A 288358-nucleotide genomic window follows, 5' to 3' on the forward strand; every position below is an offset into this window, starting at 1 on the left:
GTCAGAACTCAGAAAATGCATTACGTCAGTGGTTCGGTCAAGCATAGCAATGCACTATGGGATTACACTGCAAAGTCAGTACATACTTTGTTCAATCACGCATGACGATTGCTCGAACGTCAGGGGATTATTTTGCTATCGAACAAAAATATTTCTGATTCAAGTTTTGCATTTGTATCTCAGAACAAGTATTATACTATGAGAAAGAACAAACGCGACAACAGACAAGTGGAAGCGGCGAGTCCATATCGAATTTAAAAAGAGATTTCTAAATTTAAAATTGAAACCCATCATTTACAAACATTATTTTTTATTTATAGAATTTTTATCCAGATTCGACCCTTGACTTTAGTATCAAAGTCAACTCTTCGAAACAATTGCAATCTTCTCAATGGTGGAGACTAGATGTATCAATGGTAATTATTTCAGACCCTTGTAATCAACTGGAAAATTTTGTCCATCGTAAGATGCACTTTCAGAGGTACCAAGATATATTAAATATTAAATGACCATTATGGTAACATCTCGGCAAACCCTTCCACACGCATTTTCAAAGCACCTAGATCTAAAAACATCATGAAACTATGGGACTGAACGAAAGTCTAGTAGTGAAATAGTTAGTTCGTTGGCTTGTGGGGAAGTCAATAGAACTCTCTCAAAGTTGCGTCCTCAAGCTTTTGAGACACAACGATAAAGCACACTAATCATCAGAATTTGTGTAACCACTTTTTCTCTTTCAACACAGTATTACGTTTACCGCGTTCCCTCCCCACCTATTGGACTAGGAATATAGTATTCAGTCCTAACGATATTGTTATCTGATAGTATATAACCATCGCTAACTGTTTTATGTTCTTGTCCAGAACAACTGAGACTATCGCTTCTAATTGTGAGAGAGTTATGACAAAATTTAGGACACACTTGAAGTCACATTTCGGTCTTCTCTTTAGAGAACACAAGCAGTAGCCCATTTTTTCTGGAAATTTTACTTGCTGAATCAATTCAGTTGAGATCGATTCTGATGACACATTTTAGAATGAGCATGGTAAGGCCGTAGCCTACGGGAGAAGGGTATTGGGATAGGTGCCCCCTGGAATTTTCAACACAGTCAGTATGTAAATTTATGTAAAGTACCAAACCCACAGCTAAGCTAGGTCCTGCCCTCTTGACAATTTTGTCAAGCTACGGCCCTACACAGAGTGGAAATTTCTAGGGACTTCGAATACTTGGAAACTTCATTTATTTAGCCACAGGCAGTCAGAGAGATCACCTCTCGCTTGTGGTTCTTGAATAGCTTAACTAGCACAATTGTGTATATATATATATATAATATATATATATATATATATATATATATATATATATATATATATATATATATATATATATATATAAGTGTTGAGGCCAAATTTCAAAGTAAAGTTTTGTAGTATAGCGCCCTCTTTTCTCTATAACTTTCAATGCTTTTTGGTTTGTGCTGACCTTTGACCCCTGGTCAGCGCGCCATGCTTTCTTTGTTTTTGTGTGAAGTGAAACAGATTTGTTTCTTCGACTTGTAAACTTGATGGTTTGATGCATCAAGTTAAAGGTTTCAAGATACAGTAATGTATGTATAAGACAGTCAAGATACTTTGGCAGAGTATAGATGTTAGTCCCTTTGATTGGCGGTGTTGGGAAATTGTTTTGTTAATCGTATCGTACTGTATCGTGACGTATTGTGTTAGATGGTCGATGCGCATTAAAGACAATATATCCCTGACGTTGAGCCTCCATGTTTTCATTGTGGTGAAAGGGGCGTACATCTTCATTAACAAAACAATTCTGTTGGAGGGATATTCTTCAAAATGGAAGAGGAGAAAAGATCTAGGACGCTAACTCCCAAGGGGCAAGAGTATGCCAAAGAGGTAAAGTACAAGGCTCTTGGAGAAGCATGGAGAAGTCTGAAGTCTGTATCAGAGGAGATAAAATCTCTGATAGCAGAAAATCCGCCGATAGAAAGTGCCAAGGACACTTACACTAAGTGGATGGACAAATATGAGCAATTTGAATGCCAATGATAAGTATTGTGCGTTGTTGCAGGAAGATGCTCGTGCTGAACACTTTGAACGTTGGTATGATGAAAAGGATGTTTGGATAACAAATGTGAAATCCAAAATAGAGAACTGGTTTTCAAGTAAGTCAGAGGAGCAACAAGCTATCAGACCAGCAGGGTCCTCAGTCACCAAGGCAGGATCTTTGGCAAATTCTAAAACATCAATGAAAAGCAAGATGTCTTCAGTGAAATTAGCAGAAAAGGCTAAAGAATTGGAGTTACAAGAAAGAGAGAAATTAATAAAAGATAAGCAAGCTCTGGAAAAGAAGTTGAAATCGTTGGAAATAGAACTACAGCACCAAGCAGAGTCACATGAGGTTCAGACAAAGTTAGCAGTGTCTAGAGCTAAAAGTCAGCTGCTAGACGAAATTGAAAGTGATATTGACAGCCAGTCTGTTGGCAGTGAAAACAGTGAGAACAATGTTACAAGTGAAAAGCATGAGCCTTCAAACCAGCGTCATCAGAATGACCGTATGGAAAATAAGACAATGTCAAAGGTTGAAGTGATGCCTAAGAAATCAAAGGTCTCTGACAAGGTGCTCAGCGATGTTTTGATTGAAATACAGAAGCCAAAACTTGAAATAACAAAGTTTGACGGTGACTGTTTAACCTACAACAAGTTCATGCGTCAATTTAAATTTAGGATAGAGGGACTATGCTCAAATGATGAGAAGATAGCTTATCTAGAGCAATTCACTACAGGTGAAGCTCATCGTATTGTGGTTGGTTTCTCATACCTTGATGCTGATATCGGCTACCCAGCTGCGATGAAAGAGCTGAATAGAAGATATGGTGATCCTGAGGTAATTGCTAATTCATATGTGAAGAAGGTGTTATCCTGGCCACCTATTCGAGCAGACGATCCAAAAGCCCTTGATGAGTTTACAGTGTTTTTGAAAGAATGTGAAGCTGCTACCCGTTGTGTTGGTAGTTTTGGTGTGCTTGACTATTCAGAGAACTTGAAGCACATTGTTCAAAAGTTGCCTATCCACATGCATGATCGGTGGAGAAGTGTTGTCCACAGTCTCCGTGAGAAGCAAAAGAGAATTGGTTTCAATGACCTTGTAAAGTTCTTCCAGTTAGAAGCAACCAAGCTTAATGATCCAATTTATGGGAGAGATAACTTGGTTTCGGACAAAAGACAGAAAAGGACCGCACACAGCGCAAGGTTGTTGCTGCAACAAATGTTGAGAATGGTGGTCTGAAGTGTTGGTGTTGTGATGGACCACATTGCCTAGCCAGCTGTTCAAAACTTGAGACGATGACCCTGAAAGACAGGAGAGACCTGGTGAGAAAATTGAAAGTGTGTTTCAAGTGTTTCAGAAAGGGACATGTTGCAACTAGATGCAAATCAAAGATAACTTGTGAAGTGTGTAATGGTAATCACCACAAAGTTTTACATGACTTCAATCAACAAAAGGAGCAGAAGAGTGACAACCACCTACCAAAAGTGCAATGACCGCTGATCAGCCAATGAGTGCTCATGCTGCAAGTGGTGCTGGTTGTACTATGCCAATTGTTCCAGTGAAGGTGATTTTAGGGTCTAAGACAGAAAGATGTAATGCATTTTTAGATCCTGGGAGCAATGTATCGTTCTGCACTGAAGGTTTAGCGCAGAAGTTGCAGGCAGCTGGTAACAGGATGACTCTTACCATGAGACAATGGGTGCTCCATGTGAAATTCCAACACGAGTGATATCTGGTATGAAGATAGAGGCCATCAATGGTGAAGGGGTTCCAGTGCAACTGCCTCCTATATTTACAAAGGCAAGTTTACCCATTGAGGAATGGCACATACCTTCACAGAGGGATATTTCAACCTGGGAACACCTCAGCAATATAGACCTCCCTAGACTGAAGATCAACAGCAATATTGATCTGCTTATTGGCAACAATGTTCCAGCAGCCTATGCACCTATAGATGTGAAGACAGGCCCACCAGGAAGTCCTTATGCTACAAAGACTCCTCTAGGATGGGTTGCATGGGGCGTTAAGAAGACTGGAAAGGAGAAGAATTGTAGTAATTTTGTCCTTGCTGACAGTAGTCTTGAGAAGTTGTATAAACAAAGTCTGAACTATGACTTCCCAGAGAGAAGAGTAGATGATAGAAGAGAGATGTCCTGGGAAGACAAGCGTTTTATGGAGGTGATGGATAGTTCTTGCAAGACAGTTAATGGTCATTACCAGGTGGATCTTCCTCTCAGAGATCAAAATGTAAGATTACCCAATAACCGACAGATGGCAGAACAACGGTTGAAAGGTCTGCAAGTGAAAATGGGTAAGAATCCCCAATTCAAAGCAGATTACATAGACTTTATGGAGAAAGTAATTGCCAGTGGATATGCAGAAGAAGTATCAGATGGAGAGAAACCAAAGGAGGGAAGAGAATGGTATATACCACATCATGGGGTGTACCACCCAAGAAAGCCGGATAAGATCAGAGTGGTGTTTGATTGCGCGGCAAAGTGCAGTGGGATATCCCTGAATGATGTTCTGCTTCCTGGTCCAAATCTGATGAATGATCTTCAGGGAGTGCTGATGAGGTTTAGAGAGTATCCAGTAGCCTTCTCGAGTGACATTGAGTGCATGTTCTATCAAGTGAAAGTGCCTGAGAGTCAACGAGACCTGCTGAGGTTTTTGTGGTGGCCAAAGGGCGATACGAGTCAGAAGCCTAAGGTGTACCGTATGGGTGTGCATCTGTTTGGAGCGGTATCTGCACCATCATGCTGTAATTATAGCCTCAGAAGAACTGGTACAGACAACAGATGTAATGCCAGTCAAGAGGCAGTCAACACTCTACATAATAATTTCTACATGGATGATGGACTTAAGTCAGTTGCAGATGTTGAAAGAGCCATTCACTTGGTAAGTGAACTGAAGACTTTGTGCAAGGAAGGCGGCTTTAACCTAACCAAGTGGTCGAGTAATAAGAGAGAGGTGTTGAAGGAAATCCCAGTGATGGATCGAGCTAAAGAGCTGATGGACCTAGACCTGGAATCATCGCAGCTTCCTATTGAGAGAACACTTGGAGTGTTATGGAATGCAGAGACGGATGAGTTCCAATTTAGGTGCCAAATAAGGAAAACAGAGGGGACAAGAAGGGCCATGCTGTCTTTATTAAGCTCGATCTATGATCCTCTTGGATTTATAGCACCCCTCCTCATTCCTGCAAAGACTGTACTTCAAGAGATGTGCAAACAAGAAGCTGGATGGGATGACGAACCAAGTGATGATATATTTAGAAAGTGGCAGGCCTGGAAAACGAGCATCCAAGACTTGGAAGAAGTAAAGATTCCTCGATGCTATGTGCCAGCAGAATTCGGAAAGGTGATACACAGGGAGTTGCATGCCTTTGCTGATGCCAGCGAAATCGGATATGGTTGTGTTATCTACATCAGACAGGTCAATGCAAATGGAGACATACATTGTTCATTTGTCTTTGCCAAGGCAAGAGTGACTCCTTTGAAGAAGGTCACTATACCACGATTGGAACTTACGGCTGCGACATTAGCAGTGAGAATGGTCGCTATAGTTCAAAGAGAGTTAGACTTTCAGATTGACAAGACTCTGTACTGGACAGACAGCACAGCAGTTCTGAGATATATCATGAATGATAAAGCAAGATACCACACCTTTGTTGCAAACCGTGTGCAGATCATCAGAGAAGCTTCAGTTCCTGAGCAGTGGCACTATGTGGATACCAAGGTGAATCCTGCGGACTTGGCATCAAGAGGTGTTAAGACGACCAGAGAGCTGAATGACAGTGATTGGCTTTGCGGACCAGACTATCTGTGGCAGAAGGAAGATGAATGGCCGGAGCAAGTGATTTCCATGCAGATGGAGGAGAATGATCCAGAAGTAAAGACTAGCTGTGTGACCATTCAGTCTGATGATACTTCAGTCATTGATTCTTTGGTGACAAGAATCTCTGGTTGGTGGAAGTTAAAGAGAGTGATGTCCTGGGTCATCTTGGCTAAGAAGAAGTTTTTGAAGTTGATTGGGAGATTAGAAGAGAAAGTTGAAGAATCTGTTCTGCGCTTGACTCCAAAGATGTTAAATGAGAGTGAAGTAGCTGTAGTGAAGGCCATTCAAAATGAGGCTTATACTGAAGAGATGGAAGCTCTGTCCAAGGGCAAGACAGTCTCTAAGAGAAGTCCGCTTTTCAAATACCATCCTTTGTTGACTGATGAGGGTCTTATCCGTGTTGGTGGTAGACTCAATAAAGCAGACCTACCCTATGAGACAAAGCATCCATTAGTATTACCAAAGCACGCAAAGGTATCAGTCATGATTGTCAAAGATGCCCATTCCACTGTTGGCCATTTGGGAAGAAATGCCATATTGGCAAAGGTGAGGGAGAGGTACTGGATTTATGGAGCGAGCCAGTTGGCGAAGAGAGTTGTTAGGAATTGTGTCACATGCCGGCGATATCAAGCAGTGCCTTGTGAACAGATGATGGCCGACTTGCCAGCAGATAGAGTTGAGGCGGAGGTATCACCATTTACGTTCTGTGGTATGGACTATTTTGGTCCTATAATGGTGCGCAGAGGAAGATCTGAGGTGAAGCGGTATGGTGTTATATTTACCTGCTTATCTTCGAGAGCTGTACACTTAGAAGTTGCACATTCATTGGAGACTGATGCGTGCATTAATGCAATTCGTAGATTTGTGGCAAGAAGAGGTCCTGTCAGGAGTATCCGTTCTGACAACGGCACAAATCTAGTAGGGTCAGAGAAGGAGCTGAGACAGATGCTTGAAAGGTTAGACCAGTCTAAGATGAATGATGTGTTGTGCGTAGAAGGAATTGAGTGGCATTTCAACCCCCCTACAGCCTCGCACTTTGGTGGAGTGTGGGAGAGGATGATCCGCACGACCAGGAAGATCTTGTTCAGTCTGTTTAGAGAACAGCCCCGTATAGTAGATGATGAGACGCTCAGTACTGTATTCTGTGAGGCTGAGAACATAATCAACAATAGACCATTGACTACAACATCATCAGATCCTAATGATTTGTTGCCGCTGACACCTAACATGCTAATACACCCACAAGCGAAAGTACTTAGTTCGCCGGGAGTGTTTGAGAAGAATGACATTTATGCAAGAAAGCGCTGGCGTCAAGCTCAATACTTGGTGGATGTATTTTGGTTCCGCTGGAGAAAGGAGTATTTGGTTACTCTACAGCAGAGATCCAAGTGGCAAAAACAAAGACGCAATGTGAAGTTGGAGATATTGTGCTCATTGTTGACAAGTCCGTGCCCCGAAATAGTTGGCTGATGGGAGTAGTTGAGATGACTTTCAAAGACAAGAAAGAGATGTGAGGTCATGCAGAGTGAAGACAAGGACATCAACTCTAGAAAGACCAGTCGCAAAATTGTGCATTCTCGTTGAGGCAGAGATGAAATAAATACCTTCGGATTGTGTGATATATTTGAACATCTGACTATTGACAGCCAAAATTTGGTCTCTTTGTATATTTGGAATTGCTACAGTCGCAATTCAGGGGCGGGAGTGTTGAGGCCAAATTTCAAAGTAAAGTTTTGTAGTATAGCGCCCTCTTTTCTCTATAACTTTCAATGCTTTTTGGTTTGTGCTGACCTTTGACCCCTGGTCAGCGCGCCATGCTTTCTTTGTTTTTTGTGTGAAGTGAAACAGATTTGTTTCTTCGACTTGTAAACTTGATGGTTTGATGCATCAAGTTAAAGGTTTCAAGATACAGTAATGTGTGTATAAGACGGTCGAGATACTTTGGCAGAGTATAGATGTTAGTCCCTTTGATTGGTGGTGGTGGGAAATTGTTTCGTTAATCGTATCGTACTGTATCGCGACGTATTGTGTTAGATGGTCGATGCGCATTAAAGACAATATATCCCTGACGTTGAGCCTCCATGTTTTCATTGTGGTGAAAGGGCGTACAATATATATATATATATATATATATATATATATATATATATATATATATATATATATATATATATATATATATATATATATATATATATATATATATATATATATATATATATATATATCCTACATAATTTTTAACTGCTCGTTTGATGGATAATGAATTCCAATAATAACAATTCATATGTCCAACTCATTCGATCATTTGAAATGGAACGATGTTGATCAACTTTTGTTCTCGAAAATGCATGGTCTGTGTGCCTACATGGAGAACATGGAGAGATTTTTGAAATAACTGACCCAGCCATTATCAGTTTGATATGCAATCCTGGAGTAACTAAGGTTCTAAATGAAACGAAGAAACACCTGGTTACCCTAGGTCACTATTGTTCCAATCGTAAGTGTGTCACTCTTTGGTTATGACCCCATGATGCTGTTCGTGCGTCTCAAAACCGACCATGTTTTGAGATATGGACGACCCTCGTAGTCACCGTGCTCGAAGGGCGCAGATGTCTACGTAATTGGTCGATGATCGTCGTTGACTACACATCACAATTACTGACAACATTTTTACCTCGTATTCATATTTCTCTACGTTTCAACCCTTTCCCTCGCTTTGCCTCTGTCTCCTTCATCACTATTCCCTATCTCTCCTCCCGGTGTGATTTGATTGTACAGGAGATACGTTGAACTAATAGTATGATATAGGCACAGATTGTGTCCTTACCTTTTTTTTAAGAAATAAAAGAAAACCACAAAAAGGAAAACCATATGAATGTTTCTGGTACACTAAAAAATACTTTATACGGTGACTTTGAAAGAAGTCTTTCGTTGAATCTTTGCCAAAATGCATAAAGAATGAAACGGTAGCCATTCAACTGAATGATAGTGCTTCAATGGGCTTGTTTCTGAATTGCCTGCGCAATATTAGTCTCAGGAGATATCGCACTTGCGAGACTTAGATATTACATCTACAGACCGTTTGTAACAAGTCAGGCTTTATGTGGCAATAGATAGCTGTGTGGTTATATTAACTTTTACACAGCTTGTAACAATGGAAAATTGCGCACGCTGTCGAGAGTCACTCCATAATTACCGGCTGAATAACACGCTAAAGCAAAATCTTCTCAAGCATTGCTCAGCTTTTGGTCGAATTAAAGTGATAGGACTATTTAAAGAATTTTCCAAATATTCAAACCTTATTTTAAAGTTCTCCCTTATTTCTGCCAGAGCAATGAAAATGCGCAGTGTTAAGCGCATACCACGTAGTTTCTGTGGAAGTGACAGAGAGTTGATTGCAATAGAACGAACTGAATTCGAAAAATGGCTGTCATCATAGCAAAAAAAAGACCCCAAAAACACAAAACAATGAAATAACAACATATAGCTCTAACAGACGAGAAAACATCAATATTTCTTGCTTTCGGATGTGAAGTGTTAATATAAAGCCATTTGATTAAAGTGGTGATAAGTTTACTATGCGAATCTTGCACATATGTATGAATCATATTTTAAGTCATTTGAGATTATGTCAAATATTTGAATAATACATGAAACGTACATGTACGAATACATTTCTATACGACCTGTTGTACGTACATGCACATTTCTTCAAACTACGAATAACTTACGAGGGGCTCGCTATTCGATGCTATCTCATGTACTGACTCGAAAAGGATTGTCGTTCCACAATCTTCATTTTGATTGATAAATCGATGTCAAGTAATCGGAAAATGAAAAATTGTCCTCTACATTTCTATCGATATCTAACTTGTGAAAGGTAAAACAAATGATGTGGAAACACCTTAAACAAATCAAGCATATCGATAAAAATATCTTTTTTGACGTTATTTTCTCCCGTTAAGTATTTAATACCCACGAAAATCTCTCGATACAGCATTCATCCAACCTTCGTACGAAATTATTGCCATTTTAAAACTGAAGTGTTAAGCTCTTTATCCTAAAAAGACAAACACCGCTGTCATTCATATATTTCTCATAATCAATCTTTCATTGTCGACATATAAATAGACAAGTTTTCCAGAATATGACCCAGAAGATGACATCTTGCTTGATGTCCAAATGCCTCTAATCCAACCAAGTGATGCATGCCATCGCGACTTAAAAAGCGTAGTTGATATTGCAGTTTATGAATACACGCCTTCATTTTTCCCGTGCATCTTTCCTCCCCATTGCTCCTCCTTCTCCCCTCTTTCTCGTCCCATACTCAAAACATTGTACATTTAAGGCGGAGGAAAAAGCAAAGAAACAATAACAATTAAGTATTATTCACCAAATAGATGGACGATCTGATGTGTCAAGGTGACTAAAGAATTATCAAAGGAACACTTCGTTACATAATCAAAATCTACTGCATTTTCTTTCGCCCTACGGATACGTAGGGTTTTATCAAGCATCAAGCACGGCAGCACGATTTATAGAGTTCGGATCTTGATGGACACAAGACAGCAAAACAGCACATATCATACACTTCTGATACGATTTATCAGACGAAATACGAATACATGACTGATTTCAGCTTCTGTTGTATTAAGCAACCCCTCCCCAAAATAAACAAGAAAACTGCGGAAAAAATGTTATAAAATACCATGGATGGTCGTTTGTAGTGATCATTGTAGAAAAGGCATTCGTAGAATTTATAGTGACACACCAAATGTATGGTCCATGTAGTATCCAATTATGCCGGTCACTCAATGGTGATATGTCCAGTGGCAGCAAAAGAGTGGAAAATCGCCAAAAATCCTACAAAACAGGAAAGATATGCAAATGAATGAGAGAGAGAGAGGAGAGAGAGAGAGAGAGAGAGAGAGAGAGAGAGAGAGAGAGAGAGAGAGAGAAGTCGTGTGAGATGCACTTCTAAGGAGCGTTCTGAGGTGTGCAAAACCGTCAAACCAGTCTACTCTCTCTCAGAAACATCCCCATCCATGCCAACAAAGTTTTAGAGGTTTCATCCCGATTTTTGGGGTCATTTTAAAAAAACTTTTATAATGGCAGTGCAGACGACTCATCAGGCAATTAAGATAAGCCCCCTAAACAGGCCTAATGGATAAGCAGAGATGATTGCTCCTTCGAAGCCGATGGCCATTGGAAGAAAATTCTTTGTTTGCCGTCCTTGGATTTTTGAAAAACTTACCAGCCAGCCAGGCAAAAACCCAGACACAGACAAAAAACACAAGACAGTGTATTAACACAAGTTCAATTTTTATTTAATTTCCTTTGGAAAGATAATACTTTTATTCATAATAGTGTTAACATTGTGTTTGTTTTCTTCATTTTCTCTGAAAACTTACCAGCACGTGGACGGCAAACAAAGATTTGTATTTAAAGCTCCAAATTACAATTACTTCATGGGCCATAAAAAGGGCTGAGCTGGGTAACACTAAGATAGATGAGAGATTAAGTAGCATGGATGAACGTTAAACGTGACTCCCAATACGTCAGCTCCGCCCACCAATTTAAAACACTATGATCTTCAATTTAATGATCTTTGCCGTTATAAATTTGACGAAGCAATGGAAAACACCTCATAAAAACGTTTTGACACCGTTACTTCACTCATATGCAAAGGAGCGAATCAACAAGCATGGCGCATATTTGAAAAGTACATCACTTTTGAAAGTTAGACGATTAAAAAAATGAGCGACAGAAGTTAACAAAAATCAACAAAAATAAACAAAGCACATATCAAAAACATTTGCCAGGGTAAATTGATTGATATCACTCATCGTGAACCTTTCTCAACAATGCAAAATGCCAATACACACGAAATTTGATCAATAATCGTATGTATTTTTCTGTGCACAATTGTCTAGGAAGATTTGCAGCTCTTATATATCATTTCAGTGGTTACCATTACTTATCTTACTTTCATTTTCCAATTAAAAGGTAAAAATGCAAAGTTTTGAAAAAAAATATTTAACTCCGTTACAGTTTGCACTATATTAACTGCCTAATGCTAAGATTCTCGTATTGTACAAGCTTAACTGCTGTATGTCAAAATCAGCTCTCACAAATAAATAGATTTTTCTTAACCCTCATATAACTATGGAAGTAAAAATAAGATGACGCACTATTTCTTTTCAATTGACGTGTTGCTGTAGCAGAATATCTTCTCTTCCGACGACAGCTTTCAAAAAATTTACAGGTGTGCAAAGCATTAAAGAAAGTCATATACAGATTTCAAGAACTGATATGAACATCTTTGTCAGCATCATGCGTGGAGAAACTTTTGATTTAGTATTGGCATACACCCAATGAAATTATAATTGATGAATGAGTTTATGGGGAGAAACTTCAAATGCTCGTTTAATGCCTTCAATTGAGTGTGTAAGCACATTATTTGCACCGTCTCTGAAACGCTTTACACGTGGCAATAACTCCGTGAGGGAAACAGCGTTTCTCACTTAACACACTGCATAAATGATTTATCATACACGTGATGAAAAGTTTCGATAGGCCCAGAAATATGTGATATGAGAATGTTCGCATTTTTATCGCGCTTGTAGTCATGTATATTTCAAACAATCACCCCTGGAGCCACTATTAAAAGGCGCTCGGTCGCTTTTCGGGGTCAGTTTAGAGGACTTTCTCCTTCAGTCTCTGTGGCGTGTAGGTACAGTTTGGTGGACGGTGCATGGTGGACATTGTGAAGAGCAGCTATCTTGCCAATTTCAGATGGGTAAGTCACCTCTGGTTTCTGAAACCTTAGATTATTTCAAAGCATAACTGTCAAGTATGTTCGGTTTTCACTTCGAACCCTTCCTCAGTAAAAATATTGTTGCTTTTTCACTGAACAATCGAAGGCCAATATTTTCTTGCTTTCTAGTTTTTGAAACGTAATTGAAGCAATTTGAGATCAGGTTTTTATGCAGTGCGTTCAGTTTTATGTGTTTTCGGTCCGCGCAAAGAGATATTACTCGACAAAACATTATTGGACGCATTTTGTGTCATTGATATATTTTGCTAATATGACATTTAACCAAAATGGTTCAGATGGATTCCCATGTAAACGTCTATGACGTGGTAACGTTTTCTGTAAAAGTAACCGTGCATTCATACAACATGGCAAGTATGTATCTCTCGGGTGAATTTGAAGTGTTTGTTGGTGAAAAGTTGTTATATTAATATAAGCATGTACGAATAAGATATCTTTATTAGGCAAAATAACATTTTATGTTGCGTAATTTCACGCCAAAATAAACTATAATGAACAGCTGTATCATGAAACACAACGTTTGATATTTCCGGGTTTTCCCGAGATTGATAGTTATGCTGTTTGCATCCTACAACTTCGAGTCAATGCGACTTGTATCATACATATTTCTGAAATTGTGATTTTTATTTTTGCTTTTAAAAGAACATTTTATCAGTTGGATGCCTTTTTATGTCATCTGGTCTGCGGTGCGAGGAGATTAGGATGGTGTTGATTCCTGAAGGACATGATGTCAACCCTACAAGAGACAACTTTGCTCTGTTAGTTTCTAAGAATCAAGTATTTCAACATTTGGTTTTGTTCATAAATCATTTATGACACGCGACTACTCAATGTCACAATACAGTAAAATCATGTATTTGTGTTTTCCCTTCAGCGAAGTGACATGAAATCTTTCTGTATTTCTGTGAATATTTTTCCTTTCCTTCATATTAAGATGAACGCCTGGCAGTTGAATTAAATTTTTTTGAGAAATTCTGCTTAGATCCTATCTAAAAGGGTACAATTTTGTCAAACTAATTGGTTTTTCCGCGTATTTTAATTATGAAATACGATATGCTGGTGTAGAAATGTTTAAGTCAATATGAGTCTCGAAACAGAATTTTTTAAACTTGTGCTTCTTCCTCTAGAGGGAAACTTTGTATCATTCTTTTACTGAATCAAGCATAAACACCAGACGTTACTGTCCGAAGTTTTGAATTAGAGAAACACATTACATAAACGTTACCGATATTTGAACATTAAAAAATGGCCATCTTACCCTATATTGACTCTTTGGGGAAGTTATATTCGATTTGCACAAAAAACAAGACGGAGAAGATTTTATTTACTGCACAGACTGCAGTTAAAATAGCCAACACATTCACCAGACCAAACAATTTGTCGCGAGAGTCCGAAAACCTGTCTCCGATGTGTCGTTTTACCTTCTGAGTGACCAACATCATAGGCATGTGTACCAAGTGGTATTACCGTCATGGCAAATTTACACTGCCCAACAAATGTGGTGCATTTTGCACCTTGTTGTCGAAAGTTGTCTACAGTGTATTGTCATTTTTTAGTATTAAATTTACTGGGTGACTGGACTCATTGGTCATTGCAACTTCAGTAACATCATTGTGTTATTTGATCGTCTATATGGCCAATCCCGTCACAATTATCAGCTTTTAGGTAACTTTCAAAAAAACTTGTTGTTCAACATGTGCTTATAAATGTGGTACATCGGTTTTGAATCAACAAAGAACACATTCAACGAGGGAAAGGTGATGAAAAATGTGTCGTGAGTACATATAAGAGGTACCCACGTTCAAACCACATTAGGTTTGTGTTGTTCCCATTCAACAGACTTTATGGAAATATTCAGTATGCGGTCTCGATACTGAAATGCTGACACTTTTGCCTAAACTTTCTTCAAGAAAACTTTCAATCATTCTCTTACCAAATCAAGAATAAGAATGAAGGGCCAATGTGCACATTTTGGGAAACAAATTACCCGATATTAACCAATAGCTTAGATTTAAAATAGCCGCAATTCCGGTGTTAATGCTGTGGGGGAAATTAAATTTTCGATATTCGCAAAACTAAGACGGTGAAAATTTTCTTACTCAAAGAGCTTCAAAATGAGCCTCCACAAGCGATATGTGAGAACGGTTTTAAGAAATGTGAGTCGTTATATCCTTTCCAAAGATATCAATCTTAAGCTTACTGTTTGCAAACGCATTTCAGTAAGGACTTGAAATTCATGTATACTTTCAGAAGAACATTTATCTACCGAATAAAGTAAAACAGCGACTTACTAACAGAAAAAGACAAAATATGACCAGGCAAACACTATTAAAACGATATAAACTAGAATTTGGTATTTCGATGTATTTCAGCAAGTAAAAACTGGAAATGAATTGCAACTCGGAAGCTGATAGCTTGAATACCATCGATCATTTCAAAACAGCCAATCAGCTACATAAAAATATTGCAACATGGAACGGTTACAGCTACTCGCCGTCCAAACACTGATCCAAAGCATTGCGGTGATCTTGTCGAAAACCCAGGTTTGTATCCTTTCAAAACCAAAAAAAAAAAACTTACACAAGAACGAAATTATCGTCGATTTTTTGTTCTTAGCGAGTTATGACCAAGAAACTTAAAACACTTTTGGCATTAATTTTGTCGCGCAGTGTTTCAACAAAGTTTTATCGCGAATGCCACCTAAGCTTCATATTTCCTGAGGAGAAGCCGTTGGAAGGAGTGTCCATAAATGAGATTTACTCGTCATCAATTTTCGATATACGCTTCCCGAGGAAGACTTCACTTATCTTAATCTCTGTTAAGGTGTTGTAGGATAGTGACACTCGCGTAGATTGAATTCACATTTGATGGCGGTACAAGCAAGCGCTAACATTTATTCTGATATTTACAATAAAACCCCTACCAACACTATGCCGGAAAGGTTTTACCAGCCTTGTGGGTTTCTGACTAGGGTCTTAAAGAATGGTTTTAAAACTGCCAGAGGTCAAACTTATGTGTTATCTGAAGCGGTTGTGTTATTTCATTTATTTAACGTGATAGTTTCTACAGAAGTTACAGTTGACGAAACGATAGCGGTTCGCCAATCGTTAAAACTTTCGTCGTTGAGCCATCCCAATGATTTTGACGCTGTGAAATTTGTTCAACTCCCCACTAGGAACTTGATTGGCTACCGCGTTGATTGGCAGCTGACAGCTGGAAACTTTCACCAATCAGTCATTGTATTCAAATCATTTCGTTCCTGACGCACAGGTTGACGTCACTATAACAGAAAGTAAGTATGGAAACGAACCGAAATACGATGGGGAGCGGCAGGTTCGGAGATTACAATACGACACTGATACAAAACCAACAGTCAGTTGCTACGAAGCAAAGAAATAATCCGATTTGAGAAAACACACGCATCTTGAATTGCTTTACCAAGAGTAGTTGTTAAACGTGATTTCTGGAATAAGTTTGTTTAAAATTACGAGAGAATTTCTCTAGTCTTTAGACTCACGAGACGTGACAGTTGCTTGAGGCTCAGGAGATGTGACTGTTTTTATCACCCTTGTCGACTGACAGTGTATGTCTTCATTGACTACACTACAAGTAGAAAAAACACATTTTGTATGCATAAATAAACGCGTTAGTAGCTATGGAAATACCATAAGTCACATTCATCAGGATATATACATTTCTCTGAGATAGAGGAGTTGACTTTCAGTCGACAGGAAAAGGAAGAACATGTACAACGTTGGAAGTCTTTACTTCCTGGTAATATCAAACGCTGTTACGCTCTTTCTACGTTCAAGTATTGAACACTCACTGATGGAAGATAACTTCACATGTGATAGTTACCACGGTTTGTACACTGCATCTGCATCTTCCAAACATTATTTTCAAGTCGTTTTAGATTTTCACGGAATAGAAATCTGCCATTTGCTGCTCCCTCGGTTTAAAAAGTCGCGCTAAATCCATTCCGACGGCAGTACACATAATAAGTGGCCGTATTGTCATACATTAATTTCATTTCAGATAAAAGTGGATGCGTATGCCAAGGCTTGCCTTCTGTACCATATAGGTGAAATACATTACATCTGGGCCGTACAAAACACTCCCAAAATTTGATGAAGAATGTTTTTCCGTTGGCTTTAGCCTCGCATTTGCAGAAGATTTGTATATTTACATCTACTCTTACTCCTACGGTAATCCGACATCGATCTCCCTTATATTTGATGTAATTCTGTAACGGTTTGTTTCCTCGAAAATAATTTCTGTAGCGGGAGGGGATGGTTGGTACAGGAAATCTCTCCGTGCGTGATTCTACATGGTTGGTTTTCAAAGCTAGTCTGCATAATGTGCTCACATCTTCATGACATAAAGCAGACTTACGTCGGACAAAGTTTCACCGACGATTGATTTCCTTTTACGCTTGCAAACACATAAATATGACAGAAAACTCGACGATTGTACTACGTAGGAATAGAGGAGTGAACAAAGCGACTTCGTGAAGGTATTCTGTTGCTTACTCAAATAATATGGGGATGGATTTGAAAACAGTTCGAGTCGTCACGACTGTTACTAGGAGCGTTTTGAAGGCAACATTTTAGCCAGTACCCACATCTCTCAAAGTCACCAACCAGCTGCACGTTTTTCCGAATCCTATACATGCTAAGGAGACTTTTGCTGGAAATCCCAAAAAGACAACATAATGACTCACGCAAAGACTGTAATGACCAACGAGATCTTCCATTGCACACTTTCTACCAAATGCGTATACATTTTCCATCATTTAGCGACATTGCCTAGCTGTCAAAAGATTCTGTTCACAAAGTGAATTTCAATAAAAACTGGAAACACAACTAGCCTCGTCTAGTTCTTGTTCTCCAATAAAGGTTTACTCGATGCGAAGTTAATCGATTTTTCTTGATCTGCAGGCAATATTCTGCCGTTTTGAAATATCTGCACTACAATTATTTAAACCTGTGCTTAAACTATTACATGTTTTAAGAATTAAGCTGATTAATGAAAGCCTCTTACTCTGTAACTCTTTCGCAATATACCTTCCTAGATACTATATCAAGTGTGTTAATTGATAAAGTTTCGATAAACTATTTCCTTTAGATTAACACACCGTGATGATAGTTTGCGAATGCAAACAGCGTTGCAATAATGACAATGTCTATTTCGTACGATTCGATGTATTTCCCGTGATTGCTACTAGGGGAATTCCCCTCCCCCCCAAGGCACGTCTCAAACACGACACCAATGATTGTGTATGGCAATGCTGAAAATCTGATCGACGTAACCCGTATTACGAGATCAGAACAGACGGCAGCTGAGCATAAATATTCGCTTGATCTCACGATCGCATTTCAAGGGTCGTCATAACAACGTCGTCATTTCCACAGTGATCACAAAGTGCAGTAGCTAAATGTTGCCGGAACGACTTGAAACTGTGTACTATACTCGCCCAGTATGCAAATGTCACTCCACATGGGATACACTAAACAGTCACAATTCTGTAGCTCGTGTATTTCCAAGTCTTTTGACACCGATTGAGTCATTTACCTATCGTAAATCAGATCGAGGCATCATGACAGGAATCAGATCTCTCCCGTGGGCAACTGTTCGAACAAAGGTAACTATCTAAAAACAAGAAAACAAACAGAATGATTGTGAGAAGTAGACTGATGTGCTCTAAGGGATTTTACGATTTGAAAACCCATAAATTTATTAATTCCCACGAGTATCTTGCAGTTCTCCAGGGGCCATCAATTCATGTGATTGATATCCAGTTTTCTTGTATAATATCTTCATTATTCCTCCTCTCTGTACCTAGTTCAGATACAGTTTAACTGACTTGACCAAGTGACTGAAAGCAGTGAAAGCGTACCCTCGTATGGACTCTCTCTGTCTCTGTCTCTCTGTGTGTCTCCCCTCTGTCTCTGTCTGTCTCTCTTTCACTCCGCCTGTCTGTCTGTCTGTCTGTCTGTCTGTCTGTCTGTCTGTCTGTCTGTCTGTCTGTCTGTCTGTCTGTCTGTTCTCTGTTTCTGTGTCCCTCTCTGTCTGTCTGTCTGTCTGTCTGTCCGTGTCCCTGTGTGTTTCTGTTTCTCTGTGCCTCTGTGTCTGTCTGTCTGTCTGTCTGTCTCTCTCTGTCTCTCTCTGTCTCTCTGTCTCTGTCTCTGTCTCTCTCTCTCTCTCTCTCTCTCTCTCTCTCTCTCTCTCTCTCTCTCTCATTCTCTTTCTCTGCCACTCTGTCCTTAGTTCTGTGAATATATATATACATATATATATACATATATACATACATATATACACATACATACATACATACATACATAAATACATACATACTATATATATATATATATATATATATATATATATATATATATATATATATATATATATATATATATATATATATATATATATATGAGATTGTTTAAGTCTCTAAAGCTGCTGTATTTCTAACGATTTGTGTTGAAAGCGTCAGCTGTACGGCGCAAACCCTTATCGCACTGTATCAAGATTTCAGGTGCCGTTCTCACGGTCAATAATCGCTGATTAATGGACGGGAAAAGAGGTATAAGCTATATTTACTTCTGTCCACCATTACTTTTATACCGAAGCAAGTGAGCGATTGCTCGTAAAACTAACTTACACGAATTTGTACATGTCATCACCATGGCTGTTTTGCACAATTTGATGTACCTTACCTCGAATATCAACTTGATGATAGCGACGTGTCTGTCGTTGACAATCAAACGCAAACCTTTACTGTCACTTTCTACATTGATGATCAATGATCTAAAGGGGAGACGATCACTGACGTCACGTTCAGAAATTTTGATTAGCTTTTCAGAGATGAAGGACTCCTTTCAGTTTTACAACTTGTGTCTATTTTCCTAAATAAGGACAGTTTAGTATATGATATATCCTTCGGCAGTTTTGATCAATTATTAACAACAAAAAAGACGGCATTGTACATAAAAATGTTACTACAGTTGCGTGCTAGAAATAAATCCGTGACGTGCCGGATGATAATACCTCCACTATGTACAAAGTGCAGTCAGCAGTGGCGATTTGCTTATCAGCAACTAGCAACAAATTTAGCGTTGGTTATCATGGTATTTAAAATCGGGTCAGAGAGTAAGAGAGAGAGAGAGAGAGAGAGAGAGAGGGAGAGAGAGAGAGAGAGAGAGAGAGAGAGAGAGAGAGAGAGAGAGAGAGAGAGAGAGAGGGAGGGGAGGGAGGAGACGGGGTCAGTTTGTCTATAACTCGAATTTCAAGTATAATGTGATCACTAGATGTTAATTGTTTAAACCAGTCTTTATGTGTTCAACTTGTATTTGTTTTGGACCAAACAGGAGATGGTACAACCACTAAAATGGTTATTGGGTACATCAATACGTATGGAAAGGCTATATCTGCTAATAAAATCGGTCTCTTCTGCAAGCAGGTATTCCAACGATACATTATCATACATCGATGGCAATGTCAATATTCGCTACAAATATCCAATATACTGTTTTTAGCCTATCGCCAGGTCTCACGAGAATTACGTACTTTAATCTACTGGTCATATAGTTGGCAGCCATGTCAAATAAGTGGAGCTTGAAACATGATTGGGTATCTGTACACTTTTAACATTTCCATTGAAAGGACGCACGCTAAGCGTTTTCAACGTTTAAATGGCGCGCAACTGTGGTGCGTCCAAGGCAATTTCTTCGTAGCCTAGTCACGTAAGATCTCGCAAAGTGTCGTGCCACACGGACAACAGTCTCTTATGCAAATTGCAGTAAATACACAAGCTGATCCAACTAAACTTCAAATGATGCCTGAATTTGACCAAGAAGATTATACATTTAACCGAATGGATTCAATTACCGGGTCAAACATTATTAAAAAAAAACGATTTTGCTCGGACTGTCTTCAATGAACAGGAATCATTTGCATAGTCACTGTTACGATTATACAATATTCTCTCTTCAGGTGAGAAGACTACCAAGGTTTGTGCAGTGATAGGTAATGCCATTGTGAAATGCCATCGACATATTGCCCCTTTCTTGAAAATTCTACTGGAGACTCCCCGTGAGAATCCGTGTCGAAACTTTGAAACATTCAAAATGTGTACCGTACTAGATTTCAAGATTAAATTCCAAAATTACTCTCCCTACAAAAGAAACTGTGAAGAAAGTGTTGACGTAGCAGATTGTCTTGCCGTAGTCGATGAAAATACCATTGGTACACCTATTTTGCTATATCAGCGACTCATTCGTATCGCCATATACTTGAAAGTCATTCGTAAAGCCAGAAAAGGACGCAAAAAATTACACCTCAATCTGTATCAGCTCTCTGCTTCTTTGAATGCTGAAATTTGTCGTTCAAATATACGAGCCGAATAAAATTAAAGGGTAGGATATATTTCCAGCCGATGTATTTCAAACATTAAGACTGTAAAATCACATTTTCTCGACATATATCTTGTATTTTCACTTTTTGTCTTTAATATATAGAATTACGTAGAAAATGATACTGTTCTTACTTTACCATTGTCCTCCACCTTAAGTAAGTCTGAATTACTGTAGCGATGGTGCATGCATGGAACATGACCCTTTACGCTTGGACCGAATCGGTTTACAAGACAAATCACGAACTTGCAGGCAATACGGAAGTGAACATTGTGAACAATTGAGCAGCATTGGATGTCGTCTTCTACATGTATGCGATACTCCAGTCTTTGATGCCATGCAGAAAAGTAATAATTGGATGAAGACAATTCTTGTTTTATGAGACACTGCGATGTGGAATTGCTAATGCCACAGGCTTAATTGTTCTAATTTATTGCTATTGGAACGTATAGAATGCCAAACATAAAGGCTTTATAATTAGTCATCCAGGAAGACCGTACCCAGAGAAGAGTTAATAGTCAGCTGCTTCTGTGCACTCATTTTAAGACCTGTTGTAAAGATTTTCCCCCTTCTTGATTTCGTGAAAATTTTGAAAAGACATTCTTTTCAATCAAGTTAACACAGGATAAGGGGCCATTTTGAATTCAATTAGCTGTGAATTTTCGGTATTTTTCTATCTTATCCTAAACTCTGCACGGTGACTTCTAAGTCTTGACTATGAAAGAGAAATTTTAAGTTTCTTCAGCAAAGTTTGAGCAAAATTTTAAACTTTTCAATTTCGAGTTGTGTACTATTTGTATAAAGGAGGCTCAAATTAAATGTCAACAGCAGTCGTGTCCTACTTTTCACATTTGCAATATATATCATTTCTTTGCTCTGTACAAACTGAAAAATGTCCCTTTAGACTTTGAACAATTATCAGTTGGAAATCGTTTACCAAAGTGTGTAACCTAGGATGCTGTTTCTTCCATTGTCCCTTTGGTGTCGCAACGACTTTACGCAGTACATAAGTGAAAGAAATCCATCCTCTGGATATTCTTGACAGTTATCGTGTCCAGTTCATTGCACCAGTCTGTGTGAAATTCTAAGAGTATCCTTTGTCAGTTACCGGATTATTTAATTTGAGGTTCGAATTTGTGCGTTTATATTTATAAAGACAAAGTAGAGATGGTATTAAGACTTCGCAGAATAAACAGAACAGAATAAAACAGAACGGAATAGAACAATATAGAATACAATAAAATGCAATGCAATTGAATCGAATCGAATAGAATAGAATAGGTTTGAAAAGAGGAGAATAGAAGAGAATAGATTTGAGTACAATAGAATAGAGTACAATAGAATGGAATGGAATAGAATGGAGTGGAATAGAATGGAATGGAATAGAAGAGAAGAGAAGAGAGCAGAATAGGATGCGGAGGAAGGTTTTGAGAATTCTTATGAAAGAACTTCAAAGCATTTTACTGTCCCTGAAGTCCTTAAATAGAGCTCTTCACTGACACGATTTATGAAACTGTCAACTCAAGAAATATACCATAAACAGACACAGTGATTTCGTTGACATTTCTAAGATCCACAGTCCTTCAACAGAGTGAGTAAGTTCAATTTAAGTTAGAGGTTGATGCACCCAACGAGTAGGACTAAGCGTAGGCCTACTGGCAATGCGCAGACAGTAAAGTTTCAAAATTTTCAAGGCGTATAAAATACACGTCTCATTCCAACTTAATGATTTGCCTTTGAAACGAGTGCAAGCAACTCGACAAATACCACCAAAATGTGACTTATCGAATGATTATATGACGAGTAATCGCATTTTGACAATCTTTATCTCCGAAAGTAAATTATACTCAATGGTCGGTGTATTCAATTATATCTTCATTATTCTATACTGACTGAAATGAAAGCAAAAATAAATCTGATTTTGCCATGAATTCATTCTTAGGCCTTAAATGATATGTGCGAGGACAAGAAAATGATTTGTTTAATCAAAAGTTGATTTCATTTTCTCTTAAAGAAGGTGATACAAAAAGCCTCATACAACGTCAGTTATTTAAATTCGATCTCTAACACTTCTGGACTTATAGAGCCTGTGTTATTTTTTCCAGTTTATAAGCGTTTACAGTGAAATAAATCCTCAAAAATTCAACCTCGTCGCTGTAACCGCTAAGTGGTGCTTCAAAAACTGAATTTTGTGCCAAATGGACAAAGATTGCTCGGTCCTATACGGCACCGAATAAAAAAAACCCCGAAACATGGCGTTTGAATTGAAAACGTCATAAGGGTTATCGAACACCTTTGGGCAATGGAAAGGATGTGGATAGTACCTCGATGCAAATATGGAATTTAGAAAAAGGAAGGGTATCTCAACAGACATACGTCAGAAAGTTTTATTTCCAAATTTCCAGATCAATATTAAAGCAACAAAGGTATATATATATATATATATATATATATATATATATATATATATATATATATATATATATATATATATATATATATATATCTTGAAAAGATGAGCAACATTGCTTTGAATAGAGCATAGTACTTCAACTTCAATTACTGTAACACAAATGTCTCTCAAAATGTCTCAAAGTACAAAATTGCATGAGCAGTGAATGGAATAAAATACTAACACTCTAAATATATTGTATGGCTGATTTACTTGCATCTGGCCATGGAGAAGACGCTCTACACTTCACAGCTTTTGTGAAGCTTTAAGTGAGAGAGAAATCATTAACTAGCCCATTGGAATGATGGGAACGCTTTAAGGCAATTCAAAGCGATTGATGCCATACGTTGCAAGAACGATTTGTAAAAAAATTGTCCAAACGCTGGATTACTAATTATTTCGACCTATTTGGTAATTGTACCAGATCGTGTATTGCTTTCACCTCCAGTCTACACAAATTTTATCGCAGACTTTTGGCTGACATCTTTGCTTATGTCATTCAACACAGTGCTTTCGTAGACATGACAGGGTGAGACTTAAGAATTTTGGGCCAATGCTAAGCTGTAGTGCAATTCAACATTATCTTAAGGGGCATGTTTGTATTTATAAATATTCAAGGCGCCGATTTCTACCATCTACTGACCTTCAGGTGTGCCCCTTAGAGTATCAGTGTCTGCTATGGATTTGATTATTCGACGTGTCCTGACGTTGCCAAACATCAATTTATCGCAAGAGGGAGACCTATTATGAAAGGGGGGGGGCGGGGCAATCTCACCTGCCCATTTCCGACTCCGAAAAACAAAGACCACGATGGCATGTCTGCATATTGAAGATGTTCACAAAAGGTTTACTCATATACAAAAGACGAGTGCAGAAGATGAAATTTATCTCTGTAAAATGTCAGATAAACAGAAGTGTCAGTAGAAACTCAAAAAGTTCTGTTTTGCTGCGAAATAAGCGAACAGCACCGAACCTTTCCCTACTCGAAAAGCAATTTCCATAAACAGCGATACATACGTTCGTGCACATGTCCGATGGGATTGAGGAAGTGTGTGTTCTTGTAGTTGTTCAGTGGGAGCAGTAAGTTGCTTGAATTTGGCAACAGGTACCATGTTCTATATAGGAAACGGGTAAAGACATACACCGATAAACGAAGTTGGCTGCGCATGTCTGTTACTGATGTCAAGAGAGGCAGGGTATTCCCACCTGACGGTTGTTGACGGGTACTGCCATCTGACTGATGGACAGGGTTGTAACAAGCAATAGGCCAAACCGGAATTCGAATCGACCACGGTACAAACAAACCATGTGCGCAAACGCGCTTAGACGTACGTGTATTTCCATACGCGTTAGTACACATGTGGGCTTGTTTGTACCGGCATCACGTGATTATTTGGGCGTACTGAGTCTGTAGAACGCATCGCGTCCTTTTTATTCCGGAGTAGAACCATTACTACGAACGGTGCTTCTACCAGTCTTGGCTGGTCCCCGCCTCAGTGACAAGCACATAGAGGCAGGTAACGGGAAACCGCCATGTATCGAATTACGAAATCTGATTGGTTGAATCATGGGGCGCTGTCATTGGCTGTTCAATTTTCAGTCCGGGTCAGCTCCAAAATTGGAGACGCTATACCATAATATTTCCCCCTTTCATTAGCCAATCAGCGGCCAGCGCGCCATCAGTAAAAATTGTATTTCCTGGCAACCTCCACATGCGTCCTTCGTTACGTACGCCACACTGTGTCGAACTCCGCGCCGTATTCTGTCATAATGTCGAACAGTTGTGTGGCCACTCTGTCAAAACACAATTTCAAAATCGCGTACCAGTTTTATTCTGGCTAAGACAACCAAACCCCATATATCGCTGTGATTCCTAGACTCTGGCTTGAAGTCCTGCGAAATATAAATAGTGTACCTACACAGATCGTTCAGAATACCCCATTTGTATCGGAGATGGCAGCGATACAAATTCTACCGTATGGGGAACAGTTGTGTTGGCCACTCTGTCAACACATTGTCAAAATCGCGTACCATTTTTAGTCTGCGTTTGACAACTACAAAACAGGTATCGTTTTAAAGCTCTGACATTGCTCTTCTTTCTTGCAAAATGTTATACGCGTACCTACACAAATAACCTTTATAACAGTATTTCTAATAGAGATGACGAACATCCACAAAATGATTCTCCGTACTTGAGCGAAATCGATTAACTGGGGGTAGAAATGAATCGTCAATATTTCGAATATTTGTTCACTAATCGGACTCCTTGTTGGACATGACCTTCTGCAGAACACGTGGATTATGTTGACTGTCGAAATCGTCGAAATTCACAAGACAGGGACTTAATAAGCGGCCCAAAACTGCCGATCACACTTGGTGGGTAATTTGTGACCCAGCGTGACCTGTACTTTATTAATGATGTAATCTGGTCGATGATTGGCTGAATGCCGGAATACATTATCATAATGAGTCTCCAATTTTGGAGCTGACCCGGACTGATTTTACTTTGAAGTAAAGCTAAAATTATCCCAGCGAACGTGGCTAGAATTTAATCAAGGATTTAATTAACATTCTTACAACTTTTGAAATGTTGGCAGGTACCAGACTAGGCTAAAAAGCACGCGATAAAAAATGATGCACTATGTGCGGGCATGCGCAATCAACAACTTCCGGGAGACCAAAAACTGTCTCATTTCAAAATGGCGGTTTGCCGGTATCTGCGTCTTACTTCGTGCTGCGTCTAGCTAGTCACGTGAGACGCAGTGATCAGCGAACTACCAGTCGCGCCAATGGGATACAAGCAAATGCTTACGGTAGTGGATGTTGAACTTTTGAAGTGATAGGTTTTTATTCGTTTTAGCGGCTGTTGCATATATATCGAATGGACAGGCGACTTAAATCTGCTCATTGCATTTCTTAATAGTAGTGGTTGGTTTCATCTATTTCTTGCAAAGAATACTCGTGTCAGTTCACGACAACGCGTTCTCAAACCTATTGACGGTAATGGGCACTTGAACCTGCATGACAGGTGCTTGCAGCTGTTGACAGTGATAGTACAATGCATTTACAATGCACGAGTGACAGTGCATGTTGACGATAACGGGTAAATTTGTCCAGTGATGGCTGATGGGCGCTTTCATTTGTTAATGGTAATTATAGCTTACCTATGACTGTTTGCATGTGTGTTCATGAGTAGGGGCATTCATTTGTTGATGGTAATAAATCCCTATATTCGTTGACGGTAACCAAGCAATAGATTCAACATCATGTTACATTCACAATACAAGAGTGGCTGCATCTGTTGACGGTTGAGGGTACTCCTTCGTTTGTTGATTGTAATTGGGATATACAGTTGTTGACCGTAACTGATTCTTACACCTGGCGTCTTTCCAATAAAGGTCAAAGGACACTTGCACCGTACCTTTCATTGACAGTTGACGCCTGTACCTATCTATCCATGGCGATGACGACTTTTACTCGTTTTGATGCCACTGTTTGTTTGAAGCAGGCGTTGGAAAGTAAACCTTTTATTCTGATGGCGGTCACTAGTGCAATCCCCTGTTGATGACACTGGGTGATTACAGATGTCGAAGACAGAGGATGTTTGCAGATGTTGACGGTACTACTTCTTAATATTGACGACAATACTAGCTTAAGGTTGTCTGCAGTAACGGTTACTTCTTTCCTATGGTAGTAAAGCTGTCCGTACCTTCTAATAGTAAAGGTGACAGTGACTGATGACGGTAAGGGGCTCAGCAGCAGGGATTCCCTCAGGTGTTAGCATGTTGAAGGAACTATTTTTTACTATTGTGGATTCTTTTACCAGTTAATGTGAAGAATACCGACATCCTTTGCTGATAATAGACATTTAATGTTGTTTAATGACAATGGTTACCTGAAGTGGTTGATTGGCATTCAATGCATGGCTACTTGCTTCTGTGGATTGTGACTGGCGCTTATCCCTTTACATATCAATGACGACGAATTTTTGTATCTGTCAACAAGGAATAGAGTTTGCATCAGTTTGTGTCGTGTTTGCTCGGAACTAGTGATGGCAATGCTAACTTTTTTCGGTGATGGTGATACGTTCTACCTGCTTGATGCAATGTTACTTGTAGCTGATGACAGCGAATGGTGCAGCCGTTGGTGGTAATGGGTACCATTTTGTTTTGTTTGTTTACTTTTTTGGTTTTGGTTTTTATTTGGTAACAAGTAAGTCAAGCTGCTGACACTGCCTACACCCAGATGTACTGATGGTAAAGGGTTCCAGCTGCTGTCAGTGGGATGGCATGCTTACAGTTGAATGTAACGGTTGTTTGCTTGCCATGGATGACAACGATTGGTACAGATGTAATGACACTTGGTGCATTTACTTGTTGGGTGAAATAAACCCTCAACAGTTAAGGTATTAGTAGTTTTGCGCCTCGAAACCTTATGCTCAAACTTTCTGTATGGAAATTTTAAACAACTTCCCCTTCAAAATAAAGAACAAAAATCAGGGGTCGCCTTGCAAAATGTTGTTATAGAGAAATAAATTACCCAATATTTACCGACACTTGAACTTTAAAACGGCCGCCAAGCCTGTGAACAATCAATTGGGAATAAATTAGTTTTCGCTTTTTGTTGACAAAATGAAAGCGATGAAATATTACTCCTTCTGGATTTCCACACCTTGTTACATAAAATTCGCAGATTATTTTAACAATAAAACATGCTGAAAGACCAATTACAAAAATAAACACAAATAAACTTGCAAGAGAGCTGCCAGCGAATTCTCATTTGATGGTATGTCAGAAGCCGTTCATGACCATGGCATTGGTAACTAATCACAAGTTCACAGGTCATCGTCTGATTGTAGGTCTAAACTGTGACTATGGGTGCCTGCAGTTGTTGACTCGTCTGTCGTTTCGTCTGTTAATGACAGTGGATCTTGTATCTAGACAGTGGAGCATGCAGTTGTTGACGGTAGTTGACGATGCTAACTTTTCTGTAAGAATGGTACAGATTACTGATTGTTTCTGGCATCAAGAGTCGTTAATAGCGATCATCGCTATTAACGACATCATCATGGATGTTGACCGTAGCCGATACCGACGCCTACCTGTTGTATTGAAGTGATGGCAAATGGTGGACATTGTTGTTCAGGACGGTTGCTTGCAGCTGACGATAATTCAAATGTTTTGTCACGGTCATCAGGCAAGGCCTTTCAAATAGCAGTTAGCATATTGATGGAGTTGATTTTGCAGTAAGCTTTCCTTGCATATGCTGTATTGTTACATTATATATATATATATATATATATATATATATATATATATATATATATATATATATATATATATATATATTTAAAGATAATAATACAAATTACTTCAAGTAGAATGTAATAATATCTTGTACTTAAGTTTCATGCACCATGCAATCTTCAGAGAGAAGTGAAAGGATTCTTAGCTCTATACTTTCATTTATATTATTACTTTGTACTTAGAGTAATTTTTGTTATTGTTTATAACTCTCTGCTTTTCGAATCGAGCACTGTAATTTCCCTCTTCGAGATATATATATATATATATATATATATATATATATATATATATATATATTTATATATTTTATTTATATTATTATATATATATATATATATATATAATATATATATATATATATATATATATATATATATATATATATAACATAATGACAGCAGATAAAAGGATAACAATAATGATTTTAGACTGATACTTTCCTCAGTGGAAATTAAATTGCAAATAAGTATACAATAAGGTGGAACTAGATCATACGTAAATGACATTATTTGATTGTATTTCATGGTACTGTGAACTCGTTCTAATAACGTGACTTTCCCCTCGTCGATGACTCTTACCTTTGTCAGGCGATTTCGCAAGAGGTTGTTGCACGCCCACTTCATATGTAAATCAAAACATTTGTTTATGGATGAGGGCGGGCATGAATTGACACCAACGAGTTAGAAAACCGTTACAAAGGGAATACTCCAAAAGTTTATAGCTCATAGTTTATACTTCCTGAGCCAATTAACAGCATCGGAAGCGTGGAGGATTATTCCGCGAATAGTGCTCTTTCTACAGAGATTCATGACGTGCGACAATTGACGCAGCTTCGACAGCCTTGAGGCGAAATGTGATTGTTAGACCCTAACACGTCTCCTTTCTTCTCCGTCACCTATGTAATAGCAAATCACGGTAGGACGTGTCACATTTCCCAGGCTATATATATATCATAAGTTTGCCCTGGACTCGGTCAGTGTAGCCATGCGTTCCATACACATCACTGCGATCTGCCTACTGCTGATGAACGCGCTGCTTTCGCCATCCTCACACATGACAGTTGCCGAAGAACAGGACGACCAACACAGTCCTGACAGACCTCCTGGCGGTAATAAGAGGGACGTTTCAGGTGGCGGACAGGCCGAAAACGACGAGAAGATATCGGACTGCGGGAACCACTCACCTCTGCGCAGCAGTTTTACGAGACTGAACTTACGTTCAAATGAGGCTAAAAGATCGAGAAGCACACGAGCAGTGAGTTGTAGCCCCTGGCCCGGGTGCGTGTACTGGAAACGGGAAGAAACGGTACCAGAGATGAACAGTGGCGCGAGTCTGACCCGTCGACAAGCTTGGAACAGCAAAATGCTCCAAAACTGCCGGTCCTATTGTAGCTGGATCCGCAAACGCAGGTCGCAGAGAGACTGTACCCCGCAGTGTGATGACGGAGACAGTGGAAGGGTAATACAGACCAGATCGCTTATCGGCCTACCGTACTGTGTCGCCGTCTGCCGTGAGATGGAACAAGGGTAATCAAGGGAAGTGTTCCAAGATGCCAAGAACTCGAGCTGTACAACGACTACCATAGACTATAACGGGTCCACAACATCGCTATTTTCTATGCCACGAAATGGTCATGGAAATGGAACTTTGCCAAAATTCCAACTTTCGCACCTTTTTTTTCATTGAGAGTTGGTCACATTAATGGTTGTACATGTTCTTATCTCTTTTATGTCTAGTAAACTTAAGACTGTCTTTGAATACAAATTGTACTCATTTCTCGTTTCATGTACCATATTCTCTGCTACATCAATACTAAATGTTCTCTCAGATCCTGTCGGTTGTTAGTGTACCATAGCATATCGAAGCATTACCTCGTATCAAACGATGTAATTAAGAACAATTGTGTCAGCTTTGGGTAATACTGTACGTTGAAGCATACATGTATCTACAAAAAACGGTTACCCACTGAGAAATCGTTATGAAGAGGGAAAACCTTTTCTGCGGGAAAAGGTTGTGAAAATTGGATATGAAATTCAGAATGTATGGAATGGAAGTTAGTCATCGAAGCATCTGAAGGGTGAAGTAGTTGATTTAGGACATACAATAGGAATGGTATGTGGGAGAGGGTTTGGTCGACACCGATTTTTAATTTGAAAGAAAAAACTCGTGCGTTCGAAGGTTGCGAAACGTGTCTGTCTTGGAATTTCTTTATTTTGACAAAACATCTTTCTGTGACATGCTTTTCACTGTTCAAATACCTGTACCTGTAATTGTGTGCCTTCGGTCGGAATTCGAGATTTTATTGCTTTAATTTAACTGTGTTTGATCAAGATTGACAAGATAATGTCCTTTTGTATGCGTGCTTGTGTTTCAATGCCATACACGTCGGCTGTAATCGTGATAAAAGGAGGGTTATAAATTATTGCAGTGAGTATACTATACAACGATAACTATATAATTGTGTGTATTTATACGTCGCTTCCTTTATCTATTGCCTCCCGCTTTTAACGATTTTCCTGATCGGCACACCGATAGCTGACGTAAAATGTGACAATTCGAGCTATTCTGGAACACTTCGATGGATAAAACAATTGATGCAGTTTCGACTAGTATCCAGCGATAGAAAACAACGAAAACGTTTTTTGTGATCTTTATTCATCGAAAAAGGGCTTCTCGAGGTGTTTTATTAAAAACGAAGTTAAAGATACCCTGGCGTGAGATAAGTAAAAGAAAGAATAGACTGACGTAGTGCTTTTTCAAATTTTAAAGATATAAAATAGGATATAAGAAAGCATCGTGCAGATCGTGAAAGTACTTCGATATGTTTTTAAAAACCTCCATAGTCTTTACACTCAATTTTTGGGCACTTATTTCATATCATGGACATAACATGATGTATGGAACTGACGTCATTGTGGGCAAAAGCGAAACGGCAAGACTAATGACGTTGCAGTCTGAAGGGCCCCGTTCAGTAACAGTAGACTGGTATATGGTATCAATATTCTGATGGTATCTGTAATTTTAATCTAGATCGATATCTGCACCATCTATAGTGCCACATCTCGTACTAGACAACAAATTTTTCATGTAATACTATGAAACCATCCTAAAATGTTGCATTCCAGTCGATTACGCACACTTGTCAGGGCATTGTACGCCTGATTTGATGTAAAATGGATGAAAATTAAATCGAAGTTTGATCACTAAATATCCACGAAACCAAGCGACTGATACAACGTTTGGCTTCTATAGAAATCAACATGCAGATCAAGACGATTAGTGTTAAGCTACAAATATTCATCGTAATTCCGTGACATGTTCAACAAAATTGTGTTCACACGCACATATTCAAAATCACCTAAGTAACAATGCAAAATGTGTAATAGTGTTCACAGTTAACCACGAATCCCCCGTCAGGGCATTTCACTACATTTTATGGTTACCAAGAAATTTTCTCAATCTATTTGCGAAAAGTAAAACTCACTCACAGATGTGGCAAATAGAATTTTAGGATATTAAGAATGAAAGAAAAATGTCTGTATAGCCCGAGTTGATTTAACAAGATTTCTATTTCGATTATACATTTATATTGTGTAAAATGATTTTACAAAGACAGAAAATTCTGTTTGAATGCGTACATCTTCAATTAGAGTCGCTAAGGCTATAAATCTGTTGCGTTTTAAACACACCCTACTTAGAGCCATCGATTTCGCTTGAATTAGGGAACGTCCACTCAAAACGCAGGTTCTATACTCTTTTTTGACAAAGCGGTCCGACGACTAGGGGGGAAAGGCGAGTAATGCATGTCAATTATTTCGTTTAAGAATGGGCAGAAAGAGTGAACGTGTTAGGATAAATCGGGCGTACAGTATTCGTGATCTTCTGCCGAAGGGTTGTGCTTTTTACAATTCCCTGCTAACGTGTAATTCATAAAAGAACCCGTCGTTAGAGAGTACCAGCACCTCAAGTGATTTTGCATGGGGATATTTGTGACGTCAGCACTGAGCAGGCATTTATTGAGTAAAACACCACGCAAATACAACTCATCCATTCCATCGAACGTCATCAGCCGGCCAAACAGATTTCAAGCACGTTTTGCATGAATCCCTAGGCAAAAAAGTATGCCTATTTTTCTTATCACAGTTTTTTGCTGATCACATTTTCACACTAACTTTTCCAATTTAGTAAATTTAGTAGTTCTTTTCATCAAAATTAGTATGTTTGTGTTTTTACAAGTTACATTGATAAGATCTTTTCGCCAAAGGAACTTTTAATGGGAATAACACATCGGCACTTCCGACAAAGTCCCTCAACTCGCTATGTGTTGACTGTTGAGGGATTTTCCTCCCACAAATAGTTCAGGCTGATGTGATGGCTGCGTGCTATTGATGCGGCGTCTCTCATCTCGGCAGGGGTACTCAAAAAGTGAACACAGACATAGATATCGTACACTGAAAGATTCACTCGTGCATACCCAGACCCATTGGAGTTTGCGGAGACTAATACACGACTGAATATATCATTGTATAGATATCGAAGACAGTCATAGATCATATAATTATAGTGAACGACACAAATATCGTAGAAAGATATCATTCATATGACGGTTGGTTATTGTAAGAGTAGGAATGGTGAACCTTTTTGGACCTGATTAGCATTCAGAAAGCCAAGAAGATTGCATGAAAATGTTAAATACGTCACTTCTGTCATTACCACTCCGCCAGGAAGTTTCACAGTCTGTCACACTTCAATACTCTCACTCTCTGTCAGAAAAAAAGTATGAAATTAAGGAGCGACGTCGATAGCCTGGCTGGATGTGTCGAGGGCGTGGCCATTTCTTACTTGTTAACTTGCAAGGGAAACGCTGTGATGAAAATTAATGAAAAATTTGAACAATATAAGTCACTGTTTTTTGAAACCATGGACAAACTAAAGTCTGTGTTTAAACCTTGAATAAATTTAAAAACAACAGGGTATTTAAAAGAAAGCGTTCGAACACACCTGCAACTCAAAATGTCTGCCAAATATGTTTAATATTTCCACGACCAAACTTGTTTGTAAGGCTTTCCTTTTAATACGACAAATACTGCATGGCATAGTTAACCATTAGGGGGAAAGTTCCAACGGTATTCGATGAAATAAAGGGAGTATACACGCAGGACAGAACCATAAAGCGATGACAATGTGACAAACTTATTTACTTAATGTGCAATATTTGCAATGCGTGCAACTGGATAAGAACACATCGCATTTGTAAGGTTTGGAAATCTTATTGCGTCATTCAGTCGAAAAAGCAAAGAATTGTCTTGTAAATGGAACAAACATAAAAGGTCGGGGGAAAAACTTAAATATAATATTGACAAACAAAATGGAATATGTGAAATAAAGTAGCAATGCATTAGATCGTGAAACGGACGATGGAGGATTTTAAACTTAATTTACAAATTGAGCATTACAGCAGCTATAACGTATGTTAACATTAATGTCGCGACCTTTAATGACAACTACCCTAGTTCGGATAACCAGTAACTTACCGTCCACATGCCCTTTGACATTTAAGACGCGAAAACCTTTCATTCAGAAAGGAATTAATATCTACCGAGTACGGTCAAAAGCAATATCAAAACTGAAATGAACAAGGTAATAACTGGAAGAGAACAGCGTCTGTCAATCAACTCAAGAGGCGAGTAAACGTCAAATTGTTGTGAATCGTCGGAAAATGTTCCGATGACGTTTCTCAAAGGCACCGCGCAATTGCGGAAGTCTCTACAGACAGAGCAATAAGTTTCAAATGTCTAATTTGGTCGCCCCAGTGGTCTACTTAAAGTCATTATTCGTCAGAGACCTTAAACAACATTACAATCTCGCTATCACTCGCGGAAGTTCTTGCAACCGACGACCTTCCAGCTTATTTAAGCGGAATATCATGGCGTCTTGCGTTTCCAGTTTCCATCCTTAATTTTAATTTCGCTTCGAAATGGCTCACACCCACAGCAAGTTAATTTCTAGACACTTGGTAGATCATGAATACCAAAGTGGGCAATGTTAAAACTCTATGGATTAACTCACATCGTGTTTATATCATCCTTGCATTTTGGCCACTTGATATATGATCATGCTATCGCCATGTTCTGAGATTTGCCAAGATATTAAACATTAAGCGTGTGAAATGGTATATTCTGAATTCTGGAGGAAATATAAACGTTTCGAGCAAGGCGTTGCATAGAGATAAAGATTGCCTCCCAGAAATCGTAATATTCCTACGACGGAGAATATTAAAAATCAATTCCTTGCCTTTCCCTATTGTATCTATGAGTTTATCATATTAAATGCATTAAATCGAATTACTCGAGGGAAATGATCAGAAATTCGATTGCATTCCGTGATTGGGAATAATTTTCGTATACCTGTCACGGTATTCATCCGCTTTGTCATATCCACATTCCAACGCTCAATAATTACGTTGTACTTGTCATCAAACCAAATCTTCAAAGTTTTCGGCCCTACAAAATATTTTCTCCGTAACAATAAACCTGTATCTCTGTTCTCATAACAATCATAAGTTGTATTCCGCTAAGATATATTTCCATCAGTATAGTGATTTTTCCAGAGGAACAACAGGTCATGCCCCACGGTTGAGGCAAAGACCGAAGATTCAACTTTGACAGTAAAATGGTATACGTCTTCAGTTCATGCTTTGTATGTTATTACAAAATGTAAGGGCTGGTCTGAAGTTCGTGTTATAGTCACGTACTATGCCTACACAAGTATTTTGGTTCTGTTTCTCTGTAAATTTATTTCATACACATTATTATTCACTATATCGTTTTTGGATTGTACATGAAGACTGGGGTTAAGAGCGTCTCAGAGCTGGCTACGTCTCATGATGAATATTTGACAATCTGGCATCCAAAACATTTTGTAGTCACTTCTAAATTTCGTATCAAAGACACGAATTTAATAAACGCCATCAGTTCCGAACGACTCGCTGTACACGATAAAATGTTAGTAGTTAATGCATGAAAATCAAGCCAGGAGCTAGTCAGGGTTTACGCTGTAAGGGTAGTTATGTCAAACCTCTCACCTGTTCAACTATACTAACGGATGGCATCGATTACGTTCCAATTTCTCCTTCCCGACAAAACAAACCTATCATCAACTTCACTTCCAGCTAGGAGATGTACGTGAAACGTGCATATCAATCAGATAATGAGTCTTTTCTCTGATTTGACTCACTACAAACATTAGTATTCCACGGGGTTTATCCGTGTCAGTGTGTCTTCAATCAAATGCTGTGTATGCCTGCCTTAGCATAAGCCCAAGTATGAAGTGAAAGTCTACACAGCTACAAAAGCCACAGACATGGCGTGTATTGAGCTGAAATATCCAGAACCTGACGGAGAGAAGTTAATCAGTGAATGAAGCAATCAATATTGTCAATCTGCGTAAGAGTTACTACGAGTTACACACAAAACATAGTAAAACATCATAGATAGATAGATAGATAGATAGATAGATAGATAACATAGATAGATAGATAGATAGGTAGACAGACAGACAGACAGACAGACAGGCAGGCAGATAGACCGATGGATACTTCTGTAATTAACTCACATACGTATCTTGATGTTTAATATAAGCTAATATAAATACACATTATACGATATATTAATTTTGTAAGATAAAATATTTAGATCACGAACAACAGATTAAGAAAGCAATCATTGTCTTCATAATTCAGCTATTGTGATATTCCTATATATTAGGGCGAATGCTAATTGGTAGCTATCAATATCGCTCGAATACGAATAGTGACATTGTGCTATCCAACGCCTTTTTGAAGTATAAATGGACCACAGCAGTTGAAGTAATCCTCTAACAGGCGCGATCATGGTTTCGACTCATAACTATCAGTGCGCCGCATTTTTTGCATCGACTACTTCCCTCCATTAAGAAGGCACTGTTATCGCGCAAGTTTAACCACGTTTCTGTACTGTAACTTTAGCTTAGTCGGACGCGCGAGGTCGCATATCTGACTCAGTGTAAATGACAGGCAGATATGATTCTCGGTAATACACTGCCCTAGCCTGACCGAATTGCGGAAGGGGGCGGGAAGAGAACATAGTCTGTAATCATGAAAGATGGAAAATTTGCATAGATTTGCCCTACTATACATTACTAGTACTAGTACACCCATTTTAGCATACGCATTTTCAGAGTATGCGTAATATCGCATTATTTTAAAAGAAGCAGCCGAAAAGATTTCACATAAAAAATGGATGATACTTTTCTCAAATACAACGAAAGGAACCTCTTCTTCACCTGACGATTTCCACTGCACTCTGTGCAGATTCAACGAGAAGGAACTAACGTATGAACATATTTTTTGCAAATCAGTCCAAAAACTTTTATAGTCCTAACTTATGCGGAATTTCAAGGCGAACTCAGTAGATGCTCCTTGTGTTATGCATTACTGTTAAGGTAAAACGCGCCTCGGGGACAGATATTCGGACTCTCAAACTTTTACAATTCTCTTCTGATATACCACTTGTGGTGTTGGGGCTTATTTTAAAGCTCTTGATGTAAGAAAACTTTTAACCGGCTTAGCTTTTCGAAAATCGAAAATTTCATTTTTTCTCCATAAAGTTAACACAGTGATATGCGGCAATTTTGAATTTTAAATATCGTTAAAACTTGTTTCAGTAGCGATGTTTCACTAAAGGAACGAGAACGAACGGTTCGTCGTATTTCCAAGCACACCATTGGTCAGCTTTCGTCGCATTTACATGTCTCGTCGCAAATTCTGCAACGGGATTGGATGGCACCTAATTAATTAGTAATCGTCAGCTCTGTACGTCGCCTGTCGTCTCATTTTAATATTCGGTCGTCTCATTGTAATAGTCGGGCCATGCTTTGTGTTGCCGACAAGACAATGAACAAAACTTGCAACAAAAGGGAATTCAATGCAGCGCCGTTAGACTGGGATAACGTGATGACCGTACTTAGGTTTATCTCCGACCACTAAATAATGGCGATTTATGGTTCAGCAAAGGGGAGTGATTGTGGTTTATCTATAAGAAATTATATGAAGCCAAAGAAAACTGTTTTATGTATAATGCGACCAATCTTGTACTGTTTTATGGCTGCTATTTACAGAAAATTTGCGATATATGGAAAATTCACGAATAGGCCTATTTCTTTGAAAATGGGCAACAAAAATGCGTTTAGAGTCGGCAATTTCTTCTGAGGTTGCAGTCACTGGGAACCTTTTATGACTAGACATGATTCAAACAAGTTCTTATTCAATATTCTGGTTTGTGTACATTTGTGAACTGCAGCTGATTGTGTGGGGGTGAACGCGGTACAGGAAATTTCGCCCCAAATCCAGGAGAAACGTTTGGATCACAGTCAGCCAACTGCACCGACTCAATTTTTAACGCCTTCGATCATCATGAAAACATGAACACTGAAATTTGAAATGAGTTTGTATGAAATCAAAAGAAATACATGAGGAGCTATTGCAAACGAACGACTTTATTTTTTAAATTCTAAGTATGTGACTGTACGGCAGATATATTCCCTATTGTGAATAGAATGGTTTCTATAGTGAGGAGATTAACACAGTTCCTCTAAACACAGTATTACACGCATGGTTTGTAGTAATTAGAACAATGATTTTAATTCACTTATTCTAACTATCAGGATTACAAAAGTATGTGTTATCTTAGACAGTAGAAAGAGTTTCCCACACATGATGGCGGGACCTTCCTTCAAGTAGGTGAATGACATGTAATTTTATCGATTGTCATTACCGTCCTGACACCCATCTGTCATGCATGAAGCCCGTTTCTGATTGGATGGCATGAATGCAGCTGCACTGTGGTGTCGATTCAAAGCAGTACCGAATATTATAATGAGACGAAGAATATCATAATGAGACGAAAGGCGACGAACAGAACTGACGATTACTAATTAATTAGGGTACCACCCAATCCCGTTACAGAATTTGCGACGAGACACGTAAATGCGACGAAAGCTGACCAATGGTATGCTTGGAAATACGACGAACCGTTCGTTCGCGTTCGTCTTTAGTGAAACATTAGTGAAACATGTGAGTTTCTACGGCAAACTTTCATGGTCTATGTGTGTGGAAACACTTTTATGGTCGGTAAAACTTTTAAGTCCTCCCGTTTTTTGCAAAGTTCAAGTATAACTATCGAAATGTTGATTAAAAAGAAATACAATTACTGGTGTTTGATTCAAAACAAAGAAATAATAAACAAGATCGCGTTTCATTAAATACAAACGAAGACTTGGGTGAACAATAGTTTATACATCTATAATCGACCTTTGGCTCCAGAAGTCTTAGTGATATAACTTGCTGTCGGAGATACCATATTGCGATAATTTAACAGCGCTATTGTTTTAGATGTCGGCGTTTGCGAGTGTGTCATAAACAATATGTAAGCGTCAGTAGTTAGCACCTAATTTCAGTATGAATATGGAAGGTTTAAAACGTTCATCAAATCGTATATGTCAGATTTGTCTTTAATCCGATTATTATAAGTAGTTTTCTTACTTTTTAGGCGATGAAAATTTATTTCCTGTAAAGTAGTTTTACATTACATTTTTCAGCTACGCCTTTAAGTTTTGTCTATGAAAAAGCAACATTTTGACGTGTAAAGGCATACTTCACCGGCCTAAATCATTGCTAGATGCAGCTACATTTCAAATAACTTTGTCAACAACAACTCTGTGGCGCCTGGGTGTATCCAGTCCTAGAGAAACCTCTCTGCAAGGCAACATCTCGTAAACGTTGCCGAAAATCAAAAAAAAAACAATCGGTAACCCGCGTGATGGAGAATCCGGGTAACTAAAAGACAAAAAATTGATTCTTTTGGTAAATAAGCGGAACCAGATTGTAAAAACGTCTAGGGATCCCTGCAAGGTCATATAGTGCTAAAGTTACTGATAGTAAAGAAGTTAAGGTAGTCACAAAAATTATTTTGAGTTTAACCAAGATTTGAGCTATGGAGATCATACAAGGAATTCTATCAATTTCCATTTTTATAAAGTTCATACTTAGTACGAAAGATGGAATTGTAACTTGTTCTCCTGTACAAGTATTCTTCGAGACAGGCAGAGGCAAGTCAATGCATTACATTGCCGTCTGGTTTAATCAGTGCCCTTTATTTTGATTACAGGTCTTTTTTCAACGTGGAATATGAGGGGTATATGGTTGATGTTTGGAGTTGTTGGCTTGTTTTTCATACTCTCTACCGAATCAGAACTTTTAGATGAACACACGAAACACCCTGTCCAGTTATGGGACCAAGAGACAACTGACGACGCGGAAGAACCGGAACTGGTCAGGCGGGCGAAATATGGTTGCGGCTCCAAGTGCAAGGGCGGGAAAGATCGACAGCGGCAGCTACGACTCTTGCACGTCGGCCAAAAGCCGTGCGGTCGATTCTGTTCAAGCTGGAAACGGGCAGACGAAGGAACACTGTCCTTGGAAACGGAGAGCAACATTGATAAGACTAGGCGGGAGTGGTACAACCAGGCCCTTCAAAACTGCAAACCCTACTGTAATTGGCTGAAGCGAACGGCCCGAAACGCGCACTGCAAATGGCCTTTTTCTTGTGACTTCGAGCGGGATACTGACCAAGACCAAGACCCAAGTGAGGGTGCTCCAAGTTCCGACCGCCGCGCACTTCTGGGGTTGCCGTACTGTCTACAGCTCTGTAAAAATATGGGATGAAATAAACCATGAAAGGACCAGACTTATGACGGATATGAGAAGTTTTTTACCAACAAATGTAAATCGGGATACACCATATGTCATAGAAACTATAACATATTGTTGTCATATGTATATATCGTGATTACGCCAGTAAAATGGTCAAGTATAAATCACTAGTATAAATTAGATTCTATTGACGTTTTAACCAAAAAGATAGTATTTTTGGAAGTTTCCTGATACCGTGATACTTCAATAGTTACTCAAACATATTGAAAACGCTGTTGCACAATACCGTACACCTGAGTTGATATCCTTCCCACGCGTGAATTTCTTTTTACACTTGTACACTGTGGTCATATAAAATTTCGTTCTGTTTTATTTAGTCATAGTCCCTCCATTTGATAGTCAGATTCAATACTTTCTTACGGCTGATAGTAACACTGTGTAAAGCACAAGCTTAGGCCTCGGAGCGACAACGAGAATGTTATGTGTAATTGTCATGTCAGTACAAATCTACAATGTCAGCTTTCTGTTCTGACATTATGTCCTACATTTGCATGTCTGACACTTTTTGACTTGCACAGAGAACCCTGTGTGACCGTGACTGTAGAAGCCGTGTCGGTATTTTACCAGTTTAAGTTACAATGTACCTGCACGGTCTTACTGGACTGTTATCAAAATAAAAACTTACTTGAAAATATTAAATCTTAGTTACCTTTGGCTACTGATATCACAGTGGCAATAAAGTTTCTTAGCACTAGAATAAAAATATCGATCGATGTTAAGACTTTATTTTAAGGAGAAAATTCATACAGAAATCATAGAAAATTAGTTTAAGTTGCTGAACATTCTGCGATACCAATGGGAGTTTAGAGAAAGAAGACTTTTTTATCTCTTTCATACAGCAACTTTTCATCAATGCCCTTGTAGATAGTAACATGTTTACGCACCTACACATCTGCCCAATTATTTCGGCAAACAGTATGAAACATTAACAAAGAGAATTCACAGTATTTACTTTTGAACGCACGCACTCGTAAGGTTGCTCGGGATGACGTTTGAGTAGTTTACGAGCGTCCTTCGTTTTCAATCCTAGAATACTACTTAGCCATCATCATTTGCAGAAATCTGTCTGAGGTCACTGGGGAAAATTACACAAGAAATTGACAGCTATTGGACAGACATTTTAACACAGGAAAATTTTTGAAGAAAATTGAGCAAAATATCTAATAATATATATAATAATTACATATAGAGATTTATACTTAATTTTGCACAACTCAAACGGCATCGTCAGAAGCTGCTAAAATAATGAAAGCTGTCTCACCAAGGCTATCATAGCAAAAGGTGTGGACCAAAAATAAGAACATTAGCCCAAAATATTTGCACATAAAGATTTCCTGATCATTTGAACAATCGAAGTTGGATCCCAAGTGACTTGTAAAACAAAATATGAAAGCAGTTTCAGATAGGAGGTGAAGCGTTGAATAGGACGATAGAGGACAGAAATGACAAACAAACAAACAAGCAATCTATTCGATAGACTCCACGTTGCAAACAGCCAAGTCAACAAACTTTAAGAGTGACTGTTAAAACATCAACATCCCCTGGACCACAAGTAACGATGCTTGATGTTCATCAAAAACTGATTGACTGAAAACTTCAGCTATAATTAATTGCATGATGGACGCACCGGGCATTTGCAAAGCATCAGTGGAATAAATAATCAGTCATAACTATCTGTAATCAAAAGTTCCTTGTCAAATGCAAAGGATCTTAATTTACAAATCAGTAAATACACAACATGTAACAAATAAACAAATCATCAAACACACAAGACATGCCACGTGGTCGATGAAAGAAAGATATGTGGACTTGCCATGTAATATGAAGAAATGACGTGAGGTATTTCGAAAAGAGTAAACACATTCTGCCACACATGACATGTAGCACCAGTGTCCAATGAGAATCAATGACATGTAGCACCAGTGTCCAATGAGAATCAATGACATGTAGCACCAGTGTCCAATGAGAATCATAATAAGGAATGGTCACATTCTGAATTCCATTATCACCAGTAACACCAGATAACAAGTCATTGGCAATGAAATAGTCCTAAATTGTAAATGGGAATTTGTCAGTGGCAGTAACTAAATTGAAGTCGATATGATGTGCAAAACATATGATCATTCAGGATAGGCGTGGTAAGTACAGGACATGATGCTGCCACAAACGCAATATTTCAATTGTCTGGCATTTATTTGGTGTGTTTTTCTTGACTTGAAAATACAGATGTTGGAATCCCAGTTGCTCCCCTTGTCTCAATATATAGAGGGAGTGAATAAGTCTAACCCTAACCCTAACTTAAGCCCAAGCCTAAGCCTAAGCCAAAGCCTAAGCCTAACTTAAGCCTAACCCTAACCCTAACCATCGGAAATACGTTTCAACAAACAAGCAAACAAAAAACAAATAAATAAACTGCTCTTTATTGACAAATATTAACAAAATAGCTTTTCGCTTTGTATTTTATTAAAAATAACAAATAAACAAACACAAACACATACACACAAACAAACACAGACACAAATACACAAGTACGAGCCCCCTGTGCTAGTACTAGCCTCTTCTTTCTTCAGAGGGATAACGGTTTCTGACACTAACTCCTCACCTCACTTTACACATCCGTCGGAGCATGAAGTGGCTTTTTATTCAGTGTGTTTTACATGTTAATCTCCAGTTAAACAAGAATTTCTGCATGTCGTAAAACTGTAACTCAGGTACAACTTACCCAGCCGACAATGGATAACCAAAGTACTCCGCATGACAGTGAAATAACTAATCTATACGAAGTCTTCACCGACATTCAATATGATATTTGGAGCAAAAACGATTTTCACCAACCTTTCAAACCAGTCAAGTTAGTCAAGAGTATTGCTCAACTTAAAGACAACTCAAAATCAGGCTCTACTTTCTTTACGGACCATCTTAGTGGCTAACCAAATCACTCCACATGACGGTGAACTCACTCATCCATGCAAAGGATCCACCTATATTGGAAAAACCTCAGAAAGGGGAAAAAGCAAAGCAACGAAACAAACGATTTTTTACACTTTGAATTAATTGACATGGGGTCACTGATGTTAACTTACCGTACAATACATCAATACGAATATGAAACGGGTTTTATCACATATCTTTCACATGTTAATTTCCAGTTAAACAAGAATTTCTGCAGATCGGAAAACTTACAACTTTCCTTGCGGACTATGGCTAACCAAGTTTCCTCCAATATTGAATGACATAGTGGTGGCTGTATCTGATTTCTCACCATCCTTTCTAATCTGAAGCTTAAGTTTTGCAAGCATTGCTCAGGTTAGAATACTCAAAATCAGGTTACACTTTCTTTACTGACTATCTTCGATGGTAAGGAAAGCACTCCGCGAGACAATGAACTAACTCATCTAAAGAAATGATCCACCCATATTGGAAAAACTTCGAACAGGGCACAAAAGCAAAGCAACAGCAGATATGAACTGTAAATGCTCACGTGTTTCATTATATATTGCAGTTATGTGTAAATTTGAACCTTTGCCACATGTTTGCAACTTCATTGAAAGTATTATGATCAACATAATAAACAATATTCACCACAGATTAACTCTATAGGTCATTAAGTATTCAAATATGTAATTAGCTGAAATAAAAATAATTAATTTCTTTGACTGCTATCATTGTATCACCACTTTATAAAGCAAGTGTAATTGCCTTTGTTCAAGTCCTTCAAACTATATATTCCAAACTTTGAAAGCTCATTAGATATGCAAACTATAAATTAGCTGACATGAAAACTTAAGTGCGAAATGACTTCCAATATTGGTATAACCTGGTATAATCATCAATGTACATAGCATGTTATGCCAACTTTGACATAAATCCAAGTATATATCCCTAATTAGGAAAGTTAATTAAATACACATATTAGGAATTGGCTGAAGCAAAAATGCTTAATGCCTTTCAATAATGTTAGCCTACATAATAGTATCTTTAATGTACATAGCAAGTTTCATCAATTTTGGTCATGGAAATTCAAATATATCCCTAATTTCAAAAATTCATTAAATATGCAAATTAGGAGCTGGATGAAGTAAAAATGCTTAATGACTTTCAATAATGTCGTATCGTAGCATCTTTAATGTACATAGCAAGTTTTGTCAACTTTGGTTTAGTCAATACAGATAAATATCCCTGATTATGAAAGTTCATTAAATATGCAAATAAGGAATTGGCTAAAGTTCAAATGCTTAGTGACTTTCAATAATGTTCTATCATAGTATCTTTAATGTACATAGCAAGTTTCATCAATTTTGGTCATGTAAGTTCAAATATATATCCTTAATTTCGAAAGGTCATTAAATATGCAAATTAGGATTTGGATGAAGTAAAAATGCTTAAAGGCAGGGGGAGCCTATAAATACCCCCTATCTCCCTGGGCATTCATAATCCAACATGAGTGGCACATGGTAGCAGCGTCAAGAACCATGGTGTAAATTGAAGCACTGTTCCAACATGTTACGTTTTGTGAATACTTGTGGAATCACCTTGTTGCCGAATTCTTTCAGTTTTTTCCATTTTAAGTTGCTTTTTGATGCCAAAACTGCTTCGATGCTGTGTTCGAAGCGTCCAAAGAACAATAGATGAAAGCATTCAAACAGCTGCCAATCACGAGGGTACGCGCAAAGGTGCAAACGATCAAACATTTGTTGTATACATCGGATCGATTACGATGTCAAAAATGAATAAACGATTCTTACTATATACTGAGCAAAATACTTGACCAACGGTTACATGTACACAACCGGCGACATGCGGACTCATTTGGATCGAGCACTAAGAACTACTTTTCTAACTACTTTCAGCCGAAATCAACTCGATTCCGATCTATGCCTACACCACAGGCGACCCAAAAAGTACTACTGAGTTTTTCAGTGTTTTCTCTATCATTTTCTCTTCTTTCTTCATGCTCTGAATGATCGGAATAAATAAAATAAATGGTTTATATAACCTAACCTAGCCTCTGTGACTCTTTATTTATTTTACACTCCATTACAAGGACGTATATCTCTCATACACACATGCTGTAATTAATTAGTCAACACAACTAATTATGCTAATCCGTGGACTTATCAGGGATTTTACGGGTTGGTCAACATCGCGAAAGATAGGAATGGTTACTAAAACGGGAAGGTAAGAAGCTCTCCTGAAATGTGTCCAGAAATTACCAAATTGCGGCCAGTCATGACCATTTGTCCAAAATCTACTGCAGCCAATGTATTTCGATGGCCGAGGGGAGCCAGCTACTCTTATTTCAAACGTTTAAATGGTCGCGAACAGAGCAAACCCTGCCAGTGCCTTGCCTGCAGTTCATGGCATGAGGACGTCCGTAAAGCAGGAAGTCGGAAGTTGAAACCTTTGACCTTTACGTTGTTTATATGTGGGCAAACTTGTAAACATATTTCCCAGGGACAAGCCTGATTTGACTAGGCAAACTTGTAAACATATTTCCCAGGGACAAGCCTGATTTTGACTAGGGTCAAAGTTCGTGTGGTTAAGCGTGGTTCTCTCAATCGGGTGTGTTGCTAAGGTTTTGTCTGCCCACCGTCCGTGGATGGAGGGACGGTGGTCTGCCTAATGTCTGCTGTGCGTTCTCGATAATTTTGCTGTATTTTTTCTCACAAACATTGGAAATTCGTTTAAGTTTAAGAAACATTTCGTTCATGTAAGGAAATCATATAGCAAGTACTTCTTGCGCTGGTGCAAACTCTACGAAATATTATGATATCAACGATGTTTTCCATGATAGTTTACAAGGTTTCTTGTCTAAAGTCGCGGAAATCATCAAGAATATCTAAAAAATACTACACGTAATTATGACTACACTTTGTATGTGTAGAGGTGTTGTTTGCCGTTCCGAACGTATGTTCTACACGTACGCGACGTATGGTTATCACTGATCAGCTGACGATGGAACGTAATACTCCATAACGATATGTTACCGGCAGACATGGAGATAATAGAGAGTGAATAGAAATGACGGTGACTGGTTCAAAAAATTCACAGTGCTGGTAAAAATTCTCACAGGCTTCTTAACGTAGTGGCCGACATCATCGGTGATGTCAGTTTGTGTTTCGATGTTGCGAGGTCACCGCTCAGGTGACTTTAGAGACGGGCTACACTGAGCCTCGTCAATCGCTTGTACGCCAGACAAAGAACGGTCTGCGAGTAGCCATGTCGGAAAAAGCTGGAAAAACGGCGATAGCTTGGTGATTTTCGAGCGGATTTCTGGTAGTGGTAGGCTCCTAATAACCATGTTGTCGATGAGTGTTGGCAATTTGGGTGGAAAATATGGACCCAAAGCTAACCTAACAGTATAACGAAGTTTTATAACCCGTGCGCCGCTTCTTTCGGGAATTTTGTGCACTAACACTGCATAAGGCATGATTGAAAATCGATGAATTCCTTAGACTAGTAGCGACCATGGAGCAAGAAACTAGCTCTATGTAGCGACCAACTCTCTTTTACTATGCGAAAAAAGTAACCGGCGACATTAACTCTTTGACGCCGTACAGTCATTCTAGTCATGAGCTTGGTTGCTACCGTACACCAGAAAATAACCGACTTTGACGTCAAAGGCCTGTTGCCGGTAGTACTTTGAGACAGAAAATAACGATATGTTACCGGTAGACATGGAGTTAATAGCGAGTGCAGAGAAATGAAGGTGACTGGTTTAAAAAATCACAGTGCTGGCCAAAATTCTACAGTGTGTGCTCCTGCTAATGTGTCACCATTGTGCCTTGAATCACGACGCGGTTTGTAAATTATACTTGGTATATACACTCCCAGAAAACGACGACGTGAAACATATATATATATATAATTTTGTTGAAAAACTCATGAAACGGCAACTCCGGCGATCTTTTTCTGCTTGGTCGGTCGATACTTTATGGGTGGCATTTGTTACATGGAGCAGGACCATGTCTGCTTAGTTATGTTAGAATTTGGCGCTTGGCAACGAAAAGCATGCGCGTTTCCAGTGTTCCTTTCGATCTAACTTCCGTTTATTTTGAATAATGAGCAGTGTTTGTTTGCGCATATCATGAATATATAAGCGTCCACTAGGTTTACGGACGTCCTCGGGACACGTTTCCTAAGATCTTCATACCTTCTCCTTTTTCATTAACATCACTATCTTTCCGATGTTGACCAACCTCTGATAAGTCCACGGATTAGCATAATTAGTTGTGTTGACTAATCAATTACAGCATGTGTGTATGAGAGATATACGTCCTTGTAATGGAGTGTAAAATGAATAAAGAGTCAAGAGGCTATAGGTTAGGCTATATATTCATTTATTTTATTTACTACGATCAGTCAGAGAATGAAGAAAGGAGAGGGGCTGACAGTGACAGAGAAAACTGAGAAAAACTCAATAATAAGCTTATCAATATGTATGGGCCGCCTATGCCTACACATGGAGCAGCCAAAGTAGTAGCTCCATGGCCAAACCAAATCACTCAACCGCTCACAGACTGCGAAAAATTGCTCTCGTGACGTCCAAAACCATTGTTTGCTGGCGATGCACGGTTAAAGGCCTATGCAGTTGCCGGCCATTGGATACGTTCATGCGACGATTATACAGTTGCCCATGAGCTGCATTATTTCCGGTCGGGTCGGGGCAATGAAACTAAATCGCGATTGATTCATCTCTGTCGGAGTTGTCCAAAAAGAGACACTTGCCAAATTTTGACCGTTCAGACTGAAACATGATGAAAGGTCTGAAGATCGCTGTGATGTCGTTATTCTCTATACGTTTTCCTGAGCTTGTTTTTTACTAAATTGCTCTAATATTATCTGACGTTTGTTTGAAATCTTTATCAACTTTTCTTTCCCAATCAGGGCACAACATTACGTTATAACGTGGGGTTCATTTAATTTGCTAATTTGATTTAATTTGACTATTCTGTTCTTCCTCGATTGTCTATAACTGACTTTTCTATCCCGATATCGATATTGCGTTCGCACTCACGTGTCTTGAAACTTACGTCATTCACTGAAACAGTTTTCGGACAAACTCAAGAAATTTGACAACTATTAACGAATAGTCGGCAAAATGTACCGAGACTAGCAACAATAATTACATGTATAGTCATTTTACCGTCTTTAACCTAAGCGGATTCGCTTGGCGGAAGCAGTATATAACGATCTCAGTCCCATTTTACCCTAGAGTGCAGTGTGAGTGTATTTAATTCAAACAACTGAGATCATAATCTTACGCTGTTCCGAGTGGCCTGGGCATTTTTTAATAATATACAATAAATTGAACCTATCAAAATTACTCTTTTTTTACATTACTTGAATATCGATATTTTTCTATATTTTTTTACTTTTGATTTGAAGTCTTTCGATTCTCCATTGGCGGCAGCACATGTATGGTTACAACCATCATATGATGATCGGAGTGTGATTGTAAAGTTGTCGGGAAGTTGATAAGAAGAAAAAGCATTTTGTACCGGTATTTAGAGGCTGCAGCTCGGGAATTTTCAAGATAAACGACCCATTATACATTTCCTACACCTTGGGAACGGGGATTACGGTAATCTTTCCTGTGATGAACATTTTGTGAACGTCTTTGCAATGTGTTCCCGCGATGAGAGTGAACTGAAGCTTTTTTCTTAAAATTCGCCAGAAATGGTCCAGTGACCGTGATAAATAGACTGTGCATGGTGCAAAAATCATTGCGAGGAAGATAGTAAGAAATTCACTACGATATTTGCTGTCGAATTTCTCAACAGGAATAACCCATTTTTATGCATTGTGTATAAGAAGACAGCGGGCTCTTATAATCTCGCAAAATTATTGATATTATGTCTCTGTGTTGAAAATTTTCGATCGAAGGCAGCAGCTTAAATCAACAGCCGGGGTATATTGGGAATCGTGTTTATCACTGGACGCAGAACTATATGTATATACCTTGCTATCAACATTACGTTCTATACCAATGTACGCCCCAAAAGTTATAGAGTCAGCTGTGGCATCGGCAGTAACACATTGGCCGTAATCTTTTCTTATTCTGCCAGTCTTTTACGGTAATTTCAAAGCTAGAATTTTTACCCTGACATATAATACAGCGACCTTGCACACTAATGATCATTCCATATTGCTTCTGTTGGGGTTTGTTGGTTTTTTATTTGCCCCGTGGCCCCGGTAAAATATTTTCCATACGATACATAGCTGAAATTTTTTCAAGGTAAATTTAGTATATTCTGAGTTTGTGTGGTAAAGTTGTCTAGAGTGAAAGGTTGAGTTGACGCTGATAGAGTAGACATCGGGCCCGGCACAGTTGACTGAGATCCGTCGGTTTGGGTCGTTCAGTCCAGAAACCTTCAAAGTTCTGTATGATCGTCGTTCGGCATTTAGGTGTTTTAATTCAATTTTTTTTGGGACAAAGTAATTTAGTAATAATGTACGTCAGATTCCTTGTGTTGTTTTTGTCACCGTCATACGCGTATACGGACGGCTTTAGATTAAAAATGGTAAAAATATTCAGTGCTCTTAAGTATAGTCGTCAATGAGACTAGGATTTGCCACCACGTAACGACTGTAATCTCGTATGAATAGTCCATACGAAAATTTTGTGCTGAATCGAAGGAGGTAAAAATTACGGTAAGAAAGTCGGTCCATTTTCCGTCAAAGTTATTGATCTGAAAAATCTTCACTGTGCACAAACTACATGAGTGGCTGTTATAGGTCTACACGTCCAACAGGCTTTCCATTGTTCCTTGTTACGAGCTATGTTGAAAGCGCGGAGTTACAGACACTGATGAAGTACCGGGTACATTGATTTTGTTCAAAACCACTGCCTGTTTGTTCCCCGTGTTTTTTGTGTCCCTAACGTCGATTGGCTCTATGTGCGTACAAACATAGCAGTCGGGATTAAGATTTCCTGGATAAATAGATACACCCATAGTTTATTTATTTATTTATTTATTTATTCATTCTGACATCCAACAGGCATAGCCCAATAACTGGATGCAAACAGAGAAAAATTAAAACATGAAAAAGACAAATTACAACATGCAGAAACTAATTAAAAAAAAGGCACTAAACAAGTAACAACAGAGACTGACAAACATCAAAAACTCTCGGTAGTAAAATGACTATCAGCAAGAGATAATAAACAGATGACACTTGTGTTTTAAAAGCACTAAGACTGGTAAACAAATCAATATCAAAACGATAGACACTATTTAAAAGTGACATTGCCCGAGACGAAAAACAATATTTAGACAGGTTAACGCGGTGATTGGAATCCGGAAAAGGTCAGAAGACCTGAGACGCCTTAGGGGCACAAAGAAAGTGAAGGAGCTATTAATATCTGGACAATCGGTAATGAAATTGACACACTTGTGAATAAAACAAAGATCTAAAACTTGACGACGAATAAAAAGAGGCGAAAGTTTAAAATAAGAACATAATGTAAAATAATTCTCAACATTGTACTCCACACCCTCCTTAAAACAAAGAAATTAATAAATTTCTTCTGAACTCGTTCAATTTTGTCAATGTACAACTTCTGGTGTGGAGACCACACTACTGAACAATACTCAAGGATACTTCTAACAAGTGCAATGTAAATACTTTTGATGGCAGTGGTATTAGTGAAGTCGCAGCAAGTCCGTTTAATAAAACCGACCAATTGATGTGCTCTTTTGATTGTGCAATTGATGTGATGTACAAAGCTTAGATTTTTGGAGAAATAAACACCAAGATCCTTGATGACATCAACACGTGTGATTGATTGCTTATAAAGCTTATAATTGGAATGAACTGGAATACGCTTGTTGGAGAATGAAATAACAAAACATTTTTTAAGATTTAGTTTAACTTTCCATGCTTTGCACCAATTACCAACAAGAGAGATATCTGATTGCAATAGTCTGCAATCCGATTCAGTTTTGATGATCCGAGAAAATTTCGAATCATCGGCATACAGAAACATGGTCGAATGATGGATAGACATGGGCAGGTCATTGATATATAAAATATATATAAAATAAATAAAAGCGGACCCAGTAGTGAGCCTTGAGGAACACCAGAGGGAACACACATCTCCGCAGACTCGTGCCCATCGATGACAACCCTTTGTCTCCTACCTCTAGGTACGAATAAAACCAAGAGAGTAGGTTTCCATGTATGCCGTAATAATTTAATTTGTGAACCAAAAGCTGATGATTAACTGAATCGAAAGCTTTTGAAAAATCGGTGTAAATGGTATCTACTTGAAGACCAGTGGAAACAGCCTCAGTAATAAACTTGTTGTATGACAGAAGATTAGTGGCTGTTGATCTGCGCGGAAGAAACCCATGCTGAGAATCGTGAATAGTACTTTTAACGTGATTGTAAATATACTTATGAACTAAACCCTCAAAAATCTTGCTAAAAAGTGGCAAGAGAGATATAGGTCTATAGTTTATTCCGCCTCTGACGCAAAGATACACACTGCTTTACATGTGCCACTCCTAGCACAGGGGACTCGTGCTTGTTGTTTATTTGTGTCTGTTTGTTTGTGTGTATGTGTTTGTGTTTGTTTATTTGTTATTTTAATAAAATAACAGCGAAAAGCTGTTTTGTTAATATTTGTCAATAAAGAGCAGTTTATTTATTTGTTTGTTTGTTTATTTATATATTTGTTTGTTTGTTTGTTGATACGTATTTCCGATGGTTAGGGTTAGGGTTAGGCTTAAGTTAGGGTTAGGGTTAGGGTTAGGGTTAGGCTTAAGTTAGGGTTAGGGTTAGGGTTATTCACTCCCGTCTCAATATATAGAGGGAGTGAATAAGTCTAACCCTAACCCTAACCGTAACTTAAGCCTAACCCTAACCCTAACCCTAACTTAAGCCTAACCCTAACCCTAACCCTAACTTAAGCCTAACCCTAACCCTAACCATCGGAAATACGTATCAACAAACAAACAAATATTAAACAAACAAATAAATAAATAAATAAACTGCTCTTTAATATTAACAAAACAGCTTTTCGCTGTTATTTATTAAAATAACAAATAAACAAACACAAACACATACACACAAACAAACAGACACAAATAAACAACAAGCACGAGTCCCCTGTGCTCCTAGGCCCTGGGATCGATTGCCATACATTAATGACTTTCAATAAGGTTAAATCATAGTATCTTCAATATGCATACCAAGTTTCGTCAATTTTGATGGAGTAAATTCAGATATACACTCGTAATTAGGAAATTTCATCAAACATGCAAATTAGTTATTATCTTTGACGTCATCCCTTAATATCTTTCAAAGCTGATATATCTTGGTGTGATCAACATTTGTAGCGAATCTCATCAAATTGTGTGCAGTCGTTGTCAATATATATCAGTTTTTTCTAAAATGATTAATTATGCAAATGAGCAAAGAGTAAGCAAGCCTCACCCACCAAAAACTAATCAGTTCTTGCCATTTGCAAACTGAATCTATGTACCAGATTTGATTCTGATCTGATAATAATAAATAAATGAAAAATTTATATAGCGCCATATATCCAAAAAAAAACTGCCCATAGGCGCTTTACAAAAACAACAAAGTCTTTACATGTATGATTTGTAAGCCTTAGTGTATAAATAAGTTTTCAGTTCTTTTTTAAAACTCTCAATTGACGGAGACTCTTTAAGTTGCTGCGGAAGACAATTCCATAGCCTTAGTGCTATACAGCAAAATGCGCGATCTCCAAAAGTTTTAGAAGTGCATCTAGAAACGACCAACAGATGTTTATTTCCAGATCGGAGATGTCGATTGGGTTGGTAGATGCTTAACAGGTCACTTATGTATGACGGAGAATTACCGTGTAAGGCGCGGAAAGTAAGCAGTAAAATTTTGTATTCAATCCGCTGACAGACTGGTAACCAGTGCAGCTTGGCTAAAGCACTGGTAATGTGGTCAAATTTCCTGGTTTTTGTAATAAGACGGGCTGCAGTGTTTTGAACAAGCTGCAGTTTACTCAAATAAGTCTGGCTGATGCCGTAAAGGGAAGGGGAAAGAGACTGTTTCCATAATCGATCCGAGGTGTCACCAGTGTGTGGACAAGATATTTAGCAGCGTCCTCTGTAAGGTACTTTCTGATATGACTAATACTTCTGATGTGAAAATAGGCTGTTTTACAGGTTTCTGTAATGTGGCGATCCATATTCATGAGACGATCAAATTGAACTCCAAGATTTCTGGCTGTTGCAGTTGGTATAATAGTACAACCATTAATTTGAATACTCGGAAATTTGAAAAGGGAAAGTTTAGGTCGTGATCCAAAAAACAGCAGTTCAGTCTTATTAGAGTTTAGCTTCAGGAAATTAGAAGTCATCCATCTGTGTATTTCAGAAATTGTGTCCTCCATGTGAGAGATGCTCTTGTGAGTGTCCCTAACTTTGAAACTTAAATACAACTGAGTATCATCAGCAAATAGATGGAACTGTATATTGTGTCGCCGGATGATATTTCCAAGTGGAGACATGTATATGATGAACAGAATTGGTCCCAACACTGAGCCTTGAGGTACACCAAATTTCAACTTCTGTGGTTCCGAAAAAGAGTTTCCTATACAAACTTTCTGATAACGATCGCTAAGATAGGATTCAAACCAGGCCAGAGCAGAACCATTGATACCCATTTGAGACATACGAGAAAGCATAGGGAAACCATTGATCTGATGAGCCGTTTTTGGCTCACGTGCGTAAACACGTGGGCTAATGTCATAGCGATGTCTGTCTGTCTGTCCGTGTGTGTGTGTGTGTCTGTCTGTCTGTTTACACGATAACTCATACACGCCTGAACGGATTCAAGTCAGATTTGGTAGACAGGTACCACATGCTACTTGCAAGAACTGATTAGATTTTGGTTAGTGTGGCTTGCATATTAATGAAGTTATGCAATATCGGTTTTTTTCTGTACAATGGTTTCCCTATGGAGACGGTAATGACAGTGTAGACATATATCAAGAAATACTGCTCAAAATTTCATGAAACTTTTCACAGATGACAATCTCAGAACATTATCATGATACTGTGAGTGTCATGTCAATTATCTTCTCATTTGCATATTTAATGAACTTTTGTTATTAGTGAGATAACTCTGAAATTCTGCACCAAACTTGATGATACTTGCAACAAATATTGATCTGATATATATCTAATTATACTTAGAGGCATTGGGCAGTGTCAAGTTAATAAATAGCTCATTTGCATATTTTATGAAGTTTTGTAATTAGTCATATAACTCCGATATAACTGCGCCAAATGTGATAAAATCTGCTGCAGATACTTATCCGACTGATATTTAACTGTTGTGTACAGCATTTAGTAGTGTGAAGTTAATTAAGGGTTCATTTGCATATTTAATGAACTTTGTAATTAGGTATATAACTCTAAAATTACGGCATCCAAGTCAGTGAAATTGGGTACAGATGTTGTTCTGATAAATATCTAATTGTACTGAGAAGCATTTGGCAGTGTCAAGTTAACAAATAGGTCATTTGCATATTTTATGAAGTTTTGTTATTAGTCATATAACTCCGAAATAACTGCACCAAGTGTGATGAAATCTGCTGCAGATACTGATCCGACAGATATCTAATTGTGGTGTAAAGCATTTAGTTGTGTGGAGTTAATTAAGGGTTCATTTGCATATTTAATGAACTTTGTAATTAGTGATATTACTCCAAAATTACAGCATTAAATTTGATGAAACTTGCTACAGATGTTGATCTGATAAATATCCAATTGTACTGAGAAGCATTGAGCAGTGTCAAGTTAATAATTAGCTCATTTGCATATTTTATGAAGTTTGATAATTAGTCATATAACTCCGAAATAACTGCATCAAATGTGATGAAAACTGCTGCATGTACTGATCCGACAGATATCTGAGTTGTAAAGCATTTAGTAGTGTGAAGTTAATTAAGGGTTCATTTGAATATTTAATAAACTTTGTAATTAGGTATATAACTCTGAAATTTCGGCACCAAATTTGGTGAAACGAGCTACAGATATTGATCTGATAAATATTTAATTGTGCTATGAAACATTGAACAGTGTCAAGTTAATTTAGGGCTCATTTGTAGTTTTAATGAACTTTGTAATTAGTGATATTACTCTAAAATTACGGCATTAAATTAAATAAAACGTGCTACAAATGTTGATGGATATCTAATTGTCCCATGAAGCATTGAGCAGTGTCAAGTTAATTAATAGCTCATTCGCATATTAAATAAAGTTTTGTAATTAGTGATTAAACTCTGAGAGTACTGTGCGAAGTTGATGAAACCTGCTACATATAGAGATATGACAGATATCTTATTGTTCTGTGAAGCGTACTACTATTAATGAACCTGTTGTAAAACACGTGAGCATATTCAGTTCATATCTGGTTGAGTTATTGAGTACACAGACAGACAGACAGACAGACATCGGTGCGACATATGCTCACGTGTGTCAACACGTGAGCAAAAAATGATTATCAGCACTTTGGATTAACATGGGGTCACTGACCTTGCATTTACACTGGAGTAAAAGTGTTTTAGGCATGCAAGATTTTTTCTGTTTTTTCTCCCAATTAATTTGGGGAAGATGCCAAATTTTTTCTAAGCAAAATGTCTTCTGAAAAGCCGCTCTGAGAGTTCTGTCTGTTAAAGCTTACCTACCTGTCGAGGCTCTTCATCCAAAAAATGACCTGTTAGGTGACTGTATGTCAGAAAAAAGGTCAATTATGTGCTTGAATCTACACAAAATCTGCAAAGTAAGTTTATTTATTTGAATATCGAGAGAACAAACGGGAAAACTCGGCCATTTTGGGACTTGTCCGCTGTGGCAGATTATTTTTCTTGGAGTTCCCCAAATACGCCCTCACACGGCCAAGTACTCGGCTCTGCTGCTTTGAGAGCAATAACATTTTCCGACGCTAACTCGTCACATCTTTATACATCCGTAGGATTATCAAAGAGGTTTTATCACGTATCCATGTGTTAATCTCAAGTTAAACAAGAATTTCTGCATATCAGTAAACTCAAACTCGGGTACAACTTTCTTTGCCGACTGTGGATAACCTTTACACCGGAGTAAAAGAGTTTTAGGCGTGCAAGGCTTTGCTGGTTTTTCTCCAGATTAATTTAGGGAAGATGCACCATTGTTTATACTTAAATGTCTTGTATGTCTGAAAAATGTCAATTATATACTTGAATATAAAATAAATCTTCTAAGTTTATTTATTTGAATTTTGAGAGAGAAAAACGGGAAAATTTGGCCATTTGGGACTTTTGTATGCTCCTGCAGATCTTGTTAGAGGGAACCCCGAAGCGCCCTCACACAGCCTAGTTCTAGGTCGGCTCTGCTTCCTTTAGAGAGACAACATTTTCTGACACTAACTCCTCACCTCACCATACATATCCATAGGAGTATGAAACGCCATTTACACCACAGGTCAAATCAGGGAAAACAAAGGCACTTTATTTTTTTGATATTTCATTCATAATTTCTAAATAGAACTCTCACTAAATAAAATTCTCTAAAACAAAACAAAAAACATCTTTGAATTTTTTAAAAACAATATAAGATTCTGATGATTGTTAATAAGCAGTTTTCTCACTCAATCAAAGAGACATGATTGTCAGAAGATACAGAGCTGGTGTCTTCACACAGAGGGAAATGTGCAAATCTATTCATTAAAATAAGTCTGTATTTGAGCAGCAGCGCAGTTTACTGTATATTCTAACACTATATGAAAGATAAATGCGGAATGATACAATTCGGATAAAAACAATGTTCTTCCAAAACAACCTTACAAGGTATGAAAATAATGAAAAAAGGACAAAAAATTCAAATCATTGTGAATAATGGTTTTAAAGAAGCATTGACATGATTGTAAAAAATGAGATTTAATATTTGTTCTTTAGATGTCACTAACTTAAGCTTTCAATACTGCATATGACGACAATATGACCATGACAATGTTTTGAACATGGCACTGATAACATGTTCTGTTAAATGGATGGTAACATATCATATTCTTGTGTATATAAAATACAAAGAGTCTGACTATAGAATAAAATATTTCATCAAATATGTTCTCTAAAATAATGAACAGGAAATATGTATCATGCAGACATCATTCAATCTTGCCAACATACTAGCACATTACATACTCAGTATAGAATTTCATTTTTATGCAAGATTTTGTTTATTCAAAAATACAGATGTAAGAGTAAAAATTTAAAAAGCTGCACAGATAGTATTATTAAAACCATACATTCAGACTTATTGAAAAATTGTATTAAATGGACAATAATTTCATTGAGCAGCATAACATGTAATTTCTCGGCCAATTATGCACTTTCACCAACCATGATTATTGTACTGGTTTGTATTAGTTTGAGCTAAAATATCTCAATTACTGCGACAATAAATAGCCAAATCTGAAATAGCAAAGATTTGATGCTTTACTTGTATAGCAATAATTTGCCTTGGGGAATGTGTTTGTTAAAATATCATATTTAAAAGAAATTATGTTTGCACATTCTGCAGTGCAGTGCCTGATTGAGTTATTTAACATTTTTTATCTGTACATGTTTAATCAAGATTACTGGTGACTCAGAAACAACAGAAAGAATTCATGTTTATGATGCAGCACTTCTCCGTCATTTAATTCTTCCACTCCAGGATTGAACTTTGCCATAGAAACTGGCAGAAATGGGCTAAACCATGGCGGTGAAAAGCAAGAAAAAATCAGTCATACAGTGTCTAACTCTCCTAACTACCTTAACTTTTACTCATAGGAACCGTTTTCCTTTATATTAAGCATTTTTCTGGCAATTTTCCTGCATGTAATATATTTTGTGATTATAACCTCATCATGAGGTTATTACTGAGATTATGCAAGAAAAAATATTGGAGTAGATTAATTTTAAAACAAAGTTTTATGAACAAAAAAGGCAAAAATATAATGAGGAATATATGTACTTATGTATATGCTACATTTGTTTTCACAGACATACAAATGAAACTGCTTATATAAATGTTGTCAAAGTACAATATTTAGTTTAGAAGTTGTTAAAAAGTTTACTACCAACAGGTTATTTCCTTATAAGGTATGTTAAGAATCACAGAGATGGTTTAAGAACTGATTATTTCAACGGCCAGTGAGTAGGTAGTACTGGAGATTACAAGGAGAAATCTTGTAAAATAAATGTGCCAACACTTCACATGGTTGTAAGAGACACTCTACCACCAACAATGCTCATTGCTGGATCTCTAATGAAAAAATTTTTATGGGTGCTGTGTGGAAACAAGTCAATGGTCCTCTTTATATGTTGTAAACAATACAATCATGACACCCTGACAGACACCAATGGTACACTGATCGAAGGCTGTGATAAAAACAGAGCTGTGCAGATAAATCCTGACACACTGTAATTCTTTTCAACCTCAAAACTTTCGAGTGTCACCTTGCACCTTACAGTAGACGCCTACTGAGAATGAAAGGAATTATCTAACAGACGCAGACTGACCCTACAACAAATTTACTGGTAGTAAATTTTTGAACATAGTATTCTTGCGACATTTATGTGAACATTTTCATTCTAAAGCTGTGAAAACATCTGTAAATATATAGAAGAATTACATATATTGTAGAAAAATCTTTCTAATATCATTCTAGAAATTTTCGTTCTTAAAATCAAGTTTAAAATTCTCGTAAATGGAGTCATACGATGACCATTTAAAAGTAGAACATGCATTGACAAACAGACTCTACTTGAAAGTCTTCTTTGTCCATTCATAGTTTAAGCAAATTACGTTCCGTATTCACAGACTATTATTTGAATCAAAAATCACTTACATGACAAATCTGCCTCCATGATTTCATAACCGAGGACAAAACGGAAAGGAGAGAGTATATTATCAGAAGGTATCACCTATCAAAAGTCATCCAATATTGCAAATACACTGAAATACGTTTTCTTGGACTCAACACTCACTCCTTGCATTCAAAATCTTTAACAGATCAGTTACATAGACAACATAAAGAAATGCTACATCATACGCAACAACATGCAATTTTATTTGAATTTGTGTGGCAGTGTGATAATGTCAGGTTATATGAGATATTGTCTCTTTCTCTTATTTTCTTCCATGGTTTCACTGCTGACGGAGGCAGCTGGATCTAATGTCGGAAATACACTTCTTGCACTAGTATGGATAATGTGATACCGATATGAATATGACAAACGTTGTTTGGAACTCTATCTGGGAAAGGTTCTGGGTGAGGCTCGTTGCTTGTACTTTGATCTGGTATGTCTTGGGCTCCCTCAATGGTGCCAGGGTGTACAAAATGCCTTTGTCATTCTCCCGTCGGATATTAAACGGAACCTGGTTTGAACAGTCACAGGTACAACCACATATCTGTCAGAGCAATTTGCATTATTTTGCCCAGTGGAGAAAAAGCAGAAATGGCATGAAGGTGAAATGAGATGGCATGGAGCAATGATGAGGGAAGAGGTTACGTGTTGGAACCATACAGCCCATGTCATGAGACTAGTATCAGAGACATGTTTAAATGATCTATGTGGTTGTTCTATGAGTTGTAATAAGCAACTACATACTACATATTCCTGTGCAAGCATGACCCAATCAGTTACCCAACTGTTACTCCTCTGAGAGAGCTTTCAAGAAAACTTTTTTAACTTAAAAGTTTTTGTTATTTCACCAGTTTCATTGTGGATAATTCAATATTTTGTCTACTTTAAGATTATTTGAATGGCAGCTTTGAAATTCATACACAGATTAAGGCTTTTTGGAATGGCATGTTTTCAAGTTGTAAGACTGAATGTTTTCATTTCTCAGAATAATGTCATATTTACAAACCATGGCCTCCTTTTTTATCATGACATAATTTTTCCATAAATGAACATCAAGAAAAAACCCTAGGCTTCTCATTGATGATTTTCTTAGACTTATCAACTGAATGATGGAAATATTCTTAATTTCAAACTTGATTACTAACGCTACACACATATATTTTTCCCACACTGAATTCAAGACAGTGTCATGCTAGGAAATTTGTGATAAATGTGTAGTTTTTATTTTCTATGTTGCAATCAAGGGTCTTGCGACATGGAATAACACTGATATCTTGCCTTACGTTTCAACAATTGTGGTGTATATTGTTAAACATGAGGAAGGTAATTATTTTTAGCTTAGACTTTGGTACATGTAAGGGACTGTTTCAGATTGTCACATAAGTTCAAAACGAAGTTTCTTCGTTTACATCAAACCCCCTTCCCCAAAACAAAAATTCAAAAGTGCGAAATGTTGATGTCTGCCTGAGATTACGATGTTGCATTTTGATACACCTGAAGAAGAATATATATCCCCATACCGCATTACATTGTCAAGTAATCGATCAAATGTCAGTACTAACCATAGCATGACACGAATGAGTTGGAAACAGTTACAGCAAAATTTGTTTGCAGTTTTGGTTTATTTTTACACGCAAAGTAAAGAAAACTTGTAATCACAGAAGAGAAGTGCAAAAGTGAAATTCACTTATTGAATGGAGGTAAAAACCCCTATCCCCATAAACCAACAAATTTCGCTTTCTGAACTTATGCAACAATCTGAGACGGTCCCTTTGGTCCCTAAAGCTGGCTACCAAAATTGAAAATGAGTTAACATTTACTCAATGTGGAGCTGGGCTTTAATGTTCTGAATATATGAGCCAGGTTGGTCTTTCTGATATGAACTGAATGCATGGAAGACAGGGAAGCCACTCAGCCACTATGGGTATGGAGCTGAATTCACACAAGGGAATATATTTGGTAATGTTTGCCGTGTACAACACCACGTTAGCAGCCTTATCCCATGGTATGAAGTGAATTCATGAGATATGAATTCTTGAAAATGTGGCAGCATTTGGTTAAATGCAATCAATGGCTAGCATAGAAAAAATCATTTGCAAACAAACTGTACACAATAAATATGGTCTATAGTACATTATCATATACCCATGCCCATATTGCTACATCCTAGTGACGTTCAACGTAAAATATCAGCCGTGATATTTCACGGTAAACGTCGAGATTTGCACGATGAACGTCATCAGTTTTAGAGTTTTCCCGAACTACATTAGCAGTTTGTTGGTAAACAACGTAAACAACAAAATGGCTGCCGCTCCCCGCCTGCGAAGCGATGTCACCGACTTAAAAACTTGAAGGGCTTCGAGGAACACGGGTATTTCTGGTTGCAAAATACGGAAATATCACGTTGAGTCTTTAAATGTTTTCCAATGGTATTTTTTTGGTCAAGTTTTAGCAAACATTCTGCCGTTCGCACGGCGCCGGCACTGTGCACGGTCTCCACCGAACAGATAGTGAGCGCGTGGCGTGACAGCGATGTCGCGCGCGCGACGACTGTTGACATGGCAACTCTAAAGGTAAACTAACAAAATGGCGTCCCCTCTCCGCGCGAGCTCCGTGCCGTACGACGATCGAAATCAGGATAGATTTAAAGCTGAGCAGTTTTTGATCGGTTACAGTTGTAATAGCATATTGCACCTTAAAATGTTCCTTCTGTATGACGATTTCTGTCTCCCGGTGTCTTTCTTCTTGGGTTTCATTGAGATATGGACAACTTGCAGCGATGTCGCGGGTGATGTTGACATCTTCGTCGTATACTTTATGAATGAAGCCTGTTCACATAAACATTCTGATATTTATGCGCAAGGCGTAATAAAGTAAAGCCTCAAAATTAAAGGTTTTTCGTTCTATTAGTAAAAATTCCCTAAAATTATGGGCATGGGTATATGATAAATCGGTTATTACCCAATATCGCCTGTTCCTTGTGTCGTATCAGCATTCGTGTCATTTGTGCTGCGTCAGACACGCGACTTCGTCTCGTGTCTGACGCAGCACAAATGACACTCATGCTGATACGACACAGGAACAGGCGATATTGGGTAATAACCTCTAAGTGTCAAATCAGCTAGTATCTATTGATATGTAAAAACAAGTCATCGTTGATGACACAGTCCCCACTTGTTAATAATGGGTACTTTGATTACATGTCCTCAGAGAGGATAGAGTCCTCTTCATTAATTAGGTCTGTGATAAAAATACTTTGATACAGATGGCGCTCAATGGCCAAGAATGAGTTCCATGGTGATGAAAACATAAAACCAATGTAGGCCACCATCCTAAAGTTCATAAAATGAGTCAACTAAGAATTAATCAACAGATGTTGCAAAACATTTTTGCATACAATTCTAACACTTAACAGATTATCACTGGTACCATATTTCATAAAGTTTGATGCAGTATTTACAACACTATGAGATCAACATCTGTATCAAGTTTCATCACATTTGACGTTGTATTAATTTGTGGCTATATCACCCTAATTAGGAAAGTTCATTACTTATGCAATTACAAATTAATTAAAATGACACTGATAAATGTCTTTTTCAATGTTAAAGCAATGTGAGCTTAACATCGGTTAACATCTGTATAAAGTTTCATGAATTTGATGCAGTACATGTTTCTTGACATATCAGCCATTTACGAAACTTCAATAATTGACATGTTACTGCTACATGACGTGAAACAAATTGACGAGCATATGTATGAAATAGGTCAATGTCAACTTTGAATGATACTGGTGGAAATATGTCTGAGTTATGGCTCTGTACATGAAAACATCGTAATAAAATGGCTGCCTAGCAACCATATTGGATCATATCACATAAAAAATTGATGTACATATGTATGACATAGGTCAATGTCCTTGTACCAACTTTGAATAAAATCAGTTGAGATATGCCTGAGTTATGCCTCTGTATATGATAAAATCGTAACAAAATGGCCGCACAGCAGCCATATTGGATCGTATCACAAAACAAATTGACGTGCATATCTATGACATTGGTCAATGTCCTTGTACCAACTTTGAATAAAATCGGTTGAGATATGCCTGAGTTATGCCTCTGTATATGAAAATTGTAATAAAATGGCCGCCTAGCGGCCATATAAGATTGTATCACAAAACAAATCGACGTGCATATCTATGAAATTGGTCAATGTTCTTGTACCAACTTTGAATAAAATCGGTTGAGATGTGCCTGAGTTATGGCTCTGTACATGAAACATGGGGCCCGGGGGCACCGACGTCCTTTGTGCCTCCTTACTGTTTATTATTTGCCATAAATGTGAAATTTGGCAAAAAGTCAAATTGTTTGGACATAAATGAAAGTTAATATGAAAGTGAATCAAGAATAAGAGATGGAACTCAATAGGATCAACATATCTAAAACAGGAAACGGTGAACTTATATGATACAGAAGGCGAGAAAATTTAGCCACAAACTACAGTAATATAATGGACAATGGCTAATCTAAACCAAATTACTTAACTGGATTGTTGGCATTGATTACACATGTATTTATTGTCCATCAAATAGAAAATAAATTTGGGCCATTGACTAAAAAACATTGCTTGTTACACTCGCCACACTTGTACTTAGTATTTAGAGTGTACACCTATCTACAATACAATGATAAAAAGTTTGGACTCTGAAGGTCAACAGTGCATCTTTAATGTATGAGACTAAATAAGCTTACCCCTCAAGTATGTATAGGCCAAAAACAATATTTAATTTTGAATTATGTAGTGCAGGGAAGGACATAGAATATGGTGAAAAGCAAACTAAATATAAAAACTGAATATACAATTATATGGAAATGTTGTTTTACAGTCATGAGTATCTAGTGTGTGCCGAGAGACATATTAAAATTGGACAGTATCATCCAGACCAGAGTTTGTCTGAGTGGTTGTTTCCTTCTGATTTTCTGACACGGTGATAGGTACAAAATATTATGTTATTCACCATAGTTAAGCAACATAGCTTGCATTTTGTTCACAGTAGAACTGAGTTTTACATGTAAGATAACTTTCTCATAAACTGTAAATTCTGGCTTGTGGCAGCTCAACCGTCGCAATACTACATTTTTGATATGATATGGAGTGACTTGCACACATATGCAATATGCAGTGACAGTCGATATATTCATAGTAAGAGTCTACTACATTCAAGCATAGTGATGTTGACAACTACATGCATGCCAGTGCACGATTTCAAAGTAGCCAGGAGGAAATTCTAATAGTCTTTTAGTGGAAATATAGGTATTAAACCACAGTGAAACAAACAACATTAGTTATCTTGACCTTGCTAAAGTGCAATCTCGGATCATGTATGATCATGCCAAATTACCATGTCGGATTATGCCGTGATTCTGAAGTGCGCGTAAATCGGTCAACATAAGCACACATAGACTCTCGCCAGTCGCTTGTACTGCTTGGTCTCGCGTAGCTTTCGGTATTTATACAAGCTCGAGCGCTCGTGCCTTCGGCACTCGACCTTGCGCCTTCGGCGCTCGATCGCGTACGTTGGATTACTACCGCAAGTGACTCCGGATCCGGTCAAAAGAAGGCACGAGGACTGTCGACAGTCTAAAGCACACACTGTCTTCAACAATGATGCTTCGGCGCTCGATCACCTACGTTGGATTACTACCGCAAGTGACTCCGGATCCGGTCAAAAGAAGGCACGAGGACTGTCGACAGTCTAAAGCACACACTGTCTTCAACAATGATGTCAAAATCAATGCACAACTGTCGAAATTACCCAAAATAAGCAACAGAAAACTTAAAGTTATCGCTGTGTCGAAAGGACAGTACATCAAAATAAAACGACGCTAGTTTGTTATGACATGGAGGTAGAAGGACAGGCGAATTCTCTCGCTCTTACCCAGCTATTACTAACGGGCCGCCGGTGGGATTGCCTCGCTAAAGCAATGGGCGTTTCGTGCCAAAAAAATACATGACAGCAACAAAAATACAATCACCGTGAACTTCATATTTACAAAACATAATCAAATAAATGCTAAAAGCTTCAAAACGTCAAAATTCGCACAAGACCGAGAAACAAGACAGCGTCGGTTTGATTTTTCAAAGTCCTTGCCAGGAGCTAACTTGTTATATGCGCATGCGCATATTAAGGAGAGACCCATTTGATTTCGGGGGGGGGGGTATGCAGGAAGTGGGTATGGGAACTTTTTTTGTCAGAGAGACAGCATTTTTAATTTCAACTGTCACACCTGCATCAATTTTTTTATACAATGGAGTAGCAGTGCAATTTTTCAAATTTAAGCCAGTGTTCACATATCACAGGATGGTTTTATATATTCATTTTACATTCCAACGAATGAAAACAAAATGGAAAGTCTAGTATAATACAACTTTAAATTATAGAACACTTTTTTGGCAAATCAGCAGTGATCAGTACTATACCTGCTTTTCTTTATAACAGTCAATTCCTTTTAAGTTCTCAGGGAGATGTTATCTTTTGTGGTCAGAGAAACAAGGCTCACACATTGTATTTCATTATATTTGTTGTTCCTCAATTTTTCTTTGACAACTTGTAATCTTTCTAACATATTTATGTTGAGAGAATAATATATTGGTTTTTACACTAGTTTATTGACTCCTGTCTTGTGTTTTCAATTTTCACAATGTACAGAAGTTAAATAGTCCCATCTAGATATTGCCTGTACCATTGAGATATTGCAACAGAAATCCAGAAATATGATTTCTTGGGTCAGAAAAGGGAAGGAAAACATCGAGTGCACTGAGGTGTAAAGTAGTGAATGCTTATATCATAAGTGCTGGGAAAAAAACACATGAGAATTGCTTGTGGTAAAAACATTTGCGCTGCCTATGGCAGCATGCTAGCAAAGAAACACATGAGAATGAATTTCCAAAATTTAGCTCATTTCAACTGCATTATGACAATTCCTTTTATATTTATTTCTGTCTGTTATGAGAATTTTTTTTCTCAAGCCATTACAGGCTTATTTTTTTCTTTTATTTCACCTGGTGACAATTTTTTTTCTCAAAATCCTCCATACCCCCCCCCACAAATCAAGTGGTTCTCCCCTGAGTGAGTCCCTGACCTATGCGGGCCAGGGATTACTTCCTCAGTAGAACTGATATGCCTGCCGGTACCATCATTCTTCAGTCGATCAAAGGCGCCTTTCGTACCAAAAAATACACGACAGCCGCAAAAGTGCATCACTGTCAACGTCATAACTATAGAATATATTGAAATGCACAGTGAAACGTTCACAAAGTAAAAAATGTGTCCACACAGAGAAACAAGATGGCGTCCGATTCGATTCTCAACTCAGATTTTGTCCTAGAGTTGTGCGCATGCGCAGACGGTAGCTTTAACGAAAGCGAGTCAAAATCAAGTAAATTAAATAAAAATGGATAAAAATATCGTTTAAAAATAATACAAGGCATGTATCACCAAATTTGAACATTTCTGACGGCATTTCAACTATACGAACACCCATGCCAAATATCACAATAATCAAATCAGTGGTTTGAGGAAAAATTGAAAATAGTGGTTTTCACAAAAAAGCTAAAAAAGTGACTTTAAAATGATCATCAAAAAAGAAAAAAGACCGTTTGAGATACATGCCAAAGTGACCACCAGACCAAATTTCAGAAAAAGTTACTGAAGCGTTTCTGAGATACCTGCGTCCACAGCATACGGCCCACTGTATGCAACAACAGAGGCCGCGTCATCACATTAGTACTTTGGGCCAAAGGCCCAAAGGACTAAAAATAGTGTCAATGACACTGTCCTCCCATTTTGCAGCGATACCAACTACTAGTACACACATGACATTGCATTCTTACAGGTTGACTAAGAAAATTCCATTGCAAGTTCAAATTAATCTTATACCCCAGCAATATGAAATGCTCCATCTCATAATGACTTTTACACATGTGACAGAAAACCACCCTAGGATCAAGACTATCATGTTTTACAGCAATCAAACAAATACTTTGGGAGAAAATGATTTTTTGACAAAAAAATGGGAAAAATTGCCCCAAAAATACATATATGAAAATTTCACCACAATTTGAACAAATCTGACAAAGGCCAACCCTAGGATCATACATACAAGTTTTCAAGGCAATGGGATGAGTGCTTTCAGAAAATATTTTTTGACAAAAAACGGGAAAATCGCCCAAAAAATACAACTTTCAAAATTCCACCACAATTTGAAGAAATGTAACTTAAGTCACTATAAAGAGCCTGCATACCAAGTTTCAACCAAATCTGACCAGTGGTTACAGAGTTTTAGCAATTTGCAGGATTTATCCTTTTTCCCCCTTCATTTGCATATTTTTGATTTTGACATGTTTATTTCAACAAATTCACATCTCCACCCCTCAATGCACCTGTCCATTAAATACTAAGATGGCAGGTGTTGCGATTTAGGAGTTTTTAATGTTAACAGACATACATCCGCACATAATAACTAACATACATACATACATACATACATACATACAGACAGACCTTAGACCCTTCAAAAAACACGGGTCTATGGACAGACAGACAGACAGACAAATAGATAGACATGCATACATGCATACATTTATTTTTATAGCTTTTAACCTCCAACAGCCAACCAACTTGTCAATATTAGCTTGATCAACTTGATACTTCTGCTTATAATAATATAAATGAGAGATAATTACATTCTAATTAAAGTAAACAAGACTTGCTTATCAACATTTACGTCATAAAAAAACCCCAGCATATCAGTCAGGTTATGAGGTTATCTTTATCAGTATTTCATCCTATTAACCAAGCACATTTTAACTTTCAAATTAACATTGCAAGTAAGTTCTGTTGAATAAGTTGAGCCTGTAGGTACTCAGAGAAAGCACACTGAAGAGACAAATGTTTGCAACTTAAGAAGTTCAAGGTCATCAAAAGCATTATAAGGAATCATGTTACACTTTCGTTGCACTGTTTACACAGATTGCATAATTGCTATAAATAGCACATGAGGAATCTTACAGTCCAGCTTTACCATAAAAACCCTATCACTTTGACCACTCTTTTAATTGATCACTCTATTTTTTTCCTCAAAAAGTAATTTTATTTTATCCTTACCAAGTCAACCATATTATATGGAAATTGGAACTTTCTCTATCTCTATTTATTTGACCAACCTATCATGACAAACTATTATGAGCAATTTCTTTTAGATAACATACAGAGCGCAATATATGACGGTTCAGAATATGTCAAAGTTGGGATTCAGGAAAGTTGCCTTTACATGTTTTAATCCTCCAAGATGGTAAGCATTTCACTATGAACTGTCAAAAATGTTGAACATTCTAATAATTCTACACTAAAATTATTTTGGCTTTGTTGATATCCTCATTAATTCAATTATTTAAAATCATATTACTTATTTTTTTCTAGGTGAATTGATAGGGTTTATACAGTACAAGAGTTACATACAATGTAAGTCAAATTCAGTTAAAACATCAATTACCGTCTAACATTGCATCATTCCTATAAATAGCACCTCAGACTGGAACAGCACAATCATAATCTGCTCATTCACACAGGCAGTACTTTACTTTGAATGAATGACCTACTACATTTCACCTATGTACCAAATTTGAAAGCATGACAAAAAGTACCACAAAATTTGCAAATTTCAGCTTGAGTTCACAGAGTTATCTTCAGGTCACTCCTAGGAACCTGCACACCCAATTAGAAAGTAATGGCATATACAGTTTCAAAGAAGATTTTTTTAACCAAAAATGGCAAAAATTGCCCAAAAATACAAATTTGCAAATTGTGCCATAATTTTGATGAATTCTATTTTGAGTTTTCACAAGGTACCTGCACGCCAAATTTTAAAGCGATCCAACCATTGGTTTAAGAGGAAAAGATTTTTTACTAAAATCGCAAAAAAAGAAAAAAAATTCATTAAAAATAGAAAGCATCAAATATTTACATCAAATCTATATGTTTAAATGAGTTGGGCCCAAGGTACCTAAAACCAAAATATGACAATGATCAGATGAGTAGTTCCTGAGTTATTGATTTTTGACCATTTTCGCTTTTTTTTCTACCTCATTAGCATATCTATGGGACTAAAAAGTTCATTTTAACAACGGCACATCTACATCATATATGACATCACTACACCAAAAATCAGCTTAATACGTGCAGCGGTTTTTGAGTTTTTGCGTTGGACGGACAGACATCCATACATACATACATACATACATACATACATACATACAGACAGACATCTCACATACAGACTTTTTTCAACCATATAACCTCCCAATTGCCATATATGTATGGCAAATGGGAGGTAAAAATCATAATAAAATGGCCGCCTGGCGGCCATATTGGATCGTATCACAAAAAAATTGACGTGCATATCTATGACATTGGTCAATGTCCTTGTACCAAGTTTGAATAAAATCGGTTGAAACATGTCTGAGTTATGGCTCTGTACATGAAAAAATCGTAATAAAATGGCCGCCTGGCGGCCATATTGGATCGTATCACAAAACAAATTGATGTGCGTATCTATGACATTGGTCAATGTCCTTGTACCAACTTTGAATAAAATTGGTTGAAACATGTCTGAGTTATGGCTCTGTACATGAAAAAAATCGTAATAAAATGGCCGCCTGGCGGCCATATTGGATCGTATCCCAAAACAAATCGACGTGCATCTGTATGACATATGAAGTAATCCTTGTACCAAGTTTGAATGAAATCGCTTCTTGCATCTCTGAGATATCTGTGTGAACGGACGGACGGACGCACACACGCACGCACGCACGCACGCACGCACGGACATGACCAAACCTATAAGTCCCCCCGGACGGTGTCCGTGGGGACTAATAAACAAAGAATGACAGGTTCTACATTAAAATTAGCAGATAGGCATTTATTTGTCTCGCTCCGTATCTTTGCATGGTGAGCAAAGCTCACAGCATAGTAACAATTTGATGTCTTCAGGGCACGAACCTGGAAAACGTTTCAACAGTGTTTTTGATAGCAGAAATAAAGCTATCTCAATCTCACAAAATATCACTTCAACTCAAAAAAATGTTATCGTTTTTCTTTATTTTCATTAACAATGCAAAGTACTTTGCGATATTTTCAATGAAACAAAAAAAAAGAAATGACTCCTGGAATGCTTACCCTGGATTCAAAAGGTACTTACCCCAGATATATTTTCAATGATACGGTAGTTTGATCTTGGATGAACACTGCCATCTTGGGTATATGTGACAAGCCTTACCAGATCATTATGGCTTGAAACACCCTTTGGTAAAGCCAGGGTTTCGTATCGTAAGATGTCTTTAAAGTTATTGGAGCACACACTGGGGGAGGAGTATGGACAATCCCTGACACAGTCCCTGAAGAGCAATCCAGGATGATGAAGTGAGATGCTTTCATTAAGTAATTTCACACATGCAAATTTATGGCTTTATGTACTACAGTAAGTTTTCACACAAAAAAATACTAAAATTCAAGTGATACTATCTGAAATCAGTTCAGAGATAGTAGAGTTATGGTTTAAAAACATGAAAGATGTGCAACAAAATGGCCGCCCGGCAGCCATATTGGATCGTATCGCAACTTGCTCTTTGTAATATCTGTGTCAAAATGATGCATAACTTGCAACTGTAAATTAATAAATCAATATGGAAAGTTTGGATGCCGTGTGTTTCAATAATCCCTAATAACTGAATCATAAACTTATATCAAAAATACTTTTTCAAACACAACAATCATTATTTGCACATCTGCTTTCAAGGATACACAGAAGACAATTCTTCACTCTGTTTTATATACAGTTGTCTCTCAGTATCGCCTTGATGCATACATGCACTAGCAGGCAGTAACATTGATGTGCATCTGAACATAACCAGGCTTGAAATTTACAAAAAAAAACATGAAAAGAGTACCCTACCCATCACTGGTTTTCCTGGTGTAACCTGGCGGGCAGGGTGTGTCGATGCACTCATAGCTGCCTAGTTTGTTGAAGCACATGCGGTTCAAACCACAGTCAATGTTCTGTTCCAGACATTCATCAACATCTGCAAAAAAAAAGTCAGATAAAATGTCACAAAGTTGCACATATACCTATCTGCCACTCGTGACAATTTTTCTCATAAACTTAGGAAAAGTTTGATGCTTGTTCAGAACCAAAAGAGCGTTCTGTTCTCACCTAAGTGTGCACTGATATCGATTAGTTAAATAGAAACATTTTTTAAGTTTTTTGCTTGATACATACAGTTGTTCATTTTGAAAAAAGACTTCAAAAGTAAGATTTTATCTGAATTGTGCTGTGATGAGGTAGTTCCAAAATTAAGATTAAGACTACATGTATATAGGAACTGAACATCGTGATCAAGATTTCTAACCCCACATCATGAAAGATTTCCAAGTTTCATTATTTTGATCAAGTTTCATTATTTTGATCAAGTTTCAGGACTGTACAAGACATAGAGCATCTTGCTAGCTCCGCATCAGAATTTTTTTCGTATTATTGGAAAAAGCACACCAACAGTCCTGATGCACAACATATCATCTAATAATTTTAGGAGACCTGGAATGAGAAAAACACATTTTTGCCCACTGGATATTTCACAGTAGTTGAACTAAAAATCTAAGTAGCGCCAGAACTGGCAAAAATGCTATTTGAAAAGGGGAAAATTTGTTTAATAACAAGTATTCAAAGATGACTATGTTACCTTGACACCTTCTTGGCTCGCTCTTGTCTACAGTGTAGCCTGGCGGGCAAGAACACTGATAGCTTCCTTCAGTGTTAATACATTCATGTTGACAAGTTGAAGGATTATCACATTCATTGATATCTGTGGATAGATACAAAGAAAGATATTAAATGAAGTCATCAAAGTCATCGTGATGATAGAGAAACATCTTAAAGCAGTGGTCCGTGGTGACTAGTTTTTATATTAGCCATTAAAGCGCTGCGTTGGTTTATAAACCGACATGGCATTCTTGCTCTAAGCGCCAAGTCAGTATATAAACGGACAGTGGTTACACTCTATGCATTATGCCTAACTTAGCTATGCATTGCCGAACTCAGCTGGAAGAAGGCTATTCCTGACCCTTTGAACCCAGTTTGGTACCATATAAGGACTAAAGTAATGACATCATGCAGCTTAACAATCGAAATTTCCAGTAATTTATGCAAACTTTCTGTAAAAGAGTTCAGCGGTTTTCATGAATATTTAATCAGGTCTGTAGTTTCGCCCATCGGCGGATACGGCCACAGTGCATTGAACGAAACACGTACGTACGTTTTGAAAGCTTTACCATGCTGTAGACACGGAAGACAACTATATTATGCCAAGCTACTGCCCCCTGGGTGATAGAAATGACAGATTTTACTTTTTTTGTTGAGAATATTTTACGGAAAAATGACGCGATTTGCTGACCAAATCGATCGCGATAGTGAACTTTGAACGTATCGGCGGCCAAGATGGCGGCACTGTGTGATGTCAAACTCTCGACATGGAGTCCGAGGTAGACGTTTTTGAAGCCCAAAACATGCAAGATTGAGAAATTTGTACGGATTTGGTTAAATTGAAGTGTATTTTGTCGATTTCAAGCGTTGGACTACCAATAAGCCCCTTTAAACTGTTGATATTTGACCTCCTCCAGCCGGCCAGGAGCGAGATGGCCATGACAGTCGACCCGGTTTGTTTGTACAAATGAAATGTAGTTGTTCCGAACTGTTGGCATTGCGAGACATTTCCTACTAGTTACGCATTTTTTTATCTGAAATAAACCGGGCATGAAACTTTTTTCTCAATACTTAGTGGTTTCTTTCCATTTCATGGCGGATTTTGTGGCGTGCTTGTCAAAATACGTGATCAAACTTGGCGAACGGATTGACTAGTATGTATAGTAGTACGAGTCTGTGACTCGATAAGCCACAGATAGTTACATACGCGTTCGTGAATTAAACTAATGTCAGTTGGGTCAAACACCAAAATTAATCAATAAAAAGGTCAGTGAAATGTGTTTTTGTCTTCAACTCTTCATTGTAATTATACTGGCAGTTCAAACTATACAGGGTCAGTTGAATACTCCCAGCGTTGTGTGCATGTGTTGCACAATAGTTACCCCTCCGTGTACAATATGGAACCTTGTTGTCTCTGTGTATGCAAATTAATTGTTTGTGTTTACAGGCAAACAATACTATAATTGATTTCTTCTAACTTTGAAGACAGATTTTAAATAACAACAACAAAGAATCGTATGATAGACAGTAAACTGATGACAAAATGGATATGTACACTGAATTTTTCACTGGAAAATCATTTCCACTAGAAGAAATAAAATATATAAACAAGCAAACAAACAAACAAACAACCAAATGAATACAATAGACAAGTAAAAGACAATGCTTAGGCAATGCAATCATGCTGTTTCTCCATACACAGTAAGCTGTGAATCTACATTTAGCGTACTGCATGTAAAATATTATTTGTATTTTTGTAGAGATGTATTTGTACACGAAGCATTTGTATTATTTTGAAAGACACTAATTGTTTGTTTGTTTTTGTTTATTATTTACATATGATGTTACATGATGCTGAAATCATGTATCTGAATTCATGTCTTTTGATAACATGAAAATTGTATGCAAGTTTGAAGGCTGTTGATGAACTTTACACATGTTTAGAAACTCTTTATCATTTTCATTGAATTTGAACCAAAAATGTGCATTTTAGCCCAATTTTACACCTTCAGTGTGTAAATTGAAACATTTCATTGTCACAGAGAGCTTCTTCATATCCTGAGCTTTGGAAATAATAATGGGTTTTCAGGGTTTCTCATCACAGAAAATGAACTGCACCAGTCTGAAAAAAGCGTAACATGTTGAGAAGTTGGGTTAAAAAGTTCTTGGCCTGGCAGTTGCATTGCATAGAAAGTGTATGGCACTTTAAGGGTTAGTTTACATTTTCTTTATCACTTTCTAGCAAATTTGTTCCGATTGTTTAGCACATTAGGTCTACGTGAAAGAATTCGGACACAACATACAAAACATTCGGTATTGACTGCTGGAGATTGTGTGCAGTCCTGGAAGTGCACTCAATCTCAAGATAACATTTTTTATATGACCAAAATATAGTTATCAATACTCCTTAGAAACCAACAATCTACGAGTACAGCAATGAGCAAGCAAACAAGCAAGGTCAATGTCTGTCGATTTCGGTGTGAATTTCAGAACTTCCCTAGGGAAACTGTCATAACCAAAGGATGCATGTATGATATTGGGGTTATTTCACAAAGTTTGGTCTAGACCGCGTCGTATTCTCGTGATATGTCCGCATTTTGACTTGTTGCTGTGCAATTCATCAAAATACAAACATATCACTAGAATACGTCATGGTATTAAACCAAACTTTGTGTAATCCCTAAGAAGCATGTCACATTCACATAGTGTTCTACAAAAGATCAGAGCTCACCTTCACATCTTCCATTGATCATCTGCATTCCTTGGTCACAACCTCTGGTACTAAATACCTGCTGTAATCCATCCTGGTCCCAGACAAGTTTAGCACACCCTTTCCTATTACCCAGACGTTTCTGGCCAGGCGGGCATATGCATTCATAGGTACCTGGTAGATTTCTGCATTCATAGGAACAAATTGATGGATTCTGGCGACACTCGTTGATATCTGAGAAAATAATAAGCAGTTTTTCCAGGCATTTTATTAATCTGCATATTTAAAATGAATATGTCTGTGCTCCCTTTGTAGCTATGAGCTAAACAGAGCAACATTGTCTTCTTAATGAAACCATTGCATAATAAAGCTTGAGGAATTTTTTAATGACAGAGATCTGCAATATTGTTTTCAAGTAAGAAACTTTGCCAGTAATATTGCAGTACTTGAAAAAATTACATAGCACTGCAAGTAATAATGCCACTCTGATATTCATGATTTCCTTCAAAATTTTACTCTTGATTTGACAAGAAATATTAGTCTCCTGTCTGTGAAGAAATTGTCCATGAACTACAAACAGTCTTTAAGAAGAGCACAGTCTAATGTGCTTTTGAAATGTGGATATCTGCATAGCAGTTGGTTTAGATTGCATTCCATCTCTCAGTCATCAACCTTCTGAACAGATATTCTCATTGATATCAGTCTAAATCATAAATGCTATGCCCAGTATTGCCATTCTCTTCTTGTTCAGAAAGTAGTAACATGAACCAGTATTTTAACATATTAAAATATGAACCACATTTTCACTCTCACCGGAATTGCTTACAGCTAGGTGGCGCGTTTATATGATGTATCTTGAAAACAGTACAGTCCAGTAAAAGAATTGACATTTTAATGTTTAACTTAAGAAACTTCAACTAAAGCTGATCTGTGTTGTGAATAAAGTTGGAAAACATGGCTAGGAAATGACACAGAACACACAGAGAGTAGAACCATCTTTAAATCATATACTGAGCTCTGAGTCTCACAGTTGCGCTGGTAGCCTGGTGGGAAAGCAAATTACTTAACTGGTAACTTAAACATTGATAGTGGGCTATTTGAACACTACAGTACACTCAGTGACCTGTTGGACTACTAGCCCTAAGGTTAGTGGACAATTTGCTCATGGATGAATATCCTCATTGAGCAAAACCAGGGAGTTGTTGCAGCAAAATGCTCACCTTGACATACTCTTCCCATTCCATCTGACCTGTAACCACGGGGACACGAACATTCATAACCTCCGGGGGTATTTTTGCACACTTGGTTGTAGCTACATCTGTGTTGTCGTGTCATACACTCATCAATATCTGCCAATGACAGGTGATAATATGAATAGGTTACAAACTGTCGGGCTGTGAGGTCCATTACTACCTGCTGTGTCTCTTACAGGGTGCTTGGCCAAGCATGCTTAAACTTTGAGTGCCTAAGTTGATTTTTGTTGCCTTTATACACTATAACGCCAACTATTTCTTTCAGATGTACACAATTTTTTCTAAATTTTTCCCAAAATTTTGGTCAAAAAGTGAAGCCCATGAAAATTATGTCCATTTAGTCCAAAATCATGGAAAATATTACAGAAAAATTAATAAAAATTAGTAAAATGTTGCCCTGATATTTTTTGGCAAAAATTACAGTGCTCAAAGGGTTAAAAAGTTTTGTTAAATTTAAGCGTCATTTGTAAATTGCAAGCTTCGCCCGTTGCATGACATATTGGTCACAATAATTAAGTTAGTAGGCACCAAATTCAGTAATTTCTTCCTTTGATTTGAAGTCAAGTTTAATATTCCAATAGATATATTAAAGAGGCACTCCCACTTAGTAACATTTTTAAAACACATTTTTTTAATTCCAACAGTCGATATTTGACACGGCGACTGCGCACGAATCACGAGATATCGATAAAAACATGTCCTCAAAAAACTTAAAGTTTGAATTCCGGTGACCCACCTGAATATAGCTTCCGAACATAGTACGTTCGGCACTGGGGCCATTGTCAACTAAGCTATGGAGTACGAGTCTATGCTGACGCTGCTGTACGCCACAGCAGTACCACTCGCGTCCATGAGCGGTCATGTCCCATGGGAGAAAGCCGAGTCCTACTGACTCGGCAAAAAAACAAAAAACAAAGTTTGCTGATTCCACCAGCATTCGCATAGGTGACTAGCACAGATATGTGCGGTTGGTACATAGTGTGCATAGTGGCCGCCGCGTTGTATGTGCGCGTACCACATGCAGCGGCCGCTATGTATCGAACCACGCGTAACTGTGTGGCAGACGACAAAATGTAGTCATCAGAGGCAATTAATATTTTACACGTAAAAACTGATATCTATGTTGTATTGTTTAAAAATTTAATACAACTGATTGAGAATAATGAAAACGACAAAAACTAAGAAGAAGTTTTAAAAAAGAATTACCAGAGGTAAAGGCATTGATAATGATGTATATAAAGTCATCACAGTAGGAGGTAAATTAATTGCGTCATTCGAACGTTTTTGGACTACTTAGAATATCGTCAATCAGCACAACAACACACTATCAGGGGATTTCGGGTCTAACCAGAAACGATCGTAAAAACTTCGGGATGTGAAAAATATGCTCGGGAAATGATATGTTTTTATCGATATCTCGTGATCCGTGCGGAGTCGCCACGTCAAATATCGACTGTTAGCATTCAAAAAATGTGTTTTAAAAATGTTACCATGTGGGAGTGCCTCTTTAATGTGGCAAGAAGTGTTTTGCAGGGGCTGTTTAATGATGAATCACATGACCAGCTTTTATAGACATGTGCCCACTCCTAAGAGCTGCAAATTGTATAATGCCCTTGATGGAGCCCTGTATTTAAGAGTTAATACAATGATATCCATAGGGGTTATTACCACCTATGCGAAACAAGAGCGACATAAGGAAAGTTCACATACTGACCTACGCATGAGCCATTTGATGCAACTTTATATCCGCGTTCACAAGTGTTTTCACATCTAAAGCTGCCAGGCATGTTTACGCATCCCATGCCTCTTGGACATGGGTTTCTGTACTCACATTCATTGACATCTGAAATCAATGCAACAGCATGTTACAGTTGTTTGATCACATATCATTGATTTCTTGTTTTTTTTATGGCTCTCTACTTTGCTGGAATCAATCGTTTTCTCAGTCACAATATTAAAGGTATAATGTCACCTGTTCCAATTTTGCCACAGTTACCATGGAAAGAGAAATCTAACCAATCACAGATTTTAAGCAGGTGGACAGCGCCCTCACATGGGCATTTTGAATACCATGGGCATGTTTAGATTACAGGTGACTGTATACCTTTAAAACTTCATTATGATTAGTATTTGTTAAAGATAAAGAATATTGTATTTTCATGAATGTCATGAATGTGGGATATTTTTGAATAAAATGGTCATGAATCAAAGGTTGCTGTACTATCTCTACTGAATGATGAATTACTCCTAATATGTCATTGAATAAGTCTACAAAGTCACTCTTTTTTTGAGCTTTTTACATGAATTTTGTTTGATATGAAAAGCAGTTTGCGTAGTTTGACTTCTTAAAACACGCTTAAATATTGGTCAACAGTGAACAACCTAAACTCACGTAAAATTAAACAGTCAGTGAAACATTTTATAGTCTCTACCAAAAAATTAAGTTCTGTGCACAACTGTTACCACTCACAGCTGAACATACATTGTTACATGAAGTTTTGACCTCATTTGAGATTTTGTAAGAAAATCTTCGTTGGCGGTGCCTTTCATATAGATAAGGACAGCAGCTTTCCTTCACATTGTGGCATTGTTTCTTTGTCATAGCAAAGCAAGTTTGAATGGGAAAAATCCATTATTGTCCAGAGTTCACAAAATAATCTATTTGCATTTAGTGAAGGGGTTGTTTCCAACACTTTTACAGTTATTTACTGTCTTCATTTTGTATACTGAGTGACTTTATATGCAATTATTCCATGTTTTCTTAATATCTCAAAAAGGCAAAACCAAGCAACTTTTGTTTCTTTAACAACAGATGAGTTGGTAACTGAATGTACCACCACCAACCTCTACATGTTCCTTGTTGATCGGAAAGTCGATAGCCATTTCGACACCGACATCTGTAACTGCCTATTGTATTCATGCAGAGATGATCACACAGTCTGGGGAGCGCTATACACTCGTTGATATCTGTGTACACAAAGAACAATGCCAGTGATAACTTGTTCAAATTGGCAGACCATCCTATTCTGTATATTTGCATGCTAGTTTGCAAGAGAAAATAAAATGCCAAAATGGTAAAAAAGCAAGAATTGAGAGTTTAACACATATACTTATAGTCTCGGTTTCTGTTTGACTTCAATAAAGATATTTCCTAGTCAAGCCAATGTTATCGATTTCAAAGCATTTTCAGGAGGAAATTTCCCAATGATATCATTTCACATTATATCCTATTGTGAATTTAACACTTTGAGCACCAAAGTCAATTTCTGTCGCCTTTATAAAATATACCTAAGTCAATTTTTTCCAAATTTTTGCCAAAATTTTGCAAAAAATTGTAGTCAATGAAATATGATGCCCATTTAGTCCAACATTATCCCCCAAAAAATGAAAAATTCTTAAAATTTTGGTAAAATGTTGCACTAAAATTTTGGCAAAAGGTTAAGGACTGCCAGCTTGTGGAATACATGCTGTCACATACCGATACATGCTGTGCCGCTCTTAGCTCTGTTGTATCCGATGGAACATTTAGCTTCACATCTGAAAGATCCCTCCGTGTTGATACACTCTTGCCAAGCTGAACATCCACCATTATTCGTTGCACACTCATCGACATCTGTGACGTAAAATATAGATTTTAAAAGCACTGCAGAATAGATGACCATAAAATAACCAGCAAAGTCAATTTCTAGTATTATGTACAAAATATTCACTGCTTGATAAAGTGTCAGATCTTTACAAAAGTTATGGTCACATAAATTTTTGTCATCACATATACACTAACTCACAACCTATTCATTGACATTTAGCCAATCTGAAAGGTATACTATCACCTGTTCCAATTTTTCCACAGTTACCATGGTAAGAGAAAATCTAACCAATCACAGATTTTAAGTGGGTGGCCACTTTTAAAAAACAGTGCCCTCACACGGGCATTTTTAATGCCAAGGAATACCCCTTTGACCATATATGGGCATATTAAGATTACAGGTGACTGTATACCTTTAACCTCTTCACCCTGAATTCCTTGCATACAGGTTTTGCAATTGCCAATGATAACAATGTGGATAACATCCAAGAAGTGGTTCTTGCAATACGTTACAGTGAGTACTACCAGTACAGTCTCAACATGTGCTTTGTCCATGGCAAGTATGACATCATCAGTTTGCGGGGATACCTCTTTTTGAATGTTATCTAGGATTAGGTCAAACCAGGGTGGCAAGAATGTTAAAGTATTTTGTCACTGTTTTGGTATTTATTACCTTGACAAGAATGACCATCCATCCCGAGCACCATACCATCCGGGCAGGAGCAAGTATAACCACCGGCTTTGTTATGACATTTGTGAGAGCAGACACTCTGACCACTGCATTCGTCTTCATCTGTTGAGTAGAAATGTGTATAGTTTCATCAAACTGTGACTTGAAAACTGACCAAACCAAACAATGCATTTCTATTAAAAGTAAGACTTTCATGACCCCAAATGTGATATGTTGAGATAATGAAGATGAATAACATGTTAGCAATACAATGTTTATCAGACAAAAATAATGAAAATTAGATGACTCTACACACTGACAGAATTATGATATCAGGACCCTCTTCCACAGACGGGCCAAAAAAAAGGTTTGTATGTTTTTTTCCTAAATTGTACTTTAGTAAGTTTATCACAATTTGAGTTTATTTTTGCCTCACTATGATAAATTAATATTGCACATTGACTGAATGATGCCAGACTTTTGTCAGCGTTAATTCCGATAGAATCAATGACGCAAATACTTCCCAAATATGCAAATGCCTTACCTGTGCAAAATCGTCCAGATGGATCCATGTTAAAGCCTCGTGGGCACTGATTACTGGGGTCTCCTAATATGTTACAACATGCAGACAGGAATTAAAGAAATATACACATAAAATAGGAGGTAAACTTTTATTATCTTTTTTGGGTATAGTAAAATTACATGATCGATTGCTGGTCATATATAAGATGCTATGAAATTAATAGCACACTTCTTTTTGATGTTTTTGCTAATTTCAATAAATCTGGAAAAAGCTATGCTGTGAACCTGCAATCAAATTTGCACGCTTTCAGACCGGAGGTATCAGAGAAGAGAATTTTGATAAACAACAAGAGCATTTGCCTCAAAATTTCGCATACAACAATTTCATCATCATTTGACTGCACCTTCAGTGCTCGCACCTGAGTCAGATCATCCCTTGAGACTTTTAATTAACTCAAATACATTCATTTTCTGACCGCAAGCAAAGAGACGTACAACTTTGATGGCAGCAGGACAACTGCACACAATCTAATACATCTGAGTAACGGCATTCCCAAGAACACATGTACTATGTACTAAATATTAAAGCAGTTCTTCACTTTTTGACCTTTTTTTAACCATTTTCTATTTGTCCTTGCTCGTTTGCATATTAGTATGCTCATAAAATCCTGTATTCAACTAATGATGCATGTTTAAATAATATATTTAGGTGGTACCTAATTTTTTTTTAATTTTTGCTGTAGGTGGCAATGTACATACACACATATAGACATTGTACATACACACATACATACATACATACATTCATACATGTACATATAGTATGTATATATATACATACATATGTATGTACATATATGTATACGAATGTACATACATATATACATACACATGGGTTAGGGTTAGGTATATATGTAAGTACAAAAAGTACATGCACACATATGGACAGTGTACATACATACATACATACATATATACATATAGTATGTATACATATGTACATACATACATACATAAGTACATATGTACGTATGTATGTACATACATGTATACACTTTGGTTTAGTCTTAGTGTAGGTATGTATGTAAGTACAAAAAGTTATCCAGATAGGTCCCTATGCTATACGTATGTATAGCAAATCGCAGCTAAAGGTTAAACCTCTGGTAAACAAAATAACTCACCCCTGGCAATAGAAGTCACTATTTCATACTCCAAGACTTCTTTGTAAGGATCATATTCCACACCAAGTCCAGTGGCATACAGTTTCTCAACCAAGTATGGCATCTTACCCCTTTCAATATCATACTTGATGGTGTGATTCCACGCATACGGCATTGGACGACCATTTGTGGTGAACATTCTGGTGGAATATGCATAGATTTCACCTGGTCCTGTTTGCACGTAATCTTCAGTGTATGGTTTCAAGGCAATGTCCACTGATGCTGGAATCCTTGGTACATCACCATTTATGATCACATCTATTATCAGTTGTCCATTCTCATCAAGGCCTGAGACCTGGTGGTCCATTCTCAGGACTTCACCTAGTGTACAAAACCAGATTCCACATGAAGAATTGACAAAAATGATGAGCAGAATTATGTAAACATGAAAATAGTCTAAAAATGCAATGTTACATTCACTTTGCTGTAGCACACACAATGATGATAGTTTGAAATGGACAGTAAAGCACTGCAATGCCAAAAACTAGAACTCAAGAGTTAATACCCACATGCTTGGTTGTCATTGGTTAAAATGATGAAATCATCAACAAAATCTACTGTGAAATCTGCTTAATGTGATACCGGAGGTGTAACCTTTCGAAACTGAAATATGGACACTAACAAAGTTCCAAAGGAAGTCACAATGAAGTTACTGGGAGCACCTTGGCTTTCAATATATTTAAATGTGTACTGTGTATTTGCTTTAGTTAGTATGTGGGGTTTTGTTTGGATTGATTGATGTAATAATAATAAAGTTTAGAGTTGTAATGCATGTACTTGTAAAATTCAAAATTGAAGCTGTGGCTTCTATTGGGAAATCTTTTTCCTACCACCTGGGGACAAGTCTGAAAACCACATGCGGCTTCTATTACATACATTATCCTGCTTTTGATACAGTGAGGCTAACTTTGACTATTTTCTGGCATACTGTTCATCATGAATCGATAAAAATGTCTGTTTGTATCAGCTGAAAGACAAATTGACATTGATAATGATTACATACCTGTTGCAAACTCCACCTGTGTTTGCCTTACAAAGTATCCCCTGGTCAGGGTGTAACCATTCACAGCTTGACCAATTTCATAGGCACTAGTCCAGTAGATTGGTGTCAATAGGGAGACAAGCTTTCTCATCCAATGACCTTATGAAAGACACAGATTGATACATAATGGTTTTATGTTATATTGGTAATTATATATGATATGATATTTACACTGAACACTCAAACATCCATTGTATCACAGTACATCACGGGTCATCCGGACTGTAGTCTGACTGTCTTTGTTCTCTCTTGGCAGTTTCTTTATTTCCCTATTTTCATATAAGTTGCCATTATTACACCTGGTTGATTTAATAGCTGAGGATACTATCCATCTATATTATTTGTAGCTGCCTGCTTTCTTCAGTCCACTGTTACTATATACTGTCCATTCAGAAAGTTGACAGCATGTGAGTGTTTGGGTGTCTTGAAACTACCCTTATACAGAGCGCACAAGTATCAGATTATACGACCCGGGGGATCCTAAAGCCTTTCCATGTATGCTCATTTTAGGTCTGGACAAAGTCCAACGCTATCACTTGACAGTGACACAAGAATTTTGCTATCGATCAGCAGCCAATGTGTCGACTGGGACAGGATAGTTTTTGAAAGACGAGATCACAGGTACTCGTAGGTAGTCTGCTTGATTGATTGATTGTCTGCTTGATCTATCAATTGCATACTATTTGCTCTGCTGCCACTGCAACTAAAATTAAGCTATACAAAATTAGTTGCAGTGGAGGGCAGAGCAAAGAGTACGCTATCGATACATCGAACAGACGATAAATCGATCAAGCAGACTACCCGGTCCATGAGTGCCTGTGGATGAGATATGGCTATGGCAGAGCATTTCTGCAGAATTCACGATCTTAACCAAAAATCATTGTTCAAAATTAACAAAAAACGTTTGTGGATTTCCACTTGTACTTTCATTTTTTTCATAATTTTTTCATTTTTTGTTGTAATTTAAGAATGTTATAAGTGACAGCAAGAGCCCACTATACGTGACAGTGTGCTGAATTTATGAGAAAGTGTGATATTTGATTCCTATTCCATTAAACATACTTACCAACTGAGTTTGGAATGTTGTTAATCTTAGCGTGTACGTGGTTTTCGCTTCCATATGAACTGATGTTGGCCAGGAGAGATGCAACACCAAAAGTAACACCATTGATCTCGCCTGCAATGTTACCCACTGCAGCGGCTGGGCCATCTGTAATAATGCAGACAATCAAGGAAAAAAATAATCCAGCAGATGATAAAGCGCTGGGAAGTTATCTTCTAATTGAAACCAATGATGACATGTACCCTGTTTTCTCTTGTTAATAATGAAAACATATCAAAAGAATTTCAACCAAAACTAAGACAATGCTTCTTGCAAAATTTACACATGCAAATTTCAAGATCCTTCAAATTCAGAATATATGAAGGCAATTGGCCTGGTGGTTTCAGATAGAAACATGTAGAGACCAAAAATAAGAAAATTCACTCTCAAAAATTTCACCACACAATTTCCTTACTTTTTGCAAATATCAGAATAAATTCATCCATAGCAACTAACAAATCAAACTTGAAAACTATCAAATGAGCATTTTAGAAAAAGACATACTTTGATCTCAAATATGCACAATATTATTGATGTCAACAAACTAGCCATACCTAATATTAATGTGTATGAATTATACTTTTTGTCTACTCTACATTTTTGAAGATACTTTTTGTCTACTCGACAATTTTGAAGATACTTTTTGTCTACTCGACATTTTTGAAGATACTTTTTGTCTACTATACATTTTTGAAGATACTTTTTGTCTACTCAACATTTTTGAAGATACTTTTTGTCTACTCTACATTTTTGAAGATACTTTTGTCTACATTTTTGAAGATACTCTTTGTCTACTCTACAATTTTGAAGATACTTTTGTCTACATTTTTGAAGATACTCTTTGTCTACTCTACATTTTTGAAGATACTCTTTGTCTACTCTACATTTTTGAAGATACTCTTTGTCTACTCTACAATTTTGAAGATACTTTTGTCTACATTTTTGAAGATACTCTTTGTCTACTCTACATTTTTGAAGATACTTTTTGTCTACTCTACATTTTTGAAGATACTCTTTGTCTACTCTACAATTTTGAAGATACTTTTGTCTACATTTTTGAAGATACTCTTTGTCTACTCAACATTTTTGAAGATACTCTTTGTCTACTCTACATTTTTGAAGATACTCTTTGTCTACTCTACAATTTTGAAGATACTTTTGTCTACATTTTTGAAGATACTCTTTGTCTACTCTACATTTTTGAAGATACTCTTTGTCTACTCTACAATTTTGAAGATACTTTTTGTCTACATTTTTGAAGATACTTTTTGTCTACTCTACAATTTTGAAGATACTTTTTGTCTACTCTACAATTTTGAAGATACTTTTTGTCTACTCTACAATTTTGAAGATACTTTTTGTCTACTCTACATTTTTGAAGATACTTTTTGTTTACTCTACATTTTTGAAGATACTTATTGTCTACTCAACATTTTTGAAGATACTCTTTGTCTTCTCTACATTTTTGAAGATACTTTTTGTCTACTCTACAATTTTGAAGATACTTTTTGTCTACTCTACAATTTTGAAGATACTTTTTGTCTACTCTACAATTTTGAAGATACTTTTTGTCTACTCTACAATTTTGAAGACAAATCACAATTACAGACTGAAGCATTACAACAATTGTACACTTTACATGAATCTGTTCTGAACACTGATTTTAACAACCATCACTTAAATGCGAAATGCAAAATACAAGCTAAAGCATTTTACCAATACTCAGAAAAATATCATTTTAAAAATGCCTACGACAATTAAACCTGCTAATCAATGTTTTAGAATCTAATTCACTATCAGGAACATACACTGAAGACTGAACTAATGCAGCAATAGCTTTCAGATCAAATGGAAAATTTATTCTCATCAGTTTGCCCAAAAATGAATCTTAGGAAGATATCTGCCTTCACTATCTTCCTCAACATTTTGGGAAAAAAGGAACCGAAAAACTTATTGTCCTTATGGTCCAAAAGATCAAACATGGCCGGGACAACTATTGGTGTTTCAAAGATTTCTTTTTTTGATCAACATAGTTTGGTAAATTTTTGGGTAAGATTATGATTGAGGAAACACTGGAGTGTAAAAATCTACATCTACACATGTTGGTGGATATCAATGCAAATTGTATGCATTCTTATTTCATAGGCATTCAGTTTTCCAATTCATATATTTATTTCATGTACTTATTGAAATTGGAATGATTGGAAAAATTATTGCAAAAAATCAATTTTTTGATTTTTTGCAATAATGATGAGTTTTACACAATTCTTTATGATGGAATCATTGAAAGATCAATTCAATTCATCAGTTTACAACCAATTTACATCTGATCTAAAACAATCAAATTTAAATATCCACAGATTGCTCACCTGGGCAAGGATCTGAGTAGCAACGACTCTGCTGTGACTCATCACCAGAACAGGGTCTCCCACCACTCCTAGGAATGGGATTTGAACATGAACGGTACCTGGTCATTATGCCATCACCACAGCTCTTGGAACACTGTGTCCAGTCACCCCACTCAGACCAACCACCGTCAACTAAGGATCAAATATCATAGCATAAAATGATGACTTATAATAGATTTTTAAGAAAGCAGATTCATGTTACTGCAGTTGCCAGCCAGTAGCCCACTGAAGTATGGCTGTGCATTTCACAGTACATCCAAATATTGTCTATTTTGTACGTGCATCTAATTTTTGTCAATAATCGATCAGACAGTATTGCGAGTTTAACGATGAAATAAAAAGCTTAAGAGCAAGCATTTCTTTCAAATAAAATTTGTGACAAAACGCAACAAAACATTCTAAAATTACAATTGTATCAATCTTAAATTTAACATACACATGTGAGAGACTATCCCTATGAATCTGTAAACCAAATTTTAAACCAAACTGCAAAGCACTAGATTTCTGAGATATAATTTTTGGCCCAAAAGTGGACAAACTACATTTGCAAAATATACTAAATTGAAACTATTTGTAATGAACATGTGCAGTATCAAAGTACCTGTAGAGCAATCACTTATACTTTCTTGATGTCTCACCACTTTCCAATTGTTTATGCTCATTTGCATATTGTGAGGCATTCACATCTACACACTGAATGCTATAGCTAGAATGCAGCAGTTTTTGATATAGATGCACAGAGAAACATACATACATAATACAGATGCCTCTTTAATCCAAACTTCATGAAAGGTCACAGTATACCGAAAGAGAAAGCAATGGAATAGCACAATCTACTAAATTCAGGGTAGTTATTCAGATTCTTGCTAAACCCTTTTGCGTCATCACAGTGTCCTCCATGATATATCACTTTGAGATTGTAAGTACGGGTAATTACAAACTACTTTATTGCAGAAAAATCATTACAATCAACAATATAAATGAAAATAAAAATTGCTGAAATAATTATACAAAATTGCCAAACTTACTTGGACACTGTTGAAGGCCACATACTTTCATCTCTAAATCGCTGCCACTGCATCTTCGCCCTCCATTGCTTGGTCTTGGATTAATGCATGCTCTATGGCGTTTCTGCTGCCCACCATTGCAAGAGCTGCTACATTCACCCCACTCTTCCCATTCCGACCATCCACCGTGTACTGAAAGTGCAACAAAATCAAAACTTTTTCTGTGAATTTTTCTTGTTTCTCTGATAAAATAGAACATACTGTATTTGCTGATACAGAGTTTATTGGAATCGCCAGTGGAGGAAATTTCTTTTCACTGACTCTTGTTTCAAAATTGACTTACATTTATAGTGTCTGCGCTAGATGACTGGGTGCTGTACATTGTGAGCTTTAATCTGGCTGAGATTTTAGTGAATTTTCTACTCTGGGTTGGTAGCTCTGCTGGTGGACAGCATTGTTCCTAAGGCTGTCTTGCACCCAGTTGAGCAACGTATTCATTGCTTTGATAAAGTTTGTATGAGATTTGTGATAGCAAGTGTGTGTTTGTGCGGGTGATTCACAAAGTCTAAAGCATGCGGAGGGGTTGTAGTCAGAAATATTGCAACAATTTGGATTGGCTATTGAACCACTCATATAATGGTAAGGATCAAGCCAAGCAGCTTTGACTTTGATGTCTTTGCTAGGGAACTTGGTGCTGTAGGTTGTCAGTTTGAATCCAACCGAGAATTTCATGAATTAAGTAGACTTTTTTGTTAATGACGCTTAAAATATTACAAAATAAATTTGTCTGCCAGTTAAGGCTTAAGAGATGCCTTACTTACATCTTATCACATGAGAGGCTTATGTGCAAATAGACATGCTCACCTGGACAACCATCTGTGTTGCAGAAATCAACATTGTAATCAACGCCTTCACAGTATCTTCCATTGTGTAGTGGGGCTGGTTCTGTGCATGTTCGGGTCCTTTGTCTTTCACCCGTTCCACACGACTTGCTACACATTGACCAACTACTCCATGAACTCCACTTACCATCAACTGAAAGAGCACAGCAAAAACATTACATCTGACCTGGTCACTCCTGATTCTGAAAACAGGTCTGCACTTGCTTTTGATAACAATGGATTTGGGTTAAACCATGGTGATACAGGGGTCAATGAATCATCTACTTGCTTTTGATAACAATGGATTTGGGTTAAACCATGGTGATACAGGGGTCAATGAATCATCTGTGACTAGAGAGTTTTGCATTTGCTGGAATCTGATGACAAAAATGTGAAAAACAGGACCAAAGCTTTCTGTGAAAATTTCAGGATTACCATCCATTGTGTATAGCTTGGCACCTGGAAAGTTCTATCAGTTTGCTGCATCACCTCTTTCAAACTCTCTACCACAACCATCATGAGCAGCTTTAGAGATAATCTGTCACACGGCCCCACGGGTATCTAAATGCACTGGTTCTGTCATGATAGAATCTTCATGAACGATGAACTTACCAGAGCATAGTTGTACTTTACACATTCGACTTTGAGTGTCAGATTGTGGACAATCTTGTCCTCCATCCCTCGGCGCTGGATTATTGCACTGCCTTGAACGAATCTGTGTTCCTTCTCCACAAGACTCACTGCATTCCTGCCATGGTCCCCATGCTCCCCAGTTACCATCAACTAAGTGAAGAATAAAGTGACCAAAGTTAGCTTTGCGAAGTGGACAGAAAACATCTGTTCTGAAAAAAGTTGGACTGCATTGTGTTGGGGTAGAAGGTACATACTTGAAGTGTTTCTGGATAGTGAACTGCTTTTTTGAGGGTAGACTTGACATGTCTCGTAACAGTGGTTTGCTTTGAACCATTGGCAATAACGGAAATAGATATACTGTCTAAATTGAGGAGTTGCCAACACTGACAGGTGGTGTAATTATCGTCTGGGCAGTAATATTGGTTGATGACAAAGATATCAACACTGTGAAAGTTGAAACATTGTCTAAAGGAGGTAACGAGTAGTCAACACACCACCAGACAGCCATGCACAGCACACTCAGAACACATCATTTGCAAGCATTTTGTGCATGCAGATCTGGTGGTATTGCTTTGGCTATGTCTGACCTCCTTCCAACCAATGTTTCAACTTTCACAAGAGTTAATTTCTTGTATTTGACTGTATTACCACCTGAGGCGATAGTTATACCTGACTGTGTTGGTAACTCCTAAAATGTCCGGTTCCTGTATTACCAACAATCAGTTCCTCAATACAGTTAATGTTTAAGGTAGAATGCGCCTCAGGGACAGATATTTAGACTCTCAAACTTTTACAATTCTTTTCTGATCTACCACTTGTAGGGGTCATTTTAAAGCTTTTGGTGTAAGAAAACTTTTCACCTTCTTAGTTTTTTAAAAATCAAAAATTTTGTTTTTCTCCATAGAGTTAACACAGGGTTAGCTGCCATTTTGAATTTCACATATCGGTAAATCTTGGATTAATTTGTTTTCCTGATACAAAAATTTGCACGGTGACTTCAATATTTATTCTTGATTTTGAAAGAGGAATGGTTGAATTACACCTTGAGGAAAGTTTGAGCAAAAGTCAAAGTCTTTCACTTTTGAGGTATATACCAACTTAATCTGTATATCAAATGTGAATTGAATCAGATTGGTAGTTTCTCAGAAATTGTATCACAGACAGACCAACAGACCGACAGACAGCAATACGACTTCAGTTACATGTACATTCCGTATGCACGACCATGATAAATGTTCAGACATTTTTACCTGGGCATGGTTTAATGTTGCAGATTTGCTGATCAAATGCAGAGCCTTGACAAGCTCTACCACCAAACTGTGGTGTTGGATTATCACATAACCTGGTCCGACTTCTGGTGCCCTGACCACATGTCTTGGTACATTCCTCCCACGGCATCCAGTCTCCCCACTGACCATGAACTAGAAAACAAAAAGCAACAAACCATAAGCAAATGATTGTGGCAATTAGCTTTTTCATTAATAAGAGTATGCCATTTTCACCACACTTTGTTTGGCTATATACCCAAACTGTCAAGTTTGACAGAGAATTTGACTGCTCTATCTGATATCTATAATTCACAGACCTCATGACTGAGCTAGAAAACAGGTCACTGACAATCATGTTTGGCACAGGCAAGTCAACAATATCTTGATATACACTGCATTATATTACAAAGCCTTCCAATAGTTTTCAGATTGATAAAATTTCAAATTACAAGGTACTTATAAGTGTTGAATCAATGGCATGGGTGTTAAATTCTTGATAACTTTATGAAAAAGACTGACATGAATTATAAACACTGTTCCCCTTATGTTGACTTTAGTGTTTCTATCCATGAATATAAAACAGTGACATATGATATGTACACTCAACTCTGTGATATTTCAAAACCATAGTAAATATACATTCCCAATATTGCATGCTGGATGACTTGAGATGCATGAAATGTCCTGATGAGCTAGTGCTGTGACTAATCCACCTTTTCCTTCTCCACTGATGTGAGATAAATTGGCCAACCTGCTCTCCAGGAACAGCTTACCAATATATCTGTCCATGAACAGCTTTGTTGGCTGCCCTTGCTCCATGATATGAATATTAAGCTTCTCAAGTAATTGCATTCACTGATTCAACTATTCACAGTTGAGCCACTGTGTCTAAACATACATGAAAAATGGCCCTCAATGCGCTTGGTAACACATAAAGTGATTGGTCAACGCAGTTAAACAGCAATGTCACTGTGGCTGCATTGAAGAAACATGCTGTGTCAAATGTAGCATTGTACATCAATAGTGTGAATAGCGCTCATTGCTAATGATTTCATTTTTTCTCTCATTAATATGCATAAATAAATATTTGTCCACATTTTCCGCAAGAATGATGAAAATAAAACCTGCCAGTGTTACAATGGGTACTAACAGTCACACTAATTTGAATGAATTTATGGCTCAGACTACAATGCAAGCTGCAACAATAGCGGCACATACAACAACAAAATTTGTCAGAATTTTAGGCAGCATTGTCAAAGTCGCACGCGTGCAGCTATATTTAATAACAAACCTGAAATCGCGATCAACGCTATTCACATAATTCACTTTCGGTGGCATAAAGTAATCAGTGTATAGATTTGATTTTCAGGTATGCAATACTTCAGTGAATGCCAGTACTGTCTATATTACACATCAAAATTGAACAATTCTAATTGGCAAAATGGACACACAATGTCAAATCTACATGGATAGTATTTATTGTGTCATTGTTTAATACATGTGGAAATGATACAATGTTATTACAACAGCGCATGACTGTTTCAAATAAGTCACAGCTGATTATTTAGATGTAGTGAACAGCAAAACCCGTTCAAGATGAAGCATCATGCAAACCAATGCACCAAGCTCTGATAGCAATTAAACACAACCAAAGTCACTTTTTACACACTAACAGAAGTTTTTGCATAATTACATGTTCTCATGCAGCACCTTGAGGCTGGTGAAGCATTGACATACTGCAATGGACTGCATTTAATGTTTGAAGACGTCTTTCAGAATCCCACACAATGTACTTTTTTCACTGCATTGAGGGTGGTCATTGACAGGGCTAAAGTTTGCATCTTTCTGACGCTGTTCACAAAGTGGATATTTTAATATCCACATATCTGATAAATATCCACATATCTGATACAAAAATAAGTCGAACATTTTAAAAGGTAGGCAGATAAAACTATTACAAGCACAATGGTTTTAAAAGATCAGATATTGCCATTCTTTCTCCAAGGGAGGCACAATTTGATAACAAGTAGCAATAGTGTCTGGACTGACACTGAATATATTCAAAATTCAAGAATTTACATCTAACTTCTTTATTGAACCTTTAACCCTTTTGAGTGCTGTAATTATTCGCATCATAATTTTAGTGCAACATTTTACAAATTTTTTATGAATTTTTCTGTAATTGTTTGATAATTTTGGACCAAATGGATATCACATTTCATTGACAACAGTTTTTGATCAAAATTTACAGGAAAATCTTGAAATATTTTTGTCTGGATCTGAAAAAGACTTGTCCAGTTATATTTTAAGGAGGTAATAAAAATTGACTTTCACAGTCAAAGGGTCAATGAGAAACACTAGATGCATACAATGGTGACTTTTCTCATGACTCCTTTCTACCATGTGAGACATGATGACATCTTCAAACATAAACATGGTTCTACAAGACATGAATGACTCTTTGATGGTGGCGTGCAGTCTAGCTTACGTGTGTTCACCACTTACTGGGACAAGCTCCATGATTACACACTTTGTCCTCATTGTGATTGCCGCGGCAAAGTCGACCGCCATTAGCTGGCATTGGATTGTCGCAAGTACGGGACCTTGTCTGCAGCCCCTGGCCACATGTTACACTACAGGCCCCCCATTTGTCCCATTCAGACCAATCTCCATGCACTACAAGATTTGTAACATAAAAACATGTACAAGCAGGTGCAGAATGGCATTCAATTATAAATTGAATAGAAAATACAACAACATAGGATAACAGGTTTTAACATCTCTTCCACCAGATATAGGGACAAAGTTGCAGTTTTGTTGTCATTTACTTGTCATGAAATACATTCTCAAAACCATGATTTGGGAGTCAAAACATTTTTAAAACTATATTCTTGGTTTGCACTTCCTCAGAGTAGCTTTCTGGTCAATACAAGAAAACACCCTCCACATATTTGGTATGTTTAGAGTTCTGACCAATATAGCTAAGTTCAAATATACCATGAAATTGACAAAAACAATGGTGCAAGACGGCAAATTTGTCCCTTTCAAGTGAAATGAAATATAAAATTAAATATCCACAATGGTCTTGGTCACATGCATACCATTGTTGTGAATATGGCAACATGACATTACTGAAATTTTTTGGATCTGAATTTGTTCCTGAAGTGACGCTGGGTATATCATGGAAGTGTGCATGTGTTGGGGATTACATTGCCAAGCTAAATCAAGTGTGTTTATCCAGTATGTGACAATTAACTTGTATAATTAAGGTAGTCTGTGCCTCAAAAATGAAAGACTTAAACTTTTTCTCAAACTTTCATCAAGCAAACTTTCAACTATTCTCTTTCAAAATCAAGAACAAAAATCTTGGTCGCCATGTAAATTTTGGTACTAGAGAAACAAATTACCCAATATTTACCAATATTTGAGATTCAAAATGGCCGCGTCCCTGTGTTGACTCTATGGGAGAAGACAAAATTCCTGATTTTCACAAAACTAAGCCTGCAAAACTTTAGTTACTCCATAAGTTTCGAAGTAAGCCTCACAAATTGTCGGACAAAATGAATTGTAAAAGTTTGAGATTCCGGATAATGTCTCCGAGGCACATTCTACCTTAAAGTGCATTTTCTACCTTAAAGTGCATTTTCAGTCTAAACAAGCCATTGGTATCAATTCACCACTATCCTAATAACACTAGCATTTCAATAATTTTGAAATTTATTAACAAAGCTAATACTTCTTTCATAAACCTATATCGCCAGCGCTCTGCTAGTTTGCCCTTCAATCCCATTGTTTCATTCAAGTTTGGACAGACTTTCTTTCCTTGTATCATTAACCCTTTGAGCGCCAAAGTCAATTTTTGTTGCCTTTACAAAATATACTTCAGTCAATTTTTTTCTGATTTTCGCCAAAATTTTGATAAAGAACTGTAGCCAAGGAAATGTGATTTCCATTTAGTCCAAAATTATCAAAAAAATTACAGAAAATTCATTAAATTTGGTAAAATGTTACACTAAAATTTTGGTGGGAAAAATTACAGTGCTCAAAGGATTAATTATCACAGGTAAAAAGCTAAAAGAATTTATGCTATACCATGTTTTTCATGGTGGAGGCAAACATTCTCTTTGAGCATGGTAAAAATTAGAATTTCTCTGGTTTTATTATCTGAATGTCTAGCATACTGCTGATATAATGTAACTTGTATCTAAATCTTAGACTAGACGTTTGAACTTGCATTTGAAAATTGTCAGTGAACTAAGGAGTCAATCAGTCATCCATTTTCATTACCTACAATAGTAAAAGAAGGTTTTATCATGTTTCTTGGTTTTTGCCCAATTTTACCCGATTATATTTGTTATTCATGGAGAAGTGCTGCAAAAAGAAATGTGTGTAAACATATGTTTTAACATGTACCATCTCAGTATTTGACAAATTACTAAAACTTGTCAGGTACATCATAGCAACTCATGGTAAACACACAAGCTGAATAATAAACTGTCTGTATAGGATATCATCCTGAATGAAGGTTGATTGGGAATAAATAATGATTGCAAGTAGTCACTTTTTTCTTTTTATATACAAACCTCTAACAATAACTGTGGTCTGAGTATCATCAGATCCCAGGGTGTTGACAGCTTTGCAGTTATATAGCCTGTTATCTTCTTGTCTGGCAGCCACAATCAGCAAGGAGTTGTTGGCAAGTATTTGTATTCTTTCACTCTCTTGGATCATGGCACCTTGGGTCCACCACTCAATTGTGGGTTTGGGTTTACCATCAGCAACGCAGTTTATCAGCACTGGCTGTCCCAGGTCCACTATTTTGTTTTGGGGCTCTCCAGTGGTGATGTGTGGTCTACCTAAGAAAAGAAGAATTTCATACGAGTCGTGAAGACTGGGACTTTATTTCTTTGCTGAACATGAATATTGGGATTTTACACTATTATCAATAGTGCTTTTATTTCAGAACACAATTTGAACCCAGTATGTATATTTTTCTGGAGGCAAAGCTTGCACATACTACAAATCATGTCTTCTATCAACGTAACCATTGGCTATTATTCGCAGCTAGGCTCTGTCAACTGTCATAAAAGCAACTTTCAGTAGATTGAACAACTTCTTCCATCAAACAAAGTATCATTGACATTGTGCTCCCATTTGTCATTGAAAATTTCATTATGATTTGAACTAATCAGGATAATGTACACAAATAGCAAACTGCCATTCAGTAAACAATTAATGAGAAATATGATGAACCATCAATGCAATGAGACTCATGTGTGTGATGTACTTTCAATGCAATGATAACAACCCCTACTATCATAGCAATGAGACTCATGTGTGTGATGTACTTTCAATGCAATGATAACAACCCCTACTATCATAGCAAATGACTATTCTTTATGTAAACTTTGCTTCAGATTGGATGTGGGATTATCAATGAATGGGAAAGAATGCATGAAAAGACAAAACTTACTTGTGACGGACAGTTCACCTACTATGCGATCAGCTCTTCCAAGATCATTGATAGCAGAACATGTATAGTTACCAGTATCAGAGTTCTGCAAGACAGAAGAAGAAATTCTGAAATTCTTAAATTCAAAAATTCTGATAATTTTTCAAAGGAAGACATAGTAGGATACAACACAGTTCTTGATTGGCTGAATCATGAGAGTGATATCATGAGACATCATTTTCCACCAATAGACTTTGCCGTAATTACATCACCTAGGCAAAGTTAGTTGAGAAAACATTTCAGTTCAAGTTTAGGAGAATTGAAATGTTTTTTGGTAAAGGAAGGGATTATCATGCGATAAAATTCAGTGTATTCAGGGACACAGCGAATGGGGGAGTGAAGCTTACAGCTTGGCAAAGGACTTTGCCTTCAACATAAGAACAGTCTGAAAAGTATCAAAACTCGCTGCTAGGGGATGATGCTAGACTCAAAAACAGGAACTTACCAATGCACCAAAGATTGAAAGGGAGCCATTACGGTGTTTGTAAATTCTGTTACTCTCTTCTACTTCACGACCATCTTTTTGCCATATAATGTATGGTTTGGGGTCTCCTGTGACATTACAGTGAAATGTCACACTGGCTGCCTCCTTGATAGTTCTATCCTGTCGTAACTCAATCACATTGGGCGGTACTGTCAACAAACACAGAACATAAAAGCTGTACTTTCAGTATAAAAATATTACTGACCAGTCCTAAAGTCAGTATTAAAGAGTGGCTTGTGGTTGATGTAGTTCAGTGCTTTGACAACAAGACATGATCATGTCTAAGTAATAGATTTAGACATGACAAAATGGAAACAAAATGGCTGCCTGGTGGCTACATTGGATCAAATCAGAGACAAAGTGATTTGTATGTATGTATGCCACAGTGTATTATCCTTGAGGGCAACTTTGAACAGAAAGTGACCTGGTCCTGGGCATATCTGAGATGTACATGTCAACAGATTGGTATATGGATGGACTGACTGATAGATGCAAGGACATATGGATGGACACAATCTATAAGCCCCCCCCCCCCCCCCCGATATGCCATAGTGTGTTGTCCTTAAGGCAAATTTGAAAGAACATTGTCCTGACATCGTGTAATGGCTTGAGTCATGTAAAAATCAGAAAAAATTGACCACTTGGTGGCCATATTGGATACCATGAAATAATTCCACACACATGCTTATGCAAGTCACAGTGAATATTCACTGTGCCATGTTTGAAAGAAAGCAGTCAAGGCATGTCTGAGTAATGGCTTTAGACATAAAACTATGGAAACACAATATCCGCCTGGTGGCCATATTGGATTGTAGCAGAAAACAAATGACATACATATGTGTACCATTGTGAATTATCCTTTTTCAAAGTTTAATCAGCTTTGATTGAGATATCTGTGTGGACTGACAAGACCACCCATGCATGCGCACATGCATGCGCACAGCCCAATCTAGAAATTTCCCTGGATGACTTTGCAAATTTGTTTAAAACCGCTTAGGTAGTACCATAAGTACTATAAAGTATAATATGTACCAGAATAGTAACAAATCAGTTGGAATGTCCTAATGACTTTTAACATGAAAAATACCGTCAAGGACAGTGGTTTGAATTGGTCCATCAAAAAATATTTAAACCAGAAAAACAAGAGTGACAAAAGTAAATAAGGTCTGAAACTTTAGGTACTGGGGTCAACTTTAGGAACAGGCTTAGCAGAGGAATGTTTCAACACAGTCCTTCATGGTTTCAGAAGGTCTGCCAATACGTATCAGTTCATGAACAATGACAGGAAATGACTCAAGGTCTGTGGAGTAGCCTGTTTCAGTCACTGCCACCACTCCTACACATAATAGGTACACTGCATACAAATAGGTTAGAGATTACAGAATTTCCAACTCAGATGTGTGGGCTGTTTCAGTTAATGCCACCACTCCCACACATTTGCAGGATTCCCCTTTTTCTTACCTCATTTGCATATTTGTGACACTGACATGTTCATTTGAACAACGTCACATCTCAACCCCTGGGTCTACCTGTACACCAAATACTGTGATGGTAGGTGCGGCGGTTTGGGAGCTTTTGTGTGTGACGGACATACATCCGCACATACATACATACATACATACATACATACAGACGCCACCGATTCACCATATCAGCTCTTTTTGGTATTTATATACATACCAAATATGAGCTAAAAAAATAGTGACAACATCACTGTTCGCTCCCATATATTTATCAAAACAAGTCAACAATTGTATGAAACATGGACATACATATACAGACAGACTGACATACACAGACTGGCACAGAATGATGACATTGACCCAAAGTGTGCCTTGGCCCATGGAGAGTAGCAAAGATATAACAAACAGCTGAAAGTAATCATAAAATAGTCAAGTATAGGCCTATACAGCACTGAGAGTGAATATGTTACAGCAATTTGATTAGTTTCTTTTCCTTTTCTACTTCTGTGATAATCTTTAAGACAATCAATCTGAAAGGCAGTTTATGTATTGACAAATATGTTATCTTTTACAAGCACACAGCAAACTGTTCTTGATTTTTTTCATTTACAATATTTGACACAGACTGAAATACATAACATGCAACCAATGTTTACACTTTGCCCATACACCAGATACATGGAGAAATTTCAACATACAATCATCAACTCAGAAACCCTACATGGAAAAGTAAACATTGTTTTCTTCCAGAACAGCTGGTGCATCCACATCTGGAACAACTTACAAACTTAACCAATTACACAAGGATGATGACACAAGAGATAAAGTTAAACTGTGGTGAACTTGACTATTCCTTTCGAATCCTTACCTAACTTGACATCTTAAACTAAAATACACTGCATGGTTAATTGCGCACAAAAATACATCGGGCTGGACCATTTGATAAGGGACGGTGTCTGGAAGATCGATGAGGTACATTATCTTTTTTATCCAATCCATTGTACATTCTTTTTTCCCCACTCTCCCATCTTTTCTTTTTGTCAAACCTTCTCTGGCTGAATTTTTTATTGGCATTTGTTTGAAATTTTTCAAAATCTGCCAGGAATTTTTTACTGCATTTCAACACCAAATACAGTTTACCATATCGAATGCTTACTAAATCACCACATTATATACTCTTAGTTCCAGTAGGTATAAAATTACCATAAAAAATCTTAAAAATACAAAATGAAAGATATCCCAGTAACACTAACAGTTTCGCAAAGTTGCCCCAAAAATTCAAAATTCCGGATTTCAACTTAATTTCAATATATCTTATTAACAAAAACACTAAGAACTGGTTTACTAAATATCAAAGCAATCAGACTGGTAAATTTTGAGAAACAAATTTTTTTACCAAAAATGAAAAAAATTGCCCCCCAAAATACAAAATTGCAGATTTCATCCTAATTTTAAATATATCTAATTAACATAAACCCTAGGAACCTGTACACTAGATATCAAAGCTACCAGATCAGAAGTTTTAGGAGAAAATTTTTTTGACCAAAAAAGGCAAAAATTGCCCCAAAAATAAAATAAAATTGCCAGTTTCAACATACCTTCGATACATTATATTGAGATTAATCTTAGATACCTGTATACCAAATATCAAAGCTATCAAGTCAGTAGTTTTTGAATAAAAATTTTTTTTATCAAAAATTGGGAAAATTGCCCCAAAATTACAAATATGACAATATCAATACAATTTGTACAAGCATGACTGAGGTCATCCTGAGGAACATGAATATTAAGTTTCATAGCAATCAGACGAGCGATTTCAGAGAACAAGATTTTTTTGCCTAAAAAAGGAAAAAATACCCTAAAAATACAAACATGCAAATTTCATCCCAATTTTTGCACACATAATTTAGAATACCTAAAGAAATCTGAATACCAAGTTTCAACCAAATCTGACCAATGCTTACTGAGTTTTAGCCATTTGCAGGATTTTTCCTTTTTTTCCTCTCATTTGCATATTTTTGGCACTGACATGTTCATTTGAACAAATTCACATCTCCACCCCTAGGTGCACCTGTACACCAAATACTAAGACAGTAGGTGCTACGGTTTAGGAGTTTTTGATGAGGACGGACATACATACATACATACATACATACATACATACATACATACGTACATACATACATACATACAGACAACATTTTTCCACCTTATAAGAATACCTCCCATTTGCATATATACATATGCATATATGGGAGCTAAAAAAACAAAAAAGCCACAGCACATCCATGCATGAAAAGTAATAGCTCATGGTATATGTTTTCACAATAGTTTTAATTATTTTGATAGAAGTATGTTTGAGTAATAGCTCTAATCAAATGGTTTAATTCAATAAAACAACTGTCAATCAACTGTATTAGATCAAATCACAAAGCAAACTGACCTGCATTTTTGCCATAGGAAACTACACTTAATTGTGCTTTCTTAGAATGAAATCGGTCTGAACACACAGACGTATAGACACACTGAACTCATTCTACAGGCCCCCTCCCAGACTTTGTAAAGCGGGAACTAAAATCTAAAATAAATATTTTCTGACACAGTCTTATGCATTATCACTGACACTTACCCTTGATTCTAACTGCAGCCACGAATCTTTCCTGTCCAACATCATTGGTGGCAGTACATAAATAGGTTCCTTCATCTTCCTTGCGGGCATGTTCAATTGTCAGAATACTTCTGCCATTCCCACCTGTAGCGCCTGTAAGTGCACAAAATTGCAGGTATTGCCATGAAATACATATACCTACACTGAACTCTACCTAAGGTATATACAAACAGTGTTGCAGCCAGGAATCTTAAACCAGGGCACACTCTGTTCCCACTAACATATATTTTTAGGGACATTTTGCACAATTTGGGGACAACACGTGTCAGTTGTTAATTAAATTTTGTATTATATTGTGACAAATTAGTTTCACAAAACAAAATTCAAGCTACTGGGACCACCTCACTATGCTAGAATTTCAGGCAAGTAATTGTAGCAGCTAGTATACCTTATTTGCCGCCTATTAGAGAGCTCAGCTGTACTAAATTCAAATTAGTGTAGTTGAGTGGCGTCAACTCATGAATATTTATGCATATCATGAATATTCTACCTCCGGTATCGTCGCCTTGCAGTACCTTGAATTGTCACGCAGGATGATGCAGGATGATGGGCCTTTTGATTTTGACAAGCTACCTTACAGAATGAGCTCTTGAGAGGTTTTAGGTATTGCTGCACAGGAATACTAGCTGATATACATGATCACATCATCTCAGTCTGTGACTTACCTGGTCTGGGTTTACCATTAAGACTCCATGTAATCTCTGGAGTTGGCACACCTGTGGCTTCGCAGACTAAATCAATTTTCTCGTTGATCTCTAACTCGTAATCAGTAGGTGTCTCAATAAATTTGGGTGGAACTGGAAAAGAAGCAGAATATGACTCAGACTCCCAGCCAGATCTTTAATACTGTCCCCAAGATTCCAATCTTAACCCTTTAAGTGCTGTAATTTTTCCCAGCAAAATTTTAGTGCAATGTTTAAGCATTTTCTATGAATTTTTCTGTAATTCTAATGATAAATTTTGACTAAATGGATAGCAATTTTCATGCGCTAAAATTTTTAACCAAAATTTTTGGAAAATCTTAGGAAAATTTTTGGACTGTATCAAACACACCCTTGCATGTAAAAGACCACTTTCTTCAAGCTTTTAGGGTCCTGTAATTCTTTAGTTTTCATTTGACTGTCCTGAAGTTTTGTATAGTTTTTTTTGGATTGAAGCACAGATTATCAAAATTCTCTTTAGTTTTGAAATTTACCTCAAAATATTCAAATTTTATCAAATTTTCCAAGTAAACATTTGCTTTTTCCAATCAAGGATTGACTGATCCAGGCCTTAGAGCATATAATAGTTGGGTGTCATTAAACTAAGATGTTATGATTACATTTGTAATAACTGAAGTATTTTTAAAAATTGAACTAATTTGCATTTCAATGATAACACAAATCTGTGTTAAGCAATAAGCGATTCTATGTTTTTAATGTCCTGAGTTCTACCATCAAGTGAAATCATGTAGGAATAAAGTTAAATAATGTAGGAATAAAGTAAAATCATGTAGGAATAAAGTAAAATCATGTCGGAGTAAAGTTCTAAAAATCAAGTTTCAAGCAAACTGAACATTTCCTGTAACAACTCCTGTAATTTCAAACCTTTGGTAAGGTCATAAAGGAAAAAACAGTTGTCTTTTCGGTGACACCCCCTATTGAATCCATATAGCTTCACATGAAATATGCACACATATATTACAAATACTCTTTTTGAGCTCAGTAACAGCTCTAGCTTACCTTGTACAGTAAGGGTCATTTTGGATGACTCTCTGCCTGCATCATTGATTGCGGTGCAAACATAGTCACCTGAATCTCTCTCCTGAAAATATAAAATTGTGAAACATTTTTACCTGACAAAGGATATTGAGCACAATTTAACTGTTTAGAAAGGTGTTGTTAGATTAAAAGGCCTACATTAAAGATGGACATAATGGTGTTGAAATACTTGACATTACACAGTATGATTATATGCAAACATGGTAAGCACTTTCAGTTCACCATCCATGTCCTGCACTTTGATGACACTGTTCAAAATTCTGTGAACGGAATTCATGAAGTAACTACAGTATGACATGATCATATACATATTCAAATGACAAACAGTTTTTCTATATTTCTATTATTCATCCTTTGATAATCATAAATGATCAACCAAGGCATACACATGTTTAAGGTAGAACGTGCTCAGTGACGTATATTCGGTCTCTCAAACTTTTACAATTCCTTTCTGATCTACCACTTGTGGGGTTGCATTTTAAAGAAAGAAAGAAAGACTTTTCACCAGCTTAGTTTTTCGAAAATCGAAAATTTTATTTTTTCTCCATAAAGTTAACACAGGGAAGGCGGCCATTTTGAATTCTACTGTAAATATCAGTAAATCTTGGGTTATTTGTTTTCTCTAGTACCAAAATTTGCACAGTGACCACCCAATATTTATTCTTGATTTAGTGAGAGAATGGCTGAAAGTTTCCTTAAGGAAAGTTTGTGAGCAAGAGTTTAAGTCTTTCACAATTTTGAGGTGCATACTACCGTAAGGAGGGATATTTACCCTAGTCCTGTAGATGTACAGGGTTCCTTCTGGGGTCACTATGTATCCTGGGACAGAATCCAGGCTGTTGCCATCTTTTGCCCAACTAATTGTTGGTTTAGGTATTCCCTCGGCTTCACAGGGTAAACCAATGTTGTCGTAAATCAAAACACTAAATTCAACTTTGCTTTTCTTGATAGTCGGAGGAACTGTTGAAAAATCAAATATATTATCTATGAAGGTGTTATGAAACTCCTTTCATTGACAATACATGTAATTATGTGTTCAGTTTACATGCATGCATAAAAGTAGTATTGAATACTGAGCAGTTCAACTGTACCATGTTTGTGTTCATTTAAACTTATCATATTGGTCAGAAAAATATGTTTTAGCTAAACCACAGTAAAAATAGTGTTGATAACTCTGCGTTCCCATATGATAATATTTGACATACATGTGTGAGAGACATACAGAATCAGATACAGCAGTTCTGACTTAATTTTCTCATGACACCTCTATGTTCTTACTTGCACTTCTAAGAAAATTAGACGTGCTATGCATGCATTTACAGCAACTTAAGGAGTCTTAAACTAGGGTCATTAAGTAGCCAATTGGCTGTTCAAAAATAATTAAAATAAAACAATGCAGTATTGCTGAAGGCAATGAGTACTTGGGCCGTGATAGAGTAATTTTGAAGACAATATATACTACTATTCAAATATGGTCTTGAATTTCCTCCTGTCAATTAGGCATTTGATTAACTGGTTATTAACAACGAAGCAATGGCATGACAACGGCAAAATATGTCTAGCAACTTTTGTGGAGTTTGAGGCAGGGGTTCTCTATTTATAGTGGAAATTGCTTAAACTCCTCAAATATTCAAATTACAGCAAATTTCTTTTGTTCTCGATGGCAGATGTCTAATATTTAGATGGGCATATTTAGATTTTACCCTATAGTTATCCCTATATACCAAAAATCGGACATCTAGCTCTATTGGCTTGCTCAGAATTAGATATGCGCATAATTAATGAGGTACAATATGTGGTGTCATAAGGTGTCCCATCATACCAAATATGAAGGGTGAAGCACTTGTGGTTACTGAGTTGTGGACAAATATATATATATTTGAGGTCAAAGGTCATTGAGGTCACGTGACATTTTGTCAAAATAATTGTATTGCTAAGTTATTCCTATATACCAAATATCAGCATCGTTGTTGAACGATCCATGGTGCTGGAAGACACGAACCCTGTCGGGGTTTGGTGGGGGTGGGGGGGTGGGGGTTCATCTCATCAGAATTTCATGATTTACATTCAACAGGTATATAGTATGAATAACTATCGCTCAAAATTAGATATGCGCATAATTAATGAGGTACAATATGTGGTGTCATAAGGTGTCTTATCATACCAAATATGAAGGATGTAGCATTTGTGGTTACCGAGTTGTGGAAAAATATATATATATGAGGTCAAAGGTCATTGAGGTCACGTCACATTTTGCCATAATAATTGTATTGCTAAGTTATTCCTATATACCAAAAATCAGACCTCTAGCTCTATTGGCTCGCTCAAAATAAGATATGCGCATAATTAATGAGGTACAATATATGGTGTCATAAGGTGTCCTATCATACCAAATATGAAGGGTGTAGCACTTGTGGTACTGAGTTGTGGACAAATATGTATATTGGAGGTCAAAGGTCATTGAGGTCACGTGACATTTTGTCAAACAAATTATACTGTTAACTTATCCCTATCTACCAAAAATCAGACCTCTAGCTCTATTGGCTCGCTCAAAATTAGATACGCGCATAATTAATGAGTACAATATGTGGCGTCATAAGGTGTCCCATCATACCAAATATGAAAGGTTTAGCACTTGTGGTTACTGAGTTATGGACAATAATGTATATTTGAGGTCAAAGGTCACCAAGGTCACATGATATTTTGTCAAAATGTCTGAGATATCTGCGTGAACCGATGGACTCACTGATGGACTCACGGACGGATGTGACCCAATCTATAAGCCCCCTGGACTTTATCCGTGGGGACAAAAAACTGTGTCACTGCATCCTTTAGGCAATATGAATACGATGAGAAACTAAATTTTTATTTTTCTTGGCCTTATACATGGGAGTCTATGGAGAACTGCCTTATACATGGGAGTCTATGGAGGTGTAAACTAAAAAGTCCTCTAACACGGCCAAATTTGATCGCATTGTGAAACAAATCGACGTGCATCTGTATGGGGTTGGGTACTGTTCTTGTGCAAAGTTTGAAAGAAATTGACCAGGGCATGTCTGAGATATCTGCGTGAACGGACGGACGGACGGACGGACTGACATGACCAAACCTATAACTCCCCCAGGACTTCGTCCGTGGGCACTAAAAACAACGCAACAGTTATTACAGCTACACCGGCGGTAGGTTCATATCCAGAGCCCCGTACGGTCTGCCGCCGTCGCTTGAAAACAATCTCATAAACCTGGCCATATGTGGGCAACTGTGTATGGGCAGCTGGATGCTTGACTGTTGACATTGACTTCCCGGAGAAGGCGAGCTGTCACGTTCAAGCTCAGGATTATTTGTCGATCAAATTTCAGTAAATTTACCTTACCTAGATGAAATTTTGTCTATAGGCTGAAATTTCGCCGAAGTTTGACAAAATTACATCGATTTTTCAGGTTCATATCCGACATTTTTGAGTTTTGAGTGCAGACAGAAATAAGTTTTGAGGCAACATGGCTGCGACCCCATGTTGACCCCTAGCCCTGCGTACGATGCTATGTGCTACAGCTAACACACAGCATCGTACGCAGGGCTAGCGAGAGAGTTGCCGACATCGACGGTTATTTACGAGAAGTAAATAAAAGACTGTCATTTTTGGAAGCGATCGAGTAGCTGAGGTAGGCTGGGATACGACTTGGGCCCAAGAACGCTGAATTTCGGCAGTAATTTGGCTTTTTACGTCAAGTCCCAAAATGGATTTGAAGTCACCGACCCTACGTACGGGTCTTTGCAGGGCTGTGGTGAGCGGGGCGATTAGCTGTAGCGGAACACACAGCATCGTACGCAGGGCTAGTTGACCCCAAGTGAAAATGTGTTCCCGATCAAATCTTCCTATATTTTTTTCAGAATTTTCGACAAAATCATTGCTTCTTAAATCTTTTGTAAAATATAAAATAGTAAAATAAAAATGCGATGTGCCATGTCTCCAGATTTCTAAAATATCGTTCGTTGACCGTTCGACGGAATACTCATTTCGCAAACTTGTGACGCAGTTGAAATTCAATGCTGACCGCCAAATAATCTTAATGAGACGAGATCATTCTAGACATCCTCCAAATTATCCAACCATTCGCGTTAGAGTTCAGCTCGCTTAGAGTATCATAACATTCTTCGGCCTTCGTTAGATCGACCCTAATCTCTCCCATTTAGGAAATAAATACACAAGCTACCTTGACAAAACTTCGTGCAACATCCAGGACCAAACGCACTACAAATCTGTCTTGACGTTGTTATGTAGGTCATTTACCCCACACTCATCATGACCTGAGTTCAATTAGTCTAGAACATTCTCAAGGTCACTGCCCTTAATGACCTCACAACCTTGAATTCAATTAGTCATGTTTGGAATGTTCTGGAAAGTTGATTAGTTGTGTAAGAGAGATAATTTTAGAACAGTAATTAGCATGTCAATAAAAGTTCTAGATTGTTCTTATATGCCTTTATAAAAGGGACGTGCACAGCTTCCAGTCAGACTTTTGGGATCATGTCTCTTGTGTGTTACTAAACTCCAGCAGTAGTCATTCTCAAGACTTTTCAAGACCTTCACTGTCAACGCTGGATTTATACTGTGGACTTTGTGCAGCTTCAAGCCTGCAAGCCAAAGGACTGTTCATTCATCCGACTGACTGTTACAACTCTGAGACTGGAGCTTTGCCGTCCCAGCTGAGATAAGTAGTCTGTACACTTTTAAAGCTTGTACTCTATCCCTGACTTAGCAATTAGTTTTATTTTCGTAATAAATTTTGTTTAAACGTTAACTGCTGAGTTCACCCTTTTGTTCGTCTTCTCTGCACGTAACAAATTGGGGGCTCGTCCGGGAGACGAACATTTTGAGCCGTTTGACAACATTTTGCCAGCCTTTTTAAAAACTACTGTATACTGTGAACTCAGCGAAATTTAATCATGGCGGAATTTAAACCAGAGGAAATGGATGACCTTGATCAGGACACATTTGATTCCCTCAGAAAAGACGACCTCATAACACTGGCCAATTTCCTTAAAGTAGAAGTCAAAAGATCTATGCGCAAGAGGGAAATACAGTACCGTATTGCCAAACATCTAGTTGATTTAGGCCAATTTGAGGAATCCACCGTGAAAGATTATGAGCCCGAGTCTACCTCTGAACTCAGAAAATTAGAATTAGAAATGCAGACAAATTTGGAGATCAAGAAACTAGAATTACAATAGAAAAAGAAAAAAATACAAATGCAGTTAGAAATGGAAGAAAGACAGAGAGAGAAAGATAGGCAGGAAAGATTAGAAATGAACGTTTAGAGCTTGGACAGTCAGGAAAATCCTTCCTTCACACGGTTTTGACATCACTAAGCATTTCAGGTTAGTCCCCCTTTCCAAGAAAAGGATGTTGATAAATATTCCTTCATTTTGAGAAAATGCTCAGAGTCTGAATTGGCCTAAGGAGTCCTGGTCTATGCTTTTGCAGAGTGCTTTGGTGGGTAAAGCCAGAGAAATTTACATTCAATTGTCAGTAGAGCAGGCTTCAGATTATGATTCTGTGAAGGAATTAATTCTCAAGGGCTATGAGTTGGTGCCTGAAGCTTACCGTCAGAAATTTAGGGATTGTGAGAAGGTGAAGGATCAAACTTATGTTGAATTGCTCGAACAAAAGAACAACTGTTTGATCGTTGGTGCTCTTCTGAAAAGGTCAGTCAGAATTATGACAAATTACGACAGCTTGTTTTGATTGAAGAATTTAAGAGGTGCATTCGGAGTGACATCAAGACATTTATCAATGAACAAAAGGCAGATACATTGGAGGTTGCTGCACGTTTGGCCGATGATTATTCATTGACCCACAAATCTTCCTTTCTCAGCAAACCATCCCAGTCCTTTTCATACAGAAACAATGCAGGTAAATTTAACTCGTCCTTTTCATCCAAGAATTTTCAAAGGAGAGTAGGAAATCAAATGAAAACATTCACAAAATTCAAGTAACACTTCCACATCATCAGATCCCAAGTCTCAATCTCCTTCTGACAAACAGTTCGGTACACTTTCTTGTAATTATTGCAAGAAAGACGGCCATTTAATGTCAGATTGTTTCAAATTGAAAAGAAAACGTGAAGGTCAAAGTGGTCAAAGTGGATCTAAGCCCACCGGCTTTATTTCTTCATCAACTCAATTAGAGTCTAATAATGTGTGCAACACATTTTCTGAGGTTAAACCCCTCTTATCCCAATTAATGAGGTCAAGGTCAATTCTTCTCAAGATAGCATTATGGGTATTTTCGAACCATTTATTCATAATGGTTTTATATCACTTTCTAGTGATTTCTCTTCCGCTACCCCTGTCAAAATTTAAGAGATACCGGGCTTCCCAGTCTCTTTTGTTGGCAGATACCCTGCCGTTTTCTGAAAAGTCATTTTCAGGTTCTAAAGTTCTTATTAAGGGGGTAGATTGCAATGACTTCATTCCTGTTCCTCTCCATAATGTCTATTTGTCTTCGGACTTTGTTTCTGGACCTGTGGCTTTAGGTATTAGGCCTTTTTTGCCTTTTGAAGGGATTCACCTTCTTCTTGGAAACGACCTTGCTGGGGACAAGGTCATTACTAATCCACTTGTGACTGATAATCCTAGTTTAGATCAGGATCCAGAGCCAATTGAACAAGAGATACCCGATTTATTTCCTTCATGTGCCATTACTCGAGCCATGTCAAAGAAAACTTCCGAGAATCAAAATACTCTCAAAATAATGTCACAGATGTTGACTTAAATGACACCTTTCTCAGTCAGGTGTTTGACACGGATCATTCCGTTATCCCTCGTGGATTGAAACTTCCAGTAAAACTTCTGCTGACCAAAGTCAGACATTTTCTAGATCAAATCTCATTGCAGAACAACACAAAGACCCAGATATTTTGTGTTTGTTTGACAGGGTAGATGATGAAGATAAAACTTCAGATAGCTCTGTTTCCTATTATACAAAATCTGGTATTCTCATGCGTAAATGGAGACCTCCAGATGTTTTGGTTGATGACGACTGGGCTATAAAACATCAAATTGTGGTTCCAAAGCCCTATCGTGCTGAAATATTGCGCCTGGCCCATGAAACGCCCTGGGCTGGTCATTTGGGAGTAAGGAAAACTTATCATAAAATTCTCAGTCACTTTTATTGGCCTAATCTCAGGCAGGATGTAGCACATTTCTGTAAAACTTGTCACACATGTCAAATGGTAGGAAAGCCAAATCAGACCATTCCAAAGGCCCCTTTACAGCCAATTCCTGCATTTCAAGAACCATTTAGTAGGATACTAATAGACTGTGTTGGGCCCCTACCAAAAACAAGATCAGGAAATGAGTACATGCTGACAATAATGTGTACATCAACTCGGTTCCCCGAAGCCATACCACTGAGAAATATAAAGACAAAGACTATAGTGAAAGCTTTAGTCAAATTTTCACTTTATTTGGCCTCCCTAAATGTGTCCAGTCCGATCAAGGCTCCAACTTTATGTCTGGAATTTTTCAACAAGTAATGGATCAGCTAGGCATTAAACAGTATAGGTCATCCGCCTATCATCCAGAAAGTCAGGGTGCTCTTGAGCGATTTCATCAAACTTTGAAAAAACATGATTAGGACCTACTGTTTTGACACAGAGAAGCAGTGGGATGAAGGAATTCATTTTCTGCTCTTTGCTGTTAGAGAGTCAATTCAAGAGTCTCTTGGTTTTAGCCCATTTGAGCTTGTATTTGGACATACAGTCCGTGGCCCACTTAAGCTAGTTAAAGAGAAATTCCTATCAGACGATGATGATTGTCTGAATATTTTGCAATATATGTCAGAGTTTCGTACGAAACTCTCTAAAGCATGTGAATTAGCCAGAGAAAATCTTGAGTCATCTCAGCAGTCAATGAAAATCAAATATGATAAAAGCACCTCAAAACGGAAGTTTGAACCAGGTCAAAAAGTTCTTGTTCTACTTCCAATTCCTGGCAAACCACTCCATGCTCGTTACTTTGGGCCATATCTAATCGATAAGAAATTGAGTGATTTAAATTACATCATAATAACACCTGACAGGCGAAAAACAAAAACAGCTATGTCACATAAATATGCTTAAGCCATATTTGGATAGGGATAATCCTACTAAAACAAAGCCTGTCAGTACAGTCAGTTCTGGCCATTATGAAGATAGTGATACTGAAACTGACTTGAGTGAAAATACTCTAAACTCAAAGCTGGGCTCGGTCAAGCTTCAGAACTCAGAAATCCTGGAGAAGCTGGAGTCTACAAAGTTGGCACACCTCCAGCCAGAACAACAACAACAGGTGAAAGAACTGCTCCATGAATATAAACACCTGTTTCAAGATGTTCCAACGAGGACAAACGTCATCTATCACGACGTTGATGTTGGGGACAGTAAGCCTGTAAAACAACACCCATACAGACTGAATCCAACAAAAGCGAAATATCTCCAGGAAGAAGTCAAATACCTGCTGGACAATGACTTTATTGAACCCAGTAAAAGTAACTGGAGTTCGCCGTGCATACTTGTTCCCAAATCAGATCACAGTTATCGTATGTGCACGGACTTTAGGAAGGTCAACACTTTAACAAAGACAGACACTTTCCCAATCCGAGGATTGATGACTGCATCGACCGAGTGGGAAAAGCCAAGTATGTGACGAAATTTGACCTACTGAAGGGATTTTGGCAAGTCCCTCTGACGGATCGTGCTCGTGAAATATCCGCCTTTGTTACACCAGACGGATTGTTCCAGTACAAGGTGATGCCATTCGGAATGAAGAACTCTCCGGCAACGTTCCAACGGATGATCAACGACGTCATATCCGGGCTAGACGGGTGTGCAGCCTACGTTGACGACGTCGTCCTGTATAGTGACACCTGGGAGGAACACATCAAGCTCATGCGGAAGTTCTTTGAGAGACTGAGCAAAGCAATGTTGACTGTCAACCTTGCCAAATCTGAGTTTGGTTGGGCAAGGGTAACTTACCTCGGACATACTGTAGGACAGGGTGAGGTAAAACCTGTTGATGCCAAATCAGTGCCATTTCAAGTTTTCCATACCAAACTGCAAACGACAACTGATGCGCTTTCTCGGTATGGCTGGTTACTACAGAAAATTCTGTCCAAATTTCTCCACAATTACTGAGCCTTTGACTAACTTACTTAAAAGAAAGTAAAGTTTGTTTGGTCAGAGCAATGCCAACAGGCATTTGATACACTTAAAGCCATACTGCAAAGTGCCCCAGTGTTGTCTGCACCAGATTTCACTTTGCCATTCAAATTAGCTGTAGATGCTAGTGATACGGCTGCTGGTGCTGTTTTATTGCAAGAGGATAGTCATGGTATAGATCATCCTGTTTGCTATTTTTCACGCAAATTTAACAAATCCCAGAGAAACTACTCTACAATTGAAAAAGAGTGTTTATCTTTGATATTAGCTTTACAGCATTTTGAAGTTTATGTTACTTCTTCAAATCAGCCAATAGTGGTTTATATTGATCACAACCCTCTTGTTTTTCTGCAGAAATTTAAAGGCAAAAATCAGAGATTGCTACGATGGAGTTTAATGTTACAGGAGTTTAATCTTGATATTAGACATATCAAAGGCAGAGACAATTTAATTGCAGACTGTCTCTCTCGTATTTAGAGTTTATTGTTGTTCACTTTCAAGAAATTTTACTTTAGAGTAAAAAAAAAAAAAAAAAAAAAAAAAAAAAAATTTTGAGTACTTAAATCCTTTTCAAGATTACATTTGTAAAAGAAAGATTTTTCTTTGAAAAATTTTCTTTTTTGAAGAGGGGGTGTGTTATGTAGGTCATTTACCCCACACTCATCATGACCTGAGTTCAATTAGTCTAGAACATTCTCAAGGTCACTGCCCTTAATGACCTCACAACCTTGAATTCAATTAGTCATGTTTGGAATGTTCTGGAAAGTTGATTAGTTGTGTAAGAGAGATAATTTTAGAACAGTAATTAGCATGTCAATAAAAGTTCTAGATTGTTCTTATATGCCTTTATAAAAGGGACGTGCACAGCTTCCAGTCAGACTTTTGGGATCGTGTCTCTTGTGTGTTACTAAACTCCAGCAGTAGTCATTCTCAAGACTTTTCAAGACCTTCACTGTCAACGCTGGATTTATACTGTGGACTTTGTGCAGCTTCAAGCCTGCAAGCCAAAGGACTGTTCATTCATCCGACTGACTGTTACAACTCTGAGACTGGAGCTTTGCCGTCCCAGCTGAGATAAGTAGTCTGTACACTTTTAAAGCTTGTACTCTATCCCTGACTTAGCAATTAGTTTTATTTTCGTAATAAATTTTGTTTAAACGTTAACTGCTGAGTTCACCCTTTTGTTCGTCTTCTCTGCACGTAACAACGTCATCATCTCCTTACATGGTAATCGGCATACCGTATTTTTTAGCAAAGGAGACACAGAATACGTCGGAGTATTCAGTTTCAAAACGTATTACATTGTGTGATGTTGTCAAAATAAGGTAATGTTACTGCAGTGGTATAAATTACAAAACACAAAAGTTCAAATCAGTTTATTTTGGACTGGCTTTACCCAACTTTCATATTGTTTCTTGCGCCAGATTTGACCACGTGCTTGCTGGCGACACCTTTACATGCAAATTTTGTGTCAAATGGTGTGTTCTCCTGGAAAAACAAACGTACGATTTCTATATGAAGGAGGCGAAATTTGCCTTCAAAACTCGAAATCACCCCTTTATGGGGTGTACCTAGCTATTTGAACGAGCTTCTCGAATCCGCAGCTCTATTTCGAAATGATGGTCTGGTTTTCTCAGCTCAAGGATAAGTGTTCTCCATCGCTGTGGGCATTACTATTCTCAACTGGGGGTACAGTTTCCAGTCGTAATGTTTTTCATTGTATCCGGGATATAAAACCTTTCCTTTTTACACTTTTAGTTTGATTAACACTAGTCCACATCTTGTCAGCGATTAAACATGTTTCAAGTTTAAATGTTAAATTCTGGTCTCGAGCCCTCTTGTTCGACCAAACTGAAATGACCCCTCCCACATTGGCTCGTCCGGTGGGTGTAGCAAGGGTCGTGCCATCGCCTAGGAAACGGAGGGTGCATTAATTGTTGCATTTCGATGCACATTTTGATTATATTCAGAAGATTTTGTGGCAAAAACTCAGATAGAGAAGCATTAATATTCACATCTCACTTATTCAAGACTGGCTGAGAGCAGCACTTCCATTCAGTTAACATCATTACGCCATTTATTATGCCAAGAAAGATGGAGCCAAGACATTTTGCCCTCCCTGGTCTCAGCCAGAAATGGTTATACCTTACAGAGTTTTTTCCCACGGAATGAAAACAAATGTACTTGGGCTGAGGCCCAAGTACAACAATGAGTTCCAGTCAACCGACTGGCTAACAGCTTCTGAGATGCTGCGCATTAATCCTGAAGGGCTGTATATAGAATTGGTAGCCACAGAGATGTTTCAGTTAGACATAGCAGATGCTTACATTATCACTAAGAATATAGATTCACTGGAACATGTATTGCAATTGACAGAAGTACAATTGCCATGCTATGCCACATGACCTTTGTTTCATAGACAGAACTAGTCAGACTGATAGAAAGGAGAAAAGACACTCGTTCACAATGTTTTTGTATGGCCTAGAATGATATTGGTACTTGCCTTGATCAACAAATGAACTAATGCCATATGCACACATCACAAAAAATCAAAGAGTTTTCTTGTCAGTTATGTTGGTCAGAAAGTGTTCCACTAAATTGAATAACTGATACAGTAAATCAAAAGTGTACAATGCAGTCTCCTTAGACAAGTCTCCTGTCTGACAAGCAGTTATGAAGAAGAAGATTAGACGGATACCCATCCTAATAGCTTCTATAGACTACAGTCTATAGTAGCTAATGAGCCATCATTCTGGGAGGCGGCCCAATTTAACTATAATTTCTCAAAGGTTTAAGCTATTGGCACAAATTGAAAACTATAATTCCGACCTTGAACATAAAGATTCATCAGTTGTTCAGCTGAACCACCATCATTCTCAGCAATGCACTTGAACATTCCTGAGTCCTCCCTCCGTGCAAATGGAATATGGAGATACCCATTTGGTAAGACTCTGTACCGAACGTCGTTCTCCGAGATATCGATGTGCTCCCTCTGCCAACGTATCGTGGGTTTGGGTGTACCTTCAGCCGTGCATTTCATGGTTACAAGCTGGTCTTCTATCACAACGTACTGCTGGAAGGACTCTTTTATTGTGGGACGCTCTGTGAATTAAAATATGGAAAGGGAAAATATCATTCAGTTACACCTGCCCTCAAAAGAACAAACCAAAAAGTGGTAAAACTTTGGTCATCCAGTAATAATAGCAAAATTCAAAGACGTTTATAGTAATGTATTATTGTTTTGCTTCTGTTTTGTTGTTTGTTTTATTGTTATTTTGATCACTCTTTATCATGTACCATTATACTCACCCTACAAAGGGTGTGACAAGTGTTATGACAATAAAGTTCAAAGTTCAAAGTAAAATTGATCAAAGTGTTGCCCATTGGCAATCCACTGCTGCTCTTAAAATGAATATCTGACACCGTTGGTGGGATATAACTTGTCTGCCAAAACAGTCGTGTATGCAAATACAAAATAGGACAGGAATAAGCTGTATACAGTGTATCTAAAACATGCTTTGGGATTAGAACAAGAAATTGTAGTCGACATAAAAAACAACAATAGTGAAAAAAATTATCAAAAGTTACATCTACTAGCCCTTTAAAGATGCAAAGTATGATTTACCAAATATAGTGACATGTATCATAGCTGAGTCAAAACCCGCAGTGCTTCTGGCATAACATGTGTATGCTCCAGCGTCAGATAGCTCAGCTCTCTTTATTATCAGTGAGTCACCATTTCCAGTGAGTGCACTGGCTCCCTTGTACCAGTGTATTGATGGCGGGGGATTCCCTGTCACCGGGCATCGTAGTGTCACTGTTTCAAAGACGTTTGCCTTGACTTTTGGGGAGATGTTCTGAATAGATGGAGGAACTGGAATAAAACAGATCAATAGATGTAAGGTTGCAGCAACATGGAAGTCGTGAAGCGTCCCTTGTCAGCTTTAAAGTACTTGTAACATTTTGAGAACATTTTAAGTCAAATCTAATAACTGTCAATAAGTGAGGAATATGCCATTATTTTCCTTCAGCTTAAGGTAGAATGCACCTCAGGGACAGATATTCAGACTCTCAAACTTTTACAATAGTCTTTTAGCCTACCACATTTGGGGGCTCATTTTTGAGTTTATGGAGTAAAATAAAGTTTTCACCAGCTTACAGTTTTTTTGTGAAAATCTGGAATTTTAATTTTACCCCATGTAGATAACACAGGCATGGTGGCCATTTTGAATTTCAGATATTAGTAAATGTTGGGTACGGTAGTTTGTTTCTCCTATACCGGATTTGCACGGTGACCCCCGATTATTATTCTTGATTTTGAAAGAGGATGGTTCAAGGTTAGCTTGAGGGGGGGTTTGATCAAGTTTAAGGCTTTGATTTTCAAGGTGCAAACTTCATGTACCTTAATTATGTATCAATTCCATACAGCAAACAGAAATTCCCATAACAGGGTTCAGAAAATTTTGTTATAGTCAGTCTCCATAGGATTTAATTCCATTTTACCGGAGATTAGAGTCGGATAACCCTTTCTCCCTATTTTTCTATGTACTGGTCTAACTCTACCCAGGAGTTGAATCATACCATGCTGGTGAATAGGTTAAGGGAGCAGACCAAGTAACCAGATACGTACAACAAAAAAAAAACGTCAGTTTTAGCTGTTTATCGCTTTCAGTGAAACACTTCACATGTAACTGGCCTGATTAAGTCTTCATGAAAAAAAAAAAATTGATATAGAGAGTTGCATAGATTATTTGAAATTTCCATGGCTTGGCTAAATGATGCTGAATACAGTTCAAAGGCTGATGAACAGATCTAATTTTTGCTGAGTTTGGCAATGCTCAGCTAAGTTAGGCATAATGCAGAGAACTCAACTGCTGTCAGTTTTTATACTGACGTGATGCTGATACGGGGAGTACCGGGTCTGAGTATGGAATTTGACAGCATTCTCAGCTAGTATGCTGGAACTTGGGTGAACCATCAAGATCAGATTAGCATGGGATTGAATTAAAGTACTTACTTTGGATTTCTAGAGTGACAGTTCTAGTTGCATTACCACCTGAATTGGAGGCAAGACAGGTGTACTCTCCACTGTCCGCGACACTGGCTGAACTGATGGTAAGAGATCCACTGTCGGCGATTAGATATCCACCGCTGTTCCTACTGAGTCTGGTACCATCTTTATGCCAGGTGAGCTTGGGAGCTGGAATTCCTTGTACACTGCATGGTAAGGTAACGTCTGTACCAACTGGAACATTTACAAAGTGAGGATCCTCCCTGATTGTAGGCGGAACTGAAAGGGAAACGTGTCTGGGTTTTAATGGGTAAAGCTGACATAACATTCTGTTACACTATTTCACAGAGAAGTACTAAATCAGATGTAAATATCTAGTTTGGTAAAAACAACACAAAGAAAATAACCTCTTAAATTCTTGGTGAACATTTACTCAATACTGACTTACCGATGACTTTCACGTCAAAGGTTTTACTGTTGTTGCCAGCAATGTTGGTAGCAATACATCTGTAGTTACCACTGTCAAACACTTGTGCACTGTAAATCTGCAGCAGAGTGTTGCGTCTCATGATGCGCATGCCGTGCTCCCTTGGTGATAATCGGCGGCCTTCTTTGTACCATGTAATTCTTGGAGGGGGATTAGCATCTGCTGGACACTCAAGATCTACAGGCCAGTTCTGGAGGACTTCTACCAGGTTTGGAAAGTCAGCTCCATCAATATCTGGTGCAGCTGAAATCATACAACATGCATGAACATCGTGTACAACACTGGTTCAGTCAGCCAATATTGAAACCTGGAAGTTGAAGTTGTGAAAACAGGGTACTGCACTTTTCCATACACACTGCTTTAACTAAAACTGAAAGGATCATCTTTTTGGTAATTTGCATCACTTTAATTGTTGTATAAATTTTCCAAACACACAGAGTCCACATCAGAGAAATTATACATTACTTTCCGTACATTATTCAGGTTTACAGTGCGCAATGAAATTTCAAATTATTATTGAATGAAGGACACCACTGCTTACTCTGTACTGCCAGGGTGTAAATCTTGGTTGAGTTCCCAACTATGTTGGACGACACACACGTATATTGACCTCTATGGAAATCTTCCACATTTGCGATATGTAAATGCCTTCCCCGGCCAGTGATGCGAATACCCCTGTCATTAGGGGTAATTGGGGCACCATTTTTCAGCCACGTCAACGTTGGTGGAGGTATGGCTGTCGAATCACAGTCCAAGGTCAGTGTAGTGCCTTCTATCTTTACAATGTCAATGGGTAACTCAGAGTCATCGATGCTGGGTGGAACTATTAAAATGAAACAGATTGCATTAATAAACACTGGCAAAAGTGAAAAATGAATTTCAAACTCATCACTAATAACCAACAGAACCATAAGGGTTAGGGTTTGGAAGAGATTACGTAGTACCGAGAAGCTCAGGAACACTTTTTCACTTGTATCCCAACTCATACTGAACAAGTCATTGACAATGACATAGTCCCCACTTGTAATAGGAGTATTAGTCTTGATGGGGCAGGGAAATGTGGTCACTGAGAAGTATCACTGGACTGTATATGTTGAAATCTATGGGCACATAGGTCTAGGTCGTTGTTCCCAATTTGAAACAAATGAGGCATGTCTAAGTTATGGTTCTAAATCAGGAAAAAAGATCAGACCTCTAGCTGTATTGGCCAGCCAAGAAATACATATGCGCATAATAATGAGGTACAAGATGTGACATCTTAAGGTCTAATATCCAATCAGAATTGGAGGGTATAGAACTTGTGGTTACCGAGTTATGCATATATATGTATAATCAAGGTCAAAGGTCATAAGGTCACGTGACATTTTGAAAAAAATTTGTATTGCTAATTAATCCCTATATGCCAAAAATCAGACCTCTAGCTCTTGCCCAGAATTAGATGTGTGCATAATTAATGAGGTAAAGCGTGTGTTGTCATAAGGTCTCCCACCCTACTAAATATAAAGGACATAGCACTTGTAGTTATGTATTTATCGACATAAACGTATATTTCAGGTCAAAGGTCATCTAGGTCACATGACATTTGGTCAAAAAATTTCTATCCTATAGTTATCCCTATATACCAAAAATCAGACATCCAGCTCTATGGGTTTGCTCAGAATTAGATTTACGCATAATTAATGAGGTACAGTATGAAGCATCATAAGGTCTCCCATCATACCATATATGAAGGGTGTACCGCTTGTGGTTACTGAGTTATGGACAAATATGTATATTTGAGGTCAAAGGTCACCGAGGTCATGTGACATTTTGTCAAAAAAATTGTATTGCTAAGTTATCCCTATATACCAAAAATCAGACCTCTAGCTCCATTGGCTCGCTCAAAATTAGATATGCACATAATTAATGAGGTACAATATGTGGCGTCATAAGCTCTCCCATCATACCATATATGAAGGGTGTAGCACTTGTGGTTACTGAGTTATGGACAAATATGTATATTTGAGGTCAAAGGTCACCAAGGTCACATGACATTTTGTCAAAAAAATTGTATTCCTAAGTTATCCCTATATACCAAAAATCAGACCTCTAGCTCTATTGGTTTGCTGAAAATTAGATATGCAAATAATTAATGAGGTACAATATGTGGCTTCATCAAGTGTCCCATCATACCATACATGGTGTAGCACTTGTGTTTATTGAGTTATGGACAAATATGTATATTTGAAGTCAAAGGTCACCAAGGTCACACGACATTTTGTCAAAAAAATTGTAGTGCTAAGTTATCCCTAAATACCAAAAATCAGACCTCTAGCTCTATTAGCTCGCTCAAAATAAGATATGTACATAATTAATGAGGTACAATATGTGGCGTCATAAAGTGTCCCATCATACCATACATGAAGGGTGTAGCACTTGTGGTTATTGAGTTAAGGACAAATATGTATATTTGAGGTCAAAGGTCACAGAGGTTCTGTGACATTTTGTCAAAAAAAAAATGTATTGCTAAGTTATCCCTATATACCAAAAATCAGACCTCTAGCTCTATTGGCTTGCTCGAAATTAGATATGCACATAATTAATGAGGTACAATATGTGGTGTCATAAGCTGTCCCATCATACCATATATGAAGGGTGTAGCACTTATGGTTACTGAGTTATGGACAAATATATATATTTGAGGTCAAAGGTCACTGAGGTCACGTGACATTTTGTCAAAATATCTGAGATATCTGCGTGAACGGACGGACATGACCCAATTTATAAGTCCCCTGGACTTCATCCGTGGGGACTAAAAACTATGTCACTGCATCCTTTTTGCAATATAGTCAGGCAGCTAACCCGAGATTTTTGTGAGAATTGTGCACTTTGGGTTAAAAGAATGAAATTTTGCTCATTAACAGTTTGACTTGTTCTGAACATTTTTTGATATGGATCCAAATCAGAAGCGCCCTCTAGCGGTGAGGAACGTGCGTATTGTGCAAGCTTTCAGTAATATGCAAAATTACCCCTATTGCTTGCTGCACTTTCATCAAATAGGATCAGAATCGATGTGTACTCTAATGAAATTTAATCTTGCGCTCAACATAATGTAAACATGAATATTGTTATGTCATTATACTAATAATCTATGGAATATCATTTTAAACACCATTAAAAGCAAACAAAAAGGTTTCACGATTGGGTTTACCATCACTATTTTACCATCACTATTTTTCCCCCAGTATCTGTCAACCAAGACTATATTTCTCTTATTGATATGTGCAAACATTCATGAGGTGTGAAAAATAGTTGACAAGACCCAGTTGCTACTATACAATAGATGTTTATTCCCCCTAAGGTTTCCGACGTACACGGACGACCTTCATCAGAGGCTATACAAGCACAATGATGAAGGTCATCCGCGTACTTACGAAACATTAGAAAGAATAAACATCTACTTTAGAGTAGCAGAGGGGTCTTGTTAACTATATTTCATACCTCATGTATCCATTATCTACAAATACCCACTGCGTATTCCACATATGCACTGTGATTGGACCGATTGGAACGATCCACTTGATATTCACCACTATAACAAACATTAATGTTATAGTAGAAAGTGATGTCCATAAAGTGCTCTTGTAGATCAATCCTCGTGACAGTTTCCTCCACAGTAACAGAGTGCAGTGCACGTAAGACTTGCCCTGTAGCACTTGCATAAACCCCTGCATGATCTTTTGCAGTTGCAATGTATCAGCTCATAACACATCTCTTGAGCTTGGCCAAGAGATGACCATTTTGGCTTCCATTGAGACCCATCTCTCTTTGTCCACCCCCAGTCCATTGGATCAGGTAACTTTGCATCTTTCTGCAGCGCCTGTCCCCACACATATCCTCCTTGATAGGTAGTTCTTAGTAGGTGTTGTTTTAAAGCTGCTTCTGTTGGCGGAATATTCTCCAGAGCTCTTGACTTTCTGGAGAAAAGATGCTGTCTTGCATCATTTACTCTATGGAAGCCACTTGTTCTATCATACCAAAGAACCACAAACCGCTCAATGAGCGAAATACAGTTATCGGGCACAAAAGTTGGAGCATCTGCCAGTGTCAGGAATGCATCAGTTACATCTGGAAAAGCATTCCACGTCTCCCAGGCAGACTTTTTGCCTTTCCACAGAAAAATGATGTCACATCACAACCGGTCAAGGCATGGAATACTGCTAACGCTTTTGCTTTTTGAGGGCCTAAGGAGTTGGCAATTTCATGAGCTCCTATATATCGGTAGTTTCTGCCTGTACCAAAGGCAATCCATACTTCGTCAACTGGTATGCAGTGCAGTTTAGACACAATTATGACAACTACATCTGTATCACCTGTACGGACCATGATATTCTTATGGCCACGTTCTGCTGCATCAGATAAATGGAGTACCAAACGTGTGTCTGCTTCTTCATGAGAGCAGGGTTCAATATGACTTTTGTCTTCTCTGGCTGATGTACATAAGACTTGATTACCAAGAGTACTGTACAATTCCTTTCCTTCAATGTCTATATCTATTGAACATACTTCTTCAGCCAAAAAGTGAAATAACTCAGTTTTGTTGTCATTGTCCCGCAAGAAGCTTTGCCAGTTACTCGGTACATTTGATGTGGGTAGAACTCTCCTCCTTATACCCTTACCTCTTTTAGCCCTCGTTGCTGCTTTTTTAAGCTATCAGGAAAGTAAACATCCCATACTATATCAACTCTGTCAACATTTATAAGATTTAACATTATGTAAGGCTTGAATACACTGTTACTATAATCTTTAAATGTTTTGGAGGTGCCCGGAGATAGCAGCTGGACAGCCATTGCACCATCTATGATCTTTGTACTAACTTTGGGAGCTGCATTAGAAACATGGACCTGTTGTTCAAGTTCAGCCAGCAGTACGGCTTTGTTACCTGATCTCATTTCACCTTGCTTTGCCAAAGAAGGGGGCCATGGCTGATTTTCATACTTGAAAAACTCTTCAAGATTTCCATCTCGGGATTGGCATGCGATATATAATCTAGAGAATAAGGCACAATCTTCCTTTAATGTCGTTATCTGTGCCTTCTGTTTAGGAGAAGTCCCTCTTCTTGAGAATAGTGGCAACTTATTCTTCTTTATTGGTTCCTGGTGGATTTCGATCGTTCTATGAACCTCTCCTTGATAAAGAGTTGATACTGCTCCTGGCCAATCTTGTATACCTCTCTGACAGAATTAATCACATCAGTATCAACGATGTCTTTAGTATCTAATGAGAGTAGTTCACCACTATCCTCTTTGAAAGGATTTCCCATATCATTGAAGACATCAACAAGAGCTGAGACATCCTTTGTAAAAGATAATTGAAAAGCTTGTGACTGCTCATGGTGTGTTGTGGTTTCTCTTGTAAATTTTATACCACTGTTGTGTTCAAACTCTTGTATCATTCGGGATACCTCAGGACCAGAGATCATCCAGCGTCTCAATGCTGATGGGTTCTCAGTTAGCCCTACTGCACCACCATCCCTTTCACCAGTGCATTGCACTGCTCGTGAGCCTGATCAAGTGCCATTGCAGAAAATGAACGTTTAGACTTATGTGCAACAAATGCTCCTGAACAAAATGCCTGATGCACTGTTGGGTGTTTTGTTTGTAAAGCACACATATCTCGCACATGAACCGAAAGCCATCGAGCATAATTGATGTGGTCGAGACTAAATATCCATGGCATCAGCTGTCTTAGTGATTCAACATACTTTGAGAAATCTGCTGCTTGAATCGAACCTATAAACTCAAAAGTGCGCAGTTCAAGTTGAAGAACAAGCGACCAATACTGAAACTGAGGCTGTTCAAGGGACATTTTTTCACACCAGGATGTAAATTGCAAAGGATTTTCTGGATTCAAATCTTTGTAGGCAGAGTATGCCTGATGTTGTGTGATAAAGAGAGCAGCTGCTGTGATTTGATGGGCACGCCTTGTTCTGGTTAGATGTGTGGCCTTAATCATGGAATCAGCTGTGCCACTAGAAGCAATGCCAGCTGTGTGCAGTGCTGTTGTCCAACCACTTCCATCAAGCCAGTCTCCCAAGATCTTGAATGCTGCCATTTCAATGTGAAGTCCACCGAACATGATGACAAACTTATCTTCGCCATGAGTGTCAGGAAAGTTCCACTGAATTACTTTTGCTATTGCAAATAAGGGTTGGTCCATCACCAGTACTGGTACCTGTCCAGGGTTTAGATGCTGAACAGCAGATTTTATGATGTTCATGGAATGCTGGATCATGGCAACTGTATGTGCAGTTTCTTGAAACAGTGGCATCAGAGCAACTGTAGTTAAGAAATTCCTGAAAGGTTGCTGCAAGAATGCATGATGTGCAGACCATGAAATGAAGTCATCTTTACTTAGCTCTTGCTTATTGATAAGCTTTCTTACATTCTCTAACCAGTCATACTCTATTGCCAAAGTATCTGCTAAGCAAGATGAACCTTCGGGCTCTACTGGCATAACGATCGCAGGTACAAGAACATCTTTCCTTACAGGAGAAGCAGGAGGGACAGTAACATATGATACTGGAATTTGTGCAATGCCATTCATACTCATTTCACTTTCAGAGCCGTCAAGCTCTGGGACATTACGTGGCACCCCTTGGGCTTCAAATGTTGGATGTTGCATCAAAGAAATGCTTGTGCCATGGAATGAGTCCTTTGCGGTAGTTGAACTTGGGTTATGGTCAATATTATCGACAGCGGCTGTTGTGAATACACATTTGGACAACTTTGGAGGGCACACCACCTGTTCCTTTTCATACATAGTACAAACCTTGTTACCAATGTCTGTAGAGATATTGAGGACACGATCATAGGAAATGGATAAACCCATGTTATAGAGAGTGTCAATCAGGCCTCTCTTCCTTGTCTCACAATGGATCTTTAAGGCCAGGTATACGGGTACAGGTGTTTCTCTGTCCCTACTATGTCTATTAGTCATTATTGAGGTACCTTGACTATATCTTGCTTTCACACTGTTGAACACAATTAGCTGTGAGATAGTTTTAGAAGCCTGTGAATTCGGTTTTGCCTCATCAGATTGCACTTTAATGTCCGGCCCATCTAGAATCATACTGATAAGAGCATTCAAAGATGCAGGTACAGCTTTCTCCTGACAGTCTTGTGTGAAACTTCCCGTGAATTCTAGCTTCGTTTTGAAGATATCGCGACGTATTATTTTGGCAGTTTTTGCAAGGATTAATGCTTCACTGTCAAAATCTGGATCATGGACTTGTTTAAGCACTTCTCCGACATCTTGGTCAAATGCAAGAACAACTTGTCTGCCTTGCGTATATGCCCTGAGGTCTGGAATTGCTGCCTCTATTCGATGTTTGAGCCTGGTAGTGTGTACCTGGGCATTCTCGACACCAAGTTCTGCTAACCTACATAAATACAACTTCTTAATTTCTGTCATGTAAAAGACTGGTCTTGTTCTTTTGTATCACGAAATGATTCTAAATGTGACACAAGCTCTGCAAAAGCTATACCATGTGCCAAACCCTCAGACGACCCCCTAGACTTTTTCTTTCCTGTACCTGTGCTCGCTTATACAGCTTTGCCAAACATTTTAAATGATATTCAGCATCAATAGCCACCATATCTCCACCTGCCAGCTTAGATAATAACTTTGTGTCATTAAGTTCTGTTGCACATTTTCTAACCTTGAAATCAAGTTCAAATGTAGATGCCTTGTGAAGGCTATCAGAACCAGCTGGTCTGTCACAGAATATGCACATATTTTGACTGTGCTTGAGATCTTGGTTTCCAGTACGCGCTTTCCGGGTTTTCACAGGACTTGACTCTTGAGTTTCTTCAGATTTCCTTTTGCGTGCCCTTTCTAAGTTCATGTTACTTATTTTGTGTCTACACTGTTTGTGCCATGCTGCATTGTTATCCGTAGGGTCACTTCAATGCCTGATCCCGTGTCTAGCATCTCGATGTCAACATTCACAGGGAGTGCATTAAGTTCATGGAACTGGATAAGATTTTCTGCAACATATTTATATCCTGCCCCAATATCTTTTCTTTTTGAATTAGCAGGGCATTGCAATGGCTCATCAGTTTCAGTCTGACAAAGGATGCATAGTTTCCAATTTATTTCTTGGATTATCTTACTAGAACGACTCGGTTCTTCCGACTCTACAAGCTTGTATTGGTTGGACACGTCTGCCATCTGCACCTACTTCAGTGTGCGAGTGGTCTAAAGGTTTTTTAGTGATATATGTTCAAGAAAAATGTCTATCCTAGATGGAGAAACGTTGTCTTACGACCACTTTGATGCCCCTCTAAGCGCTATGATAAATGGAATTTGCAGAAAGTTTTATTTTCTTAACAAAATGGCATAAAGATGGCACTCATTCACAGACAGAGTTCAAGAGGGGGCTATTTTCCTCACGTGTAACAATTTTGAAACAATCAACCAATTTTGACGCTTTTTGGTGCAATTTGACAAAGATATACTTCGAAAATATTTATTATTCGTCTAGTCACAGACAAAAAAAGATTAACGGTGTCAAGAGTATGAGACTAGCGTCTGCCCTTTAACATGTTTGAAAAGTCTCTACAGAATTTTGTTGTCTAAGGTGCACTCAGAAAATGCGATTTCATAAAAACACTGGTTTTAACTTGGCTTATAAAACCAGATTGTTGAATCTATCAAATGTAACCAATATTGAAGCTACTTTTAGGAAATTCCTACAAGGCAATATAACATTATTATCAAAGGCCCTAAGTGATGTTTACGAACCTATCTGAACTTAACAGCTACTTAAGCTACTTTTAGGAAATTTCAACAAGGCAACATAACATCATTTTCAAATAGTCTCAAAGTAATGTTACATGACCAAGTCACAAAAACCAAACTCGTGACTCTGTCCCTGTGCCAATTAAAATCGCGAGTACTGTAAATCCAGAAATGTAACTCTTACGTGCTTTTCTCTCATTACACTATATAATTATAGATTCTCTGTTTACTCCCATCAGCACATGCAGAAACCTGATTTCAACTGATACACATCTTCTGCTTATCTGATGGTTTCGTTATTATTGTTGACAATAGTTGCGTTGAACTTCAGTCGTGATATGAATTCAATAAGCAATAACAACATGCACCCAAGCAACAAGCTGTGTCAAAAGATTCAGTATTTACGCTTGAGTAAGTAATATACAATGAGCCTGTGGTTGATAATAGGACATTGATATTCTGAACAATCATTCAAAGTTACATTAAATGGGATATGATCTTGAAAAATATCATTTCAGCGAAATATCAACCCAGGAAACAGTCAAGCTTCCTTTCAAATATGAAGTTGACCTAAATTTGTCAAGAATGAAAATGGCGGAATTATTTCACTTATAGGCCAATAGAGGGCGATAATTACATAGCTATATATCAAGTACTGGTGCAAATATCACATCAACGAAATTTCTACAGTATTAAACATGAAATCAGTGATTCTTCCTGGCATATTTGATAAAATTGACCAAGATACGTCAATAAATAAAAGGGAAAAAATAAGTTTCCTTTCTTGACCACCAGAGGGCGCTTCCGACTTGGATCCATATCCAGAAATGTTCGTCATAAGTTGATGTACAACTGTGCCAAGTTTCATGCTTTTAACCAAAAGTGCACAATTTTCATGTTAACCGCCTGACTAATATGAATACGATGAGAAACTAAATTTTTATTTTTCTTGGCCTTATACATGGGAGTCTATGGAGACTGTCTTATACATGGGAGTCTATGGAGATGAAAACTAAAAAGTCCTCTAACACGGCCAAATTTGATCGCATTGTGAAACAAATCGACGTGCATCTGTATGGGGTAGGGTACTATCCTTGTGCAAAGTTTGAAAGAAATTGACCTGGGCATGTCTGAGATATCTGCGTGAACGGACGGACGGATGCACGCACAGACGCACGCACAGACGCACGCACGCACACACGGACGGACATGACCAAACCTATAAGTCCCCCCGGACAGTGTCCGTTAGGACTAAAAAAACTTTTTCATTTTTGTCTGTACTGTTTCCACCTATCCACCCCCAGTTTCTGGTAAAGAGGGCCATACTCACCATTGTTAACAAAGGGTGTGGGTGAAACCATGGTGTGAAAGGGTTAAACTACTTTTCTCAAATACAGACAGAAAGGTTCAGCAACTCACCCTGTACAATAACATCATAGATTTTAGTTCCATTGCCAGCAGCATTGACAGCAATGCATGTATATCTACCAGCATCAGTGATCTGTACACTGGGTATTTGTAGCAATCTCCCTCCGGACATGATCAGTATTCCGTGTTGATTTCTACCGATTCGATTACCATCTTTCAGCCAGTATATGCTGGGAACCGGCACGGCATTCTCATCTACCGGGCACTTCAGGGTTAACGATGTGTCAGTGACAGCAGTCTCATTATGAGGAAAAGATGATCCAGGTATAGTTGGTGCCACTGATTTAAAAATAAAACGACACACAAAAATTCTCACAACCTAGCCTTCATTCAAGTGTACCTTTGTATTAAAGTTTATTCACAGTGTTACAAATTTTGTATGAAGAAATACTCTGAACATTTCATACAATCAGATTTTCCTAATCAGACTACAGGTAATATTTCTATATCACAACAATATATATATAATAGATGAACACCACTCAAAAACTGTTGGTGAATTTTTCCTTCTGAACAAAAATTTCTTCACTGCCAGAGCAGTAAACAAAGAGGAGATGCTTGATGAATCAGTAAACAAACCTGTAACCCATTGTACTCATGGGGCTATTTAAAAACATTGCATTTTTTACTTTTCTGGTTGCTTTCAATATCCAATTTTAACAGGGTATATCTCATATTGGTCCTCTCCTAGCATACTACACAGCTTGGACAATTTGTCCTGTGTATGATGTACTCAAACATACCATTCCTGGTATTTTCTGAACATTCCGGTCTTTTCATTTTGGAAGATGCACAAAAAGATGGGCATAATGATATATTATCTTTCCACTCACCGTACACTGTGAAATCAATGTTGACAGTTGTGTTACCGGCCTTGTTAGAAGCCATGCACGTGTAGACGCCGGAATCCACTGGCTGGGCCGACTTGATGTGTAGGGACCCATCCTCACGTTGTGAGACATCATCGCCATAAAGTCTAACTGGAGCTCCATTTTTTAACCACACAATTGTTGGTCTAGGAATTCCACTTGCATGGCAGTACAATGTTGCCTCTGTGTTTACTCTGGCTGTTATGTTTAGAGGTATATCCTTAGCAATTCTTGGTGGATCTACAGATTAAGCAAATACGCACAATATGTGATGACCATTGGGTGTCCACTCAACTTAAAATGTTGCCTTGAATTTCTGCAAGCATACAATAAATTGTTGAAGAATACCCCCTCATTGACAGACGTTCAAAAATATGACAGATTTCAAAAACTTGTGCACCATTTCTGTTAATTTAATACTCTTTATTGGGAGCTACTTACAGAACAAACAGATAATAGGAAGTTCTTATGAAGTACTGAGATTGACATTTTGCAATTGTCTGAACAGAAAGAATGGACATAACACTGAATTTTCGATTGTAAATTTGCACACTTTTGTTAAAAAACAGTATATCCTCTTGCAAACAAACGAATCATATTTATACCCTAGCAAAGTATCAATTACATTTCACTTAAAGGATTCTCATTCCGAAACTATACACAACAGATGCACAAAGATGACAATCTAAATCCTGGGACTTGACTGAGGTTTTCATTGACATATAGTCCAGAAATAGTGTCAATGACACTGGTACTCCCATTTTGCTCGCAATTGAAACATGGCTAAATTATGGGATTCTGGGACCAAACACGGCACGTCTGATCAGCAATGAGGCTTTTTTATGTTTGCATAGCTTTACGATAATCCGGATTTTATAGGGGAAGTTCCTGTTTAAATTCTTAGTCTCTGTATGTGGAGTATAAATTATAACATGATCATCATGCAGAATCTGACAGGCTTTTTTTCTGTGTATAGAAAACACACGTACAACACCCATTAATTAAAAGATTGATGATAGCAACTTACTTTGTACTGTGAGTATTATAATTTTGGTTGCGCTTCCTGCGATGTTATACGCTATACAGGCATATTCACCACTGTCAGTCTCTCTAGTACTGTCAATCTGCAATGATCCAGTATCCAGAATCCTTCTGATCTGCCCATTGATAAGGAGAGGCTCACTGTTCTTCTCCCAGGTGATCTGTGGAGTTGGATCGCCACTGTTTTCACACGGAAGAATAACAGGGTTTCCCAGGATTGAGGTTATCTCTATGTAGCCATTGCCATTTATGAAAGGTGGAACTGAAACAGTAATGAAGGATTCAAGGAACTGAGCACATCTGTGAATTAATTAAGGTGAAGTACTACGAATTACGTCAAAATTAAGTTGTGGTGTCATTTTCTTGAAACTTTGCACAAATATCCTTGGAAGTTGTGCAAGTGCAAAAATGAAATAAAAAATGGGGGTCACCACGCTCGTTTCCATGGAAAGGGACGTTAAAATGGCGTCGTTATAAATAAATAAAAATGATATAATTCACTTACACTAAAGAAAGCAATTATAAAACGCTTAGCAAATGAGTTAATTTTAATAAATACCAAGAATTATGATCCATATCTATCGAATGTATAGTTTTCATGATGTTTGTGAAGAAATTTTAACATAAGTATCGATTACAAAATTACGATATCGAAATTATATCACTACATAATTTTCGAACTTTCTTCCTGTCGCTTTGAATGGTGTCATTTTGACCAAACTTCGCGAATAAACTCCTGACATAATACCATTTAGTTTACACTTTTACACTCGTTCTCATCTATCATCGAACGCGCAACTTCATGTGAATGTTGATACATCTCATGAATTCATCAGTGTGTTTCCTTTGAAACTTCATGAGTTGATAAGGAACTTCCTAGGAAGATTTCAGACGCCGCCGCGCCGCGCTGGCGACAAGTTTACAAGTTTATGTAAACATAAGATACACTGTACGCAAACGACTGACGCGACGTGAACGTCATATTCCTAGCTACGTGAATACGTACCTTTACAATTAGCGATTCGTATGAATTGTTCAAAAACAATGGGCAAAGTTTTAGCCCGGTAAAATGTGTGCGCGAATTTCATTTCATTAATACGACAACTAAAATGCGAATAACAGATCGCGGATACAAAAATAGTTTGGGCGGCAAAGTTGAGGGTTGCTGCAACATTGTACAACTGCCGTGCACAGTATAGTACACACTTCCAAAATGTAACGTGGTTTTCCGACACCATTTCTGACGCGAAGACGCATCTGAGAACTTCACTTGAAAGGCGTTTCTTATGGTGAAATTGCATCGACGACCGGAGTGTCTAAATCAACAGCGCACAGTATCTGCTGCAAATACGAGAGAACAGGCTCCCTTAGTGATAGACCAGCGCGAGAACGTACTAAAGTTGTCGACAACATTCTCCAACATATCGAGTTCTATAAAAGGCGGCAACCAAGTATTTACTTGCACGAAATCAGAAGGTAACTTCTTGATGATTAAACGGGTGTACGGCCGAAAACGTACCATCGCTGGCGACAATTCACCGAGCGATAACCGAATACCTGAACATGAGTCGAAAGAAAATATCAAGTCTTGCTGCCGAATCGATGACTCCAGCTATCGGACAATATACACTGGATTTCATAGAAACTGTTTCTGATTACAATATAAATCAAATTCATTGGTTTGACGAGTCTTCGGTGATCAGAACTACAGGCAATCGTCGTTTTGGACACGCAGAAATCAGAACACCGGCAGTTCAAATACAACGCCATGCCATGCATCGAACGCCAGGTACGCGATCAACATCCTTGTCAGTGCTACGGGTGTCGATCATTCCGATGTGATCGTTGGACCATCAAACGGGTTGGAGTTATTGAACTTTTTCGATGAGGCTGTTCGAGTTTCGGATAATTTTGGAAATCCTTGTTTGGCCGTAGGTGACTGTGTAATTATGGATAATTGCGGTTTCCACCACGCCCGATATGTTGAGCAAAATCTCCAACGACTATTACAGGCGAGAGGGGTTCGACTGATTTACCAGCCACCGTATAATGTTTTCAACGTTTGCGAGCCGTGTTTCAACTATATAAAGAGCGAGCTGAGATCTCATCAAGATTTCGCCTACAGGTTCACTGAACTAGCGACTGCTAATGCCATAGCAAACATTACTCCCGGTGCTTGTCGTTTCTTTGCGAGAGAATGTGGTTACATTTGAAAATGGGACCGTCATCATTCATAGTATCGTCACTACACGAACGTACATTTGTGCCGGGGTGAGGAAATGAACTAGCGCGATGTTGACTCTCAAAACGAACCTGCGCGATGTTGATTCTCAAGGAAATTTCGAGTACATTTTTTCTCTCTTGAAATGTGAATCTTTCGTATTTCACAAAAGTGTAAGAACGTTTCTCTGCCCGAAACTGATGGCGATGTCCCATCCTGAACGTAAATCTTCGCCTTTAAAGTTCCACCTCGGCATTTTAAACTTTCACTTACTAGCTTTCATTCTCATGAATTCACCCTCTCTTCATGTACACGGATGTTATCTTTTGTGCACCATAGTATTGGAAGTGAACATTAAACACAAATACTGATGACATTTTCATTTACAAAACTCATCGGCACCATGGACAAACCAACAAAAGTTTGGAAAAACTCGAACACCGCGGAAAGCATGGAGCGTTCCAGGGACAACTGTGCATGCTCTCAGCGAAAATAATAAAATGTGGCGCACGCGTGTTGTATGCCCCAGCATGTTTTATTTGTTGGCGCCGACTTGCCTGGAAGTCTGTAGCAATATTATTAATTACATCGTTGAGGCGGTGAAATCTTCCTAGGAAGTTCCTTATCAACTCATGAAGTTTCAAAGGAAACACACTGATGAATTCATGAGATGTATCAACATTCACATGAAGTTGCGCGTTCGATGATAGATGAGAACGAGTGTAATAAAAGGGTGTCACCATGCTACTTTTTACAATATCTCCAGGTGAATGGGTAATTTGCGCCATATAAATGGGAGAGAAATGTTAATTTTTCTCTCATATTGAATAAAAACCAGCTTCCTAGGGGGTCAAAATATGACAAGGTTATAGGTCACATATATGTCTAAGACACTGGGTCAAAAAATTAGGTAAAAGCGCAATTTCAACAATGGCAGGTGATGTTAAATACATGCGCTAAAAAATAACCCATTTGCGGCAGGCTGGAGTTAAATCTGCGCAGAAACGTTCTAAAGCGTGTGCGCGTCCGAATTCGTCGCCCTTTACCTTTAACTTGTCCCTATTGTCTAACAATAACAAAAGACGAGCAAATAAAATATTCAATAACATTTACTGAAAACGACAATCACTGGAATAATCGCACAGCACCAGATATAAAACTAATATAGGCAACTGAAACGGCTTTTCTATTTACTTTTCAATAAAACTTATTGCAAAACACAACATTTGCCAAACATTCCTGACAGAAGCCAAACAAAGCTGAATAAAGATATAAAGAAAACTCCGCTGACAAAACTGGTAAAACAATGTCATAGCCACTTGATTCCATGTGAATACAGATCATCTAGTGGTGAGCTACATATGAGCGAAAAAAATTCTCAAAACTTAATGTGTAAGTTTCAGGCAAATTTTACCATAAACTTACCAAGGGTATCCTTGTGAAGCTGTATATTGAATTTCAAGGGTGTAAGATAAGTGGTTACTCCTATATAGTAAAATCTTTTCAACTTGCACGATTGTAATCTTGTTTGTTATTTTGCCCCGTTCTCATGCTATAGTTCAAACAATGACGTCATTTTAGGGCTCCAGGTTCTCTACAATTTCAGGAATATGGTGGTATACAAATTATGTGATAAAATCTCGAGATTTGACTAAAAATCCAATTCTTTAAACTCTCGTCTAGAGGAAATGTTTTGACAAGTAAGGAGAAAATAAACCAAACAAATTTGCATATTGTTATGTAGGTCATTTCCCCCACACTCATCATGACCTGAGTTCAATTAGTCTAGAACATTCTCAAGGTCACTGCCCTTGATGACCTCACAACCTTGGATTCAATTAGTCATGTTTGGAATGTTCTGGAAAGTTGATTAGTTGTGTAAGGGAGATAATTTTAGAACAGTAATTAGCATGTCAATAAAAGTTCTAGATTGTTCTTATATGCCTTTATAAAAGGGACGTGCACAGCTTCCAGTCAGACTTTTGGGATCGTGTCTCTTGTGTGTTACTAAACTCCAGCAGTAGTCATTCTCAAGACTTTTCAAGACCTTCACTGTCAACGCTGGATTTATACTGTGGACTTTGTGCAGCTTCAAGCCTGCAAGCCAAAGGACTGTTCATTCATCCGACTGACTGTTACAACTCTGAGACTGGAGCTTTGCCGTCCCAGCTGAGATAAGTAGTCTGTACACTTTAAAGCTCGTATTCTATCCCTAACTTAGCAATTAGTTTTATTTTCGTAATAAATTTTGTTTAAACGTTAACTGCTGAGTTCACCCTTTTGTTCGTTTTCTCTGCACGTAACAATTGGGGGCTTGTCCGGGATACGAACATTTTGAGCCGTTTGACAACATTTTGCCAGCCTTTTTAAAACTACTGTATACTGTGAACTCCGCGAAATTTAATCATGGCGGAATTTAAACCAGAGGAAATGGATGACCTTGATCAGGACACATTTGATTCCCTCAGAAAAGACGACCTCATAACACTGGCCAATTTCCTTAAGGTAGAAGTTAAACGATCTATGCGCAAGCGAGAAATACAGTTCAAGATTGCAAAACATTTAGTTAAATCAGGCCATTTTGAGGAGTCTGCCTTGAAAGATTATGAGCCCGAGTCTACCTTTGAACTAAGAAAATTAGAATTAGAAATGCAGACAAATTTGGAGATCAAGAAACTAGAATTACAAATAGAAAAAGAAAAAATACAAATGCAGTTAGAAATGGAAGAAAGACAGAGAGAGAAAGATAGGCAGGAAAGATTAGAAATGAAACGTTTAGAGCTTGGACAGTCAGGAAAATCCTTCCCTTCACACGGTTTTGACGTCACTAAGCATTTCAGGTTAGTCCCCCCTTTCCAAGAAAAGGATGTTGATAAATATTTCCTTCATTTTGAGAAAATTGCTCAGAGTCTGAATTGGCCTAAGGAGTCCTGGTCTATGCTTTTGCAGAGTGCTTTGGTGGGTAAAGCCAGAGAAATTTACATTCAATTGTCAGTAGAGCAGGCTTCAGATTATGATTCTGTGAAGGAATTAATTCTCAAGGGCTATGAGTTGGTGCCTGAAGCTTACCGTCAGAAATTTAGGGATTGTGAGAAGGTGAAGGATCAAACTTATGTTGAATTTGCTCGAACAAAAGAACAACTGTTTGATCGTTGGTGTTCTTCTGAAAAGGTCAGTCAGAATTATGACAAATTACGACAGCTTGTTTTGATTGAGGAATTTAAAAGGTGCATCCGGAGTGACATCAACGTTTATCAATGAACAAAAGGCAGATACATTGGAGGTGCTGCACGTTTGGCCGATGATTATTCATTGACCCACAAATCTTCATTTCTCAGCAAACCATCCCAGTCCTTTTCCTACAGAAACAATGCAGGTAAATTTAACTCCTCTTTTTCATCCAAGAATTTTTCAAAGGACAGTAGAAAATCAAATGACAACAGTTCACAGAGTTCAAGTAACACTCCCACATCATCAGATCCCAAGTCTCAATCTCCTTCTGACAAACAGTTCGGTACACTTTCTTGTAATTATTGTAAGAAAGACGGCCATTTAATGTCAGAGTGTTTCAAATTGAAAAGAAAACGTGAAGGTCAAAGTGGTCAAAGTGGATCTAAGCCCACCGGCTTTATTTCTTCATCACTCAATTAGAGTCTAATAATGTGTGCAACACATTTTCTGAGGTTAAACCCCTCTTATCCCCAATTAATGAGGTCAAGGTCAATTCTTCTCAAGATAGCATTATGGGTATTTTCGAACCATTTATTCATGATGGTTTTATATCACTTTCTAGTGATTTTTCTTCCGCTACCCCTGTCAAAATTTTAAGAGATACCGGGGCTTCCCAGTCTCTTTTGTTGGCAGATACCCTGCCGTTTTCTGAAAAGTCATTTCAGGTTCTAAAGTTCTTATTAAGGGGGTAGATTGTAATGACTACATTCCTGTTCCTCTCCATAATGTCTATTTGTCTTCGGACTTTGTTTCTGGACCTGTGGCTTTAGGTATTAGGCCTTTTTTGCCTTTTGAAGGGATTCACCTTCTTCTTGGAAACGACCTTGCTGGGGACAAGGTCATTACTAATCCACTTGTGACTGATAATCCTACTTTAGATCAGGATCCAGAGCCATTGAACAAGAGATACCCGATTTATTTCCTTCATGTGCCATTACTCAAGCCATGTCAAAGAAAACTTCCGAGAATCAAAATACTCTCAAAAATAATGTCACAGATGTTGACTTAAATGACACCTTTCTCAGTCAGGTGTTTGACACGGATCATTCCGTTATCCCTCGTGGATTTGAAACTTCCAGTAAAACTTCTGCTGACCAAAGTCAGACATTTTCTAGATCAAATCTCATTGCAGAACAACACAAAGACCCAGATATTTTGTCTTTGTTTGACAGGGTAGATGATGAAGGTAAAACTTCAGATAGCTCTGTTTCCTATTATACAAAATCTGGTATCCTCATGCGTAAATGGAGACCTCCAGATGTTTTGGTTGATGACGATTGGGCTATAAAACATCAAATTGTGGTTCCAAAGCCCTACCGTGCTGAAATATTGCGCCTGGCCCATGAAACGCCCTGGGCTGGTCACTTAGGAGTCAGGAAAACTTATCATAAAATTCTCAGTCACTTTTATTGGCCTAATCTCAGGCAGGATGTAGCACATTTCTGTAAAACTTGTCACACATGTCAAATGGTAGGAAAGCCAAATCAGACCATTCCAAAGGCCCCTTTACAGCCAATTCCTGCATTTCAAGAACCATTTAGTAGGATACTAATAGACTGTGTTGGGCCCCTACCAAAAACAAGATCAGGAAATGAGTACATGCTGACAATAATGTGTACATCAACTCGGTTCCCCGAAGCCATACCACTGAGAAATATAAAGACAAAGACTATAGTGAGAGCTTTAGTCAAATTTTTCACTTTATTTGGCCTCCCTAAATGTGTCCAGTCCGATCAAGGCTCCAACTTTATGTCTGGTATTTTTCAACAAGTAATGGATCAGCTAGGCATTAAACAGTATAGGTCATCCGCCTATCATCCAGAAAGTCAGGGTGCTCTTGAGCGATTTCATCAAACTTTGAAAAACATGATTAGGACCTACTGTTTTGACACAGAGAAACAGTGGGATGAAGGAATTCATTTTTTGCTCTTTGCTGTTAGAGAGTCAATTCAGGAGTCTCTTGGTTTTAGCCCATTTGAGCTTGTATTTGGACATACAGTCCGTGGCCCACTTAAGCTCGTTAAAGAGAAATTCCTATCAGACGATGATGATTGTCTGAATATTTTGCAATATGTGTCAGATTTTCGTACAAAACTCTCTAAAGCATGTGAATTAGCCAGAGAAAATCTTGAGTCATCTCAGCAGTCAATGAAAACCAAATATGATAAAAGCACCTCAAAACGGAAGTTTGAACCGGGTCAAAAGGTTCTTGTTCTACTTCCGATTCCTGGCAAACCACTCCATGCTCGCTACTTTGGGCCATATCTAATTGATAAGAAATTGAGTGATTTAAATTACATCATAATAACACCTGACAGGCGAAAACAAAAACAGCTATGTCACATAAATATGCTTAAGCCATATTTGGATAGGGATAATCCTACTAAAACAAAGCCTGTCAGTACAGTCAGTTCTGGCCATTATGAAGATAGTGATACTGAAACTGACTTGAGTGAAAATACTCTAAACTCAAAGCTGGGCTCGGTCAAGCTTCAGAACTCAGAAATCCTGGAGAAGCTGGAGTCTACAAAGTTGGCACACCTCCAGCCAGAACAACAACAACAGGTGAAAGAACTGCTCCATGAATATAAACACCTGTTTCAAGATGTTCCAACGAGGACAAACGTCATCTATCACGACGTTGATGTTGGGGACAGTAAGCCTGTAAAACAACATCCATACAGACTGAATCCAACAAAAGCGAAATATCTCCAGGAAGAAGTCAAATACCTGCTGGACAATGACTTTATTGAACCCAGTAAAAGTAACTGGAGTTCGCCGTGCATACTTGTTCCCAAATCAGATCACAGTTATCGTATGTGCACGGACTTTAGGAAGGTCAACACTTTAACAAAGACAGACACTTTCCAATCCCGAGGATTGATGACTGCATCGACCGAGTGGGAAAAGCTAAGTACGTGACGAAATTTGACCTACTGAAGGGATTTTGGCAAGTCCCTCTGACGGATCGTGCTCGTGAAATATCCGCCTTTGTTACACCAGACGGATTGTTCCAGTACAAGGTGATGCCATTCGGAATGAAGACTCTCCGGCAACGTTCCAACGGATGATCAACGACGTCATATCCGGGCTAGACGGGTGTGCAGCTTACGTTGACGACGTCGTCCTGTATAGTGACACCTGGGAGGAACACATCAAGCTCATGCGGAAGTTCTTTGAGAGACTGAGTAAAGCAATGTTGACTGTCAACCTTGCCAAATCTGAGTTTGGTTGGGCGAGGGTAACTTACCTCGGACATACTGTAGGACAGGGTGAGGTAAAACCTGTTGATGCCAAAATCAGTGCCATTTCAAGTTTTCCCATACCAAACTGCAAACGACAACTGATGCGCTTTCTCGGTATGGCTGGTTACTACAGAAAATTCTGTCCAAATTTCTCCGCAATTACTGAGCCTTTGACTAACTTACTTAAAAAGAAAGTAAAGTTTGTTTGGTCAGAGCAATGCCAACAGGCATTTGATACACTTAAAGCCATACTGCAAAGTGCTCCAGTGTTGTCTGCACCAGATTTCACTTTGCCATTCAAATTGGCTGTGGATGCTAGTGATACGGCTGCTGGTGCCGTTTTATTGCAAGAGGATAGTCATGGTATAGATCATCCTGTTTGCTATTTTTCACGCAAATTTAACAAATCCCAGAGAAACTACTCTACAATTGAAAAAGAGTGTTTATCTTTGATATTAGCTTTACAGCATTTTGAAGTTTATGTTACTTCTTCAAATCAGCCAATAGTGGTTTATATTGATCACAACCCTCTTGTTTTTCTGCAGAAATTCAAAGGCAAAAATCAGAGATTGCTAAGATGGAGTTTAATGTTACAGAGTTTAATCTTGACATTAGACATATCAAAGGCAGAGACAATTTAATTGCAGACTGTCTCTCTCGTATTTAGAACTTATTGTTGTTCACACTTTTAAGATTACATTTGTAAAAGAAAGATTTTTCATTGAAAATTTTCTTTTTGAAGAGGGGGTGTGTTATGTAGGTCATTTCCCCCACACTCATCATGACCTGAGTTCAATTAGTCTAGAACATTCTCAAGGTCACTGCCCTTGATGACCTCACAACCTTGGATTCAATTAGTCATGTTTGGAATGTTCTGGAAAGTTGATTAGTTGTGTAAGGGAGATAATTTTAGAACAGTAATTAGCATGTCAATAAAAGTTCTAGATTGTTCTTATATGCCTTTATAAAGGGACGTGCACAGCTTCCAGTCAGACTTTTGGGATCGTGTCTCTTGTGTGTTACTAAACTCCAGCAGTAGTCATTCTCAAGACTTTTCAAGACCTTCACTGTCAACGCTGGATTTATACTGTGGACTTTGTGCAGCTTCAAGCCTGCAAGCCAAAGGACTGTTCATTCATCCGACTGACTGTTACAACTCTGAGACTGGAGCTTTGCCGTCCCAGCTGAGATAAGTAGTCTGTACACTTTAAAGCTCGTATTCTATCCCTAACTTAGCAATTAGTTTTATTTTCGTAATAAATTTTGTTTAAACGTTAACTGCTGAGTTCACCCTTTTGTTCGTTTTCTCTGCACGTAACAATATTCATAATTTGTCATCATTTTAAAACAATAATACAGTCATCCCTGACAACTTTAAAACTCAATTTGAATGCTTTTTGGCAAACAGTTTCATCGGCGACAATTTTTTGAAGAAATTGAACCAAAAATGTAAAAAAATTCTCCAAATCTGACTGCATAAATTCTACCTACTTATCCTCAAGGGAGACGCTCAGCTGAGGATCCAATTACATTCAAGGACCAGTAACTGCAACTTTTGATAATTACGTTACTATTTTTGCTTCTTAATGTTAACAACACTTTCGTGTTTTACTTTTAAAGGCATGTTCAGACGCACAGTATTCACCTTGACAACTCAGCCTGTACACGTGTACACTGCAATGTTATTGTTGACAAATCAATTCTGATATGGACTAGAATTCAAATGTACACAATATCATTACATTCAAGACGTAGATGTTGTGTAGGCAAACTAAAAATAATGTGTTTAAATATGCTTTGAGGAGTAAAACAAGAACTTGTAGTTCAGTTGTTGCAGTTTAAGTTTTCTTTAATTAAATTACCGTTAAAGTCATATAAGACGCATCTTTTATTATGACGTTCCAAATTTTCGAATTTAATATTTCTCCAGAGATGAGGTGCGACTTATACCGTACTCGTCCGAGTATAAGCCCCTGCTCGTGTATAAGCCCCCCTACTGATTTCAGAGGATTTTAGAAAATGCATTACATCGGTGTTTAAGCCCCTACCCTAGTGTAACTCAAATACAGAAAGGTTAGGAGAGTATATTTGGTCATTTAACTTGGTAAAATTACTTTTAGATAATAAAGAAACTATTAAAAGATGTTAAAACAATGGGAAACTGGAGTTCCCTTGACAGCATCATAAGGAAAATGACACATTTTTCCAGTACTATCTTGATTCTTTGACCCTGCTCACCCCCGTTGCCTAAATAGAATAGTCTCACTCAAGTCTGCCATTGTTTATTTTCATTCACGGCCACAATGTTTTCATGCTTGAAACATGCAGTTTCTTTTGTTTGAAGCAATTATCCTTTCATTCGTGAAGACTTTTCCTGGTGACTATTACAATTTTCACTGCTATGTTGTTGTTTTCACAAGATGTAGACAGTTTGGTACTGGAATATTGAGTTGCCTTTCCGTGTAGGAAATGCATGCCTGTTCACATTACTACTGTTGATCAGCAGCAGCAAACATGACGTCTTTGTTTCAAGTTTGTGGTTTTTTTCGACGCTGAAATTTCACCAAAATATCACTTCTGTATTCAGAGATTAATAGAATCTCACACCCCCAAGGACCTGGGATCAGATTTCTTACACGAGTTGGGGATATTTTGTCTCACACGAGCCGTAGGCGAGTGAGAGACAAAAAATATCCCCAACCAGTCTGAGAAATCTGATCCCAGGTCCTTGGTGTGTGAGATTCTTTTTCTCACATGACCACAAAATGCGTTAAATTCATATTGGACACGTACAATATTATCAAAAGCCGTTACAACTCTGTCGTCTGCCACTGTACTTTGACCTGCTTACTTTGTAGTTCTAGTCCGTGTGTTACTCGTCGTGCCATTGGATAACATTTTGCGCGTGGAACAAAACAGACTGTTTATCATCCAATCAGAGCTCGTAGAATATTTACTGCAGAGTGTGGGACGGTTTCTGAGAGTGTGGGATCAATTTTTCCCACACTGTCGATCCCGCACTCCCAGCGGGCAGGAATGTGAGAATGTACAATCAATTTCTTTGGATGTGTGAGTCGATTTTGAAAGCGATAGAAAGATCGAGTGGTGTTGAAAAAAATCGTGCATAAAATTAGCATAAATTAAGCATCCATGCCAGATAACATGGGGTTGCTTGAGTATAAGCCCCTCCCCTTGTTTTACCGCTGTTTAGTGTTGCCGAACCAGGGGCTTATACTCGGACGAGTACGGTAATATGTACTTTTTGTGTTTCTTAAAGTGGGTGTGACACAGATAACATGGAAATTCTCAGTTTTTTGGGGGGAGTGGTACTCATAGAATTTGGCATTCTTGAAAAACTAACTTTGAAAAGATAGTTTGATTGCGGTAGGATGTGGTGGCCGTGAAAAGGACCATTTGGTATGTGTACCATAGCAGTACGAGAGACAGTGATCATAGTCTGAATACTCAACTTTTGATGAACAGAGCCAACCTCAATGGTGGCCTGTAGTGTGACAGCTGTGTTGAAAAAGAGTGTGACTTATAATGCATATGTTTTCCATTTTTGATTTTTTAAGGATTTTATCCTACGCAACTCAATCAAAGGAGGTTGCAACTTATAATGCAGATGCGTCTTATAAAATAACTTCAGTAGTTTTAATATTTTTTTTTGTACATCTACATAAGGGAGGGAATTGTTTTTTACCATTAACTCTCAGCTCGTATTCGATTGTAACATTTCCCAAACGATTCCTTGCAATGCAAGTGTATGTTCCACTGTCTGATGGCACACCACTAAAAATCCGGAGAGAACCATCTGCTCTGATCTCCATGCCATACTCATAACCAGTCAGCTGCCTTCCATCTTTGAGCCACAGGATGTCAGGTACCGGAATACCCTCTGCTTTGCATGGAAGAATGGTTTCATCGTCAACCGTGACAGAAATCTCTCTGCCAGTTATTCCTGGGATGATGGTAGGACCCACTGCAGGTAAAAACATATGAATCAAATTGTTTCACTTTTATTCTGTTATCTAATGTCAAAGTACAAGAACACAAATTGTAAAGCATAAGAAGGCATGACCTCCTATGAAATGAATAGTTAATGACCATTATCATTATTTTCGCCCACTTGAATGTATAAAACAGTTGTCAATGTTGTCTGCATGGATAAATAAACCAAGTGGTGCATCAAACATTACATTTTGTGAAGCAGTTTTAAACATTCAAAAGAAAACACTGTGAGGGGAGTCTGAACAAGTTTAAAGCTTTGATTTTCAAGATACAAACTACATGTACCTTACTGCGGTGGTGACTGGAAATAGGACACCTAATTTGCAAATTACCCAGCTGTATTGCTATTTCCCTCTGCAATAAGTGAGCGACTTTGTTAGCTTGTCAGCGATATTGTTTTTTATTTCAGTCAGCTGCAGACACTTGGTGCAGGTGGGGGGTATGTTGCCATAAAGGTTATCTGGGTTTGAGTAATTCAGTGTAGGGGTGGCTGCTTGTCGCTTCATGGGATTCAAAATGAATAAATATAATTATGATATTTGTGTGTGTGTGTGTGTGTGTGTGGTCTGTCTGTCTGTCTGTCTGTCTGTCAGTCTATCTCTGTGTATGTATGTTTGTACGTATGTGTGTGGAGTGTATTTGTGTATATATATGCATGTACTGTATTTAAGCAATAAAGCGCACCCAGCGATGGTATACCACGAGATTTTGACCAGTTAACGACATATATGCACGAGCGATAGCGAGTGCATATATGAAGTGAACTGGTCAAAATCGAGTTGAAACTCTGGCGTTGAACGTCTAAAAGGGATTTTTGCTCAAGCTGAGAGCACACGCGTGTGCCAGCCGTGGTATATCGCCAATATACCACGGTTCTTTTTGTGTCTCGACCAATCAGATCGCTGTATTTGCACCATCAATATACTGGTATGATATAATTATATGTGCATGAATACACATACAGAACCAACTTTTAGTACTGTTTCACTTGGTATGCCTATGTTCTCTTTTCATCTAGGAAACTCACAAAATGGCATGACACCTGTCCATCAGGGTCTCTTAACCCCCTCCCCCCAAAAAAACCAAAATAAAGCAAAACAGAAATCATGGAAGAGTCACTCACCCAACACATTCAGCTTGATAATCCTCGTATCAACATGAACTACATTAGCAGCCGTGCATACATATATCCCAGCATCTGTCTCTCTCACACTAGAAATGTACAGAGATCCACTCTGTGCCTGTTGAACAGACTTGCCATCTATTACAAGTAAGGACCTCTCTTTATCCCAGGTTACTGTTGGAATGGGATCACCAGATACTTCGCATGGCAATGTCACTGGCTGTCCGATCGGTACACTGATTTCTGTTGGGCCTGCAGCGATGACTGTTCCAACTGTAATGAAGATGGTGGTGAATGAATCGTCAGTTACAATCAAGCAAGGCTAAATGTCTGACATGGACAGCAAAGTCTCATGAAAAGTAATGTCGTCTCAGATGGGTTGTCATTTATTTGAATATTTGTTCCCTTGTATCATTGGGTATCCAATTTTAATCTTACGGGTACTCACTGTAGGTGTAGTTGCTTAATTTAGACGGCATTTCATTTATAAGACTTTTGTTGTTTGTGCCAGTTCGTGAGTTCCATGTACACAATGTAAGTATACCATCACTGTACAAGTATCAGTAAGGTCTGGCAAAATTCTGGACTAATGCACTTAGTTTTTTAAGCTATATCAAGATGTTTTGACCAAAATAAAAAAATTTTCCTAGAAATGATCATTAAAAAAGAAAGTCATGATCAAAGCTTATCCTGCCACTGTTTTGTGGAAAGTGTGGATTTGAAGAAAAATGATTTTCTCTCTTGTTAAAATATCTCGCAATTGTACTGTACTTGTTTTTGTAAAAGAAACTAAACACTCAATTCATATGCACTTATGACATACATGTACTATAGAGGTTTGAAACTCCAGAATTATTGACATCTGTAAATGGGCGCATACATGACAATACTTCCAGCAACTAGATGACAAACCAAGCAGAACTCCACATAACCCTTTGTGGTATTTGATCATTATCATGCAGGCAGAAAGGAAGGGACAGAACAGTGTACCGGGAGATGGTAAGAGATGAAAGTCAATCTATGAAAGAAACAATTTTGAAAGCATAATTTCTTACCCAAAATTTTGACAGTGATTGAATGAGTTGAGTTGCCGGCATTATTAGTGGCAAGACACATGTAAATTCCAGAGTCCTCTGCCTCAGCTACACTGATGAACAGTGTCCCACTCTCATCTTGAGTGATTGCAGGATGAAATCCAAGCTCCTGACCATCCTTGTACCATGTGATATCAGGACGTGGGAATCCTGAGACTGGACATGGCAGGACTACTCTGTCCCCTTCATGTTTAGATATTTCATCTGGGGTACCTCGACGGATAACAGGAGGTTCTGAAAATATGAAGTAACAGATATTAAAGGTGGAGCCTCCCTTTAAAAAGACGCGAAGCTATGGCAGCATTCATTGTGTAAGTGGACATCAAACAGGCAACACAGGGGCACACGCTTTAGAGAACGCCACTTTTTAGTTTTTTTCCGGTTGCAAAATCACAGACAGACTACCAAGCAGTCAGCGCGAAGCTGCTGCCAATCGAACTTTTTGGTTATTTTCAAGTTCTAACGGGACTGCGCGCAAGACCATTTTTAAAAAAATTCGAGCATTGGTGGTGGGAATCAATGACTGTTGGCCATTTGAACCGACTGTCAATCAAACGCTTGTATAAGTTCTGTTTGCAGGATTAACAAAAGGTGACAAAAGGTTGAGATCAGTTTGTGTAATTTATGTTAGGCGCCATAAAATAAATTCTTTGTTTGCCGTCCGCGTGCGGGTAGGTTTTCGGAAGAAATTTGAAAAACAAACACAGTCCGTCTCCTCGAAAATGCGGCACGATGTGCCCTGATTTTGTCTGCAATAACACATTAAGAGCGCCTTTACGCAGCAGTTTTCTGAAATGTCGCAAAAACACCAATGTTGTACGATCGTTTAAATACAAATCAGACAAATCGTAAAAGGGTACAACATCAGCCGCTGTACGTAAAGTTCACGTGCGCACAGGTCTCCCTATTTTTAGCGCGCTGCATGCAGTGTACCGTACATGGATGGTCGAGGTCTTACACTGATTTATCCGTAAATCATGACAGCCGAAGGACGTGAAATAGTTGTGGTCTCCATAAAAGATGGATCGAAAACAATTCTTGACTGGTTTGGCTTCGAATGTGGAACGGAACAGAATTTCTGTCAACTATTTGAAGCACTTTTCATCGCCAGCCAGAACGACACGGACAACAATAGGTTCAAATACGCGATCGATCACGATATTGGATCTGCACCAGGGAAAGCAGGTACAGTGATATGTTCGTTGTTGAATGCCCCAAACAGCCCATACGCTGTTGAAGTTGCTCTTACTTTGAACATTCTGTCTGCTACCAAACGGCTTGGTCATTTTATAAAGTTTGACATCGTACGGCAGAAGGCACAACATGATACTAAGAGTACGGGCAATCTGCGCAATGCTTTTGAAATCATGCAACATGCATCAAGGGAGTTATCTCAGAGACTGCTGTACCCCGGGAAAATTGGCTTAAACCCAGATGACCCAAACCTGAGAGGTGACTACAGATTAAGGAACCATTTGATAGATTTGCTGGAACGAGAAAGGTTGATTACAAAGGTTATGATTACAAAGCAACAACTTCAGCAGTGTATGATGTGATCTAATGTGAAAAAGATTCAGCTTAATAGCTAGCATTTGTGTCAGTCATAATGATTTGAACAAAACATACATACACATACATGCACGCACACACACACACACACAAATATATATACGGTGATACTTAGCCTGTATGAGCTATGTCTTAATTTAAAGTTTTTCAGCAAGTGTCAGTTGTAATAAATAGTCAACACTCTTTTTTCTGTCCTCATCAAGATCCTGTACCAACTGAAGATAGTGATCACTTCAAGTCGTTTGAACAACTGTATGGCACAGAAACAACTGAAAAATTCCGTCCATCTCTGGTTTCAAAGCAGACAGCACTGGCCCAGCGAGATTTTGGATTCCGACTGTCTGGAGAGACTGTTAGGCGAACTATACTATGTACAGAATGCAGTAAACCTAGGTATGTAAAATCACTGATTTTTGTGTCCTTCAAGTTAGTATAGTTACGTACAGTACTGTGTAGGGCAGTAAATTACATTACACTATAGTAAAGAGACACTCAGTGCAGCATTAGTGTATCTTATCCATAATATTTTAATGCAGTGCAACACAGCACAAAATAGTACTTAAATTATCTCATTGTAGACCCAAAGAGATATTGTCTTATCATTTAGTTTTGATTTTATCAACCTGATGGTATTGTAACAAACTTATGGAAATTTGTTTTGATTACACTCAAACCTGCAGGTGTGTATATTCACCAAAGAAACTGGTTGAAGCTGAAAGACAGTCTCTTGAACAGATATTGGACACCATTGATTATACTTGTGGTACAAGTGCCATTCCTGAAAGTCATAAACTTCACAAGGTATTTTTAAGAGTTCTAGCTGCTCGGTCAGTTTTCAGGAACAAAAATAGAAGCAATAAGGTTAACAAAAAAATTGTGATCATCGAATATTTGGTAGCTGAATAAAAATGACGTATAACAGGCTAAGATTTTCTGTCATTTTTTTCAAAAGTGAAAAAACAGCAGTATATTTTTTGTAATTTCATAAAATTGTTTTATTGACTCCTTTGTATGTATCTGTTTGCTTACTAGTGTTTGTTTGTTTCTTATGCATTTGTTTCAGGTGTGTTTGTTTGAGAATGTGACATGTGGAAATTCTATCACCCCACATTACTACAGCTCAAGGTTAAAATTTCCCTTGGTGTGTCATGTGTGTGGTACTCCAGATGACCTTGTACCCATCCAGGATGATTGGAAGGAAAGTTATCAGAGTATCCATCCTGTCTGTCATCAGTGCAAATCCATAGGACATGAGGAACGTACCCGAAACAAGTCCAAGGTTGGCGGGAAGAAAAAGAAGTAAAATATGGGAGTACTTCTGCATTACAGCCTCAGAGACAGTCACCTAACAATAGCTATGCTTGTTGTACTTGTACAAGTACATGTATAACTTGTGTTTCCAGACAAGAGCACAGGAAACACTGCATTGTAACTGTAATAGTTGAGTTTTCATATTTGATACCATTAAACCAATTGGAAAGTTAAAGTTTATTGGATTGTGTTTTTTTTTCCGTGTTTGTTTTTTTTGCTGGCTGGCTGATAGGTTTTTCAAATATCCAAGGACGGCAAACAAAGAATTTATTTTATGCGGCCTTATAGAAATCAAACATCGTACTGGCCAAGTGTTTAACCAGGAGGAGAACTCCACTAATGAGAGAACCTGGGATTGAAAATTGTGGCTTTAAACATGCCAGTGTAAATGGCACAGAGTCCCCGCCAGTGATCTGATTCAATGTGACCACATTGTAGGTGAAATAATGCACCTATTAACATGTGTGACTAGTAAGCAAGGTATACAAACAAACAAAGTAAATCAGCTAGCATAATTTCATCATTCTGAAGATTTTTTTGCTAACCTTACCATGGACATGAAGGAGAATATCCCTTTGTGCAGATCCTGCAGTATTGCTCACAATGCAAGAGTACTGTCCACTGTGATCTCTTTTCACAGATGTTATGCGCAGAGATCCAGAATTCATCAACTGGTAAGAAGTCCTGTCAGTGATGAGCCTTATTCCGTTTCTTTTCCAGGTTACTGTCGGGGTAGGATCACCACTAGTTTCACATTCCAGGGTGACAGTTCTGTCTACTATTGTAGTAACGTCTGTTTTACCTTCCTTAATACTGGGACGAACTGTGGGCAGTGTATAAAAACAACTCGGTTAAAAAGCTGGTATGTATTGTATTTGAAACGATATTTTAAAGAGGAAGTTATTTGAATCAAAACATAAAAAGTTTGGGAAATCAATAAAACACCATTAGTGACTACAGCAAGGCTCCTTGTGTGCTGACTGTCCACATGTGGGTTGGATTAAGTATTTCACATCTGTGATAAGATTCTGCCGTGTAGCGTGAATGTGATATGGCAGCAGACATGCAAGAGCAGCTTAGCAGCCCTACAGAGAAGCAATATATGTCACAATTATGTGAGTGCAAAGTAATTTCTAAATTTTGTCTTTCTTGAGTATTCCTACATAAAATACAATAACAAGCAGAATCAGGCCCAGTGTGCAGCAGCTTGGAAAGTTGTATCTGATTGGTCGATGTTAGTTATTTTCTTCACGTTAAGGAATCTGAAACTTAAAGCCATTGTGCTGCTGATTGGCTGTTTGAGAAGTGAATCAATGATATTCAGTCAAAATATAAGCTACAAGCTTCTGAGATGTTGCCCATTTGCCAGCAGAATTATATTTCTCCTAATAAAAAAGGAAATTTTCCTCACCATGTACTCTGAAATTGATGGTTTTGGTAGTATTACCAGCAGTATTTGTGGCAACACAGGTGTATCTACCACTGTCTTTTTCAAGTGGATTGATAAAGGACAAGGAGCCATCCCCCCTATGCTGATATCAGGAGGACTAGTGTCCAGCTCAACATCATCTTTAAACCATACAACCCGGGGTCTGGGGTATCCACTTGCAGGACATGGGAGAACAGCAATGTTGTGAGGGAGTGTCTCGATAATGTCTGGAACATAATTTCCGATGGTTGGAGGTTCTGTAAGAGATGAAAAGTTCACCAATGGGTTTACTCCGCAATAAATGTCACACTCCGTCTACTGTGAAGTTCTATGGAAAAATGACACTATAGATGCTTTGTTATGCAGTCAAGTACAAACAAACAGAGTTAAATGCACACACAGAATTACTCTTAGCTATGTTTCAGCACATGGTTTTGCTTGTTCCATGGTCTACAACTCTGTGAATTCTCAGTTTAACCCACTGAAAGGAAAAGCAGGTATAGAAGGAATCTTTGCATACGGGGCTTCACTGACATTTCAATTTCCAAGAGTTTCAGTGTACACAAGTCAACATGGTATTAAATACAATGAATAATAGAAGCAAGACCCATACACTCCAAGTCACCCAAAATTACAAGACTTTCAAGGACTTTTTCAGCAATTTTTCAAGGACTTTTGCGGTCCAATATACCACTTTCCAGATATCACTTTTACAATAAATCATTTTTTACAAACCATTTTTTGTGTCATTTTTATGGTATCATAACTGATCATCTCGTACTTTAAGAAAATTTTGGGTGGATAATCAATTTTCCAAGACATTCCATGACTCAATTTCATTTTCAAGGACTTTTCCAGGATTTTCAAGGAGGCTTTAAAATTCAAGGACTGTCAAGAACTTTCCAGGAGCATACATGACCATGGAGAAGAAAAGCCTACCCAAGCTTTGTTTAGACTTGTCTCTGATACAAAAAAAGTTAAAGTTCAGATTTACTGTCATAGAGGTGATGTGATGATATTTCCAAAGATTCCTACATTGACTCAAAGAGTTTGAAAGCTGAAATAGTCACTATTGATAACATATTTATTTCACATATAATTGATATGCAATATGTCTGTAAGTTCATTTGTTGCCTGTATGAGTTCCTTTGCATTGAAAAAACAAAATTTGAGATTCAAACTAAGTCACGTGACAAGGTGGTGATATTTTCAAATAAGGTCCACAGACAGATGAACCAATGGATGGACAGACAAACAAACTGATACACAAACCTGGCCCCTCCCCTCACAGGGGCCAAAATTGAGGAAAGCGTAATAAACCTACATGAAAACTTACCATTAACAATTAGAGTGATATAAATTTCATCTGATCCAGCAACATTTGTCACTTTACACTTGTATACACCTCCATCTGCTCGAAGTACACTTGATATCTGCAGCGAGCCTGACTCTAACAATAGATATCCTTCAGATAGGACGTTGACATCCCTACCATTTCTGGTCCATGTCACAGTTGGAGTTGGGTCACCGAGAGATTCACAGGGTACTATGGTTGGGTTACCAAGAACCGCAACTATATCAGTTGGCCCTGGTGATATCACTGGGGGAACTAAAGCAAAAACACAATTATTATTTACAACTTTGACCATAATCGTTTCAGGTCTAAGGTCTATGTACTGAGTGACTACACTTGAACAACAATTTTCACTTCAATTTTTAGAAAAATATGTTTATAGACAGGCGGACAGACATACAAACAGACACACACACATTGACAGCAATATGACAGTGGCTCCATTGTTAATATAATACAGGAGCTAAATCTGCTGAATCACCATTGAGTTTTACATGACATTCTGAAACAATATGAATATGAATTACACGTAAAAGTCTTAACAATCAGTGAAATAATCTTTTCCAGAGAACTCACCATTAACTTTCACAGGAACGTCAATAGTAACGTTCCCTACAATATTTGTTGCAACACATGTGAAAATGGCGCTGTCCTCATATCTGGCACGTGTAATCTGCAAGGATCCAGACCCAAGCAACAAATAGTGAATATCATTTTTGGAAATGTCGACACCGTTTCTTTTCCAGGAAAAGGTTGGAGGAGGAAGACTGTCCACTTTGCAAGGTAACTCTACTGTTTCTCCTAGTGTTACTGAAATCTCTCTACCAGAATCAGTTACAGATGGTGGAACTGCAGGACAATAAAAGAAAAAAATAATCCATGTTATGTTTGTTAATCATGTGGAAGACAGAAGATTAACAATTGCTCTAAAACCAAACACTGGTGGCTTTACACTCAAAAGGGCCAGTAATGCTAACATTTGATGATGGCTTTCAGTATTTTCATTTTGTATATCAATTGCAACTTTTTATTCCACTTTCAAAAGAATATTGAAACACCAACTATTTGCCTTGTGAACTTAGCGTCTATATGAGTAAAATGCATTGTTATTGTTTACATTTGAATTCTAGTCAGGACCAGAGGTCACTTTTCAACATTAACAATGCAGTTTACACACCTAACGGGCTGAGTTGACAAGCTGAATACTGTGTATATCAACATGCTTTGTGGAGTACAAAAAGGAATTATGATTGACATTCAAAACAAAAATGCTGAAAAAATTATCAAAAGTTGGCATTACTGGCCCTTTAAGCTTTGAATACATTTATCTAGGTGTGATTAGAAGAATTTCACATTTTTGCCTTCTAAGAACTGGCATAAGGATAAATCCAAATTTACAAGTCTTGAGTACATTCTTTGCTGTATAATTCAACTTGTGTTCACAGGTCTGTTGAAATAAAGACATGGCCAGTTCAATTCAGAGGTCCTAGACAGCGAAGTCACTGCTTCCTATTCCTTGGATGGACTTTAGATTAGTGTTAATTATCCCTACTAGCAGTGGGATTGTGGGATAACACAAATGCTGCTTGCACTATTAGATGCCTTCCAAAAGTCATAGATTACATCCACTGATGAGTATTTGAACATGTTCCCCCAATTCCCTGTAAACAGGTCTGCAATTAACATTGATTCAACAGGCTTGGGCTAAACCATTGTGGTGAAAGGGTTATAAACATCGCTAAATGTACCTACAGACATGCAAAGTGTTAGTTCTTACCTTGGACATGTAAGGTTATGTTCTTACTGGCAATGCCAGCAGTGTTGGACACCAAACATTTGTAAACGCCACGGTCTCTTGCGTGAACACGGGGTATAAGTAGTGATCCAGAGTCACTGATGATGAAGTGTGGATCATTAGAAGATATCATCTGATCATCCTTCTCCCAGAGTACAGAAGGGCGTGGTTTTCCTTCAACCAGACACTCTAACCTTACTGAAGTGTACTGTTTTGCTGTGTATCTGTCCAAGCTGTCACCAATAGTTGGTGGAACTAGAAAATAACACAATAACAAATGACTATGAGGGTGATAACGATGATATTATTGTAATAGTAGTAACGTACAGCAATGGTAACATTATGTAGTATCAGTGTTACAGCAGAACCAATGTGCTTTTGACTGACATGTAAGTACACAATGGCCTGCAGAACTGCTTTAAAATTTTTGCCGACGACTCATGAGATTTCTTATTCTTATTTCTTATTCTGCACACTGGGACCAAATAAATCATAGCTTGAGTAGATTTCAGCTGCCCAAACTGTTTGTGTGTGGAAATACTGTTGATTTTTCTTATGCACTGATATTACATACTATGATCCCTAATCTGATGAAAGTGCGCCCTCTATTTGGACCCAAATATCAACGTACTTAGGACAACCTGTCTTTCCAACCTTGTTATTGGTAGCAATAGAAGAAACATTATAAATAGTGAGAGCACTAGCCAGAATAAGAATACATAATACATATGGAAATAGTTATTGTTTTGTCATATCCCTCAAAGAATGCAAACACCAATAGCACAGCAGTGTAAAATTACAAATACATCTGGAAAATCATTACATATCAGAGACTAAACTTTGGAATTGATTTGATTTATGGCAGCTGACCACTAGCTAAATCAACGGACGCCAAGTGGTCTCCTGTCATTGGACAAATAAATCAATACGTTTGGTCACTGATATTTTTATTACATGTTTCAGCATCAGTTTGGATTTTTTAACATGATAATTAATGTGAGTTCAAACAGTGGAGGTATGTAATTGTCTCGAAACTGACATTGTACGAGCAGAAGTACGGCCTCGTACTTTCATATTACGAGTGACGTAAGTCACACATGCCTTTTGACCTAATTTTATATGAATACGCCTAGGACTATGTTGTATTCCATGGATGAAAGATTTTTGTTTATGTGAAAGGGTTTTACGACAAACGAACGCTTAGACACATTTTCTGTGTATATTCGAAACTCGGAAGTAGGAGCGGGTGTGAACTTCGTATGATTATTTTTTTGGTCGTGAGAGCGGGTTCAGTGCAGTGCGGAGGAATACTTTTAGGCTTTGACTTTCGGACGAGTCTGTACGTACGGGTCAAGACTGGAGACGACGCGACACTCTGACTTATTATACGCCACGATGGTAGACTTTTTTGCAGACGTCGATTGTAACATTAAGCTGTTAAAGAAGAACTAAAGAAGAGGTTGCAATGTCCGAACATGACAATCTGAAGTCATCGAAACAGTTTCTCTTCTCAGGCTGAATTTAGTACGACCGAAAGCAATAAAATAAGGCCTGATACTGAGATACATTAACGAGAATGAAATCCGACAGTCAAAACACTTTATCTTCCGAATATCGTATTAATGAAAATCAAATGAAATCCGACGATCGAAAGTTTCTCTTCAGAATTTAGTATGACCAAAGCAATAAATAGCGCCCGATTCTGACGTATATTTACGTTTAGGCCTATGTCAAAGCCAAAGAAATCGGACGGTTGAAACGGTTTCTCTCCGAACAATACATGTTCGAAATACCTGTACGTAAGGCTGTGAAAACAAAAGTAACACTCTCATTACAGAGCTCATCGTATAATGATCAGTTAACGAGGTGTCAAAACTTTTCAAACAGCAAGTTTTGGTGTGTCACTCTGCGCAAAACAATAGTAAGGGTGTTACCGTTTGCTTTGTGATAACCCGTCGAAACACCCGGGTATAGAAAACTCAAACAGTCAAAACGAGAGCAAATCAGGCAAATAATTGACACCTATAGAATATCTGACGTCGGCTTGGTTTATGAGATTGGCGACAGACCGCTGGAGACAATAAGTTTTGGCTCATTTTGTTGACCGCCGGTCGACCTCGATTGGTTCTAATGCACTTAAACCTACCGCCGTTGTAAATCTTTTTTACTTTCTCGAATTCGAAAGTGCAATGATTTCACATACATAAAACCTGCGTGGCTCGCGAGTCAGCTAATGACCTCGAAATAATCTGATCACCACATTATGTTAATCACAGTGTACAATGAATAATATGAAGGATTTTATGAGTTGGCGGGTGTTTTTGTGGCACCCGTGTGTACCTCATATTGTACAGTCTATTTGAAAATGACCTCTACTCAACAATGATTTTAAAGACTAACATTTTCTGACCACGCATTCAACTTCAAGTTTTGAAAAAGTACATTATCGGAACCACACTATTATTGGTGTGTATTGTTGAGAATACGGCCCCGCCTATTGAATAATGGTATAGTCAGGTCACTGTGGGGTCAATATTCATGTTTGTCATCGCGAAACTTGCAGAAGCCATACAAGATATCGATGCTCGATACTTCTATATTCAATTCGTTCGTTCGCTCTCCTGAACAACAAAAAAACATCACTCAAAACCAACTCATCACATTCCAAACTTACCTAGCTACACTCAGTTCGGTAGATAAGTTCCAGGCATCAGTCGTAGTATAAATGCTGACGTCGATATTTGTTGACGTCAATGAAGTCGGCGTCGACGTAATAATGTATTTTTACAAATATATTTATTTATTTGGCGTTAATTAGAGGAAAATCACATCAGAGGGTTGATGACGTATGTATTACAATATCGTGGGTAGGCTAAACTGGCCGTTTTGTTTATTGCTATTATTGCCTACTCCCACCGTATCCGTACCGCCCATCGTCTGTAACTTGCACGCGATGTTTGCACACGAACGAACGCCCAATGCCAGTCACTCAGAGTCGTCGGTTTTCTTGCTACCCAAGTTGAAATATATGCAATTATGAATGTCATTTTTGAAAATTCACTAATGCATGCAATACAAATTACGATGAACCCACAATTTATTGTTGTTTAGATTTTGTCAACAGTGTTATAAATATAGTGCTGCAAAGTCAGTAGTAGGGCCTACCCACGTGAAAGACGTTTTGAACTCGTTCCTGTACTTGCTATATTCAAGCTGAAATCAGTCAAGTCATTACGTGTTTATTTCGCATATTTGCTATATTTTAGCACCCGTACTCAGAACCCCACTTTGACATTCTGTTTGGCATGTTTCTACGTTCATTTCGAATCCTATTTTGTCTTTTTTTTTCAACGCTCAGTTCGACGCTGTTTTTGTTTTTCCACGCTCAGCTTGACGCTCACTTTGTCGATCTCACTTTGTCGATTTTGGAACCTGCATTACGTCACTCGTACTTTGAAAGTACGGCACATTACGTCACTCGTACTTCGCTCGTACGAGCTCGTAGGTCTGCTCGTAGTTCGTCCGTTTTGAGACGATTAGATAAATGAACAGTGGGCTTTTTTGTTTTCAGAAGTGTAGCTGAAATGATATCTGCACTCAGAAAGTGTAATCTGTAGATTACACCTAATGGTTCACAGAGTATTTCAGATCTAAGTTTAAGTCTGAGCAATAAATGTTACAAGGCAGCCTTTTGTCTGGCCAGGTAGAGAGGAAATGCATTACCTAACATAAATGCTGGTAGCTTGTTGTGTCTACTTTGATTCCCTTTGTTTGTCAGATCACAAGTAACGGACACTATGGAACTCAAGATACACAGTACTTTCTGACGTCTAAAAATATCATACAAATTAGAAGGTATACCTTGGCTTGATTTGGCCAGTCTGATAAGTGGGTACATAACAGTGGAAATATTTGACATTTGCATAACCACTAGAAGGCCTTGTATGCTTCAGTTAGGTGGTTCTACAATATTTTATGCTTCAGTTAGGTGGTTCTACAATATTTATGCTTCAGTTGGGTGGTTCTACAATATTTTATGTTTCAGTTAGGTGGATCTACAATATTTTATGCTTCAGTTAGGTGGTTCTACAATATTTATGCTTCAGTTGGGTGGTTCTAAAATATTTTATGCTTCAGTTAGGTGGATCTACAATATTTTATGCTTAGTTAGGTGGATCTACAATATTTTATGCTTCAGTTAGGTGGATCTACAATATTTTATGCTTCAGTTAGGTGGTTCTACAATATTTATGTTTCAGTTGGGTGGTTCTAAAATATTTTATGCTTCAGTTAGGTGGATCTACAATATTTTATGCTTCAGTTAGGTGGTTCTACAATATTTATGCTTCATTTAGGTGGTTCTACAATATTTATGCTTCATTTAGGTGGTTCTACAATATTTTATGCTTCAGTTAGGTGGTTCTAAAATATTTTATGCTTCAGTTAGGTGGTTCTACAATATTTATGCTTCAGTTAGATGGTTCTGCAATATTTATGCTTCAATTAGGTGGTTCTACAATATTTATGCTTCAGTTAGGTGGTTCTACAATATTTTATGCTTCAGTTAGGTGGATCTACAATATTCAATGTACCAGACTCCCGGTCCTTACCATTCACTGACACCTTTGTGTCAAATTTACTTTCCCCAGCAATGTTGGATGCCAAACATGTGTACACTCCGGCATCAGACAACTGTACATCTTTGATGACTAGACTTCCATCATCTGCCTGTTCCATAAAGTTGATGAGGTTGAAGTCAACTGGGACGTTGTCTTTAAGCCATGATATTGTTGGTGGTGGGTTTCCAATCAGTATCTCACAGGTTAGGGTCAGAGTGTTGCCTCTGTTTGTGTTAACATACGGTGTGCTCAAGGCAATCAATGGATGTACTGGAAAGGAGAAGGAACGGCTAAGTTATGAAATACCTTATTCAATTGGTCATTCCTGTTCTCCTGTCTGTATTTATATGTTCATAAATTAAAAGTAATGTGCAAACAACTAGAAATATCCATCATGGTGGGATTTGTCATACCAATAGACTGACAGAGTGATGACATTGGCCCTCTTGTGTGTATCTGGCACACAAGGGTGTCAAAATGGGGGCTATATGCCATCACATTCATGCTGATGTCAATAATAATGTAAATATACATGGTCATTATTATATTTACCTGAATATTTTTTTTAAGAAGTTTGGAAAGTTAGTGGCATATGATAAAATAGCAAGGAAAAGTATGACATTTCTCATAACGTCTTACTTTGCTCCTTTGGGGCACTATATTTTAACAGAAGATATCAGCAGATAGTGTAAAGAAAATTAACTTACGAAGTCCTGTAATTCTGAGATATGCCATAAACTCTTTCTTTCCAAACTTATTGCTGACGACACATACATAGGTACCTTCATCTTCTAGTTCAAGGTCTATTGAAAGAGAAATGGTAAAAGTCAAGATTTTACGTCCATCACGCCAACACATCATTCTGATTGGACTTAAGCTTACTCAAGCTCTGGTAAAAAACTTTTACCAATGCAAAAATGGGCCCCTCAACTAGCATAGAAGCTTAATTCGGAGACAGAGAGCTTTTAGATACCTGGAAAATAGGTATTAGAACTAATTAAACGATAAAATACATGGAGATAATTGAATAAACATTTGAAACATTGCTTTTCAAAGTGCTGTATTTGAGCATTTGGCTTGCGCTAATTCAAATCAGCATTGTCACTTTTTGTCAACTGTGTCATTGCCACTGCTACAGCCAAGTACATGTACTATGTATCTACTAGTCAAGAATGTTCAGTACCAGGCGCCAAATTCTGTTTGAGGACAATCACTCAATATTTGATTCTGCTTTCACCACTTTTTGATGCTAATGATATGCAGGAAACAACATTCACTGCCATAAACACTCAATTTGGGTAAAATTTGCTCTATATAGCTATTGCCTGATGGCTCTAGCTATATGTCATGCAATGTACTAAAATCCCATGTATATTTGCCTGAGTCAGGGGTTATAGCTTAACTATCACAATGAAAATAATCAATGTCAATGAGTTCTAATGTGAGAATTAAGGATTGATGAATTCAACTCTAAATCATAGCTTAACCCTTTAAGCGCAAAAGTCAATTTTTGTTGCATTTATAAAATATAACCCTAACAATTTTTTTCAGGTCCAAACATTTTGTTCTGATTTTTCCAAAAAATTTTGACCGAAAACTGGAGTTTATGATACATACTGTCCAACTGTTCCAAAATTTTCAAAAGAATTGCAAAACAATTCATAAAGATTGGTAAAATGTGTCACTATAATTTTGGAGGGAAAAATTACAGCACTCTAAGAGCTAAATAGTTACCTGATCAGCTGACGCTAGCGATGGAGGGTATTGTTATAAGAAAGTTGAAACTTTAATGCTAAAAGTCACTAAATTGCACCATAGATATTGTTCAAGGATATTGGAATCACAAATATGACTTACTTCTGATGAACAGACTGCCATCTTCTGAGATCTTGACACGACTGTTAGTTTCAAGGGAACCATTTACCTTGTACCAGGTAGTCTTGGGTTCTGGGAATCCGTACGATACACAGGGCATAGTCACGTTCATACTGATGTCCACCCTTGTATCCAGTGGTGCTTGTAATATGGATGGTTCATCTGGAAAAATGAACGGAAGAGAAATGCAAGATTCAGGACAAAGATGTAGAGTTGGGAGTTGTCACTGTGTCATTTGTTTTGTTTAATGGGAAGAAGTTTTAATAACATAACTCATTTACCATATATCATGTGCCCAAAGGATTCATTGGTAACTTTTTGATGACATAGTTAGTGGGGCACACGGTCACCTTTTGAACAAACTAAACCAGAACTATTTTCAACTGAATGGCAACTTTGGAATTTAAAAATGAACAGAGTATGACAATTTTTATTGAAAGTGAGCCATTGTGTAAGGTCATCTGCCATGATTGACATCAGGAATCTGATGTTAAAAAAATTTTGCCTGAAACATTAATAAATGGCATAACAGTGATTCAAATACATTTATGTCCCATTCAGTGACGGGTCTTTGTCTTTCATGCAAATCAAGAATATTATCGTGATTCACAAATCAAACCAAACATTTTGGTGAGAAAATTATGATCAAAAGTAAGATTTTCATGGGGCCCTGTCATATGTGTGTTATGGTCAAGAAAGAATATGATGTAATTGCGAAATATTTTTTCTGGAACTTAAAGGTATACTGTCACCTGTTCCAATTTTGCCAAAGTTACCATGGAAAGAGAGAATCTAACCAATCACAGATTCTAAACAGGTTGCTGCTTTTTAAAAAAAGCCCCTCACATTGGCATTTTGAATACCAAGGAACGCCCCTTTGACCATATATGGGCATATTTAGATTACAGGTGACTGTATACCTTTAACAAGTCCATGGCATCTCAAAACTCATAATTACTTACCGCCAACAGATAGGGCAACTGCACCGTTATCTGTACCAGCATCGTTCCTTGCAATACAAGTGTATTCACCAGCATCACTGTCTTGGACATCAGCAATTGTTAGATCTCCATCTGGTCCGACATTTGTGCGGTCTGTGTCCTGAACAACGAAGCCATTCTTGTACCATGTGATCACAGGTGGAGGAATACCCACTGTGGGACAGTGTAATGTTGCTGTTGTTCTTTGTTTCACCAGCACATAGCGTTCAGCGATAACAACTCTTGGACCCTCTGTGGACCAAGAGTTGAAAGTAGTGGTGAGAAAATCAATTTCTACAAATTCAAATCCAGCTAAGATAAAATATCAACTTAAAATACAGGGAGTTTCATAAATTTTTTACATCTATTGAAGATATAGCCAGTGACTTTCTGTCCTGACATGATTTTGTAGAACATGATCAATAATACCTTGTTCCCATTTGATCAAAACCTTAACTAAATTTTGTATATCAAATTTTATATCAGCCATCAGAGAATTAATGTCAGAGAAGGTAACAAATCAGAAAATTGACCTCATACATTTACACATGCAAATTTTGCCATTTTTTCACTAGTTACCAATGGAGTTATGCCCAGTAACTAAAACATCAAATTTCAAAGCTATCAGTCAAGCAATTTCAGAAATGAACACGTTTTGTTCAAAAATGGGAAAATTGGCTCTGAAAATCCATATGAAAAATTTTCACAATTATTTAATCAAACCTGAATGATTTCATTGTCAACCATAGCTATCAATAAATTAAAATTTGAAAACTATCAACTATCTGAGTCAAGTCTTTTCAGAATTAATGGACGCTTTAACAAAAAATGAGGAAATTGGCCAATTTTATCCCTGTTTGAAAGTTGGAAATTTGGTCCAAGTTGTACAAATTTTATCATTCTTCAAACAGTTGTGAACACATTTGTCCAAGTTTTTGAAACAACAAAGAGTAAAACTTCGTCGTATACTCTTGGTGTTTTTTGTCAAGACCATTTCACATCCCTTCTCATTTGCATATTTTCTTACCTATAAATGACATGTGAACATGTTTTGCATCAGTCCCAGCTGAGTTTGTTGCAATGCATGCATAGGCTCCGCTATCTTCAGCCATTGCATTCACAATCCTCAGATCATTTTCTTCTGTGATCTCAACACGATCCGATGAATCGATGGGGAAGCCGTCTTTGGTCCACACCAGGTCTGGTGACGGGAAACCTCTGGCACTGCATGATACCACAATGACGTCTCCAGACTTGAATGTGATATTCCTGGCACTGACACTCACCTTTGGCATTTCTGCACATCAATTAGTGGAAATAATATCAGAGGAAATACAATTATTGTTTTCCCATCAGCAAACGTGAAAACCGTTTAGTTTTAGTTTGCTACTGTCTGACTGTATTTTTGTCATGATGCCTACGGAAGTCTTTTTTGTGTGTACATGGTACGTGTTACCTGATAAGGAAACAATGTCTGATAATGTAATTATGATGTTGTTATGGTAGCGGTGAATTCAGTGCTATTTTTCACTGTTATTATTACAGTTAAAATATGCCATATAAACAGACACAGTTCTGTCAGTCGTCTGAACATACCTTGAATCAGGAGAAATATATCCCTATGTGTAGCGCCTCCTTCATTGGTTGCTGTACATCTGTACTTGCCACCATCACCCTGTGTTGCATCCCTGACCTCAATTGAACCATTGGACAGCAAGGTCACCCTGGGATGTCTGGAGAGGGCCACAAAGCTGCGTGGCTTGGTCCAAGTCATGTTGAATTGCACCGAACTGAATGCAATGCAAGTCAGGATTGCTTTTCCACCAGGCAATACACTTACATTTTGAGGCGCCATTATCTCAGGTGGTGGTTCTGCCATGCAAAGAAATAAACAAGAAAGAATTCACATTTCTTCTGCAGATTCATCAGCAAGCACTCTCATCTCAGGCATACAGTCACTGTATTGCCGGGGGGGGGGGGGGGGGGGGGGGGGGGGGGGGGGGGGGGGGGGGGGGGGGGGGGGGGGGGGGGGGGGGGGGGGGGGCTACCCCTGTCGTACTTTCCACTGATGCAGTCTATGCTTATAAAAACATTTCTTGAAATCTTTATGCAAAAAACGTGGATGTGTTGCCATAGCAGCCACATCTATAGACATGCCACAGATAAGTATGTTCAAGAAAGAGAGCTGCATGAATTCCAGTAAATCAGTTGCATGTAGCTTGGAGGATACACTGCTTTACACTTCAAAATTTACGCCAATGGTCCTTGCTAAAGGGTACCTGGTTACATGAACACAGTTGAAAACCTGTAGTTGTAGCATTTCTTGGTCATCAAAAACAACTTTTTCACTGACAATTTAGAAGTAGTAGGTTAGCATTTTACTGTCACTATACTACTTGCAATATACTCTCTCTCTTACTAGTTATCAGTGACTAAATCATGCATGGATATCAGAAAGCTGGTAACACAGCATGCCTGGCAATGTGTCCAGTGTTTGCTACATTTCTGAAATCTTTGAATCTATTTAGGAACTTATGGAAATTATTTCGCATAATCCCTACACCTTACATGTGATATGAAAAGGTTTCATATGTCAAAGATGTCTTGTATCAATGGCCTGTCTATTTTGCTTTGGAGGGCGAACCGTTACCCAACGAATTTTCCGAAAGTCTCATTTCCTATCCTATTACCCCTCCCTCAGTTTCCAAGCGCACAGATCTTTCTGTATCATAGCTGAAAGTGGAGTTTGTTGTGTTTCCTAATCTAATTTCAAATCAACAAAGGTTTGTCGGTACAATAAAATTTCATTGGGCCTGAAAGGGTGACAAGAAATGATCTGGTTCCTGTTTTTATGAGGGCTTACTATTCCATGAATTTTGAAAGACAAGGTATTGTCTCTTACAGATAAAGTTTCCTGTAGGCTGTTGCCTGAGTACAATTTAGTCTGTGTGATCAGTGCTATTAAAACTCTCACAAAGCCTCTGGTTCACTGCATAGTTTCTCATCTGTTACACACACTGATGTGCCCTCAACGGTCTAACAAGGCCAGCCCCAAGCCAAAGGTACAGCAAAACTTGGCTGGCCATGTCACATGACAGCTCGCTGAGCTGGGCTACACATGGCTCAAATCAGGACAGGAGAGGGCCACATTGCATAGCGGACAAAGTGCTACATGTATGTGAGAGACTTCAGACCAAACTGTTTACTCTTTTGATTTCTTCCAAGTATACTTCCCATACCAATGTAGCAGTGATGAAATCACAGTAGTCAGCAGAGAACACTAATGTGTGCAGATATGAATGTTAGTTAGGACAGGGCGGTCAGGCAGTATGACTTTGGGTGTGGTTGCCTTGTTAGAAAAGCTTCAAAATGCTACAAGCAACATGCACAACGCCTGTCAATGTCCACACTCCTGGTGCTACAATGGCTTATATTACACTCCAGGGTGGGACTCTAACGCTTGCAGATGTCATTGAACTCTTTTGAGAGGCAACTGGCTGAAAAGATAAGGTTTACAAGTTAATCTAGGGTCACCCCTGATTGGCAGAACAATTCCTGCTGTTATTAGCAATCTGGATTTTCCTCTTTAGATGCACTGGGACGTTTCAATCCAGGGGTCATGGTTCTGTCATTTTCATGATAATCTGACAGATAAGGTGAATGCTATTCTGTGTCATCAGCCAGGATAATTGTTTACCTCACACATGCTAGGAATGTTGCAACGAACTGAAGACAAACTGGATCTCAGTCAAAGATTTGCTTGGCACATGGCCCTTTCAACTTTTATTCACAGAGTTGAGTTTGGACAATTTTGGTCGACACTTTGCTGTATGGAAATATTTCCCCAATCGTCTTGAAATCAATAAAACATGGGTGCATTAACTGACTAGAACTTGGCAAGTAATGTAAATATGTCAGGTCATGTTCTTGATCACGTGGGAGGCAACACACTGATGTTTCATGATGTTTAATAATCGATAAGGGATGATTAACGTTACAAGTCCACTCAGGGCTGCTGCTTCACTCTATTTACATCACCTGACACCCATGTTGTCATCGATAATGCAAAAATGTCCAACTCAACTGAACTCACACAGAGATAACTGATAATGTATACATACCAGTAACATCAAGGAATGTAGTTGCCCTTCCCTCACCGGCAGAGTTGGCTGCTGTACATGTATAGTGACCTTCAGAATATTCATTCGCATCATTGATGTTATAAGTCACAGCTTGAGTATCTCTGAAAATTAAAAGATGTCTTAAATCAGTTTCCAAATACAGGATAATAAAATAGGACTCAATTGCAAAATGATAGAAACACTCCCCGGAAGAAGATGTGTAGTGATATAGAATCATAGAGGATTATACAACAGCTCTCTGGAAATTCTATATCATCTTCTATAGTATTCCTGCATTGATTTCAGAGCAATAATACACCATTTATTGAGATCTTTTCCAGTACTTGCAACCACTGAATCACAATAGATGAGTTGCAAAGAGAAATGATCACCAAACACAGAACCATTAAACCAGCCTCGGTAACGTGAATAATTACAGCTATATCTTTCTACACCGAAAGGGGGTGGGAGGGTGGAGGTGGCATAATTGATCCATTCTTTTTGAGGGCAAAATGAGGTGTCCCTCTCTATAACATCCTGGCATCCCTTCTTTGTAGTCTACCTTTCACAATGCATGTAAACACATCACTCAATGTTCACTTTCCATCAAAAGACATGGGCTTCCATAAACAGAGAATTATGGGATTGGAAGACTTTTTGGTACAACACACAAGACTGAAAGATCCCTTTTTATAACCATCAACAAAAAAGTTTCTCTACTTCACAACAGAGGTCTTTCAACTTGTTTACTTGTTCACCCCAATTCCCTGTAATGAGGTCAACACTCACCATTGAAAACTGTGACTTTGGATCAAACCACTGTGGTGAATGGGTAAAGCTGGTTGTGATACTTACGCGAAGTGGAGCAGAGGAGCAATGTCCTGACCATTTTTTGTCCACTGTACAGTGAATGGCACTAAACTGTCCACATGGCATGTGATTGTTGCCACTTCACCATAATAACCAGATGTATGGTCGGCCATCTTTACATCTGGTCTCGCTGAAATAAAATACAAAAACAATGTCTAACACGCATAGCATTGGATTACTGAAACACATGGTTGCCATGACTAAAAGTCATGATTGAGAATGTGAGAGAATAAACCTTTATATATTTCTAGTAAAGTTTTTGTGATAGGCCACAGTCACTTGATCGCTCTCTCTCTCTCTCTCTCTCTCTCTCTCTCTCTCTCTCTCTCTCTCTCTCTCTCTCTCTCTCTCTCTCTCTCTCTCATATATCTATCTACATTATATTTCTATCAAGGTGAAAATCAATGTTGTTAATAAGCACTGGGGATGTCATCATTAAAAGAATAACGGCCAACAAATAAAATTCAAAGCTATACCCTGAATATGTTGACTTTACAGGCTGGACATTAAAATGTGATGCACACACAAAGCCGATGAAAACATTATCTTCACATTTTCAGGTATGTGGGGATCAGAAATCGACAGTCTGCGCCCCCAATCTGCGCTAGCGCATTTCAATCTGCGCTATTGATCTGCGCTCCCATTCTGCGCTATCAATCTGCGCTCCCATTCTGCGCTCTCGATCCATGAATGTTTTGATTTAAGTCATTACGGTGGCATTGTGACACTGCCGCGATATAGCTGCCCGCAAAATAATAAGACATGGCATGGTTTAGTGTTGAAATAGATTTGTATTTTTGTACACCATACCGACACTTGTACACCATACCGACTGTCAGGAAGACTGGTTGTAAGATCGAATGCAATTCCGAATCAAGCGCGACATACAGTTATAGTCTCATGGATCCTTAGGGCTATGAAGAAGACATTCGATGAATTTTCTTTCTTATATAAAAAGGTTGAGAAATGATCAAGTACATGTAGTAAAAGGGAGTGGCAGGGCTTGCTACCAGCCACTGCAGCAACCTTGCGACATTGATTGAAGAAGTTTGTAGGATGGCCTACGGAAGCGCAAGTGGATACAAACATGGAGGTTTAAAAAGACCTCCTTTGACTAAGTTATGATTGGAAAAATCTCGCTGTAGTGTAGCGAAGCCCCTTCAGACAGGTTCCTGCGTGAAATATTACATATAAATGGACAATATGTGGAACTCGCGGTAGAGAAAGTCATGACCACTGTACTGTCAACAGTGCGCACGACGTAACGAGTCAATCATACAAGGACGCCGTGTAATTTGTCTTTGCTACCGCTGGTAGAGTGCCCAGTAAAATGTTTTACACCCTGAGTGTTTAGCTTTTAATTTTCGAGCCCGTTTGCAAAGTGAAACGTACATACAAGAAAACAGCTGGTATAGTCTTTGTCAAGAAGGATTTTATAAAAGAGAGATTCGTACATTCGTACATCTGATCCCCTTTTTCAACAATACTAGCAATGGAGCAAGAGAGTCAGTTACTACATGTATTAGAAACCCGATGGGAAAATCGGGCAACAGCCCAGACATTGCATGGTCACCATGGAAACCGGCGGTTTTATTCAGAACAGAACGTACAGCAGGCGATGTTTCACCATCTCCACAAAATGGAATCATTTACGTAATGCTTATCTTTGACCCCAAAAACCTCGAATAGCTAAATTGTACCAACCACAAAACTAGTTCAGTCACGTGAATATGTATATTTCGATACGTGTAATATGAATCCTTTCACAACGCAACGCATCAAAAATAAAGGTCGCGGTTCTGGTTCAAGGACATTCACGAGAAGACTTACGTCGACTAACGTCTATCCCAACATTTTTTGACGTTCTTTATTTGGCTACGAACGCTTGTTGCTCTGAAGATCAGTAACCTAAAACTGATAGAGATAGTCCCGAATTTAGTTCTTTAGCTTGCTGGGTCTGTAAAAGCATCTGGTCATCATTGCACATCGCATCGACATGAGTTTCTAAGAACTTTTACGCTTTGTATCACGGTCCCTCTGTCATAACTTTTGACACTGTCCTCCACAAACTGTGGAAAGACGATGATTCGTAATACCATGGAGCTAAAAACAGAAGTCTTAGAGTAATTTAGAACTGTCGTATCTCGTCATGTTTCCTGGTCAAACAAAGCCGCATATGCAGCAGTATATGCTTTAATCCATCGAAACCTAGAATCATATCTTACAAGGCACGACGTCATGATCAATGGTATAGACAGTAGACACTAGGATACAGCGACATTGCACTTTTATGTGATATCGGATATTTTCAGGAAATTAGGATTGTTAAGTCAGATATGAGGAGAGGGGAAATCTCCAATATATCGGATATTTACCCGTGATTTGACAAGTCTTTAGTATTGTCTAGTATTGTAAATAAAATCAGACTGACGACGTCAGGCTGAACCAGATCAATGAGGTGTTAATATCTTCGGTAGCACCTACATTGGATATACTTACCTGCGTTCTGACAAGTCTCGTATCACCCATGCAGGTAAAGCATATGACAAATGTGACTTTTCGTACAGTGCTTGTATCAAAGTTAGAGTTAGACTGACAACGCCGGGTTGAGCCAGATCTATTCATGGGTGAAATCTCTGATATTTATCGGATAAAATTACCAGCGATTTGACAGTTGTAGTCTCGGTATTAGAGTCCCAACATCGCCGATAAAAATCGGATAATGAACGATTACGCAGACCCAGCGTGCCCACATACAAGGTACCTGGTTGTGGTGACGTCTAGTATTGACATAGGACTCAACATATATTCCAAGTCTGTTATCTATAACAGAAATATGTATCTATCTATAACAGAAATATATGGGACGTCAAACTTCGATAGTGGACAGTAAATAACCAATATTTAAAAATTGTGCAAAGTCGCTCCTTCATGTGGAAATACCCGATCGGTTAGGTTGTGCAGTTGACTTTCCCGATACTTTGGTGACTTATTAGTCATTTTGGAACTAGATTTTCAACATAATGACACGTCAACGATGACATTTAATTTATTAGTTTTTTGTTTCACAATGACAATTCTAGCTTTTCAGTGACCACAGTTTAGTCCCGCAGTGTTCTACCTTTCTGAACACAGTTCATGCGTACGTCCGTGCGAAGATATTTTTGAAAACAGACACGACAGTCAAATTCGGTCTTCGCGTGTCTGAGCAAGATGTTGTGCCGATTCGGCCAACTCGGAAACTGTTCAGCCCGATCTTTTTTGAATGAGGTAAAGCACATTTTAGTGAGAAAAAGAAGTTGATAGCCAGTGAAAACACTTCCATTCACCAATGCACTTTTATTGGGGACATTAGGTTGACCTACTGTGCGGAAACATAAGCTTATAACGCAACAAACCATCTACCACTAAGTTAACTATAGACAGTTTGAGCAAAGTCTTTCGGGAAAAAGTAATGGACAAAAATACAAGTTTTCAAAACAATAATGTAATATGTTGTCCCTTTTACCTGGATATTCTTTGAATTCTAATCACTACATGATCTGTACCCTGAGAGTTCGAGAGCGCAGAATGGGAGCGCAGATTGATAGCGCAGAATGGGAGCGCAGATTGATAGCGCAGATTGAAATGCGCTAGCGCAGATTGGGGGCGCAGACTATCAATTTCTGACCTCTCACATAGCTTCAAATTTTGGGTAGGTGCATGTATGTACTTCCTTGACAATGTATGAGATATTTTAATATATGACAACTTTCCATTAATGCTTACTACTGTATTCAATTATCTGATTACAAGTAAAAATTACGTTGTAAAGAAAAACATTGAGTTATCCGATGCAATGCACCATAAGAAATATACATTTTAGCATTTTCTAAAGTACAATAAGAAATGTAAATTATCATTTTGCACTCTCCATTGTGCAGAATTTGTACAATCATGATTATTGGTGACAGATGACACCAATAACAGAGTTTTGGGGTACACTTAGTTGTAGCAAATATGTGTGATTTGATGCCATAACTGGAGATAAATTGTTTGGTTATAAAATGTTGAGACTTACTTGGAACCTCTGGGCTGACGGCAGCTGAAGTCATTCTAAGGAATTTGAAATTCTGCTTATCATATCCAGTGACTCGAACAAAGAAATATTCATTGGGTGGCAGGAACTTTGGCACAATGTATATGGATGGGTTGGATAGATTGACTTGCAAGGAAAATTCCCGAATGATTTGTCCCTTTAAGTCAACAAGCTCCACTTTGGTGAATTCTCCAGGTATATCCAAGCCTGTGGCATTGAGTATCAGGTGTGTGGGGATACCTGTCAACAAATTGGACCAGTTTCAGTGATTGAATGCGGTAAATGACATGTGAGATCCCTTTATACTCTTAATTAGTTAAAAAATGGGTTTATCATGGTTGAAAAAAAGACGTAACGTGCACGACATCGTAACACCATACTGATTAGAAATTTGGATCCAAGATCCATTGCTTTGGATGGTATGGACTGACCTATCCACTGGAACAAAAGGGTGAGAGTGTTAAATTTCAACAATGCTCTGGCCTAGATTTGGGTGCATCTATAGTTCTGTGGCCTGGTGACAATAGCAACACTTCCCTTGTGCCCTTGTGTGATTGCTTTGGGACAGCAAGGGTTGAAGGTACTTTGGTAAACTGACTGCCAAACTTAACCTGTTCACCCCTATATTCCTTGTAAACAGGTCCACAATCACCACAGATACCTATAGTTTCAGGCAAAACCATAGAGGTGAAAGGGTTAAAGGGACGATGCACCCAGATGTAACATTAGTAAGATTTCATGATTTTTGTATTTGTTCTATTGAACAAATACATCTATTTATTTTCAACCTTGATGTAAATAAAGGGTATTAGGCTTGTTTATACAACCAATTTTGTGCAATGCGCAATGTTATTGTTGAGAATTCTAGTTAAAATTAAAATTCAGTTGTCATCAACAGCATTGGACATTACGACATATAGATTGTGCTGACATGTCGAACACAGGTATTTATGATTTGAAGAGACAATGTCATATTGTATTCTAGAAAGACAACAAAAATTATGGAAAATACATTTAATTTAGTTATAGCTAATATAAAGCTTTGCATTGTACTGAACTAGAAAAGTGTTACAGTACTTTGACTCAGATTTAGTTTTTCTCTTTAATACACACATGCAGTTTGCTTAGCTTTCAACAAAGGATGGCATAGAACATTTGGAAACTTTAAGCTGCCTTGTTGCAGCTAAATGCTAAGTAAATTGTGGTAAAAAATCTACCGCCAAAGCCAATTTGGCATTCACCAACTAAGAAGTGTCCTTTTCAACTCAAGAAATTTTTCATGTTACATGTATTGGGATATGGAAATATCAAGAAATTCACTACTTGCCTCAAAGTATTCAGAAATCAAATGTTGTTGTTCACAAAGCATTGGTGATACATACCAACAATTGGTCTATGTCGTGTCAGGGAGGTACTTTCCACCCTTTCCCTGGAATATCCTGGCACAAAGTCCAACAAACTCAAGCCAGTCACTCTAACTGTGTGCGTTGAATCACTTTCCACTGTTAAACTCCACAGTCCTGGCTTCGGATTCTTCAAGGACACTATATAACCATTGTTTATTTCCAACAATTCCATCAGTCCATTCTCTTTTGTTACAATGTTACCTGCAAGAGAGTATATGGATACTTATCAAGTAACATTACTACTTGTTACTTTAACACGTTCGTTACAGCATGATAGTTCTGACAACAAATTTTCAAAAAATGTCAATTTCTGTTCTATATTGCACTTTCAGCATTGCTGGTTTTCTTATATCTCACTAATGATTTGAGAGCAATACGTATGATAGACAAAGTTCATACTTCAATATTAACCTTATGTAACTGACAAAAGTATTTCTAAGATACTCTTTCTGATTACAGTACTCTGATGAAGTTTATTTGGTGCAGAGCAACAGAAAAGTTGCCCTAAAATTCTTTGTTTTCAATTGAAAGTGAAACACTTATACCGGAATGTCATGCTAGTAAGTTTAAGATACACAACCCATTTCAAAGTATGAGTATTTTTTGCAAAAAGCTTTCTTCAGGACTCAGATCAGGCTACGTTTTATTCAATTTTGTATACACAAAGCCTGTACACCACATTTACTTACCCATTGGATCACGCAATGTGATAGAGGGGTTGTCACCACTGACAGACACTGTGATCTCTCTCAGTGCTGGATCCACTGGAAGCAAGTGTGTCTTTGAACCACTTGATTCATCATTCAAGTTAACAAGATAGACTTTTCTGGATTGGATGGACAGTCGCACAAAATTCAACACCTACAAAGACAGGGACATTCAAAACCGTAGAAAAAAATTTGTTAATTCAGTCTTACTATCAACATGTATTTTACAACTCAATAACCAAACAGGAAATATTTCATCAGGATATTCAGAGGGTTCACAGACAAGAACACTTTACGACATGAATAATGTGGAATTGTTTACATCAGATTTTTACTATGTAGTGATGGTCTTTTTATCAGGTTTTGTACTGCTGGATAGTGTGACCATGCAGGAGTAAATTACTGGCAAAATAACGCTGTGCTGTAAACTGCCAGTGATATTCAGTACAGGAATATCACTTTTAAAACCAGAAGGTTGATATCCGTGTATCTATAAATTGCATCTATGTGTGTTCAGAAGAATATGACTTTTGTCGCAGCAGTGCTGTTTGTCAAATTATCATTCTTCCAGCATTAATGATGCCAGTTCCTCTCTTTATCTCTGGTTGATTGCTCTTGCACATTCCCTTGTATGTTTTTATACTACTGTTCCATACAATAAATTTCATCATGGCAATTATGATTATTCACTCCGTCATTTCTAGCACATATAAAACTGTCTCCCCTTGTTTTGTTCAGTGACCACCAGACCAAAACAACGAGCTGACTTTCATTCAAGAAATCAAATGACCCGAAAATTTATTCGGACCATCACAAGACAGGACAGCACACGTAAGTTTAAGAGGGCATAAAACACACGCAATCAATGCACCTGTTTACAATAAATCACTGTAGAGTGTGTTGACAGTCTGACCAAGGCTTTTTGAGAATTGGCAATGTCACAGAGACACATGTAGGTATCAGACACTGTTCTGACCCCCGGCAACATTTTCCTGTAATTCAAACTGTACATGTATACAAGAAATGGCTCCAAAGAGTGTTCTGCTGTACTACTAGTCTAGCCTCTGCTATGCCAGATGTTTTAACATTAACCATAAGAACGACCACTAGGAAGTGGCACCCAGATTTTACTGCCTATTAAAAGTCACTTGTATATACTCAGACAGTTGGTTATGTCAAGACCTTCAGTATTCTTTAACATAATCTTGAAGTCATCAGTACTAACATTTTTGTTTTCAAAAACAATCATAGAGGGTTGCATCAAATGTGAACACTTAAAAGTTCTGAGTTCCAGCATCATCGTAAACCACAGGCCTCTCTACAGCAACAGCTGGCCCCAAACCATTGGATATAAGGTTTGTGGAGCAGAGAAAAGCTCTGGCTCAAAAGAATGATTTTCAAATAAAATACATTTATAGTTATCTTGGCAGGCATGTTGGAGATACATGAGTATTGACATTTTTTTTATTATTTAAGTTTTCCACAAAATGGACTTGAGTATCTGTCCAGACCAGGCAAACATTCAACATTTACAACTACATGTTCATGCCTTAAATAAACCAGTATTCATCACATGTATATTTTTTAAATATGTATTTTTTTCTACTAGACATGGTATACTGTAATACACCTGTAATAAATAATCACAAAGGGAAACATAAAAGCAATATATCAGTGGCTGTGTTCACAAAAACTGATACACTGTGGAGGAGTGTTTTTATGGCTGCCGTCAGTCTCAGGCCAGCTGGACGTCCACTGATTTTTGATAACTGTAACAAGTTAAAGTAAACTTTTGGTCATTTCAGGTACACTTTAAAATGTTCCAGTCATTTTAAGGACAGGGTGACTTAATTTATTTTTGTTGTGGGCTGGGTAGCAAACTGTTCTTTTATCCCTGCATGAAATGGTGTACTGGATACTGTTACAGACAGCAGTAAAGTTCTTAACACATTTGTTCACAGTTACATAAAAATATTATTGCCAGAGGAAAGACTTAATAATTTCTAGACACTTTTGGCCTTGCTAAGTGTAGGCTCTTGAATAGAGCAGTTCAGCATTTGCAATGTTTGGATTCTGTCTTGTGGGTACAAATATAGCTGTCTGCAGGTTTTAACTATGTCAAATTTTGATTTCTTTGAGATTTCAGTTCTATTAGTCAGACCCCTGAAATTTACTATACGCACGAGGTAATGGATGTAACATACTTCGAGACAGGAAGGATATGGGAATACTATTGTGCAATTTCTTGTATATACCAGAAATATATCTGACTCTCACGATCCAGAACTTCATTTCCGCTCCACAATGCTATGCAGAAATCATACTGTCGCTGCAGAAAGCCTGTAGTTTACAACATATTGGTTCAACAGTTGCCTTCACAAACTGAACTATTTAGCATACAGTGAGAGCTGGATTTATATTCCATACTAGAGTGAATATAAGCTTTATCGACATTATGATTGTTGATATTGAAAAGGTATTATACGATAGAGAAATTACAAAAAATGCATCTTTAGATAGGGGAAAAGGATGGAAGGTTTCAGACAAACCCCGGCAAGGTGCCAAGAACTTACAATTTGTGTTAGAGGCAGCAATCATGTAATTAACTAAGTGCTGAAATTTTTCCCACCAAAATTTGAGTGCAACATTTTAACAATTTTTAAGAATTTTTCTGTAATTTTTTTTATTATTTTGGACATCACATTTCATTGGCTACAGGTTTTCATGAAAATTTTGGCAAGAATCTGAAAAAAAATTGACTTGAGTACATTTTTAATGATTTTATAAAGGCGACAGAAGTTGACTTTGGCTCTCAAAGGGTTAATACACTGGAAGTGCTTCATGGATTCAAGAACCTACTTGTTCTTTTCCAGACTGCACTGACGTTTACAAATTGAGTGATTTAGCATACACAGACTCCTTATCTCCTATATTTCAACTTATACATTACAAAACTGAACACTGTTTACACTGAATCAAATTTGACAGCCAAGACACACACACAAACTAAATCACTTTTGATGTTTTTTGTAAACAAACAGGTTGGTGTTATCAGAGACAGCCCAAAGGCATTTTCTGAGCTTTAACAGCTGAGCAAGTTGAAGTGAGGAACAGACTTCTACTCCACAGCACTGTATTAAAGTGGAACAGACCAAAGGTAATGGTATTCTACACATCAAACAATTTTAAAGTTTTAAACCTAGCTTGTGTGTTTTGCATAAAGAAACTTCACCCAATTCCCTTTTTCAGTCTCAATAAGCAAATTGTACGTACCTTGTATTGTACGCATTATGTATGATATTTACCTTCCCCTGCACAAACACTGATGTTTTTGATCAAAATTTGCACCATGGACTGACAATTTAATCAACTCAAAAAAGCATGACTCAGATTTCATTTATATGTCCTAGTGTTTAATCTTGATACTAACTCTCAAATATTTTCAGACTAGGGATCAATCCTCAGTCAGAAAATTGTTCCATCATGGAAAATGATCAGAGGCACCAGACGCAAATCACAGAGACTTTAAAAAGCATTTACAAACTTAAAAATCACAGCATTTGACATATGGTGGAAGTGCTGGAACAATATAAGATTTCAGAAAATGTATTTTGCATATTAATGAGATTCAAGCCCAGTTTGCGGATAATTTATTGTTTAGAAGGGCCCAATACATGTCCTGGAACCTTTAATCTGACTACATATGGATGTGTCACAGACATCAATTTAAGTCAAGAGTTCCATGACGTCATTGGCCATCATTATGTCACACTTTTAGCACATGTTCTTTAACTAGCTTTCAGCATTTTAATGGCTTCATTCTGCAAAGAGTGACGTCTCAGAGTGTCTAGAGCAAAGATCGTCCTTCAAATCATAATGGCAAAGTGCAAACATTCAGGAATGAAGAGGTTTCATTGACTGGCCCCAAGGACATGATACCAAGGGTATACAACATCTCTCCATCCATACCAACCTCCCTGAGAGCACTTGAATAAATCACCTTGGGGTATTCATTTGAAATTCTACCAAAGTGCCTGGCTTATTGACAACTGGCTTCCAGAAAAGCACACTGTCTTCACAGAGGGACATTTCAAGATACAAAGAGAGAAACTTCTCTGCCTTTCAAAACACAAGATGGGACAAAGCCAGACTGGTACCAACACTTGTGACTATGAATTGTTCATTGAATATACAGAATGCTTCAGTGAGGCAAAGTATCACTACAGAACAAAAATGCAGAGTTTAATGAAACACTGGATTTATCTTGAAACCTGTGCTGTCCTGGTTGTGATTGGAGGTTTGTTAGTATATACCACTGTACACGTTCATATGATATTGGCTGTTGCCTAAAGAAATTTCAGACAAATATGTCATGTATTCATCACAACAGCTTTTGGTTTCCCTTTTCATGTCTGTGATCTTTATAGCTTTGCACAGCAATGCAGGTAACAATTGATTTCATCTAAGCATCATTATTAAAGAAACCTTTTGAAATGTCTTAGACAATATTTTAATGACTTTGTTCTAGATGGACAGACAAATCATATCCTAGAAAGAGTTCATGTCAGAAATGATCAGTGTTTCCAGCTATATGCTTCCATAGTAGTGTAGATGATATTGAGTGTGGAGAAGGACATCACAGAGACATAATCCGGAATCAGGTCTACTGCCTGAATCGGCCAAGCTTATTATAATCATATCATCATATAGATTACAAAAAAGAACATGAAGATATGTATATTACAACACACACAAAGGGAATACTGGAGCTACCATAGCTACATACTTCAGTCTGTTTGACAAGTGTCCTGACATACTTGACCAAAGATAGTTACCTGTGAAAGATTACAACTTTTCCAATGTGCCATTTTTTGTCTTTTTTCTTGTGTTCGAGTTTGAGAGTAAATGAAATGGTCAACAACATTTTATTTGAATTTCATATCAAAATTGTCTTTACCTATTCACATGAACTTCAGTTTATACATCATTTCTGTAACCCTGACAAAATAATCATTTCCAAAGATGCATTCTTTTTGGACCAGAAATAAAGTGATAAACAGTATTGTGAGTTGAAGTACTCAGCCTTATCATGATAATTACACAAGACTGCTCAGGAATCAAACCCTACCTCATCTACATCAGATTTGTTCAACATGAACAACTGTCCTGAGCTGGTAGCTGCAATCTGTTCGTAAACCTTGAAACCTGTATGTGAGCGGTTTCCACAATCGCCAGTCATAACAAACACAACCTACAAGACAAAATAAACAATATTGTGTAAAAACATTACGTTTATCTATCTATCCATATTTATAAATAAAAAATGTACAACATTACTTCAAATAGCCATCTCCAAGTCTGAGAAATAAATTCAGTTCTTGTGTACTATACTTCAGTTATTTCATTAAATCATAAAACCAGATGAAAAATTTCTTTCTTATGTCATATACTGACCAGTGGTGTCTGAGAAGCTACACATACCAAAAAGTTGGCAAACACTGATCGACCGACCGTGTCGATCAGTCAACCATTCGAAACACTTAGCTCATTGACACTGGGACTTAAATAACTTGATAGAGACTAAAATAAATAAGTTCTGTCATAAACAAACATTAGAAATAATATCATTTGCAGAGTTCACACTCACCTGGCTCTGTTTTTCTTGAATCAACTTAAGCACATTTTTTGTGACATTGTAATCTTTAGATCTGGCATCAGTGAAGACGTAAATGTATGAACTTGGTAAACTTATCTGCAACGCCTTTTCTATGGCACCCACACTCATCTCAGGACAGTCACCCCCTCCCTGTACATAGAGATCTCTCAGTTCAAATTTAAACTTTTCAGGATCAGTTGTAACCGTGATAGGACCAATTTCTGTAAAATAATAACAATTAAAATACCAATGAAATGAAGAATTATTTAAAATCATCATCATCATCATCATTATCATCATTTATCATAATCACTAATATCATAATCATTATTATCATGATTATTATCATCATCATTTTTCATCATCTATCATCAGTTATTATCATCATCATTATCATCATCATCATTATCACCATTATCATCATCGTAATTTATAATCATGATTATCATCATCATCGTCATCAGCTTTATTGTCATCAGTATCATCATTACACTCATAATCATTATTATGATTGTAAAAAGAGGTTAGGTTGAATAGTCAAACTAACACAGAAGTGGACTTTGAACAACTGTAATAGTTCCTCACTACTGTTGTCCTCTGGAGCTAAAATCAAATTGTTAAGGGGCTGTCGATAATAAAAGCTGACGCACAAGAAATGTAATTCCTTCGTTTTACTTGAAACCCCCTCCCTCCCCCTTAAAACGAAAGTTCTTATGCGAAATCAATTTCATTTTATGACGCTGTTTCTGACAAACCCATGCACACGCACCTCTCTGATCCGCCCATGAAAAAATACCAGAGATGCACATAAATTAAAAACCTCCACTTGTTTCTCTTTTTAAGACACTGAACATTTTAATGTATTTCGCACCTTGGAAAATGTTTCACCTACATGTTTCACGTTGAAAAAGCATACAAGTTTCTATTTCACTTTTATGTCTTTTCGTTGTCTTTTCTGTCTCCGTATTTTGTGGTCATTCTGTTCTCGATGAACGCGAAGGTAGTATTGTGTTCTCCCTGCAAAGTCGTACTTCGAAAACAATAGACAAAAATCCTTGTGCGATTTTGACGCAAACAAAATGAATGAGCTTTTACCCCCTCCCCCCCTTAGCGAAAGAATTACGTTTGTCGTGCGTCAGCTTTTATTATCGATGGCCCCTAACAAGTCAGACTGTAGCTGTTTTAGTTGTAAGAGCAGCAGTCAAAACTTTTGAAACTAGTTTTTGATCCAAAACTTTTAAAACTAGTTTTGATTTCTTGCCACATGCATAATGTCCCTATATCTTTTTGCCATGAGCAATGGCACATTCATTGTTTCAGTCACATACACTTAGTCATCTCTTGCTCAATCAATCAATCAATGAATCAATCAATCAATCAGTCAAATTATTTATAAAGCGCTGGTATCCTATATATCCGTAGTTCAGAGGTGCTGAACAGTTATGAAGCAAACGCTATCGGTAATTTTGTTGTGTGACATGACAAACCAACAAAATAGCTTTATCTACCTGATGCAGTAATGCAAAAATGATCAGTTAACGATAAACACAATTTACTTTACTGATAATCGTTAATTGTTAATTGACCAGTTCTAAGTAAATTTGTGTATTCATTTGTTCCAATCATTGAGATAAGGGTACTACACAATGTTTGTTTATGGAAATACGAAAAATGCCCGAAAAAAATAGCTCAAATGATACCAAAGTGAAGCTTTATTGTGCACAAACTATTGCAAGCAAACAGAGAAATATATAGAACTTCATTTCTTTGAACTCTTTGATGTACTCCAGAAATTACACGTAACCATTTTCAATTTCTGATTCACAAAAGCAACTTCATGGTGAGAAAAAGTAAAACAGTTGGCTGCAAGGGTCAGTTAATTTCATCATGTTTTTTTGACAAAGTTGTGTTAATAACTACTATCATATTCAAGACAGTTAGAATTCGGTGAGTTGAGTATTTTTCATTTGAATGCACAGCAAATGGTTTATAATACTGTTAATTCTGTAAAAATATTTTGTGATCAATGAGCAATCAAGCAGAGTTCCTGTGACTTGGCTTTATGTAGGGCCAAGGATAAGTTAGCAGGATTCATGAGCATTATTGTACATTCCACATCAGGTTGACGGCTTGGAATTCAGATCCCTGCCTAGTTTCTGATAGCACAAAAACACTAACAATTCCCCTTCACATGCCTTTTTGCTAGTTGGAATTTCCCACCCATTGCTGAACGGATATTAATAAGAACTGCGTACGCACTGTAGAGTACAGATGTTTCAGAAAGTGATATCGAGTTTTACACATGCTGTAGTTGTTTGTGAGTAATTCACTTGCGGTGCCTTTGTACGTATGCTAGGGGAGGGAAATAAAATGAAACTTTGCCCATCTTGGCTCTTGCATACGTGATGGGCTGTATCGATGGTATGGTTAATGACGCAAGCCTGATCAGTGTTTTTAGCAACGACGGCTCCTTTGGAGCTGGTCCAAAAGCTGTTATGCTGACAAGAGAAGTCAAGCCCCGTGACAGTGACAGTTACGGTCTGAAGCAAATCATTAATGACACAAATGCTGACCCTGGCATTGAGCATCAAATTTGTTTTTCAAGAGTATCATTCAACACATGGTCAACCATAGCTATTTTCGACAACACTCTTTACATGTCAATAATACCATCACTTAATTGCAATAGCATTTGCACCATCATGGTGGTATTTGCACTTAACATTTCAGGACACCGAATCTGACACTAGCCTTAGCTTGTACAGGATTTCAGGGCATGTCAAAATCCCCTGGAATGGGTCAATAAAAGTGTGGCCCAGTGTTCTCAACTGCTTGCAAAACACAGAGGGGCTATAAATTTACATAACAAAGCATAATTTGCATGTTCTTTTATTGTTAAAATGTATCCTTTTGTACCGGTATGGTAATTCATATATGAATGGACTCCTCAAAAGACCGGAGGTCCACTACTTAAACTTTCATTCCCTTGTGGATAACCCTGTAGCCTGCAGGCAAGGGAAGCATATCTGTGCAATCCATTAAAGATTTCACAGTAAAGTGCAATGGATAATTCGAAAGTGTCAAACAAAACTCATGTAGCAGTTAAAAGGGAAATGAGATTTAGCTTGTTTTATTATCATGTACAAATTTGTGCTAACTTTAAGGCACAGATACCCTATGGAAACTGTGTATGTGTGCAATATTACTCAATCACTACTCAGATTTTATTTTGAAATGTTTGTAGTTAGAGGTTTATGAAACTAGTTGATACTTTCATGGTCTTAATTAAGCTGTGATGGCTTTTGCTCAGAGCAGAGTCCTATACAAAGGATTTTACCATAACTTACAGTACTGTATTAAAGTATGTAATATTAATTTTTGAAAAGATACAAGTTTCTCTAACCTTTACAATTATTTTAATTATTTGAAAGATCTGGTAAATGATACCGATATATACTTGACCTGGGCATTTAAAATATTTCAATGTCATTTTTGGGTCACCATTTGTCACTGTACATCTCCATGCATTAATGCATGTGTACCAAGAATTTCAATTATACAATGGCCAAAGCCAACTCTTTCTGTAAATGTACCGTACTGCTACTACAACTTTCTCATAACCTACCATATTAAAAATATCACAGTTTATGACTTTGTTGGAAGATCAGATTCATAATACACATGTTCACATTAGGACTGTCACATTAACCGAGCAGTTTACAAAGATGAAAACACCAAACCACATAAATAGTAAGGTGAAACTTATCCTTACGGACACTCCCATAATCTGGATGGTTCTTTGCCAAGGACATGCTTAAGGTACCGTAGTTTGTGCCTCGAAAATGAAAGATCTTAACTTTGGCTCAAACTTTCCTAAAGCAAACTCTCAACCATTCTTTTTCAAAATCAAGAGTAAAAATCCGGGTTCAGCATGCTAATTTGCTAGAAGAGAAACAAATCACCCAATATTTACTGATACCTGAAATTCAAAATAGCTGCCGTCTTTATATTATCTCTACGGGGGTAAAAACTTTATTTACTCCATAAGCTTCAAAATGAGCCCCTACAAGTGGTAGGCAAAAGGGATATTGTAAAAGTTTGAGAGTCTGAATATCGATCCCTGAGACATATTGTACCTTAAAGCCAAAGACACACACTGAATGTAGCTTTACCTGTCTGTTATGGCCCTTTTGGCCTTACCCAAGGTGTCTTAAAGTTTTACAGTTCTCAAAAGCTGTGTTCACACTGGATACCGTAATCTGTCCAAGACCAGAGTAGGTGTGCATTTTACGCCTGCTCAAAATGATCAGTCGGAAATGCCTTGTCAAACCTGTCAATTTTAGTTGGTCTAAAATTTTGTGTATGGATGTATTACACTAGCCCTCATGGCCTCATCTATACTATTCAAGTCATGGGCATTGTTACCATGGTATTAAATACATGTATGTCAGCCCTGGGCCAGGCACTTTGCCAAATTATGAAGTGTATAGACCATACGATTCTATTTTTTTAAAGGAAGATTAATTTGGCTCTGGCCAGGTTCTAGACAATCTTGCGTTTGTGAGCAATACAAATAACTTGTTGTATATTTCTGCTACCCATGCCGATTGTATGGTACATATAATTGTGTGTTGCTAAGTGATGGGTTGTAGCTGGCGAACTACTTTAATACCTCTGGAAGTTTACAGTACTATTTAAACACAAAATTCCACTATTCAGTAGAGTTGACTGACCTACCGGTACTGCAGTTGGGGATAACAAAGTTTTACGGCAGGAACCGGATGGTCAAATAAGAGATATTCCTGTCAATGAACAATGGCATGATAAGACTTGGGCTGAAGCTTTCAGTTCAATCTCTCCATCTCAGTGAAATCCAGATGTCTGACCACATCACAACAATGAACATAAATTCTGCAGTATATCACTCCTGAGTTGCAATTTTTTTCTTGTTGCAACAGTTAAAAAGAACACCGAAGCTAAGTACATGTATTCATTACATAAACACTATGACACTTTGCGGGTCGCACTATAAGTTGAACAGCCGATCAAAACATTAAGCACATTTTGATATTTGCAGGGAGTAGATCAAAAGTGTGGATGCATATTTATGTCGTCATACATCATCACACACTTGGTAGATAGAAACTTGAAGAGATAGTTTACAGATTTTAAAAATGTCTTGTCTTTTTCATAACTACCGGTATTGCTGACTATTTCTAGAAGTCATTGTTTTACAAAACATGCATAATTATGTTAAGTTACAGCATACTCTGCTCTTTTCATGTTTTTTGTACCCAACTCACAAAGGTTTTTAAATATTTGAAAACAATTGCTGCCCATTGGTGAGAATCAATGCCAATGGGTATATTCTGAAACAAGATTCAATTCCTACAGCAGTTGATGTTTGCCTGAAACGTAAAAAACGATCTGCCCATCAATTCCTTGCTAATCACAGATGGTAAAGCTAACCTGCACTACAGCTTTTACTGTTGGGCTAGCTGTTTTTGAAAATGATCTCCAACAGTTCCTACGAATCAGACTTTTGCAAAACACAGACGGTAAAAACTACATCACATGATTAACTTCTCAACTCATTACGTTGGTCTGGAGAGGCAAAGCTGACTCCTATCAACCTCTAACATTCCACAAACATGATACCTCTATTTATTTTGCTGATGACCACACTACCATGTTGGTGTGCGGAGCCTATAAACTCATTTCTTCTAAAAATTACCACTGTAAAGGCTTTAAGTATTAACCCTTTGAGTGCTGTAATTTTTCCCACCTAAATTTCAGTGCAACATTTTACCACTTTCTATTAATTTTTCAGAAATTAAAAAAAAAATTTTGGACCAAATGGACATCAAACTTCATTGGCTACAGTTTTGTATCAAAATTTTGGCAAAAATCTGAAAAAAATTAACTTGGCTATATTTTACAAGCGACCTAGCGGCCGATATAGCTCCGCTGTGTTTATGTAGAGAATAACTATTTTTGACACATGTTGATGAAGAAGGAGGAAATCTTTGATAGCTCAATGCAGTGGCCAGAAAAAAGTGGCTAAAATAAGCTGCAAAAATACACAATTGAAGATTTCATCATACTTTGAATATATCACATCGGATCATCCCTAGGAACATGTCAACCAAAGCTATCTGATGAGTAGTGTTTTGAGAATAAAATTTTCTGACCAAAAATGGCAACAATTGCCCCCCCAAAATAAAAATTGCAGATTTCATCATAATTCAAAAGATCAAATTGAGTTCATCTATAGAAACCTGTATACCAAATTTCAAAGCTGTTAGACCAGTACTTTTTGAGAAACACATATTTGACCAAAAATGGGAAAAATTGCCACAAAATTCAAAATTGCAGATTTCATCATTATTTCAATAAATATCATGTAGTTCATCTATGGAAACCTGTATAACAAATTTCAAAGCTATCAGATGAGCAGTTGTTGAAATACACATTTTTTGACCTAAAATTGCAAAAATTGCCCCAAAAATACAAAATTACAGATTTCAGGAGAAATTAAATATATATTACTTAGCTCATCTGTAGGAACCTGTATACCAAATTTCAAAGCTATCAGACCAGTACTTTTTGAGAAACACGTTTTTTTTGACCAAAAATAGCAAAAATTGCCCCAAAATACAAAATCGCAGATTTCATCATAATTTCTACAAATATCATTAAGGTGATCTGTAGGAACCTGTATACTAAATTGCAAAGCTATCAGATGAGTACTTTTGGAAATACACATTTTTTGACCAAAAATGGCAAAAATTGCCCAAAAATACAAAATTGCAGATTTCATCATAATTTCAATACATATCATTTAGTTCATGTGTAGGAACCTCTATACCAAATTTCAAAGCTATCAGATGAGTAGTTTTGGCAATACACATTTTTTGACCAAAAATGGCAAAAATTGCCCAAAAATACAAAATTACAGATTTCATCAGAAATTCAATATATATTACTAAGTGCATCTATAGAAACCTGTATACCAAATTTCAAAACTATCAGACCAGTACTTTTTGAGAAATACATTTTTTGACCAAAAATGGCAAAAATTGCCTTAAAAATGCAAATTTGCATATTTCTTCACAATTTGAACAAATCTTAAATAGATCATCCCTAGGGACATATGTACCAAGTTTCAAAGCTATCTGACCGGTAGTTTTGAAGAAGAAGATTTTTAAAGATTTTTTTACCAAAAATGACAAAAATTGCCTTAAAAATACAAATATGCAAATTTCACCACGATTTGAAGAAATCTGACTGAAGTCACCATAAGTAAACTGCATATTAAATTTCAAAGCAATCGGACAAGCGGTTTGAGAAAAGAAGATTTTTTTACCAAAAACACCAAAAAATGCCCCAAAAATACAAATATGCAAATTTCACCACGATTTGAACAAACTTAAGTGAGGTCACCCCAAGTGAACCGCATATAAAATTTCAAAGCAATTGGACTTGCGGTTTCAGAGGAGAAGGCAATTGTTGACGGACGACGACGACGACGACGACGACGGACGACGGACGACGGACGACGACGGACGACGACGGAAAATCAACCTATTTGATAAGCTCCGCGTCGCTGACAGCGGAGCTAATAAAGGGGACAAAAATTGACTTTGGCGCTCAATGGGTTAACTTATGCGAACACCATCATATAACTTTTGGTGTCCATATAAAAGCTTACTTCTTCTGAAGTTTACAACTGGAGGAAACTAGACTGACAATTACATACTGAAAGTCTGTGAAAAATCACATTGACTGCAGAGACAAGTACTGCCCAAGAAAGTGAGGATTTGCATCAGACTGTCAGATATCGGTCATGTGATACTGGATCGGCTTGTTCCGGTATTACTGTACTGGGAAGGAACTGGTCTCAGACTATTGGACAAGCCAGGAAACAGAAACATGCATGTTTGATTTCTTTCCTGTCTGCATTAATCCATACATTTTATTCATACGCTCCAAACTTTGCAGTAAATATATGGAAATACATTGAGATGACAATTAGAAAATTTTATAGAAAGTACTAGATATATATAAGTATCAGATTTCTAGTGTTTTTATCACACTGGATTCTAAATAGCTGAGCTGGAATACCAAACAATCAAATTAATAAGATAAATAAATTCACCTACAGTACATTCCAAAATATGAAGCAAACTGTATCATCATAATTGGCTAGGACCCAGAGTATAAAACCAGAGTGAATGCAAATGGATTTGCCGATGATCCTGATCTTCCAATAACCAGTATACAATGGTCTTTTCTATAGATTTGATATATTCATCATTAATTTACCTACTCCATGTATCAGATTCACAATACTATGTAACAGGAGTGTTTTTCTGTTTCAACGGATGTCAATAAGACAGTTAATGAGACCTACATTTGAAATATTAGTAGGCTACCGACATTAAAAATATGGTGCACAACTTTAGGAATTCAATATGAAGAGCTATGTCTGGAGAGAATTAAGGTACACTGGTTAACAATTCCAGATGGAAGCTCTTGCTGGCATTGTGCGAGTGTCAACTGGCATACATATAGGACTATATTCACTCCAATAAGTGTACTAAATGTATGGGCTAAATAAGGGAATGGCTGCTTATTATGGATGAATTACATGTAATGTAGCTATGGGACAGGTTTTCAGAATCGGACTCTCAAAATCTTAAAGCTGGTCACAAATTGTAAAGAGTCATTTTGAAACTAGTACTAGAGACAAAGTTTTCACAGTTTTGTTTTGAAAAGTTTCACCCTTTCCCGTTATTTAAGTTTACCGCTGAGGCACAACTTGACATTAAACATTTGAACCCTGATCCCCCCTGACAACCTGACATCATGGAGACATTCATCCCTGAACAGGATGCAAAGGGCAAGACTCAATCTGTCTTGTTCCTTGATTTGTTTCCGGTACAGCTTAACCAAACCACCGAATACACAGAGTTCAGACAAAAGAGCAATTGGTAACACAACACTATCATTCTTCTGTATTCTCATGCTAGCTACACTTTTCATCACTTCAATGCTACACTACATCCTCTTGATAAATTCATAAACTTGGAAAATTTCTCATTTGTAAACATCTAAGTTAATCAAAAATTCTGTAGATGCAACTGATAAACAGTGATAAACATTCTAGTCAGCTCAATTAACCCTTTCACCCCCAGTTCCCTGTGTACAGGTCCAACTGTACCATAGAAAACAGTGGATTTGGGAAAAACCATAGTGGTGAAAGGGTTAAGGTAATAGGTGCCTTGAAATGTAAAGACTTAAACCTTTGCTCTCACTTTCAGGAAGGGAACTTTAAACCATTTCACTTGGAAATTAAGAATCAAAATCTGGGGTCACCATGCAAACTCTGGTACTAGAGCACTAGATTACCCAATCATTCCGGCCACTTGAAATTCAAAATGGCTGCCATCCCTGTGTTAACTCTATGGGGAAAAGTTAAATTTTTGACTTTCACAAAAAAGGCAAGTGAAAATTTTTTTACTCCATGAGCTTAAAAATCAGCTCCTACGAATTGTAGACCATAAAAGTGTTTGAAAAGTTTGAGTCTGATTATCTGTCCCTGAAGCACATTCTAAAGATCTTCACAGATTATTTTCTCTCAGAAACTGATATACAATACGGTAGTCTACAACCGTAACTTGTCAATTATGAAAACATAATATAGTCACTCCTGAAGATTTTATCCAGCCTACACGACATGAAATTTCATAGACAAAAGTCTTGGGTACTTTAATATCAAATGGATGTTTTCATATCAAAGATAAAATTACTATGTCTGCCGTCTGGCTAAGCTGAAGCAAGCAAAGACTTTGACATAAATATGACAGACGTCCCTCACTGAACATTCACTTTGTACATCAGCTACTTTCATGATCTTATAACATGTAAATTCTCCATTGATAAGCTGAAACACTTACTGTGAGTGTTATTTGGGCATCTTGCCAAAGAAAACTACAATCTATCTTCAGGAAAAAGTTCAACAACTCTGACTTTTTGCCTATCAACAGAGTTCTGACTGCCCAGCTACATGGTAAAACATGAAATAAAACAAGTTCACTAAATTTCTATGGAACCCTTTTTGATATTACAGGTCTGGTGAAGTAAAGGCAAAAACAAATTTGACACGTGAGACAAACAAAGGAACCACTTCTTTCTCACAGTGCAACTTGGAGCTAGCAAATATATACACAACATATACAACAAATTCTAGGTGATTTTGGATGCAGTGTTTCCTTATATTGGTGTGTGAAAACGTTTGCATTATGACTTTTTCAGAAAGAACATTCCTTTAGTGTTAGGTCTGCTAAACTATTATACCACACTTGCTGATTGGTCAAAAGTAGTCAGCTGATCCCTGTATTGGTTTGTGAAAACATTTCCATCATGACTTTTTCACGAAGAACATTCCTTTATTTTTAGGTCTATGCTACACTATTATACCACACTTGCTGATTCAAATTTTGGTCAAAAGTAGTCAGCTGATCCCTGTGAATTTTGTCCATGGCAGATATTTCATTGTTTAATAGTTTGAACAAAGCCATTGTGTATATCTTGAGGTTCAAAGACAAACAAGTGTCTCCCAACTGACAACGGTAAGAAATCCCACAGTAAATTCATTTAAGTGAACTTTCAAAAATTGAATGCAATGCTCTTATACAAATGGCATGTAGCAGTATCACAGAGAAAATACTGAGGTCAAAGGTCACAGTAAGACAGTAGCAAATTATGCTCTCCTTTCACAGTACATGTATGTAGTTACGGGTATAATTTAAACTGTAGATTCCAACTACTTGTTGAAATGGTGTCAGCTGGTGACGGAAAATTTGTAATTTTTCTGACATTGCATGTAATTCTGATTTATATATTGCCCTTTCCTTTGCAAAACTGTTGTCCTGTGCTGTAGGCATGCTTCTAGCCATTGGCATTACACCTGCAGCAAGTTGAGTAGATATACCCATGTCACAGAGGCTAAGAATCTGGCAAACTGAGCTCACTCATGAGATATCAAGAAAATTGCAGTGTCATGTGAGCTCTGAGATTATCTGACAAACTGGCTATCATGCCTTCTGACATTCTTGTAGAGTAAATTTATATCATATATTAAATGCATCTTCATAACTGTTATTGATATGATATGTACATCAACTAGATATTCACATTAGATATTCTTGATCAGAATCATCTGAATGTGAAATGATGGACCAGATGGCAGTCAGAGCAGTGTAACATCTTGATTGAAGCAATATGCTCCATAATTTGATGTTCCGGCACAGCTTTTATATTCTACTTTTACCCTTTGAAATTTAAGTACCCTGGGTAAAACTTTTGCAAGGTAAAAAATTAGACTGGGACTGTATTCCATCCTAAATCTCTACTATAGACTGTGCCAGAATGGGTCTGTTGAAATAATTTGAGCATCTGGAAGTTTCTCATTGAACGCCAGCATGCTAGGCCATATGTGCTGGGAACCAACCACACCAGGAAGAATCCATTATGGCTTAAGAGTTCAACATGGCAAATTACAGCGACAACAACTGTGCGATGTTGAGACAGTGCATATCATAAAGCATCTGGGCACCTGCAAACATGAGTGACACTGTATGACCTGGTCTTGGACACATGCCAATAGGCCATTTTCATGACCCCTCTATGACCTTACATTCTGGTATTTTTGGCAACACAGATGTTATTCAAAACTTACCATTCTGTTAGTTGTAAGGAAAATGCAAATCTCTGCTTGAAAATAATTCACTACAGCAATTATATTCAGACTGCACTGAATGTGGCTGGCAGTTAAAAAGTATTCAATCTGGAGAATCTATACCAATGAAAATGGCAGGATGTAAAGGTCAGAAGGGGGTCATGAAAGTACTCAATTAAAAACAGATCAGATTGAGGCAGCTATGAACTGACGGACTGTGGGAAAGTATTTTACACCAGTGGTATGCCTCTACATTCAGCTCGTAATCTTATGACGTTACTGTGTCATATAAACTTTGAGTAAGTGTACGTTCCCTGAAGAACATCAACTGTATATTTTCTTTTTCTCCTGATATATAGTTATTCCCATTACAAGTTGTCCTTTTACATACCACTGCAAGGATTCTGTTAGGAAAACTTTAAACAAACACTGCTGCAACATAAACTGGAGCAAAAGTTAGTGCTGCTAATAGACAGGATAAATGACTGTACCTCCTGGACACGCATGGCTATCTGAAGTTTATTCCCCTGAAAGAAAAATAATCTTTAGATGAAATAACAGAGCATTGATATTTGTCTCCTGGACTAAGTTCAAAGGAATTAAATTCTCTATAGTAGCTTACAATTGATGGTAATGTTATTCAGCACACTCTTGGCAATGTGGGACTGCTGACTGAAACACATTTACTTTCAGGGGCAGCCAACAGAGCTGTATGTGCAAAAATCTTCTCAAGAGCAAGTTTTCTTGGCTGGAAGGTGAGTGGGCAAAAACTTTCTTCATATCAACATGGAAGTGGGTAGATTTTCCTGTTCAGTGGGAAATTTCATGATACTACTGAGTGGGCAACTTGAATAAGGCCTGATGGGTGAGCAGGGAGTATGATTTGGTTGTTTGGGGGAGTTTGCCAATGAGCAGGGGAAAGCAGTACTTTTGTTGCGGGGAGAGGGCTGAGTGGGAGTTGTTTTTGATACGGAAAGGATGAAAACAGATTTCCCAGGGATTTCCCGGGAGAGGAGCAAAGCAGTGGGTGGGAGGAAAAATTTTTAAATCATAGGGGTAGTTACGAAAAGCTATTATTTTCCGTTCAAATTTTAATTTTGATCACAACACATTGCAATAGCATACATGTATACAAGTAAAAACACCTACATGTATAGTTTCAATTTCTCAAAGTTATTTGTTGGCCGCCCCTGTTTTTGCCATCATTGCTTCACAACTCACATGGTTTCAAATTCCTCATCGAATGACAGACAGTGATGAACAGAGGACATAAAAGCCCAAAACAAAACTTGTTCCTTGTGGATATAATAGTTTGTCAAACTGAATTAAAAAACAAACTTCAATCCCGGGGCTGCACTTGCCCAGCACATAAACATAAACTAAACTCTTAAAAATCATCACAGACCTGATCGGGGTGAAAGCTACTTCTATCTGAAACATCAACTAAATGCATTTTTCCAAGTCCTATTTCTTGGCGCTCCCTTGCACATCAAATGAAGAGTTGATACACTTCAATAAAACCTTGGTTTCCGTCAAAATCTCTGTGTTGTAACACTAACACAGGAGTGTAAAATGTACACTGAACTAAATTATTGTGAAGCCATAACAACCTCAAACCATGTGGTTTATCTCAGTCTAATTTGAAAGTATGATAAAATGAGGGAGAATTCATAGACAGGGGTGTACAGTATATCTATGTATCTGTGTGTGGGTGTGTGTGTGGATATACGTGTGCACCAATGCACACATGTGTGTACATTTATGTTTGTACATGTTTTTTGTAAAGCCATACAAAATCAACAGCAGGATATCCATCAAAAATGTTATAACCTACAAAATGGAAAACAACCCATTCATAGTAATTTCACATGTAGGGGAAAGGTGAAAGGGATGCATATTACCAGAGGCTAACCAATCAGCAATTATGGCAAGTCTGTTTGATTTCATTCGCTGGCATATAAACATGTCATGAACCTCAAAGTACACAGAACTGTGACATATTCTGGACACTGTATCCAACTGTTTTGAAATTCCAGCACATAAACCACCAATACAATGCAAATGATGTTGGTATGACGACCGCTTGGAAGTGCAGATCACTTTTTGTGTCAGAGGCCCATATCAGGCAGGCAACACTCAATGCATCTGTCAAAACAAAAACGTAGACCTGCTGTTGTCCAGCCAATGCGGTGTCACTTTTCCTCGCTGTCCTGGAAGTGCAAAACACACTTCAGAGAATTTCACAGCATGTGGTGTATTGCTGGCCTGGCATGCATGCCACTGCTACCATCAATGCTCACTTTTACTTATACCCTACAAGCATTACATTTGTTGTCAGCGTGAATCATTCCATTTTAAAAGGTTTGCGTTTCCAGTAGCTGAAATTTAGATAATTTTTTTTCATAATTTTTGTTTTTTATTACATCAACCGCAGTTTCTTGTTCTACTCCCCAAAGCATGTTGAGATACACAGTATTCAGCTTGTCAACAAAGCCTGTACATGTGTAAACTGCATTGTTATTGTTGACAAGTGAATTCTGGTCGGGACTAGAATTCAAATGTAAACAATAACAGTGCAGTTCTTTAAAAATTATATAGATGCTGGATTGACAAGCTACACAGTTGTCCAAAATTTCAGCCATTCCTCTACTATTTGTCATCATTTTGAGGGAAAAAAAGATCAATTTTCTTGATTGATAGAAACATATTTTTAAACAAATTAAGAAAGCTAAACAACTTCTATTTTTCGGAGCAGATATAATGAGTGGCTATTTCAAGTATTCTACACCAATGAGGGCCCTTGACACTCTACTAATGCAGTTATACAACTTGGCTTATACAATCTGACATTACAAAATTAAGATGGCATAGATTCTTTGCACTTATATAACACTTCTGGTACTTTTTTTATACAAAGCATTAAACATCTATTTCCATGATTAAACTTAATATTTGTCACAAGTTTGTCAATTTCAGACTACTAATTATCTAAATACAAAATTGCTAATATTAAAATGGTCTAATCTTGTATTCCATTAAAATCTGGCTTTTTCTCATGAAATGACATACAGCAAACAACTGCCTTCAAAGTCCATCAAAAGCTTACCACAGCTTTCATGTACTTCTGAACTGCTTGAAGGATTGGCATGTCTCTATTAAAACTGGATGAAATGTTGGCAAATCACATTTCATTGATAAATAGATTACCCTGACAATTATTCACATGACCCCAGCAAAGAAATTAATATTTAGAATTTAGAAGCAGTGACATTGCTAAATAAATAAGTGAGCTGACCGGATTTCATCAGTATCCATATCAGTTAGAAAGCCTGGGGGCAATGCTTATCATAGTCCAAACAGAGTTATCACAGGTCCTACAGTAGTAGTGTATCACAGCATAGACCCTAGAACTTTACAGGTTACCGTCAGCAGCTACCAAGCAACACTGATACAATATTACAGCAGTAGTCACACATTGGGGTCAGGTTTGCTGACATAAAAATTCAGAAGGGAACATATAATAGACACTGCCTCTAACAATAAATGAAGTTATTGAGTAAAGTACACACAGGTAAAGTACACAAGCTCTGTACCTGGTTTGATAAGAAGCCCGCCACTGTCAATATTGATCTTTTTTATGCACTACTTTTATACAGCCAAGAACCTAACTTTGTTTGATAGTTACATGTATGTATTGACTAAGTGAACATTTAAGGGTTTTTACGAGCTTGTACAACAAACCTGCACATGACAACACAGATATTGTCCCCAATGATTTGTAAAGTAGCACTGTTTTAGAGAAATCTATGGTGCAGAAGCAGTACTTTTGGAAGGTGATATATGCTGTTTTCGGAGTACTTTTCCCCCATCTTCAAGAAACTACAAAATCAACCACAAACTCAAAATATGAGGCCAATATACAGGAATGTAGAAAATTTTAGTTACACATGGCTAAAATAAAAATATAGGTGGTTACAAGTGATGTGTGAGCACACAAAGTTCGTGCAAAATGTCTTGGTTTTACTGAAACTAAATTTTAACAGCTGGCAAATTTTAGCTGAAAGCCAGTTGTTTTTGCCGGCTGCCAGCTATTTTCTACTTCCCTGATATAAAAAAACGTTGTTTTATTACATTTTGTTAAAATCACCAGGTTCTAACGGTATTTTTCTGGTATCTACAAGAGAGTAAAATGTGTTCAAATATTATCAGGGGTTCCCAAATTATTTACCAGTGTTCTCAATTTTACCTTCGCAAAAAAAACTTGCGAGAGAATTCTAGGAGTTAGATGGGTGTGGGATTATGTAGAGGGATGGAGGTTGAGAATTTAGCAGATAGCAGTATTAAATGGGTGTGGGTTTAAGTAGAAAGATGGAGGTTGGGATGTTATAGCAATAATTAGAGTGCCAGGGTTGATATAGAACAACTACCATGGCAGTATGTTAAGGTAGAACACGCCTCAGGGACAGATATTTGAACTCTCAAATTTTCACAGTTCTTTTCCAATCTACCATTTGGAAGGGCCCATTTTTTTGCGCACGTGTTGACACACATGAGCATATGTCGCAGCTACAAATGTTGATCACATCAAGATATATCAGCTGTGAAAGTTATTAAAGGGTGACGTGAAAGATAATTACTAATTTGCATATTTAATGAAATTTCCTAATTAGGGGTATATATCTGAATTTACTAAATCAAAATTGACGAAACTTGGTATCCATATTGAAGATACTATGATTTAACATTATTGAAAGTCATTAAGCATTTTTACTTCATCCAAATCGTAATTTGCATATTTAATGACCTTTCGGAATTAAGGATATATATTTGAATTTACATGACCAAAATTGATGAAACTTGCTATGTACATTAAAGATACTATGATAGAACATTATTAAATGTCATTAAGCATTTTTCTTCAGCCAATTCCTATTTTGCATATTTGATGAACTTTCCTAATATTAGGGGTATTTATCTGAATTGACGAGACCAAAGTTGACGAAACTGGCTATGTACATTAAAGATATTATGAAAGAACATTATTGAAAGTCATTAAGCATTTGAACTTTAGCCAATTCCGTATTTGCATATTTAATAAACTTTCATAATCAGGGATAATTGACTAGACCAAAGTTGACGAAACTTGCTATGTACATTAAAGATACTATGATACGACGTTATTGAAAGTCATTAAGCATTTTTACTTCATGCAGCTCCTAATATGCATATTTAATGAATTTTTGAAATTAGGGATATATATTTGAATTTACATGACCAAAATTGATGAAACTTGCTATGTACATTAAAGATACCATTATGTAGGCTAACATTATTGAAAGGCATTAAGCATTTTTGCTTCAGCCAATTCCTAATTTGTGTATTTAATGAGCTTTCCTAATTAGGGATATATACTTGGATTTATTTGATCAAAGTTGGCATAACATGCTATGTACATTGATGATTATACCAGGTTATACCAATATTGGAAGTCATTTTGCACTTAAGTTTTCATGTCAGCTAATTTATAGTTTGCATATCTAATGAACTTTCAAAGTTTGGAATATTTAGTTTGAAGGACTTGACAAGAGGCAATTACACTTGCTATATAAAGAGGTGATACAGTGACAGCAGTCAAAGAAATTAATTATTTCTATTTCAGCTAATTGCGTATTTGAATACTTAATGACCTATAGAGTCAATCTGTGGTGAATATTGTTCATTATGTTGATCATAATACTTTCAATGAAGTTGCAAACATGTGGCAAAGGTTCAAATTTACACATAACTGCAATATATAATGAAACACGTGAGCATTTACAGTTCATATCTGGTAAAGTTCTTGCTGTACGAAAAATTTTCACTAACTTAGTTTTTCGAAAATTGAAAATTTACTTTTCTCCATAGAGTTAACACAGGGATAGCGGCCATTTTGAATTTCAAATATCGTTAAATCACGGGTAATTTGGTTCTCTAGTACCAAAATTTGCACGGTGAACCCCGATTTTTATTCTTGATTTTATAAGAGTATGGTTGAAGATTCATTGAGGAAAGTTTGAGCAAAAGTTAAGTCTTTTACTGTAGAGGCACATACAACCTTAACTATAGTGTTTGTGGAAAACAGTGCACCTTTAAAGAAATTTTCTTCACTGTCTAAAATGACAGACTGCTACAGATTGGTACTTGTACAGGATCAGAAGTTACATCATGAAAGCATCTTAAGTTACATCACAAGCATAAATGCGACAGCAGGAAGAAGACTGATGTCTTGGTCGGCCACTGTGTGTCTAGACTGGACCACCTATGCTACATTTAAGAATCCCCAAGCTCCAGCAGAGACACTTGTAAAATTTCATTACACTCACCAGGAGGTCAATCCCCTTTGACACACTCACTGTGTCACGCATAACTGATGACATTGGAAACAGCAATGAACGGTTAAGGTCAACTGCAGCTCTTCAAGAAATGCACATCAATGAACTCAATTAAGGGTGGGATGATTGCCTTTGGAATTCACAAGAATACGACCGGACGCTCACAGATAATGAACAATGTCCATAATTCACAGGACTTGCCCAAGTAGTTTACAAACAGACCACTTTTTCTTCATTCTTCTTTTAATCGCTTTCCATAAGTTATTATTTCCTATTCTTTCAGAACCCCTTTCATGTTCATCTCCCCATGGTATAGCTCAATTGAGCCATGCAATTGCAAAATAACAGGGTTGGACCACAGTTTGGCGGTGAAGGAGTTTCATAAACGCAGCCGCAGAGTGGCCATTCTTTAGCCATTTTTTGAGGTCAAGCAAGGGCAAAACCTTTACACTAGTTCTCACACAATTTTATGTTCTGCTGCCAGGTCACGTGTTTGCAAACTTTTTCCAATTGTCGCACTTTTCAAATGCATGCGGAAGTACTGCTTCCCTATGGAATATCTGATATGGGAGAAATCCATGGGAAAACGCCAACATACTCAGGCAGTATCACCAATGCGGATTACTGATAAGGAAGGTTGGGAGCTGTTATGTAGCGAGTACTGTTTCAAATATCCTTGGCAGACAGTGGAATTAGCTCTGCTGTATCTTAACAGTAAATCACAACCACATCTTCAGACGGCCATACATGTTGACCTCTCTTTAACATGGTGGGACCATGTCATGAGAAACTGATTCCACCAAGGTCAAGATATAATTTATCAAACTGGTTTTTTTATTGGTTTAGTACACTCCTGTGGTTGTAACTGCTTCTGCATTTTTCTGTTGTGTTCATTTGACAGTGAAACACAACCCAATAGCATTCTTGAATTTAGATGTACATGATACATGTGTAACAGTGATGAGGTTGATACTGTGTGTAGAATATTGCAGCACTACAGTGTCACAAAGTTTTTACAGTGGCAAGTAATAATTACTGGCAATAACATGATTTAAAGGTATACTGTCACCTGTTCCAATTTGCCACAGTTACCATGGAAACATAAAATCTAACCAATCACAGATTTTAAGCGGGTGGCCGCTTTTTAAAAACAGTGCCCTCACATAGGCATTTTAATACCCAGGAACGCCCCTTTGACCATATATGGGCATATTTAGATTACAGGTGACTGTATACCTTTAAATAATAAACGCTGAGTAGCAAACAGTTTAAGGGTCAGTTTTAATGCTGCTTTTGGTGATTTTTCACTATTTTTATTTGTATATCAAATGCAACTTATTCTAGTCCCAAAAGAGTGTTGAAAGACTCGCTATTTAGCTTGTCAACTTGGCATCTATATGTGTAAACTGCACTGTTATTGTTTACATTTTCATTTTAGTCCGGACCAGAAGTCACTTTTCAACATAAGAATGCAGTTTACACAGTTTACCTTTTTTTACCTTCTGATATGTGAGTTTTTTAGAGTTTGTACGATTGATAAATGTATACAAGTGTAAGACTTGCTGGAAATCACAGCTGTTGCAATTATAAGTAAACTTTCATTAATTTTGATTGAATTTTAAAACATCCCAGGTGTCTAAATTGAAAGCTGCAATAAGTTCTGTAGTACTTTCTTTTCTCTCGACTTCACTTTTCGTTCATCTAGTACAAAATCTGAGAATGTAACTTCTTGGCTTTTTTTGGACACTCTATATTTAGTTTCATTTATTCCACTACTTTCAGTTCTCAGTGGCACGAAACCAAACACAAAAGAAGTACTTTCAATTCTATTGAACTTATTCTTAAAAATCCTGGCATAATTAGTATTTTAGAGGTTATAAACGGCAAGCGAGGGTATTTGGTTGCGGATATAAGACCTCTGGGGTGAAAATTAGCATATTTGGGTAAAATAATCACCTCGCTTCACTCGGTGATTATTTTACCCAAATATGCTAATTTTCATCCCAGAAGTCTTATATCCGCAACCAAATACCCGAGCGCACCGTTTATAACCTCATTATAATGTGCTAAAGTTAAACACAAGTGGACAATGTGGTTATTTAGGGCCGAAGTTAGAACGAGAGTTCAGGAGCGCCCAGCCTTATACAAACTCTAAAAAAGAACATTTCAGAACGCGCCCGTGCACAGTTGAATATTCATAAAATACGGTTACGCAACGCATTGATATTGCAATTAGACATCGAACCTGAAGAATTTTGCTACAAAAAACCGCTCAAAAAAACTTTAAAAAATTATGTTGTTGTTACATAGCCTCCGCTGCTTACAGAAACTCTTCATTTGTTGGTTCGTCAAGCTGCACTAGACTAAATTTCAACAATCAAAATCAATCTGAAGCCATAGACTTGTTCGACATTATGGCGTGTTGAGCTCTCACGATGGCGTTCAAAATTTGCGCGAGCTCAAAAATGTTACGCGGCGCGCAGGTCTTCTTGTTGAGAATATAAACCCCGGCTCCTGCTGATCAGATTGCCGGATTCCAGCTAAGCATATTATAATTTTGTTTCAAGACTTTTGCTGTTGATATTTGCTGACTCAGTGACTGGAACCTAGCAGGTCATTTTGCAGCTGTCTGGCTTTGCAAGGTCACAAAAAGACCGACTAGTTTCTACAATGACATTTAGGGCTCCATGCATGTGCATATTACCAGTCATCAGAAAAACACATACTTTACATTTTTGTCCAATCATGGATAGATGGATAGTTATACAGTCCCAGCAAATACCAACCTAAAGTCTGAAAGAGATAGGATTCTCATTTACCCATCTCTGCTGTATTCCATTTGGAGGGTACATTACTGTTTTCAGACAACTAACTTAGCATGAGAATGACCAGAGTGCGACACGGTGACTTCTTACACGTTTTAACACATAGCACATAGTTTGAATTTCTGTTATCACGCCCGATGAAACTCAGCTGGCATACCAACCTTGTTTTTTTCAATGAGACAAGGTTCTTGTTGCTTCATACTCACATAATAACTACATATCATTTACTCTTACATGTAAACCCAGCTTATCTGGGTTTTCAAACTTTTCAGGCCGACGCATCACACATGAAACTGCCATCCCATGTCAAAAAATAACATTTCAGTTGGAATTCCTTCACTTGAAGATGACACCTGATGAACTTTACAGGTTGAATCATTTAATTCTTCTTTCAGTTGATATTTAAGTTAGAACACGCCTCTGGGACAGATAGTTAGACTCTAAAATATCTACAATTCTTTTCTGATCTACCACTTGTGGGGGCTCATTTTAAGGCTCTTGGAGAAAGAAAAATTTATACTGGTTTAGTTTTTCGAAAATCCAAAATTTAATGTTTCCCAAATAGAGTTAACACAGGAATGGCGGCCATTTTGAAATAAAATTATCACAAAATGTTGGGTAATTTGTTTCGTTAGTTCAAAACTTTGCACATTGAACCCCATTTTTATTATTATTGATTTGGAAGGAGAATGGTTGAAAGTTTCATTCAGGAAAGTTTGAGCAAAAGTAAAGTCTTTCACTTTCGAGGCACATACTACCTTAATTGGAACTGTAAAACCATCATTAAAATAATTGTATCAAGTTGCGAAATTTCATCCACTGATCCTTCTGGAGCGAAAAACTAATCACACCAATTTCAACATTGATCCAAAATGGGCCCACAGCAGACTTAATCCCCTCTTGTGATTGATCAATTTAGATTAAAATTGGTAGGGAATTCTTTGGCTAATCTGAGGAACTACAAATCACCCCATCTACTGGGATACTGGGAACAAGGCATAAAACTGGGTGATCTCACCAACACTTTATCAACAACAGAACAATGTGTTGTTTGCATCTGCCAAAAGACTTGAGCCTTAATTTGTTGTTTCTTATCTCTAACTGGAAGCAATTTGACATCTCCATTGTTATCTAAGCCCAGCCTACATCCTGTTTGTTAGAGACCGAGAAAGCTTTTATCTTGAACTTGCACAGAACTTTTTGCTTCGATGAAATTTTCTACAGCTTATGATGAATACAGTATACCGGTACTGTATCAGACCGGAGGAAGTAGGCTCACTATTTGGCGTCTAGTAAGATTTTTGAAAGGTAGGCAAGTGAGAGGTTCAAAAAGACGCAGGAACTTATACAAACCCAACTTATGGTTTCTTTTCTTTTTCTTTTCATTTTCAATCATTTGCCCTTGATTGTGCATGACATTTTACATCCACATATGGTTCAATGGTTAGCACTTAGTACTACCCTATCGCACGGAAGTCATCGCCTTGTTTTGTGTAACAGAATATTGCCAATAAAAAGGACCATTTCCAAGAAAAGTTTGTGCATGTCTCAACTGAAAACATCTGAAAACATACACGCATGCAGACCCCAAACAGAGAATTAACTCACTATAACGGTAACCTTAACATTTCCTGCAAACTGCAAATAATACACAGGTCTTACAGGGCGCTTTTTGTATTGTGTTTGTGATACAGAATGTAAATCCAGCCACTTTGTACATTAAGTAGCATCTTTTCAAGTTGCAAGTAGTCAATAAAGAGAACTTTTTATCAGTTTGTGTTATCTGCTGACCCTAACAAGTTACAGATCTCAAATGTCCTGCTGGATCTCTCTATTCAGGCTATTTACTGAAGTTTCCACACTTCAGCAACCAATGCCTGCCATCGGGAACAACAGACGCAATTGAAAGATTAAAGCTGCAAGCAGCGTTGGCGGGGCCCAAGCGATTAACATGGTTTCCAGTTTGTGCAGTGATTTTATTATGTGCAAAATTTCAGCTTGAAAACAGTCAAGTCCTTGTAAAGAAGAATTTTGAACATCATCTCATATTTACTGTCTGTTTCAATCGTAATCGTATGTTGTATGCAAAATACAATATGGCGGCAAAACCACGTGACCGATCAAATTGCCTTTCACAAACTTGAAAGAGCTCTCACTAAGAATGACAATAGTTGAATTTCATTGCCATCAGTGTTGTGGTTCTGGAGAATAAGATTTAAGAGATAAATTGCGATTTTCGCAAAATCAAATGTGGAGTCTGAAACTGAGCACGGTGAGCTACCAAAAATGTCTTTCAAAAGTACAAGACATATATGAATTAGATGCTACTCAAAATTGACTATACTGGAAGGTTAAAATATTCCATCAAATTAATGTATTCATCTCTGAAATTTTGAGTGTAATAATTGCAAATTTTGTTGTAATTCCATTTAGTCATATATTTTGTCATTTCATCTTTAGTGTTCAAAGTTTTACTTTTGTATAATTTTATGACAAGAATGTGAAAATTTAGAAAATCAAGCATGGTGACTCCATCTTCTGTTTGTAATATTTGATTATTCTCATATGCCAGAATTCAAAAATTTTTCCATGTGTTATTCCTTGTACTGCTTTCTGGCCTGATCTTGTTTAGGTATAATGTTTCACTGTCATGAGCGTCATTTGACACACACTATTCTTCAACTACCATGTACATCAGAGTCAGAGCTCTCTCTGTCACTGCTCACGTATGCAGTAACAGTGACACTACTGTACCAGTAACAGGGCAGTATCTGATAGTGACAGTTGCCCATAGGCAGTAGCGGTATTATCTTTGATAATTTTGACAATATTTATGTTCAGTTTATACAACTGCGTGCGTGTTCTACTCTCTACACGTACAGCATGTTGAACTGTCCAGTATTCAGCTTGCTAACACAGCCAGTGTATGTGTAACATGCACCAATGCTGACAACTGACTGTCAGTCTGGACTCTAATTAAACTATCACCAAATACATATACTGGCTTTGTCGAGAAACTGAACATTGTGTGTTTGAGGATGCTGTAGGGAGACAGCAAGAAACAGTAGTTGATATATTGGATAGAAATATTGCAAAAATCATCAACGGTTGGAGCTTGTGCCCTGTTACTAGGCTCAAGTCTGATTTTTATACGACAAATCACAAATGTTTAGATTTTTTTCGAGATAAAAGTCATGGAATGTGACAAAATGGTTGTAGATTCTGTTAAATTATTACTAACATTACAACATTTGAATGACATATGTAAAACATAAAAGGAAACCAAAACATTTTCAAGTGCCCCCTACAGGTGGGGCAATATTTCAAGTTCCCTCTCTACTACCCTCAAATTTTCGAATCACTGTTCCTGAATTTCTCCAGCCCCCTAACCGTTTTTGTTTTTGTGAACGCAGCCTTGGTAACAAACCTGCAATCGCTATCAGTGCTGTACTGTACATGTCGCGCTTTAACAGCACGAAACCTGCTTCATCACACCAGTTTTTCAAACGAACAAGATATCCATTTTCATACCAGTTCAAAAGTAAAATACTCATAGACTTGAGATATTTGTGCATGTTAGACTTTCTATACATTCGCTTTACGCTGGAATTTAGCATGGAGCTTGGGTAGCTCCATGAATTTTAGCAAGCGATGCTCGGACAGCGCGCACAACGTATCGATGACACTTGGGTCAGGGGTCATCACAAAAAAAAAATCAGTGCTATGAACGGCCAGCTTAAATCATGCCACGGATCGCGGAAATCATGGATCATAAATCCAAATATTCATGTCTATTACTTAAACAGAACCCTAAAATATATACATAATGTTTTGATATTGAGAACCATCTTTTTGTTTCACTGACGATCAAGTTTAATGCTCAAATATCGCGACAAGAATTGCGTATTTGCACGATATGAATGCGGAAGTACGTTGACTCGGCAGACGAGCGAGCGCCTTCTCTGAAAATCTGTTTCCGATATCACGTCACAATACACTGAAAAATCTCGCGAATTCATCTCTACGGAAGCCAATCAACACAAGTTCCTAACGTCAGTAAAGATATTGTCTTGTTGCCAGCAATACACCACCAACATTTTCGCCGTTCAGGAGTGCCTTACTCGCTCTACTTTGTAAAATAAGTCCCCGGAATAAGTCGTATGCTTTTGCCGTTACCTAACTTTCCAAATTCACGGTACACTTTCCGCAATAGTAGTGGAGATTTTGTTCAATATATCGCGCGTGGTGGAAAGCGCAATTATCCATAATCACACAGTCACCTACAGCCAAACACCCTTTTATTAAAAGTGTAAACTAAATGGTATTATGTCAGGATTTTATTCGCCAAGTTTGGTCAAGATGACACCATTCAAAGCTTTAATGAAATTATATCACTACATAATTTTCTAACTTTCTTCCTGATATAATTTCATTAAAGCTCCATGCTAAATTCAAGCGTAAAGCGAATGTATCGAAAGTCTAATAACATGCACAAATATCTCAAGTCTATGAGTATTTTACTTTTGAACTGGTATGAAAATGGAGCTGCCTTCTAGCTGCATTGTAAACTGTGATTTGTGAGTGCTTTAGTGGGGTGAAGGCGATGTGAGACACCTGAGTGTGGTGAACGCGATAGCGGGCGGGATGAGCGCTACACAAAGGAGTTTATCCCGGAATCCCGAGGACACCGCGACATTGCACTTTTATATTTACGGCTACTAGATTATACAATATCGAAGTTAGATTGGCTCGGCTAGATTTATAGGGCGGTGAAATATCCGATATATATCGGATATTTACCCGTTATTTGACAGAATTCAGTATCGCCTAGTATCAAGGTTAGAGTCAGTCCCTGGAATCATGGATGTAAAAAATAGCATGCTGGAATTAAGTCGGGTTTTACCAGAACAGTAAGGCGGTGAAATTTCCGATATATATGGGATATTTACCCGCGATTTGACAAAATCTAGTATCGTTTAGTATCGAAATTACAGTCAGTCCATGAAGTCGGTTTTATGAAAACATGTACATGTAAGGTGGTGAAATGTCCGATATATATCGAATCCCCGACTGAAACTAACTCACTACTGCACAGACTCAGATAACGCATTCCATTGCTAGGAAACCTGGCCTGCGCTGCCTATTTCCAAATAGGTTCGTATGGATATAGGAAGAGACACCAAAGAAACTACGATTTTAAAAATTATTTTAATTTTTAACATTTCACCGACTTCAATCAACTCTAGGCGCATCGTACCGTGCATTTGTAATGCATTTGCATTGTTTGGATGTGTCGACAATGACCGGACTATAAAAACGGGGGGATCTTGAAACTTTTTCGCGCAGGCTCATTTAAGCTTTTGTCAAATTCCAACGCTATATTAACTCACTATGTTGGTTGCATGCCAAAGAAGTCTGCCGTCAGTCATCGGCCGACGTACGACAAAGCGACAAATTATTTTGTTCAAAGAGGAGACAATTAAATGACAAAACATGTCGATAATATGGCTGATATAAGGATTATTTTTGATTCATTAGTAACAGTGATGGAACCGGCATAATTTACGATGGTGGACATGGTTTTCTCTCGCCTGCGCGATTGCGCAAATCGCGCGTTTCCGAGCCATTGTCTGCCCTGGTAAAGTTACTGACAGCGCGGAAGTCGCGCACAAAACAAAGCAGGCAAAGACGCCGAAGGAAGTGGATGTTTACTGAGTGTTTCCACTATTATAAGTTGTGCAAACAAACATAAGATGCCAGGTCGCACCTATTTAGACCTAGAACAATGGCAAGAGCGTCCAACTTCTCCGATATTGGATATAAACCCGCGATTCGACAGAATCTAGTATCGTTCGGTATCGAAGTTGGAGTCAGTCCTTGGAAGTCGGGTTTGACCAGAAATGCAAGTTCACGATACATGTATATATCGGATATTTAACCGGGATTTGACAGAATCTAGTATCGTCTAGTATCGATATTTGAGTCCCCAAATCGCCAATAAATATCTAGTAAATATCGGCGACTTCACAGACCGTGCGTGCCGAGGCACAGGGCAAGTCATTCTAGTATTGTGTACTATCGATATCAGAGTCCCCAAATTACCGATAAACATCCAATTAAATATCGACGATTTCACAGATCTGGCGTAGCACAGGGCAAGTCATTCTACTATTATCCAGTATCGATATCAGAGTCCCCAAATCCCTGATAAATATCGGGTAAATTTCGGCGATCTCTTAGACCGGGCATGCAACTGCACAAAGCAATTACAGTGAAATTCGATCAAGCTGCAGGTGCTGTTTCAGTAGATATGTATCAGCGATTTTTACGACATTAACGGCTGGACTTGATGTGGTCTTGTTTACATTGTTAATCAGCTACATGCTCTCAGTTACACAACACACCAGGGCCACTCCATGCATGTCAGATAGAGAAACATAAACAAATCACCACACCTTGCAATGTCATGTATCTGTCTTTTTTATCATGATGAACAAGTGAGCGTGCATTCAGATACCTACATATAAAAATACCCGAATAGCTTCATTTATGGTCCTTGACACTCACATATCAGCTGTGCATAGACCCCAGTAATTGTGCCATTCAGTCGATCACACCGGCACACTCCTCTAAGTACTTCCGTCACAGTATACTCGACAACGTCACCTGGCGTACAAAAGCTGGTCGCAAAAGTTGCCTTACACAAGGGGCCGAGATTAGGGTTCGTGTGACTGCTAGCTGAATTTGACAGGGGGCATTGCAATCTGTCGTGCCGTCTTTGACTTTCAAGTGTACAATATAACATACATCACTGATCGATCTTCTGACTGACGAGGTTTTAAACTGCAGCCTTATGAACATTGGGGCGACTTAACCGATCCAAATGCCTTTCGCAAACTTGAAAGTGCTCGCACTATGAAAGATATGAGTAAAATTTCAGTTGAATGTGTGTATTGGTTCTGGAGAAGAAGATTTTTAAGATTAAATTGTGATTTAAACAAAATCCAATATGGCGGCCAAATTACGTGACTGATCAAAATGCCTTTCGCAAACTTAAAGGACTACCACTAGGGAAAATAAGTGTAAAAATTTAGTTCAATCAGTGTATTTGTTCTGGAGGAGAAGATTTTTAAAGATTAAATTACGATTTTTCACAAAATCCAATATGGCGGCGATGCCATGAGACCGATCCAAATGCCTTTCGCACACTTGAAAGAGATCACACTATCGATGATAGATGTAGAAGCTTTTTGCAAACTTGAAAGATATCAATGTAAGGGTGACATGAGTAAAATTTCATATTAATCAGTGTTTTGGTTCTGGAGAAGATTTTTAAAGATTAAATTACGATTTTTTGCAAAATTCAAAATGGCGGCCAAACCAAATGACCAATCCAAACGCCTTTTGCAAACTTGAAAGAGATCACACTTTAGATGATAGATGTAAAATTTTAGTTCAATCGGTGTGTTAGTTCTGGAGAAGAAGATTTTTAAAGATTAAATTTTGATTTCACAAAATCCAATATGGCGGCCAAACCACGTGACCGATCGAAATGCCTTTTGCAAACTTGAAAGAGATCACTGTAAGCATGACATGAGTAAAATTCAGCTTAATCAGTGTTTTGGTCCTTGAGAAGAAGATTTTTAAAGATTAAATTACGATTTTTTGCGCAATCCAATATGGCGGCCAAACCACGTGACCAATCAAAACGCTTTTCGCAAACTTGAAATAGATCAGACTGTAGATGACATTTATTAAATTTTAGTTCAATTGGTAAATCTGTTCTGGAGAAGAAGATTTTTAAAGATTAAATTGTGATTTCAAAAAATCCAATATGGCGGCAAAACCACTTGACCAATCGAATGTCTTTTGCAAACTTTAAAGAGATCACTGTAAGGATGACATGAGTAAAACTTGAGCTTAATCGATGTTTTGGTTCTGGAGAAGAAGATTTTTAAAGATTAAATGACTATTTTAGAAAATCCAATATGGCGGCCAAGGTCACGTGACCGCATGCAATTTATTTGCAAATTCTAAAGACCTTAGGTCATGCTTACTATACAAAAAATTTCAAATCGACTAGACCCCTAGGTCTTCTGGACAAGCCATTTTTAGGTTTTTGGAAAATCCAATATGGCCGCCAGGTCACGTGACCAATCAAAATTTCAAGGGTCAGGTGCACGAGTACTAATTCATACCTACTAGCCCTGCAAATTTGAGAAGTTTTTGTTCAGCCGTTTAAGAGATCTAGGTCGACAAAGAATCGGCAGAAGAAGAAGAAAAAGAGGAAGAAGAGGAAGTAGTAGAACTTGAGCAATAACAATAGGGTCCCAGCCGGTCGGCTTGGGCCCCTAAATAGGTGCAAATCCTTGTAGGGCACTTTGCATTCCTGTGTTTGTGACTTCATACAGTCTTCACAAGCATATATGGTTGACTGCCGTACGTGACACGCTGAGAGTACAAATATAATGTAACTCTTTGTTGACATGTGGTTATCTGGAGAGCAGACACTGTTGAAAATGCTTGGCGTGTCCTTCATTCTACATTTAAGAGCAGCAACCCAGATATTTCTAATGTAACTCACCTCCCCCTGACACAAAAGCACTTTCTAGTATTGCAGCTCATGATACAGTGGTTGATAAAAGAAAAAAGCTGATGAAGTGTGATTTCTTTCTACAGTTCAATAATTAATTATTTTTGGGGTATAAATTTCACTGAGCTGTGAAACTTGATCATTTCAAAATCCTGTTGAAAATGTGAAATTACAATAGCTTTCATTGATTGCTTCATACATTCAATGTGACTGTTCAAACAAACAACAACTGTATTGAATTGGCTGCTCATGTAATATCCCACAACTTGCTTGAAGCATATTCTCTATGCTGCTCCCCTTCCCCTCTAAATCCTTCTTGATAAGATGTTGTGTGGCTTGAGTAAAGTAGTACTACTCAGTGCAAAACCAGAATGGATGCATCATTTTGAAGGTTGCTTCAAGTTGGATTCTGGATGAAGAACGGAAACTGGTGCTTTACAGTAATTTCATTAACTGCAAGGGATAGTCCTCCTGTTCTTCAGTGCTACTATACATATATTTACAGTCACTGGCCCTCTATCACGTGATAGAGGGACCATGATACAGTGTGTACATATCCTCATAGCAAAGATTGGCTTTTTGTAGTGCAAATGGGACAATTATCTTTGAGAAAAAGCTGACATTTACCCCCACACTATACACCACTGCTTTTCTCTATTTCGTTTGATGCTGATTGATTTTGCTACCTGTCTAATTTACGCCAGCCTGTGGGGTTAGAAGGCATCAAAAAATACTTGCCTGGTAAAAAATGCTAGTCTGTGAGCTCGGGCTTGTTGATTGCTCACCCTTGACTGATTTTCTCTAGCTCATTTCCTACTCTTTAAACAATGCCCCTAAGAATTATTATTATAGAGCATATAAATAAATATTGGATGGTATATGCATTCACCTTGAAAGCCCATGGCATAGGGCAATTTACTTCACTTACATGTATGTTGTTAGTGTGTACTTCAATGCCTCAACAGGTATCTCAACAATGATGAACTCTTCAGTACCTGACTGAGTTGACTGGTAACTTACGGTTTACCATCCGCCTTTGTCTAAAGATACATGCATACAGCCAGCCCAACATTTGTCCACTTACAAGTAATGGCTTCATATACAATTTCTGTCAAAAATTTTTTGAATTGTAAGCTAAGTGTTAAAATTCTCAAACCAATTTTGAAGTTACATCTCTTATTCCATCTTTCTTTTCATATAATGACATGGTGTTTATTATCCTCGACTGACACACAAAATTATGGAGTTTTTGGTCAGTTTTGCAGTCCTTTCTAAAGTGAAAATATTCATGTCGCTGCTGTTTTCAAAGTCCTACACAGTCAATGTCCACCATTATTGAAGGTAGAATTCTTAATAATTCCATCAGTCCAAGAGTCAGAGACCTCTTTGTGTTCAATAAAAGTAGCATATGAAATGAAAACCATTAAACAGGTCGGGAAAACCTTTCCTTCTGGGATGTCAAGAGGATTGTCATCACATTTCACCAGGAAATTTGAACATGAAGTTTTTTTTAATTGACTGAGCATTTCACATATAGAAGTAGCCATATACCCTTGATATAGACTTTCATGGCACAAGGCAATACTGTAGACAACTGTTGTGCAACATTACAGAGACTTTGGACTGTCAAACGGCTCTTCACGTCTAGCTCCATAGACAAATGTAGACTATTTGTGCCAATATAAAAATGAATAAAATTTCCCCAGCAAGTAAATCTGGACTTTTTGATAATGCTTAATGAGCAATAGATATCTTTATAATTAATTGCATTGAAATCATCATTAGTATGTACCAATTACTCTTTCATGCAGATAAAGTATCTCTGTATCTCCTATGTGACTCTTTTTGCCATATTGCCTAACAGTGTAACAACACAGAAGACAAATTGCTCAATCTCATCAAACAACCTTTATCACCCTGAGAGAACTAACTATTCTTTACAAGCCTTTACCAGCTATAATTGAAAAGTAATCATTTGCAACTAGCTGCTTGCTATGTCTGGGTACTACTGATTGTAGGCAGACTGAAACAAAGACCTTTGGGCCTGTAACTGAAACAGGCAGTGGTATGAAGAGATCGGTCTAGCTTATATCAGTATCAGTAGCCAATCAGCATTGTACTGAAGATACAATATCAGGGCCAATCATAGCAGGCACCTAATGACATTCATCTGGCATTGATCACTTTATCACTATACTTTGACACTTGTGAACATACTGCAGGGCTGTGATGTGCAGCATATCTGGTTATCACTGCAAGTAAAGAGACCATTGATAATCACAGAATAACATGTTAACAGTAAACACAACTCTAAGCCTTGGTTTTTGACCTCTTCCTTAAAAATCCAGGTACAAAATTATGATTTGAACTTCCCTTACAGAACACACAATACAAGTACATGTATATTGTTGAAATAGCTTCTGGAAATTCAAACCTGTTGATGTTCTTTTCAACAATAAACATTTTAAGTAAAACCTGAAGAGTTATTGTGCATCATAAAATAAACACTGTACACAGTTTCTAGGGTGAAACCCATAGTCACGCGTGGTTACATACACAGTAATGGCTGCTGTGGTATGCACTAGAAAAGTAGAAAGTTGGGAAACAGAATGGCCCCTATACGCACGTGTTGCCAAATTCGGTGACGGATTTCCCTCACAAAAAAAACACAATTTATTCAACAAACCAGCATCAATGGCTTCCAATACATCTCTGAATTTATACCTGCTATTCTCTTTGCGTCAAAGACAATCAGTGGATTTCTGGGTGCTATTTCCGATGGGACCCCACGCTTTCAACATGGAACTGAGCACCCTCTTACAACAGCAGCAGGTGATTTGAAAGTGAAGGTGCTGTGATTGGCTATCTACTGTCACTCAGCCAGCATTGAAACATTTAAATTTAGGGTATGGAAGGCGATAGCCAACATCACTCGCTGCTGTTGTACGAAAGTGCTTGTTTCATGTTCAAAGCACAGGTCCTGTCGGAAATCACACCCAAAAATGCACAGATGATTGTTTTTGATGCAAAGAGGTTAGCAGGTATGAATTCAGAGATTTATTGGAAGTCATCAATGCAGGTTTATTGAATAAATTGTGACTTTTTGTAAGGGAAATCGATCTCAAACTCGGCGACATGTGCATGTAGCAGCCATTCTCTTTCCCGCCTTCCTACTTTTCTAATGCATACATTGCACCACAGCGGCCATAGTCGCGTATCGAACCACAAGTGACTGAGGCCAAACTATACTACAGTTAGGGCAAATTTACCCTGATAATTGAAATAGATGTAACCCGCCTCCTGTAAATGAAATGAGTTTCACTTGTCACATGTGTGTTTTAACTGCTATGCCAATTTCAAGTTTGCACCAAATCTGAGGTTTATACATGTATGAAGTATACAGCACTATCTAATACAAAAATTGAACAAGACAGTGTTTTAAACTGAGTGTTTACTCAGTATCAAGTACAACATAGCCTTTATACTAGCCCATACAATTATCCCCTCTTCACTAAGCTCAGTATGACTAACATTCCTGAAATTACAAATCTTATCAAATTCACTGACCTGTCTCATGAAAACCAAATGCCATGGACAATTGTAATGTCACAGGCCTTTCATTACTTCAAGGCACTGATCATCTTTCCTTAAGTCGCAAAGTTAAACAAAACTTTCCACCTCGTGTATTGAATTTAATTTGTCTTTATGACCTATGCACAAAGATTAGTTGACTTGATGAGAGAAAGTCATGACCAGTGAAGTCTGGATGATGATCTTCAAAGGGCATTAGCCATTAGTGAAGTTTTTGTTTGTATGCTACATTAGCTTTGAATTCTGGTGAAGAGATTTTGGGTGAAATCCTGACACATAAAATCGACTTGTGTGACGTCATTAAAGGTGGCAATTATTAAGGAACTTGACACTTTTGTAACCTTGTAACCACTTTTGTGACCTCGTCACCAAGATACCGGAACTAAGACACATCAGAGGTCATTTCAATAACGCACCAAGAGCATCTGATGTTGATCAAGTTATTCAATCTCTCTTTTGTCTCAGAAGCCCATATACTACTGGTACTACAGAAACTCAATTTAACAACTATGGTAGCTATATGTAGCTACATAGAGAAAGAAAATTGACTGAAAAAATATAGGGACTATATAATAGTAGGAGATTACAAAACATTTCACATACCATACCAGTCCAATATCAAGAAAACTGGATGGTCTGACTCAAAAGTATACAGTCAATGTAATTGCATGCTGTACTCGGTCTGGTTTTACACAATCAGCTTGTGAGATTTCCATAAAATGATAGAGTTCCATAAACTGTGAGAAGCTTAGGAAGGTAGCAAAAGAAGACATGGGGGCTATGTGCAGAATCTCGGAAGATTTTAGTCAATTCATTGGCTTAAATGCATTGTTATTAAATTATTTCAAATTAGCCAATCAGGTCAAAAATGTAATGAAATATCTACCAATAAGATTTAAGCTTCTGAGACACTGCACACTGCCATAAGACAGGTAGTGCCGAAGGGGAATACATATTAGGATTGGAGTATCGGTGAAGTTGAAGATACTTCCTAATAATAGTCCATTGCTGATGGAAGAAATAAGAGAGTCCATTGATATGTTAGCAATGTCATTTTGATAAGAAAAAAGGTTGCACATAGCATTAAAAGCCTCTAAAACCCATAATATGCTGTCATTGTTAAAATTTTACAAGTCTTTAAATAAATTTGTTCCAGTCTAACCAAGCAAAAAGAAATGCTGTATAGAAAAACTGTCCTAAATGGCATCATCTTGTTGTGCTTGTTGTGAGTAGAATTACTAGTTTTTAAAGGGGCAGGTTCTTTATTAGCTTATCTCTGAGCAAATGGACTAAACTGTGCACGACTTTCAAACTCAGAGTCAAATGAGAACAAAGGACTAAAATCACATAAACAGTCTATGTCAATAACCACTCATGGCAGATCCAGGGATTGACTACTGCCCCTTTAAACAATGCTGTTTCTGCTGCTTTTACATTGGTAGTTGGATATGCAAAACAATCAAACATCCTTGCATAATTTTTGTATGATATCTGTACAATGTAAAGAAATCTGTAAATGTTTATGGCATAAACTAAGGTGTTTTTTACATTTACATTGTAGAATGCGCCATGGGGGAAAATATTTGGACTCTCAAATTTTAACAATTTTACCACTTGTGAAGGCTCCTTTTTAAGAAAAGTTTTCACAATCTTAGTTTTGAGAAAACTGAAGATTTTATTTTTCCTAATAAAGTTAACATGGTGATGGTCGCAATTTTGAATATCAGTTATTGTTTGGCAATTTGTTTGTCTAGCACCAAACTGTCCATGGTGACCCCTGATTTTTATTCTTGGTTGAAAGTTTCACTGAGGAAAGTTTGAGTAAAAGTTTAAGTCTGTCACTTTCGAGGTGCATAGTACTTTAAGAGACATCACATTAAACAACACATGCGTCAGGCAATACTGAAGTTATTTCCCAAGGCATAGTACATGTATGCATGCTTATGTTATCGTTGACCTTACATGTTGTTGGGTCTTACAGCTTAAAATACACACACAGTATGATTTTCAAATAATTAAAATTGCTTATTCGATTAAACACAATCAAAAGATTAGAAACTACAAGTGCACAATGGTATTTTAATGCCCACCAGTATTAAAAAAGCCCAGCCGAAGATGCCCCTATGGAACTTTGGGATCAGTTTAATAAGAATGCAAAACTAATATAAACTATGACACTGTAATGAGCATGCAAACTACACTGAGTATTACATGTAACCATTGACTCTGCAGGTCCACATCATCCCTTGACATGTTGACTCAGACTAACTCACTCTGATCCAACAGTTTACTATGTGTTTCATCAGCACCCCTGAAGTTTCCATTGCCAGGTATATCATTTATCTCACAAACATTAAGGCTGCACTACACAGTGTACCATATTCTTTTTGACATACTCCATGGATAAATTTACACTGTCTCTTTTAAGTTATGAAAACATCAAGACATAAAATCTGATCATGCGAAAGCACTCTTTCCATGGAACGCGGTTCCTTTTTGACATAGAATGGAATCTTAATCGCCAAGATATAGAATGCTTGTAAAGTTCTAGCCAATCGAGCCACCTAAAGTTCTCTAGCAAGAGGAAGAGGTACACCAAACTCCCAATTACCAGTATTTGACCAATTATTTTACAGCACTTTTTGGACATACCTAGAGCTCCATTTCTGACGTTTCTCCTTTTACAATGAAATCAAAGAGACAATTATACAGCTTTCAAATTCTGCATGATGACTGGAAAAACGCATTTTCAAATTCAAGTCTACACATTGCACAGTAACCTTGCACTAGTAGGCCAAAAACAGGAAGGGGGTATGCACAACCTTGACAGCAGTCAGATGTATTTTCAATGCAATAGCCTCCAATAATTTCCATAACTGGTGGCACTCACAGCACGGAAAATTTTTTGGGAATGGGAATACCAGGAATTGAGTTCTGAATCTGCTTCATGGCCAGTGTAAGCTGCCAGCCATCACTTTTGTGGCACATTGTGTAGGGACGTAAAGGTAAGGGTATTTCATAGAAGGCATCACTGAATAGACTTTAAGAGAAGTTCATTTGCCGCTAAAGACGGCGTTGTTTGATTTAGAGACCACATTACACATTCTCTACCCCCTTAGTAAGATCCAGACATTTCAAAGGATTTGGATGTTGACGTCTAATTTCACTGTAAATAACAGCCAAAAATAACAACTACCCCACACTACTGAACAATTTGGTGCAGACGGGACAACTGTTTTATTTGAACTGTCTGGCCCAACAAAGAACAGCTCTGAAACGTATCTCTCTGGGTGACCTGCATACAAGACATGCAAAATCACCTGCCACTTCTGAGAAACTACATAATGCTGTCAAGTTATTACAGGAATTCTGTTTGTCATGGGAAACTCGAACTTTGGCTGACAACAGCATAACCAGTCACTTGGTAGTGTGAAGACACAAATCCTGGTATCATCAATGTTGATTTATTGGTAGTTTTCCTTCACTTAGCACATGTTCACAGGCCATGTGTAAATTTTTTCTAGAAGGCATAAAGACTTTGTGGGACTTTTGGCCATGGCCCTATGCATTTTCTTTCATGTTATTTTCTCTTGACTTTTAGTTTTTCAATGATAAAATTTACCATATAATATATATAAAATAACACAAGTTACTTCAAGAACAAAGTATATATATATATATATATATATATATATATATATATATATATATATATATATATATATATATATATATATATATATATATAAAAAAGGGTTGCTGGAGAATTGATTTTACAATTTCATCTCTACAATGTTGTTTAGTGTGTCGCCAGACTCACTCATCAGGAGACTAGACTGGAGTCTAGTGGAGACTAGACTCCAGTCTAGTCTCCTGATGAGCGAGTCTCGCGACACACGAAACAACATTGTAGAGATGAAATTGTAAAATCAATTCTCCAACAACCCTTATATATCTCGCTCTACTTTTGTATTGAGCACTTTGTATAAGACAAGTCAAACCGCATACTTCGTGTATATATATATAATATATATATATATATATATATATATATATATATATATATATATATATATATATATGTATATATATATTTATTCCCAAGTATATAGAGATTCTTTATAGGAAACTAAAGTGCAAGATGCAGAAACAGTTAATACAAACAGAAAAATTAATCTGTCATATACATGTCAATACTTTGCAATTTAAAGTATTTCATGTTAAAAGTTATTTATACTGTATATATGCAAACGCACACTTACAGATACAAACACACACAAATGGGTGAATGGGTGACACCATGTCAAACTAGGAGCATCGGTGGGGCTCATACGACCCCCTTCTTCTTTGCATGTGGTGTTATCAATTTCTCGATCGACACAAATCACTGCCCCCGAGCATCTACTGGGTGGACATGCTTGCCATGGCATGGCACCGGCTTGCGCCCTAACTGTCTTCGATGGTTTACACACGCTTCGATTCTCAATGAACGGCTGTCAAGTCGAGTCCAAAGGCTACAAGTGTGAGTTTAGACACTGGACTTTTACATAAACATCTTTATTCCCCTGGTTGCGTTTTAATATACTTGCTAGCGCTTCGATTCCACGCGTTGCTGAAGATTGTTTAGATTGTGTAGATACACAGAGACCGATTAAAAATGTTGCGTACTTACCCGGGTCGTGAAAAGGTACCAATGCATAGTTATATAGCGGCTTCTCCCGTCGAGCTAAAGTTGTCTTTAAAATCTTAGCAGCCCCTTCAATAACTTGTACAAGATCATCATACATAGAACCCGTTACATCAAAGACAAATGCGAGCGTAGACGCTCCTTGCGGGAGAGTTTTTGCTTCTTCGAAAATTTCGTCTTCAGCAACAATGTCCCCGCGATTACCTTGTCCTTCAATCACGTAAAGTGATAAAAGTACACAAATTTGTAGGATGAAACTGTGTCGAAGCTTCATTGTTCACAAAAGAATGTCAACTAACCCTTTACCCCTGCAACTATCCGTCTACTTCCCCGTGCTTCAAGTTGAGAACTTGAGTAAACTTTGAATCAGAAGTTCGAGCTGCTGTACGGCTACCGCCGGGCCGACTGGCTGGTGTACACAACAACTTTATATACGCAGCTTGCAAATCTTCAGCGGGTGCAGACGACAAAATCGGTCGGGTACAGAGTACGATAAAAATATGCCGAGAGACGTCAGAAAAACATATCCATGTTAGTCACCAACTTCAAAGCAATTTCAATCCTGTGAAAACTCTGAGCTATTGACAAGTCAGTAGCTCGGACACTTCCAACTTTGAAGACTTGACTCAACTGAACTCACAGCGCCCCAGTGACACTTCCTAAATGTAACTTTTATGCAAATGATCAATATGCAAATACTCAACAGAGCTTCCTGTGTTTATTTTCCTTCGCGCAATCAAAGTTCTTATCTCCGATATACTCTTTAGCCGTGTATTGGTAAATCACGACTCTGAAAATAAATAATCTCGACATTTTCTACTGTTTACGGTACTGAATAGTAAACTTAAGTCGTGGTTTCTGTTTGAGGGCACACACTCTGTGAATTTTGACCATCGGGCATGTCGGTACGTGAACGTATCGTTCTCCCTTTGGCAAATTAAAAAGCCCTTCTCAGAGTTCTGGAGCTCGGCCAGGGTTACGCTCTTGCGCCTATGTACACATATTAAAACACGTATGGTGCAAAACTTATTTCTGGTTGATTATGTCTGCGCCTTTCAACGACGTATAAAGAGTGTATCCCGGCTAGCGCATGCGACAAAGCTGAGCACGCACGTTTCAATCTGTCACCTCCGAAATGGTACCGGTAGGATGCGCGTACGTAGCTTTGCACGTAGCGATGGGAAACTCAAAACCTGCAGAATCATGAGTGCGTGTACGTGCTGTTTGAGAAGAATTGAATCATTTGAACACCCGCCATTCGCCCGATACGTTCAACACTACGAAAAAGGACAGATAAAAATTCAACCACATGATGAACGGATATAGGCCCTACATAGGGCCTATCCTTTGGGTGTTTTGGCCGTTATTTCGTATCATTTCAGTTAGTCGGTTAGCTGTGCTGGAATCCTGCACAAGCCTTAGGCCTATTCCAGCCATCCCGGCCCGTTTCTTTTGGCGTAATACGATGTTCTCACGAACCCTCATTGAAAGAGACGATGGTTCTTGCTTTTGATAATATAATCATATTTTGTTACTTGATCAAACAAACATGTGCACTTTTTCTTACTTTCATCCTCAAAGCATGTTGAAATATAAGGCTTAGGCCTAAGGTTGTCGAAACTGCGCCTGTGCGAGTTTCTTGTTTACAAACAATGAATTTCGCGTACGATATTTAGATGCGCAGTTCCGACGACTGTATCCCTTTAACATATAAAGTCTTTAACGTGATGCATCACTGCGTACAACATATTAAGTTATTGCAATTGTCACAGATTTAGTTGTCAACGCGTTAACGATTTGACATATTTTAGAAAAAAGCCATAGCCTACGAGTTGTGTTTGATGGTTAAACATTGAGCCATTTCCTATTATCATATGAATAGAATATTATAAAAGAAAACTTAATTTATTTTGCAAACAGAACCAAAACCATAGCGCAAGAAAACACGCCACAAGTCACAAATACGCTTATAAATGGAACTTGAAATATTTTAACCGTCTTGAACATGGCAGGTTTATATTGTACGGCGTTACTACAAACACCTGAAACCCCGAGAATTCTATAAAAAGCCACTATATAGAACCGGACCAGCCAGCCTATACTATATAGGGCCTACACAACACGTTGAGTATCGACGAGAAACAATCTACAGCCCGGGGCCTATAGATACTCAATACGCAGTAAGGACGCGTGCCTGGTAGCATAGCGTTTCATGTCTCATTTGATTTTCAGTTTATTTGATTGCCCAGTTCAAATCATTAGCCATGGCAGAGATCCGGTCGGTTAAGGAGAATTCCAAATCGGCCCCCATAGGCTCATCATTGTGATTTCCAGCCATTGCAAATTGGAAAACCCGTCACCGCGCCGACAGCATGCTTAGCCGAGACAGTACAAGACAGAAACCTCAGAGTTATTTGTATGTTGATCGATGCCTGAACTCGAAGAGTGTACAAATTAATAGGCTTACCGACAGTCCTATCATTGATAGGGTATTTTTCCTATGTGAGAGTCAAAGCACTTTTCTTGGGATAAAGTAATATCATATATCGAACTGGCCCAGTAAAGGACAAGATGATACTTGAAAGATAGCTGCGTCTGGACTCTGGAATTCAGGGATTAGTTTATCGTACTGTAAATGTGAAAACTGTGAGGTTGTGTTTTTAAGGGGAAACAGTCATCGGAACTGCGCTTGTGCGAGTTTCTTGTTTACAAACAATGTAAGCTTATTTCGTGCACGATATCTAGCTGCACCTCATCATCATAGCTGCTACATTTAAATCATATGATGTAGATTATGACAGACATGTTAACTTTCATCAATCACCACGTACCATGGATACACTGTTTACATTGGTCGTATGGGTCCCATACGACATTTGAGCGCAGTTCCAACGACTATCACCGACAGAGGATGATAGAACAGGACCAAATGACGTCATCGGGCAAGGAACATCTTTACATGTAGAACTTTGTTTAATCCTCATCGTATGGGGTCGATTGCTTCGTTCGGAAGGTATGCTGGTATCTGATACGTTTGAATCACGGCAACGTGACAAAATAAAATTCATTCAGTCAACGGAGATGAAATTCGAAAACTTCAGGCAGAAACAGAAAATTACCAATGTACACCTACGCTGTACGTGCAATGCCACCGTAAGAACCAAGGTATGGGGCCATTTTGTTTTAAAGCATGTTAAATGTTGGTCTGAATCGATATACACAGAGAATCTGGCACATCCCAGTACTATACGATGTACACATCCCTGTAACAAATTAAATTTTGACATATCTGGCAGTCTCTGTAGCTGCACAGGATTGCTGCAGCTGTGTGCATATCCAGACAACCATATACACTAATACAGTAGGGAGGAGACCCCCTCTACTGTCTATAATTCAACCATGGACCCTTTTAGGGTCTATGATACAAGAGTGCCTTCAATGTTACAGGGGTGTGCCGGGTTTCCTTGATAGAAGTATACAGACCAGCAAAAAGGCGTGAACTCTGAGATCGAAAGGTCTGGCAAAATCCTGCAAATCCTACCTGCGCAGACTTCCTACTCAGGCATCGCCCGGGTCAACGACCTACACTCGTATTTGTTTCCAGTAAAAACGGATATGTAAAGCTATAAACAGAACAATTCACTTGAATTGCATCCAAGTTTGTCAGTTTTATGTCCAGAAATAGTCGATAGAGAGTTAGTTGCTCTAGCATATCCGTCCACGGCCTCCGTTTTGATCTGGTCCTAACAAAGAACGGGAGGACGTCCGCGCGGTGAGAGACTTCTACTCCCTCGATTCCGCACTTCCAAGTATTACAAATAACTCAAATGATGCTATTAGAGGAGCCAGTATAGGCCCTATGTATATCCCGTTTATCTAGGTACAGACAGTGGAGCGGAAGAGGCTTCGGAGTTCAAAGCGGACTTATAGATACTGGACCGGGTGAAGTTATGTCTGCCATAAGTCTAAAAATATGTACGCGTAATGGCTTTCCTCTAAACGCTAAACCACTTAATACCTAGTGCTTCATATAACGTTTACCCTACAGGTGTAAATGTTAATTTACAGTTCCACATTCATATACCATCTTCAAAAACATGGCATGAAATCCCTTGTGCAGCAGCAGGATAGAGATTGTAAGTATAGGTAAAGAACCTTCATACCAAGAAATAATATTTTGAAGCGACCGCCCGCCGTGTTTTTCAACGACAGAAAGAAATTGCGTGTTGCAAGTTTGTGATCGTTTACGGTGGAAATCCTTTGCTCTGTAACACAATTCAGTGATAGACAACTCCCACACGCATCCTTCTTACAATAAAAGAGTCAAAACATCAGCCCCTAATTCCCAATAGAACCCCCTGGCATGCGTGTTCGGTTCACTGGTTCTGACTATTGAGTTCAAGTTAATTGAATTGGGTTCTTGTACAACGGGCTATAATTACCATGGCATTAAATGACAGAGTGACCCTTTGTGTGCAAATTACGGGGCTATCGTCCAACTTCCTGTGTGGCCAACGCCGGACAAGTAAACACTCTCTGCATCTACGATAATCCGTGTGGATCACGGGTTGGCCGGGGGCCGAACGAGCTTTCGTATATTTGTAAACTTCGCACATGCGATCCCAAAACAGACGACAACATATATGGCCTACTTGAGTCTTTCATGCAATGATCATGCTTCCTCCGCTTTGTCTATTTTATATTGTTTCGTGAAAGATTTGTTCAAAAATCAGAAAAATGAAGTGCTGTTTGTCATGACTTTTTCACGGTTCACTGTTTCAAGTGAATACAGATCACTCAAGTACGGTTTACTACTAATGCACCCAGGCCACTGGATATGGTTTTGCTCACACTGCAGTTGCCACCATATCTTTGTATCAACAGTAGGTCAGGACAAGTCCTCGCACTGGCATCATGACATGGACAGAAATAAAAAAGTCAGTGGCTACATGATAAGGGGAGAACCATTTGATTTCTGGGGAGGGACTGGAAAATTTTTGGAAAAAATTGTCTGCAGATGAAGAAGAAGGGAAAAAATGATCCAGTAATATCTTAATGCAAAGAATTATCACAGGGGATCCGGAGATCTGATTGTTGTTGTTGTTGTTTGTATTGTTGTTTATGTATATTAGTCGTGTTGTTGTTGTTTACCAATAAAATTCAACGAACATAACTGTGTTGTTGTTGTTTCAAACGTAATGTAGATGTCATACATAAGAAACGCTGCAATGACACTATCATTATTTGACCCGATGCAACTCTCTGCCAACGTACACTCTCGCAACAGTTATGTTTGTTGAATTTTATTAGTCAACGACAACAACATGACTTATAAACATAAACAAAAATACAAACAACAACAACAACAACAACAACAACAACAGGGAGTAAAACAAGAAACTGCATTGCATTTTAGAAACGACAGACTTTCGAAACTCATCATTTAAGACTTTGGGAGTAAATCAGTTTCGTACCATTTTTCACATTGATCAATAAAATATGCCTTTTTTCACTTTTTTAATTACGTACAATTTGCTCAATCTGTAAAGTAATTCTTCACTATAAAATACCAGGTCGGTCAACCCACTGATTTACAGATGTTATGATCAGGTGTTATACATGCAGGCCTACATATACTACTCTTAGGTAATTCGATTATAATGGTGTGGGACAGTGAAATCTGTCGCAGTTGAACTCCGGCTACGGTTTGTAAATTTTTCTCGTCTCGCACATTAGTCGTCCCCTTTCTCCACTTACCGCCCTGCTAGCCCTCTCCCTATTTTAAAAGTTCCTCTCTGATCCCCATTTCAAAAGTTCCTGAAGTTCCCAATCAACACAAGCTCCCCATCACCCTTCCCTACCACATCCATTTTGCCTTGTTCCTCGGCAAACGTCTGCTTAGCAACAGGATAAAATCGCAGCTGTCAAAATTTGTCCTGCCCGCCGAGTAATGATTTCGAATACCGTTTGTACGCGATCGGCTTTGCCGCTCCTGGCTAGCCAGCGTAGGATCTCGGGTCTATGCTAACAGTAGTGATTCTATGGACTGGTGATGTCACAAGTCATTTTACTTCATTAATACTTGTCGCTTTCTCGGTTTCAACCAATAGTGGCGCCCTCTGGACCTTAAACACAAAAAACGCAAACGCCATGATAAAAAGAGACACGACCATGTTTACGTCATTTCCAGTCCCCTATAAAAATTATTTACTGATTTCCAGACTACTAGTTGTCTAATGTTGAGTTACTGTAAGAGTTTTTTTATGTGTCTTGCCTTTGTGGCGCGCATCTTCGTCTTGTGCGAAACTATCATAAGAACTGTTCATTAAACTATTGTGTAACATCCTGTGGATTTAAAGTATGGGAAGCGGAAGGGGGAAGGGGCATTGTTTACGTGTAAAAGAGCTTAAAATATACACATCCTTCAAATAAGACTCTTGGCAGTTGTTGTTTTGTATCTGCGAGGAGAAAGTCATCATGAGATAACAAAACAGAGGAACAAGAAAGCGGGTGTCATGCGTCGAAACTTCTTGCAGGAATGTCAGGGGGGTCGAAAATTGAAATGTTTCATTTGTTTTACTTCGTTTTTAAAGTGTTTGTTCCAGACTGTTGTCATGATGTTAAAGATTTAACCGCGTCGTAGCCAGCTAACCTAGCAAAAACCTTAACGCCTAAAAATGAGTTCATAAGCCATTTCTTGGAGGACGTGGCGGGCGCTGAATTGTTTATTCTCATGCGGAGAACTAATGGCGGGAGGGTTTCTTCTGAAATGTTCTCCACAAAAGTTGTATATAAAATTTGTTTAAGATATGTATGTTTACAACACCCTGGTTACAGTGTCTCGAAGTCAGCTTGTCCTGATTTTTGGAATTGTTTGAAAGCTTCACGTGATGTTTTTTACACGATTTGTTACGAAATTTCGTTTATGTTACGAGGGATGGACTTCACATTTCATTTGATTGGCTGAAGTCTATGAAGTTTCAGGAAATACTAATCGACGGTTAGCGTCGATCATTAAAGGAACAATAGCCTTAACTTTTGATGATCTTGTCATCACTTTTGTTCAATAATACTTTCTTATTCTCGATGAAGTATGTTGCGATGTAACGTATTAGCCTTGCAAAGTCAGTGCACCGTTAAAAATGAATGTTATCGTTTAATGAACGAATTCTAGGTTCAACTTGGAATATTGACCCAATGGTCAACAGCAACAACGACAACAACAACAATAACAACAACAACAGTTGTCATCACACATACATACTGTAATTGGCAAGTTGATCTCTAGAAATTTCAACTAGAATTGCAAGTCAGACTCTACGGTTTTATAAAGAAGAATGTGTCAAGTGGACAGATCTTCGGAATATCAGTTTTTCAATGCCCTTCTGGTCTATCGCTTTTAACCTAGGGGTCCAAGCTACGGTAGTGAGACAAATTTTAGTTTGTCAACGATCAAAAATTTCATATTCCCCACAGATTTAATACAGGCATGGTTGCCTTTTTGATTTTCAAATATCGGTGAATTTTAGATTATGGGTTTTCGAGACTGTAGTACGGTAACCACAGTTGCAAAGTGACCGCGATTTTTATTCTTTTTAATTGGAGAAAGGATAAAAGTTTTATTGAGAAATGTTCGAGGAAAAAAGCTTTAATTCTTTCCCTTTCGAGTCGCATACTACCTTAATATCGTAAACAATAAATTGATAAATAAGAAATTGATGGAATAAATTACAGGCAATTCTGAGTTTGTGTTTATTGCGTCAGTGAATAGAGCTACATAGAGGCGCGATCGTTAACCAATTGGCGACCCTGAATGAAAACGTGCCTTCACGCAAACACAAGACCAACACATAAGATGGCCAGAAACTTATTATAGTTTACGACAACAGATTCGGTCCGTGACCTTTGTTACACAATGTACAGGCCTTAGGTGCCTATAGTGTACTTCTATACATTTCAACATTGCTCAGGGAATGGGAAAAACCGTACCCTTTACCAACAGAACAACAAAAAAATTGAAACTATACGTCAAATTTTAGCAAGAATAGATCGTTAAACGACGAATGGAGCCAATTGTTAATTAAAGTGCCAGTAATGCTAACTTTTGATGATTTTTTTCATTATTTTTATTTTACATGCCAATATCAAAATCTTACTCTACTCCTAAAGGAACATTGAAACGCCCATTATTTAGCTTGTCACCATATGCGTAAAATGCACTGTTATTGTTTACATTTGAATTCGACAGCTACGTTAAAATATGCATTGGAGTTTTGTCATCCTTCTCTTTCAGATGAGACGATTTTCCCGTCGAGTTGGCAAAGAAAGTAAAGTCATCTCCCATAAACCCTACAGAGTCCTTGACTGAATTAGTTACGAAACAGTATTCATACATCGCATTTTAGGGCCCTTTAGAAAATGAGCGAGTCTATTTACCAAATACAGTCACGGCTAGCAAACATCATAGCGGCGATACAGCGCCAGCGGTAACTTAAACTTCCAATGATCATACTACGTGCCCGAATACAGCTGTAACGTCAGAGGGCATCGTCAGTGACGTAATATCACGGCACGGTAACTCTCCACCAAGGGGTAGAGTGCCCCAGGTAGGGCAGCCGTGATCCCCGATGCCTTGAGTTAAGACATGACGTCACACCATTGTGACGCCATGGGTGACTGGAACCAGGGCCAGACTCGTCGCTCTCGCCTTCAGGCCAATGTCACTTTCTACTGTACTATTTGTTTGTTCACATCATTATCGCTTCCGGCTCAGCGTTATTCAGGAAACTGGCGGGACGTTCACTGGTGCAAATGTAAATACAGCTTCTGTGCTGAGTGTAAGCGACCGAACAGACGGGAGGCTGTTATGTACAGTACAGAAAACGTATCAACTAGGGGTTTTTCATACTTAGTAGTCGGGTGTGGTATGTTGTCGTTCTTGTGTGCTGTTCATACTTCTACACATATAGTCTCTTTCAACGTTTCAAGGCTTCTTTCAGTCTCGACACGGTGTTTTTTTTTGTGGAGGGACCGTGGTCTCGACTATCTCGAGTGACTCCTCAAATCGTTCTTTGCCTAATCCACTGTGCGTGAAACGCAAGCCAGACAGTAAACTTCATCAACACAATACTATGGCAACAGTATGATCATTAAAACGGTCACATAAAGTGAATTTGCTTCCTCGGGGTTCAGAGGTATAAAGACAGTCAATGACACCACGCAGTAGACCATATCTCAGAAACCTCTGCAGACAGACAAAACGGAAATTGCAGAACTTTACTCGTATTAAAAATTGGACACTTATATACCGCTTTATACCGTGCGTAGGTCACAATCAAACTGTGGAGATACTGGCAAAGGGTTTCAGAATTATGGTTTGGAGTCTGCAAAGCTTAAAACCCATTGTAACGCCCTAAACTACAGGGACAGGACAGTCAAAAGGAAGAATAAAAGAAGGTATTGCTGTTGATTCTGCTGGCGATGATGATGATGATGATGATGATGATGATGATGAAGAAGAAGATGAAGGTGATGATGATGAAGGTGATGGTGGATGTGGTGGTGGTGGTGATGATGATGATGATGATGATGAAGATGATGATGATGAAGATGAAGGTGATGATGATGATGATGAAGGTGATGGTGGTGGTGATGGTGATGACGACGACGACGACGATGACTGATGAGGATGACGACGATAACACAGATGACGACAACGAGACGACGGCGATGATGATGATGATGATGATGATGGGATCACTTAAACATAGTTTTGAAAAAATCTCAGGACACACAGAGAGCAATGGCCATGCATCACAAATTTTTTCTACTGTATTTACCGAAAATTATTATTGAAAAGATTATGTTTCACATGTAAATCTACAAGGTGTTATTAATAATAGCGTCATTGACGGTTTTAAACTCTGCCTCCTGAAAATGACAGTTTTGTATGCAATCAGGTCGACTCTGCTACCATATCAGTAAAGGATTTCATTTGAACATATATACGCTCTGTAACTAAAAGATAGTGAAAGTGAAGCTAAATGTCTCTCCCGCACAAAAAGGAAACTTTTCTTTTGCTTTCAAACATTCCTTATTCAGGTAGCATATGACTCGGTGACAGATATTCGGACTTTGAAAGTTTTTACAATCCAATTGTGAAACTGTCATTGGAAAATTGTAATTTTCATGTCTGCTGCGGGCCTAAGTGTCCTATTCTGAAGCATGTGGAATAACTTTTACTTTACTTTGTTGCTCAACAACACACTCAAGGAGTGTGGTAAGGCAAAAATTACAAAACTCAGCAAACACTGGATGAAGCTGCTGCTGGGGGAGGAACTAAAGTACAAGAAATAAATTTGGCAAGAGGTAGTTTATCTTTGTGAGTAAAGATATACATGAACTTTTCTCTGTCATTCAAATCAAGAAAGCCAGGATTATACAAACTTGTGGATGAAAATAGACTATCTCGGTAAGTTCTGTATTTTGGACATTCTATTACAAAGTGAAATTCATCCTCAACTAAAGACTTACAATACCTGCAGAATCTTTCATTTGCAGGAACTTTTGGAATTGACCTTCTACCCAGTTCTATTTGTAGGTTGTGATCCGAAATTCTTAGTTTTGTCAGCCACCTCCCATAGGTAAAAGATCTTATATCTAGCAAGTAACTTTCAAATTCAAATTTTGTCTTAAATAGTCTGCAAGTTCGAAGCTTATTCCTCTGCATTCCACACTTCCTTGTATCATTTTAGATGTTTCTCAGTCATGTTTGTTCATAAATTTGACATAAACTATCATATACATGTACATTATTAACTGTGGAATTGATATTGCAAACACAAGACCATATATCACTCCCACTGTAAGAGTTCAATATGCTTTGTATATAATTAGACCAATCTGAATTCAACCTGGATGTATAAGCAGATCTCAGTAAGATTTCATTTGATAAAACCAATCTATGCCAGTATTTGAGCATGTGCTTTATCACCATAAAGTGTATTGGATATCTACCCAGCTCTCCAACAACGCCATCAGACGGTGCATGTTTAGAGACTCCTAGGATAAATCTATAATAAGATATACTAACATCATTGAGAAAGTTACATTTGTCATTAATTTCACGTCCCCATATTTCACAGCCATATGTCATAATAGATAACTGATATTCCCATAGTCTACCCCTTCCAGGAAAATTAGAAAATTACCGACGGAGAGATCCTGGACCAGATCATTAAGTATATTTTTAACAGAAATACGTTTGAGGCTATGACTTACTATATAGACACGCTTTTTCATATTGAGACTTTGCAACATTGTAGAACAGAGAACACGGGAGAGGGCTGGTCTTGAAAGCGTTCTGGTTTTTAAAACATCACCTTCAGATATCTCGAGGGGGAAAACAAACAACCCCATGGCATGGGAAATTTTCAAGCGACACCAACCTTGGCATAACTATACATCGCAAGCCCTGAAGACATGCACCCCATAGGTATGGATGCGAAGCCTCGCTTCGGGAGGTGCGGAAACAGCTGATTCATGTGTAACCATGTGTAAAATTAAGGAAACTGTATAGGTGTGAGTACGTCTGTACTGTACGCGATTTGCAGCAAAATTGCAAAACTCTGACATCTCGACGGTAATCGTTCGATAAAAGAGAATAGAGTGTTACACTAAAAGGCTATGACTGATATTTTGCGGAGCTCAATGGACCTGATATAAAGATCTTGGTAACAATAATCCATTTTGCAATGGCTTTGGTTTGGTGTTCTCCATACATCAGTATATTTTATGACACTCTGAATAAACGGCATACATTTTAAGTGTTTTGGAATTTTCCTAGACTTGGCTAAAGTTGGTGAATTTAAAAAGATAAAATTGTTTGCAACAGTTTCTCTTGTGCCGCTTCTATGTCATACAAACCTATTTGAAATTTTGCAGCCCAGGTCAGGTTTTCCTGTCGATCGAACGAGTTGCCTTTGATTCTGCGCAGTAGTGAGTTAGTTTTTGCCGGATTCAGTGTGATTTCGGGTGAAATTCCCGTGTATCGCGTTCACCCAAGTCATGGCGTTCACCCTGCTCACACATTCCATATGAAAACAACACAAACCATCGCATTCACCCCACTCACACGGTGAAGAATCACAGACTTAGAATCAATGGAAGTCTAGGATTTTCATTGCAATCAACAGGGTTTAATTTGGGTACGTCCCAATAAAACGATTTTTCCTGTAACTCGTTCTACACCATTTAAATTTAAGTCAGTATGCGCCTCGAAAATTAAAGACTTTTGTTCAAACTTCTCAAAGAAAACTGTCAACCGTTCTCTTTCAAAATCAATAATAAAAATCTCGAGTCACTGATTTTGATACCATAGAAAAAAATTAATTTGAATTTATTTGAATATTTGAAATTCAAGATGGCCGCTATCCTTCTGTACTAACTCTATGCGAAAACTTTCAAAAACTAAGACTGTGTAAATTTTACTTTTTCCGAGAGCTTAATTTGGACAGGCACACAAGAATTTGCCAGCCCCTCCCGGCTGTAATGATTGAACGCTCCCATATTTTCACTTCTTTGAAAAATGTGTGCAAAGAAATACTTAAATAATTTCTTTCATTGGACACTAATATTGAAGAGTATGAATACGATAAATTAAAGACTTTTGCTCAAACTTCTCAAAGAAAACTGTCAACCATTGTCTTTCAAAATGAATAATAAAATCAGGGTTCACTATGCAGATTTTGATATCATAGAAACAATTAATTTGAATCTATTTGAATATTTGAAATTCAAAATGGCCGCTATTCTTCTGTACTAACTCTATGCGAAAATTTCAAAAATTAAGACTGTAAATTTTACTTTTTCCGAGAGCTTAATTTCGACAGCCACACATGGATTTGCCAGCTCCTCCCGGGTGTAATAATTGAAAGTTCCCATATTTTCGTTTCTTTGAAAAATGTGTTCAAAGAAATACTTAAATAATTTATTTCGTTGGACACTCATATTGAAGAATATGAATACAGTATACTTGCCGTTGTTAATATTGGGTGCGTCAGTCTAGTTCTATAACCGAACAGAGGGGTTACCTGTACATGCTACAGGTGTTTACAGCAAGCGTCACTGATACTCGATGTCTTTTTTTACTGTACAACGAAGGTGTTGTGGAGTTGCAACAGTATAGTTTGTATGGGTTGATCATTATACTAAAATTTGCTAAAATAAAGGTACCGCTCCCGACGAGAGAGAGAGAGAGAGAGAGAGAGAGAGAGAGAGAGAGATTCTTTTCCTCCTGATGTACCAGACTTAAACTATCATTTTGGTGAAGATGTCTGAAGCTAATCTGGTTTTCTTTTTAAGTTATACTCTTGTTTTTATGAGTAATTTGTGATATTGCAACATTCAGCTATAGGGCACCTAACACTTTTGAGAAATTTGAAGATCCAATCATCCAAAATTAGTTCCAATCGTGTTTTTATGAGTTCGGATGTGATGTGAATACTTATACATTAGTTTGCAGACCAACAACATGCGCACTTTACGTAAATTAAGAATATTAATGTTTATTTATTTAGAAATGTGCTAACAAAAAGAGAGTGACTCCTCTCCCTCCGGTTTTTACCAGCCCACCCCTGTTGGAACACGTGAACACTCCATAAAGTGGTACACAATTTCTGTTCCCGGGAAACAGATTCAAATATGCATGCCTGTAACGTGCTGTATTTATCAAGTGAATACTTGTTCAATTACTCAGTGCTTCTAGAAAAAACCTTGACAGTCACCTTGCTCTACAGAGTCAGTTCTATTCTATTTTTAACCCGGAAGCAGTCTATTTCATTCCGGAAATGTTCAATATAGCTTACTTTCCCTAGATGCGGTATTACTATAATGTCTGAACAGTCGCATCATTTGATGGAGCTTTTAAGCACCGTGTTGACGCGAGACTGCACCATTCGACTCCAGAAACTTTAAATGAGACTTGAGCTGATAAATTGGAGTACAGAACCAACTTTTCATTGCACGTATGGAAAGAACAAACGTTCGACAATTTTATTGCTCTAATCGTCAATATTCAAAATATGATGTGAACTGGAAATGCTCCTGTATTTCAGTGATATAAGTTTCGTCAACTTTGATTATTCAGATATCTATCTCTAATTAGGAATGTTCATTAAATATGCAAATTATTTATCAGCTGAAGTAAAAATGTTAAAGTACTTTCAATAATAATAGATCATAATGTCTTCAACGTACGTAGCAGGTTTCGTAAACTTTAATCAAATCAATTTAGATATACATCCTTAATTATGAAAGTTCGTTAAATATGCAAATTGGTAAAGATAAAGTGTTGCAGACGGACAAAGGTGTCGTGCTATGGGAATACGAAACCTGAGAACACATGTCAATTTTGATTGCATTATCAAGAGGAAAAAATCCAAAATGGACACTGGTGGCGCTACTAACAATACTATTACAGCTGATGTAAGTGTGAATCTGCCCGCAAGCCACTTTTGCCTTCACGAAGAGCTATGACGGGTTCAGAATCCCATTCGAGATATCCTCTACATGGTGTTCTATAGAGGGTGACACCTCGCTGTCTTATTAACAACAAGTCATCGTTGATAAAACAGTTCCAACTTGTTAATGGGTACTGTGATTACAAGTCCTTGGAGAGGATAGAGTTCTGTTCATTGATTGGGTCTGTGATTAAGAGTGAGTTCCATGGTGGTGAAACTGTAAAACCAATGTGGGCTGCCACCCTAATTACAAAATGTCAGTATTAAGGCAATTAGTAGTAAATTGACAGGATGTTGCCCAACATTTTTGCATTCTATTATGACAATGAAAGATTATCACCTGTACCACATTTCATAAACAATACCGCTAAATGAATTGTATTAGCACTGTGAGGTCAACATCTGTACCAAGTTTCATCAAATTTGATTCAGTATTTCTGGATATGTCCCATATCCTCTAATGGCACACATGAAAGTTCATCAAATATGCAAATCAGCAATCTATTGACATGATACTGTTTAAAGCCTGAATAGCTGAGAATGTGTAACATTACCGATTTCAAAATATCCTCAGTTTTCCAAGAGTTTTCTTTTAATAAGACCCATTAAAGAATGAAAAAGTGAGTAACACTGTCATAAGTGTCGAAAGTGGCATATAAATTCAAATACTTTAACATCATTAAAGATTTCCCGCCATTTACAAAAACTAATCATGTGACAGATCTACAGAAAATAAAGATTATTACAACAAAATGTTGGCTATTGTGTGTTGTGCATTCAAGTAAATGGCATCACGCTTCTTTCCTTTATGATCACAATATGTATGTGAAGGAAATATTGCATTTTTGTACTTTTCTATGGGGTGCCATTTTATGAGTGTGGCAACCATTAATTATTTAATCTGTATCTCGTAGGCATGGTCCAAATCAGTGAGCAGTAATACTTCTATACTTGTCCTTCAGTTAGCACATTTACAAAAACCAAATTTGGTTTGAAAATAAAATCATGAAAATAATGTATAAATTTGCAGCTTCTGGGGCTTTAATGTCTTTGCACAGTATTACAGTACTGGAAGATCAAAATCTGTACCAAGATTCATCAAATTTTCATGCAGTATTTCTTGATATAGTTCACTAATTTGGAAGTTCATTAAATATGCAAATTAGCTTTTAATTCAAATGACACTGATAAATGTATTCATTCAAATGTTAAAGCAATGTGAGGTACACATCTGTACCAAGTTCATGAAATTTGATGATATCAGCCTAATTATGAAAATTCATTAAATATGCAAATCAGCAGATAATTGACATGATACTACTACATATCAATGGACATCACCAAATGATCAATATCTGTGCCAAGTTTAATCAAATTTGATGCAACATTTCTAGACATATCACACTAATTATGAAAATTCATCAAATATACAAATTAGCAATTAATTGACATGATACTGCTTAATGTCTTGATACAGTCTTACAGTACTGAGAGATTAACATCTGTGCCATTTTTCATTAAATTTGATGCAGTGTTTCTGGAGATAGAACACTAATTAGGAAAGTTCAGTAAATATGCAAATTAGCAATTAATTTGCATGACACTGCTAAGTGTCTTTGTACACTATTATGAGACTATGTTCTAAAGATCTGTACCAAGTTTCATTGAATTTGCTGCAAGTATTTCTAGCTATATCACCTTAATTACAAAAATACACCAAATATTCAAATTAGCAATTAATTGATGTAATACTGACATATCTCATTGTGTGCTATCAGAACTCTTTGTGAAGAACATCTTTACCAAGTTTCATCAAATTTAGTGCAGTCGCTCTAGCAACAGAGCTTTTTTTAAGTCATTGTCAATGACATAGTCCCCGTCTTAATAAAATGGCTGTGTGACGGCCATATTGGATTGGATCACAAAACAAATCGACATGCATATGACGTAGGGAGTAATCCTTGTATCAAGCTAAAATAAAATTGCTCCAGGCACCTCTGAGATATCTCTGTGAACAGACGGACGCACATACACACAGACATGACCGAACGTATAAGTTCCTCCTGACAATATTCTTCGGGAATGAAAAAAAGAGAAAATAAGCTGGTGAATGAACAATTGACACTATTTTAGGTGTCAATTTCTGACTGATTTCTAAAGTGTTTGTGTTATGCTGTACAATGTATGAATTTTGACATTGACCTTTCAGATATTACATCCAATCTCCCCTGTTTGTTATGGTGTAGGCTGGACCAATCCCATTGAGCTTTCAAGTTGGACCATTCCAATGAAGACCTGCAGGTATGGCCAATATCTCTACAAGTCTAGAAATTATTTGGGCAGTGTGTGGATCAACAATGTCAGTTTTAAAAAAATACCGCAATTATACGGTGTCGCTCAAATTTGATCAGAATTGGTATATACCAGTATGGGTACCAAAGATCAACAATAAATATTGTTTCTATCTGTTCAGTGCAGGAAAATTCTATGTTGATGTTATGACAATGATTTCTGCACAGTACAACCAGAAAAACAACAAGAAATATTTAAACCAGAAAAAAAAAGAATGACAAAAGTAAATAAGGTCTGAAACTTTTGGTACTGGAGGTCAACTTTAGCAACATGCATAGCAGAAACAGTTAGTCCCTCTTAGTTGGACAATAGACAGTCTTTCCTTCTCTACTGTCTATGGTTTGAGCTGCTCTGTTAATATGTAACACTTCATAAACAATGACAGGAAATGACTCAAGCCTGTTTCAGACACTGGCCATCACTCCTGCACATTTGCAGGATTTCACTTTTTCTTACCTCATTTGCACATTTTTGACACTGACATGTTCATTTGAACAAATTCACATCTAACCCCCTGCATCTACCTGTACACCAAATACTGAGATGGTAGCTTTGGCGGTATGGGAGCCTTTGAGTGTGACGGACATACATCCACACATACATACCCACAAATATACAGACATACAGACGCCACCAACTCATCATATATAAGCTCTTTTTGGTATTTATATACAAAACCAAACATGAGCTAAAAATTAGTAATCAGGAATGTACTTTTCAGATTTTGATACACTACAATCTCAGTCTTCTCACAAAAGTATCACTCTATGTACATACTCTTCCCATCCCCCTTGTTCACTACCAATGGACTGGTCCTACTTGATGCAAACCAATGGGGATGCTCCAGGGAGTTCAGTGAAGCTGGGATGGACGAATGATATGGCTGCTGAGGAGAATAATAGGTGAGAGATACCAGTGCATAGAAAATAGCTCCAAGGGCACTGTTACTCCCAATTCTGGAGAGGGTAGGGCTAATAGTTGCTAAAGATGGATGTCAAGGCTAAAATGCTGTATCCATCAGTACAGAGTTATGTTGCAATGGAAAGGAAAACATATAGATACAGGGATATGTATAATTGGGGAGGGAAGGCTGTTTGGACCTGCAAGAACAGTTTTAACCCTTTGAGCGCCAAAGTAAACTTTTTGTCACATTTATAAAATGTAGCCCAGTCAATTTTTTTCAGATTTTGCCAAAATTTTGATGAAAACCTATAGCCAATGAAATTTGATGTCCGTTTGGTCCAAAATAATAAAAAATTATAAAAATTGTTAAAATGTTGCACTAAAATTTTGGTGGGAAAAATTACAGCACTCAAAGGGTTAATGAATTCATGTACTCTATAATCAACATACTGGGCAAAAGTGACAGGATTGGATTGCAGTAACTTTGTCTTTGTAGCCAAGTCTATTACTGATTGGATTGGATTGCAGTAACTTTGTGTTTGTAGCCAAGTCTATTACTAATTGGATTGGATTGCAGTAACTTTGTCTTTGTAGCCAAGTCTATTACTGATTGGATTGGATTGCAGTAACTTTGTCTTTGTAGCCAAGTCTATTACTGATTGGATTGGATTGCAGTAACTTTGTCTTTGTAGCCAAGTCTATTACTGATTGGATTGGATTGCAGTAACTTTGTCTTTGTAGCCAAGTCTATTACTGATTGGATTGGATTGCAGTAACTTTGTCTTTGTAGCCAAGTCTATTACTGATTGGATTGGATTGCAGTAACTTTGTCTTTGTAGCCAAGTCTATTACTGAGAGCTCTCCATCAGCCTAAGTCTTGCCAACAACAAAGTTGCAAAATATCCGGTGTGAATGAAGCTTTCAGTGTCAGCTACCGAGAGTGATATAAACCACATTGGTAACCCTAATTGCTTGATCATGGCAAACAGATCTTTCTTTCCTTTTTCTAGATATGGAGGAGAATTTCGCAAATCTCTGAATATGTAAAAGCTATCATCAAATCTAAGCTATTCCGAGTTCAGCAGGATTCAACAAATCTCCAGCTTTGTATGTTTTGCCATCAGTTTTACAATGCCATAAAACTCCATAAGCTGTATCTTTTGGCTATTTTTTCAGAACTTTCGTTTTGTGGTTTCCCTTCACTCTCTGCATTAAATCCCTGAACTGTAATTTAATGCCAAGTATTTGGCATATCAACACAACCTATATGAGTATAATCTACATTGCTATTGTTGGAAATTGTATTCAAGTCCGGACTAGAATTCATTTGTAATCAATAAACAATGATACAATGATAATTACATACAAGCTGTTTCGACAAAAAGAATACTCGAAATTTCAGCATGACAAACGGATTAGGGTCAGACATGGTAGTTGATATACAGAAGCAGAATACTGAAAAACTTGCCACAAGTTACAGCTTAATATGTCCCTTTAAGGCAACGTGCACTTTATCACAGATTTGTTTAAGCTGAATTAATTTTTTGTCAATTACAAAAACATATTTGGTACACATTTGGCAGCCCGTCAATCAGCATTTCTTATCTCCCATTCACAGATGTAGATTTTTGCACTTTCCCATTGTATATAGATAGCTCTACAGCCTGTATTACACACCCCTTCAACACTGTTGACAAATATGAATCTGGTCAACTATTGAAATGCATTACCAGCTGATGTAACAGATTTTTTGAACCAACTCTGATGGCATGAAGAACATACATATGCCTGTATTGGTCCTTGTGACACAGGTTTCTGGAAATGTTTGATGCAATTTTGTAGAGCCTGATGTTATGACATTTTGTTTTTTGGGGTTCTTTTGTCTGTTTTTGTCAGGTTTCATTTGTTTCTGTTTCTCTGTTGTCAAATGAGCAATTTTGTTGTGCCTGATATGGCATTTGGGAATGTTAAGTGATTGTTTCTGTTGTCTGTGTTTGTCATGTTAGACATATCTCAGTTTCTCAACCTCTGAAATTGTGGCAGTTGATGGTAAGATAGTGATTTAATTTTTTACGTTTTACTAGTTTTATAGTGAACAATTGTTTGCAACATCTCGGTGCTAACGTTTTGACTTCAGTTTTTCTTTTGCTAAAAGTGCAAATTTTGTTTCTGTGTATTAGCACACATTTTCATTAGGCACTTATCACGATCATTGAAATCTGGATTTTGTTGTTTTGCCTTGGTAGCAAACTTTTCTTCAACTCAGTCTCGTCTTGAAATTGAACAAATATGTTGCTTTGATTTGTGCATTGCTAACAGAGTACACTCTTGTTTAATATTCAGAATTTTTATGTTCAGTTACAAACTTTGGTCCACTTGTTCTAGACTGTTGCAGATTTTTGCTGTATCAAGAAACTCTGGATCTACTTTTTCTCCACTTTCCTCAAGTTCTTCTCAAGTCTTCCTTTGGTTTTACTTGCTACAATCTGTCTTGTATGAATTTTTTGGTCTTAGACTAGTTGTCTTTCATTAGCTTTCATAGACTTCTGTTCTTTTCAAGTTTTTGTCTTGTAAGTTCTTGTGACTAACAAAATTGGGATCAAGTCTTCATCTTTGTTTATATTGCAGTGGATAATTTTTCTGGTGCTTTTTTCCCAAGCATTAGTGGTACAAACATAATCATGTATTGCATTGTGCTTTTTGTATATTTGATTTTTGTTGTGAACCTTTACTGGTATATGCCAAACTGTCACCTAGTTAAACAAGCATTGCAGTATCATAGGTGTGGACTATTTGATTTCAGGGGAGGGGGCAGGTGAGGAAATGAGTTTGGCAACAGATCTTTTTGGTTCATCCATGCAGCAAATTTTTTTCAAAAGGTCACCTTGAAGCAATTTTTTTTTGCCTAGTAGCTAGATTATCAGTATTTTTTTCAACAAAAAAAACCCATTCAAACACAGTCTTTATACAATACAATGTTCTGACAGTGACAGTGGCTGTAAATCTTGTGGATTTTTTTCAGAATTAACATGTTCAATGTATAAATTTGTATTTCTTGTTCTACTCTTGAGAGTTTCTTGAAATGCCCTGGGATATTTAGCTTGTGAACAGGACAAGTATACATGTGAAATGCAATGACATCATGTACAAATGGATCTCAGTCCAGAATAAAATTAAATTGTGAACAACAACAACAATATGGGATATACATGTATAATGGCTGTACCAGTAATTCTTGGTATAAGTCAACATGGAGAGTCAAACAACTATCTGTAGTGACACCGGACAAAAATACTGAAAAAAATCCAGCAAACATTACACTTACTTGCCTTTAACATTTAATTACTTTATTAATGTATATCTTTGCACATGCACATCACTGACTTTATTTCAAAGTTACACAACCTCCAGAGATGAAATGAGATACATTAAGTCAATTAAGTCAATGATGGGCACACAGTCCATGTAGCCGACAATGAGATGCAAATGATATGCGGTAAAGGTCTCCTCGACTAACTTTCAGCTGGTTGCTCACTTTCTACTATTTTTATAGTATTTTATACTAAGGCACAGACTTATTCTACCTTCAACTTAAAACTGATAGTGATTTTGTAGCTCGTTCTTTACTATTTTTCATACTTTTTGGTAGCCGGTCACAGACACTTCGTGTTCGTGTCGGCTACATGGACGATCTGCCCAATGATGTCCCTGCGTGATGTACAGCACATAGCATGAGGGGATGACTGGTCTTTACAATGCTGCAAACTAGCCACTGCCTTCTCTGGTATTTTCGATCAATCCATCATAGCACATCCTATGGTATAGCGGTGCCAATATTTGGAAATGATTGGTGTTTAGTTTGTGAGTGCATCATGGGGGCCTTCCCAAAATAGATCCTGACACTTCTTAATTCTGTAATATATACGAATCACAGGACCATGCCATAATTAACCGTTGTAGGCGGTAGCTCTCGATACTGAAGACAAAATCTACAAGTGTCTTGGGGTACATGGAAGCAATTTCTTTGTACAGCCTTGAAGCAAATTTTTTCCATTTTTTTCAGAAAATCCTCAAGCCCCGCCACCTGAAATCAAATGGAGAAACTTCCAAACACAAACCTATGTCTATCAAGGTAAACAGATTTTTCTCTGCATACACCAAATACATGGAGAGATTTCAATACACAACCATAACTCTGAAACCCTACAGGAAAATGAAAAGATGTTTTACTTCTATCTTCCAGTACAACTGGTGCATCCACTTTTGGAACAACTTACAAAACCAATGACACAGGAGTGATGAAATTGAGATCAACTTTTAGTATTTTCACTTTGGTGCCATATCCTATTCAGTCTTGACCCTAACTTGGCATCTTCCACTGAAATGCAATCCTAATTGTGTGTACAAAGACAGTGGTATTGGCCATGTTTACTTATAGATGCACACGACAGATGGCAGGAAATACCTAAAATATGAGTCAACATGAAGGCTGTTCCAGGAGGCCATACTCTTCCCCATGCTTTTCTAATAAAATCTGTTTTTCATTAATTTCATAGCTGTTAGGAAGATTTGAACATTCATTTTCACACCTCTACATCTTCAGTTACAATCACATCTTCCCATCAAGTATCACTGTGATGGCATGCTACTGTTTTCAAACCTTTACTGTTGACAGACACTTAACAAACACAAAGTCTAACAACTCTCTCTACTATCTCTCTACTATACGAATATGCTCCCCAGCCATATTACATATGGCATGTGAGCATAATAAAGTAAAAATACTACAAAAGATACATAATTATATGGTTGATGTGTGTCTTCTTTGTTGTCTTTTTTTATGCTGAATTGTGATTGAAAAGTGATCATCAATTTAGGCCTCATCTTCATCTTCTCCTTCTTCTTCTCCTTCACCCTAAACAAAAAAAAGATTAAAAGAAAAGATTACAAAATAATATTTATTTCCATTTCACTGCAGCAGTTTGCACTTTGGAATGAGCATAACTTGCTTGCCATCTTTTTGTAAGAATATAATGAGGATTACCCTAGGTCTGTTTTGTCAGTATCAATTTAAAGCCTACACCGCTTTATGTTACTTACAATTTCACACGCTATGGAGCAGTTTTCAAGGTATGAGATCATTATTTTTCAAGCTGACAAGTAACATTAGCTTCCATTGATCAAAGTGAGCAATGATACTGTGTAAAATGCATAGGTTGGTCAAAACAGGTAAAAATAGCGCCAACAACACTACACATCTAGATGCCTAGTATTATCGGCATTATATCAACAACCTCACTTCCTGTGAACTATAGACAGCCCCTGGAATCAATGTGCAGCATAGCTATAAGGTGGATCTACAATATTTATGCTTCAGTTAGGTGGGTCTACAATATTTATGCTTCAGTTAGGTGGTTCTGCAATATTTATGCTTCAATTAGGTGGTTCTACAATATTTATGCTTCAGTTAGGTGGTTCTACAATATTTTATGCTTCAGTTAGGTGGATCTACAATATTCAATGTACCAGACTCCCGGTCCTTACCATTCACTGACACCTTTGTGTCAAATTTACTTTCCCCAGCAACGTTGGATGCCAAACATGTGTACACTCCGGCATCAGACAACTGTACATCTTTGATGACTAGACTTCCGTCATCTGCCTGTTCCATAAAGTTGATGAGGTTGAAGTCAACTGGGACGTTGTCTTTAAGCCATGATATTGTTGGTGGTGGGTTTCCAATCAGTATCTCACAGGTTAGGGTCAGAGTGTTGCCTCTGTTTGTGTTAACATATGGTTTGCTCAAGGCAATCGATGGATGTACTGGAAAGGAGAAGGAACGGCTAAGTTATGAAATACCTAATTCAATTGGTCATTCCTGTTCTCCTGTCTGTATTTATATGTTCATAAATTAAAAGTAATGTGCAAACAACTAGAAATATCCATCATGGTGGGATTTGTCATACCAATAGACTGACAGAGTGATGACATTGACCCTCTTGTGTGTATCTGGCGCAGAGGGGTGTCAAAATGAGGGCTATATGCCATCAATTCATGTTGATGTCAATAATAAATATAAATGGTTATTATTATTACCTGAATGTTTTAAAGAAGTTTGGAAAGTCTTTGGTATATGATAAAAAAGCAAGGAAAAGTATGACATTCTTCATAACGTGTTACTTTGCTACTTTGGGGCACCACATTTTAACAGAAGATATCAGCAGATACTAAGTGTAAAGAAAATTAACTTACAAAGTCCTGTAATTCTGAGATATGCCATAAACTCTTTCTTTCCAAACTTATTGCTGACAACACATACATAGGTACCTTCATCTTCTAGTTCAAGGTCTATTGAAAGAGAAATGGTAAAAGTCAAGATTTTACGTCCATCACGCCAACACATCATTCTGATTGGACTTATAAGCTTACTCCAGCTCCGGTAAAAAACTTTTACAAATGCAAAAATGGGGCCCTCAACTAGCATAGAAGCTTAATTCGGAGACAGAGAGCTTTTAGATACTTGGAAAATAGGTATTAGAACTAATTAAACGATAAAATACATGGAGATAATTGAATAAACATTTGAAACATTGCTTTTCAAAGTGCTGTATTAAAGCATTTGGCTTGCGCTAATTCAAATCAGCATTGTCACTATTTGTCAACTGTGTCATTGCCACTGCTACAGCCAAGTATGTGTGCTATGCGCCAAAATTCTATTTGAGAACAATCACTCAATATTTGATTGTGCTTTCACCACTTTTTGATGCTAATAATATGCAGGAAACATTCACTGCCATAAACACTCAATTTGAGTACAATTTGCTCTATATAGCTATTGCCTGATGACTCTAGCTATATGTCGTGCAATGTATCAAAATCCCATGTATATTTGCCTGAGTCGGTGGTTATACTGACTAACACATTGAAAACAATCAAAGAGAATCTGAGAATTACAGATTGATGAATTCAGCTGTAAATCATAGCTTAAAAAATTCACTGAGGGTAGCAATGGGGGTATTGTTATACAAGAAAGTTGAAACTTATTGCTAAAGTCACTAAATTGCACCTGGTATAGATATAATTGTTCAAGGATATTGGAATCACAAATATGACTTACTTCTGATGAACAGACTGCCATCTTCTGAGACCTTGACTCGACTGTTAGTTTCAAGGGAGCCATTTACCTTGTACCAGGTAGTCTTGGGTTCTGGGAATCCGTACGATACACAGGGCATAGTCACGTTCATACTGATGTCCACCCTTGTATCCAGTGGTGCTTGTAAGATGGATGGTTCATCTGGAAAAATGAATGGAAGAGAAATGCAAGATTCAGGACATAGATGTAGAGTTGGGAGTTGTCACTGTGTCATTTGTTTCATGTTAGTGAACAGGAACGTTAACTTCCCCTATATAAGCCAGATTATCCTAAATCTATGCAAATGTAAAAAAGTCATGCTACTCAGCCGTGCCGTGTTCAGTCCCAGAATCCAATGATTTTGCCATGGTTCAGGCGTTCATTAATTGTCATTGAATCCTGCATATGATGTCTGTAAATATAGTTACTGAACTTTTGCCAAAAATACACTGAAAAAATGTTCAGTTTTTTGTTGGAGAACGCTTATGTTTCAAAATGTGTTCCCTGTGCGACCATTTGACCCCTCTTTGCGCATGTCACGAAAGTGCCCATCATGATTGCATTCAAATTTATCATACGGTCAAAGCTATGCAGAAACTCCCGCCCAGTGTATTCAATTGGCAGCATCATGATTAACCCCACTACTGTGCGTCCACGGTCCTGTAAGTTCCCGTTTAACAGGAAGAAGTTTTAATAACACAACTCATTTACCGTACATCATGTGCCGCAAAGGATTCAATGGTAACTTGTTGATGACATAGTTAGTGGGCCACACGGTCACCTTTTGAACAAACTAAACCAGAACTATTTTCAACTGAATGGCAACTTTGGAATTTAAAAATGAGCAAAGTATGACAATTTTTATTGAAAGAGAGCCACTGTGTAAGGTCATCCGCCATGATTGACATCAGAAATCTGATGTTCACAAAATTTTGCCTGAAAAATTGATAAATGGCATAACAGTGATTCAAATATATTCATGTGCCATTCAGTGACAGGTGTTTGTCTTTCATTTAAATCAAGCATATCATTGTGATTCGCAAAGCAAACCAAACATTTTGGTGTAAAAATTATTATTAAAGTATTTAAGATTTTTATGGACCCCTATCATATGGGTGTGATGGTGAAAAAAGAACAAGATATAATCGTGAAATATTTATTCTGGAACTTACGAGTCCATATGGCATCTCAAAACTCATAATTACTTACCGCCAACAGATAGGGCGACTGCACCGTTATCTGTACCAGCATCATTCCTGGCAATACAAGTGTATTCACCAGCATCACTGTCTTGGACATCAGCAATTGTTAGATCTCCATCTGGTCCGACATTTGTGCGGTCTGTGTCCTGAACAACGAAGCCATTCTTGTACCATGTGATCACAGGTGGAGGAATACCCACTGTGGGACAGTGTAATGTGGCTGTTGTTCTTTGTTTCACCAGCACATAGCGTTCAGTGATAACAACTCTTGGACCCTCTGTGGATCAAGAGTTCAAAGTAGTGGAGAGAAAATAAATTTATGTAAATTCAAATCTGGCTTAGGTAAAATCAACACGTTTCATAAATTCTTTACATCTATTGAAGATATAGCCAGTGACTTTCCGTCCTGACATGATTTTGTAGAACAAGATCAATAATACCTTGTTCCCATTTGATCAAAACCTGAACTAAATTTTGTATATCAAATTTTATATCAGCCATCAGAGAATTAATGTCAGAGAAGGTAACAAATCAGAAAATTGACCTCATATATTTATTTATTTATTTATTTATTTATTTGCTGCATCCCTTTTAGATCAGGGGCTCACTAAATAAAACATTAGGAGCTGCAAAACACTGATGAAAAATAAATTTCAAGTACAGAGAGAAGAAGAAAGAAAAAACCAAAAAAAAAACACAGCAACAATAATAATAAAAACTAGAATGCTAACAGCTAGTTCAAAAAATTCCTTCTGTTGTCTACAGCTTCGACTAAGAATTGTTTAAAAATAATATCAATTTTGTAGCTTAATTCAGGGTTGTAGTTTTCAGTTGAGTCTCCTAAATACAAACAAATCAACCCTTTTCTTTCGATGAAATCTTTATATAAATTCATTTCTTTGTCATTCAAGAGAATTTCTTGTGTCTTAGCCATTAATTTATTTCTTTCAGTTGAGAAGTGTTGACATTTAAACAAGAAGTGATCTAATGTCTCATCTTCTTTACCACAACATGGACAGGTATAATCATCCTCTCCATTTTCCCATCGTCTCGTTTCATATTTTAACCCCAGAGTACATGACCTTGCTTGGAACTTTAATTGGGCACCTTTAAATTCATTCATAGTTTTCAAATATGATTCCACATTTAAATTTATTTTTAAATTTTTGGTAATGAGCTAAGGTGGATTTTTTGGTTGTGATGTCTCTCCATGTCTTTTCATCATCATCTAAAATGATTTCTTTAATGTCTTTGTCTGTGAGGTTGTGGATAGTTGTGATATTTAAATTAGTTTGTATATCGCTGACAGATTTTGGCAAATCAAACAACCTGATTACTGAGTTCTACATTAAGCATTAACAAACTCATCAAAATCATGTACATTTATGGCATTTACTTGTGCTTGAAAAAAATATGTCATTGTCTGACAAGTGTCCTGGTTTGAGTGATATTAGCAAGTTGAACAGTCCACTTGACCACTTGACCAAGTTCATGGCAGGCTGTCTCTCTTCTTGTGGTATTTTGACAAAATCCATACATTCAGATTTACACATTTCTGGAAAACACTGGTGAGCAATTTCAATGTCAGCATACTTCCTCTAATCAGAAGGTCATGTATACTGTACAATTGTTCGTATTCAGTGATTTAGAATATAAAGGAGATGACTGAGAGAAAAGCCGTCTGAAATAGTGTGAAAATCTTCCTCAATGAGACCACTTCAGACGAGTTCTTGTTTTCAGTTGCTGAAAGCTACAGTGATAGTAGCTGTAACTTTTGACAATTTTTCAGTGTTTTTGTTTGTGTATTTATTTCAGTTCCTCGTTTAATAAATTCTAAGTTATTGTTCCTCAAGCTTGAAATGGTTTATGCTTTATAAAACTCCAGAGCTACTTCTTGATTTTTATTGATGCTGCAGTGTGCATCGAACAATTGCCAAGAGTTGCAATGGTCCATATAAATTGTTTTTCCATCAGCCACTTAAAGCCAGTTTTTTTTTTCGAGCAACTCCACCTGGCATCTTTTTTTTTCCCCAAATCTTCCAAGCCCCCCCCCCCCCCAGGATATCAAATGGTCCACCCCTTAATTGTTTTCCCATCAGTAAATGTGAAAACCATTTAGTTTTGGTTTGCTACTGTCTGACAGTATACTTGTCATGATGCCTACGGAAGTCTTTTTTGTGTGTTCATGGTGTTACCTGATAAAGAATGTCTGATAATGTAATTATGATGTTGTTATAGTAGCGGTGATGCTATTTTTCACTGTTATTATTACAGTTAAAATATGCCATCTAAACAGACACAGTTCTGTCAGTCGTCTGAACATACCTTGAATCAGGAGAAATATATCCCTATGTGTAGCGCCTCCTTCATTGGTTGCTGTACATCTGTACTTGCCACCATCGCCCTGTGTTGCATCCCTGACTTCAATTGAACCATTGGACAGCAGGGTCACCCTGGGATGTCTGGAGAGGGCCACAAAGCTGCGTGGCTTGGTCCAAGTCATGTTGAATTGCACTGAACTGAATACAATACAAGTCAGGATTGCTTTTCCACCAGGCAATACACTTACATTTTGAGGCGCCATTATCTCAGGTGGTGGTTCTGCCATGCAAAGAAAACAAACAAGAGAGAATTCACATTTCTTCTGCAGATTCATCAGCAAGTTCTTTTGCAGGCATGCAGTCATTGTATTGCCTGCAGGGGTTTTTGCCTACATACTTACCACTGATGCAATCTATGTTTATAAAAACAGTTCTTGAAATCTTCAAGCAAAAATTGCGGACGTGTTTCCATATCAACCACATCTATAGACGTGCCACAGATACTAGTATGTTATGTTTGAGAAAGAGTGCTGTCATGAATTCTAGTAAATCAGTTGGCTTGGAGGGTACACTGCTTTAGAGATTATAAATAATTTCCATAAATTTCTTAATAGATTCAAACATTTCAGAAATGTAGCAAACACTGGCTTATTACACTCCAGGATGGGACTAACTTTTGTACCGGTACATGTCATTGAACTCTCAACTGGCTGAAAAGATAAGGTTTACAAGTTAATCTAGGGTCACCCCTGATTGGCAGAACAATTCCTGCTGTTATTAGCAATCTGGATTTTCCTCTTTAGATGCACTGGGACGTTTCAATCCAGGGGTCATGGTTCTGTCATTTTCATGATAATCTGACAGATAAGCTGAATGCTATTTTTTGTCATCAGCCAGGATAATTGTTTACCTCACACATGCTAGGAATGTTGCAATGGATCTCAGTCAAAGATTTGTTTGGCACATTATTGGCCCTTTCAAAATTTTTATTCACAGAGTGCAAATTCTCAGTTCAGATTTGACAATTTTGGTCGATGCTTTTCTGTATGCCAATCGTCTTGAAATCAATAAATCATTGGTGCATTATTGACTAGAACTTGGCAAGTAATGTAAATATGTCAGGTCATGTTCTTGATCACGTGGGAGGCAACACACTGATGTCAAATGATGTTTAATAATCGATAAGGGATGATTAATGTTACAAGTCCACTCAGGGCTGCTGCTTCACTCTATTTACATCACCTGACACCCATGTTGTCATCGATAATGCAAAAATGTCCAACTCAACTGAACTCACACAGAGATAACTGATAATGTATACATACCAGTAACATCAAGGAATGTAGTTGCCCTTCCCTCACCGGCAGAGTTGGCTGCTGTACATGTATAGTGACCTTCAGAATATTCATTTGTATCATTGATGTTATAAGTCACAGCTTGAGTATCTCTGAAAATTAAATGATGTCTTAAATCAGTTTCCAAACACAGGATAATAAAATAGGACTCAATTGCAAAATGATAGAAACACTCCCTCGAAGAAGATGCGTAATATAGAACCATAGAGGACTATACAACAGCTCTCTTGAAATTCTATATCATCTTCTATAGTATTCCTGCATGGATTTCAGAGCACACCATTTATTGAGATCTTTTGCAGTACTTGCAACCACTGAATCACAATAGATGAGTTGCAAAGAGAAGTAATCGCAAAACACAGAAACATTAAACCAGCCTTGGTAATCTCAATAATTACAGCTATATCTTACTACACCGAAAGGGGTGGGAGGGTGGAGGGGCAAACCTGATCCATTCTTTTTGAGGGAAAAATAACGTGTCCCTCTCTATAACATCCTGGCATTCCTTCTTTGAAGTCTATCTTTCATAGAGCATGTAAATACGTACATCACTCAATAATCACTTTTCATCAAAAGACATGGGCTTTTGCAAACAGAGAATTATGGGATTAGAAGAGTTTTGTACAATGCAAACTAGAAGAAGATCCCTTTTTACCCATCAACAAAAAGTTTTACTACTTCACAACAGAGGTCTTTCAACAATGTTTACCTGTTCACCCCAATTCCCTGTAAAGAGGTCAACACTCACCATTGAAAACTGTGACTTTGGGTCAAACCACTGTGGTGAATGGGTAAAGCTGGTTGTGATACTTACTCAAAGTGGAGTAGAGGAGCAATGTCCTGACCATTTTTTGTCCACTGTACAGTGAATGGCACTAAACTGTCCACATGGCATGTGATTGTTGCCACTTCACCATAATAACCAGATGTATGGTCAGCCATCTTTACATCTGGTCTCGCTGAAATAAAAAACAAAAACAATGTCTAACATGCATAGCATTGGATTACTGAAACACATGGTTGCCATGACTAAAAGTCATGATGGAGAATGTGAAAGACTAAACCTTTATATGTTTCTAGTAAAGTTTTTGTGATAGGCCACAGTCACTTGATCGCTCTCTCTCTCTCTCTCTCTCTCTCTCTCTCTCTCTCATATATTTATCTACATTATATTTTTATCAAGGTGAAAATCAATGTTGTTAATAAGCACTGGGGATGTCATAATTAAAAGAATAACTGCCAACAAATAAAATTCAAAGCTACATTCTGAAAAATGTTGATTCTACTGATGCACACACAAGCCAATTATCTACATATTTTGGATGGGTGCATGCATATAATTCCATTCCTTGATAATTTATAAGATATTTTGATATATGATAACTTTCCATTAATGCTTACTACTGTATTCAATTATCTGATTACAAATAAATTACGTTGTAAAGAAAAACATTGAGTTATCTAAGGGACCTTTCAGTTTTTACGGCCGGGGGGGGGGGGGGGGGCAAAATCCAGGGGGGTCATCGTAATTTTGGAATCCGCAAAGGGGGGGGGGGGGGGTCATCGCTTTTTCGCTGGTAGGAAAGGGGGGGGGGGGGGGGTCACCACATTTTCAAAAACATAATACCAACAATAAAGTTCACTTTATGCCATGGCCATGATTGACCCTCTTTACCAGCGGGCCGCCTTCGGTGGCCCACTACAGTAAATATACATTATGTATTACCCATGACCCTCTTAACGGGCAGACGCCTTTGGCGGCCAACTCCAATTAGGTTTACTTCATGCGATGGCCATGATCAACCCTCTTTGTGAACACACCACCGCTAAGTTGAGGAAAGACAGGAGGGTTTATTGCAAAAAGGAGAATGTAAACGCCAACAAAGTATAGAATAAAGCACAAGATGAAACGGCAAATATAAAGCAGTAAAGGGCATAGAACTAGTGCCCTCGCAGATCTCAAACTAAATACTATCAAAACTTACAATACAAAACAGTCAAAATAGAAGTAGAAAACTATACTACAATAAAATATGAGCAAAATATATGGGAGAGGGCCCCTTCAGTCAAGCAACCGAGCAACGGTCATTGGTGACCTTGGGGTCAAGGTCTGAATGACCTTGATGATGAATCCATCCTGAGAGGCCGCAATGTGGGAAAGGAGTGGAATTCCCGAGAAATGGGGGTCAGGATGGAATCCAAAGCCCGGACACTTGAAAGAAAGGGAAAAGAGAGGAGGAGACAGGGGATGGTGGTGGGATAGGCTGAGCTGGTATGGCATGGACCCAGCGGCTGAATGAATGAATGAATGAATGGGAGCGATGAGACAAAGGCTTGATTATGTAGTGTCGTGTGCAAACGTGGCTGATTGGCTGGGAAGGAGGATTGATAACAGTCATGGGTAGAAGAGCCGATTGGCTAAGGGGATGACAGTGAAGATGTAAGGAAGGCAGATAGCTAGGTGTAATCACAAAACACATCTGTGATAAAACACAGATTCCACTTTACCGGCGGGCCGCCTGTGGCAGCCCACTACAATAAATTGACTTTATGTAATACCCCACGGAAAGCTTAATGGCCGCACGCCTTCAGCAGCCCTGTCCAGTAAAGTTTACTTTATGCAATAGCCATGATCGACCCTCTTTACCGGCGGGCCACCTTTGGTGGCCCACTAGAATAAAGTTGACTTTACGTAATGGCCCATGACCCCTTAACCAGAGGGCTGCCTTTGGCGAACCACTCAAATAAAGTTTACTTTATACAATGTCCATGGACATAAGTTGTCTGGAAATGAAGTTAAAATTGTCTTACAGTCGTCCTAATTAACAGACGTTTCAATGGATGTGGCTGAGAAGTTTGTGCACTGGCATCTCTGCTACACGAATAAAGTGTGCCGCGTACCAGAGTTCAAGTCCAAACCATGCGGGGTAAATTTGACATATGGGTTTTGGTTATTTTTCAGCGGGGGGGGGGGGGGGGGGGGGTCATTAAATTTTTCATCTGACAAAGGGGGAGGGTCATCTTTTTTTCACGAAAAATGCAGGGGGGGGGGGTCTATATTTTTTTCCAACACCGGCGACAAGATTTTGCCGCCCCCCCCCCCCCCCCCCCCCCCGGGCCGTAAAAACTGAACGGTTCCTAATATACATTAAACAAGCGACCTAGCGGCCGATATAGCTCCGCTGTGTTTATGTAGAGAATAACTATTTTTGACACATGTTGATGAAGAAGGTGGAAATCTTTTATAGCTCAATGCAGTGGCCAGAAAAAAGTGGCTAAAATAGCTGCAAAATACACAATTGAAGATTTCATCATACTTTGCATATATCACATCGGATCATCCCTAAGAACATGTCAACCAAAGCTAATATCTGATGAGACGTTTTTTGAGAATAAATTTTTCTGACCAAAAATGGCAACAATTGCCCCAAAATAAAAATTGCAGATTTCATCATAATTTCAAAAGATCAAATTTAGTTCATCTATAGAAACCTGTATACCAAATTTCAAAGCTGTTGGACCAGTACTTTTTGAGAAACACATTTTTTAACCAAAAATGGAAAAAATTGACCCAAAAATTCAAAATTGCAGATTTCAGCATAATTTCAATAAATATCATTAAGGTGATCTGTAGGAACCTGTATACCAAATTGCAAAGCTATCAGATGAGTAGTTTTGGAAATACACATTTTTTGACCAAAAGTGGCAAAAATTGCCCCAAAAATACAAAATTGCAGATTTCAGCATAATTTCAATAAATATAATTTTGTTCATCTGTAGGAACCTGTATACCAAGTTTCAAAGCTATCAGATGAGAACTTTTGGAAATACACATTTTTTGACCAAAAATGGCAAAAATTGCCCCAAAAATACAAAATTACAGATTTCATCAGAAATTCAATATATATTACTAAGTTCATCAATAGAAACCTGCATACCACATTTCAAAACTGTCAGATCAGTACTTTTAGAGAAATACATTTTTTGACCAAAAATGGCAAAAATTGCCTTAAAAATGCAAATTTGCATATTTCTGCACAATTTGAACAAATCTGAAATAGATCATCCCTAGAGACATATGTACCAAATATCAAAGCTATCTGACTGGTACTTTTGAAGAAGAAGATTTTTAAAGATTTTTTAACCAAAAATGACAAAAATTGCCTTAAAAATACAAATATGCAAATTTCACCACGATTTGAACAAATCTGACTGAAGTCACCCTAAGTAAACTGCATTAAGTAAGCATCAATTATTTCAAAGCAATCGGACGAGGGGTTTCAGAGAAGAAGATTTTTCTACCAAAAACACCAAAAAATGCCCCAAAAATACAAATATGCAAATTTCACCACGATTCGAACAAACTTAAGTAAGGTCACCCAAGTGAGCTGCATATAAAATTTCAAAGCAATTGGACTTGCGGTTTAGAGGAGAAGGCAATTGTTGACGGACGACGACGACGGAGGACGAACGACGGAAAATCAACCTATTTGAAAAGCTCCGCGTCGCTGACAGCGGAGCTAAAAATAGTATTTCTAATGTACAATAGGAAATGTGAATGATCGTTTTGCACTCTCAAATATGAAGAATTTGTACAAAAATTATTGGTGACAGATGACACCAATAACAGAGTTTTGGGGTACACTTAGTAGTAGCAAATACCGGTATGTGCTGATTTGATGCCATAACTCACGAATTGTTTGGTTATAAAATCATGTGAAGACTTACTTGGAACCTCTGGGCTGACAGCAGCTGAAGTCATTCTCAGGAATGTGAAATTCTGCTTATCATATCCAGTGACTTGAACAAAGAAAAACTCATTGGGTGGCAAGAACTTTGGCACAATGTATATGGATGGGTTGGATAGATTGACTTGCAAGGAAAATTCCCGAATGATTTGTCCCTTTAAGTCAACAAGCTCCACTTTGGTGAATTCTCCAGGTAAATCCAAGCCTGTGGCATTGAGTATCAGGTGTGTGGGGATACCTGTCAACAAATAGGACCAGTTTCAGTGATTGAATGCGGTAAATGACGTGAGAGATCCCTTTGTACTCTTAATTAGTAAAAGCATAGGGCCAATGTCCCTGTAGCTACTACAGACTTGAAGACGTAAATAGTATAATATTAGATAATATACTCAGACTAGAAATGATAGCCAGGAGAGAACTGTCTTGTAGATCTATAATTTCCTAGCCATCAGCCTCTAACATAAAATAATACAATCATACATGTGGATGTAAAAACAACTATATAAGGGGCTGATTTCGCCATGTGTAGTAATTAAGGGAATGAAAACAATTGATGTAATAAGTGTGACTGTTTTTTTAAATAAGGGAATAATGAAATGATGAACATGGCACATTTGACGCAAATTTCAGAACATGCTGTTGATATTTTTTTGTAAGTCTAGCGCCCTCCTGTGGCCATTGTGAATTTGAAGTCAAAGCGAGTCCACTGGGGAAAACTCTCCAGCCCCTGCCAAGTGGCCTACAACCAGCCCCTGCCCAGGGTTTTTTCCCAGTGGCCTCGCTTTGACTTCAAATTCACAGTGGCCACAGGAGGGCGCTAGACTTATGAAAGGGTCAATTGGAGTTCTACAGCGGTGGCGACTGGAAACTGGACACCCAATTTGCAAATTACCCAGCTGTATTGCTGGCCATATAGTGAATTCACTTGGTAATTAGCGAGCGACTTCGGTAACTTGTCATCAATATCGTTTTTCATTTCAGACAGCTGCAGTCACTTTGTGCAAGCAGGGGGTATGTTACCACAAAGCTTATCTGGGTTTGAATAATTCAGTATAGGGGTGGCTGCTTGTTGCTTCTGCCGCCAAAGCCAATTTGGCATTCACTGACTAAGAAGGGTTTTTTTCAAATCAAAAATTTTTACAAATTACAAGTAGTGGCTGGGATATATCAAAATTTCAGGATATTCACTACTTGCCTCAAAGTATTTAGAAATCTCGGAGGAACAGTTTATCATGCATTGGGATATACTTACCTACAATTGGTCTATGTCGTGTCAGGGAGTTAGTATCTACCCTTTCCCTGGAATATCCTGGTGCAAAGTCCAACCAACTCAAGCCAGTTACTCTAACTGTGTGCGTTGAATCACTTTCCACTGTTAAACTCCAAAGTCCTGGTGTCGGATTCTTCAAGTACACTATATAACCATTGTTTATTGCCAACAATTCCATCAGTCCATTTTCTTTTGTTACAATGTTATCTGCAAGAGAGTATATGTATAGGTATCAAGTAACATTACTACTTGATATTTACACCTTGTTTACAGCATCATAGTTCTGACAACAAATTTTCAAAAAATGTCAAAATTTCTGTTCTTATATTGCAATTTTAGCATTATTGGTTTTCTAATATCTCATCAGTGATTTAAGAGCAATAGGTATAATAGACAAAGTTCATACTTCAGACAAAAGCAGGATTTGAAATTCGTGCATATCAACCACTCACCAGGACTGGTAACTTCAAAAAGTTGCCTGTCCTGCCAAAAACATACCAGTCCTGATATTAAACCTTGCAATTAAATGTAATCAATCAAACACAACAAGGAGTTACACAAACTAATATGCTAGTACCTTGTCTGAGAACAAATAAAGATTGGATGGAATCATCTTTCTCTTCAAAAACAAACATCAACTGTACAGTGCATACGTACTGTACTTTGTATTCAAATGCACAATGATCACAAATTATAGTATCAGTTTCCATGGATAATATGATACAATTTATATTTAATTATACATGCCCTGTGCATTTGCAACCCCGCAGGCAATAAGCCCAAGAAAGTACTATAAAATAGCAGTGAGAATATGCCACATCTTGCAAATTCTACATACGCAATCCCGTTTTCCATGACTAACACGACAATTGAGCAATCCAACAAAAAACTTCAGTAGTGTGCTTGTGAGAGTTCACTTTCAATTTTAGCTTGTTCTACATCTGATATTGCTACAAGAAACTGTTGGGCACTTTTAGTCATTATGATATGTATATAACCAATATCCATGCCTTTCTATTTATCAAGTATGCACTGCCATTTTAAGTCGCTGATTGGTCTCGATAGATTTGACAGCTCATATGTTGCCTTGTTCATCTACTGCAGTGTCCTTTGCACTGTTGAGTCAACCCGGGCAGAGCTACATTTTATGCATCGAGGTACTGCTTGGCATATTTATGCCCCTCTGAAGTTTCATGTGTTTTCAGAGCTTCGTGTCTGAAACTTATTTTACAATGCACCATTCTCATATTTTTTGTACTTGTCAGGTTGGGTTTTATTTGGCAGTGAGTATGCATGTACCATGCACAAACAATTGTTCTCTTACGTTCAGTAGCATCATACTCCCTGTTTGCCCGTAAGGTTTCCTCTGGAGTTCTTTATTTAGCAGGGAGTTGGCAGGCCAAGAGAATTGCGCAGCATTATTCCTCAAAACTAACCACCATTCCACCATACTTACATCATCAGTGAAACTCATGCAACATGTACTTTGATTTAATAGTTGATTTTCAAGGTTATTCGTCATTCTGTCCAATCAGCTTGTTTCCTTTTTATTTGCAATGAATGAACTGAGGATTGCCTTAAAGATATCATAAGCAGCGCTGAGACTACAGGACAGTCAGTGCCATGACTACAATCACATAAAATGCATGGCCACACTAAAGTCAATCTGTCCTGCTCACTGGTACTTGTTTATTTTACCGGTGGAAAAAAACAGTCTCAGACTGCCAGACAGGCCTTCAAGATACTGTTTTGATTACTTTAATGCAGTGAAGTAACTTGGCTGTGAACAAGAAAAGTTACCCTAAAATTCTTTGTTTTCAATTGAATGTGAAACATATATTTTACATGTCATGTGAGTTAAAAGATACTTTAAAAATACTTTAAAAGCTTTATTCAGAACTCTAAATTTTATTCATTTTTGTATACACAAAGCCTGTACACTATAGTTACTTACCCATTGGATCACGCAATGTGATAGAGGGGTTGTCACCACTGACAGACACTATGATCTCTATCAGTGCTGGATCCACTGGAAGCAAGTGTGTCTTTGAACCACTTGATTCATCATTCAAGTTAACAAGATAGACTTTTCTAGTTTGGATGGACAGACGCACAAAATTCAACACCTACAAAGACAAGGACATTCAAAACCGTAGAAAAAATTTATTAATTCAGTCTTACTATCAACATGTATTTTACAACTAAACAAGCGACCTAGCAGCCGATATAGCTCCGCTATGTTTATGTAGAGAATAACTATTTTTGACACATGTTGATGAAGAAGGTGGAAATCTTTGATAGCTCAATGCAGTGGCCAGAAAAAAGTGGCTAAAATAGCTGCAAAAATACACAATAGAAGATTTCATTGTACTTTGAATATATCACATCGGATCATCCCTAAGAACATGTCAATCAAAGCTATCTGATGAGTAGTTTTTTGGAGAATAAAATTTTTGACCAAAAATGGCAACAATTGCCCCAAAAAATAAAATTTGCAGATTTCATCATAATTTCAAAAGATCAAATTTAGTTCATCTATAGAAACCTGTATACAAAATTTCAAAGCTGTTGAACAGTACTTTTTGAGAAACACATTTTTTAACCAAAAATGGAAAAAATTGCCCCAAAAATTCAAAATTGCAGATTTCATCATAATTTCAATAAATATGATTTAGTTCATCTATAGAAACCTGTATACCAAATTTCAAAGCTATCAGATGAGTAGTTTGGAAATACACATTTTTTGACCAAAAATGTCAAAAAATTGCCCCAAAACTACAAAATTACAGATTTCATCAGAAATTCAATATATTACTTAGCTCATCTGTAGAAACCTGTATACCAAATTGCAAAGCTATCAGATGAGTAGTTTTGGAAATACACGTTTTTGACCAAAAATGGCAAAAATTGCCCCAAAACTACAAAATTACAGATTTCATCAGAAATTCAATATATATTACTTAGTTCATCTATAGAAACCTGTATACCAAATTTCAAAACTATCAGACCAGTACTTTTTGAGAAATACATTTTTTGACCAAAAATGGCAAAAATTGCCTTAAAAATGCAAATTTGCATATTTCTGCAATTTGAACAAATCTGAAAAAGATCATCCCTAGGGACATATGTACCAAATATCAAAGCCATCTGACAGGTAGTTTTGAAGAAGATTTTTAAAGATTTTTTTTTTACCAAAAATGACAAAAATTGCCTTAAAAATACAAATATGCAAATTTCACCACAATTTGAACAAATCTGTCTGAAGTCACCCTAAGTAAACTGCATATCAAATTTCAAAGCAATCAGACCACAATTTGAACAAACGTAAGTGAGGTCACCCCAAGTAAGCTGCACATAAAATTTCAAAGCAATTGGACTTGCGGTTTTAGAGGAGAAGGCTATTGTTGACGGACGACGACGGACGACGACGACGATGGACAACGACGGAAAATCAACCTATTTGATAAGCTCCGCGACGCTGACAGCGGAGCTAAAAACCAAACAGGAAATATTTCGTCTGGATATTGAGAGGATTCACAGACAAGAACACTTTAAGACATGAATAATTTTGGAATTGCGTACATCAGAATTTTACTATTACACAGATGGTCTCTTTCCTCAGTTTACTTGTAACTGCATAGCATGACCAAGCAGTGGTAAATTACTGGCAAAATGCTATACTGGAAACTGCCAGTGGTATTCAAGACAGGAAAATCACTATCAAAATCAGATGGTTGATATCCACAGAAGAGTATGATGACTTTAGTGGCACCAGTACTGTTTGTCAAATAACCAGTCTTTATCACCGGTATCTCCGGTCAATGCCTCTTTAACATTACCTTGTAGGTTTTCAGACTACTGTTCTAAGTAATAAATTTGATACTGCTTAAACTCTTCACAGTATTATTACAGTACTGAAAGATTCAAAATCTGTTCCAAGTTTCACAGTTTTCCCAGTTTTCTGGACATAGCCCACTAATTAGGAAATTTCATGAAAGATGCAAAATTAATTTGGATGACACTGATAAATGTATTCATTCAAATGTTAAAGCAATGTGAGCTCAACAACTGTACCAAGTTTCATGAAATTTGATTAACCATTTCTTGACATATCAGCCTAATTGCGAAAATTCATTAAATATGCAAATCAGCAGATAATTGACATGATACTACTACATATAAATGCACACCACCAAAAGATCAACATCTGTGCCAAGTTTAATCAAATTTGATGCAACATTTCTAGACATATCATACTAATTTTGAAAGTTCATCAAATATGCAAATTAACAATGATACTGCTGAATGTCTTCACACAGTATTACAGTACTGAGAGATCAACATCTGTACCATGTTTCATCATTGACGCAGTGGTTCTGGAGATAGCCTACTAATATTAAAGGAAAGTTCATTAAATATGTGAAGTAGCAATTATTTTGCATGACACTGCTAAATGTCTTTGTACTCTATTATGAGACAGTGTGCTAAGGATCTGTACCAAGTTTCATCAAATTTGCTGCAGTATTTCTGGATATATCAGCCTAATTACAAAAATTCATCAATATGCAAATTAGCAATTAACTGATACAATACTGACATACCTCATTGTGTGCTATCAGAGATCTGTGCAACAAACATCTTTACAGTTTAATGGAATTTAGTGCAGTTACTCTACGAATAGGGCTCTTTTTCAAACAGTCATTATCAATGACATAAGTCCCTGTTTTGTTAATAAAATGGCTGTCACATGGCTATTTTGGATTGGATCACAAAACAAATCAATATGCATGTGTATGACAAAAGGAGTAACTCTTGTACCAAGTTTGAATGAAATTGCTCCAGGTACCTCTGAGATATATGCGTGAACAAACGGACTCATGCACAGACACGACCAAACCTATAAGTCTCCCCGGATGGTATCTGTGGCAAAAAAGATTGGTTCAATAACCGAGCTTAGTCATTTGTCTTTACCTGATTAACATGAACATCATACATCATTTCTGCCACTCTGACAAAATAATTATTTCCAAAGATAGATTATTTTGAAACAAGAAATAAAGAGAGAAAACAGTATTGTGAGTTGCAGCACTGACTAGGAGAAAGTTCTTCTTGTCTGTAGTTGCGGTACTCAGCCTTGTCATGATACAATGTATATACACACACGACAGCTCAGAAATCAAAACTACGTCACCTCATCTACGTCAGATTTGTTCAACATGAACAACTGTCCTGAGCTGGTAGCTGCAATCTGTTTATAAACCTTGAAACCTGTATGTGAGCGGTTTCCACAATCGCCAGTCATAACAAACACAACCTATAAAATAAATAAACAATATTCTGTGAACATATTTTATTCATCTATCCATCCATATTTACAAATTAATGGTGAACAACATTATGTTTAATAGACACCTCAGTTTGAGAAATAAATTCAGTTCTTTTGTTTATTACAATTATTCCATCTAATCAGAATACAAAAATGCTCTTTTACAAACCAGTATTGACTTTCTAGATAAACAGGATCACACTTGTGAATGAAACTTTTGAAAATGAATTTTCTCACTGAACAGGCAGCTTGGCAGCGGTGACAAGTCTTAAATCTGTCATTTTTCCAGTAAGTTTAGAATGTCTTATTGAACCAGAGGTTTGTGAGAAGTAGGTATACATACCAAAAAGTGGCGAACAACGACTGACAGACTGTGTCAATCAGTCAACTGTTTCATATACTCAGTATCATTGACACTGGGACTAAAGTAACTTGATAGAGACTAAAATAAAGAAGTTCTGCCATCAACAAACATTTAAAATAATATCATTTGCAGAGTTCACACTCACCTGGCTCTGTTTTTCCTGAATCAACTCAAGCACATTTTTTGTGACATTGTAATCTTTAGATCTGGCATCAGTGAAGACAAAAATGTGGGAACCAGGTAAACTTATCTGCAACGCCTTTTCTATGGCACCCACACTCATCTCAGGACAGTCACCCCCTCCGTGTACATAGAGATCTCTCAGTTGAGATCTAAACTCTTCAGGATCAGTTGTAACCGTGATAGGACCAATTTCTGGAAAATAATGCCAATTATAAAACCAATGAAATGAAGAATCATCATTGATAATCTTAAACATTGTCATCATTATCATCATCATTATCACTGTCATTGTCTTTGTCATCTTCATTATTATCAGCAGCATCATTGTCCTCACAATCATTATTATGATTGAAAAAATAGGTTAACGATTTACCACAGTCTAACTGACAGACAGAAGTGGATTCAGAACAACTGTTAGAATTCCTCATTACTGTTGTGGAGCTAAAATTAAGTTGTTCATCAGTCAAATTCTACTTTCCGTGTTTTGGAACTGGTTTTTGGTTTTTTGCCTCATGCACATTGTGCTGTATATCTTTTATGGTCTTTTATGCGATCTTTCCGTAACAGAAATCTCTGTGATCTTCTGGTTCACTCCGACATTAGTACGTCCATTACACACAAACCTGGTTTCTTTAAATGCGGCTCAAAAAGGGCATGCAATGTTTGCAAATTTTCATCGGATATCACCCATTTCACTAGTACAGCCAATAATACCACCCATGAAATCAGAAATAATATGAGCTGTCAAAGTAAAAACATCATTTATCTCATCACCTGCAAACGTTGCGCAAAACACTATGTGGGTGAAACTAAAGCTTCACTTAGACTACGTTTCAACAATCATCTCTCAACTAATCGCCACAATAAAGACACCCCTGTAGCCACCCATTTCAACTCTGATCAGCATGACATCAACGACATTACAATTTCCGCTATAGTGCAAATAATATCAGTCAGATGATAAGCTGCATAAACAAATCGAATCACTATGGATCCAGAAACTCAATACTCTTTCACCTGTTGGCTTAAACATCCGCCCAATATTCAAATAAGTTCCCACAGCGCCCTCTCAGTCCATTTCCCGGAGGTATTAATAGCCATTCACCTGCATATCCGCACGCCAGATTCCAACCTTGGGCGTCGGACTGCAAGGTGGGTACACCATTTCCAATCGATCGACTTTCTCAGACGATTCCACAGTTTAAAGTTTCGTAAAGCAATGTTTTCTTAATGTACAACATTTATTTATAAGCATGATCTTTGTATTTTCCGTTATACAGTACACCTGAAGAAGCTCCAGTTTTGGAGCGAAACGTTGTGTCACAAGTTATTAAAATACGTTCGGACCAAACAACTGGGTGTGGTAGTGTGTATCAATCAAGTTTTATATATATATATATATATATATATATATATATATATATATATATATATATATATATATATATATATATATATATATATATATATATATATATATATATATATATATATATATATATATATATATATATATATATATATATATTGTTATGTAGGTCATTTCCCCCACACTCATCATGACCTGAGTTCAATTAGTCTAGAACATTCTCAAGGTCACTGCCCTTAATGACCTCACAACCTTGAATTCAATTAGTCATGTTTGGAATGTTCTGGAAAGTTGATTAGTTGTGTAAGAGAGATAATTTTAGAACAGTAATTAGCATGTCAATAAAAGTTCTAGATTGTTCTTATATGCTTATGTAAACACATGAGTATAAATACTGGGACAGCAGGCTTGCAGTCAGACTTTTGGGATCGTGTCTCTTGTGTGTTACTAAACTCCAGCAGTAGTCATTCTCAAGACTTTTCAAGACCTTCACTGCCAACGCTGGATTTATACTGTGGACTTTGTGCAGCTTCAAGCCTGCAAGGACTGTTCATTCATCCAACTGACTGTTACAACTCTGAGACTGGAGCTTTGCCGTCCCAGCTGAGATAAGTAGTCTGTACACTTTTAAAGCTTGTACTCTATCCCTGACTTAGCAATTAGTTTTATTTTCGTAATAAATTTTGTTTAAACGTTAACTGCTGAGTTCACCCTTTTGTTCGTTTTCTCTGCACGTAACAAATTGGGGGCTTGTCCGGGATACGAATATTTTGAGCCGTTTGACAACATTTTTCCTGCTTTTTAAAACTACTGTATACGTGAACTCAGCGAAATTTAATCATGGCGGAATTTAAACCAGAGGAAATGGATGACCTTGATCAGGACACATTTGATTCCTCAGAAAAGACGACCTCATAACACTGGCCAATTTCCTTAAGGTAGAAGTTAAACGATCTATGCGCAAGCGAGAAATACAGTTCAAGATTGCAAAACATTTAGTTAAATCAGGCCATTTTGAGGAGTCTGCCTTAAAAGATTATGAGCCCGAGTCTACCTCTGAACTCAGAAAATTAGAATTAGAAATGCAGACAAATTTGGAGATCAAGAAACTAGAATTACAAATGAGAGAGAAAGAATTACAAATGGAAGAAAGACAGAGAGAGAAAGATAGGCAGGAAAGATTAGAAATGGAAGAAAGACAGAAAGAGAGGGAATTGGAAATGAAAGAAAAAGAATTGCAAATGGAAGAAAGACAAAGGGAGAAAGAAAGAGAGGAAAAAGAAAAGGAAAGAGAATTAGCAGAACACCGACTGCAGTTAGAAATGAGACGTTTAGAGCTTAGAAAGTCAGGAAATTCTTCCCTTCAGACAATTTTGACATCACTAAGCATTTCAGGTTAGTTCCCCCTTTCCAAGAAAAGGATGTTGATAAATATTTCCTTCATTTTGAGAAAATTGCTCAGAGTTTGAATTGGCCTAAGGAGTCCTGGTCTATGCTTTTGCAGAGTGCTTTGGTGGGTAAAGCCAGAGAAATTTACATTCAGTTGTCAGTAGAGCAGGCTTCAAATTATGATTCTGTGAAGGAATTAATTCTCAAGGGCTATGAGTTGGTGCCTGAAGCTTACCGTCAGAAATTTAGGGATTGTGAGAAGGTGAAGGATCAAACTTATGTTGAATTTGCTAGAACAAAAGAACAACTGTTTGATCGTTGGTGTTCTTCGAAAGGTCAGTCAGAATTATGACAAATTACGACAGCTTGTTTTGATTGAGGAATTTAAAAGGTGCATCCGGAGTGACATCAAGACATTTATCAATGAACAAAAGGCAGATACATTGGAGGTTGCTGCACGTTTGGCCGATGATTATTCATTGACCCACAAATCTTCCTTTCTCAGCAAACCATCCCAGTCCTTTTCATACAGAAACAATGCAGGTAAATTTAACTCCTCCTTTTCATCCAAGAATTTCTCAAAGGAGAGTAGAAAATCAAATGACAACAGTTCACAAAATTCAAGTAACACTCCCACATCATCAGATCCCAAGTCTCAATCTCCTTCTGACAAACAGTTCGGTACACTTTCTTGTAATTATTGTAAGAAAGACGGCCATTTAATGTCAGATTGTTTCAAATTGAAAAGAAAACGTGAAGGTCAAAGTGGTCAAAGTGGATCTAAGCCCACCGGCTTTATTTCTTCATCAACTCAATTAGAGTCTAATAATGTGTGCAACACATTTTCTGAGGTTAAACCCCTCTTATCCCAATTAATGAGGTCAAGGTCAATTCTTCTCAAGATAGCATTATGGGTATTTTCGAACCATTTATTCATGATGGTTTTATATCACTTTCTAGTGATTTCTCTTCCGCTACCCCTGTCAAAATTTTAAGAGATACCGGGGCTTTCCAGTCTCTTTTGTTGGCAGATACCCTGTCGTTTTCTGAAAAGTCATTTTCAGGTTCTAAAGTTCTTATTAAGGGGTAGATTGTAATGACTACATTCCTGTTCCTCTCCATAATGTCTATTTGTCTTCGGACTTTGTTTCTGGACCTGTGGCTTTAGGTATTAGGCCTTTTTTGCCTTTTGAAGGGATTCACCTTCTTCTTGGAAACGACCTTGCTGGGGACAAGGTCATTACTAATCCACTTGTGACTGATAATCCTACTTTAGATCAGGATCCAGAGCCAATTGAACAAGAGATACCCGATTTATTTCTTCGTGTGCTATTACTCGAGCCATGTCAAGAAAAAACTTCCGAGAATCAAAATACTCTCAAAAATAATGTCACAGATGTTGACTTAAATGACACCTTTCTCAGTCAGGTGTTTGACACGGATCATTCCGTTATCCCTCGTGGATTTGAAACTTCCAGTAAAACTTCTGCTGACCAAAGTCAGACATTTTCTCGATCAAATCTCATTGCAGAACAAACAAAAGACCCAGATATTTTGTCTTTGTTTGACAGGGTAGATGATGAAGGTAAAACTTCAGATAGCTCTGTTTCCTATTATACAAAATCTGGTATTCTCATGCGTAAATGGAGACCTCCAGATGTTTTGGTTGATGACGATTGGGCTATAAAACATCAAATTGTGGTTCCAAAGCCCTACTGTGCTGAAATATTGCGCCTGGCCCATGAAACCCCCTGGGCTGGTCACTTAGGAGTCAGGAAAACTTATCATAAAATTCTCAGTCACTTTTATTGGCCTAATCTCAGGCAGGATGTAGCACATTTCTGTAAAACTTGTCACACATGTCAAATGGTAGGAAAGCCAAATCAGACTATTCCAACGGCCCCTTTACAGCCAATTCCTGCATTTCAAGAACCATTTAGTAGGATACTAATAGACTGTGTTGGGCCCCTACCAAAAACAAGATCAGGAAATGAGTACATGTTGACAATTATGTGTACATCAACTCGGTTCCCAGAAGCCATACCACTGAGAAACTAAAAAAGACAAAGACTATAGTGAGAGCTTTAGTCAAATTTTTCACTTTATTTGGCCTCCCTAAATGTGTCTAGTCCGATCAAGGCTCCAACTTTATGTCTGGAATTTTTCAACAAGTAATGGATCAGCTAGGCATTAAACAGTATAGGTCATCCGCCTATCATCCAGAAAGTCAGGGTGCTCTTGAGCGATTTCATCAAACTTTGAAAAACATGATTAGGACCTACTGTTTTGACACAGAGAAGCAGTGGGATGAAGGAATTCATTTTCTGCTCTTTGCTGTTAGAGAGTCAATTCAAGAGTCTCTTGGTTTTAGCCCATTTGAGCTTGTATTTGGACATACAGTCCGTGGCCCACTTAAGCTCGTTAAAGAGAAATTCCTATCAGACGATGATGATTGTCTGAATATTTTGCAATATGTGTCAGATTTTCGTACGAAACTCTCTAAAGCATGTGAATTAGCCAGAGAAAATCTTGAGTCATCTCAGCAGTCAATGAAAACCAAATATGATAAAAGCACCTCAAAACGGAAGTTTGAACCAGGTCAAAAAGTTCTTGTTCTACTTCCGGTTCCTGGCAAACCACTCCATGCTCGTTACTTTGGGCCATACCTAATTGATAAGAAATTGAGTGATTTAAATTACATCATAATAACACCTGGCAGGCGAAAACAAAAACAGCTATGTCACATAAATATGCTTAAGCCATATTTGGATAGGGATAATCCTACTATAACTCAGCCTGTCAGTGCAGTCAGTTCAAACCATTATGAAGATAGTGATACTGAAACTGACTTGAGTGAAAATACTCTAAACTCAAAGCTGGGCTCGGTCAAGCTTCAGAACTCAGAAATCCTGGAGAAGCTGGAGTCTACAAAGTTGGCACACCTCCAGCCAGAACAACAACAACAGCTGAAAGAACCAATCCATGAACATTTGTTCCCAGACATTCCAACAAGGACAAACATCATCTATCACAACGAAGATGTCTGCGACAGTAATTCAATGGAACAACATCGAGACAGACTGAATCCTGCGAAAGCGGAATATCTCCAGGAGGAAGCCAAGTATTTGCCGAACAATGACTTTATCGAACTCAGTAAAAATAACCGGACTTTGCCGTGCATACTTTATGCCAAATTCAGTGCCATTTCAAGTTTTCCAACAACAAATTGCAGGAAGATAGTCATGGGACATCCTGTTTGCTACTTTTCACACAAATTTAACAAATCCCAGAGAAACTACTCTACAATTGAAAAAGAGTGTTTATCTTCGATATTAGCTTTACAGCATTTTGAAGTTTATGTTACTTCTTCAAATCAGCCAATAGTGGTTTATATTGATCACAACCCTCTTGTTTTTCTGCAGAAATTTAAAGGCAAAAATCAGAGATTGCTAAGATGGAGTTTAATGTTACAGGAGTTTAATCTTGACATTCGACATATCAAAGGCAGAGACAATTTAATTGCAGACTGTCTCTCTCGTATTTAGAGTTTATTGTTGTTCACACTTTTAAGATTACATTTGGAAAGAAAGATTTTTCTTTGAAAAATTTCTTTTTTTGAAGAGGGGGTGTGTTATGTAGGTCATTTCCCCCACACTCATCATGACCTGAGTTCAATTAGTCTAGAACATTCTCAAGGTCACTGCCCTTAATGACCTCACAACCTTGAATTCAATTAGTCATGTTTGGAATGTTCTGGAAAGTTGATTAGTTGTGTAAGAGAGATAATTTTAGAACAGTAATTAGCATGTCAATAAAAGTTCTAGATTGTTCTTATATGCTTATGTAAACACATGAGTATAAATACTGGGACAGCAGGCTTGCAGTCAGACTTTTGGGATCGTGTCTCTTGTGTGTTACTAAACTCCAGCAGTAGTCATTCTCAAGACTTTTCAAGACCTTCACTGCCAACGCTGGATTTATACTGTGGACTTTGTGCAGCTTCAAGCCTCAAGCTGAAAGGACTGTTCATTCATCCAACTGACTGTTACAACTCTGAGACTGGAGCTTTGCCGTCCCAGCTGAGATAAGTAGTCTGTACACTTTTAAAGCTTGTACTCTATCCCTGACTTAGCAATTGGTTTTATTTTCGTAATAAATTTTGTTTAAACGTTAACTGCTGAGTTCACCCTTTTGTTCGTTTTCTCTGCACGTAACAATATATATATATACATATATATATTATAAATATATATATTTATATATGTGTATATATATATACATATATATTATAAATATATAAATATATATATATATATATATATATATATATATATATATATATATATATATATATATATATATATATATATATACACACTGTGTCACAGTGTTTTATCCAGGATGGCATCAGCAAGGGGGATTTTACCCTTTACCAGAAAATTTAGGGGGGAATTCACCATTTAATGTGTTCTACTTGTATCCCTGAGATGTGACTTGCACCATTTCATATGGTCTGGTCTCCCTTTGACAATATACTAGGGGGTGCCAACATGTCAACAGACAATGATACAGAAGATGTCTTGCAAGAAACTAAAGTGCTAGATGTAAAAACAGTTAATATAAGCACACAAACTTTGAGTGCAAATTAATCTGTTATGGTACAAACATGTTGATAGTTCCTTGAAGAAATTGCATAGAGTTCATGAGTGACTTCATAAGTGAGGTCATAAAGAGTATGTTGACTTGTCTTGAGTTTGACAACAGTGGCTGCATTAAAAATGCAAGCTGTATCCACTAATGTATGTAACTCAGTAGAAATCTAAACATTTCCCGCCTGATTTTGTTTGAATGTACTCTTGTTTTCTTTCAGACAAATACAACGCAAGATAGTACAGGTCTGATCCCGTGCTTATCTTACGTCTAGTGTCGACAGTAATTCAGACATCTTTACCGGCTGCATAACCATCAATAACTTGTCTCTGAAAGTCTTTGCAGTGTGAATATCTACGTTCCTCCAAGGCTTGGCATAGAAAAGCTCCTTCGCTGTCATCTTGTTGCATTGGTCCTGTTTCCAGCTGGCCAAGCTATGACTAGCTGACCTACGACCCGCTTCACCTGTCAATAATTTCCTCTGTATTAAGTTACAACAGGGTTTTCCCTGTTGTTGTCGTTGAGGGTGCAACGGGAGAGGCCAGTCCCTTGTGCCTTCGCGAGGGAGGGAGGCGAGGAGAAAGGGACTTATAATGGCCTTCGGCACTCACAATTATACCCAGCTGCTTTGGGACTGCCCAGCTCGGCCCTTCGGCGCTACACTTGTGTTTCCAACACCATCGTATGTGCGAGAGATTTCACCAATTAATAATAATAATAATAATAATAATAATATTTTTATTGCTTGCTTGTAAATATAGGATTTACATCACATTTGTGGCAATAAAAGTGTGATACAAAAATAAGTTAAAATTTTCTTCAATAAAGATAAAGTATTACAGTATAATAATAGTAGCTAATAATAAATATAACTAGGTATTTCTTTGTTTATATAAAGTAAAAATATAATCTGCAAGTTGTTCATTAAAAGATAACTCTTGTTTTGTTAGTAGAGAAATAAGCTGATTTTCAGTATCGTCGTTTGGGAAATTGATTTTACTGAAAAGTACTTTCTTTGGACTCTGTATTTCTGACAGACTAATAAAAAGTGTGTTTCATCTTCAATACTGGTGGTGTTACACTGATTGCAGTATCTTTCAGTAATCGGGGTTTTTGGAATAGTGTGTCTCCCTTTTTCAATTGCTAGATCATGATTGCTAATGCGAAGTTTGGTGAGCATTTTCTTTTCTCCTTTCTCACCTTGTAACTGTGTTAAGTAGGGTTCTAATCTAAAATTACGTTTTATTTTGGCATACATTCTTCCAATAAGAGACAGAAAAGGCACAAGGGAGTGTCAACAGTCTAACTTTAAGGATGTCATGTTAATGAGAATGTACATGCATGCAGTTATCGTATATATGCACTTGAACACAGGGGATCCAGTAATCTGGTTGATGTTGGTTGTGCTGTTGCTTATGTCTGTATATTAGTTGTGATGTTGTTGTTGTTGTCGTTGACCAATAAAATTCAACGAACATAACAATTGTGTTGTTTCAAACGGGATGTAGATGTCATGAGAAACACTACCATATAGAGATTGTGCAGATACAAATACACTGATTAAAGGTGTACAGTCACGTGTAATCTAAATATGCCCATAAATGGTCAAAGGGGCATTCCTTGGTATTCAAAATACCCAATCTAAATATGCCCATATATGGTCAAAGGGGCGTTCCTTGGTGATCAAAATGCTATGTGAGGGCGCTGTTTTTGAAAAGCGGCCACCCGCTTAAAATCTGTGATTGGTTAGATTTTCTCTTTCCATGCCATGGTAACTGTGTCAAAATTGAAACAGGTGACAATATGTGGCAGATCGTCCATGTACCGACACGAACACGAAGTGTCTGTTACGGCTACCAAAAACTATGAAAAATAGTAAAGAATGAGCTACAAAATCACTATCAGTTTTAAGTTGCAAGTAGAATAAGTCTGTGCCTTTGTAAAAAATACTATAAAAATAGTAGAAAGTGAAGAACCAGCTGAAAGTTAGTTGAGGAGACCTTAACCGCATATCATTTGATCTCATTGTCGGCTACATGGACTGTGTGCCAAAAATGTTGCGTACTTACCCGGGTCGTGGAAAGGTACCAATGCATAGTTATGAAGCGGTTTCTCTCGTCGAGCTAAAGTTGTGTTTAAAATCTTAGCAGCCCCTTCAATAACTTGTACAAGATCACCGTACATAGAACCTGTTACATCAAAGACAAATGCTAGCGTAGACGCTCCTTGCGGGAGAGTTTCTGCTTCTTCGAAAATTTCGTCTTCTGCCAGAATGTCCCCGCCAGTACCATGTCCTTCAATCACTTTACATGTAAGTGCTAAAAGTACACAAATTTGTAGGATGAAACTGTGTCGAAGCTTCATTGTTCACACAAGAATGTCAGCTAACCTTTTACCGCTGCAACTATCCGTCTACTTCCCCGTGCTTCAAGTTGAGAACTTGAGTAAACTCTGAATCAGAAGTTCGAGCTGCTGTACGGTTACCGCCGGGCCGACTGGCAGGTGTACACAACTATACGCAGCTTGCAAGTAGTAGTAGTGCAGACGACACAATCGGTCGGGTATAGAATACGATAAAAACGTGCCAGGAGACGTCAGGAAAAAATATCTCTGTAAGTCTCGAACTAAAAAGAAATTTCAATCCTGTGAAAACTCTGAGCTATTGACAAGTCAGTAGCTCCAGTAGCTCGGACACTTCCAAGTTTGAAGACTTGACTCAACTGAACTCCAGCGCCACCGTGACACTTTTTAAATGTAACTTTTATGCAAATGAATCAATATACAAATACTCATCAGCGCATCCTGTGTTTATTTTCCTTCGCGCAATCAAAGTTCTTATCTCCGATATACTCTTTAGCCGTGTATTGGTAAATCACGACTCTGATAAAATAAAATAAATAATCTCGACATTTTCTACTGTTTACAGTACTGAATAGTAAACTTCGGTTGTGGTTTCTGTTCGAGGGCACCTATATACATATTACAGTAAAAAATGTATGGTGCAAAACTTATATTTGTTGTTGCTTTGCCAAAGTGCGTGCGTCTGCGCCCTTGAACGACGTATGAAGACTGCACCCCTCGCATACCACAAAGCTAGACATGAAGCACGCTTGTTTCGGTCTATCACCTCTGAAAGGATGCTGACCAAATTCTGAACGTCCAGTTGGATGCATACGCTGCGTCGCACATAGCGACGGCAACCTAGGCCTAAAACCTGCAAAATGCATGTAAGATCACGGTTGTGTATGGTTCGATACACGGCCGCTGCTGTATGCAGTAGAACAATGATGAAAAGGATAGATTTAAGATAAACGATTAAATGCGTGCCCATTATCACGATTAAAATGATCGAAATTACAAATCGAAAATGTCAAAACGCGTGTTTTAGAATATTGTATATCAAGTACAGCATCAGAAGGGGTGGACCGGACGCAACTTGTCACGGATAGATAATAATAGCCACGGCATTAAATGACAGATTGCCCCTTTGTGTGCAAATTACGGCGTTATCTTTCAACTTCCTGAACAGACGACAACATGTATGACCTACTTAACTCATACATTCAATGATCATGCTTCTTTTGTTTGTCTAATTTTTTATTGTTTTGTGAAAGATTTATTAAAAAATGAAGTGCTGTTTGTCATAACTTTTTCACGGTTCACTGTTTCAGGTCGAGGGTTTTAGTCGTTGCTTCTTTCGGACTTTCCGACAAATGAATACAGATCACTCAAGTACGGTTTAATACTGCTGCACCCAGGCCACTGGATATGGTTTTGCTAAGGGCAAGGCTTCACTGCAGTTGCCACCAAAGCCATCTTTGTATCAACAGTTGGTCAGGACAAGTCCTCGCACTTGCATCATGACATGGACAGAAATAAGTATCAGTAGATACATGATAACAGTTTCCTTTCTCAAAAGCTCCACAGGCTTGCAGTGAATTTCTCTGTCAACCATCGGTAATTTAGTGATTCGTAGTGGAATTCATACTTTACCAACGAATACATGCAAAGCGAAAAAAAATTCGTGACAAGTTGCGACCATTTTCGATTTGTAATTTCGATTAATTTAATCGTAATACATGAGCAAGCTTTTGGTCGTTTATCTTGAATAAAGCAGAAGGGAGATTTAAGATACCCCTCTTTTCGTAGATTTTAAGACCACGGCATATCGAGCTTTAAATTCAATAAGTAAAGTTGTAGTTTTGGCTGGACCAATCACGTCCAGGTGATGTGAAATCTGAAATCTGCGCTTGGTAATTGTCAGAGTAACTGTAACATCGTGTACACTGAAATTATTTTATCCCTTCAACACTCTGCAAATGTTATATGCATGCGTTTGACCCAATTGGGTTGACCCGACGCGCGCGCCCTTGATCGTTGCTCGGAACTGACGCCTGATTGCGATACAGTATTTTTAAAAATGTTTGTTACATTTTGTTGCAACGCTACGTGACATGTTTCTTGATTGTTATCATTTCTTTCTCATGGTTAATTCTACGTAAGATAGTGTGAAAGTACCACTTGTCGTATTTTTTAAATCAAAAGTTAATGACCGGTCCTAAATGAAGCGCTGGATGAAGAAATTCATTGAATTTCTGATACAATTTGGATATCATCCAATGTTTACTATAGCTTGCTTTGTCTCACACAATTTATGATATAAACTACAACTTGAACGCACAGTGTCAAAGTGGGTTTAACTTTGTCAGTTATCTGTTTAGTAGCTTGATACAGTCTACCAATCATTCTATATTCTGAGCTGAAAGCAGCCATCCCTGATTAATGCGAAATCGAATCATCATGGAGATGAAAAATCTTGTGTCAGATTTTACATTACATTTACATGCACAATCCGTGACAAAACGCGGCAATCTGTTTACCGCAACGAAATTTTAATAAAGAAATTTGAAAATAGATTTTTGTTGATTATTTTTGTACGCTAAAATCTATTGAATATTGAAATATACTCATATTTCTATTTCCTATTTCTAACATAAGCGTATGATTTCGAAATAAGCATAATGGTAATTCCGGCAAGCAGATTGCGGCCAACGCGAAGCCTTGTTCACTCACCAGCCCGACGTAAATTGAAAATAGGAAATACAGGCTATTTCCTATTTCAAATTTGGTGCAGACATGCGCAGTGGCATGCTGCGTCGCTCACGCAGACGTCAGAGACGGTGCGGCGTCGCACGGTAATTGTTACACTGTAACACAGCCCCTCGGAGGGATTGTGACTGTAAATTACATTCATCGAATTATCAGCCCGGAAGTGGATTCGTATTTGGTGCCAGATTTGCTCTTTACCTGATTATGGTTCTGTAGTGGAAATTTGGATACCCACGCGTATTCTCAAAATCATCAGTGGAAAAGCGGGATCACTATGTAGGCCCGTGAAAACACGTACTTTTTGAAAAGGTTTATCGATGAAAGGATTAGAATAACACTTTGAAATCTGGTAAACAATGTTCTTACACGTACAACCATTTCAGCGCTAAGGTGAAAATGTGACTATTTTAAAAAGGGCATCATCATGAACACTTTTTTTCCGTAAGGTGTCTTGTTGCCCTAGACTGTAATAGTGGTGGTCAGATGTCAGACAACAACAAAGACTACACTGATGTGTCAAGATGTCTTTGGTCATTGACATGGTTGTAACTGTATCTGCAATTATTTCACTGACTCTTAATTAATTAGGTACTTTTTATCTGGTTCATATTTCTCCCTATAGTTCGCACTATTATAAGGGCGTCTTTTTTCTTGAGAACCCCAGATCCAAGTAAGGAGTGTTTTGAAATTTTGCGTAACAAGCATAGCTACCCAGCTTTTCCTGTGAGTGCCGAGACATCCAACGCGCATGCCAAAATAGTCTGCTATGTAGGGTCGAGTCAATAAATCTTTCAAACCAAACAAATGCCTGGGAGAGATGTTTTCTTCTTGGTCGGGTTCTTGGTACAGTTTGTCAAAGCGCCCACCTGTTGTCAGGGCCTGGTTGAGACGAGGCAAACAAAACTTAGACTATCGACAGCCCATTGTGCCTTTCCTTTTCTATTATTGTTGTCTCTCGCACATACGGGGTCTGGATAGGGCCCGGGACTGGGGCCGCAAGCATAGCGCCGAAGGCGCGAGTCAGGAATGCACCCGGTGGTGTCACTGTCGGGGGAAATGGGTAAGCTTATCCATGCGTGGTCTAAAATCACGGGGAGAGGAGTCACTTTTATTTTATTCCCTATCACTTGTCCGTGAAATAGAGAAAAAAAGGGGTACGAAATGGCGCAAACGACTATCGACGGTTTCGTTTCAAGAATGTCCGATTTTGGGGTCCATTTTTTATTGTGTAGCGTAATTATTACTTTTCGTCTAGCAATGCCTGTACGAAATTTAGTTTGGCGGTCCATTGAGGGAAAAGATCACGTGCCCCAGACGGTCATTCGGGGGTCATTCAAATTAGAATAGGGGATCTGCCTTCTCTCGTTTCGAGCTAGTTACGCCATCACATACCACAAGGGTCAGTGTATTTAGAAGTCAAAATCTGTTCAATTCGCGGGATACATTTTTGTTACAATGTAATCATTATTTAATTACGTCGGACTCCCTCTGCTGTCTTGGTTGGCGCCACTAAATGTCATTGCGCATGTCTGCACCAAATTGAAAATAGAAATAGCCTGCATTTCCTATTTTCAATTTACGCCAGCCTGATAATAAACTGGACAGGGCGATTGGCCGCTTTCTGCCGCGCAGTAGTACCAATATGCTTATTTCGAAATGATAAATTTATATTGCGAATAGAAAATAGAAATAGGGTATATTTCAATATGCGACAGATTGTAGCTAACCACTATTATCAACGAAAAATCTATTTTCAAATTCCTTTACATCTCGTTGCGATAAACAGATTGGCCGCGTTTTGTCACGGATTATGCACCCATTGTGATATCAGAATTTTATTACAAACAGAAATCCTAGCATTACTAGCGTAGCAGAAAGGAGTGTACACGGATTCTGAAACAGACCTGGTATTATCATCACAACACGCGAAGAACTTCATGAAGAAGTTGCGACAGCTGAAACGGAAGTTTGCCCGTCGATACAGAAGGAACTACGACTTAGTTGCTCCGAGCAAAATGAGCTACCCCAATGATCAACGTTATGAAAATCTCACTCAGTAGAAAAAATGTACCCATCTTTTTAAAAGCATGGTCCTGTATATGTAATCTGCTGTCAGCTCCGATCAAACGAACGAGCGCGAATAGGGTCAAGCCCATACGTGATAACTGATTATGAGTTGACCATATTGAATATTACATTTGTAAAGTGCAGATGAAGGAATAAACGCAATAGGCACGATATTATAGTTACTCTGCGAATTTTCAACAAAAGATTTCATAAATCACATCACCTGGACGTGATTGGTCCGTCCGAAACGACTACTTGACTTATTGAATTTAAAGTTGGTTCCATTGTCATGAAATGTATGAAAAATATGATTTCATCTTCCTTTTTGTTTTATTCAAGATAAACGATTAAATGCGTGCCCATTATCACGATTAAAAAAATCGAAATTACAAATCGAAAATGTCAAAACACGTGTTTTAGAATATTGTATATCAAGTACAGCATCAGAAGGGGTGGACCGGACACAACTTGTCACGGATAGATAATAATAGCCGCAGCATTAAATGACAGATTGCCCCTTTGTGTGCAAATTACGGCGTTATCTTTCAACTTCCTGTGTGGCCAACGCCGGACAAGTATACACTCTCTGCATCTCAGATAATGTGGATTGGCCGAACGAGCTTTCGTATACGTATGTTTGTAAACTTCGCACACGCGATCCGAAAACAGACGACAACATTTATTGCCTACAGCTAATGTCATTCATGCAATGATCATGCTTCCTTCGCTTTGTCTATTTTTGTTGTTTTGTGAAAGATTTATTCAAAAATGAAGTGCTGTTTGTCACAACTTTTTCACGGTTCACTGTTTCAGGTCGAGGGTTTTAGTCTTGCTTCTTTCCGACAAATGAATACAGATCACTCAAGTACGGTTTACAGTAATACTGCTGCACCCGGGCCACATCCGGGATATATTTTGCTTACACTGCAGTTGCCACCCAAATATCTTTGTATCAACAGTTGGTCAGGACAAGTCCTCGCACTTGCATCATGACATGGACAGAAATAAGTATCAGTAGATACATGATAACAGTTTCCTTTCTCAAAAGCTCCAAAGGCTTGCAGTGAATTTCTCTGTAAACCATCGGTAATTCGTAGTGGAATTCATACTTTACCAACGAATACATGCAAAGCGAAAAAAATCATGACAAGTTGCGCCCACCCCATCTGATGCTGTGATACCTGATATACCATTTTCTAAAACACATGTTTTGACATTTCCGATTTGTAATTTCGATTAATTTAATCGCAATAACGCGCACCCCCCCCCCCCCCATAGTTTAACTGGAATGAAACAGAAGGGAGATGCAAGATATCCAACTGTTCGTAGATTTTAAGACAACGGCACACCGAGCTTAAATTCAATGAGTAAAGTCGTCGCTTTGCTTGACCAATCACGTCCAGGTGATGTAAAATCTGAAAGCTGTGGTTGATAATTCTCAGAGTAACTGTAACATAGTGTAAATGCGTTTATTTCTTCTACACTCTGCAAATGTAATATGCAATAGGGTCAACTCATAATCGGTTCTCGCATATGAGTTTGAACCCATTAGTTTGACCCGAAGCGCGCGCCCTTTATCGTTCGTTTGATCGGATCTATCTAAACAGGCCTGAATACTGTTACATTTGTAAAGTGGAGAAGGCATAAACGCAATAGGCACGATATTATAGTTACTGTGCGAATTTTCAACAAAAGATTTCAGACTTCACAACACCCACCTGGACGTGATTGGACCGTCCACAACGATTACTTGACTTATTTAAAGTTGGTTCCATTGTCTTGTGGAAAGTGGGCATGCGATACCAGTATCTTTCATCTCACTTCTGTTTTATTCAAGATAAGCGATTAAAGGCTTGCGCATTATTAAGATTATGGAAAATATCAAGACACTTTTTTAGAATATGGTATATCAATAATCAGAAGGGGTGGACCGGACGCAACTTGTCACGGAGTGCTAATAATTACCACGGCATTACTTTACAATAAATGACAGATTGTCCCTTTGTGTGCAAATTACGGGGTTATCGTTCAACTTCCTGTGTTGCCAACATCGGACAAGTAAACTCTCTGCATCTCAGATAATCCGTGTGGATCATGGCTTGGCCGAACGAGCTTATTCAAGATAAACGATTAAAGGCTTGCGAATAATAACCATTAAAATAACCGAAATTACAAATCGAAAATATCAAAACACGTACTGCATTCCCTTTTAGAAACAAGAGACTTTCGAAAGTCACCATTTAGTACTTTGGGAGCAAATCAATTTCCTACTATTTTTCAATCCGTAGACGTAGTCTCTCGCACATAAACTTACAGGAATGGGGAATTCGCAAGCGCAGACGGCGAGAGCTGGGAAAACACAAGGCTCGTACCTTCGGCACTCGCGGTAATGCCTGCGGCATTCCCAGCTCACGAATTCGGTACTACGCTTGCGAACACCACCCCGCACATCAATAATAGATAATTTAAAAGAAAAAAGTGTGACTGAATGGAATTATTTATTATCTACCAATTTGCCATTATTACACCCAAAATTTAAGAAATTAAAAGTTTATTTTATGGAATATTTTAACCTTCCACTATTGTCAATTTTCAGTAACATCTTTAGTCATAAATTTCTCGTACTTTTGAAAAAAAAATTTTGGTAGGTCACTTTGCTCAGTTTTTCACAATTTGGCAAAATGGAGCCAGGAATTCACAAATTGCATACTATCTCATGATCGTCAATTTGTGTGCTCTTCAGCAGGTCCCTTTGACCTGGCAAGAGTTGGATTAACTCGAGTCACCTTAGACTGACAAATCCAAAAAATCTACTGATGAATCAATTTAAGAACTTGCCTTATAGGAACATGGCTCTACAAACTGCTGATATAACAGGTTGTGTCGAACATCTGTGAGTAGAACTGCCCTATGCATGTTTCTTTCTTCTTTGCCTGCATCCCTAGTAAGTATGCGGTACTATGGTAATTTTTTTTTGTGGGGGGGGGGGGCTTGAAAAAATTTTGATCACATAGACGTGACTTGAAAATTTTTGAGGATACTGAGGGGAGATCTACAAATAAGATTTCAATCGCGATTCCTACAGCCCCCTCCCCCAACCGTTCTTTGTGAACGCAGTCTTAACTTGCCGACGTAATGTTTATATTTAGGGGTGGACCATTTGATATGCTGGGGGGTCTGGAAAATTCCCAACAGATACAAGAGAAAAAAAAAATCTGCATTAGATGACTTATGAAAAAAAAAACTGGCAAGCTAATGTGGAAGAATAAAAAAATCTATCACAGTATCAGCAAGAACCTTTTGGGATGTAACTTTTTCATTTCCGTGCACCCTTCTTGTCTTTCAAAAAGCCTCTTGAAATTAATTTTCAGTTACATATGGCTTTTTGAATTGTTCACTGATTTTAGATAAGTGAACACACTCTGTAGATACATGCATATCATCTCTTGTGTGTTGACCGATAAATAATTTTGTTCTCTGGTATGATTGCGACATGGACAGATTGCACTGACAAGTCAAATGACAGAATTTCAGAAGATGTTAAAACAAACTGTCATCGTCAATTATTATAATCCGTGGCACATTTCGGCCAACCAATAAACCAATTTGCATTTTCAAAAAAGAAAATCAAAACGGAACTAATTTTCAATTTTCAAATGGTTTTATCATCTTGATTATTAACTTTTAGGCCTATTTCTAAATTTAAAATCTTTGGGCTGAGATTGAAATATAAGAAACAGGTATGTATACTGTATATGTATAGGTGTGTATACTGAGTATGGCACTTTGCGGCCATTCAAATTTCCCTCTGACAAACTCTTTTTCCGACAATGCACATTTCCGGTTTTTTTTCAATTTCCAATATACCAAATATCCAATTTTCCCAATTTATTTGGGGCGTGGCCCAGTATCTTTTCATTACTATGGCGGAAATAACTGTATCAAATTGGAATTAAGGTGTAACATTTATCTCAGTGTGACCAAATATACTGGGAGAGGGCTTGGTTATGATAATTCGCACAAGATACTTTTAAAAATTAGCGAGAATGAGGGACTGGTCAGTTCCTTCGGCCTAGGAGGCCGGTGGATTCATGGAGTCATCCTGTTTTTTACTTTGGTGATGGGGTCACGTATTTTGAAATGCCCAATTGGGGTCAGTGTGTTTTTAAATTTCGATGCGGGCTCATACTTGCCTAAAATACATCAAATGCATCGTGCAAGCCATGAATTTCATCGTTCAGTTTCATTTTCGGCGCGCCCTTCGGGCGCCTGACTTTAATGATAATAAGACATATTTTTCAGAGCCCCATCCTAGTGCAAAACTTATATATATCAGACATACATATATCTGAAATATGTTGTTTGAAAATTTTTGGCGCGCCCTTAGGGCGCATTTCTTTAAAATATCAAACAATATTTTTCAGCATGCCCTTCAGCTGCATGACTTTCATACATCAGATATATATATATATATATATATATATATATATATATATATATATATATATATATATATATATATATATATATATCAGAGATATCTGGATGTTTAATATTTTTCGGCGCGCCCTTCAGGCGCAGTAAATTAATATATCAGAGATATATGTCAGAAATATCTTGATGTCTGTAAATTGAAAGTCTGTTTTGCAAAGTGTACTAATCATTATGAAATCTGCAGTTCATATGAAAAGCATGACAAGTTCCTGATACTTTTCTGTTTCCTCTATGAGAATTCAGTATTAGAAAGCAACATGCACTAATATTTCACAATCACATTTTTCTTACAACAGTTCTGGACATCTGGTTATGCATAAAAAGAGTGGGGTACATTCACAGTTCATTCAAAATACTGTATTCAAACTTCAGAATTGACACGGTAAAAAAACATCCAGTGGAACATGTGGGGAAAAAATGCCCCCCCCCCCAAATCTTCCAGACCCCCCAGGATATCAAATGGTCCACCCCTTATGTAGAAGTACTATTATCCTCACAAAAAGAGAGTGACCCCTCTCTCCGGTTTTTACCAGCCCATCCCTGTTGGAACACGATTTCTGTCCCCGCGAAAAAAAGATTCAAATATGCTTCCCTGTATTGTATTTATCAAGTGAATACTTGTTCAATCGACCTGTGGAAGTACTCATTGCTTTCTACTACACTTGACAGTCACTTTTCTCAACAGAGTCAGTTCTATTCTATTTTTTACCCGGAAGCAGTCTATTTCATAAAATTCTGGAAATGTTCAATATTTTTTAGCTTGCTTTCCCTAGATGTGGTATTATAATAATATCTGAACAGTAGCATCATTTGATGGGGCTTTTAAGCACCGTGTGTTGGCGACAGACTGCACGATGCCCGTGTTGCCGCATTCGACTTTGGAAACTAGTATAAGACTTGAGCCAATAAATTTTATTATCAGAACCAATTTTGCACTACACGTCTGGAAAGAATAAACATTCACCAAGTTTTCTGGCTGTATTCGTCAGTATTTGAAAGCAACGGAAAAATCTCTGACGATTGCTTCATCCCCGTTCCCAGCACAGATATGGACCCAAGGCTAAAGTGTGTACAGCTTTATAAATCTTTTAAACAGAAAAGGCACGTAGCAGGGGTATACTTTCCAACCAAGGCAAGGCGCGAGCCGCACGACAGAAGCCCAAACACCACGGCCAACCAAGGCTACAATTATTGCAGCTAACTTTCTTACAGTCCCTCGCTATAATAGGTACGCAGTTCTTCAGTATCAAGAAGTGATTCCACTCGGCTCAACTGTTGAGGGCGCTTCCATGGTCTTGGATGTGGGGAGTCCGGCGGAGGATTTCATTGTATTTCACTTATAAGATGATGAACAAAACTGAGGATTTTATCACAAAGTTTTCAAGCCTTGTAAGACTTGAAGGAGAAGAATGCATCCTGAATGCATTCATATGATGATCTTTGTAATTAAACAGCTAATTATTTGGTTTTTTTTTGTTTTAAGACAAGACGCATTGTAATTTTAATGCATTCACAGTTATGTCGATTTGTTTTATTTGTGACTATGTGGAAATAAATTTATCTTTTTCAAAAAAAAAAAGTCAGACAGAGGTGGCACTGCTGGCATACAAGACGCATCGCCATGGCGACAGCTGCGCCTATGCATCCCTGTGATTGTTACTGTTAGCACGACCTGGGTCAGTACTAAATTAGTATTTAGTTTTAATTTTGTGCATGGCTGTTCAGAAAAACCATGCTATTTAAACTGTAGCGCTGCTTCTACTTTCTATGAAAAACAGTGTTTTCACCATGTCAACACCTAACATCGGTTTCAATAAATTTATTAGAAGACATGACTTAAATGGAGCTACATCTGATGCAATTGAAGTGATCTCCTGCACTCAGATTTTCCGGTCAAACAAATTCCTAGGAGCAGAGCAGGAATGAGTTGGTGGAATAATCAAGAATGTAGGAAAAGACCTCAGAGATAAATTTTACAACAGTCTGAACACAGACTGGTCTTCGGGCAGAAAGGAAAGAAAAACTAAAAAGGAGGAACCACTTGGGAAGAGATTCGTAATACCTCGTGATAAGACCTGCGGGCAATATACCCGTACGTTCCGTCTATTAAAGATTGAGTACCCACCTGAAACCGGAAGCCGGTGTCCGAGACTGGCTGCAGAATTCGATTAATGAAAAACGGCCCGGATGATAGTGGTATATCGCTAGTGGCAACAAATGTCTTGAAGACGATGATCAAGGAAGTCAGCTTGGTTTAACTTGGATATTATTACAACTTAGCGGTTAAAATTTGACTGAAAACGGACTCTAGCTACAATTACATTTATTTATAGACAGTAGGTCTCCCTTCTTGTCTATGGTGTATGTAAGGTTAGGCTAAACAGGATAATGCATAACTTGTAAGTGGCCAGAGAAAGTCTTCTGTAGCTTTAAATTTCAATGATTTTTTTCACTATTTGTTTTATATGTCAACTGTAAGTTCTAGCTCTATTTCCAAAAGTGCACTGAAACCATTACAATTCAGCTTGTCAACACAGCATATACATGTATGAAGTACAGTGTTACAGTTGTATTCAGTCCGGACAAAAATTCATTCGTCATTTCAAATGAACGGCATACTTTATAGAGCGATGACAGTCATGTTCCCAATCTTTGCAAATTCGTAGCAAAGACAGAGTTTTCCATCAGGATTCATTGACTAAATTGCGGAATGTTTGCACAAAACAAACAACCAGACTTCACTGATAAGAATTTCACACAAAATGGGAAGACCAAAAGCTTGACAAGGTTTGACAAACACCAATTTCCTTTTATTTCAAATATCAAGAATATGTCCTGTTCTAGAAATGATGGAAAAAAGCAGAAAATCCTTTAAGTTTCTGATGGGTATAAGGAACCATTCATGAGAACTCGTCACTAAATAAACAACCAAAAATTGACCATTCCCCGAGAATTTTACATGAAACTTTTGATGTTGATGTACTTCCAAATTTGTGATTACTTGAAGTCAAAGCTAGAAAGAGACAAGTCTTGTAAAACTACTTAAAATATGCTTTTGGTATCACTGACACATGTTGGCACTTGTCTTACAAATGCCAAACCCTGTAATGAGGAACTTCATTTGCTATGTACGATATGACCATGGCACGGACATGCGACTAAATGTGACAGCCATGCTTTGGTTTTGGAACTATTCTTCCAAATGAATGACATGAAATGGTGCTTGGGCTACTTTATACAAAATAAAGGTTTAGAAAAATCCTCCAAAGGGTGAAGTGAATGAGAGTGACCCTGTGACTCACATGACATGGCATTATACACAGTGATTGGCTGATCAATTTATGTTAATCATTCATTTGCATGTAGACATGCAAATTTAAGGTTGTAATGTCACATGACTTCCTTCTCTTCAGTATATCTTTTTATGGCAAAAGTACATAAAATGTTGTAGAACATTTTTTTTTTAATGGGAGTAAGCAATATGGATTTCCTTTGTCTATAGCCTATTAAAGCAATATCCACAATACTAGCGAAGACTTGCCCTTAATTTCTAACATATTAACTCCCAAAGTGCATGTAAACAGGTCCACAATCCCCATTGGTACAATGGGTATAGACCAAACAATGGTGTAAAGGATAATTTTTTTCTGATTCCCCTTCACTGCTCTAAAAAGTAGCCAGAGAATCTGGTATAACTAAGCACCAGTCATTACAGTTTGCGAATGAAAATTTCCATAAAAAAGAAAAATTCCAGAGACAGTATTTTCAAAACCCATTTTTTTTTTTTTTATTTGAACTATCACTGGTATAGGAAATGAGCCATGCCTTAACACATCTGGCCGGAACAGAATTTGTCCAGGAAAATATTACATAACAGATATCATTGCCTTGACACTTACAAAACTCTTTTCAGGTACAAATGTTAAAATGGCTACCTCACCGCATTTTAATTTTCAGGCTGATTAATTCTCACTTTAAGATCACAAAATTACTGTCTCAACAGAAAGGTCTTACTTGAATCTATTTAAAAGGTATATTTGAGGGAAAATTTTCAAAATGGCGAATGACTTGACGAGCACAACGAATGAGGGTTATGTGAAACAGGAAGTGTGACATATTGTAAACACAATGGAAAATGTTGAGGTTCATTTTGAGGGAGTTTAAAAAACGACAGACCTTCAAATTGTAAAACAAAAAACTTATACACTGCTCTAAAAGGCTGCTATTTTTCTTTGTGGAAAAGTGGCAAAAATACTGTTGGTTTGTCTTCAGTCTCACAACACAAACTGGACACGAGAGTGAGACGTTTACAATAGTTAGTCGGTTGGCACTATGTGCCATTACATGACCAGAGGCAGCAATAACAGCAGGAAATTCATGTTGGAAAGATAAAACGTTGCAGACGGACACAGGTGTCATGCTATGGGAACACGAAACCTGAGAACATGGATTTTGATTACACTATCAACAGGGAAAAAATCCAAATTGGACAATTGTGGCACTACTGACAACTGATATAAGTGTGAATCTGCCCTCAATACAAGACACTTTTGCCTTAACAAAAGAACCATATGATGGGTTCAGAATCCCATTCTAAATATCCGCTAGATTGTGTTCTATAGAGGGACACATCTCATTATCTTATCGACAAAATAAGAGAGAAAATAAGCTGGTGAATGAATGAACAATTGAAAAATTTTTTTGAGGTGTCAATTTCTGACAATTCTGAAGTGATTAATGTTATGCTGTACAATGTATGAATATTAACATTGACCTTTCAGAGATTACAACCAATCTCCCCTGTTCCATATGGTGTAGGCTGGACCAATCCCATTGAGCTTGCAAGTTGGACCGTGCCACTGAAAAGACTTGTAGGTATGGCCAATATCTCTCAAAAGTCTATAAATCATTTGGGCAGTGTGTGCATCAACAATGTTTTTTTTTTTTAAAAAGAAAATTAGTAATCAGGAATGTACTTTTCAGATTTTGATACACTATAATCTTGTCTGCTCACAAAAGCATTACTCTATGTACATAATCTTCCCATCCCCCCTTTTTCACTACCAATGGACTGGTCCAACTTGATGCAAACCAATGGGGATGCTCCAGGGAGTTCAGTGAAGCTGGGATGGACGAATGAAATGGCTGCTGAGGGGGAATGATAGGCGAGAGATACCAGTGCATAGATGAAGTAAAAAAATACTACAAAAGATACATATATGGTTGATGTGTGTCTTTTTTGTTGTCTTTTTTTATGCTGAATTGTAATTGAAAAGTGATCATCAATTTAGGCCTCATCTTCATCTTCTCCTTCGTCTTCTTCTCCTTCACCCTAAAAAAGAAAAGATTAAAAGAAAAGATTACAAAATAATATTTATTTCCATTTCACTGCAGCAGTTTGCACTTTGGAATGAGCATAACTTGCTTGCCATCTTTTTGTAAATATGTGAGGATCAGGAAAATCCATTGTGTCAGCATCAATAGAAAACAAATACCTCTTCACTTACACAACTCCATACGCCATGGAGCAGTTTATAGAGTATCATTATTTTTCAAGCGAACAAGTAACATAAGCTTCCGATGATCAGAGTGGGCAAGCACAATAGCATACTTTGTAAAATGCACAGGTTGGTAGAAACAGGTAAACCACCATACATACACACATACATACATCCATCCATGCATGCATACATACAGGCATGCAAATGATATGCAAATGAGACTGACTCACACTGATACCTCTCTTTGGTATATATACATATACCAAATGTGAGCTAAAAATGACAGCAATCATCTTTGATAATTATGCAATGTGCTTTCCATGAATTCTATTTAACAACTGTGTACAAATATTTAAAACAAACTAATACTGTACTAGTAGGTAGCAAAAAGAGTGATATGTAGCAAAAATGCCACAGAAAACACAGGTGGCATTATTTAAATCTCCAAATACTATAAAAATACTGCAATTATACTGTGTCGCTCAAATTTGATCAGAATTGGTACATACCAAAGATCAACAATAAGTGTTGTTTCTACTTCAGTGCAGGAAAATTATACGTGATGTTATGACAATTCAGTATTGGCGCTAGGAATTTTTTCATTGTAGCCACAGTCTGTTAGTATGGCTAAATGATCAAATTTTTTTTAGCCACAAGCAATTTTTATTAGCCACACCCAACAAATCAATTTCACATACAAATTGCACAAACACTATTTTCAATAACGTTTGTACTTTATTATCCAAATGTTGGGCCAGGGCTGTTGTACATACACTTTAATTCCTCGACAGATAAACTGCTGAGCACATTTTCTGCCAATTTTATAGTTGCAGATAATAGTGACCAGGAGCACAGTAAAACTCCAGGTCCTTTGTGAAAGTTGTCTGTCCTTCAATGTAAAAAAAATATGTATTAAACAAATATTGGTCGTAACTTCCTTTCAGATCTTTATTTTATGAATGCTGGTGAATAAATTGACCCCTCTCTTTATAGACAGGGACAAACAAACTTTTGTTTATTTTTAACTTTTATTGTGACACAAAAAACAAATATGTCTACTAGAGTTTTTGGAACAAAACTTGCACAACATGTCATGAAAAAATCATCGAAGTCTAATAATTGGCCATAATTGTTCCTCTGTTTTATTTTTTACAAGATTTAAAAACTGCTGTATATACCGTTATCTGGTGATCTTCACAAAATTATAGTGATTGCCTGACTGTGCAAAGCATTTTCCAAAAAGTATCAAAGAAAACTATTGGTTTTAAAAATTGCTTAGGTTTTAAGACTTAAGGTTTTGAAAATAAATGAAATTCGCAAAGTCAGTGAAAAATCAAAAGAGCAGTTCGACAAATTTATGATCAACCGACTCATCTGTAAGCTCACATTTATACTTCCATGCACAGACAAAAACCTTGCTGTAATTTGTTCGACCATGGTCTAGGACCGTGGTTCGTCTGTCTTTGTTCTTTTCATGGTGGTTTTCTTATTTCCTTATTTTTAGCTACTATAGACTATAGTCTATAAAAGCTATTGGGATGGGTATCCGTCCGGCGTCCGTTGTCAGTCTGTATGTATGTATGTATGTATGTATGTATGTATGTATGTCCGTTTGTGAGGCGTCCGTTCACTCAAATATCTGAGAACCGCAGTACTTACTGATTTGATATTTGTTGTGTAGATGAAAAATATGATTTTGAGAAACTATTTTTTTCAATTTTTTGATATTGTTGAAAATAGGCAAATTAATGCCAAAAAAGGTGTTTTTGGTAAAAAATCTTCTTCTTCATAACCGCTGGTCAGACAGCTTTGTTATTTGGTATACAGGTCCCTAGGGTAACCCAACTTCGATTTGTAAAATTGTGATGAAATATGCAAATCTGTATTTTTAAGGAATTTTTTTGTCATTTTTGGTCAAAATTTGACTTACATTGTATGTAATTCTTGTACTGTATAAACCCTATCAATTCACCCAGAAAAAAATAATTAATATGATTTTAAATAATTGAATTAATTAGGAAATCATCAAAGCCAAAATAATTTTAGTGTAGGATTATCAGAAAGTTCAACTTTTTTTGACAGTTCATAGTGAAATGCTTACCATCTTGGAGGATTAAAACATGTAAAGGCAACTTTCCTGAATCCCAACTTTGACATATTCTGAACCGTCATTTATTGTGCCCTGTATGTTATCTAAAAGAAATTGCTCAAAATAGTCAATAGAGATAGAGATAGAGATAGAGAAAGTTCTAATTTCCATTTATGGTTGACTTGGTAAGGATAAAATAAAATTACTTTTTGAGGAAAAAAATAGAGTGGTCAATTAAAAGAGTGGTCAAAGTGATAGGGTTTTTATGGTAAAGCTGGGCTGTATAAAGATTCCTCATGTGCTATTTATAGCAATTATGCAATCTGTGTAAACAGTGCAATGAAAGTGTAACATGAATGCTTTTGATGACCTTGAACTTCTTAAGTTTCAAACCTTTGTCTCTTCAGTGTGCTTTCTCTGAGTATGTACAGTCTCAACTTATTAAACAGAACTCACAATGTTAATCAAAGATATCCACCTTCTTCATCAATACATGTGTCACAAAAGGTTATTCTCTACATAACTCAACAGAGCTCTGTCAACTGTTGAGTTGCTTGTTCTTTCAAAACCGCTGGTCAGACAGCTTTAATATTTAGTTTACTTGTCCGTAGGATGACCTTAGTGAGATAATTTCATACAGTCAGGAAATACTTAATTTTGTATCCATGTCTATAGTAGCTTCAGGGACTTTGCCCTATGTTTTGTAAATTAGAAGCTATTTAAAACCTAGTTACTTCCCAGCTGAGAACAATCAATAAACTCTTTGTAGTTTGCAACCGTAGCTGCCCGCAAGCCGCATCGCATCGTACCGTGCATTCGTAACACATTTGCATTGTTTGGGTGTCTCGAAACTACCCAAACCGTACATGGACCCAGGGTATACAAACTGGGGATCTTGAAACTTTTTCGCGCATGCTCATTTTCGCCCTGGGTAAAGTCCAACGCCATCACTTCAGTCTCATGCTCAAGAACTCTGCCGTCGATCATCGGTCGTCGACGTACAACAGAGCAACGAATTATTTTGTTCAAAGGCTAGATATTTGAATGACTGAATGAATGACTGAATATTTCGATAATTTGACTGATCTAAGGGTTATTTTGATTCGTTAAAAGTGACAGAACCGGCGTGATTAACGATGATGCACGCTGTTTTGAATACGCGTTGTGCTGCTATGCTGGCGTGAACTCAAATTACCCTTCACGCTTGCACCCTGACGCGACGTACGTCATGTACGTGGTTAAATGTTTCGTACGATGCTTGCAGCATTTATGCTGAAAATTTTGATAGCGGAAAATAACGTACACTTATTTGTAAAAACGACTAGTTGTTAGTATAGTAGGCTACATAAATAATCCAGTACATATTTTGGATCGATCACAATAAACACCCGAATGTCGAAATTCGTGGTCCTTCGGGAAAACAGTCGGTCTGGGATCGCAGGACTGACCGACGTGACTTTCGAAGACGTCTGGGTCAATGATCCCAACACGGCATCCGTTCACGAGCTTTCGCCACGCGTGGCGAAGGCGTAGCAATTTTTTTTCGCCACAACGGACATTTTTTCGCTATTTGCAACTGTGGCGAACGTTAGTGCGAACCCTGCAATTTCTGCACAGTACAACCAGAAAAACAACAAGAAATATTTAAACCAGAAAAACAAGAATGACAAAAGTAAATAAGGTCTGGAACTTTAGGTACTGAAGGTCAACTTTAGCAACATGCATAGCAGAGAATCTTTCAACCATGGATGTACAAAAATAGACATCCATGGTTTCAGCAGGTCTGTTAATATGTCGCAGTTCATAAACAATGACAGGAAATGACCAATTAGCTGTTTCAGTTACTGCTACCACTCCCAAACATAATAGGTACCCTGCATACAAATAGGTTAAAAGTATCCTCTTATTCAGATGTGTGGGCTGATTCAGTTACTGCAACCACTCCTGCACATTTGCAGGATTTCCCTTTTTCTTACCTCATTTGCACATTTTTGACACTGACCTTTCATTTGAACAAATTCACATCTCAACCCCTGCATCTACCTGTACACCAAATACTGAGACGGTAGCTTTGGTGGTATGGGAGCCTTTGTGTGTGACGGACATACATCCGCACATACATACCCTCATACATACATACAGACGTACAGACGCAACCAACTCATCATATAAGCTCTTTTTGGTATTTATATATAAAACCAAATATGAGCTAAAAAGAAACATTCAACAGTCTATCATTGGAAACCTAGAGTTTACCATTGGTCTGTCAAGTCTGAGTATTAGATATAGCTTGTTGCAGTGAGTGTTATGTTGTTTGATTCCACAGATACAATTGCTGGCAAAATAGTCAACTCTGTGCAGAGCACAAAATGAGAAATTTCAGCTCACCTCCTCTGCATCATCGTCCTCATCCTCAAGCTCCCCATCCAAATCCTCCTCCTCCTCTCCACTCTCCCCCTCATCATACTCTTCATCAATGTCTTCCAAATCTTGCCCCCCCTCGTCACTGTCTCCCTCACCCTCTACCTCTACATCAGGAACCTGTCGAGAAAAAAAAACATCTTTATAACTCCTCTCTAAATGCTAAGCATTGGTGTCAGTGGCCCTTAAAATGGAAAACCCAAACTGGCCCAGCTATGGTAACACATTACTGCAGGTCATTCTGTGTATGCATAAAATACCATAGACTGGTTACTGGAAAAGAATTCTATTGATATTAAATATTCATGAATTATAATATGCCAAAACAAGGCTTTGACATTTATTCAGAAAGAACATTATCCAGTTGAATTTGTCAACAATGAGGGCGCTATTCAAAATCATGAAATTGCAGTACAAACAAAGACATGAGTTATGAAAAACTGAAAGGGTTTAGGTTATTCTTAGTTTCTGAGAAAAAAGATCTCAGTTACAAATTGATTAACCCTTTCAATGCTGTAATTTTTCCCACTAAAATTCTAGCGCAACATTTTTCCTATTTTTTTATTTTTCTGTACTTTTTTGATAATTTTGGACCAAATTGGCATTTACTCTGACTAAAATTTTTAAACAAAATTTTGGAAAAAAATGAAAAAAATTGTCTTGATCTGAAACAATTGTTTGGGTTATATTGTATACAGTGGATAAAAATTTACTTTGGCACTCAAAGGGTTACTGTACCAGGAAAGTACCAACGGTAAAATACAGTCTTCACAACGCTCAATTTGGTTTGATTATTTAGCATGTCAAAATTTGAATGAAAAGACACACGACACACAGACTGATAGACTAACACTTTACACCAAACACACAAAACGTAGATCCATGGGTCACCTTACCAGGAAATACTGGAGTGGATTTGGCCAGATATCATCTTTAATAACTTCGCCTAGTTCATCAGCCCCTGCATCCACATGGTCTGTAAACCAACAAAAGAAACTTTCCGGTTCTTCGTGAAGCCTCTTCCTTCCTTTAATTTGTTGTGAATTCCTTTTTGTTAAATCCTGGACAGCAGTGGGAAAAACAATACCAATAAAGGATTAGCACTTGCTGACATCTCCGATGCAATGGTGAAACAGCATCCATCACAGCTGTGGATCACAAACAAGGCGCCCTCTGACAGCTAGGGTTCTTCACTGACATTCACTGTACTATGTCAAGAGTATCACTTGAGGGTGGTATACGAAAAAATATAAGAACTGAAATTTCTTTGTCTGAGTGATAATTCCTGGTTTTGCTTTTCGTCTTACATAACCTTTCTGTTGTATTCAAAGAAACACTGTCACATACCACACTAAAATCAAAACCCACTAGGATTTTTGTGACTTTAATAAATATCATTATTTTTGCTTTCACACGAGGAAAATATTCCAATGTTACTAAAAAGGTCCATGTAAGGAAAACAACTGTCTAGTTTCATTTTTCACGCACCAAGATTTTCTGGCAAACAGATAATTTCTGAAGAGGACAATAAGAAAGCTCCATCATGCTGGTTAAGGGGGAACCTTTACTATAGAAATAACGGGCGACGCGCTGACCATTAACGTTTATTTATGGGCAAGGGCAAGAGGAAAGCAAAAAATTAATGGGTGAGGCTTGCTGAGCCCGTTTATTTGGCTTTCCTCGAGCCCGCGCCCATAAATAAATGTCAATGGTCAGTGCGGAGTCTGTTATTTCCATTATATTATCAACGAACCGGAGAAAACTGTCAAAATTTGCGAAAATTTTTGGAGTGAACGACAACTGGGCCCCAGAACTTAGCAATACGCGATGCACTGTCACGCACGCTGTAAAATATTGGCAAATCTGGAAATATTTTCAGAAAAAAGTTTCTCAACCTGGACCACAAGTGCTTCATTTTATTTTTTGATTGATTATGATTTACGTTTGAGCTGTAAAGTTACTATACTTTGAGTTCTTAATCTTATTATTCATATTCACGGGCATATAAACAGACCATTACTGTGTATTTGTGGTCAGTCACGTGGTTCAGCACGACCAATCAAAATGCGACAGGCAGGGCATGGTAATATAATCTGAATTCCCACATACCTTTCCTGGTTTCCACCTGATGGGTGTGGACTTGGATGACGGATCCCCTGTGTCGTTTAAGTGAAACTCCTTAGATATGATGTCGTTTTCAAAGTATGGATTGGGCTCAAAATGCTGACGAGAGTAAAACCAAAAGTACACATTGTTAAATGAAACTGTGAGATGTGCAGTGGGAAGTATTTTGGTGCTGAGTGATCTGTTGAATTGTGTTCTCTAGAATAGAGATATCAGATGTAAACATGCTGTAAGTATCATGGCATGAACACAAGGCTAGATGTTGCAACTTCCCGAACCAAACTGTCATTTTCTCAAACATGTAGTGAGCCACGAAAAGACAGTATTTTAAACATCGGTGACTGTTATTTGAGTGAAATTTACAAGATTTGGTAACCCGTTTCCTGCTAGACTGTATCACTTCCCTATTTGTCAAGTCAGTGAAAAAGTAGCCTAGAATTCTATTCATCCGCTTGCCTCCGTAGCTCCGGCCCACTCCCGGAGTATTGAGGTGCGGAGGCAAGCGGATGAATAGGATTCTAGGCTAGTGAAAAAGCAGTACGGAGCCAAATCTATACGCATTTTCACCAACTTGGTGTGGTATGTTGTGACAGCTTTAGCAAGTAAAATCATGTTTACAGTATATCTGTTTTCAAGGGCCGTCAAATGTGAAGTCTTTCTTAAAATGAAACTTAGAAGTTATTATGCTTCACTAGTTTTAGCAAACTTGACCTGATGTTGAAATCTGAACTTGGCAGAGTGAGGGTTAAATATACCTTGTGAGTGTTTTCTTGCTGTTTGTGCAGCACCTTCAAATTGCTACTTATAATATGGAAGAGTCTGACATATGACATATAACGATATCAGATAACAATGTAGTTTCTTGATGAGACTGTACATCTTGACACTTACAAAGTTAATTTTGTATCCTGATTTAATATCTTCAAATTCTTCCACTTCTACTTTGGTCAAAAAATGAAGTGCTTCTTCATCTTCCTCATCTAGTAACGCAGAAACCTGAGGATGATTGACAAACTGAACAACAAAATTGTCAAGGAGAACAAAGATGAAGTTTTTTATCAAATTGGAGAAATTACAGAAAATTAATAAGCATTAGCCTTTTTTGTGTGTGAAAATTAATACATACACAGTAGTCACATACAGTGTGGGGTCTGATTGGCTATGACAGATCACATGACTATTATAGACACACTGACTGGTTCAATATGATGATGCGACATTTGAAAAGGATACAGCTGTGTACCAAAATTTTGGAATCTTCTTAATAAGTTCTGCTCTCTTCTCAAAGTACGGCTTCCTTGATTTATTATATTTCTGTTCAACTCTTAAAATTTCTTCACTGGCTTTCTCGTTGAGGGCGTCTATTTGGTTCTGAACTTCATCTATCTGTTCTATAGCTTCTTGCTGCTCTTTGTCTGGAAGGGAAGGGACATGCATAGCAAAGAATTAGAAGGAAAGTAATACCGCCCTCTATGGCAAGATTATCAAACATCCACATACATGCAAATTGCTGCCTTTGA

At 37.7% G+C, this 288358-nt stretch overlaps 6 protein-coding genes and 1 long non-coding RNA gene across 9 annotated transcripts in view; 3 read left to right on the forward strand and 4 right to left on the reverse strand.

Annotated features, from left to right (window-relative positions):
* Positions 1 to 3753: 3753 nt before the first annotated feature.
* On the forward strand, positions 3754 to 7365 carry LOC139114886 (uncharacterized). The gene has a single exon (XM_070676817.1). It carries the CDS (start codon positions 3754 to 3756, stop codon positions 7363 to 7365), a length of 3612 nt encoding a protein of 1203 aa, XP_070532918.1.
* Positions 7366 to 12589: 5224 nt separating this feature from the next.
* Positions 12590 to 41048, forward strand: LOC139114850 (uncharacterized). The gene is made up of 2 exons (XR_011547975.1): positions 12590 to 12697; positions 40113 to 41048. It is a non-coding gene; the product is annotated as an uncharacterized lncRNA (long non-coding RNA).
* A 16147-nt stretch (positions 41049 to 57195) lies between these two features.
* Positions 57196 to 148845, reverse strand: LOC139152493 (hemicentin-1-like). 3 transcript variants are annotated; one of them, XM_070725649.1, is made up of 40 exons: positions 148659 to 148845; positions 147798 to 148070; positions 144329 to 144601; positions 143274 to 143546; positions 141843 to 142121; positions 129429 to 129704; positions 128366 to 128641; positions 127524 to 127811; positions 117865 to 118146; positions 117285 to 117566; positions 116843 to 117115; positions 115451 to 115699; positions 114655 to 114927; positions 103398 to 103585; positions 102587 to 102668; positions 101531 to 101662; positions 100827 to 100958; positions 96696 to 96883; positions 96212 to 96296; positions 95322 to 95594; positions 93244 to 93414; positions 90721 to 90891; positions 89450 to 89620; positions 88821 to 88991; positions 87978 to 88148; positions 86911 to 87081; positions 84506 to 84649; positions 83401 to 83538; positions 82359 to 82718; positions 81200 to 81262; positions 80659 to 80778; positions 79878 to 80012; positions 79244 to 79366; positions 78114 to 78242; positions 76367 to 76495; positions 75168 to 75380; positions 72417 to 72539; positions 71633 to 71759; positions 70880 to 71075; positions 57196 to 60132 (listed from the first exon to the last, which is right to left on the reverse strand). In XM_070725649.1, exons 2-40 carry the CDS (start codon positions 147913 to 147915, stop codon positions 59953 to 59955), a joined length of 7428 nt encoding a protein of 2475 aa, XP_070581750.1. In that variant the 5' UTR covers positions 147916 to 148070; positions 148659 to 148845; the 3' UTR covers positions 57196 to 59952. The 3 variants fall into 3 exon arrangements, with proteins under 3 accessions (XP_070581750.1, XP_070581749.1, XP_070581751.1); XM_070725648.1 differs by having other exon boundaries at positions 57196 to 60165; XM_070725650.1 differs by lacking the exon at positions 93244 to 93414 and having other exon boundaries at positions 57196 to 60165.
* LOC139152495 (uncharacterized) lies at positions 145344 to 147350 on the forward strand. The gene is made up of 4 exons (XM_070725653.1): positions 145344 to 145552; positions 146140 to 146329; positions 146617 to 146737; positions 147000 to 147350. Exons 1-4 carry the CDS (start codon positions 145345 to 145347, stop codon positions 147237 to 147239), a joined length of 759 nt encoding a protein of 252 aa, XP_070581754.1. The 5' UTR covers position 145344; the 3' UTR covers positions 147240 to 147350.
* On the reverse strand, positions 148434 to 179949 carry LOC139114888 (hemicentin-1-like). The gene is made up of 19 exons (XM_070676818.1): positions 179910 to 179949; positions 176129 to 176358; positions 175610 to 175732; positions 170464 to 170635; positions 169751 to 169975; positions 168351 to 168608; positions 164276 to 164420; positions 163421 to 163542; positions 160896 to 161171; positions 160327 to 160596; positions 159282 to 159551; positions 158302 to 158481; positions 157152 to 157247; positions 156436 to 156714; positions 151808 to 152080; positions 150607 to 150879; positions 150013 to 150285; positions 148695 to 148933; positions 148434 to 148541 (listed from the first exon to the last, which is right to left on the reverse strand). Exons 1-19 carry the CDS (start codon positions 179947 to 179949, stop codon positions 148434 to 148436), a joined length of 3852 nt encoding a protein of 1283 aa, XP_070532919.1.
* Positions 179950 to 235046: 55097 nt separating this feature from the next.
* Positions 235047 to 265775, reverse strand: LOC139152494 (hemicentin-1-like). Its single transcript, XM_070725651.1, has 14 exons — positions 265103 to 265775; positions 255588 to 255817; positions 254944 to 255066; positions 251707 to 251878; positions 249735 to 249959; positions 248463 to 248720; positions 244549 to 244693; positions 243705 to 243826; positions 242384 to 242659; positions 240066 to 240335; positions 238839 to 239018; positions 237974 to 238069; positions 237266 to 237544; positions 235047 to 236636 (listed from the first exon to the last, which is right to left on the reverse strand). The coding sequence occupies exons 1-14, from the start codon at positions 265395 to 265397 to the stop codon at positions 236632 to 236634; spliced, it is 2676 nt and encodes an 891-aa protein (XP_070581752.1). The 5' UTR covers positions 265398 to 265775; the 3' UTR covers positions 235047 to 236631.
* A 12690-nt stretch (positions 265776 to 278465) lies between these two features.
* LOC139152472 (protein SET-like) overlaps positions 278466 to 288358 on the reverse strand; it is a 17513-nt gene continuing 7620 nt past the window's right edge. The window contains exons 2-7 of the mRNA XM_070725623.1: positions 288072 to 288253; positions 287730 to 287852; positions 286824 to 286937; positions 285611 to 285775; positions 284682 to 284834; positions 278466 to 280035 (exon numbers count right to left, since the gene is read on the reverse strand). Coding sequence (XP_070581724.1) covers positions 279991 to 280035; positions 284682 to 284834; positions 285611 to 285775; positions 286824 to 286937; positions 287730 to 287852; positions 288072 to 288253 — 782 coding nt within the window. The 3' untranslated portion in view covers positions 278466 to 279990. The remainder of the gene's footprint in view (positions 280036 to 284681; positions 284835 to 285610; positions 285776 to 286823; positions 286938 to 287729; positions 287853 to 288071; positions 288254 to 288358) is intronic.

This window comes from Ptychodera flava, chromosome 16 (genome assembly GCF_041260155.1).
Source record: "Ptychodera flava strain L36383 chromosome 16, AS_Pfla_20210202, whole genome shotgun sequence".
Lineage (NCBI taxonomy): Eukaryota > Metazoa > Hemichordata > Enteropneusta > Ptychoderidae > Ptychodera > Ptychodera flava.

Bases quoted from the DNA above. Each gene is read 5' to 3' on its own strand.
- LOC139114886 (XM_070676817.1), top strand. From the start codon at position 3,754: ATGGGTGCTCCATGTGAAATTCCAACACGAGTGATATCTGGTATGAAG.
- LOC139152495 (XM_070725653.1), top strand. From the start codon at position 145,345: ATGACAGCCGAAGGACGTGAAATAGTTGTGGTCTCCATAAAAGATGGA. The intron at 145,553-146,139 runs GTACAGTGATAT...GTCCTCATCAAG, and splicing joins ATCTGCACCAGGGAAAGCAG to ATCCTGTACCAACTGAAGAT. The intron at 146,738-146,999 runs GTATTTTTAAGA...CATTTGTTTCAG, and splicing joins AAAGTCATAAACTTCACAAG to GTGTGTTTGTTTGAGAATGT.
- LOC139152493 (XM_070725648.1), bottom strand. From the start codon at position 147,915: ATGAATTCTGGATCTCTGCGCATAACATCTGTGAAAAGAGATCACAGT. The intron at 117,116-117,284 runs GTAAGTCAGTAT...TTTCCCTTTCAG, and splicing joins CTTTGACGTGAAAGTCATCG to TTCCGCCTACAATCAGGGAG. The intron at 84,650-86,910 runs GTGAGCAATCTG...GCATTATTACAG, and splicing joins CTACTCAGATCCTTGCCCAG to ATGGCCCAGCCGCTGCAGTG.
- LOC139114888 (XM_070676818.1), bottom strand. From the start codon at position 179,949: ATGTCCTTGGCAAAGAACCATCCAGATTATGGGAGTGTCC. The intron at 159,552-160,326 runs GTAAGAAAATAT...CTTGGTCCACAG, and splicing joins TGTTCACATGTCATTTATAG to AGGGTCCAAGAGTTGTTATC. The intron at 148,934-150,012 runs GTAAGTTTTCAT...CATCTCTTACAG, and splicing joins TATCACTCTAATTGTTAATG to AACCTCCAACCATCGGAAAT.
- LOC139152494 (XM_070725651.1), bottom strand. From the start codon at position 265,397: ATGAAGCTTCGACACAGTTTCATCCTACAAATTTGTGTACTTTTAGCA. The intron at 242,660-243,704 runs GTATGTATACAT...TTTGCATGGCAG, and splicing joins TACATTCCTTGATGTTACTG to AACCACCACCTGAGATAATG. The intron at 238,070-238,838 runs GTAAGTCATATT...CTCTTTCAATAG, and splicing joins TGGCAGTCTGTTCATCAGAA to ACCTTGAACTAGAAGATGAA.